Here is a 240,279-nt window from a genome sequence, read left to right on the forward strand (position 1 = left end):
AAAACTACAGGTGGAAAGCACCATCTCAAGAGAGGCTTTCTACTCTGTCACACACGGAGACATTTCTTCTAAGATGTTGCTAGCTACAGCACATGGTCCATGCTGTCCAGTTGTCTCTGACTTCTGGCAACCCTATGAAGGAGCACCCTCCAAAATGCCCCGTCCTTGACAGCCTGCTCAGCTCTTGCAATCGCGAGGCTGTGGCTTCCTGGATGGAATCGATCCATCTCCTAGTTGGCCTTCCTTTTTTCTTCTGCCTTCCGCTGTCCCCCGCATGATGGCCTTCTCCAGGGAGTCTCGCCTTCTTGGGACGTGCCCAAAGTATAACAACTTCAGTTCCAACATTTCTGCATCCAGGTAATGTTTTATCTGGATTCAATTGCGCACCCACGTGCATCACATTTAAAAGAAAGGATGCTTCGTGCTCTGGCAATGCTGTTTTTCCCCAAATCTTGCTCGAACCCGGGTTGCAGAACTTCAGGCTTGGGAACCAAATCCAGTTCTGTGTGGAACCTGGTCTGGCCCGTTGGGATCCTCCGGAAAGTCATGCCCTTTTCTCCCAAGGGGCTTTTCCAGCTTTCATGACATCTCCCCTCCTCCATGTGTTGATTATTTATTTGGTTTCCATACCACCCCTTTGCCTTGCCTGAGGCTGAGTCACTGGGAGGAGGAGATGCATGCCAGAACATCGCGGCCCCTTTGTCCCCTTGCCCTGTCCCTTTGGCCTTCAGACTTGCCCACCTCTGGAATGCAGCTCTTGGGAGCTTTTCCAAAAGGGAGTTTGGTGCCCAGCGGCAAGAAGTTCTGGATTCCTGAGCTGAACACCAGAAGAAGCATCTTGAAAGTGAGATCGTCTCGGCAATGGAACCAGAGACCTAGATTGATGGTGGGCTTTCCATGGCTGGAAGACTTCAAGATGGTCTGGCATCTTGTTCAGAGTGCTCTAGCTCTCAACTTCCCACATTCAGAAGGGGGTTGGACTAGATCTTGTGCAGAGCCTCCATCCAGTGATAAATAGCTGGCAAACCCAGCTAGTACATAAAATTCCAGCTGCTCTGAAGTTTTGTTTCCCAGGCAGGCCTCTCCTAGTCACCAGGAAGCAGCTGCTTCAAGGCTGGCTCCAGATTTTTGAGGATGCTTCAGCAAGACTGCCACCATGGAACTGCCCCACCAGGGAGTCAGCTTCTCTCCTCCAGGGGGACAGCCACTTTCGCTCTTCTCAGCATGGCTCCCGCTGGTGCACATGACAAACGCACAGGCAGTGAGTGAGTCCACAGCGGTACCTCTAGCTCCTTCTCACCACCACCATGGTCTGGGTCAGAAGGAGAGGCAGGTGAACAAGCAGGTTTATTTGTTTATGAATTAATTGATTGCATTTTTATACTGCCCCACAGACCTGCAGGGCTCTTGGTGTGGCAAACGAGTAAGGAGCAAGTTAAAAACATATAACAGTAAAATATACAACAGAACTTGGCAGGACTCAGAGATTCTCAATACACACACACACAAAGCCTGGGACCTGAACAGGCACCGAACAAAGGCCACTTACCTGGGCACCCTTAAGCAGACCGTGCAAGCTGGAGGGTTGTGATGGTGAGGAGAAGGAATAAGCTCAGGGATGTGTCTTTGCATGTGTGTTTTTGCAATATATAACAAATACAATCTCATTATTAATATCCACAATGATACAGTTAATATACTCAGTTCTTAACTAGCCTATGAAAACCTACTAGACCAGAAATCAAGGTGATCCAGTGGAGGTCCATCCACTCCATCCAACCTTCAGAAATACATCAAGAAGGGGTACCAGATTCCAATAAAATCATTTCTATTTCCCCTCTAGCCAAACAAAAACGGCTGGTGAGCTTTTCCATCCACACCACTGACTGTATCCTATCTAGGTATTTTCTAAAAGGGAGCCCTTGGGAATCTTTCCAAAACCTTGCAGTGTGGGCTCTCCCAGCTCCCAGAAGTATTGCCAACAGTTTTTTACAATTCATTCTTCATTTTCCCCAGTAAACAATGACAAAGGTTCTTAATGTTTGTCATATGAGCTTATTCAACTATTCTATTACTTCATGCCAATAGGCTTTGATTTTGGGATAAAATAGCCACATATGTTCAAGTGAACCCTTTGAACCACAGTTTCTCCAGCACATACTGGTCACTGGTTATTAATTGTATGTAATTTTATAGGGCATAAATGCCATCTATGAACTGTCTTTAAACCCGTTTCTTTGGATCTACCTTCTACTGAGTTGTAGAGTTCTGAGGACCATATTCTAGCCCATGACTCATCTGATATAGTCATATTTATTATTTTTCCCCAAGTCATCTTAGTTGAGGAGAAAGACTAAACCCAGAGGTGGTTGCCCGTGAACCCCTGGTGGGGTGTTGGTCCTTAGCAGGTACCCGACCATGCCTCCCTTGATGCCCATCCTGAACTCCCTGCCAAGTCTGGCTTGTGGCCTTTTCTGCACCTGTTCCAGTTGAAGGCTTGTCTTCTCTCTCTCACTTTGCCTCTTTGTCCTTCTTCCTTATTTCGCTCCAGTTCTTTCCCACAGATCTGTGTCACTCTTGCCAGCTGCCACCAACACAGTCCTCGGACATAACTTAGTCCTGGCCATCCAGTCCAACGCTCTCTGCATGACAGCCCCTTAATTTAGTGGCTTGCCTCATTTTCACCATCCGTCATGAAGTATTAATTCCATCAACATTGATCTGCCGTCGTGTGCTTCCTTTTTAACATTGTCCTTCTCAAACAAGAGGGAGAGGAAATCTGGCAAGTGGTTACAGCAAACTGTGACCTCACATTCTGGAATGTTTTGTGGGATATATTTAGCAAATGGTCATCTGCCCCTTCGCATAGCAACAACTTTGATATTTTAAGACTGGTTTCATCTTCTACAGCATTGAAGAATCTCTCATGGGGGCAAACATTTGTGCTCTGCCACACCACCAAAGAGGATTTTAAGGAATGCAAATAGTTTTTGTTTTCTTTGTCAATAAATAAAATAAACAGACATTTTTAAATTGTTTTTATCTCGTTGCATAAGTACCCTTGAATACTTATGTCCTGTATAGTGCCTAGAATCTGTTTTGGATTAAGGGAGGTTGAGGGATTTTAAAAAGGAATGAAAACAGAATTTAGATATACTGATCTGTCATCTTTAAGGTGTAACACTCAAGACTGGGGTGAATAAAGGGTACAGTTAGGGTCTGTCGGGGCACCTCAATAGCAGCCGTGAGACAGGATACCCGGGTTCAGTCAGGAAAGTCCCCTTTCACCTTGAACCTCAGCTGTTTATTGAAAGATCACCCAGGCCCCCTGCCGTTACTTACGGCAGCATGCTACCAGGTAGTGGATCTCACCACCAACTACAAGCTTTTAGAACATGCACAGAGTGTTTTATAGATTCTGAGTCACATGGGCCCAGCAGCTGGGCAGTGGATGACAAAATAAGGGGAACACAGTCAGAAGAAGGTGAGAGGTCTGCAGAGGGGGCTCAGTACAGTGCCACTGATTACAGGAGATTGTGTAACAATCGGGAGTCATTGCCAGCCAGTATTTTGAGTTTGGTCAAGCTAATTAGGGTGATTGCAATGCTGTTAACCCAGCACCCTCATCAGTTCTTAATGATCAGCAAAAAGAATAGCCCTGGCAGCTTCTCAGGCAAGTTCCCATTTCTTAAAGCAACAGCAAATTCTAAACAGTAACCTGGCTTGGAATTCTGTTGCTTTCTGAGGAAGGGGTGCATTTCATAACACAAAGGCACATATAAGCTACCTTTTTCTACCAGGATTTATCTGGATTTTCCCAACAGGTCTGTGTGAACACAGTGACAAGAAAATACAGACCCTTGAGGGAAAACATGAATTTTTGTAAACTGCCATGCATCAGAAAAGATTTATTGTATAAGTATGGTCTGAAGGCACTTAAGGCACCCACCATGTAGCTTAAGCAAGTCTGGGGCTAGTCAGAGCTTGGAGGGGAGACCACCTGGAAATCGCATGTAGCTATTTCGAGCTCCACTATGGGAGAAAGGTGGGATATTTATTCATTTATTTTTTGATTTATATCCTGCCTTTTGCCTACAAAGGGCTCAAGGCAGCTTACATCATCTCTCCTCCTCCATCTTATCCCCACAAGAACAACCCTGTGAGGTAGGCTGGGCTGAGAGTCTGTGACTGGCCCAAAGTCACCCAGTTGGCTCCATGGCTGAGCGGGGACTAGAACCCAGATCGCCTGAGTCCCAGTCCCGTGCTCTTAACCACTACACCACACTGGGATATAAAAATGTTAAGTTAACAATATGGAGCACTGGGGACTCCTCTCTTGGTGCCTGTCCAGTTCCCTGCACCTCCTGATGCATATTTCTTAAAATAGTTTTTAAAAGTTGAGAAAGTCTGCCATCATCCTGATTTGGATTGTCATGAATAGGTTTCTTCTTTGTAACTCTGAATCTACCTCTGCCTTGCACATAAGATTATGGGGCAGGCAAGCAAGGGTCTGATCCTATGCAGGTTTCAGTAGGAAAAGAGTCCTGCAACTCCCAGCATGCCCCAGCCCACATGTCATGGTAAGGCATGCTGGGATAGTAGGATGCCATAATATACACAGGATGGTGCTCTTACTTTAGTATTACCAGTTGCCTTCTGGGAAATTAGGTTTTTGTGCCTGGTGACGCCCATGACGGAAACCATTTTATGAACAAACAAGCCTCATCCATGGGGGCAGCCATTTTGTGAAAGTACCCACATCACATTTTTAGCATGTCAGCTGTGCCCACTGACTTAAAGGGCTGGGCCATAGGCAGCCCTAGAATAAAGAGCTGGGTAGGAGGGGGCACAGGACCCTTGGTTGGGCCCCAGTCCTGTTCAGCACCCCAAATGTGGACTGCATTAGCCAATGCTCAGACACAAAGTACCAGTCAAAATGGAAACCCTCCTTCTGAAAGTGGCACTTACTGGAGCCACGTTGGGAACAAAGTGACAACCATGGACAGTAGGGGTGGGAGGGAAATTCAGTACAAATATGGGACCGTTTTGTTTTTTGCTTTATACCATGGGAGCTGGTAAAATCAGATCCTTCAATGAATCACCTCTCCCAAATCTGGTGGCTGGAGCTAAACATTTTAGAGGCAAGGAGAACCGGGCATTCTGCAAAAGTGGCAGCGACATCTACTGGCCAAACTGTTAAGCTTGCACAACGTGTTTAAAATGCGATCCTGCAAGGGCAAAGCTTGGAGGACTTTCCTGAAATTTAATGAGGGTCTGAGGGGATTTTTTTTCCTAGCAGGAAACACGATGTGAACATGTTGCTATTATTCTCAAAAGAATATTCAAAGTCACAATGGAAACCCATTTCTGAGGTTTGTGAAAACAGACTTTTCCCTTATTTTTTTAAATATATATTCCACAAAACCAGGCCTTTTCCAAGAGAAGCCATTGTTTATGTGACAGGAACTGTCCCACACACAGCTGGAGTCAACAGAACATGTTATTATTATCTTAAATAGCATTGTTTGCAATGGAGGTTAAGCATAACTGTTTTGAAACAAGGCGTTTATTAATTTGTGGAACAGCCTTATGGTCCTTAGAAATTGTATGAGGACACATTGGATATTTCAGACTCCCAGATCTGAGGTTGGAAGCAGAGCTCCAACCTTTGAGAAATGAAATGTTACTGTTACTAAGTGGCAAGGTGAAAACCAAAGAAAGGGTGAAATACACAGTGCTTTTTTTGTAACAAACAAACAAACAAACAAACGGTGCTGGAACTCACGTCTTGGGGTCACACTTTTACACTAAAAAAGATTTTCAATTCACCAACTTTTTTTGAAATAAAGAATTTATTTACCTTTTGCACTTAGCCAGTCACTCTGCACACACACAAACATAATGGTCGCTGCCGGCAGTAAGCACTCAGTGCGCAACCACACGACCGATCCCAAGCCGAGCAGCATCCCAAGCCGAGCAGCACCCTCACAATCAGCCCGCAGGCACCATTTTAATGATTTTTGCCGCCGACCTGCTATGCCCAACAGGGCAATTCACAAGCACTTGGAAAAATCCGTCAAAAAAAGGTGCTGGAATGCTGTTCCGGTGCGTTTTATGACAAAAAAAAAAGCCCTGGAAATACAGGGCTAGGGTAGGATCATTGAAGTCTCTTAAGGCCAAAAGGCCTGAGGATAGAATCATGTAAATAGTTGTACTAAAAGTAATAGTGCTTCTTACATCAAAGTCCTGAAAAATACCAGAGAGGGTAAAAATTGAGGGGGGGGGCAGTGGTAAAACTGTCACCTTCAGTGGAAGAGAGCAGGAAATTGATTACCTTTTACAACCGGCCGTAATGAGCCTGGAGGAAGGCCTGTTCGTCCAATCTCATCCTCCCACAAGATTTAAGAAGCAAGTTGGCATCAAGGAAGAATCTACAAGGCCACTCCGGCCTGTTGAACTTTTAAAAGGTACTGCACATGCTTAATAGGTTCATGAATAGTAACTGACACACCTCTCACAGGTAACGGGCTCATTAGCATGAACATGGGATGTATGAGCGGGAGGGGGAACATATCAAGGAGTAGTATGATGTAGGTGGACGGAGAAGATTGTAACTTCTTAGTAACCCAGCCAATGGGAGGAAAGAGGAAGGGTCTGCGAGCCGGGAAAAGGGAATAAAAAGCAATGTCTTGTGTGCAAACAGCGCGCTGCCTGTGTGGTGGGCGCCCGCTCTTGCAAGAACGAATTAAACTGTACTGCTTGGTACTTTGCCTTCGTATCGTCACTACTGGGATTTCCTCCTTACAAGCCTCAGAGCTGAGAATCCAGTTTCCAATCCCCGCAGCCTTTGCGTTTAGAGCTGGTTTGGAAAGAAATGCACCAGCTGCCTCTTGGTGGTGGGAAAGCCAGTCTTCGGGAGGGCCAAAAGAGAAAATAGCATGGCTGGCTGGGGAATCCGGGGAGCTGCAGGACGTGTTTTCTACCTAGAAATGCATGGGGCTGCATCCTACATGTCTCGATGCATGTTTGTGTGAGAGAGGATTCCCTCTAGGCAGCCCTATATACTAATGCAGGTGTGAGGTCCGCCTGGCGCCGTCGTTATTTGTTTTTCGGTGCCAGGCGAAGACCTTTTTATTTAAGCGGCATTTTAATTGTTAATATTATTGATTTTATCTGGCCAGGGCGGCTTATTTTATATTGGTATTTTTGTATTTTTAACTTAATGTTTATATTTTTTAATTTAATGTTATAATCATTTTTTAACTTATTGTTGTAAGCCGCCCCGAGGCTTCGGCGAATGGGGCGGGATAAAAGTGTTTAAATAAATAAATAAATAAATAAATAAAGCTCTCCTTCCCATCCATCCTTATATCCCTGTTTGCCACTGCGGCCACATTTCTGATATGTCCGAGGGGAAAAACCTCCTATGCCTGTCCCACGTAAAAATAAGAATCTAACAGTGTCCAGGCAGGGCCGCCTTAACCGCATTATGGGCCCCGGGCAAAGCAGTGTACCGGGGCCCCTGCGACAACTACAACTACTGTTAATTTGGGAAGTTTCCCCATTTTCCAAGGGTTGACATACACAGGTTAGTATGGGGCCCACGGGCAAGTGCCCATCAGGCCCATGCATGAAGACGGCCGTGTGTCCAGGTTCACATTTTAAACTGCAGCACCATCAGGACTGCAAGAACAAACGGGAGTTTGCTTCTGCTGCCTTGATGCTAAATACATTCACTCAGGAATAAGCACTATGCTGCTTTGGAAATGAATGCTGCAGGTGCCAATAAAACGAGCACTCTCACAAGCCAATCTGGATAGCTGCAAACTGCCCAGAGAGCTTTGGCTATTGGACAGTATAGAAGATAAATGAAGAAATAACAAATTAATGATAATACGCTTTAAAAATAAGAAGAGAGGGTGCTGTGTCGGCCCCAGAGGGCCTTGGCATGGGCATCCGGCTCCCACGCCCTGCTCCTCTGATACCTTCAACCTCGTCCCTGGCTCTGTGACGTCCTTCCCAGAGCCCCGCAGCTACACATGGGTCCCTGTAGAGGGAAGCAGCAGACAGCCCACTACCCCATGGGGGATGTGTCTTCCTTTAAAGGGGACAGTCCGCAGTTTGAAGGCACCCTATCCAATTCCATCGTAAAGATAAAGAACCGTCAGAAGAAACAGTATTGCCCATCAAGAGCCCCTGGACAGCAAGGAACGCAGAGAGGAGATACACTGCGTTTATCCTGAAATTATATGTACATATTTTGGTATGTTTGTACTTTCCAAACGTGCACCTACACACTCAGCCTTAAATACCCATTCACGCCAATTTGTACACATTGGCACACACCCTGTTCATAGATGTTTATACACACTCAAAACACCACCATGTTGATCACCTGGTCAGCAAGCCCCTCCTGACCAACGACTGTATTCAAGAAATATCTTTTGGTGTTAAGTAGACAAACGATTAGGGAAACGGTCATCTCCTCCCTTGAGGGCCGTAACATGCGCATGCACAAACCTCTCGCTTTTTCCACCAGAGGGCTTTGCAGCACGCGGACGTGTCCTGTTTGCAGGGTTGCTGGCAGTGCTGTACAATCTTGCAATCAGCTGCTCATCAGATAAGCAGGCGAAATGTGTGCAGAGTGCAGAACGTGTGACCAATCCGCTTGAAGACGGGATATTTGTGCCTTCGAGGCTCTAAAAGGGGGATCTTTGCAGTAAACGGAGCATTTTAGTCCGCTTGTCATGGCATTTTATCCCAGAGGGGGAAGAGATGTAGTGCTGCGGAATCATGCCTTGTCCGGGGAAATACCAAGAGGAGGTCTAAGGGAGCAATTTAGCACATTGTGACATCCTGCCCAGGCAATAAACCAAGATGGGGTGGTTGTTGGGCAAACAATCCATGGCTAGCCCAACAGATGATCACCATAGGTTGTTCACCTTCCTTCCTCCTCTTCTTTCACCCTCTATGCTCCCAAAGATATCCCAGGGGACTTTGAGGAAGGAATGACTGGTCTGTTCACCATCCCCACCCCTGGAGACTCCCTGGAGAAACATAGTGAGTCAGAAGGGGTCTCCTAGGCCATCTAGTCTGACCCCTGGCTCCAGCTGGCTCCATCATGCTCAGGAAAGTCAAAGGCAGAAGAAGAGGAAGACCAAATAAGAGGTGGGTTGACTCCAAGAAGGAAGCCACCGCCTGGGCTTTAGAAAAGCTAAGCAGGTCTGTCATGGGCAGGACATTCTGGGGCGGAGGGGTGTTCATTTAGAGGATCACTATAACTCAGAGGCAACTTGACCATGCATAGCAACAACCCTTCACCACGATCGTTAGACCTTTTTCACTCACCCAGGATTTTGTCCCTTTGGAGAGATCACAATCCCTGGAAAACAACTAATGTCTCCCTTTTCTGGAATAGCTGGAGACTCAGAAGAACGTGCAAAACACAAAGGGGCAAGGAGAGCTACCAATTCAACCCTTAAAAACAGGAGACTTGCATTGCTAAGATTAAGATATTGTGTGTGTGTCCTCAGTGTTTGCACCTTCTCTGGCTACTTTCCCCCTTTTATCAGTGCTTTCTAACGGACAACTTGGCAACAGGATCCTGGTGACTGTGCGCAGATGAGTACGGATGCAGCCCCGGCTTGTCAGTTTCCTCTTCTGCTACCTGCTGCTCTTTACGGCTCCCTTTGATGGATGAAAGAGACAGGAAAAGTGACCGGGAAAGACTGCATATGTGGGACAGTTGTAGGAGTGCTCCTGTGAAAGACTGGTGTGGGACATACCTGGCTGGCCAGCATTAAACCCAGCAGGCTGGCCACATCGCCAGGTATCTCAGTGAAACTGGAGTGAGGCCACGCAGACAGGGGCTGAGCGATTCCTCACCAGGGCTCGGAGCCCCAGTCTCCCGGTTGAGCCCAGGAACCACCTGGATTCAAATGAACCAATTAGCATCCACGGCAGGAATTTCGAACCAATGAACCTCCATCCTCACCACCTGGTCAGGAAGGGTATAAAAGGGTGTGCTCTGAGTCGATTGCCCTTTTACTGGTGATCGCACTATTCTCGAGAATAAAGTTCATGCTTCCCTCTCATTTTTGTTGTGTTTGATTAGGCTAGTGAGCGAAGACCAGCCCCCTTGTGTCTTTCACTGACAATATTTATTTATTTATTTATTTATTTATTTATCAAAACATTTTTATGCCGCCCCATTCGCCGAAGCCTCGGGACGGCTTACAACAATAAATTAAAATAACATTTTAAAATATATACATTAAAATACAAATATATAATATAAAACATACAATATAAAACAAGCCGCCCTGGCCAAATAAAATTCAATAATATTAACATTTAAAATACTGCTTAAATAAAAAGGTCTTCGCCTGGCGCCGAAAGACAAATACATATTTAAATAGCAATAATTTTAATAAACGAGAGGCACATTTGCATAATGTTCAGGGACTGAAAAAAACAATACAACCCCGATTGTGTTGAGACATGAAACAGCTCTGCCTGTGTTAAAACAGCTCCTCAATGTGATGACGAGATTCCACAGCACTACATAACCCCTTGGGAATTTTTTTTTAATGGGAATGAGGGCTGGACTGGATGGTCTTTTAGGGTCCCTTCTAACTCTGTAGTTCAATGGTTGTAAGATTGACAGGAAGGGTTAATAGAGCAATTAGGATAGGGGGCTGAATGATCTTAATGGCCCTGGGAAATAGTTCTGCTGACTTACGGGTGATGGGAGTTGTAGTCCCTTGAAGGGCACCAGATAGGTGGCTGCAGTGCAGGGTGGACAGCCTGTAACTCTTACGCAGCCCAGGGGAGTCTGGCCAACTTTTCCCTGCTGCTCAGGTCCACGAAATCCATCAGGGTGGCTGCAGTCTGCTAGGCTTACCTTCCCACTTCCTCTGTGATGCACTGGCTCAACACAACTAGCTCTTCCTGCGCATTTCCCAACTAGGATCCCACGTTCCAGCTGCTATCCACCCCATAGAGAAGAACATAACAGGTTTCTGTAAGATAGCTGGATTTTCCCCCCTACAGAGCAAATAACAGCTTTGGGGAGGGGCAAGGTTTTATCTGGGAAAACACGGCAGAGGAAAGATTAAAAACAACCTTATGTCTTATTTGGTCTCCTGAGACCAGAATGATATTTGTTCCTTTAGCTTGTAGTCCAGCGTCACTATCTTGTAAGATAACGGCATTTGCAGTCTTCAACTTAATTACTGCATCAGAGTCAAACCTTCATTTCTTTGGCCTTGTCCCCTTCTTACCTGTTGATTCTTTTATCATGATATAGCGAGATCTCACTGCTCTGTCCCAGGTCTTCTTTTTCTTGGAAGATTCTGCACCTTCACCCCTGCTGCCCCCTATGCAGCCCATCCAGTGGCAACTTTCGAACTGTAGGGCTTGGAATACTTGTCATAGCTTCACCCTGCAAAAAGACTCCAAGGATTCAGGCACTTGAGTTGAGTCATATCCACAACCACTTCTGGCAGTTTTCATCATCACCAGGAGCTGCTTTTTAATCAAGCTTAATTGCCCGTTAAGATACCCCAAATCACTGTTCACAGAACATTATTTTCCTACCTGGTCCCTAAGATCTTCTACAGAGGTCCTTCTCCAAGAACCACCCCTTGAAGAAGTAAGTGGGGGAGACATTCAGGAAAAGGGCCTTCTCAGTGGTTGCCCCCATCTCTGGAACATGCTCTCCAATCCATAAAAAACAGAGAAGAAAATGACCCAAGAACCAGAAAACCAGAAAAGTAAGTCTGTGGCCTCGGAAAAGAGGGCTATTTTAACCTGTCACTGAAGAAATGACAGATTTGGCACCAACTGGGATGCAGTGGGGAGGTTGTTCTAGAGATGTGGGGCCACCACAAAGAAGGCCCACCCCTTTGTGGCCACCCTCAAGAGCTGGCATTCAAAGGAAGACTCCAGAGTTTGTGTCAAAACCTTTCCTGCCTTATCTCCGCATGGACTACAGACCTATTGAAAGTCTCTCCCCACTGTGCAGCCTGGCTCTGAACACAGAGATGATCTGGACTGGGGAGAAAAAGAGAAAAAGTGCTTCGGGTGGGAATCCATCTCCTCTCATTATGCATTGGAATGATTTCCTTATTGCATTTTTATCCCCCAGAGAGCTCAGGGTGTTGCAAATCATGGCTTCCCCTGACTTTCCCCGCACAACAATCCAGCGAGGTAGCAGAGGTCCAGAGAACGCGACGGTCTCACCATCACCTACCGATGGCGGAGTTGTAGCGATTGGGCCCAACACTTCTGCAGAAGTGCTGCAAGAAGATATCGGGATTGATTGATTGATTTGTAATTGAGCAATACAACACCAACCAGACTGCACCGTTGGAAAAGAAGCAAAGAGAAAAAGGGAAAGCGTTTGCATTTAAGAAAATAAAAGCTCTATAGCAGTGGTTGCATGTGTTTGGCTGATCCCTGTCTACTGACTTATAACATATTAGTATGTTCTCTTACAGGAATTAATCCTGAGTTAGACGAGGAGCAGGAGGAAAGTGGAGGTGTGGAGATGCCAGCGGGGTGGGAGTGGAGATCAGGGAGAACCGGAGAGGGGCAGGAGGAGAAAATCTTGCTGATGTTTTATCTTTTGGAGGACAGCCAGGCTGGGAGCTCTGAACCAGCAGGAATGCAGGCTGCTTATGCAGAGGGGAAGGAGCTGGGAACACGCAGCCCAGGAGTTAGGCATCAGAAGAACAGGGAGGTGCAGCAGAGAGGCGTAAAGGGCTCAGAGAAAGCATCATCTTGCCATCAGAGACAACCAGTCTGGGCAGGTTTTGTGTAACACAGAACTGGGTTTGCATGAAAGGACAGGAAACAGTGGCTTTTTTCGACTGTTGTTTCCTTGTTGGGCTGTCCAAACTCAGTAGAGATGAGCGACCACTCTGACTTACCATGGTCATCAACCACGGTAAGATCCAGTAGTCTGATCTAGGTTTTCTCCCTGGCTTCAAAACAAGTGAGCCAGTCCCCATGGTGGCCGCTTTTGCTAAGCTGCAAGCCTGAGAGTGCCGAAGTTGTCTCCTCTTTTGTCCCCGCTCCTGCCCCAGAGTTCTGCTCTCGGACAAGAGGTGAGATTTAACGGATCCATCCTTGGCCATGATTATGAGCTTGCCTGGGGAGCGTGTGGGCGCCGCCATTGGTGTGGTTATGGGTAAGGGACGTTATGGCGATGGGGGTTTAACGAGTCATTGCAGAAGAAGGAGGGACAGATGGTTGACACCTGTTCCCCCTTCTGGTAATTCCCCCAGCCAGAAGGTTCCAGGTAGCCTTATCAACCGCCCTCCAGGCCTGTCGGTGCTGCTGCTTAATGCCAGGTCGGTCCATAATAAATCGCCCCTCATCCATGATCTGATTGTAGCTGAGGGGGCCGACCTGGCTTGCATCACAGAGACCTGGGCGGGTGAGGGGGGGGACATCTCCCTCTCTCAACTGTGCCCTCCTGGGTATCTGGTCCAGCACTGACCATGCCTGGAGGGGAGGGGAGGGGGGTCGCTTTGGTTTACCGAGCTTCCATCTCCCTCACGGGGCTTCCTGTTCTCTTGAGGCTGGGTCTAGAGTGCTTCTACTTGGTGTTGGGTGACCGAGACAGATTGGGGATTCTGTTGGTGTACCATGCACTCTTCTGCCCAACAGACTCCCTGCCTGAGCTGATGGAGATCGTCCCAGACCTGGTGTTGAAGACCCCCAGGATGTTGGTCCTGGGGGACTTCAATCTCCATGCCAAGACTGTTCTGTCCAGGGCGCCTCAGGACTTCATGGCCTCCATGATGGCCATGGAGCTGTCTCAACATGTCATAGGCCCAACCCATGAACGTGGACACACTCTGGACCTGGTTTTCTCAATGGGGCAGGAAGAGAGGGATCTGAGGGTGAGGAATTTATGTCTGACTCCCCTGTCATGGTCAGATCACTTCCTCATGAGGTTTGAGCTCGAGAGCGACCTCTCCCTCTGCAAGGGTGTGGACCTGATTGTGTGGGTCCGCCCCCGGAGTCAGATAGATCCAGATGGTTTCCTGAAGGCCCTGGGGGAATTTCCAGTTGACAAGGCTGGTGCTCCTGTCGAAGCTCTGGTCGAACTGTGGAATGGGGAAATGAATGGGGCTATTGACACGATTGCTCCTAAGCGTCCTCTCCCACCAGGCAGAGCCCATTCATCCCCTTGGTATACACCTGAATTGCGGGCGACGAAGCAGGTTGGGAGACGGCTAGAGCGTAGGTGGAGGAGATCACGGGATGAATCTGACCGAACACACTTGAGAGCCCATTATCGGGCCTATGCTGTGGTGGTGAGGGCGGCAAAAAAGAGATTTTTTTCCGCTTCCATTGCCTCCTCACAATGCCGTCCGGTGGAGCTTTTTCGAGTGGTACATGGGCTGGTTCATCCGGGCCCTAAAAAAGATCCGGTACCACCCTCAACGGCCCGCTGTGATGACTTTGCCAAGCATTTTAAGGCGAAAATTGCTCAGATTTGTCACAAGCTGGACTCCACTAGTAACTCAGAGCCTTCAGGGGAGGAACCAATGTTGCCGTCTGGTCCACAATTGATGGATGAGTTTCAGTTATTGCAGCCTGATGATGTGGACAAAGTACGTCCAAGTACATCCTACCACCTGCTTACTGGACCCTTACCCATCTTGGTTACTCAAGGATGGGATACGGACCTGGATCCTGGAGGTTGTCAACGCCTCTCTGAGGGATGGCCGGGTACCTGTCCCTTTAAAGGAAGCAGTAGTCCGGCCAGTCCTGAAGAAGGCATCCCTGGATCCAGAGATGGCCACCAATTATAGACCGGTGGCCAACATCCCGTTCTTGGGCAAGGTGTTAGAGCGGGTGGTGGCGGGACAACTCCAAGCACTCTTGGATGAAACTGATTATCTGGACCCATTTCAGTCCAGCTTCAGACCCGGTTATGGTACTGAATCTGCCTTGGTCGCCCTGTACGATGACCTGTGCAGGGAGAGAGACAGGGGGAGTACGTCCCTGTTGGTTCTCCTGGACCTCTCAGCGGCTTTCGATACCATCGACCATGGTATCCTTCTGGATAGGCTAGCGGGATTGGGGGTCGGAGGCACTGCTTTGCAGTGGTTCCGCTCCTATCTCAACGGCCAATTTCAGAAGGTGGTGCTGGGGGACTATGGCTCTGCGCCATGGCAGCTATGCCATGGAGTACTGCAGGGGTCCATTTTGTCCCCTTTGCTGTTTAACATCTACATGAAACCCCTGGGAGAGGTCATCAGGAGGTGTGGGCTGCGGAATCATCAGTACGCTGACGATACCCAGCTCTACCTCTCGTTTTCCACCAATCCAGGTGAGGCAGTGGCTGTACTGAACCGGTGCCTGGCCGAGGTAATGGGCTGGATGAGGGCCAATAAACTGAAGCTCAATCCAGACAAGACGGAGGTCCTGTTGCTGGGTGGTTCGGACTCTGGGCTGGGGGACCTGGACCTTGTCCTGAATGGGGTAGCACTCCCTCTGAAGGACAGGGTCCACAGGTTGGGGGTGCTCCTTGACCCGAAGCTGACCTTGGAAGCTCAAGTGTCGGCCGTGGTGAGGAGCGCTTTCCATCAGCTTCGGCTGATCCATTGGCTGCGTCCCTACCTGGAGGACGATTGCCTGGTGACAGTGATGCAAGCATTGGTCACTTCCCGATTAGACTTCTGCAACGCGCTCTACATGAGGCTACCCCTGAAGACGGTCCAGATACTTCAATTGGTGCAAAATAGAGCTGCCAAGTTGCTGATGGGGACTGGGCATTGTTTTCATATAACCCCAGTCCTTCGTCAGCTTCACTGGCTCCCCATTCAAGTCCGGGCCCAATTCAAGGTGCTGGTGCTTACCTATAAAGCACTAAACAGCTTGGGACCTGGGTACATGAAGGAGCACCTCCGTCCATACTTGCCCTCCCACCCTCTAAGATCAGCGGCGGAGGCCCTTCTCCGGGAGCCCTCAGTGAAGGAAATTAGGTGGGTGAGCACCTGGAGGAGGTCCTTCTCTGCAGTGGCTCCCCACCTATGGAATGTGCTCCCCAGAGAGGTCCACCTGGCGCCGTCATTATTTGCTTTTCGGCACCAGGCCAAGACCTTTTTATTTAAATGTTATTTTAATTGATTGTTAAATTATTTATTGCTTTTATCTATCTCCGGGATGTTTCCAATTCTGTATATTTTTGTATATTGTTATTTATTTGTTGGAAGCAGCCCTGAGGCTTATGCGAATGGGGTGGCATACAAGCACTCCAAACAAACAAACAAACAAACTGGAAATCGGCTTGGTGGGAAAAGCCCTAAGAAAGGGGAAGCACCACCCAGCAGGTCTCTCCACTCTTTCCCCAGCTCCTACCTAGGAGTAAGGTTCTCAGGGTGATCTGCATAGAGGGGCTGTCCTGAGAATGGGGCAGCAGAGTGGAGTGAATCGGGCCCTCCACTTCCTGCTCCGGGTATCTCCTCTGGAGCAGGAGGTGCGGGTGCCTGACCAGCATCCTTGTCCTCTTTGCCCCAATTTAGGGAATGAACAGCCTGGCGGGGTGACTATCCACGGGGAAATGAGGAATCTTATCCGTCCCCATGGTGTCCCCTGGAATCTCGCTGGGGGAATGCGAGGGAAAGAGGTGTGGGAGAGAGGCCAGCAAGCCCAGTGAGGCTGATCTTCCGTCAGGCTAGCCATGGGAGTCTGGCACCCAACAGGCGGTGTGGTTTGCCCGCTAAGTGGCTGCTTTGTGTGAATCCCTCTCGCTGCTTATAGCCCGAAACAATGCTTGCTTGTGTAAGACAATTAATTGTTACCAATGCAGCACGGGACAGGCATAGGGGCTTGAACACAGGTTTCTGGGATTTGAGTCTTCCCCCCGAGCCCTCCCCAGCCTGAGGATTTAGGATTTAGGCTGGGGAAATGTGCCCCGAGAGTTCTCCACATATGGACCACGTGTCCTCCATAAGGGAATGGGCAGACATATTTCACGTGGCACGGCATACCTGTGGCTTCTTTTTCCCCTGGGGCAGCAGCATCTTGGGTGGTGATTTAAGCATGGGGGGCACAGCACAGGGGAAAGGTTTTACCTCCTCCCCATCCGAGGGTCCCCCAGGATAGAGGTGCTGCTAAACCTAAGTGCATGGAAGACTGGCTGGCCCTGAATCTGTTTCACAAGGCTCCAAGTCTATCCTACGGCACCCTGAGTATTAATACGTACCAAGAGGGTATGTATGTACGTGGTTCTGCTTCATTGCCATGCAAAGGCGGATTTCAAGGGCATTCTCAGAGGGGGAGGGAATGGTTAACTTTCCCCTCCCTGTGACCTGCAATATTTTCTCATCATCAAGGAAGCTTAGAGGGGCAAATCACTGGTTTGGGATTATCTGAGTGGGGGTGCAAGTTAGCTGAACTGATTTGAGCTGAACAGATTTGAATGCATTGGCTTGCTGTGCCCCTTGTGCAATTTAAAAACATTCTGGTAATTATTTTAAATTTGCATAATAGGGATCAATTAACCTGTGCAGGTTTAGGCAGAATTGTATCCCATGGGCCTGAGTCCTAAATCTTTTAGGAACCTAGTAGTGCTTCTTCCGCAGGGCCAGATAAAGTGAAAAAGATAAAATAAAGAGAAGTCATAGGTAGTTTGGCCTTCAAAGTGCTAACCCTTAGAAGGGCAACATACACATCACTGTACAGCTTCCTAAGCTATGGCTAGAAGTGCATAAAACAGCTTCATTATTAGAAACATAGAAACAGAGCGAGTCAGAAGGGGTCTCCCAGGCCATCTAGTCTGACCCCCAGCTCCAGCTGGCTCTGCTTATGACATGCCCACCATGTGCATGTCTTGTTGTTGTTAGTCACGAAGTTGTGTCCAACCCATCGCAACCCCATGGACAACATTCCTCCAGGCCTTCCAGTCCTCCACCATCCCCTGGAGTCCACTTAAGCTCACACTAACTGCTTCAGTGACTCCATCCAGCCACCTCATCCTCTGCCGTCCCCTCCTTCTTTTGCCATCTATTGTTCCCAGCATCAGGGTCTTCTCCAGGGACTCCTTCCTTCTCATTGGGTGGCCAAAGGATTTGAGTTTCATCTTCAGGATCTGGCCTTCTAAAGAGCAGCCAGGGATGATCTCCTCTAGGTCTGACTGGTTTGATCGCCTTGCGGTCCAAGGGACTTGCAGGAGTCTCCTCCAGCACCACAATTCAAAGGCCTCAATCCTTTGGCGCTCAGCCTTCCTTATGATCCAGCGTTCACAGCCATACATTGCAACTGGGAAAACCATAGCCTTGACGATACGCACTTTTGTTGGCAGGGTGATGTCTCTGCTTTTTAGTATGCTGTCTAGATTTGCCATAGCTTTCCCCCCCAGGAGCAAGCGTCTTTTAATTTCTTGGCTGCAGTCCCCGTCTGCAATGATCTTGGAGCCCAGAAAAATAAAATCTGTCACTACCTCCATTTCTCCCCCATCCATTTGCCAGGAAGTGAGAGGACCGGATGCCATGATCTTAGTTTTCTTAATTTTCTTAATGTTGAGTTTCGTGTCTAGCCTATCCTTTTTGTATACATATTTTATTTTTCAGCCCTTGTGCAAAATATTTATTCAACAAAGCTCTGGCAATTGGGCCATATATAAATGAAACACATAATTATAATATTATAATAATTTCAAATGAGAGCCCACTTGTGAAATTGTGGTGTGGTCATTCCTGAGCCATGAATTGCAAAAGCCCCTATGAAAGGCCAAGAGAGGAGAGAAGGTTCTTCGCTGCTTCTCTGTATGAGTCCGTGCTCAGGCCTGGCATCCATCCAACCAGATGCTGTGGCAGAGGGCAAGGCAGGACTAATTCCATGGCATTTTGGCATTGCAGGTGGTTAGACCATTCATTTTCCACCACCCATGGAAGGAGCCACACAGTACTTGTTTACACACCACTCTTCTCCGCATTACTAAGAAAGCAGCAGCTCTGGGAGGCCCATCTAGCACCTGGAGAAATCTTGGAGAGGTACTGGAAGACTGGAGGGAGAGGAAAAAGTAAGATCTGGGGAATCATAGACCAGTCCATCTCCCAGAAATACCTGTGTACTACCATTTGTAGGCACTTCTTAAAATGACTCTTACTTAGAGAGATGTTGGCTGCTCCTAACAAAGTTAATTATTGTGTTCCAAAACAGGTCACATCAATTAGAGGGAGGAAGTCCTGCTGACAGGCCTATAAATTACAAAGACAAGATATGAGGGGAGGGGAGAGGGGAAAGGCCGGTTTTGCAAGGTCAGAACGTGCGTGTGAGCTCCAATAATAAGAAACACATCCCAGAGTACTTGGTAACTCCAGTTCCCTTAGGCACAGGAAGTGCCTGGAATCCTGCTTCCCCTTCTGTCTGCAGGCCAGGGAACGGTAGCTGGAGCCCAGCATTCTCTGGCTGGGGGTGGATGCCAGCCCCACATCACTGCCCCTGCTCAGGTCGGGTTGGTTTCCCACTTGGCTCAGTGCTCCTCCTGGGCAGGGCCAGCCCGCCCTTGAGAGAAGGTGAGTCCCCAGCCTCAGAGCGGAGACCTGGAAGAAGCTGGGTCCCACAAGCCTTCCTGCTTCTGCCCCATGCCTCTCGTGGTGGCTGGGGGGGCCCCACTGGGCCCTCAAATGCGCAGCTCTAGGGCTCTGCAGAGCAGCGGCCACCTCCGCCCAGCCTCTGCCTCACCGGAGCAAGGCTCAGGCAGGTGCCCCTCTGGAGATGCATGCGGGGTGCCTTCTTGTGTGGCAAGGACTGCCTGGCCCGACTCCCTAGGTGCTGCCCACCCACTGCCTTGCTCTGAGGAACCCTTGGAGAGGGGCGGGGGGCGAGGGGGCTCTCTGGGGCCAAGGCAGCCCAGCTGCCTCCCTTGGAGGGAAGCTTGATGAAAGCGAAGCTTCGGCGGGAGGTGCCCTTGCCGGTCTCCTGGGCTGCCACGCCATGCCACAGGCCCTCTTCGTGGCCACCTGCCTGCCCACGCCGAACTCTCATGAGGGGCCCTCAGAGGGAGGCATTGAGGGAAGGTGAATGGCAGGCCAAAGGGGAAGGGGCAAAGGGGGAGGGGAAGCAAGAGCAGGGACCGCAGCCACGCTCCTCTCTTTGCTCTTTGGTGCTGTCCTGAGCTGGTCCTTTCCCTCGGATTCTGAAATTCAAAACAGTCTTTGAACATGCAGCCCTTTTAAGGAGACTCCACTGATAGCAGCTCCACGCTGAGCACCAAACAACCTTCTGCCAAAGGTGAAAGGAGGAGCCTCTGGTCATGTACAGAGGTGAATCCAAACTGGAAACTTCCCCACAGTCTCTCCCTTTCAGGAAAGCTTTTCCTGCTCAGTATATACTTCCCATATTCCATGGAAAAGGCTCCATCAGCCCTGGAGTCACCACTAGGCAGGCCCTGAGAACAATCACAGGAGAGAAATTGAGACAAACCATCGTTCCACCTGGCCTAATACTACCTGGTGGTTACTCTCCCAGGGCTTCAGGCAAGGTCTTGGCAGGCCCCAGACATCAGATGTGGGACCTTCCACGGTGAAAGGGTTTCTTTATAGATGGCCTAGGAGGCCCCTTCTGACTCGCTATGTTTCTATTTATTTAACTTAAATTCTGCATTAATTAGTCCAAAGGACTCTCTAATTGGATTACAGGGTTGTGCTGTATCACGGACCGATGGGACCTTCCAAAAAGCGTATCACCAAGTTCCACCACTGAAGCGAAAAGAAGACAGGTCTGGCCACGGCAGTATCTGGGAGACACCTGGGAACCATGTGCAAAGTGCCCCAAACTTCTTGAAGGACGGCGTGGCGAGGGTGGTCATCATGGGACCAGCAAGGGCCTGCGGACAAGCCCCCCCAGAAGCTGCTCCGCTCTTCTCCATCGCTGCCTCCTGACAAAAGAAGCAGTGAGAGGGAGGAAGAGGAGGAGAAGCAAGGAGGAGAAGCTGGTAATACCAGATGGGCGAGAAGGCGAGACAGAGAGAGAGTCTTTGGACTAGTATGGCAGAATGTAAGTTGAATGAATGAATGAATGAATGAATGAGGAGGGCGCAGGATGGAGTGGGGCCATGGAGGGCGTCTGTCCCAGGGGCCCTCCAAAATTGCTCCCGGTACTGAAGCCATGCATGATTCTAACTGATGGACTAATGAACGGGTTAATTAATGTAGGAAGGCAGAGAGCAGCAAGAAGCTTCTGTATCGGGTCCCAGCTGGGGACCTGGGTATCTAAAGGGACGCTTGCGCCCATATATGCCCTCCCGCCCCTTGAGATCAGCAACGGAGGCCCTTCTCCGGGAGCCCTCTGTGAATGACATTAGGAGGGTGAGTTCCTGGAGCAGGGCCTTCTCTGCGGTGGCGCCCCATCTATGGAATGTGCTCCCCAGAGAGGTCCGCCTGGCGCCGTCATTATTTGTTTTTTTGGCGCCAGGCTAAGACCTTTTTATTCAAAACTTATTTTAATTGCTAAATTATTGTATTTATTAGGATTTTAAATTAGCCGAGAATGCACCGGGGTTTTTAAATTTTTTTTTTTTTTTGGTATTTTTTGTGAGCCACCCCGAGGCTTTGTTGTGATGGGGGCAGCATAGAAATGTTTTAAATGAATAAATAAATAAACTTCCTGAACATTGCGTTTTCATACATTTTTCACACTTTCACCCTTCCCATAGGCCTAGCACCAATACTGCCCAATGTGTATCTGGAGGAGATGAAAGAAAAACAGAACTCTGAACTGGGCTTCACTCTGGAAATGCGCTCCTTCCTTCCACCCTGCCCTTGAGCAGTATCCCTCAGCTCTGGGATACATGTCAAAGGTAGTAGTATCCCGTGCGCATGTGCGGGTTACTTTTCTTTGCCCGCCGCCATGCAGTCACGCCAGACATCTGCGGCGAAGGATACAGCTGCGACCTTAAGCACCGGCCAGGGTAGCACGGGAGAGTTCTAAGCTTGTTGGCAAAGGGAAGACTTTTATCAGTCCTTGTTTGAACAGTGCAGATTAAGTAAGCCACAAATGGTATTACCACTCTGCAAACCGTCATGTGATTTCCCAAACTCCAGCCAACAATTTTCATTTTTCCATACGCCCTGTTCTTTTGCTACAGCGATGCAGACACACCCTGGACTGAAAGAACTTAACCCTGAGGCTTCAGCTTGGAATAGCTTTGCATGCCTACTGCAAGATATCTTGAGTTCACGTGCACGTTACAGCCATATTGAAATGGTGATGCTGCTCTCCACAGAATATGTATTAATGCTTTTATAATTTTACTGTTTTGCACAGTAAACTTCTCACAAAATATTACAGGCTACTTTCCAATGCAAAATAAACATTACAACCATATAAACAATAAATAAAACACATGTGACAAAAACAAGAACAGGCGAGGTCAAAAACTGAGATTGTGCAGACTGGTATTCTGCCTTTCCTCCACTATGTATCCCCCACAACTCACACACACCAGAATCTGTTCCACTGGGTTCCCCAACCCTCTGGAGCAGATTTTGAGGGCGCAGAGGGGACTACAGAGGAGAGAGGAACTTCCCCCTCCCTTGTTGTACTGGTGCAAGTTGTTCCCTCACTGAGAAGGGTTAAGGAGTTCAGAACTTTTGTGCAATCATGCCACACAGTCACCGCAAGAATAATCAAGGCACCTGCTAGGAAGCCATCTTTGGGTTGCAACAGAAGTGTGGTTTGGAAAGTGAATGCGATGCTTTTGCAATCTTGTGGGAAGACCGCCTGCAGCACACATTGCCCAGTGCGCACGTCTCAGGACATGGAGCAGGGAGCAGCTGTCACAGGGTGGCCACTTATGGCTGCTGAAAAAGAAGAGATGTTTCCCCAAAACGACCAGGCAAAAAAGGAAGCAGAATTGCATTCACAGCACAGACACGGAATGCTACAGAGGCCTGGGCAAATTGAGGAACTCTGACTATAATTGGATTAGACAGGTAGGGGGTCTCAGCAAAAGAAGGAAGCCTGGCACCAGGCTTGCCTCATCCAGCTCTTTCTCCCATTCAGGCGCTCAGCATTGACTTGGCCTGCGCAGCCTCTCACACAGATGGCCGCTCTGCATGAAACAGGGCCCATGATCACCCTGCGCAAGAGGCCTCCAAAGGACATGATTTCCAGGCTCCTTTAAGAGGCCGCGGATGAAATGATCTCCAGATTGCGATCTCCCACGTGCAGTGCCAGGGCCAAGTTTTCGGTGGCCCTGGGCAAAGCGTCTCGAATGGGCTCTCCCCCCAGGGACCAGGTTTGCATGTAGCAACAGCTCAACATTAGGGCTACTGCCTTACCCAGAGTTTTCCCATCATTTGCCTGCCAGACAAGTGCACAGAGCACTTTCTCATTTAATTCCCTGCGTTGTTTGATTCCCTCCTCCTTTCACCGTTCCTTCCCTTTTCCCAAAATGCCCTTATGGCACTGCAACTGTGCCATGTAGAACGGCCAGGGCAGTTCGATTACTGTTGTCTCGGCCCCCCTTGCTTGCCACCGCTGTAACTGGTGAAGCGAGCCATGGTCCTGAGCTCACACATAACAATCCATAGTGAAAACACACCAGATTTCACACTCTTATGAAGGAGGCACAAGATGATTCCCAGATGAGCGTAGGCAGCCATAAACCTTCAGGTGTACAGGACGGGTACAAAGTGGTAAGGGAGGCTGAGGTAATGAGCAACTCCAAGTAACAGGCATAGTTTTAACTGAGAAAGGTAGGAGCTTCAGCAAATTTTAATTGGAGAAATAGTTGTGAGCAGGTGTATCAAGAAAATCTGCACTGTGGCAAATTATAGCCAACCAAAGCAGAGCTTCTGACATCCTGTGTGTGGGAAGGCATATATATGATGTGAAACATTTACTGTGACTGTGAGGTGTAGGGAGTTGCTTGCAAAATAGATTTTTTTTACTCCTACTCCTGTGTTGTGTGTAACTGGGCTGGCACACCAAGGCAAAACCCTACTGTAGGAAATACCTAACCACAAGGGAAGGGTTCTCATCTTGGTAGACCATGGTTATTTAACCTGTATTTCCAGGTTTGCATGGAACTACAACCCATATGCAAGCAATACTCTGGATTCCCAGTATGTGTGAACATTCCATCTTCTCATATCCACTGGGTTATGCTTCTACAGTTCCTCTTTCTCAACATCACTGCCACCTGCCTGCTTGCCTGGCCAAAAGTGAGGCCGCAAGCAGGGGATCAGCGCCTTCTGCCCCTTCTTGTCACCCCCACCGTTGAACGGGCCAGAGAGAGAGGCAGATGAGCACTGGTTAAAGAACAGAAGAGAGGGTGGGAATAAATGGCAACTTCTCCCACTGAAAAGGACAGCATCCCGTACAGGGACCAATGCTTTTGAATCTATTTATAAATGATCTGGAATTGGGAGTGGGCAGTGAAGTGGCCAAGTCTACAGAGGACACTAAATTATTTAGGGCTGTTAAAACCAGCAGAGCTTGTGAGGCGCTCCAAAGGGATCTCTCCAGGTTGGGAGAATGGGCATCAAAATAGCAAAGGCAGTTCAATGTGAGCAAGAGGAACGCAACGTAAAGCATGAGGAGAAAAACATCCCAACTTCGAGTGCACTCTGCTGGGATCTGAACTGGCAGTGACCAAGCAAGGAAGGGATCTTGGGGTGGTGAAAATGTCAGCTGCTGCGGAAAGGCAAACTCGATGACGGGCACAATTAGGAATGGAATAGAAAATACAGCTGCCAAATTCTTACGCCCCTTATGCAAACCTTTGGTGCGACTGCGCTTGGTTCAAAAAGGGAGAGTGAAGGGAGACATGATGGACGAGTTCAAAATAATGCATGGTATGGAGAGAGTGGAAAGGGAGGGATTTCTCTCCCTCTCCCAGAATACTCAAACCCAGTCATGAAGCGGGCTGGGAGAAAGTTTAGGACAGATAAAAGGAAGGAGATCTTTGCTCAGTGTTTAGTTAAACTACCTGCCTGGGGAAGGAGTGATGGTCACCAAACTGGATGGCTTTAAAAGGGGACTGGACAGATTCATGAGGGAGGAGGCCATCAGTGGCTTCTAGCCTTGCTGGCCGTGTGCTCCCTCCCACACCCGTTGCTGAGGAGCTTGTGCAGGAGGGCCTTGCACCCAACCTGCTGGAGGGGTCCTGTGCGCAGCTGGTTTGCAACCATGTGTAAGGAATGCCGCACTAGGTGGGCCTTGGGTCTGATCCAGCAGGGCTTTTCTGATACTCCTAACAAGCAGGTTGCGCTGGAGAGCAGGAGGAGCAGTCCAGGGGCCTTTGTCAGTGGGCCCTTGCTGGATGTGAGCTCTTGACAGGTGCCCAACAGACCTACTCTTGGCACCAGCCCTGGATGTCCATGGCCTACCACTCAGCTCGAGTTGCTCACTTAAGCCAAAGATAGTGTATCTTAATGGCATATCTGTGCTGGAAATGTCAGTCTAGTTTATAACAATTCAATGGTCTGTTGCAGTTTGGCAAAGAGACAGAGGACTCTCCAGTAAAAACTGGCAGTGCAGTGTTCCCTTATGGAGAAGGGGTGTTCCTCTTGCCATTCTCCATGGTTGCCTGAGCCTCATCAACGAACCAGTCCAAACAGTTTTCTTTCCAGGACTTTGCAAAGTGAATCGCGTTGCTGCTGCGGAAATGCTTCCCGCCAGCCACTGTGAGCATCAGCCCATCTAAGCTCAGGGGAAGTCTGCGGAGAAAGAGGGAAGTCTCTGTGGGGTGGCAAACGGTGTTAGAATCCTGGCTAATCAAAGAAGTTCAGCATGTCAACTTTGCAGTGTCTTCAGTGTGGTGCTTGACATTGCTGTGGCCTATTTTATAAAGACCAGGGGAGTGAGGGATTTTAATGCCTTTTTAACTGAAACAGAGCTTTTAGTTTAGACTTTGTCAAATGTTAAGGTAAGCAACATGCATCGTCTCCTCCCTCCCACCTTCCTTTTTTAATGTCACCTTGCAACTGACACCTAGGCAGGCCTGGAAAGACAATCAGGCTCACAATATTGTCACAGCAAAAGCTTACATGCCTGTAAAAGAACAAACAGAAGGAATGGGAAGAGAAGCAGAATTCTTGCAGCTTTGCTGACAATGTCCTTTTCACGGAGTCTCTTATTCCCTTCTTTGTCGCATTGCCTTTGGGATTCTAAAAGTACGAATTGCTGCTTTAACGTCTAGCAACTACCCGTTTTGTTTTTAGAGTTGCAACTAAGAAGTTTTAAATTAGAGCTGCTCCTCTAGCTGTGGGCAAATTGCCTCTCAAAATTCTCCACCCTATTTGCGGGCAGAGAAATTTTGCATTGACAAACAAAGTATTTCAGCCCAGTGGTGAGGAGCAATTTTCACATTTCTCTCAAGTAGGGCTTTCCTATATACAGTAGAGGTGACAAACAGATTTATGGAATTAGATCTGATAAACAGAGTGCCTGACGAACTATGGACGGAGGTTCGCAACATTGTACAAGAGGTAGCAACTAAAACCATCCCAAAGGAAAAGAAATGCAAGAAAGCAAAATGGCTGACTGAGGAAGCTTTATAAATAGCTGAGGAAAGAAGGGAAGCGAAAGGCAAGGGAGAAAAGGAAAGATACACCCAATTGAATGCAGAATTCCAGAGAATAGCTAGAAGAGATAAGAATGCCTTCTTAAATGAACAGTGCAAAGAAATAGAAGAAAACAATAGAATAGGGAGGACCAGAGATCTCTTCAAGAAAATTGGAGATATGAAGGGAACGTTTCATGCAAAGATGGGCATGATAAAGGACCAAAATGGCAGGGACCTAACAGAGGCAGAAGAGATTAAGAAGAGATGGCAAGATTACACAGAGGAACTATACAAGAAAGAGCTTAACATCCTTGATAACCACGATGGGGTGGTCACTGACCTTGAGCCAGACATCCTGGAATGTGAAGTCAAATGGACCTTAGGAAGTCTGAGCAACGACAAAGCTAGTGGAGGTGACAGTATTCCAGCTGAGCTATTTAAAATCTTAAAAGATGATGCAATAAAAGTGCTACACTCAATATGCCAGCAAATTTGGAAAACTCAACAGTGGCCACAGGATTGGAAAAGGTCAGTTTACATTCCCATCCCAAAGAAGGGCAATGCCAAAGAATCCTCAAACTACTGCACCATTGCACTCATTTCACATGCTACCGAAGTTATGCTCAAAATCCTACAAGTTAGGCTCCAGCAGTATGTGTACCGCGAACTACCAGAAGTACAAGCAGGGTTTTACAGAGACAGAGGAACGAGAGATCACATTGCCAACATACACTGGATAATAGAGAAAGCTAAGGAGTTCCAGAAAAATTTCTACTTTGCTTCATTGCCTACGCTAAAGCCTTTGATTGTGTGGATCACAACAAATTGTGGCAAGTTCTTAAAGAGATGGGAGTACCAGACCATCTTATTTGTCTCTTGAGAAACCTATATGCGGGACAAGAAGCAACAGTGAGAACTGGACACAGAACCACTGATTGGTTCAAAATTGAGAAAGGAGTTCGGCAAGGCTGTATACTGTCGCCCTGCCTATTTAACTTATATGCAGAGCACATCATGAGAAAGGCGGGGCTAGATGAATCACCAGTTGGAGTTAAGATTGCTGGGAGAAATATCAACAACCTCAGATATGCAGTTGATACCACTCTTATGGCAGAAAGTGAAGAGGAACTAAAGAGCCTCTTGATGCGGGTGAAGGAGGAGAGTGTAAATGTTGGCTTGAAACTCAACATTAATAAAACTAAGAGCATGGCATTCTGTCCTCTCACTTCCTGGCAAATAGATGGGGAAGAAATGGAGGTAGTGACAGATTTTATTTTCCTGGGCTCCAAGATCATTGCAGATGGGGACTGCAGCCAAGAAATTAAAAGACGCTTGCTCCTGGGGAGGAAAGCTATGGCAAACTAGACAGCATACTAAAAAGCAGAGACATCACCCTGCCAACAAAAGTGCGTATAGCCAAGGCTATGGTTTTCCCAGTTGCAATGTATGGCTGTGAAAGCTGGACCATAAGGAAGGCTGAGCGCCAAAGGATTGAGGCCTTTGAATTGTGGTGCTGGAGGAGACTCCTGCGAGTCCCTTGGACCACAAGGCGATCAAACTGATCAGTCCTAGAGGAGATCAACCCTGACTGCTCTTTAGAAGGCCAGATCCTGAAGATGAAATTCAAATATTTTGGCCACCTAATGAGAAGGAAGGACTCCCTGGAGAAGAGCCTAATGCTGGGAACAATAGATGGCAAAAGAAGAAGGGGATGGCAGAGGATGAGGTGGCTGGATGAAGTCACTGGGGCAGTTGGTGTGAGCTTAGGTGGACTCCGGGGGATGGTGGAGGACAGGAAGGCCTGGAGGAGTGTTGTCCATGGGGTCATGATGGGTCGGACACAACTTCGCGACTAACAACAACAAGGGCTCTCCAAGCTTACTTTTTTTTTCGTAAGGGTTCTTTTGCTTTTTCTGCCACCACTGTGAGGAGCAAGAGGGTCAGTTGTGTCGACAGACTAGTCCCCATTTTTTATTTACCCTGATGTAGGCGTGAGGGGCAGGGCAGTCTGGCAAAGAGGTTAAAGCTAGCATTGCACCAAAATCACTCCTCCAGAGGACAACTCTGCTTTCCTGAAATTTGCTTTCCTATCTTGTGCTCAGGGTGTTCTTTCTTCTATTTCTATTACAGTGAATGAGAGTGATCAAAAGTATATACAGCACTTGCGCCTATGCTGTCAAGGCAGCAAACATATCTGCAAGCATATCGTCCAGGGAAGGATACATGGCAAGCAAACATGAGGCTTAAGACCCCAATGGCTGCTTTTTCTAGGCCAGAGGTGGGAGCCCTGAGAGTGCTCCACATGTTGTTGAACTCCAGGTCTTATCAGCCCCAGTCAACATGAGCAATGGTTAATATCCTGCAGGTTAACAACAACAGAAGGACCACAGATTCCCTACCCCTGCATTAGGGTTGTCAAGTTACAATACTGAAATGACTCTGGAAGCCAGATCTCATAGCATTTCCATTCCTTGCACCTTATCTACTTTCCCCATATCTTTTCTTTATTCAGGTAATGGTTTCTCAGCTCATTGCTTAGCCTTTGTCTGCAAATCACCTTCATCCATAGTTCTTAACTTCTTCATATCCCAGCCGAATCAACAAAGCTACTTTTTCATCCCAACCCTAACTGTCCATGCTTCTCTCCTCTCCTCTCACTGAGCAGCTAGAATATTTATGAGCATTCCCTGACATCACACGAGCTAAGATTTTGAATATTAGAGGTTTCATCAGCATCACTGCATTCCCTCCTTTCAGCAGCAGGGCAGCAGAAGGGAGTGAAAAGAACAAGCAAAGGTAATGGGAAATAATGGCTTCAAATGCATTATTTCTTACTAAAAAGGGACTGAACAGATTCATGAGGGAAAAGACTATCAGTGGCTGCTAGCCATGTGCCACCTCCTTTACCAGAGGCAGCATGCCTGTATATACCAGTTGCTGAGGAGCCTGGGCAAGAGGTCTTGGACCCAACCTGCTGGAGGGATCATGTAGACGACTGGTTTGCTACTGGTTTGTCCACAGAGTGCGGGACCGTGGGTCTGATCCAGTACATGGACCTAGCCATCATTTCAGTCAGGAGTGAGCAACTAAATTCAAATGATGTGATGTGGGAGTGCCTGTGTTTCTGTTGCTGATAATGACGGCAAGTAAAATTAAAGCATGGAACAGAAAATTCATAAAACAGGATAAATGTTTCCACTCCAACCTTGCTGCAGGCACACAGTTCAACAGAGTTAATTGCACTTAATTCCCTTGGTTCTAATAAACATAAACACTTTAGAAGTCTGTGTTGGATTATGACCCCTGTGTAGATGAGGACAATGCTTGCATTATCTATACATAGTGTTCTACAGGTTTGCTGACTGCAGTGTTCTAAGAGTCAGTAATTCGTTTGATGTTGCTCAAGTCTGAATACCATCAGCTACTTCCTGAGAAAGACAAGGCCAATGTTCAGTGAGAAATCATTGAAATGAAGTGCTGCCCTGCAGAAAGAAATGCCTGACTTGGCTTGAACTACACCCTCAGTGGCTGACTGACTGGCTGCTCTTTGATGAAGCCTCCTGTTTGAGTGGGACTTGGAGTTCTAGAAGTTCATGGAGCAGAGCCTATTGATTTCCAGTGGTTTATGGATAACGGGCTTTTGTGCAAGCTTAGCATAACATTTTCTGCTGCTGGGAGTACAGATTCCTTCATCAACATTTGGCCCAGTCTCCTGGGAGTTCTCTGACTTTTAAGGTTTACTGGTGCAGTTGGCAGCCAGCTCTTAGGCATTTCAATAATGTACATTACTTCAATGTAAGCTGTGGCCTTGCTTCTCCCAAAATTGTCTTCCAAGGCTGGGTTGTTTTGAGGTTCTTACTCAGAATCTGGATCAAAAGTGTAAGAAGAGGCAGGGCCAGAGTTCTTCACTGACATGCCAAGTCCTGCAGGCCCCAAGATGAGCCAAGAGGCTGGTCAGGTGGTCTGGTTCTGTGGGACACTCCATCAAATCAGCAGAGTCAGATGGGAGCAGATGGAGCATAATTAGTCAACTCAGAAGGGAAGACCAGTTAAGCAGCATCCAGTGTTCCTGCCATCTGGCCCATCCTGAGGGCTCTAACTCCCCTGGGTTGGGGTGGGAGGGAAAAGAATCCATGTGGAACCAACTTGAGGCCACATTTCCTTACCAGCTGGCATTCAAACTTCCCTGGTGACTATTGGAAATAGTAACTTCTGCAGTGCTTCCTTTTAATATCACTAAGTCCCCCAAGCTGGGCAGTTGAACATGACAAAGACTGCAGTTAGAAGCCTCGTCTTGGAAGGAGAAGGCGGGGAGCAGTGGGGAGGCCAGCCTCTGATGGGAAAATAACATAGACTTCTCACTGCCAAGGTCACCAGCATGATTGTCTCCCTAGACCTGTAATGGTGCCCACAAAATCCTTCTCCTCTTCAAATGTATCTCTATATATCCATCTCCATCTTGGAAAATATTGTGATAGCTTCCTTTCTCCCCTTTTCTAACCTTCAATCTTGCCTTTTTCCTCTCCTTTATCTCTTTGCCTTGTTGTCCCCCCACCCCTGCAGTCCCTCGCTCACCTTTCTCAAATGTGCTCACAGGTCCTAAAAGATTGAGATTCCCATCATAGACTCATGCCTGATAAATGAAATTAGCCTCTCTCCTCCCCAGGTGCCCTTAAGAGCAGTAGTACAGATCAATAATTTTAGATTCTGGACTAAGGATAAAATCTTAGGCAATTTTAAACAGAGGGGCTTATAGGACTGTCTGGGGAATTCTGGGAACTGTAGCCCTAACCACGCATAGGTTTTTGCCTTTAATTGTCTTATTGGGAGAACTTTAGATAGCCACGCATATTACTTCAGCAGTAAAACACAAACTAACATTTCTCTTCTTCCCTCCTTACATTCCATACTTCACCACTGGGTTTGCCCTCCTGATCCGGTGGAGGAAAAACAAAAGAAAAACCACCTTGATTAACAGAAGATAAACAGTCTGAGCAGGCACCATTCTGCACTTTAACTACAATTAAATCTTAACACTGTTAGGACTACAAGGGTATGAAGAGGTTTGATTCTGCTCCCAGCACTAAACACTGGGGAATGCATGCCATCGTGTTATTGAAATGGATAGTATATGTTTTAGGGGAAAGCCAATAAAATGAGCCGTCATAACCATCTCAATGCTCATTCAGGTGTCTCCTAATTCTAAACTGGTTTAAAACAAGAAATCAACGCTGTGGGAATCAGCATCAATCCTTGTGGGACGTGGCATGCCCATGCGCGCCCCAGTGCTGACGCAGGGCTGTTTGTCTTCTTTACCTGCCTCTGCACTAGCCGTTTGTACCACCTTGTTGAGATAAAGGCCTTCCTGATTTTGCCACATACAAACCTGTATAATCTCTATGAAAGTCAGTTTACAGCTTGATTCAAAGTGGAAGTAAGGACGTGGACCTAAGTCCTGCTCTGGCGTGGGTTCTTGTGCTGCCTGAACACAGCCAAGATAATACATATGATGAATAGTCTGCAGCTCAACAAGAAACCATGGATTCTCCTCACTGATTTTTCATGGTTAACAAGTCATGCCTTTTAGGGCAACTGGGTGCCACAGTAACTCACATTTCAACAACAGTCTATGGTCAACACAACCCACACTCAATGCTTGAGTGTGAGTTATAGTATTGCTTGAACCCAATCAATATGTGGCAACCTCATCTTCAGATAAGAGGCTCGTAAGAAGGAATTTTCTGCTTCCACGGCAAGGAGATTCACTTCCTCCAGCCATCCTCCCTGTATTTTCATACCTGCCCCATTGAACTAAGTGGGACTTACTTCCAATTAGACATGTATGTAGAACCACCCTGAAAGGCACTAATTTTGTTTGCTTAAAAATATTTATTACATTTATACCCTGCCTTTGTTTCTTTCAAGGAACTCAAGGCAGCTTACAAGATTCTCCTCCTCTTCCCAATCTTATCCCCACAACAAGAACCCTGTGAGGTAGGCTGGGCTGAGAGTCTGTGACTGGCCCAAAGTCACCCAGTTGGCTCCATGGCTGAGCGGGGACTAGGACTCAGATCACCCGAGTCCCAGTCCCATGCACTTAACCACCACACCACACTGGCTCTTTGCTAGCAGTGCTCTGCTGGCCTATGATTCACACCTGTATGTGTAAAGGGACATGTGCTGCTAACAGGGAGGTGCTAGGATGCAGAGGCTCATGGCACCCATCTTCATTGTCTCCCATCTCGTTCTGGCATTTGTCTCCTGGTCACACCGAGCTTCTGCTGCAGTACCACCCCGTCCTCTAGGTGGCAAGTGTAAAACAGACGCCTTGCCGGATGACAAGATGAGGGAGCTGGCGCCCCTGTATGTACAGTACAGGGCAAATGTTCTTTACCCTGACACCATGAATCGGGGCCTCAAGCAGTACATAGCCCTGTGAAACAAGCAGCCCACAAGCTCATGCTCAGCCCAGGGATTTATTTCCAGGAGTGGAACTCAAGACTGTGCAAAGATCCTTTCCCATAAAGATCTCCTCTTCAAGAATTTCCGATTTCAGTAGCCTAGTTGAGACGGATAAAATGCCTTCTGCAGTCACCATGAATGCATTGGTGGTAGAAGCCCCTTTGACATATCATTTGGAGACGTAATACTGTTCAGTAGATCCTCATCTCGCTTCTGCTGAACCCTGAACTAGATGTCATTGGCTGGCTTCTCATGTCATGGCAAGCAACTCTGCGTTGTTTCCATGGCGTTTTGCCTGGATGTGCCTGACAGATGACTGAGCGGTTTCTAAGCTAGCATAGTTTCCACCCTCCCCACTCAGTTCTTCCACTCTAGGCATGTGTCCCATCAGCCACCATGCCTGAAATTCAATCCCACCTTGGATGGCTGGATTGGCTGAAGCAGCTGCCTCTCTTTCCAGTGGACTCTGTGGTAGCTGCATACCAAGATCATGGTCGCCACGATGCTGGGTTGAGACAACCAGAAATGCTATGATGAAGCACTGAAACCATAGAACAGACTGTTGTTTCTTTTGTAGTTCCTAAAAACAAAAATGTACCATGCTGAAATACCACAACAGGGTTTGGACAACACAATAGACACAAGAAACCATCACGGTTTGTTCTGTCATGTGAACTTGCCCTTCATCTGCAGATGGAGTGGTAGATGGAGCTGGAGCAGTAGAAGAGGGAAAGAAAGGTATCCCTTTTGCTCCCTCCCCCAGAGTGGCTCCTCTGGGCAGATCAGAATTACTTGCCTTAAGGCATTTACTTGTAATTCCCTGACAAAGGAGACACTTGCTTGGGCCATTAAAGTAATCTCCAGCAATTGTCCAATAAACAACAATAAAAAGGGGTAATTCCACATACATGGCCCTGAACTCCTTGGAGGAAGGACAGGGCACAGACATAATCTTTAGTCAAACATAATTTACAGTGATCCTGTAACCTTGGCATCCTTGTATTTGTGAAAAGTAATGGCAGTAAAGCAAAGACAAACTAAAGATGAGAACAGGAAGGAAGGGTATTCATGACTGTTCCAAGACATGCGTATTACTTCATTGCCTGTAATGCGATTAATCTGGACTCTGGTTTGGTATTTGCAAGAAAGTCCACCAGGCAAGAAGCCATGCTGAATGTTTGCCTTGCCCAAACACAGAAACCAAATGCACACAAAAGTGAAAGTTGGTTGCTTTTCAATTGATCCGGAGGTGCTTACGTTTCCTGTACCTTGCCCTTGTCTGGGAGACTGATGCTAAAAGATAACCACAACAGCTGGGCAAAGTCCTTCAGGCCATCTGAGGCAACTGATGTTCTTTACTTTCAAGGTGAGACACTGGAAGCTGTGCAGACTCAGGACATGAGGGTTTTGAGGCTGAAGACTGGACAGGTTTGGATAATCACTCGAGGGAAAGAAAGCATGGTGGCTGCACTGTGGCCTGTGCCATCTGAACTTGGCAAGATGCATGGTTTTGAAAGCAGCCCGGAACCTCACAACAAGTCGTGGGTTCTGGGTAGCTTAAAAGCATCCCTGCTGCACACCATTCTGGGTTCAGACAAGATGTGCAGCCATGCGCACAAGGATAATTGGGAAAACTGGGTGGTATGTGACTAGAATCAAGGGTTCCCCCCGCAGGTGATTGCCCAAACCCAACCACAGGAATATGATACAAATAATTTGAAAAGTCATTAGACTGTCAAATTAGAAGGGAGAAAAAGACCTTTACATTCAACTGGGCTGGCCCTATCATTAAGCAGAGGCAGAAACTTCATTCAGCTGATTCCAGGTGTCATGGATGGTCAGCCATTAGTTATTTCACTTGTTTATAATTGCTGCATTTTCACTGTCACGGGAGGGAGACATATGTGTGGGATATTCTGCCTCACACACCCAATCAACCTGATGAGGTTTTGGTTATCTGCTGCTTGACATGGGGATGCCATTTGCTGCTACTTTGGAGGCTGCAAAATATCTTGGGCCTAAGATCTTGGAGAGCTGCTAGAAGGCACAGGCAGGGGACTGGTTCTACATGAGGCAATTTCCCATCTGAAGCTTCTGTAAATGCTTGAGTATGCCTAGAGAGCAAAGGTGGCTGATACATGCCCCTTCAGACCCAGTGTAGAAGAGAACCAATTAACGTTGTACTTTGATTACGTGTTGTCTGAACCTCATTGTGTTAACCATGAACAAGCCATGAAAGAAAACCATGGTTTGTTGTTGTGCATCATGGGTTGTTCAGCACAGTTTCAACAACCCATGATTAAGTGACTACCCACATAAAAGAATTGTATGTGGGTTATCATGTTGTCTGCACCCAGCCACTTACTGTCAGTGGATCTTCAGGGTTTCATTCTTTTCTAGTCTTGTTTGGAGAAACTGGAAATCAAGTCCAGGAGCTTCTTTATGCAAATCATGTGCTTTATCATTGAACAACAATCCTCTATATGACTCAGACACATTTGGGATTAGAAGGACTGAAGGGTTTCTATACTTAGGAGCATAATTGCTGGCCCAGCTTGACATCTCTCTCTTTTCAACAATCAATCAGTTTTTGTTTTAGAGGTGGCTGTTTTGGTCAGGAAGGAAGGAAGGAAGTTGCTTACTTGGAGAATGGGAAGCATTTTGGCAGTTATTTAGACATTCTCTTTTAAAAAAATAATCATGACTTATCAGCACAAATTGCAGCATTTCCAGTGCTCTGTGTATAATTATCATATTTGCAAGTTCAAAATGTTCCATACATACTATTAATGCAACATATTTATACCCTGCTCTTCAGCCAAGATTGTTCCTCAAAGAAGTTTGCAATTATAATTCACAGGAAGGTACATGGTAGCTAGAAGAGTATTTGTGCACATGACAAGCAGTAGGTTCTTCTCTCCCAGAGGCTCAATAAACTACACAACAACCCCACCAGGTAAATCCATATTATCATCTCCACATGCAATGTCATATACTTACAATGATGCAAAGGAAACCAAGGTTGAAGTTTCCAGCAGAATTCCTACTCAGCTGCTCTATATCTGCAATCCTTCCCTTGGTTTACCATTTCCTTACTTCTCTCCCAAGAGACTCCATCCACCCCCTCAAAATCCCTACACAGGATACAGTGGCATAGTTCATGTCTGTGCAACAAGTGCTGTGGAGATTTCCTTTTCCCAACTCTGCTGTCTTATTCAGCCCTGCCTATAGATCCACCTTCCTTCTCTCTCAAGTGTCAGTAGAAAGGGAAGGGAAGTACAGAAATGTTTTTCACTGTTGTGAACTGTTGTGAACATTGTGGGACTGCAGTCTGGCACAGTTTGGGGCAGACAGTTCTTGTAAAGTTGCTTGGCTTCCTGAGGCAGTGGCTGGGGGATGGAAAGTGGAGGAGTGGCAGTGTCAGATGCTGGGAAGTACTGCCTAATGGTAACTGACAGGGTTCTAGCATAGCAAATGACAGAGAAACAGGCTTTGCTGGAGTGCAGCAAACAGTGAGAAGCTTAAAATCAAGCAGAAAATAGCCTGTCTCCATGCTGAGGTCTCTCTGGGCAATTTTACCCTTTCCGCCATTTATCATGCCTTGTTTCGCAGCCCATATTTGCATGCAAACCTTTTAAGATCCATCACTAAATCAAAGAGAATATCGTGCGCATCAGAAGTCCAATGAGATTTACTCCCAGGTAAGACTGCATAGGATTTCACCGTAATACCACAATCAGATAATGTCAATTCAGAAGTAAGTCCCACTAGGTATAAGATTGCCTCTTGGAGCAGCAAATATCATTATTATAGTTCTGTGCCACCCATTAGCCAAAACTTTCTGGGCACTTCACAACAAGTTTTAAATTACATGTTTAAATTTGGCTATAAATTTTCTTTAGCAACTTTTTCATGATGTTTTATAATAGGATGCATTTTAGATTGTATTCTTAATGGATTGTCAAAAACCACCTAAAGAACTTTGGGTACTGGGCTGTACAGAAGTTAAATAAATTATCATCATAATAAATTCAGTGCATCAATAAATAAGGAGGGGGAAAGACAGCTGGTGTAATGTTCAACAGTGCTGGCCTAGGGACTGGGGAGCTCTGGGTTTTAGTTCCCTGGGTGATTTTGGGCCAAACTCTCAGCCCAACCTACTTCATAGGGTTGTTGCTGAAAGGATAAAATGGAATTATGTCCCGTCATCCTTGAAAGAGGCAGGGTAAAAATGCGATGTAATAACAAAAACGCTGGTGATAAGAGGCCCAATGTGGTGCAGTGGTTAAGAGTGCGGGACTGGGACTCAGGCGATCTGGGTTCTAGTCCCCGCTCAGTCACGGATCCAACTGGCTGGGTGACTTTGGGCCAGTCACAGACTCTCAGTCCAACCTACCTCACAGGGTTGTTGTTGTGGGGAGAAGATGGAGGAGGAGAATGATGTGAGCCGCTTTGAGTTCGTTGTAAGATAAAAGGCAAGACATAAATAGAACAGATAAATAAACGAATAATAAAAGAGAGAGACGTATCGATCATTCTTCTTCTTGCCCTGCTTTAACAGGCCCAGGAAAAAGCTTCGCGTCTCTTCGGAACCGAGGGATGCTTCTGCGCGTGCGCGGCTCGCCGAGCGGCTCTCCCTCCCCGAGAAACCTCCCCTCCCTCTCCATCTCCTCTGAGCGCGCGCGCGCTCTCCCCTCCCCCCTCCTCTGGCGGGCGCTCGCGCGCGCGCGCGGCCACGTTCTGGGCGCAAGCGCAGCAGGCGGGACGTCGCGAGGCTGGAGCTGCGTGCGCGCGGGAGCGGCGGCGGCGGGGAGGGGAAGGGAAGGCTGACCGAGCGGCGTCGGGCGGATGACGGTTCGAGCGAGCGGCTGAGCGAGCGGCGCGCGAGCCCCTCACCGCGTGCCTGGGCTGGACCGCGAGCTGCCGGCCGGAGCCCCCGCCTGTGCCCCGGGCTCCGCGCCCGTCCATGAGGCAGAACCGCTCCTCGTCCCGCTCTTCCCTCGCCTCAGGTAAACACGCCCCCGCGACGAGCAGCGGACACCTCCCGCAGGCCCCCCAAGCAGCTGCTCGGCGGCCAGCCTCCCCACGCGGGGATTTAACCGCCAGCCCCTCAGGCCGCCCCCGACACGCCTCCTTTCCCGCTTCCTCACAGCCCCGCCCCGCGCCTCAGCCCCCTTGCTTGCCCCGTCCCTCCCGTCTAGCCCCCCGACGGCAGCCTTCCCCCTTGCCCCCTCATGCAGGCACCCCCCCGCCTCCGTTTTTCCCGGGGTCGCCCAAACTCCTGCTAAGTCCATAGTTCCTCTACCATGGCCCCAGGGTGGGCTGCCCACGCTCTGGTGAGGGGGGGGGGGGTTGTCGCTGTTCAGCCTTGCTCCCCTCTTTTCAAAAGAAGAAGAAGAAAAGCAGCTTAAAGTTCTCCCTTCTCTCTTTTCTTCAGCGTGACTCTGTTCTGATAACTCCGCCCCCTACGTATCATCCTTTACTTTGGATTTCCTTGGTCCAGGCACAATCTGGGAAGAAGCCTTTCAGCATGTCGCTGCTCCATCACTTGTACAACTATTTGCAGGATCCAGAGAAAGTTGCCATGTTCCAACGGCTCTGTGGCGTGGAAGTGCCCCCGGACTGGGGTCTTGCCTCTGTGGCTCCAGTGGAGGTGGGGGAGTCGGATGCCGTGTTGGTCAATGGGAGCTGCCCTGTTGCCCAGGCAGATGATGGAGGTGGCAGACGGCGCCGATTCCAAGACCTTTCTAAAGTGGATGAGAAGGGTGATGCAGATCATTTGAATGGCATGAAGAATGGGGAGGCCTGTGGGGTGGAATCCCACAAGGAGCCCAAGGTGGAAGAAATGCCGAGTGGCTGGGGTTCTAAAAGACAGCCTCGTCGCAACTCTCTGACTGGGGAATCTGTTTGCCAGCAGTTCTCAATCAGAAACCATTTTCTTTATTACCTGTTCAGTCTAGGCACAGAGCTGGGCAATGAACTCTTCTACATTCTGTTTTTCCCGTTCTGTATCTGGAATGTGGATGCTTGGATGGGCAGGAGGCTCATCATCATCTGGGTTTGGGTCATGTACCTGGGTCAGTGCACCAAGGATGTTATCCGTTTGCCAAGGCCTGCGTCTCCACCAGTGGTGAAGCTGGAGGTTTTCTACAACTCTGAATACAGCATGCCTTCTACCCATGCCATGTCAGGCACTGCCATCCCTATGGCAATACTTTTGTTCAGTTACGGACGGTGGCAGGTAAGGCTTATCCTTTTTTCGTATTAGGGTGAAATTAGGATGCTATTCCATGGTTTAAATGTTCTGCTGAAAATAGGAAATAGTGCTGTTGTTTAAAAAAGCATGGAAAAATGAAAGAATCCTTAATAGGGTACATGTTTAGGCAAAGAGAACGATTAGACTTTAAAATTGCAGAATCAAATACTGATGTTCTTTGTAGCATGGTCAAAAGGAGGCTTCTTGTTAAGTTTTCAGTTACAAACTTTGAGCATCTGATATTCTGGCACTATGTTTGATTTTACTGTATGGCAGCTGCTCAGGAAGCCAGGTGATGTATGGGTCATGCAAGTATTTAAAAAAATAACAATACATTTCAAATTACTTTGTTTCCTCAGGTGGATGTTCTGCAATGTGTAGATGAATTAGATAGTTCTAGCAATTTACAAGCCTGAATAAAGTACTTCAGGGTTTTCCCTATCCCATAAAAATCCTTATCTTTTGCTTAAAGCTACTTTGCTAACCTGACATACATAGGAGTGGTTCTTATATCACATTTATTTATTTATTAAAACATTTTTATGCCGCCCCATTCGCCAAAGCCTCGGGGCGGCTTACAACATAGCAGTTCCTGCAATTTGCATGTCACACCCCATTTTTGTGAGATGTGAACTCATGAACACTGGATCATTTACAGGTTAAACAATCCAGAGTTAATCCAGTGACAAACTGTGGGCAGTTGTTCTGTTAACTCTGGGTAGCCTCTCCAATACACAATCCAAAGATTCAGGGTTGCATGTCCAAAGCTGCACAGGAATGGATTGTTAATTGAAAGCTGAAACAACAAACATATGGGAAGCAGTGCATTTGTCATTTTGCTTGTTTCCAGGAATTCTTGGGTTAAACAACCCAGGAATTGCAGTGTAATGTGCTAACCAGGTCAGTAATTGGTCATTGTACTACTATACCAACTTTGCAATCTTATGAATGGTAGAAAAACAATCTCTCCTTTTTAGGATTATGGCCCAGTTTATTTATGATTTATTACACTTTTATACTGCCCAGGACTTCTTGGCTGTCTCACTATTTTAATAGTGTTTGTTTCCAGATAATTGTGCATAGAATTGGAGCCTTATACTTCTATGTAGATAGTATACATTTGCATTGCATGTTAGTAACAGCTGTAAGCCAACTAGTTGCAACCAAATAATCATATATAGCAGCTAGCTGTCCTAATTAAAAGATTCTCAGCACTCTACCTCATCATCGAAAGATGCACATAGTCAGCTCAATGGAGCACAGATGAGCATTGTGCTACAGAGGCGATAGTATGATGCATATATGCATTTGTATGAGCTGTATATGCAGATACCTGCCTCTGCATGAATCTTCCCAACAGAAAGCAATTGCATCTACAGTATTGGGGTTTTAGTGTTTCTGGCATTTTCAGAATACACTACAAGGTTTGTACTTCGTTTGTCTTTGATCTCAGGGCCCCATAAGGTCATTATAGCTCTTGGGTAACCATTAGCTGGAGTTGACTAAGCCAGGAATGTACTAGTTGGGGGAGTTCTTGGGTAGGAATTAGGCTGTTTTCTTATTCCTGTTGTGTTTATAGTTCTGTGCAGCCTCTGCTGATTTTCTCAGAGAATGATCCTGTGGCCCCTGCAAATTGTCTGGAGGGCCATAGGATACTTTGGAGTCTCCAGATACTTTGGAAACAGAGTTCTGGCGTAGAAAATGAGATGTCACACTTCTGTATTCCACTTCTGTTGTAGTTGGCCTGGAAAGAACTGTGCTGGCTGCACTCTGACATCCGAAAGAGATCCTGGTTCCTCTTCAGCCTCTTTTGCTTCCCCTCTAAAGTGCTTCAGCTAGATGGACTACAAAGTTTGGTTAGCTGAAATGCAGAGTAGGAGGAATTGGGAGGTGAACATTGCCTTCATCTCTCCTTTTGCTTGCATTAGAGTCTTGGAAGCCATTTTGCTTAGGGCTTTACAAGCAGTGGGGACACAATCAATGCCTTCATATTAGCCCATTTATCTTACTTGTTTTGCTCAGTGTCTTCTGGTATTCTTTTAAAAAAACCTTTTCTTTAAAAAAAATCTCAGTATATCTTGAGTGGTCTTATCCTCTTAGTACCTAGGACAACAGGTAAATAAATGACTAATAATGTAATGAAAGCAAAATGAGAAAATCTGTTTTGTAAATGCTATTCCTTTTAACTGAAACTTAAGAGTTCATATCTGTTAATATAAGAAATTTGTGCAGCCCATCCACTTGTATAGCTTTTGGGTTAATATATTTCTCTGTCTATATAGAATACAACTATCATGCTTACTGTGTGTAAAAATAATCTGAGAGGTCATACTGTTTGTTCCCAATAAGGGTTAGGAACCAGGATACAAGAAATTATGTTATGATATCATGAAACATTTTAAATTTTGCAAAATTGAAATGTTCACTTAAAGTGGATCTGAGAGTATTAAACTTGCTTGAATTGGATTATCTTCCTAGTTGTCATTTTATCTGCTTTATCAGAGGGAATTCTCTGAAAGGTGGGCTCCTTGAAATAAAATGAAAGGTATTAGTTGCATAAGAATAATGGATCCTAATGGACCTGTGTTTTCAATGGATAAGAGTACTCCATGAAGATTTCAAGCAGTGCTAGGAAAGAGTAAATGGGAGACATTTAGACAGTGCAAGAAAGTCCTAGAGAAGCTATGGTGCTACAGATACTACCAGTGTAGAATAGTAAAAAGGAATTTCTGGATGCTACATGGTCATAACTTAAGTATTTAAATAAAATTAAAATAGTGCCATAGTCCCTAGCACTTACTTCTAACATTACTGGTGAATTTTTGAATGAAATAAGAAAATCAGCAGGTGTGAGGCAAATTGCAGTTCTGTTGTTCTTATTTGCCTTATATTGGAAGACTAAAAGATTGCTCTTGAAACAATAATTATTTAAGTTATGTGCAGAAAAGATTAAATTAAAATTGCTTTGAATATTGGTTGATAACTAACAGGAGAAATTCATGATCAGGGGATGGTATCCTAAATTAGATACAGCTGCTGAGAAAATCGGTGGTACCATGCAGTGGTTGGTCTAGCTATAGTGCTTGTTCAGCTACATCCAGTCAGATCAAGTTTTTTCATTATGTATCATTTTAGTCTATATATCAGATCTCACAACTATGTGCATTGTGAACAATACAGTAAAGTTTATAACACTTGGGCTCAATTTTTGATGTGTATGTGGGTGGTTTTTTTTAAAAAACAAGGTCTGACCCTAGGTCATAAATATCTGAAATGAATTGTTTCCTTATGAATGCTCCTGAAGCCATTGTTCTGTTCTGAAAGCTGTTGGCACTAGCTCAGGTTTGAAAGAAGCAGCACTCTTCAGGGATTTTTTTTTGTCTGTGTATCCTTTCAGGATGTGATAAAAGTAGAAGAGGGAGTTTCCCAACAGCAAGTGATCTTATGGGTCTCATACAAACTCTGGCCTATTTATAATTAGAATCTCTTCCTCTTGCATTCTCATAATCAAGACTCTGTATATGCTGTTAAAAATCAGCTTTCATATAAAGTGGTGTAGTTTCCACAAGCTTTGCTATTAATTTCAAGCATACTTAAATTTAAAAAAACAGAAACACCAGTAGGATTTCAGGTGATTAAGACTGCGATGCTTTGCACACATTCCTGAAACTAAACCCCATTGAACATACTGGGGCTCACTTCTGAGTAAGAGTTGTGCTATAGACAAATTCAACCTTTTTCTCCTGATTGGCCTCCAAACTAAGGTTTTTCTCTAGTCTTTAACTTAAGGATGGTCTCTAAAGTGAATATTCATTAATTTTACTATTTTTAAAAGTATTGATATCCTGTTCATTTAAATTCCCAGAGGAAACTGTATGTTCCCAGAGTTCCATTCCTAATCTAATGGAGGGGCATGTGTTCTAAAGAAATTAAGGAATTCTAATTTAGAGCTAAATAAAACAGAAAGTATGCTGGTCCCAAAATACAATTGACAGTCTTGTCATCACTAAAAACCATAGATAAGACAGAATAGTTACAGAGACTTATTTTAGGAATATATGTACAGTAAATGTATATATATTGTAAACGCAAAGATAGCTGAAATTAGCTTTGTGGCTACATAGGTACTTGCAGTTTGGCTTCTTTCTATTGCATTACACAAATGGTGTTAATACTAAGGTTTTGCACCATTAACAGTTGAGCTGTTATTGAGGAAGGAGAAGATGGAAAAGCAAGCTAAATGGCAGCTACTCAGAAACTATTTGCAACATGTTTACCCAGTCCTTGGGCCAAAACAGGCTCCCAGAGTGGCTTACAAAGATTAATAATAAGATAATTCCTGCCATTAGATGTACAGTTTAAGAGAAATCACATGAAAGGAAAAGGGCTTAGGAAGAAGGAAGAACCCCCTCCCCTCAAACACCAGTACTTTGTTTCAAAGTTCTTACAGGTGTTTTTTCTCGTGAGTGCTAAACCAGCTCCTTTATACTCTTTCTACTCCAGCTGATATGCAGACCTGGTTGGTCTTTCCCTTACAAAAATGCTTATACTTTAAGAAAGTATACGGTGTCCTATATGGCTGCTGTGCCTCTGCTAATCCTAGTTTTGAAACAACTGTAGAAATTTCTAGAAATGCTAATTTCATGAACAGAACAAGTCAGCAGAGTTCCCTCTGTTCTAAAATAAGTGTTTCTGCTAACTTTTATTTGTTTCAGGATGAGCTATCTCTTGTTCAGGAATGGTTGGGCTGTTAGTGTGTGTGCAGCCCAGTTTCAGATACTGAATATCAGTCACGTGTTTTCATCTATTCATGTATGTCTGGAAATGGAGTTCAGTTGGGTTGTTCTCTGCTGTAAACTGTGGATGCATAACTTCTTTTGCTGACTGTATTTAAGTTTCTTGTAAGGGAGAGCTTTCATACTGTACTTTTTGCTGTATTAGTGATAACCCAATTGGAGTTAAGTACTCTTTAAGATTCTTCCATCAAAATCAGTAGGACTTTTTGAACTAAGTGCCTCATTTTAGTTATACTGTGCCCATTTTTGCTAAAATCAGATGTAATTTCTCTAGCAATCAGGATTTCTCTAACAAACTTTACCAATCTATTCCCTAAAATCTTGTTGGAGGTTCCTTTTATTTAGGACTTAGGACTTATCTTCTGTGCTCTTCTCAATTGCATCACAGTAAAATGAGCATTGCCGCCTCTGCTCTTTTTTATACCAAGACTGAAACTACATTTTCCTCACTTTATAGTCATTTGTCTTCTGGAGCTAGGAAATTTGTAGTAGACTATGTAAAGTGTATTTCTTTCTACTACCTATGTATGGAACAGCTGTTTTGAAAGGTTCCATTCCAAGTATCTTTTTTTCAGGATTATTTGTTAATAGGTTTTGTTGGTAAACCAATCCTCCCCTAGTTTTTACCATGAGTATGTCACATTCTGCTTTATATTTTGTCTTTTTTCCACCTCAAAACTCAAAAGGTTTGCTTCAGCTGGTCTTTCTTGTAATGTCTCAGATTAGTAGACTGTACAAATGAACCCCCATGTTTCTGGGCATCATAAAAACTGAGGGTCAAAGTGCATATATAGGTCATGCTTTTTGAAAAGTGTCCTTAAGCTGGCTGCTTTTATTTTGAAGGAAAAGCAGCAATGTGATGCATAGCAGAAGTGAGGAAAAGTAGCATGAAGTCCAAAAGTAACAAGTAGATTTAAGGAAGATTACAGGCTAGTTAGCTTAACATCTATTCTGGGTAAACTGCTTGAAGCAGAGAGTGGGAATAAATGCTTATTTCTTCCAATGGAGGGATGTAACCAGTGGGTCCCAAAGGTTCTGTATTAGGACCAATGCTTTTCAGTCTACTCATAAATGATCTGGAATTGGGAGTAAGCAGTGAAGTGGCCAAGTTTGCTGATGACACCAACTATTCAGTGTGTTTAAAACCACAAGGGATTGTGCAGAGCTCCAAAGGAATCTCTCCAAACTGGGAGAATAGGCATCCGAATGGCAAGTACAGCTCAGCCTATGCAAATGTGAAGTAATTCATGTAGGGGCAAAAAAATCCCAACTTCATGTATAGGGTGATTGATTTGAGCGAGAAAGAAACGGATCTCGGGGTAGTGGTGGATAGCTCAGTGAAAATGTCAGCCCAGTGCACACTTGCTGTAAAAAAGGCAAACTCCATGTGAAACATAATTAGGAAAGGTATTGAAAGTAAAACTGCCAAGATTGTATTGTCCTTATATAAATCTTTGGAGTGACTGCACTTAGAATATTGTGTACAGCTCTGGTTGCCTGACCTGAAAAGGGACAGTATTGAATTGGAAAAAGTACAGAGGAGGGTATCTAAATGGTGAAGGGTTTGCAGCAACTCCCTTGTGTGAAATGCTTGCAACAACTGGGACTGTTTCTTTTAGCTTAGAAAAAAGGTGGGGAGGAAGAGACATGATAGAGATGTTTAAAATTATGCATGGTGGAGAGAAAGTGAAGGAGATATTTTCCTCCCTCTCTTTTAATACTAGAACCCAGAGTCATCCTATGAAGCTGATTGGTGAGAAAGTTCAGGATAGAGAAAAGGAAATACTTCACACTGCACATAGTTAAATTACTGCCACAGGAAGAAGTGATGGCCACCAATTTGTATGGTTTTCAAAGGGGACTGAATAAATTCCTGCAGGAGAAGGTGATCATTGGCTACTGCCCTTTCTGGCTATGTGCCAGTTTTCGGAGGTAACATGTCTTTGTACACCAGTTGCTGAGGAGCTTGGGTGGGTGGAACTTTTGTACCCTTCCTGCTTCAGGGTTTTTGTGGGCAACTGATTTGCTAACATGTGAATGGAGTGCTGGGCTGGATGGGCCATTGGTCTGATCCAGCATGGTTCTTCTGATGCTTTTCTGCATCTAGCCGCATCCTTCATGGGAGTCATTTGGTGGTGGTGCCTACAGCAAGTTCTCCAGTTACGCTCTGGGTGCAAAAAGTTTGGAGACTCCCACTACTAGAGCATTGAAGAGAGGGTCAGAAGACTTGAGTTTCTTGCTTTATCTGTCTTGACAACTGCTATCTGAACACACAGAAATATGCAGGGTATGAATTATGGGAAGGTGTGACAATGTCTTTATAATGTGGAGGCAGTGATGTAATGTTACCTGGGAATGAAAGCTCTGTTATGTCTAATGTGCTTTTGTCATCACAACATTTCTTCTAGACACATGCCTATGGTTTGGACCCAGATTTAGATTTGTTCAATGGCACTGGTAGAGGTAGACTTCACCACTCCATTCTCTTTTTGGCACAGAGGATTGTGGAGACCCTGCTGAATGGGATACACTGTGTGTGGGAGGGAATGTGAGTGAAGTTTTTCATTTCGAGAGCACGACTTTCAGAATTTCTGGTGGAAGTAGAATTAGTATTGAGTCTATTAATGTATGTGGTACGTATTTATCCCAAGAAGGAGAAAGGGCTCCAGTTAGAAAATGCTTAACGATATCAAAGCAGCAGATTCACTCTTTCAAGAGCAGTATTAATTTGTTCCTTTAAACCAGGGCTGGACAACCTTTTTTTTCTGTTGAGGACTACATTCATGTGGGTAATGTTTCAGTGTTCATATGCCAGTGGTAATGGGCTTTAGAGTAAAATGGTAGCTGGACCATCTCCTCCCTTCTGGCTAAGTGGGATGCAAGAGAAAGAACAGATCTCTCTTGCTAGATTGTTTGCCAAGGACTGCATGACATTAGGTGGACGGCCATGCCAAAGAATGGCAAGTTTTGCTATTATAAATTACCTAAGAAAAATATATGAACATACAACAAACTGTCAAAGCTGGATTTTGTAAAGTTTCATTTTTTAAACAAATGCACTGTGTACAGACCACTGTTTTGAGGAACTGAGAAATAAGGGAAATGAAGCTGAGTCCTGGAAGCATGCCATCTCTCTCATGACTCCCTGCATTTTATGACTTTGTAACACACTGTAGGAAATACCCAGCCTTGGAAAGGAGTTGTACCCAATCTTATACAGTGTAGCATTCTCTAATATTATAACTGAAAAAGCATATCTTGCTTTTTGCTTGAATACAATGTAATATAGTACAAGAACTTCCAGATGTATATTTTTTAAAGTTTTGACTGATTTTTTTCATTTTGCAACACTTAATGACAGACAACAATGACAAATGTTCATAAGTGCTATGGAATGATTCAAGACTGTTTTCTGCACTGAGTCATCAGTTTGTGGGGAAATATCTGTTGAATACAATTGTAAATATAGATGGCTTGTCTGATTTACCATTTCGTGGCGAAAACAAAATCCAGGGCATAGATTCCTGGAGTTTCCCTATTTGGGGAATATTTTTTCTTGAAACAGCTTCTCTGGTCTACAGCATGTGTCTCGCTCTTGTGGGCACCTCTGCGGAATATGACATGCTGCAGCTCAGTGGTGTGGAGCACCTGCTTTGCATGCAGATATTTCCAGGTTCAGTCTCCATCCAGCATTTCTAGGAAAATCTCCTGCTTAAAACCACTGCCAGTCTTTACCAGCAGTAATGGAATGATGGTCTAATGGTCAGACTATAAGGCAGCTTGGTATATTCCTAATAAGCCTCACTGGATAAGGTAAGGTGAATTTCCATGTGTAGGCTGTGTGTCTTGCATACTTACTTTCTACATTATGCAGCGAGGGTGTAAATGTCTGACAAACACAAGACATTTAATTAAATCCTCAGGGTTGTTATGATCCCATGGCTTGAAATGCTCTGTCATTCCGGGTTCATGGCTGCTTGGTCCTCACCACTTTCCAGACTGTGCCAGGATGTTGGTCATCTTGGGCCATTTCTAGCTAATGAGTTTAATATGGGAAATGTGCAGCCTCCCTCAAGGCTGTGATTATGTGGTGAAGACTTTTATCTTTGGCGGCTGTGCACCACACTCTGGTGGCATTTGCACATCACTGTTGATTTAACCTTCTGTAAAAATAGATTATGGTCTGAAGTGCATGACTTGTTGAGATGTGGGGGAGGAAATGATAATGGAGTGAACAGGTAGATACTGTAGAAAAGAAAGGGATTACATTACTGCAGCTACAAGTGGGGAAACTGCTTCTTCACTGGACAGCCCTGCCTATGCTTTTTAAAAAATGTATAACAATGGGTTAGATTTATTAGTCTTATGAACCCTCTGCGACTATAAATCAGAGTTCTGCAAGCTGAACCTTTCCCACAGCTGCCACTCTTTAGAATATTTTACTTTATGCAATAAGGGTTCACTAATATTTACTTCAGATTTTTCAGAAGACTCATTTTTTAGGATTTAAGAGACACAAAATAAGGAAGTGGATTTAAAATAAGCAAGTGTAGAGTAATGCATGTTGGAGCAAAAAATCCCAACTTCAGGTATACACTGGTAGATCTGAGCAAGAAAGGGATCTTGGGGTGGTGGGGACGGATTGATGAAAATGTCAGCCTAGTGCTCAATTGCTGTGAAGAAGGCAAACTCCATGCTAGGCATCATTAGGAATGGAATAGAAAATAGAACTGCCAAAATCTTACTTTCCTTATACAGATCCTTGATTCAACTGCTCTTGGAATATTGTGTTCAGCTCTGGTCACCTTACCTACAAAAGGACATTACTGAGTTGGAAAACGTACAGAGAAGGGCAACAGAAATGAACAGGGGGCTGGAGCAGCTCCCCTGTGAAGAGCGCCTATGACAACTGGGCTGGTTAAGCTTAGAAAGAAAGGTGAATCGGGGAGGCATGATAGAGGTGTTAAAAATAATGTATGACATTTAGAAAATAGAGAGGGAGACATTTTTCTCCCTTTAGCATAATACTCGAACCTAGGGTCATCCCATGAAGTTGATTGCAGGGAAGTTTTGGACAGATAAAAGGAAGTTGTCCTTCACACAGCACATAGTTAAAGTACTGAAGCCACTTCCATGGGAAGTAGTGATGGCCGCCAATCTGGATAGCTTTAAAAGGGGACTGGACAGATTGACCAGGGGGGAAGCTGTCAGTGGATACTAGCCTTGCTGGCTGTGTGCTCCCTCCTTCCCTGGAGGTGGCCTGTCTGCATACCACCAGTTGCTGAAGAGCTTGGGCAGGAGGAGGTCTTGCACCCATCCTGCTTGAGGGATCCTGTAGGCAGCTGGCTTGCTCCCTTGTATGTGGAGTGCTAGACTTATATGCACCTTTGGTCTGATTCAGCATGGATTTTCTTATGTTCTAGGTTCTTACAGTTGCTCTTACAACTGAGGGCTGTGATACCTGGGTAAGAGTACCCACTGTCCTTTCACATGTACACTAAATGCAGAAGGGGATTTGTGTGAGAAGGGGAGAGGTACACCAACACATGGTGCACAGTTGTCTTCTAAATCGTGGCTTGTCAGGTAGTGTTACATCTAAGTTGGTTATTGTATTGTGTACTACGTGCCTTTGTTTGGATTCTATGCTAGTCAGTAGTAATAGTACCTATTGTGGCCAAGTAACATTTATTTATTTGATTTATATCCTGCCCCTTTTCTTGCAAAGAACTCAAAATGGCTTATTTACTTGCTCCTGCTCTCAATCTTATCCTCAATCTTACCTCCCCCTGTGAGGTATGTTGGGCTGAGAGTCTCTGACTGGCCCAAAGTCACCCAGCTGACTTAATGGTTGAGCAGGGATTAGAACCCAGATTGCCTCAGTCCCACACTCTTAACTACTGCACCAGACTGGCTTTTACTTTGTTTAATAAATTTTTTAATGTAGACACATCTCCTGTCCATTTGAGGGTAGTAAATTTGAACTTTTTCTTGGATTAAGAACTGCTTTCTTAAATCCTTGTTAATTGCTATTTAATAGTATCCAGTGAATTCTGAAAACATAGCAACAACTACAATGATGTACATAAAGGGAAAATGCTTTTTCATTACTTTCGGAAGTGCACAGAAAATACATCTAAAAATATAAAGTATGTTTGCAGTCATTATGAGACTCATACAAGTATGATGACTGGGATTGGTTCCATTTCCCTGTTGTGGGTATACTTTGCAGCAACTTGATCCTGCTTTAATCTGTAAAATTGCCCTGGGTTATTTTAATGATTAATAACATCAGTGCATGGTGAATGTTGGTGTCATTTTTCAATGCTTGCTTTGCAGTGAGAAATTACGAGAAGATTCATTTGTTTTGTTTATGTTGAGTGCACAATCATAGCAGCATTTTCAGTGTTTCACTGATATTGGAGATGCTGCTATGCTGTTAAATGGTGCATTCTGATGTTACATTGGTTGAAAATTGCCTGAAGCATATCCTGAGAATTTTAATAACTTCTGGCAATATTCAATGTGACTGGGGATGATGGAGCATTTGGAGGACATCAGGTTGGGGAATGGTACTCTAGAGTGTACTGTAAACATTGTCCTTTTGCTGTTGATGATGATGCAGATTTGAAGGAGTTGTACCTAAGCTATATTTGATTCCACCCTGTGGTATCTGCTGCTCTTGTAATCCAGCAAAAACTCTGGGAGCAAAGTGGAAAATTGTGATGTGAAGCATTCGTAGTAAACAGATTACTGATAAAATTTGGAAAAGTAACTTATTGATTTATTTCCAGGGTGGTGCTCTTGAATTTGGTAACAACTCTGATAAAAGGTCAAACAACATAATTGTTTATAATGTATTTTCAGCATATTTTTATCATTGTTTGAGTATGCTACCTTCAGTAACCTCATGCTTTTGTGAACAAGATAAATGTAGACTACTTCTATCTTTCATGTATGATTATAAGTTATAAATAAGATTCTCTGCTTCAAGAGTCAGTAGTTTTCAAAATGATCGATTGGTCCTTTGCTTAAGCAGATACCTTTATCAACGTAGCTAAAACAGTACCATTTGCTGTCAGCAATCCAGCAATATTCTACCTGTGCAAAGCCTAGAAAACACTTTTGATTATTAGGGACTGTGCATCCTCTGAATTTTTATATTTCATTATTTGCCAAGCTTATGTTGCATTCTTTCCAACAATTTAAAAACATACATGTTATTATCACAGCAGGAATGCTTTTGATTCACTGGGGTCACCTACTGGGGTCACCTACTGTGAATTTATTTATTTATTTAGAAAATTTCTATGCCGCCCCATTCGCCGAAGCCTCGGGGCAGCTCACAAATTAATCAATTAAAATACTATAAATTAACAATATAAAACAAGTTAACAATATAAAAAATTCAGGGTTGTGGGGAGCTGCACTTTGGAATTTCCATATCTAACCCAAACATTGCTTCAGAATTTCACCCAGGGCAGATACTAGCTAAAGGGGCTTTTTGTTGTGTGGTGGTTGCAAATTATGCCTAGCAGATTTGGTTGGTGACCTTTGCTATCTTTAAGGTGCCAGAGTAAGTTGCCCTTTTCATTCAAGCTTTCATTGGCTTTTATTGATACTTGTTTGTTTTGTTCATTGGCACTTGCTGTTCCTAAGGGCTAGGGTTTCTTTGTTTGCCAATCCTATCAACTTTTATCTGTTACAGCCTTTTTACCCTTCACTGTGTCTGTTACTTTTATTTACTTTATTTACAAAAAGCCTAAAATTTCTAGAATTTTAAAAATTATTTTAGCATTATTATTGTAAGCTGCCTTGAAAACATTGTTTTTACAAGGTGGAGTTTAGATAATGAAATATTCCACTGAAATCTCTCTTTTCTTCTCCTTCCACAGTATCCTTCGATATATGGATTGATTCTTGCCATCTTCTGGTGTTCTCTGGTTTGTTTTAGTCGTATATATATGGGAATGCATTCAATTCTGGTAAGGAAAATATTGCTAATCAGTTATTTTGAAACCACTTTTACATACAGGGTAGTTCTTACCCTGCTGCTTTGTAATTTACATGGTCTGAGTATTTGTATCTCATTTGGCCCAACTCATCAGCCTTGATAACAGAATTCCATATTTGACTTATTTTAAGGAAAGACCTAATTTCATTCTGATTTTCATTAAATCCAGTCACATCTGTTCCCCCTTACTATGAAAACAAAAAATGTCCTACATGTTCCTAAATAGCAACCTGCCTTTGGAGGGCCTGTGCAAGTCTGACTCCTAAGAAGATACCCAGAGGAGGAGTGCGGTGATAATGACTGTACATGTGGCCTGTACAGGCCACTTTAGGAAGCATGAATCTTTATCATGCCACCCTGCCTGCATCATAGAATGGTGCATCAGCAACACTAGTTGCAGCCTTAGCCAACGGGTTGTTCGCAACATTATGCTCAACCATAGTTACGTGTTATATGAACATTCTAGCTCAAACCTCAGGGTCAAGAGCTCCCCTTGCATTCTGATAAGTGAGAAAGCACAGTGGGTTTCCCTGTTGTGTAAACCTAGACTGTTTCCCACAGGGTAGCTTGTTTAAGGACAGCAAGCCATCTTGACAGCCCATAGCTTGTTCTAGAGTTTCTTGTACCTGTGATGGATGGTTTTGTTGTTCATACCTAGACTGTTTGCATGTTTTCCTTAGACTCAAGCTGCCTGTGAAAGTGAAAGTCCCCCTGCTTTTATGGGGGGGGGGATTTGAAAATAGCATGTTTCCTGACAGATGTATATAGCTGTATGCCTCTGTCAAAAAACACCCATTGCTCTATTCCAGATTTGTCAAAACTCTGTTTCCCTTACAAGGGCTAGGATGTACTTCTGCATTTCTTCCTAAGTATAAGTAGCTAGAGTCAGAGGGAAAAGTGCTAAAGGTTCAGTAGCTCAAGAGAGAAGATGGCATCTTGTTGTGAAAGGAGCGTAAATCTCATCACCTGTTTTTGGTGAGTAAAGTTCCTTCATGCCTTTGCTTTTCTCTGACAGCTCACCTTTTAACAGCATCTTGTAAAAGAGTGGAAAAGGTAAACAACAGGAAGCTCCAAACCATAGAGAGAGAGAGGATCTTGCCTGTGATATCCTTTTGCTAGCAAAGATCCTCTTGCAGTTTTACTTCTCACTTGAAAGCTGTTCTGTAAGAAGCAAGGCAAGCCTATTTGAAGGTTTGCTTTCTTGGTACCCATGCAGGGTGCTTCCTGTATTTGGACAGACACAGCATCTAAGGCATTGGCAAGTTGAGGCTCCACATTAGGGCGTGTTGGAATTGCACACTTTGTCAGCTCCTTCTCCCTTTTAAAAAACAAAACATAAAGACAAATGTGCACACAATTTAAAAAGGTGAAGAACCAGTAACAGCTGTTCCACTGTACTTTTTGGCACTCTGAAGGACTATTAGTGGCTGTCACTTTGAACATTGCAAAAAGCAGTCTTCAGGAAAAACAGGGAAAAAGCCATACAGCAGCCAAAAAAGGTTATGGTTGCACCAGAGAGAGGAGACCAGACAGGTCCTGCCATGGAGTTCCCTGAGATATCCATGGGAGGACAGAGGGGGAAGTGGGGGATGGCCCATAGTGAGCTTAATCTGCTGGGTGTACTGTGAGTTTCTTCATGTACAATTCACACTGTGTAGCTTATTCACAGGATTGGTTGCGTTTACATGACACAATTGTTTAAAAAAATATCCTGCTTCTAGCATACGTGTGTATAAGCATGCAATAAAAGCTTACAATTGTGAGCAGCTTTCCTCTTCTAGGATATTTTTACACAAAAACCTTAACTGGCTTAATAGTCCTTCCATCTCCCCCTAAGAACTGTGTGAAACATTTGTAGAGGAGAACTGGTTGGTGGGGAGGATATTTAGTCCTTCCAGTATCTACTAACTGTCCACATGTGAAACTCACCAGGTACACTCACAATCTGGCTTATGTCTAGCCAAAAAAAAAAGTTTAAAAATATCAGAATGCAAGGGGAAGGGGAGTTCTTTGGTGTAGGAATAGATATTATCTTTTGTAAATGTCCCTCCAACCATACATTAAGTTCAACAAAATTGTATGGATTCTTATTTCCATTTTCTAATGGGAAGATTAATCTTCTTTGAAGATACAGACTGACTTTCTCCTCACTCTTTGAAGTCCAGGTTCTTGGATATGATTGATAAAGAGCATATCTAAATGCCTATAGTCTTATCCCCACATCATATTTTAAAGATCTAATTCTTCTGTTTGGTGTGTTTTTTGTACACCAAGTTGTATGGCATATCTCAGCCATAAATCTCTTCCTCTTCTTTGATTTCCCAGCAGCATAAACTGAGTACTGCACTAGCATTGCCGGTGGTTATCCATTTCATTTAGAGGAAAGACGTGGCCCTGTCCCTTCTTTCTAATCCTTCTGGTATGCAGGGCTTTTGCTAGTTCCCTTCACAAATAAATAATCCTCTTTCCCCACCCTGGCGGCCGTGCAGGTAGGGACTGCACCACACACTTACAGAACAACGTAACTAAAGCACAACACAACATTAAAACAGCAGCCCACTAACACAGCCACGAGGAACAAACACCTAGAAAGGACTTTTCTTGAAAGCTTGATAAATGATGTGCCTTTGGATCAGAACTAGAGAGTACTTCTGCTTTGAAGGGTTTGTGCATACAGTACATTTTCAGGACATGATTTCAAAGCACTTCCTCTGGACAATGGGACTGGCACACTGGCCAGTTTTCTGCACTTCTGCAGTGCCACAGGAGGTCCGTCCATCCGTCCATCCTTCCTTCCTTATTATTTATAGCTTTTGCATGCTGTCCTATTATACAAAAATCTCAGGATGGCTTACAATATTTAAAAGAACAATTAAAACAACAATTTCTAATAAATAAATTGAAACAGAACAAAACAATAAATCACAAAACAAACAGAGTGACTGAAGGTTAAAAGTTGTTAAATTTTAAAATACTGTTTAAATAAAAACACTCAAAATCTTTCCTTCAGTGCTTTTGTGTTAAAATATACGTAAAGGGTTTTTTCCCCCTGCTTGGGCAACATGGGACATATACTTGGATAATGTCTGAAACATCCCAGATACATTTCTCTCTCTCTTTCTCTTTGCGCATGTAGGTTTAAACTATTTTAAAAGAAGTTTAAGGAAAATATATGCTTTATTTGTGTCATATAAATTACCATTCTACAAATAACATTAATTCATTTTTTTTCTCTTTTGTGGCAGGATGTTATTGCTGGATTCTTTTATGCTCTTCTCATCTTGGCTGTCTTCTTTCCAGCCGTGGACCTAGTTGACAGCTTTAATTTAACCTGCAAGTATGCACCACTAATTATCATCAGTCTTCATCTGGTCTTGGGGATTTTCTCCTTCACTTTAGACACCTGGAGCACCTCCCGAGGGGACACAGCTCAGATCCTGGGCTGTGGTGCTGGAGTTGCTTGTGGCTCCCACATGATGTACATCCTGAGCCTGATGCCTGATCCTTCGCCAGAGATGCTTCCTCTGTTGCCGCCCCCACTCACCGTTACCCTCTTTGGCAAAGCTATGCTGCGGCTGCTGATCGGAGTGGTGCTTCTGCTGCTGACAAAAGCAGCCATGAAGAAAGTCACCATCCCTCTAGCCTGTAAGATCTTCCGTATACCTTTTGATGACATTCGACAAGCCCGGCAGTGCATGGAGGTTGAATTGCCTTATCGCTATATTACCTATGGGGCTGTGGGATTTGCACTGAGCTTCTTGATTCCTTCCCTGTTTCTCGTGATGGGACTGTCCTGATGCAGGTGTTGTCTTGCTGTGGGAAGGGAGGTGGACAGTTAACATGTGAAGCAGGTGCACCTTTGAAAAATGCAGAGATGTGCTGTTATACTTTTTCTGCTAATGTAATGCGTGACAGGTTAAGAAAGCTCAGATCTTTGATAACTTTCAAAACTTAGTGACTTCATGTCCCTGAGAAATGCCATGTCAAGTCTTAATGTTGTAACAAAATGTAAACTCTGTGTATGTGTACATATATACTGTTGATGCTTCGAACTATAAATATACTTCTATATTTGGCCATGTAAAAATGGGTATATTTATAGCTGGTTCAAAAGTTTTGTCAGTGGTCAGTTAAAGCCATTTTGTATTAAGTTATTTGTTTCATTCAACCACAAACTGCTATAATGGAAAAGCTTCTTTTGCTTTTATCTCTGCACTCCCAATCTTTTATGGAGGAAAGAAGCTATTGTAATGGACCAAAGGTCTAATAAGATTTGGCTTAGAAAACCTGGTATTTTAGATCCCTTTCCATATACTTCAATAACTTTAATTTGTGAATAGGAACCAGTTACATCCAGGTACTGTATTTTTGGTTGATAATTGTGCCTTTCTGTTGCTAAATGAAAAAACACCATATACTGTGATGTATATAAAAAGCCCAGAAGTATTTAACATTTTTACTCAATTTGGCAGATATTTTAAAATGTAACTAGCCACAAAAGTAATAAAATAAATATTTTATCTTCTATATTAAAATATGAAAATAGAGTGAGCTGAAACTTAAAAGTTTGCTAGTTATTTAATCCCCTTTATAGGTATTTCAAGTGCAATGTATTTTGTTGGAAGAACATATATTTTTCTGCTGAATGTCTTAATTTATAATATAGGCATGCTGTGTCCAAAAGTGAGAGAGAGTGCTAAATTTACAAATCCAAATCATGCACGTTATCTATTTTTTGTGTTAGTTTTCTTCAAATTCATTTCATATCAATCCATATTCTTGACAATGCTGGCTTCAGAAGAAGCATGCACAAGAGATATTGGGAATTGTGAACTGTGTTGCCCTGATTATTAGATAAAGACTTAAATATGGCTGACCAGTAGTCTCTGGTGGTTAGGTGCTTTGAAAACATTCCTCAAAACAACCAAAATAAATTTCTCGATGGATATTATTTCTAAGGTAGCACTGCCAAATACATTTTGTAGCTGACCTGCCAACTAGAAAAATGGTGAAGGTGAAAACTGTGTTCTGCTGCTGCTATTTTGATAGTCAGTTGTCCAATGCAGCTTGCGTTGCCCTGGGATCTACAGAAGCCAGCATGTATTTTGTGTTACGAGGGAGATTAGAAACAAGTGTGTTTGCTTGCCTCAGTCTTTGTCTGCATGGGATAAAGTAGTAGCATACATTGAAACACTTTTCAAACATTTCCAGTGTGTACAATGAATGTGTGGCTGCAGCAAAATGTGTATTTGCTGAATTGTGAAAAGTGCCTATATTTACATGTGTGGGGCCATACTAATGGCTGAAGTGGTCATTGACTGCCATCACTTTACACATGTTCACCGTTGGTCTGATGTGCAAACAGCGTCTGAGTGGAGCCTTTGAAGAATGGTAGTTTTGGTCAATTATAGATTCTTTTCCAAACTGCTTCCTTTCAGATGTTTTGGACTACAACTTCTAGCATTCCTGAACATCGACTTTGCTGGTTGGGACTGATGGAAATTGCGCTCCAAAACATCTGGAGTGTTCAAGGTTGGGGAAGGCTGGTTATGTGTGAATGGAGTCTGTGTCTCTCTAGGAAACATTTAGCCCTTGACAATAATCACATGCCATTTTAGTGGCTTCTTTTTGCTATTCATTGATTTTGGCTATGAGATTTTAAATGTTGGCTTACATAAATAGCGTAGGCCACGGCCATCATGCATAATAGGAGATGTTTGGCGTTGATGACAGTGGTTTCTGTCCTGCTGCTGAAGCCTTTAATACAAAAATTGCAGGTAGCAGGATTGGTCACTAGGGGAAAAATTAAACAAATCACAGAAAGGTGTTAGCTTTATTAGAACTAACCAAACATCATGTAATATGAGGAAATTTTGAGTTCTCTGAAACTCTTCAACAGGATGGACATTGAACAAAATGGCATGGTGGCACAGGATGAGTCATGCATACAAAAGTGGACCGCTGGGGCAAGACAGATTCCAGAATTAGGCCAGTGCTACTGGGACAAAGTAGCAATAATGACCGTTTCCCAGTGATTTGTGAGCTTTCTGCAATGTTGATGCAGAACCTTTGCTGCTGGTGTGTGTGTGCGTGTGCGTGCGTGCGCAGTTGGAAGAGAGAGAAGTGTTCCCTTGTGCCTGAGCTTGTTATTTTGCATATGTGAATTGAAATTGATAGGCTACATTGAGAGCTGCTTTCTGGCCTGTGTGCATCACAGATACGGTATTCATGCTTTTGGAAAGTTCTAGAGCTGAAAGGTGTGAAGGCAGGGGACTCCCCAGCCCGCTCTGCACATGTTAAGTGTATGCCCCTTACTTTCCCATTCTTTCCTTTTTGACCAGGAAGGCGGCACATTGCTTAGGAGCATTCCTCAAGGTTCTGGTTTTTGAAGGGACTTGAGTCCTCCTTTTTATTTTATTTGTCCTACTTATTCTCCACATCTTACTGTCTTCAGAGCATTATCACAGCATGTGACCACACTGGGGTTGTATGAGGAATTCCTTTTGGGGGGTGGAAATCTGTGGGATTCCATTGCTCAGCTCCTTGCCCTCCAGTCTGCTTTTTTTGCAGCTGTGAGCCTGACTTGGTACTGAGTGTTTGCCTGGGCGCTTGTCAGGAATCAAACCTGCACAAACACCATACAAATGGCATCCCTCTTGTGCTCATGTAACTTGCAGCCTTGGTTTGCGTTGCACTTGCTGTGGAGGAAGGTTGCCAGGTTGTGCAGCAGTTCTGGGTACGTGTGGACTACTTCTCAGCTTAGCTCAATTCCTAAATCAGGGCCAATCACAGTAAGAAATCCAACAAACAGAAGAGAGCTGGATCCTGTGAGGACAGTGCAACCCTACGAGGGGTGCCACCACTGCTCGTGTCGCCAGGAGCACATGGAATTTTTGGTTCCATCATCTGATGGAGGTTTCCTGTCCCTCCTTTTACTGGGAAAAGGACACCTATTTGCTCTATATAAGCATTACCAGGCTTTTATTTTTATTTATTTATTAGATATATATCCTACCTTTTTCTTTAAGAGCTCAGAACAGCTTGCATCATTCTCCTGGTGCTCTTGTTCTCATCCCCACAGCAACAATCCTGTGAGGCTGGTTTGGTTGAGAGTCTTTGACTGGCCCAAGGTCACCCAGCTGGCTCTATGGCTGAGCAAGGACCGGCATCCAGACTGAGTCCCAGACCCCATGCTCTTAACCACTACAGCACACCACCTCTCATGTCCCAACCATAAAAACAGGCAAGGATCTTTTTGGCTGCAGGCTCATCACTGGAAAAAAGCTCTTTGTGAAGCTGAAGTCACAGCTCAGGTGCATTCTCCAGTTCACTGGGCCTCATCCTGCTGTTCCTACTACTCCTATAATTCACAGACTGGTCTTTGGAAATTCTTTGGTGCACACCAGTAGCCAACACATACTTGTGAAGAGCGCCTCATCCTTTTCAGAATCCAGCTTGAAGATCAGGCGTTTCTCACTCCATATATGTTGCAACATACGTGAGCATCACTGCTTGTGTAGGAAATGAGAGCAATGGTTCTATGGTTGCTGCACCCTTTTGCATCTCTTTCTTGGGGATTGGAATGCATATTGAATGCTCCCATTGTGTGGGCCATTGTTTTGTACTCTCTATTTGTTAGCCCGTTCTTAGGTTTTGGACCAATTCTAATCTGCAGCTTGGTATAGTTCTGTTGTTATTCTATTTCAGGTGTTTTATTCCTTTCAAGTGTTTTAAGAGCAGCTTTCACTTTACTTTCTAAAATTGCAGGCTCTTCCTCTTTTAAGGTGTCTTCCTTTCATCTCTTTTGTATATTTTTTGCACCTTCTCTTTTCGGCTTTATTCTTTTTATTTAAGAGTTCATGGTCCCTACCGCAATCTGTCCCTGATCTTTTTTTTTTTTTGGCAGTGAGAATGCAGATTCTCCATTTCATTCTTCCAATTATGTAGTTTACTTAGTTTCTGTACTGGCCATCTGGTAATGCCCATGTATACAGCCATTTGGTCAGCTGCTTGTTAAACAGCTGTTGGTGTTGTGAGCTGAGTGTTCCCTGCCAGCAGTAACAGACTCTCCAGCACTTCTTGTTTAAATGTCTTTATTCTACATAGAGAACATATGTAAAGTGATACGTTGAACCCTCTCTGGCCCTTTTCACCCAAAGCTTTGCTTATGAATCCTTCTGTGCCTGTCTTGGGAAGGAGGGGCACTGTGAACCCTAGCGCACTTGCGTTCTTCTCTCTGAGATCCCAATTGGGCAACTTTGACAATGGACTTCTCGGTCCAACTCCTTAGGTGGCTGGCGTTCTCCATCTGATAGACTCTCCATCTCTAAATCTGTCCCCTCAGGATGTTGTAGCTCTTCTTCGTTCCCACAGGCAGGCTGACTGGGCCACTTGAACTAACCTCTTCCTTAGCAGGCACAGAGCCTTGGACTGCAGCTGGAGCTGCGTCCATTTCAACAACCTTCCCGTTATCAGAGCCTGAGCTGTCAGTCCTGCCAAAATGGTCAGCCTCTCGTGCGCGCCTGGGAATCTCGCCAGAACTGTTGTGCCAGCACCATAGTTGGCACCACAGAACTTGATAAGTCCTGCTTGGTTTCTTACTTCTAGGCCAAGTTCTCTTACAACATTTGATTCTGCTTCATTTCCTACTTTTGTGTTCCAGTCACCTAGAATAAACAGCATGTCTTGTTTTGGTGCATTATCAATTTTCTCTTGCACACAGAAACAGAGTGAGTCAGAATGAGCCTCCCGGGCCACCTAGTCCTGACCCCCAGCTCCAGCCGGCTCCGCTCATGACATGCCTACCATGTGCATCTACACAGAAGTTTTTGATTTCTTCAGCATCTGTTGTTGGAGCAGAGACTTGAATGATGGTTATGTAGAAGGGTTTCCCACAAATTCTGATGGCTATGATTCAGTCAGAACACTGGCTGTGCCATATCTTCACTATTAGAGCCACTCCATTTTCTTTTGCCTTCGTCATTTCCAGAGTAAAAACACTTGTCATACTGAAATATGTCCCATTCCAGTCCATTTTATTCCAGTCCAGACACCCTCTGCCAGTGTCACATCCAGCTGTCTCTGCTGTCTTCACTCCTGAAGGTGGATGTGTCTCCATCCAGTGTCTCTGCCTTGACCATTCCGCCTTGGGTGACCCTGCTGGGTGACACCCCCGTCCCCATCCCCCCGGAAAGCCTTGCTCTCTGCTTGCCTGACACTCTCAACCCTTCTCACCATGTGCATCCAAGAGGAGGCCTCATCTCTTATCCTTCACCAAAGAGAGGATTATTAACACTTTATTACTAATTTCATTTCTATACCACCTGACAGCTGAAGCTCTCAGACTTCTTGTGCTGAAACTGATGGCCTGGAAGATCTGTCTGTCTTGACATATTTTATAATGTGTTGAAGACAGAGAGGAAACTTTCCTATTTGGCCCAATCTTTCCTTTTTATTGCTAGTCCTCCTTGATTCAACACATCCTGCAGTTCCTGTTCCACTCAAAACATTCCTGACTTGCCCCTTTCCTCCGTAATAGCACACCTGGCACTCATCTCTACCTCCCACTTGCCTGCAGAAGCTCCCTCTCTTTTCTGACCCCCACAACAAGGTCTTGGAAAGGGCTGCCTTGACCCGCCTCTGTCAAAGAGGTGTGAAGCCTTTTCATATTGCTTATAGCACTAGCATCAGTCCGTCTCTGGAACTGACTGGGGATGTGGGAACAACACCCAAACACATGCAAAGGGAGCGGAGTGGGACTTGGCCACCTCCAAGGTTTTCAGGTCTAGAACATCTCAATGCCCTATGATGTCTGAGTGCACAGGTGGCAGCTGGGAGAACCAGTCAGTTAACCATCCTGTTTTTATTTACAGGTACAGCCTTCTCTCTATTTCTCCAGCAGTAGTAATTCCAGCTGTTCTGATAAATACCTTTGGAAATGACTCCAAATCTGTGTTGTATTTCCTGTAAGACATGCACTCTGTGGTGCTGGACTGCATATAAAGAACTATGAAAGTAGTTTCAGGAGCTCACATTCTTTGTGAACACCAGTTCTTTTGTGTTTCCATGGCAGACCACTTTTTGAAGCCAAGGGAAGATGCAAAAGCAGTGTGGTAAGGACCAAGCCCTACTCAAAGGGAAAAGGCCAAAAAATCTGCAGGAATTCTTCAGTCTGTTTTTTGCATGCACCTAAGCAGCTCCTTGAAACATGGACATTGTCAGTCAAAGGGCTGCAATCCTCTTTTGCACTGTGTAGCTTGCTTCTGAATGAACATGCAGTGGCTCAGACTGTAAATATGTCTTTTTTTTCTTCTGTGGAATATGCACTGAAAGAAGGGAAGAAACAGGCTAATTCTCAGCGATCTGCTGCGCAACAGATCTGCATAGCCTCTGCAATTAATCTGAAATGAAAGCACAGTGCTGAAGGAAAACAATATTGGCAGACTCTTGTTACCTTTTCATTTAATGGCTTCACTTTTCTAACAAGAATGTTCACATGAGTGTTGGAAGGGCTAAACGGGGAATGGCTTTTGCAAGTAAACAATTTGCAATCCCTTGTGGGATTAATTTTTCAAGTTGCATTTAGCACTATTTTAACCATGAATGCAGAAAGATACGGTTTTGCTGAAAGAGTTCCTTTCATTGGATATAAACTATACTGGTGTACAGATTATGATCTCCAAAATGTTTGAAGCATGCACTGTACCACATTCTGCTGTTACTCTGTATATTATGTTTTACACTGCAGTCTATCTTGAAATGAAACACTGCATCCACATTTAAAAGTTAGACTGTATTTAAGTGGGGACTTGAAAGCCTTAATCATAGATTACACCTATATGATTTGAAAATAAAATGAAATGTTCCAGTCTGTATTTTTAAAACACTTGGACACTGATGGCACAAACATGTTTCAGCTGCAGGTATGTGGATCAGTAGAGAATACAACTCTTTAAAAAGCTTTCTGGCAAGTTCACTTGATATGCAATCTGGATTCTGTTGTTATGATTATTCTGGCAAAGTTTCAGCAACATATAAGCTTTGGATGGCCCCATTAGCCATTTATATATAAAACTGTACCAATAAAAAGATCATAGAATAAATATTAATACAGAATATTCTGCAGGCTTAAAAAACTGATAATAGTGACGGTTCTGAGGGAAAGCATATGTGAGACATTTCAAGGTGCAACATGGAAGGAAATACAAGTACGTGGGCAGAAGCACTTCTAATTTTTTTTCTTTGTACATATATCCTCCCCATTTAACTATACAAGTCCCAGTAAAAGCTAACATATCAAGTATAAAATGCAACAAGAAAATATAAAATGTACCATACATCAAAATAAATAAGTAATCAAAAAGTAAAATTATTACTGAAAAATTGTAAAACAGAAAACCTGGTCATGAAGCTTTGAATCCCACAGTCTGCATTCTGAAGCTTGGTGTGGGGAACGCGGTAATAACAGCGTATTTCAACCTGAAGCTCTCGCCGCTTGTAATTAACCCGAGGAGGAGCTTCCCACCGCTTGGAGTGAGGGAAAGCTGTGCAGAGCCTGGGAGGCCACCCACTGACGGACGGCGGCAGGGAAGGGGCAAGGCCGCCTGGGGAGCCCCCAGCGAGGGACCTGCATCCCGCCATAGCATTCCTTTAGCTGAGTGGCCATGAAAGAGCGGAAGCAGTGAAGCACCAGGGAAACAGGTCTGGCACCTACGGCGGCCCGAACGCCAGCCAAGCTGCTCTGGGGTGGGCTTGGGAGGGGCGCCAAATGGGTCAAGCACCATGTTGGTCGAATAGCACATCTGGCCACGGGGAAATCCAAGCACAAAAAAGCACAGAACCGCAAGCATCCGGATTTTCAGCCTTGGGCACAAAAATGGATCTCTGAATACCAAGTCTGGACTTCAGCTTGACAAAACCGACAGTTTTTCATAAAGTAATGACATTTTTGTACAGCACTCGGCACTCCGCTAGACTGAGACTCAGGAGATCGAGGTTCTAGTCCCCACTTGGCTATGAAGCGAACTGGGCTAGTCAGACACTACCTACCTACATCCTAACCTTGTGAGGATAAAATGGAGAGGAAGGGAATCTTATCAGCTGCCTTGGGTTCCTTGCAAGGGAAAGAAAGGCAGGATATAAATATGTGATGCACCTTGAAGTCTTTTTCATCACGCCTTTCTTTCTCAGCGTGTCTGAATGTGTCCGCCCGCCCAACCTGCTCCTACGTGTTCGGCCTTATGTAATCCATCTGCTGCAGATGTGCATTTATCGTCCACTTTTTAATTTAAAATCGAGATTCATTAAATGACTTTTCTGCCCTGACCTAAGGGCTGTTTCTTGGTTACAATAAGTGCATACATTACTGACTTTGTTAAGAGCTCTTTGAGATTACTGAGGCCCCAAGAGGGAAAGTTACTTGTCCCAAATTAGCCAGTAAGCTTAATGCTGCAGAGAACATCGACCTCAGTGGTGCAAATAGGTAGCTTTGGTAGTGACTACACCTTCATTACCTTTCTCACAAGTTTCTCCTGCCCTTTCTCCAAGAAGCAAACAATGACATTAGGGTTCTTTCCTGCCCCCATTTCACAGGAACAACTACCCTGTAAGGTAGATTAGGCTAACAGTAAATAAGTACTCTAAGATACTTCAGAGAGCTTCAGAGGCTGAGTAGAAGATGTGAGTCCAAGACTTCTGAGTTTCTGGCTTCAACCTAAGCAAAGGGTGCCCCTCGCCCCACCAAAGTTTTGTTTCTGGCAGAACCCAGCTGTGGAATTCTTTCCCGAAAAAGTAAGCTAGCCCGATGCCTAATGCTTCACAGCTGAGCAGTAAAAGCTTTTTTAAAAAAATGTATTCCATGTTTCTGCTTGTACCCAAGTTTTAATTTCTTTGCACTTGTTGCTTATAAGCTCTAATTACATGTTTATAAGCTTTTGTGGGTACTTTCTGTTGGGAAAAGCAACATTAGTTTAAAACCCATGGGTGGAAGTGGGTGTAGAGACAACTGGCTAGAAAGCTGCTCAGTGGTTAATGCATGCAGAGCTGGTTTTGGGTTCCCAGTTATTTATTTATTTAACAACTTATATGCCGCCCCATCGCATGAGCCTCGGGGTGGCTTACAATCATTAAAATCCCATATAAAATACAAAAAAATCATCAAATAAAATACAAAAAATAAAGTAAAATAGTGGATCCAGTCTGGTCAATTTAAATCAACAAACCATTAACAGTTAAAACCAAAAACAGTTAAAACAAATAAACAATTGCCTTATTCCTAGGAATGGAAGACAAGCTGTGCGGTGTGTGCCGGACTGGAACAAAGTCCATTTCTAAACTAAACAGTCCCAGATGCTGCAACTGTTCCTTCTAGAGGAACTGATCCAGCCTCTTACCCTTTTCTGCAGTTTTTCCATCTGTATAATGTCCTTTTTTTATGTGCAGTGACTGGAATACACCTATTCCATATATGGTTGTACCATAGATACTCAGAGTTCCATCTTGGCAGGTTTCCCGATCCCTTCCTTCATTACACCCAAGGTGGAATTTGCAAATGCACATGGGCTTGACATTTTCATTAAGCTGTCCATCACACAAGCTTTGATCCCATTGGCTACTTCAGTGGTAACAGGGCAACGATTGCTAATTTTAAGTAAAGGTCTTGTTTAAAACATTCCGTCGTTTCTGCCTCATTAGACCAGATGCACTCTGTAACAGTTTGGGGCTGCTTCCTCCTCGTCTCTCTGTCTGTGTCTGCTAGACTTAAAAAGAAATAAATGCCAGGAACGCTCTTGCCATATGGGGAGCAGCCAGAAACTGGCATCCCTGGCTGCAGCCTGAAATTTCTCCTGCATGTATGTGCAGACCAGGCAGAAAGAAACCCTCTCGCTGAAAACATTAAATGAGAATTGGAACTCCTCTGGCCACACGGGATTTCTGCAACTGAGTGGACATGAAATGGCCCCTTTCCAATATATCCTTGGCTAGTGGGATATCCCCCAAACAGCAGCAAATAGGTGCATTATCTAAGTATTTTTATCCCATTAGCCTATTCTTCAGCAAAACACTTTACATGCAAACAGCGAAACAAGACATGGCACTTAAGGGAAAAGAGTTGGGATAGGAGAGGAGGAGGAGGAAAACAAGAGCAGTCTTTCAGTCCAGGTGGTGGAACGGCCTGGCCTCCTCTCATCTCCCTTTGCGTATTCTGCTGGAAACCTGCTTAGGGGAGAAGTGCAATTAATACCTTTCTTTTATCCTGGAGCATCTTGGCCCAGAAAGAAAACATCTGTAACCCTAACCTTAACCCTGGACCGGTCTTTGTTGGACAAATGAGCCTGTTCCATGTCTGGAACGAAACATATCCCATAACCAGGGATTGTGTGGGCCCTTGTGGGGCATCCCCCCCCCCCCATGCTTTTTGTGTATGCAAAGAAACCTGGATGAGCCAAATGGCTGAGACTGGAGGGCATTGCCAACACGTTCCTAATGCAGTCCTGCCCAGGTGCCATGCGGGCTGAGAGTTTTAGTCCCACAAATCTAGGAAGCCCCAGGCTGGGGAAGGCTGTCTTGGAAGGATTACATTGTAAGTCTACTTTTGTGTTGATGCTGCAAGAAAAATTAAGTCTGGGGCCAAAGTGGCCAAGGACTTCACAGGATGGGCTCCAGTTTGTTCTGCAAACCTTCCAACCTGTACAAAGGCCTCATTAGGTAATCTTGCTGCTGAAGGGATTAAGTGGATATTGAAGACAGACTACTGATTCATGAAGTCTGCCACAAGAGCCAAAGGATCTTCATTAAGGAGATTAAATGGGCCATTTGGTAAGGCTGCATGCATAGATGTTTTAACATGATGTTAAAACTGCCTGTCTGTCTGGTGTTTCTTGCGGCTGTTGTGCAGGGTGAACTCCTATCACCAGGCACAGAATAGCTGCAACGAAGGGGCAAATGACAGCTCTGGCTGCTCTTCCTGCTGCTCTCTGTCAGAGACACCAGAGCCACACGCACCTCTTCACAGCTGTGCAGGAAGGCAGGCTTAGAAATGCATCAAGGGCTTATTCACAGCTGTGCAAGGGTGCAGTGAAAAATCGCCTCTGGAATAAGAACGGAGCGTTTCCTGCCTACCCATTGCATCAAAATCCATGCGAGGCAAAAACAAGCAAGGGAAAGAGGAGGAAGAGAAAGAGACAGCGTGGGGAGAAAGGATGGGGAAAACGGGTTCTATGGCTTCTGCTAGCGTTAATGAACAGATTACAGAACGGCAAGCTGTAACACAAGAACACTGAGATGCCCACAGAAATCACAAATTGCCGAAGGAAACGAACCGCCCTACTTCTGGTCTGGAGAAAGCCAGATAGCAGGTATCTGGGAATGTGATAGGTGCTGGCCAAATACACCAGGTGTAATGCACCAGTAACAGGCCAAGGTGTGAGTGTACATTTTCCCCAGGCTGCCACTCAATTCTGACGGAGAAATGGCAAGGGTTCAAGCCATTAATGTGAGCGTTTCTTAAATATCCCTTTGCAACCCTGGCTGACTATAACCTTGGGAAGTTACTCAGCTGGGAGGTCTGGGACTCCAGGCAGCACAGCTGCACAAGCTCCTCATCCCAAGTTGGGACCCTTCCTGGGAGGAGGGGGCTTTATTCTTAGTTTCTTTTGCTGGGATCCCAGTTGGGCTGCACTGAGAAAATGCCCCCACCTGCATTCAAGAGGCAGCTGGACCACCATCGGAGAGAGATGGTTTATTTGGGAGTCCTGCACCGAGCAGGGGGTTGGACCCGACGGTCCCGTCCAACTCTGCAATTTTATGATTCCATTGCCTGAGGTGGCTCCTTTCCCAGAGCTGTTCTGGGCTTTGATGGTACTCCAGCACTTGGAATTGGGCCCAGCCATGGGCTGGCAGCCAGGGCGTAGTCAAGCGCTGGGTAGATATGATCACCCCTTAACATCCGTCATAAACGGTCCCCATCTTTGCTGAGCGGAAGAGCATTCATCGGTCTAAACCTCAAAGCCTAAACCAAAACATCCCAAAGATAAGGCAAAGTGCCAGGTTTGTGTCCCTTGCAAATCTGTTAAGTGCCCCCTGAGCGTCTTCAGCCAGATCACTGGTAAAAATGTTGAAGAGCACCGGGCCCAGGACAGAACCGTGCAGTTCCTCGCTTGTTCCTCTCCCCAGTTTGAGAAAGTGCCACCCATGTGCACTCTTTGTGTCCAATTCTGCAGCCGACTTTCGTTGGGGTTTATTTGACCAACGCAGCCCCCACCCCTTTCCATGTCTGGAGTGGACTAGACCAAAATTAGACCACCCCATTCAACCAGGGCCACCTTATAATGGGTGCTTTGTTTAAATATTCAAGAAGAAATACTTTCGTGAGAGCACGAAACAAGGAGGGGGGGGGATCATGCATGCAGGGAAGCAGTTCCTCACGCCCAGGGCATTTTGGCGAAGAGCCGCGCATCGTGGGACAAGCACGGAGAGATGGCAGCAATGTCCTCTGCCCTGTTTCGGACCCTCTCAAAGGACCGCTTTCCCTGCCTGCCCACTCTGCCTCCAGTTGCTTCAGATGGCAGAACAGAGGGACTGCACTGCGCCAGGGAGCAGGCCGCAGGGAGACCTGGCAAAGAAGCTGCATTTGCATCTCTGGGTGAGGAAAGAAACTCTCTTGAACCCGTGCCTGCAGGATGGCTTCATCTCCAAGTGATGCAACAGACAGGTGGGAACAGCAGAGGCCTGAGCTTTCAGTGGGGTGGGAGCCGGGCCCATTTCGCAAGGGCTGTGGGCGCCGACAGGATAATCCTCAGAGCTACTTCTGCCATGTCAAAGCATCTTGCCAGCTTCCCCGCTTGCAGACAGGTACACGACAACGCAGCTGCAGGCTGCCTGGAATTTCATATGGGAGCACACCTTATTTCTCCTGTATGCAAACTTTCATTGCGCAAAGTCGCATTGCGCAAACCTGTGATACTAGTTTGCTCCTCTCTTCAGATATTCAGAGGGATCTGTGGGTGTAAAAGCGCAGAGTCTGCTAGTACAAGGACACGACCCAGCAACTGATCACCCTCACGTCCCTCTTGACAGAACATGGACAAAACTAGGGACAGTAACTCGAGATCCTGCAGGCAGAAAACGCTGCCTTGGGAGAGAGCAAACTGCGTGGGTAACCACACTACCATATTTCCCCAAAAATAAGACTGGAAAATAAGCCTTATATTAATTTTTGCTCCAAAAAATTAATATATTAGGGCGTATTTTCAGGTGACGCCTTATTTTTTTCATGTACAACAATCTGCATTTATTCATTTATTCATGTACATAAAATCTACATCTATTCAAATACAGTCATGTCATCTTCTTCTGGGACATTGTCATAACTCTCCAAACCCCAAATTGTGTTGCAACGGACTTACTAAATGCGTCCATCTAGCTGACGATCTTAACTGGGGCTTATTTTAGGGGTAGGGCTTATATTACGAGCATCCTGAAAAATCGTGCTAGGGCTTATTTTCCGGTTAGGGCTTATTTTCGGGGAAACAGGGTACAATGAGTAGGAACAATGAAAACCCTTTCACAATTTCCATGGGAGAGAAGCAGGCAGACCAGTATTATCTACCCCTTTGGCAGCTGATAAAACCCATTCAAGTGGAAAGCAGGTGTGTGAGCTACAAAATACTCCTACATGATTGGGACTTGCTTGGTATTTAGTGCCGAGAATTCCCAAGCCAAATAAAGCCTGACCCTCTACTCTCCTGCTGGGGCACAAGCTCCACGGAGGTTAATGGGAATTGCTTCCCAGCAGGAATGCACAGGATTGCACTGCTAGGCGACTATGGAAAACCACTGCAAACCTCCATTTGCTTTCCTAGTATTAGGTTGCATTCATATCCTGCATTTTTCCTCTTGTGAGGAACGCAAGGCAGTTTACATACAAAGCCCTGTTTTCCCCCGACAACCACCATCCTGTGAGGTAGCTTAGGCTGGGAGTGACTGGCCCAAAGTCACCCAGCGAGCTTCATGGCTGGGTGGGGGCTAGAACCTGGATCTCCACGGTCTCCAGTCCAGCACAGTAACCACTAGACCACACTGCTATGGTTTCCCAACAAAGAAATCTGAGAAGGCTGCAGAGAACATTTTGTTGAAAAAATGTCCTGCTTCTCCTCCCTCTGTTGGACTAAATTCTGGGGGGACAATCAGATTAAGTGTGTGGGATGCAATTGTCCCCTGGGGCTAAATAGGATAGACAGGGGTCTTTGGGGTGTCTCATTAGAGCATGGGAACAAAGGCCAGCTCTGTTCCAAAGTGCCTTGTGTGCTGAGAGAATTCCAGACAGAGCTGCTATTCTTCTAGGAGTCTTTCCCTGTGCACACAGAATGAAAATGGTTCTGGGGAAGGGTCAGGATCAAATCTCATGGGCTGAACAACTTACCCTCCCTTGCAGCTTTGGACTGGATGGACCTTGGGTCTGATCCAGTCTGGCTTTTCTGTGCTTCTACGGGGATAAAATGGGGATGGATCCTTATATGCTACTGCACACTCTGTTGAGGAATTGTGTGGCTGAAGAGAAATTCAGTCCAACAGCCAAATAAGCTCTTAGTGTCGCATAGCAAGCAGAGAGCACTGGCTTTTGGGCCATGTACAGATGTCATGAAAGAAAACTGAAAGTGAGAGCATCAGCACGGTGCAGTGGTTAAACGCGCAGGACTGGGACTCAGAGGATCCGGGTTCGAGTCCCTGCTCAGCCATGGAGCCACTGGGGGACTTTGGGCCAGTCACAGACTCTCAGCCCAACCTAACGCACACGGCTGTTGTTCTCGGGATAAGTCAGAGCAGCAGGAGGAGAGTGATGTGAGTTCCTTTGAGTTCTTAAAAAGAAAAAGGCAAGATACTACTCTAATAAACAACAACATTCAAAGCACTATTACTAATTATTACCATCACCCTCCCCATTGTTTCCCCTTTCCCTCCCTCACTAGAGACATTCACAAAGATGGACGGCCATCTGAGTGGGACGGTGTCACGTGCTGCCCTGCAGCAGCAGGGGGTTGAACCAGATGGTCTTCATGGCTCTTGCCAACTCTACTATTCTATGATTTTATGAGCACAACAACCCTGTGAGGTAGGTTGGGCTGAGAGAGTGTGACTGGGCCAGGCTCACCCAGCGAGCTCTGGGTCTGACTGGGGGCTAGAACCCGGATCTCCTGAGTCCCACACTCCAAACCACTGCACCACACTGGCTCTGGCACACCTCCCGGTTCCCACCACTCACCCCATGGCAGATGGTCACTGATTTAGATGGCCTGAAGAGAGGGCCAGATAAACCCACAGAGGGGGTATTCTTCCTGGGGCCTCCAAGCTACCTCCAGTATCACAGGCAGCATGCCTGCAGGCACCAGCTGCTGGGGATGATGGACAGGAGGGGGCTGCTGCCTGCCTGTGGGTCCCGCGGGGGTGGCTGCTTGGCCACTGCATGAACAGAACGCGTGACCAGAGGCACCTGGCTCTGACACAGCAGGGCTCTTCATATCGTAGAATCACAGTAGAGCTGGAAGGGGCCAGAGGGTCCCTGCCCAGCTCCGGACTCCAAGTCACACCATCCCTCTCACTGGGCTGCCCAGCTGCATCCTGAATGCCTCCAGGGTGGGAGAGCCCACAACCAACCTGGATCACTGATTCCATCGTCACACTGCTCCAACAGTCAGGGATTTTTTCTGATATCTAGCTGGAATCTGGCTTCCTGTCCCTTAAGCCCATTGTCGCGTGTCCTGCACTCTGGGATGATCGAGAAGATATCCCGGCCTTCCTCTTTGTGACAACCTTCAACACTTTGATATGCTGTTAAACAAGGAAAAGCTGCTAGTCCTCATGGCCATGAAACCTGCAGTATTGGAGGGCCCTTGCTCTGGCGCAGCAGGGAACTCCGGGTCCCCCTGCTGCCATTTCTCCGCCCTTTTCGTTTCTCTGCGCAGACGTCCTTGCAAAAAGACGCGAGTTCACGGCGCGATCTCCGCCTGCCGGGACGCTCCGGGAAAAGCGATACGACAGCGCCCCCTGGCGCCCATGCTATGCATCCGCATCCCACCCGCAATGACAAGGAGAAATTCATGCGCAGCGGTGTTGTCCCTTCCGGTTCCGGGTCAAATATTCGGGGCACCCGCAGCGAAAACACAAACAAACAAACAAACAAACGATCAGTAGCACCATAGAGTTGTGGGAGCAGAGCGCCACCCCTCCTTCAAAAGAGCCGCGTCGGAACCGGATGTGACGAAAGCTCAGAAGCCTTTTAATCCTATCTCAAGAATGGCGGCTGTGGGTGGGCCGAGTTGGAAGTCACGCCTGTTTGGTCTGTGCCCAATCAGCACAGCCTTGGGCTCCTTCGAGTGACGGCGCCGTTATGTCGCACGCAGGCGGCCAATGGGCGACAGCAGGCGGAGCAGGAAGGAATGTTGGACACGCGGGGAGGGGGCTGCTCTTCTTTGAGCTTCTGAGCGAGGTAATGCACGTGTGTGTGGATTTGCGTATAGCACGTGTGAATGGTTGACCCGCAGGGCCGAGTTGTATGTCTGTTTCTTTATTTAGGGGACGCTATCCACCGGACATAATTTATCAAGCTCCCGCCATTTGTAAATTTACGAAGTCTATACGTGCCTACTTAGAAGGAACTCGGTGGGGCTTGCTCCCAAGCAAGTGTGTCTGGGCTTGCAAATTAAATGGTCCGTTCAGTGAAATGGTTGTTACGTAGTCCTTAAAGGGTGAAGTAATGCTGCTTTAGGATGCCGTATGTGCCATTTTTAAAAGGGGGTTGGCTTTTTGCCCCCTAACAAGTATATTCCTAAAGTGGATCTTGATGTTAGACTTCTGTGTTGTGAGGCAAGGGAATTCCGAACCACTCTACTTGGGAAAAGTTGGAAGAGGAGGGAAAATTCTGAGGTTGATGGTGCCCTTTCATATCACAGAGGAAGATCACACTTTGCACGCTACTCCATATGTAGGAAACTCCCTGTGGGTGGGAGTCTAGTCCAAGCAAGGATTCAAGGAAGTGTGTTGGGCTGGTATTGGTTAATTCTGGATTTCAAGAGAGATGGTTTATTTTTCTTTTGTATGAAGAATAACATTCAAAGTAGCATTCCCCGCTGCACTACGAAGCAGGCTCCCTCAATTTGGACCTTGATTCTCATCAGCCCAGGTGGCCTGGACAAGGGTCAGGAATGATGGGATCTGTAGTCCAAAACACCTGGTGCATACGAGGTTCAGAAAGGCTGTTCTGAAGTTTCACACTTCCCAGCACCATCATCTTTCAGTGAGATGTACTGCTGTTAGCCAATGATATGGAAAGCAGGTCTTCTGGAGTTTAAATGCCACACCAAAGTGGTCCTTGGCTGTGCTGTAACATGAAGTGCACCTGCTTACTGTACAGGTAGCCTCCGGCCAGATTCCTTCTAGGTGTGTTGGCACTGCAGGTCCTATGATTCACCAACAAGCGTGTGCAGGGCATCACAGGTCTCTTTCGCTGAGAGCCAGCAGCCACGTAGTGCCACCAAATGGACTCATTAAGGAATGGTTCCTCCTTCCAGTTGAAGAGCTGTGTGGCAGGTTTAAAATAAGACACCCTCACAGAACAGACTGATTTTTTTCAGCAGCTTTTCAGAGTTCTCCCAGCTGGCCACCATGCATAATGTTGTGGCTGGACTCATGTTTGGAGCTGCCAGGACAGACCATGCCTGGCCAGATCGGTGACCACTGGCTTCCAGATAGGTTCTTGGCTCAGTTCAAGATGTTGTGGTTGGCCTTTAGAGTGCTGAATGCCCAGGTTCTCCTGCCATACAGTTCTGCTCATAATCTCAAGCCAGTTCCTTCTCGTCCTTTTGCCAGAAGAAATGCAATTGTTTGGAAAATTGAAGAGGCCTGTTTCAGTGGTGGGATAGACTTGCAAAAAAACCTTTGTTTTGCTCCTTTTTGCTGTCTTTGAAATAGGCCACATGCATGTTTAGTCAGAAAAAATCCTACAACTCCCAACATCCTCCAGCTAGCCAGACTTCTTTCTCTCTGTGGATGCACAGGATTGTTCCAAGGACAGTCTTATTCTGATGGGCATTTTTAAGGTAGATCCTTTTGTTTTTTCTTTTCTTTTTTCCCCTAATGCAAACAATAGATTTGCATTGCCATTGTTACAGTTTTGCTTTTTTTCCTGAATAAAGAAAAAATGCAGAATATCCACTTTGATGCTTTCAGCTGTACTGGACTACAAAGCCTAGCTGCCACCAGCCAGCTATGCTGAAAGTTGCAGGCAACGACCTCCGCAGGGCTCCAGGTTGGGGAAGTCTGTGTTCTACCAACTCATTTCAGTTGGGTTGTGTATGGGAGCTAGTGTAGAGCCGCTTAAAAGTCTGAACTGTGAGTGTGGAAGTCCCAGTGTAGACTCACACCTGGCCTGCCTTAAAGGGCTCTTGTGAGGATTGCAACAATATTGCATATGAAAGGCTATAAAACTTTGTGTAAGTGTTGGGGTTATTACAAGTTATCCTTTTTACAAGTGAGGTCTGTAGAAAGATGTGGTAGTAATGTATACCACATTCCCCACAAGGAATTCTCTTCTTCCAGTTCTAGCCAGCCATGTCTTCCACCTGTAAACTATTTCGTACTGGGCCTCCATGGTCATGTTTTGCTTTTCCAATTGGCAGTCAGTCTTCTATGAATGCTGAACCTGATCAGTGCTCAGGGGGCTGATATCTTGCCCGCTTACGTATGTTTAAAATATTCTGTACTTCCTCACACCTCAGGACAGGCTGATGCCTTTTTCTTGTCTCTTTGCTGGCACTCAGCACCTGCATTTGTTATTAGAAAGACTGGTTTCTATTTCCAGGTCACCTGGAGTTTAATATTATCAAGGAACAAGGTGCATATGCCTGAAATTAACCATAAATATTACATCTAGTCTTGCCAGTCCTCTGCGCAAAAGCAGTTATCTGATACCCTAAGTCACTTCTTCTAAGGCATAAAGAATTGCTTTGTGCAGCTTGAGCAATTTAGTTGCCAGTTGTGTAGCTTCTTCAAGTCATGCTGCTGTTGAAACATGGCTTATATAATGTGTATTAGTGTGGGAATTGCAATATAGCTGGAAGGCCCAGCTGGAGAATTAATTAAATGCAGAACATGAGTCACGCTCAGACTTTTAAAGAACGTTCTCTTGCTTGAAGGTCTAAGAAGCTTCCAACTATTGGCCATTTTTACTTGTAATTGGTGGCTCTTTTCTTGAAACAGTTCAGCAGTTCTTGAAATCTTTTGGATCTGTATTTCTAAAAAGTCATTTAAAGACCTAGTTAGCACATAATTCTTGCATTTTTGTGCAGTGCCCAGAGAGCTTCAGCTGTGGGGTGGAATGGAAATGAAATGCTAACCGAATGTTTGCTTAACCCATGGTTTGTTGCCCATCAGAGTTTCTCAGCCAGTCTACTGAATAAATTGGTTTGTTTGCTCAGTTCCTGAATTGTTAGCTTTTCTTCTCCTGTTCCTTCTCTACATCCTCAATGTTTTTGCAGTGCCATAGTACTGGCATGGAGAGTGGCCGTTATTTTTCACCACTCTTGCTGTTCCATCTGTCACCTTGGGCTGTTCTTCTCCTGCTTCTTCTAAGCAGATCAGGACAAAGGCTTTTAGTTAGAAAGAGTCTACTTAATGTTGAAACTGACCAGTTAGGCTGGCCTTATAGTACACAAGGAAAGAATTGAGGAAGCCCATAACAGAAGGAACAAGCAAAGCTTGTACTAGTTATTAAGGAAATGAGACTTAAATGATCAGAAATTGATTGCAAAATGAATACCCCTTCTGCCTTCCATACTGAAAAAAGCAAACTACACCTTCAAGATGGATCTCCTTGTTTCAGGGCCAGTTGCTTGAAGCATCTGAGGCTTCTCTTAAATGGACATCATACCCTGGAATGAATTATGCTGGGTCTGCCCCCCACCGCCACTCACTAAGCTTTCCCATAGTATTTGAAATTTTCTGATTTTTAGTGCCTGCCTGGCTTATATCTGGCTCCCTTGGCTTTGATATTTAAGCTGCGAATTCTGGCACCACCTCTTCATCTGACCTGGAATCAGATTCCACCATCTTTGATGGCTCTTTTAGAAGAGAAAGCCCATTCATACACCTGGTAAAATAACCCATCATTCTGGGATTCTTGTTATGTGCCATCAAGTCCTCTCTTTCTTATGGTGACTCTATGAATTGAGTTTCCCCCAAAATGTCCTACCCTTGACAGTCCTGCTGTTTACTATCGGAAGATGGAAAAGCCAGGTCGAGCTCCAAGTCATCTACAAATTGTGATGCCTTGAAGAGTTTTGTGATGCCTTGAAGACTCATTTTAGCATCATCAGCATGATACACTGAGGACACTAGCCAAATTTAGGGTCCAGGTGACTTTACCCAGCATTGCTGTTCAGATCAAACAGCCTAAGGAACAGAATGGAGCCCTGTGGTACTTCAAAAGTCACGACCGTGATGTCAAAAGTTCCTAAGGTGGGGATCTCCTAAGGCTTAAGGTGGAGGCAATCCAGAAAGATACCATAGTTGATGGTATCAAAAGCCGCTGAGATGTCCAGGAGAACAAAAGAGTTGCAGCCTTCCCTTCCACCCCCTGGTGCAAGTCATCCAGCAGGGTGTTTTCTGTTTCTTGCAGGTGCTAGATGGCAGAGTCCAAGGTTTTCTATAGCTGGTATGCCATCCGAGACTTTGCAGAGTTGTCAAGACACCTCTTGCTTAAGAACCTCAGCAGGTTAGCAACGAGGTTATAGTTTCCTAAGCAGAATCTGCATTTGGCTTTTTTAGACAGTGGATTTTAACGCTGCCTCCTTTCATGGGAAGGTGGTCCATGTCCATTATGGCCAGAATGCACCCAGTTGGCCAGTGTGGAATGCTGGATTCCACAGGGCTCCTTCTAAGGGAAATGCTTTGCATTGCAAAGAGCATTTCATTTGCAGCTCCCTCTGGTGGTGGTGCATTTCCAAAGCGCCTTTCATTTGAGTAATACAGAACATCCACTGCAATCCGCATTACTGGGGAGCATCCATTGTCTTCAAAGGAGCAGCAAGTGCTCTCTCTCCTCCCCCTTCCTGCCTGCCTTGCAAGTAGGGGCAACTGCACCAAAGGGGGTAGAATGAAAGGGAACGAAGGCTTGCTTTCAATATTTATGAGCCAGCACTCAGATCCACAAAAAATTGGTTTCTTTTTAAATAAGGCAATTAACAGCTGTTGAGCAAATAACATCCAAGATCAGTTTTTCCCCCATTATGCAACTTAAAACTCTGCTGAAATAGATTTCCTCAAGGAAGGGAGGTATCTTATTGGGAGGAAGGGATATAGGAAGTTAAATTCTAGGCTTTGCTTTTTCTTGTCCTTCTCCCTCCCTTTGTTACTTTGTCTAACTTTAGTTTCTTAACTGATTAAATTTATCTCCCAACTTTCCACTAAAATATCACTCAAGGAGACTAAAGATAAAATAGAAGATTGAAGAGATCATCTTAAAAAGATGCAATAAAGCACGTCAAACAAAACTAGCACACAAAGGGAAAAAAAGCGACCAGCAGTTTGACAACCCAGTCTAGCAGCAGTTCCACTTAGAAGGCAAAAGCCTGGCTGAATAAAAGGGCTTTGCTTGCTGGGAAAAGCGTAACAGAGTTGGACTCGCCTGGCTTCTTTGCAGAGGAGCAACCACCAAGAAGTCCCTTGCTCACGTCCTTGTCATTTCTGCCAAGTTTGAATCTTAACATGTTCGAATCAATATATATTATTCTGTACAATGAATCTATGTAACATTGGATTTCCTAACATGGCCTCCTAAGTTCTTGGTTGAAGGGACATCCAAACTGGGCACCGCTGGGCTCTTGTTCTGCCCAGCACCAACTCTGAGCAAAGGACACCATGTTCCTGCTCTCTGCTGTAGTTCAGGCTTGCATTGCCATAAACCAGCGACGGGAGATGCCCAGTCCTGGCTGCGGACAGTAGCCTTTCCAAGCGGCCTGCCAGCCTTTCCTCCTGGGCTGCCAGCGTGGCTGGAGAGCTGCACTGACCAAGCAAGGGCAGCTGAGCAGTGGAGCGAATGAGGCTGGCTGCACATGTCGCCACCTCCCCTGCCCCGCTTGAATTGAACAAGACAAGCTCTCCCTTCGTGCGAAGAAAGCACAGTTGCAGATGAGGAGCTGGTCTTCACTGCAGGGAGGGGGTGAATCTTCCCCTCCCTTTGCAACTCCTACATCCTGATTTGTGCATGCCAAAGAAAGTTGGAGTGGCAGAGAGAGAGAAAGCAGAAGGGAAGGCCTTGACTTCGCGCCGCTGCTGGTGTCCCCTGCCTTACTCACATGCAGGACGTATCCTTTGGTACTCACATTTTTTGTTCCTGAAGCGCCTGTGGTGTGTTGGGTGATATTTTAAGCTTTTGGTCGAGGCATTTCCTTCTTTCCTTCCTCTCTTTCAATCAAGATAATGCAGGCTTGTTTTCTTCCCACTGATTGGCTACCCAAGTCTGCAGTTTTTGAGATGTGTCTTGCCGAGTTACAGTATTGGGAACACCTGCCATAACTACTTTTGCTGTGTTTTTCCTTCTTTGATACCTGATGCTTGAGGAAAAATGTTAGCCAATAGGGCTTGTGTGTTTCCAGGTCTGGAACCACTTGATCTGCTCACCTGGAGCTTTTCAAAAGTTTGGGATGTCAGTCTCAGCATTTTTGAATACTCTGGCCTGGATGAACTGGCGTTGTCGTCCTGAACATTTAGATCCAAGCTGTGGAGGGCCAGAGGGGAGAAGCTCTGTGCAATCGAGGGTTGGCTCAGATAAAACACTGAACCATGGTTTGCACTAACTACAGTTTAGATTTTGGTGTGGTGGTGGACAGCTCGATGAAAATATCAACCCCGTGCACAGCTGCTGTGAAAAAAGGCAAACTCCACGCTAGGCCCCTATAAAAAGAATTGAAAATAGAACTGCTAAAATCTTACCCCCCTTGTACAAGTCTGTGCTGTGAACGGCAGCTCAACAATCGAGGGGTTGGAGCAATGTCCCTGCGAGGGCAGATGGCTGCAACTGAGATGGTTTAGCTCAGAGGAAAGGTGAGTAGGAGAAGGCATGTAGAAGCATTCGGCATTGTGCAAAGTGTGGAGAGACCTTTCTCTTTCCCTCTCTCTCTAGTAATATTAGAAGCTGGGATCATCCCATGGGAGATCCAGGTCAGATAAAGGAATTGGTTCTTTGCGCAGCACATATTTAAGCCATGACATTCACAAGATGCAGCAGTGGCTGCCCGTTTGGATGGCTTTAAAAGGGGATCGGGCAAATATGGAGGAGGAGGCTACAAGAGCTACTGGGCCTGGTAACTGCTGGCTTCCAGTATCGGGCAGTCAGCCTCTGTGCGCCAGTTGCTGAGGTACGTGGGTAGGAGGGTGCGGTTGCACTTGTTCCTGTTTGTGGGGCTCCCTGGCCAGCTGGCAGCCGTTGCATAGATGGGTTCCTGGACTAGGTGGACCCCTGGTCTGATCCAGTGTAGCTCTCCTTATGTCTGCAACTGGATGTTCTCCAGGTGTACAGGCGAGCCATGGCGTGGGCAGGTTCCCTTTTCCCCGGCAGTCCCTGATCTTCCATTCATGCGGCTGCTCGCAGGGTTGCTCGGATATAACACCAAGCCAGTTTGCCCAAACTGTGGTTTTGGATCCCAGACTGAGAGCCCCTCTCAAAGCAGGTTTTGCTTGAAGGTGTTTGTTAAGAAGCCATCATAGTTGAGTGTTACATCTGTGGCCCCCCAGGCATTGTTTGAAGGGCCACGGGATTTTTTGGGATTCTCAGGTCAAGGGTTGGAGACTGTGCTCCTACCTCCGATCTGGAAATGGAGCTCGGATTTCCCTCTCTTGCTCCCTCAAAACTGATGTGGAAAGGACTGGGCCAGATTAGGATTAGTAGTGAAGTGAGGAGACTGGAGCAGCCAAGGTGTAGGGTATCCTTACGGTGCTACACCATCTTCCTCTCCTCTTAGATTGGTGAAAAAAGCTGCCAGTGAAAGTGGAGAGCTGAAGGTGCGGGGAGGCAAAGCTTGCCTCTGCTGCTCTTCCTGTTGTGCACTGGAGACTCGGAAGGCTCCAACTCTGGGAGCTTGATGGACATCCTGATAGGACTGTGTCCTAAGCTTATGAACATTTGGGACCTTCTCAGCTTTGGAAGTACTTACTCATTGAAATATCAGGATTCCACTGGACCTCCAGGAGGCATGCAGAAGGATCATGGGAAGTAGGATGTCTCCATGGAATGCCTTCCAGGAAACTGAGATAAAGGATCAGAGCCTGGTGGTAGAGCACATGCTGTGGATGCAAAAAGAACCAGATTCAGTCCTGATGTTTGCATGCAGGGCCAGAAAGTTCCTTGTCCTTCCCTGAACAGTTGCTGCCCAGTCAGTGCTGGAAATACAGAGCTCGACGAGCTTGTGCTCTGACTTCCTGTCCAGTCTTGGGATGTAGGTAGTAGAGTAGAAGAGCCTTTATACTAAGGGTCAGAAGCTAGGAACCAATGCACAAAAGTAGCAGGAAGCCAGTATAAAGGCATGTAAAGCAAGGTTGCTGTTGTGTGCCATCAGATATTCTCAGACTTATGGCCACCCTATGAGTGAAGGCCTTCCAGAAGGTCCTATCCAGGACAGCCCTGCCTAGCTCTTGCAAATTGGAAAGCAGGGTAAAGAATAATAATAGAGTTGGGAAAGAAGATTTTAGCAAACGTTCAGGATGAGTTTGAAGTGGGAGGGAAACCACAGGAAAGACCGAGTAAGGGAATGTGTGTTGTGTGGTCTTGGTGTGTCACTGCAGATGGACATCAACCATTCTTGATTTAAACATGAAACCACCTCTGGTTTTTGTGGGGCTTCATGGGTTGCTCTTGGTGCTGTGGAAACCATTGTAAAATCACATCCTTGCCAAAAGATTCTCAAAGAGGAGGAGGAAGAATGTAATTTCTGAATCACTGGTCTATTTTTGAAAACCTTGTAGGATTAAAATGACTCACAGGTCTCTCCTTAGCCTAAGAAATGATGTTTATAACCAGTGTGTCAAATGCTGAACACACAATAACATTCTGTATTCTGATAATGTCAAAAGTCACATGGGCCACCAGGCCTGTTAGGGAAAGCTTCCCTATGCTTTTATATCTTCGATGTATAGCGAAAAGTAAGTGTCTTTGCATCCCGTTGTCCAAATCATCATTGGAGAGCCAACCTGAGCAAGCTTTGGAGAACATCTGACCACTTCTGTGACCTGTTATAGAAGTGCTGTTTTCTCCTTACAAACCATAATTTGTAAACTGGAAGTCAGCTTCTGTGGCAGGTTTCCTTCTCTCTGGAGCAAACAAATTTCCCTTCATTCTCATTTCAGAGTTAACCATAGTTTTGCATTGTATCTGCATCTTTCTAAACCACCATTCCTGGTTTGAAGTTTTTAGCAAGCTATGGTTAAGAAAGCTTGTGTTGACTAAAGCTGAGACTGGAAGGCAGCAATGCATGGTTGGAGTGTGTCTGGGGAGGACACCGAGACTATTCAAAAATCGCCATCCTGTGGGTGTGCACCTGTCTGTCAGAGAGGTTGACACCAGGAGAGAGTTGGCCCCATTGCCAGGTGATGGCCATGCGTTCTCTCAGGTGGTCAGAATGGAACTGCAGAGGAAGCAGGAGGTGGTTGAAGGGTTGGGTTAGTACTTAAGGGGTAGAGGCAATTGAATGAAGGTGGTCATTTAACGAGGTTGCCTGTGGGATGACATGTTTTGGGTGGTTTTGGTGTCCTCGTCAGAGGAAAAGAAAAAGTTGGCTGCCATATAACCCCCTTCCCATCTGGAGGTTGAGAAGCAGACTTGTGTCAGAAACTGTAGAGTTTGTCCACGACACACAGATCTGGCACATGGATGCGTTTACACACACACAAACACACTGGTTCACATCAGTACAGAAAACCATGGTTAATGCCAGGAAGGAAAGGAAGAGAGATAGAATATATGTTTGTAAGGTTGGCTCCCGATTTACTGTGTGTGGGTCCTGCAAGGCTTGCCTTAAGTCTGTTCTGGGCCATGCAAGCCTTTTCTGCTTGGTACCTGACCAGAAAGTGTGTATTTTCCTGAGAGCGACACTTAAAAGAGCTTGATTATATGAGAGAAGAAGTCCCAGGTGAGCAACTGAACTGGGATTCAAGATGATGGATGCTTTGGAGACAATGCATGAAAATAGCACATCCAGTCTGGCACGCCAGGCTAGGTCCTGAATTTTCAGGCTTCCCACTCGCCTTGTCCATTTTTGCCTGTGGAAATGCCCAGCTCTTACTTTGCTATTGTTCATGGAAGATAATCATTTCCTATTTCTTCCATAAATGCAGCACTGCTTCTCCTGCCTCCTATTCAAAGTCTCCTGTCAAAGTACCACCATGACTTCCTCTTAGGGAGAGGAAGAGCTGGCGGCTACACCCTGGGCTCTCTGCCTGGAGTGTTTGTTTAACCTTCAGCCGGCCATTCCTAATGAGTCCCAGGATCCCATTTGCACCATCTGATGTTCGGCTGTATGTCCGCCATGTGGCTTAATGAGATGTGGCAGCTGACAAAAATACAGACTTGCAGGTTATTACACCATTGTGTGGAATGTGCTCCTTTCCTCGGAAAGGCGGTGCCCCTGTGCTGGGAAGGGCATCTAAACATTGCCCCAGAAAACATGGAAATGAATTTTTACATAAAATGCCAAGGTATACGATAGCAACTGGAAGAATTCCAAACCCGGTGTCTTTCTAGACGACTGAAATTCCTTTGGTGGAACACTAGGCCAATTTTCAAGTGCGCTGTTTCTTCTAAACTAAACTAAAGGTGCATGCCGCTCCTACACCTTCTAAAATGGGAGTGTTTAAAATGATCAGTTATCTACCCATAGAGAAGTCCGTCCCTTTGATGCCCAGCTTTCATTTGTTGCCTTCATTACAATAGGTCTAACAATTAAACCAAAGTCGGGCGGCCGGGGGTGTTACTTTTGACATTCCATTTTGCAGTCACAAAAGAGAAGAATTGACCTGGCTGGCACTGGCTCTGAGTGAAGTAAGGCAGGTGGGGAGAAAACTTCTGGCCCAAATAAGATTGCTATCCTATATCTGCTTCTCTTCAGTTAAGTCCTATTAAATTCAGTGGGGCTTATTTTTGAGTAATCCTGCAAAGGATTGCACTGTAACGTGGCTTGTTGAACTGTTCTTATTTGTTTGTGTATTTCATTTTTATAGCGCCCAATAGCCGAGGCTTTCTGGGAAGTTAACAAAAGTTAAAAACACACAAACAAGAAGAAAAATGTAATGTAAAACAATAAAACCACGAAATTGCAACTGATCGGCACTGTACAGGGTAAAATGCAGTATAAAAACTGCAATACTGGGGCTACTGGAGAAGGACCCCCAAAGACAACCTCAGGGTCTGAGTGGGTATATGTGGAAGGAGGTGTTCCTTCAGATAACCTGCCCCCAAGCCATTTAGAGCTTCCGATGTTAGTTCTAGCGCTTTGAATTGGGCCTGGACTTCAACTGGCAAGCAGTGCTGGCATTACATGTTCTTGACATGAGGGAGGGGGATAATGGTATTTTAGGTTATAGTCATGTTAACATTCGTAGAAAGAGCAAACAGCCTCCTTGCTCTTAACTGAGAACTGATCACGGGGCGAACCCAGGTCCATGGCTAGGTCTTTGCCGCTTCCTTTCAGTCCCAGTTTCAATCCCCAGCATTCTCAGGTTGGGCTTGGAAAGGCTCCTGGTGTGAAGCCCAGTGCTCTGATTTTTGATTGATGCTCAATGGTGCATTGATCCAATGGTGCAATGTATTATTTGGACAGCTTCACTGGATTGGTCTTGTATTTTACATTGCATTGTATCTTCTATGTTGTGTTATGTATATTTTTAATCCTTTTTATGAGATGCATTGTGAGCCTTTTTAGAGGCCTTTTCTGCGCTCTGAAAGAGGACATTAAAATCTTGAAGGCAACCCATCCAATAAGGCAGTTGCCTATATTCTCTTGAGATTAAATGGATTTACTGTTAGGCAGAGAAGAATCTTTTGCCATTGTGGGGATAGAGGGGGAAAGATGAAGCACTCTGGCTGCTCTCAGCATGAGGATTTGAGTGTGAGAAGTACACAAGGGCGCCGCTATTTTCATCCATGTAATACTCATTATCTTTGTTACTGATTGATTTGATTTCTACACCTTCCTCTAGATTTGGAAGGCCTGATATACAGAGAGTTGTACGCCAAAGTGTCTTGACTGTGCCAGGTTAGGGGAGCTTGCTTTGGACCAGCCTTCCACAAACTTAAATGTTCAGCCAACTATCATCATCATCATCATCACCGTCATCATCTGTTACATTTCTCTACTTCCTGTAGCCAAAGCTCTTTGAACAATTCACAACGTTAAATCGCCCATCCAGATTTCAACCAGGCCTGACCCTGCTTAGCTTCCAAGATTAGGCAGGATCAGACACTTCAGGCTATATGGACTAGGGCTAATGGGATTTGAAGTCCCAAACATCTGGAGGGCCCCAGGCAAAGGGAGGCGGTTGGAGGCCATGGGTGCTATCTTAGCACGTGTGTTTGCACTTCTGTTTGCTGAAAGAACAAGAAGGCTGGTTGCAGAAGGTGGTTAACCTGCTCTGCTTCCACTGATGTGCTTGCCCAGCCACTGCTCCTTCTGCCGGGCACCTTCTGGTTCTGAAGCTTGGCTAGAGGGGGAAAATCAGCATGAAAATACTGGGGATGCAAGGGAGAATTGGTGGTAGGTTAGTGGGTCAGGAAAGCCAGTTTCTGCTTCTGCATTCCTGCTCTGCGAGAAAGGTGGGGTTGAGAGCTCTGTGGTCCTTGTAGGCTTGGCTTCAGGTAGACTCAGCATCTCAGCCTGTGAAATGCTTGGCTTAGATCATTTTCTAGTCAGTGGCTTTTTGCACCAGACTAAGTACATGCACATCACAAAAAGGCAAGACTCACTGGAAACACCATCCTGCTAGGGAATGTCAAAGGCAAAAGAAAAGGAAGATGAACAAGAGAAACACAGAAACAGAGCGAGTCAGAAGGGGCCTCCTGGGCCATCTAGTCTGACCTCCGGCACCAGCCGGCTCTACTCACGACATGCCCACCATGTGGACGTCCAGCCTATCCTTGAACACCCGCATTGATGGGGCCTCAACAACCTCTCGTGGAAGCCCATTCCACACCCTCGGGTTCCTGACTGTCAGGAAGTGCTTCCTGGCATCCAAATGGAACCTTGGCTCTGAGCTTTGCTCCGTTGGAGCGCATCCTGCCTTCCTCTGCAGGGGAGAACAGGTCTCTCCCCACCTCCATGTGACATCCCCTCACATACCTGTATGTCGCCAACAGATCCCCTCTGAGTCTCCTCTTCTCCAGGCTGAAGAGACCCAGTTCCCTCAGTCTCGCCTCATACGGCATCCCCTGCAAACCAGCCACCAACCTTGTGGCCCTATGCTGCACTGACTCCAACCTGGCTATATCCTTTCTGTAATGAGGGGCCCAAAACTGAACACAATACTCCAATTGCGGGCGCCCCAGAGTTGTGTAGAGTGGTAGTAATACCTCTCTTGATCTAGAAGCCACACTTCTGGCTGTGCAAACAAGGGTGGCGTTCACCCTCTTGACCACCACATCACACTGTTGACTCATGTTTAGCCTGCAGTCAACCAGTACCCCGAGGTCCCTTTCACAAGTGCTGCTCTCCAGCCACTTGTTCCCTAACCTGTACTTATGACACCTATTGCTGTGCCCCAAGTGCAAGACCTTGCACTTATCCACATTGAACGCCATCCTGTTGTCTCCTGCCCACTTCCATAGTCTGTCCAGATCCTTTTGGTTCTGGAGTACCTGCTCCTCAGTTGTGGCCACTGCTCCAGTTTTAGTGTCATCTGCAAATTTGATCAGCAGACTGTTCACCCTTTCTTCCATGTTGTTAATGAAAAAATTAAACAGGATCGGCCCCAGGACAGAGCCCTGGGGGACCCCGCTTGTCACTGGCCGCCATCCCGATGATTCCCCATTAATGGTTACCTTCTGCTTTCGGTCAGTCAACCATGCCCTAATCCATCAGACAGTGCTTGGGTGTATCCCAGAACTCCTCAGTTTCTCCACCAGGATATCATGGGGCACTTTGTCAAAGGCCCTGCTGAAATCCAGGTAAAGCACATCCACTGTGTCCCCTCCATCTAGCCATCTCGAAACCTTGTCATAGAATTCCACAAGGTTCATCCGGCAGGACCTGTTTTTTGCGGAAGCCATGTTGTGTGGCTGCCAGCCTCCCTTCCCTATCTAGGGTTACTAGGTCTCTCGCTATTATGAGCCTTTCCATTGTCTTTCCTACAATGGACATAAAGCTAACTGGTTTGTAATTCCCCATGTCCCCTCTGCTACCCTTTTTGAAAACTGGGACCACTGACGCCACCCTCCAGTCCTCTGGAACATCACCTGTTTTCCACAAGACCTCAAAAATGGAGGCCAGTGGGCTTGAGGAAACCCCCGCCAACTCCTGAGGTACTCTTGGGTGTACCCCTTAAGGACCTGGAGCCTTTATAACATCCAGTGCCCTGAGGAGTTCCTCAATTTCTTGGGTGGGGGGGGGCTCTAATCTGTGCCCCTAAGTCCCCAGCCTCATCTAATCTCCTATGCGGATATCCCCCGTCCTGCTTTGGGGAGAACACAGAGGCAAAATAGTCATTTAGCATCTGTGCCTGTTCCCTCATATCAGTCACTAGATCTCCTTCCTCTTTATTTAGTGGTCCCACCACTTGTCTCCCTTTCCTCTTCCTATTTACATGCTGAAAGAAGCTCTTTTTGTTGCTCTTGATATTCTTGGCAAGTCTCAGCTCGTAATCAGCCTCAGCCGTGCGAAGAATCCTTCTGCAACGGGCCTCCTCCTCCCGGTATACCCTTTTGTCTATTTCCCCCAGTACCATTTCCTACGGAGGTTCCTCTTTCGTCTAATCCCTCTAACCACCTCCTTTCGCATCCATGGCAGCACTCTCCTCCGCCTCCCCACCTTACTGACTAGAGGTATTGTCAAGGCTTGCGCCTCCAAAATCTCCCTTTTGAGTGCCATCCACCCCTTTTCAACTCGCTTACCTTCCAGTAACCTCTCCCAGGAGACTTTCCCCAGTCTGGCCTTCAGTTGGCCAAAGTTGGCCCTCTTGAAGTCCCAGTTTCTAGTGCTCGACCTGCTGCACGTCCCCAGTCCCCTGATCTCAAAGCAAAGGATGGAGTGATCACTCGCATCCAGAGCTCCCCTAACCTGTACTTCATCTATCAGCTCCTCCCTATTGGTCAAGACCAAGTCAAGGATGTTTCCCCCCCCTCGTCACCTCTCGAACCCCGTGTGAAAAACCCTCCACCAAGAAGGATGGACTCCACCAAGGAAGCCACAGCCTTGTGTTCCCAAGAGCTGAGCAGGGCTGCCAAGGACGGGACCTTTTGGAGGGCTTCCTTTCTTAGGGTTGCCATACTTCAGAGACGACTTGATGATATGTAACAAGCGCACGCTGTAGGCAGTGTTCCATGGCTGTGTTAATCCAATGAACTGTTCCACGATCTGTTTAGTAAAATATTTTATAGGAAAAGGGGCTGCGTTGTTTTTCATAACTTCATTTTCCATTCTGGAATTAATAAGGCAAGCTGCAGTCTGGGCCTTCTGAAGAGCTTAGCCTACTGAATGGTATTTAGGAGCTGGGCAGTGTTTATGTAATTATGTTGCTAATAGCCTGTGCAGCCCTAAAAGACAGATTTAGGATGGCTAGGCTGAAGTCAGCTTAGATTTCTTTGGCTCTGCAGCCAGAAGGAACATTCCTTTTCCACCAAGGAATATGAAATGGCAGTTTACACAAGATGTCACTATTTAGTGCTTTAAAAAGCACTTGCAAATGTGGGCTGAAGGGTTCCTTTGATGTACAGAATTAACCCTGGACTGCCTTGTCACAGGATATTATTGCAGTGATTGTCTTAATGAGATTATTTGTGACTTGAGAGTTAAGCTTTTCCTTGCTGAATGTGTTTGTGTGTCTGAGTGGGTATTTCTGGAGATTACGGTTTAGCCAACAAAACAACAGGCTGGGGGTTTGTAGCTCATGGAGGAATAGCCGAACAGGGTAACGTTATTCCAACACATGATGAGATGTTACGGGTTGGATCACTCACTGTTCAAGGCACTCAGTAGCTGGAAGACTCTGTTTTCCATCGCTTAAAAACATCTCGAGTCAACAACAAAGTAAAACAACCATGTCTAAAATACTGAAATAGCCCAAATTGTGCTTTCCATTTCTTGTGGGCAATTTTCAACACCATGGCCAGGGATCCTTGTGCGCTCAGAAATGCAAACAGGTCTTCTGGATAGCTTAGTAGCAGACTTGGCCAATCATTACACCAAGGGGAACACCCATGTCAACTAGAGCAATTTCTGTTAAATGGAGCTTCCTTCCTTTATTAACCTCCCATACTCCCCCCCAATACATCTCAGTTTAAAAAGCAGTCTGGATGTTTTTGGGCTGCACATTCTGAACTCGGGCCAATTCAGGTCTTCCTGCACTATGGTAAGAACTATGAATTTGACCCTGTGCCTGAGTGTGGTTTTAAAATGCAGCAGCTGCCGAGCGCCTGGCTGTAATTCTACCTTTTGACTGGACACAGAACCGGCTTGCAGTGCAATCGTATGCATGTTGATTCAGAAGGAAGCCCCCACTGAGGTCACTCAGGGTTTTACCCCAGATCATGTGCACTGCAGTTTGGCTTTAGTGTTAGGATCTGGACAAGTGTGAGGGTGCATTGGATGGATTAAAAAAACTTGGGAGTGCGGGAAGGACCAAGATTCAAGCCCCTGTCTAGCTGTGGTATGCACGGTGCCCAACTAATGTTTTATTCTTCTGGTCATTTAACAATCCTTACAGCATCATGGTGGTGGCTTTGCTGATATTCATTTTGTTGCTGTTTTGGTGGACTTGTATTTTTATTTATGCAAGATTAAGCTATCCGGGGATAATAAGTAATGATTGCTAGATAGTACCTTCTCCCATATCCTAGGGCCACATCTCTGAACTAAGAGTTCCTGCAGAACACAAGTTGGAGGGTGCTTTGCCCTCATGCCAGGCATGTGGGTGTCCTGTAGGTATGTGATTGGCAACTGTGGGAACAGATGTTCGGGTTAGATAGGCCGTTGGTGTGGTGCAGCAAGTCCCTTCTGATGTTCTTAAATGTTTCTGATTGTTTGATGGTAAAGTGTGGTATAGAAATGCCTTAAATAAATTAAGGGTGGTCAGCTTAAATAAATGCCTTAAATAAAGGTCATCAATGCCTCTCTGAAGGACGGCCGGGTGCCTGCCCCTCTAAAAGAGGCGGTAGTCAGGCCAGTCCTAAAGAAGGCATCCCTGGATCCACAGATGGCCGCCAATTATAGATCGGTGGCCAACATCCTGTTTTTGGGCAAGGTGTTGGAGCGGCTGGTGGTGGGACAACTCCAAGCTCTCTTGGATGAAACTGATTATCTGGACTCATTTCAGTCTGGCTTCAGACCCGGGTATTGTACTGAATCTGCCTTGGTCGCCCTGTATGACCTGTGCAGGGAGAGAGACAGGGGGAGTGCGTCCCTGTTGGTTCTCCTGGACCTCTCAGCGGCTTTCAATGGTATCCTTCTGCATAGGCTAAGGGGGCTGGGAGTAGGAGGCACTGCTTGGCAGTGGTTCTGCTCCTACCTTGACGGACGATTCTAGAAGGTGGTGCTGAGGGACTTTACCTCTGCGCCATGGCAGCTATGCCATGGAGTTCCGCAGGGGTCTATTCTGTCACTCTTGCTATTCAACATCTGCATGAAACTGCTGGGAGAGGTCATCTGGAGGTGTGGGCTGTGGAATCATCAGTACGCTGATGATACCCAGCTCTTCCTCTCTTTTTCAACCAATCCAGGTGAGGCAGTGGCTGTACTGAACTGGTGCCTGGTCGAGGTAATGGGCTGGATGAGGGCCAATAATCTGAAGCTCAATCCAGACAAGACAGAGGTCCTGCTGGTGAGTGGTTCGAACTCCTGGGTAGGCGACTTGGATCTTGTCCTGAATGGGGTTGCACTCCCTCTAAAGGACAGGGTCTGCAGCTTGGGAGTGCTCCTCAACCCAGAGCTGACTTTGGAAGGTCAAGTGTCGGCGGTGGCGGGGAGCGCTTTCCATCAGCTTCGGCTAATCCATCAGCTGCGTCCCTACCTGGAGGACAACTGCCTAGCAACAGTGATGCATGCATTGGTTACTTCCCAGTTGGATTTCTATAACATGTTCTATGTGGGGCTGCCCTTGAAGAGTCTGGATACTTCAGATGGTGCAAAATAGAGCAGCCAGGTTGCTGACGAGGACTGGGTGTTATTCTCATATAACCCCAGTCCTCTACCAGCTTCACTGGCTTCCCATTGAAGTCTGGGCTCAATTCAAGGTGTTGGTAATCACCTATAAAGCCCTTAACAGCTTGAGACCTGGATACCTAAAGGAACGCCTGTGGCCATATTTGCCCTCCCGCCCCTTGAGATCGGCAGCAGAGGCTCTCCTCCAGGAGCCTTCCGTGAGAGATATCAGGAAGCAAAGTACCCGGAGGTAGATCAGGGGTCCTCAAAGTTTTTGAATAGGGGGCCAGTTGAAAATATGCAGCGATCGTTGTGGGCTGGTGAGGTGGGGGTGCCTGGGGGCACAGGCTGGTGAGGTGCCATTGGGCGCACACGAGGCAGCATCAGGCGTGCGCGGTGGTGGCTCGCCTGCTTGCTCGGAGATCTCCCAGCAAGTCCAAAACCATCTCCGAGCAAGCAAGCCACCACCTCCCCGCCCGCTCAAGCACGTGCACGGACGGCGAATGGTGGCGTGGGCCTGATAGATGGCCATGGTGGGCCGGATCCATCCCACGGGCCATAGTTTGAGGACCCATGTGCTAGATGGTATCTGCTTTATTAAGCCCTTGGAAGATGCCACTCAGTTTCCAGAGCAAAATGGACCCTCTAATTCCCAAATCACCTTCTGGATAATAGGTGCTTCCTGAGTTTAGAGAAGCTGTCCCCCCCATATGCAGGGCTGACTAAATCTTTTGCTGCCCGAGGAGAAGGGTAAGATGGCAGCCTCTTTTATGTGCAGAAGTGAGCTAGACTGAGACTTGGACCCTGCTTTAACTGGCAATTGGACAGTGTCATTTACCGCACCTGATGGCATAGAGGGGCTGGGACAGGTTGCAAGGCATGCTTCACACTTGGCACTCAGGAAAGAGGCCGGGGTGTCTGGGCGACTGTCATCACTGCCCCCGTCTGCTAATGGTTTGGCTAATGCCTCACTCTGCTAATGCCTCACTCTGACTAATGGTTTGGCCGGCCCTGTCCAGAGTCAAATGATTTTGGTTTACAGGATACGTGCAAAATGTTTTGCATCTGAAATGATTAACTGTGGAAAATGATTTAATTAGGTCTATTTATTAATTGCAGGCACCTACCTTTTTGATGCAGTTTTAGTCCCAGTTGCTATGGAGAAGATCAAAGAGCAATTTTCCAATCTCCACATAGCAAAACGGTGCACGTTAGCAGAAGACCCAACTTACTTCCTGGACATAGATATTTCAAGGGGAAAAAAGAGTCATTTAGTAGCTGTTTCCTGTTCCAGCAAATCAGTTGGTGTTTACAATAGAGAGACATTAAGCTTACTGCGAGAATATAACAGCCATCCTGGATTGCTCCATGGTGTCAGATTTGCACATGTGTGTGAAGGTGCCTTGTTTTCAGCCTGCAGTGATGGAACGGTGAAATGTTGGGATACCCGAGTAGCTACGGTAGAGCCAGTACAGTTGTTTTGTGGCTCTCCTTCAGATGTCTTCATCAGCTTCGATATAAGCTGCAATGACCTTATCCTATGTGCTGGCACAGAGAAAGTGGATGAGGACACCTTCATTGCATTCTGGGATGCCAGAGGATGCACAAGCAGCCCCTCTTCCAGCAAAGGGCCCCTGGGCGTCTATTCAGAGTCCCACAATGATGATATTACTAAAATATGTTTTCATCCCACCAAACCAAACTGGGTACTTTCAGGGTCCACTGATGGATTGGTGAACGTGTTTGATATCAACCAGGACAACGAAGAGGATGCTTTGTTTTCAACCTGTAACTCTAATTCATCAGTAAGTTTTGTTGGATGGGCAGGAAAGGACTGTCAGCAGGTCTACTGCATGACGCATGATGAAGGATTCTGTTGGTGGGATCTCACCCGGCTGGAGACCGCAGAGCCAATCACATTGTTGCATATTCCAGATGCCAGAGAAGCAGTCAATGCAGGAAATGCCAAGCTGGACTACTTAATTGGTGGTTTGTATCATGAAAAGTTGGGGAAATTGTCTGTTGTTGGAGGGATGTCAACAGGCAGCCTGTATTTCATGGATTGTTGTGCTGATGGCCTGAACTGTGTGGGAACCCTTCAAGGAGGACACTCGGCCACTGTGCGCTCTTTCTGCTGGAACATGGAGGATGGTTCTTTGTTGACTGGTGGAGAGGATGCACAGTTGTTGCTATGGAAACCTGGAGCTGTGGATAAAATCTTTGGGAAGAAGACTTCTTTGAAGGCCACTTCTTCTCTTCATCAGCGAGTGAGAGTCCGCCAAAACTATTTCAAGAGCAAGAAAAAATGATGTTTTGTTAAGTCGGGACAAGAGCTATCTAATTTGTTGCAAGCCTCTTTCTTCAATCTGCATGGCCATGGTGGCTAGGGATGATAAGAGGTGGAGTCCAACACCTCTGGGGGATGACTGGGTTGAGGAATGTTCTAGTGGAAAAACTGGGCTAGTGTGTTGTGGTAAGGACAACAGAATCCTGTAGCACCTGACATGAGCTTTGACGGACTAGAGTCTACTTTGTCAAGTATACATTTCCACAGTAAATTAGTGTTTCCACTTTTAAGGGCTGCCCTTTTAAAAAGCTGAACTGCTACTTGCCATGCTAGATCATTTGGAGGTATGTGATTTACAATTTATCATTTGGGGGTATGTGCATCATGAGCAAGTAGGAGTCTCTCCTATCAAAGAGTAGGAGAGATTTACCAAAGAAAAAAATTATCTTTTTTTTCTTGTGACTGCCTCACTTTAAATGTTGTTCTTATTTATACAGCCTAAATTTTATGTTTTACAAAAAGAAAGGGGTGTGTGTATGTCAAAAGAAGAGCCTGTAGAAGAAAGTAAAAGGGAAAAAACCCTGACCTACAATAATGGTGTCACAATAATGCCTCAAAATAATAAAACAAGTGCTCTTCCCTTCTTCCATCCCCTTCATTTTGTGGAATTTGATGCCTCATTTGGTTTGTAATGAATGTCTTGGATTCTGTAGGATGTTAAGAACACAATAGTGAAATATCCCTCTGTTTGGGAAAAATAAAAAAGAGTAAATTAAAAGGCTTGTTGCTGCTGCTTCTTATTTAAGAAGTTTTTAAAAAGAGCTTTAATCTAAATTTATCTCCCATAACGAATGTGTGGTTCAGCATGGTAGTGGGTGGAATTAGGTGGCATTTTTCTTTTCTTACTCATACGGTGACATCTTGGCAGAACCAGGGGTGCAGAAGGTTGAGCGGTGCATGAGGAGGTCTGCCAAACACGGGTTTTCTGCTTCTCCCCAATCAGAGCCCGATGGGGGACCCTTTCAAGCCACTCCATCTGCTGAGCTTGCCCGCTTTTAAATGGCATCAGACTTGCACCTGCCTTTTAGTTCCTTTTTGTGATTGTGCTGCTTTTTGGGATTGGAAAACAGAACATGCCCAGAGAAAGGCCACATAAAGTATCAGTCAGGCTTTGTCTGCTCAGGAGAACATAAGAAGAGTCCTGCTGGATCAGTCCCGAGGCCCAGCTAGCTAGCGCTGCATTCACGCCACAACCGCTCTGGGCCACCATCGCGCACTCGTGTTTCCTGAACATTTCCTCAGGCAATCTTTGTATCTTGGGGAGGATACCACTAAATTGAACTGAACTGATAAGCAAGAGGAACAAAATCATGCCTTGATCTTGATTCTGAAGTGAGACGTCGTAGGCAGCCAAGAAACTTCCCTTGTGTGATTGATTGCAAGCTGGTCCTGGCCACAAAGGGTGGTATTTGGGCAGGCCCTTCCTGTTGTGCTCAGTATTGCGCAGAGCCCAGCTCATGCTAAATCATTCATGGTAAGGCCCAGTCTCTCATTTAATTTGTGCAAGCCCGAACTTGCATATGGAAGTGTCGCCATCCACTCATAAACTTTACTTGTGTATCCTCCCAGCAATTTAACTCCTAAAAGCCCTCAACAAGTGTATGCTAAAAGATTTTTGTGTCCATAGTAAGAAAGTTACATATACGGCCCTGCCCAAGTTTCTCTGCTAGATCTAAATGTGCAACAAGAAATCACAAAAACTAATTAAACAGCATCAAATACAAGGCACAGTTTATTCAAACTGTTGCACAAACTTCACTTGTTTGCTGTGTTCAGTTGCACTTGTCCTTTTGATTTTTTAAATTAGTTTCTCTTCCAACAGAAATAATAAACATCCACAACAGACAGGTACAACTGAAGACATGAAAAACTAGCTCCATTCTAGGAGATGAAGCGAATGTTCTGCATTTGGTTCATTCTGATTACATTACAGCCAGTGCACCATCACTGAAAAATCTGGTCACACAAGCTTTGAACTTAATCATGTGATTGGCCCTGTCTAATTTGGATTAGGCAGATGGGAAAAGGCCTTTAGTTATTCGTCCCTAATATTTATTCATTTCATTTATATACAGCCTCCAGCCAGAAATGTTCTCCGGGTGGTTTACAAATATATAAACACAGACAAAAATAACAGTATCACAATAAAAACAGCAACAATGACCAATAAGCAACTATAGTAAAAAACAACGCCAAGTTAACTAATCAAATTGGTACACAAGTACAAGAGCAGCATCTAACAAAACCCTACTAAAACTACAACTTTAACTATTAAAATGCTTGGAACATAAAAAGGGTTTTCACCTGGCATCAAAAGAAAAAATGAGTCAAACTTCTCAGGCAAACTTCTCTGAGAAGTTTATTCTGAAGATGGGTTGCCACAACTGACAAGGCCTTTCTCCTAGTCACCTCCTTTACTTCCCTGGAAGAAGCTCCCGGAGAAGGACCCCAGAAGATGAACTCATGGTCCAGGTAGGTGTATAAGGGATGAAGCATTTGTTCAGATAACTGGGCCCCAAGCCATATAGGGCTTTAAATGTTAGTGCACACACTTTGAATTCAGCCTGGACTTCAGCTGGCAGCCAAGTTCAGCTGGAAGAGGCAGCCCCACGAAAAGGGTCCTAGTCCTATACTCTTGGCAGTTGATAATCATTCCAAGGGGAGGAAAGCCAGCAATCTAGAGGGGAGGACAACCTAATTACTCTTTATTCCTCGCTCACAGAAGGGTTTGGTGCCCTTACACCCAAGAGCTGATAGTTGTAGTCTATAAATGTACAGACAATATAACAATGCTGTTACTGGGAAGGTCAAAAACACAGGAATAAATAATTTTGGAATACATTTATTTGGGAGTAAGCTGAAAGCATCAGGAGATAGAGACAGAATGTACCAGAGCGTGATCAACATTGGCTGGGGGTGATGGGAATAGTAGTCCAACATATCTGGAGGGGCACCAAATTGAGACACACAGCCATAACTCTCTGGTAGAAAACACCCTCTTTTCTACCATGTACAATCCCTGGTGTCTTGGAGAGAAGGGCTGTGGAGGATATCAGTCTGGAATAGTTCGGAGTAGACAGTCTCAGACTACGTTTTCTGATTCAGAATAAGGCTGTCTCACATCTTTATATCCAATGAATGCAGGGCTGTAGAACTCAAGTAATGGCTAATCATGGCTGAGGAATATAGTGATAACTCAGGATGCAAACCTATGCATGCTTATATGGAGAAAGTTCTATAGCTCCCAGCATTCCCCAGCTAGCTGTTCTGGTGGGGAATGCTGGGAGTTGCAGGTCCTCTTTCAGTCTAAGGATGCATGGGATTGTGCCCTGCAAAACCACTCTGTAGGCCACCTGGGCCTACATGTTCTGAAGGACAGGCCTTGCATTCGCTGTACACATATTTGATGTGTGTCTGGCCTTCCCAGCAAGAAAAATGGTGGCCTTGGTTGTGCCAACTATCTTTGATTTATGCAATGTTATTTCTTTGTTTATCAGAAGTTTAACATTTTATTCATTGGTTTTATTATATTTGATCAAGATTTTATCTTGTAAGCTGCCTTTTTTTTCTTTTTAATGAGAAAAGGTGCATAGACATTTTCTGAATGGTGTATTTTTTCTGAGTTTATTTGGCCTTCAAATCCTGGAAGTCCCTATTTTCCAGCACCCTCACTGTGCTTCGAAACTAAAGCATGCCGAAAACCTGTTAACTGTACACTTTGTGTAATGCAAGAGAAAGAGAGTGCTGGAAATTCGGTCTCTTGTTCTAAAGCTCTCTGTGCTTTCATGACAACATCATATGACCTGGATACTCCGAATAAAACAAATCTAAACCCAGGCATTGTTGGAAGGAGACAAGAGTTCATGACCTGAGTTTTAAAACAAAGGCAAACTTTTCCTGGAGAGCCAGTGTGATGCAGTGGTTAAGAACGTGGGACTGGGATTCAGGAGCTCTGGGTTCTAGTTCCTGCTCAAGCATGGAGCCAATGGGGCGATTTTGGGCCAGTCACAGACCCTCAGCCCAACTTATCTCACAGGGTTGTTGCTATGGGGAAAAAACTGAAAGCAGGAGGAGGAGAATGATGTACGCTGCTTTCAAAAGAAAAAAGACAGTATATAAATCTAATAAATTTGCAGGATTTGCCCTTCATTCTGTTGTTCTGAAGCACATTCTTAGTCTACCAGTATCTGTGCTAAATATTTATTTACACCTAGGCTTTTCAGATCAATTCCGCATACATTGTCTTCCCAAAGTTTCCCCCTGCCACATCAAAAAGGGTATCTTATTGGTACAGAGCAGAATCTGCTTTCAATGAATTCTGCTATTCCTGTGTAGAAATGGATACAAGTGATTTTCCATGTATTTTGGACTACAACTCCCAGGATTCCTGATTCTTGGCTATGATGGCTGATTAGAGCCATAGTTTTCAACTGGGAGTGCATTGCCTTGGAGAAGGATGTTTTGGAGAGAGATTTCCAGTTCATTCAGAAATAGCCCCAGTATGAACAGACTGACATTGAGTCTGATCTGAGCCATTTGATATGCTCCTACAAGAAAAGGGCTAGACCTAAGGCGGTCAAGCTAAGCCACCTGGTGCCCTCCAGAAGCTTTAGATTACAGCTCCTATCATCTCATACTGTTTGACTGATGGGGATTGCAGATGTCAACATCCAGAAGGCACCAGATTCCCATGCCATGTAGTAGGTCAGAGATGGGCAGAAGTCCCTTAAATTTTGGGACTTCCCATGCAAGCATGACCAATGATCAGGAAAGCTGGGATCTGAAGTCCAAAAGATCTGGAGATCCACTTTCTGCGCACTCTTGCTCTGCTTGGGTGGCTCCCTGGAGGGCCGAGTGCGCCATGCAGCAGAACAGTGACTGGCTTCCTGTGGCACTTGGCAGGAGGGATGGAGGAAGGCATGAATCCCCTTTGAAATTATGGATACCTGCTGCTTTTATGCTGTATTTGGATTTTATGGTTTTAATTTTATGATTTACTATAATCATAAAATCATATAGAATCAGAGTCGAGTTGGAAGGGGTCAGAGGGCCATCGGGTCCAGCCCCCTGCTCAGTGCAGTTAACCATCCTTCTTAGATGACTGTCCAGCTGCGTCTTAAAATGTGTCTAGTATGGGAAAGCCCAATCTCCCTAGGTCATTGTTTTCACTGTCACATTGCTCTAACAGTCAGGGATGTTTTCCTGACACAGTTCTTTCAATCTTTCCTCACAGGGTTTTACTTCCAGTCCCTGGATCATCCTTGTTGCCCTCCTCTGAATCCTTTCCAACTTGCCCACATATTTCTTAAATGGTGGTAGCCAGAACTGGACATAGTACTCTAGATGAAGGCTAAACGGTGCTGAATAAAAGGGAACCAGTAGTCCACGTGATCTGCCAGGAAAACATTTGTTACTGAATGTCCTATAAATACCTTAAGTAAATCCATGCCCAGATGATGCAGCCAAGTGATTTAAAGTGTGGGCCCTAGCTTGGGTGAGGTGGGTAGTATTTGGACTCTGCTTTGGACCACAAATGATCTTGGTCCAGCAAATATTCAAAACTCAATTTATAATGAGAACTCAAGCCTGTTTTACTGCGTGTCTTTACACTGGAGAGCTGCTTCCCACTGTTTGTACACTCAGGTAAACAGTGTTGTGCGAGTCATGCAATAAAGTGATCCCATTTTTCTATATTATCTTTTTATGAAATGGTTGTACCAGAGGTGGATCTCCAGGTCAGTTTCTTAATAGGGAAAATTGTTCCTCTCTGCCATTTACAGAAATGATGAAATTCATTGTATACAGACTGTGCCATGCCTCGAGCTCTGCTCATAGCTTGCTTTCGAAATCTGAAATATTTTTCCCAGTTGCTTTCGTGATGTCTGCGTTACAAGAGGCTGAACAAGGAGAACTTTAAAGGTTTGCTCAGTTGCTGTTTGTAAGTTGCCTGCAGAGATACCCAATCAGGAAAGAGGGGTTATGTTTCATTTTGTTGAAACTTGACAAAACCATGGAAACCCTCCACCCAGGTCAGGTCAGGTCAATGCAGGTTTAATTGTGTTTTACTTCGTGTGCTAAAAGCATTGACAAGCCTTGAAAAATATCCTATTTCAAAACAATGGCTGCGAGCTGCAAAGTAGAGATTGGATACATCCCTTCCCAACCTAAGACTGAGAAGCGGTGTGGACACAGTTGCTACACTAATGTAAACTCCTGAGATATGTACAACTTGTTCTTGCATCTTCTTGTCTAGCACACAAATGCTAAAGCTGTTCATCTGAAAGCCAAATCTGCATCTCATTACTGAGTTTTTCTGTCTCTGTGTATGATAGGGCTCAATGCTGGGAGAAAATTTGATGGCCCATTCTGGAACCCTTGAATTACAACGTATCAACACAGTAAAGTTAGATGATAGTTGTCCATTATAGGACAATGCTGCATGACACTTTGGCTGGACTGCTGGAATAAATATTTCCAGTGCTGCTATTTTTGCCAAGGAATGCCTAAGCAGTCCATCTAGCACTCTGTACTGGTGGCCAAACAGATGCCTTTGAAAAGTTCACAAGTAGAGCTCATATTGGGAGTGGTCTATCTATTGCCTTCTCTTCTCCTAGTATTTACTGATCAGATGATTGCTAGTTCTCTAGACTAGAAGGCTCACCACTGTCAGATACAGGTGCCATGAATTAGTCTAGAGTCCTTTCACAGATGTCTGCTCCATCCCCCTTAAGGGGCAGGCAGTTACCAACTGACCTATGAGCAAGGCCCATGGAGTTCAATGAGTCTTACTACTGTGCTGATACACAGAAAAGCAATGAAAGTTATTTTGCCCACACCAGAAAGACCAGAACTTGCAGGAAAAATGTTCTCATTCCTTATCACTGCATCTTCTCTGGCTCTAGCATATCTTCTTTTTTTTGCCAAGAGGCAAACAGAATGTTATACAGTATTTTAAATGGGGAGTACAAGATATTCAGAATGACACTGATAGCTTATTTTCAGTGACTTGGCTAATTTTTCACTTTCATAGCCCTCAACATGCCTTCTATTTTGACCCCCCCAACCCCCTTTCTTGTTAGTCATAGAGCTGATCAGCATAATATATAATTATCTTACATGTACCTAATTGGCTATTTGATTGCAAAGTGAATCAATTTGCAATTGCCTTATGGGGATTATTTTTACATACTGCTTGGAAATTTACCATTTAGAAGCATTATGTATCATATAATACAATAATAAATTAAAAATATAAATCAAGTAAGCTTGGTCCCAACAGACCCTGAATATGTGTTACCATTTATGTCCCATCATAATGAGAGGTGTTCACTTTATATTTTGCCTTTTTTGCCTTAAAAAAAAAACCTGTTACCAATCAAAGAGCCTTCCCTTATTTTATGACTACTCAGCTTGCAGTGGAGTCTTTGCCAAGGGATTTTAAATAATAAGGACTTCCAAAAGGTTGGGGACAGCTTTTGCTGCATCACCCTTATTAAAGTATTTGTTATAATGAGACTTGATCCACAGGAAAAGTTACTTTATAAAACTTATATATGGAAATATTTAACTTGTTTTTATGAATCCTAAGTACTCACAGACATCTATACTCTGGGCTGATCTAGACTGAGAGCAGCTTCATTGAAATAAATGGGGCTTAAGTTATTCATGGTCCAACCCCATATAATTCAGTCTAGACCTTACTTTAGCTAGTCATAACCTATTTATATTAAATCAGTTAGTTATTTAATAGATTTACACAACATTGTCCATATTTAAAAATATCTCTATGTGGTTTACAAAAAAATTAAAACATTATAAAACATTGTCATATATATTAAACTACAACTAAAATATGTAAGGCTAAAACATTTATTTAGAAAATGAACAAGACTATAAAAGATCCATTTCCTAGTTGTAGTGGAAGAGCTGTCTGCAGGTTGTGGTAAAACCAGCTAGATTTCTTTCAATGACCTTAATGGTCCTCTTTTCTGAATTAAGGAAGGCAACCTGCTCGATAGCTTGGCCCCAAACTGTTCGGGGCTGTATATGCCATTGCTGGCAGCAATAGCTCGCACTTCACTCGGTAGGGGATTAAGGCAGTTGCTGTAACACCGTTCAGTGTTGCAGTTGCCGCATTCTGCACTGCCTGCGGCTTCTTGATCAAGCGGAAGGGGGAGCCTCGAATAAAGTACATTACAGTCATCTGAACATGAGGTTACCTACACACAGACCACAGTCATCAAGTTATCCCTGTCCTGGAAAGGGCATACTTGACATTCCATCCTTGGAAGGTAATCAGCACTCCTTGCGGCATATGAGCCTCTAGTGGCAACGATGAATCCAGTACTGCACCCAAACGGCATACCTGTTCTTTCTCAGGAAGAGCAACTGGAACAAGGACAAGCAAAGTCCCCAATTCCTGTACTGCGACACACCTACCGGTAGAGTTTCCACCTTGTCAGAATTCAGTTTATTTATTATTATTTTTATTTATTTTTTTCAATTTATATCCTGCCTTTTTCCTACAAAGGGCTCAAGGCAGCTTACATCATTCTCTTCCTCCATCTTATCCCCACAACAACCCTGTGAGGTAGGTTGGGCTGAGAGTCTGTGACTGGCCCAAAGTCACCCAGTTGGCTCCATGGCTGAGCCGGGAATAGAACCCAGATCATCTGAGTCCCAGTCCCATGCTCTATTTATTTGTTTATTACAAGAATTTATATCCTGTCCTTCCGCGGAAGCGCTCAGGACGGCTTGCATAATATAAAATTCTAAAATGTAGTGTTAAAACTACAATTATTAAAACATTTAAAATTGAGCATATGAACTAAGGGAAAAAAAAGGAAACTTAAATAGAAAGTGTGACTATGAAACAAATAGAGACAGAAAATCTTAAAATATCTAAAACTCTTACTTGTTAAAATGATGGTTAAATAAAAAGGTCTTTACCTGGTGCCGGAAGGAGCTTCAGTTTGTTGACTGTCATCCATCCAGATACTAGTTCAGAACATGCATGGCCTCTTCCGAGTTGGATGTTGCAGAGAAACAGAACCAGGCGTCATCGGCATACTGCTGACACCTTGCCTCCAAACTCCGAATTGCGGCTTGCAGCAGCCTCATATGGACCTTAAATAGCACAGGAGACAAGATGGTACCGATTCACCCTGCAACTGACAGGAGTTGAGGTGCTACTCCCTGATACTGTTTTATGGGGGTGGCCCCTGCAAGTAGGAACAGGGCCAATGAAATGCAACATCTCCAATGACCAGCTCACAGGGAGGATCGAAAAGAATGCCATGGCCAATTGTATCAAAAGCCCCTGAAGGATCAAGCAGGATCAGTAGGACTGCTCCTCCCACCCTGCTCTTGGTTGCTGGCTTAGAACTGGGGTTAGCCAGTGGATCAGTGGATGGCCTGAACAAGGCAACCATCTTGCAAACTCTGCCTCATCCCATTCAGACATGCGGAAAAACTGGCCTCTTTCATGAAATGGTGTGACAAACTGAGAATCATTTTACATATGTACAGAACGAAGGCCCATGACCAGGTCTAAGGACACACAACAAACTGCCTACTGCACCCAAGTTCAAGACCAAGTCAATATCTTCTGCAACACATTGGCTTCCAGCAGAGTTCCTGATTAGCTGCACCTAAGATAATCTCCTTCCATCCAAAGCGCGTTCTATGGAAAATGGCCTTCAGTTTCAAACAGCGAAGAGTTGCTCCTGTTCAGTATCTGAAGCTGGCAGCACAAAATTATGTGGAGTAGTATTACAGGAAAGGTTTGATTACTAGATCACTTAATTTGAACTAATCACTGGACTAGAAAGAGAAATGCTGGACAATCTTAACCCCGCTTCTCATTTATACCGTGGCCCTATATCCAAAGCCAATCTCGGTGGGGGACAGAAACTGATGCCTTGTCTAAGATATCAGTGAGCAGCAAATGCTGCCAAGTGTTGGGGGTATGGGTCGTAGGCTAAGGACTACTGCCAAGCCTAAATTATCTGACCTGTTCCCTTCTCTATATTCTGTCTCAGCTTCCACAATGCAGTCCTATACATTTCATCTCCCAATTTTCTAGGAAATAAGGAAACAGAGACAAGACTACAATCCTCTGCAAGATTTGACAGTAGTTAAACAAACTTTTGTTGAAATATACTGAATAATGCATAAAACATGCAGCCCTGCTAATATTTTTCATGTATTTTGCAAATATTCAAAATACTTCCATGAAATAATCCACACCTGCTTACCTGTAGAAACTTCCCAACAACAGGCCCCACAAAGGTTCAGAGCCCTCATATGTGTGATGCACAAAGACCACAAAAAAGAACACAACTTCACCCAAAATCCTATTTCAACATTCAGTTTCATATTTCTGGATATACCTGTTCTCAAAAGGTATTTCAAGAGTAATGCAGTGGACACCAAAAGCAAATAAATAGCAGCACCCTGTTGGAACAATCACATACTTGAATTGTGGTTGCAGTCCTCACAGCTAGATGCCTATATTCTTAGTGAAGTACTTGGAATTCATGGAGTAGATGTCCAACTCTTGTTCAGCAAACAGTTCAACAATTATTTGCAAATACAAAAAAGAGCGAGGGAAAAAAGGTGAGAGAACATATAATAAATATCAAAGCATAATAATCATTTATGCTACTCTTAATATAAAAAGACAAAGGAGATAATGGGTTCTGATGTGTATGTTAATATAAAAAGTCCATTTATCCAATAAGCATCCATATATATTTATTTAGTTATTTATGCACATATTTATATGCTTCCTGTTACTGCCAAAAGGCCTTCCTAGGCAGCTTACAACAACATATTAAACTTATTAAAACAACATATTAAATGTATGTATAAATAACAAAATATTAAAACCTATTAAAACAATTAAAATATTAAAACAATATAACAATAATATAAAAAGGCCACCAGCATTCACAGGGCTATTATTATTATTAAAAAAAAAAGTCTTCACCTGGTGCCAAAAAGAAAATAAAGATGGTGCCAGGTAAATTTCCCTAGAGATGGGGAGCAGCAGTAGAAAAGGCCCTTCACCTATTTGCCACCCCCTCACCTCTCTTGAGAGAGATGAGATTGATTTTGCAGGAGAAATGTTCAAATGTAGCAAGAGCAGTAAGATACACAGTCTGCTGAAGGATATGTGGTGGGTGTTTATCCTTCTAAGTTTGAAGTATAAATCTCTTCGCAACGGTAAGTGTTCTCAGTACCCACTTTTGTTGTCCATATGTTAATCTACATCACAGGGTTGTAATTTAAAAGTATGAACATCTGCTATTATCACAGATTTTTCAAGAACAAATTTTAAACAAGCAATGACTTCCAATCAAGCGATGCCACTATAAGACAACCTCAGCAAATAGTTTGATTATTGCATACAACTATTTTTACTAGAAGCATTGGAGTCTTAATTTTTCAAAACACGGCTGAGTGGAGCAATCTTATGGTGCTTGGGATGGTGCCTCAGAGGCCACTGGCCATGTAGAAACCCTGACAAGGTCGTCTACACAGCCGTGACCTCAGGAGGGGAAAGTCTGAGCAGGGATTTCTCCCACTGCCATTGCAGAAAGTTCCGCAATGGTTCTTCCTCTAAGTTCCCAATGGCAACCCTGGAAAAGGATCCAAAAGGGAGAAAAAGGGGTAGGGCAGTGGCAGGAGGACATGATGATTCACTGGGCCTTCCTGTCTGTCCCCACCCAGACTCAGGGGCCCATCTAGCCTAAGATAACAATATTAGAGGAAAAGCTGGTATAAAGGCCTGTGTCTTTCCTCTACCTGGCTGGCTTTTGCTAGCAGGGCATCGGCTGAAGTCTATCCATATGACTGCACACCAAATGATGCAGCCATTTTTCTGTGTGAGGTCATATGGTGGTGGGATCCTCTGATTTTAGAGAATCAGAGCAAACAGCATTATTTCCATTATGAAGCCAGAATTTACACCATGAAGTATGGAAGTCAATCACTCAGCTTTGAAATAATGAACAAATGCTCCTTACTTCTCACACGCTCTAAAAATAACTGCTTACAGTCAGCTAAACTAGGCACACACAGAAATGGAGTACCTTTCCAGAAGCAACTGCAGTGAATGCGTTTTGCAAGTGAAGGCTACAAAATGAAAATGATTTCATGAGGACACAAACCAATAAAGGTTTCCGACAATTTGGTCACACCTGTGATCAAAGAACATGCACAAACAGGGAGGTGAAGATTTCTTCTCCAAAAGGCCATCCAGCCTGATCCAAAGATTAAATATCAGACTTGCTTAATCACTGAACTGCTTTTTCCATAAGATGACACCTACTCAAATATTAAAAAGACTAAAGTGCAGGCAAGTTGGCAAGGAATTAGAATTTGTTTATTCAGTTTGGCTTTGCTGAAAGTATAAAATATCTTGAATTCTAGGTAGTGGTTATATAACACAGTGATAATAGTGCATTTTTCTTTAGAAAGGAAGGAAGAAAAACATAGAGTGGAATAACTTTGAAGTAGTCAATGAGTATTTGCTTTATCCCATCCAACTTGACAATCCAAAAAATTGATTTTTTGTTGAATTTGTCCAGATTAAAAGCTTTGTTTGCTGGACAAATTCACATTTGTTTAAAATGTGAATTTCACATTTTCAGCAGCCCTATCCCAAATCACTACCATACCAACTCCACATGGCATGCACTGTCTTTCCTACAAGGAGGATGAGAGCAATAGCAGAGAAGAGCAGGACATGCATTAATTTTGAAAAGCCAAAATTCTCATCTATGTGCCTGTTTAGTGACCCTCAGTGACACTGAGCAGAGTTCAGTATCCAGATGTTGCCACTTCTTCTACAAAAGTGGTTATGTTTCAACAGGTTCTTATTTAAGAAGGAAACAGATAAAAATGGATGAAAGAGGAAGGGTGTGTGTGTCTGAAATAAAGAAATGGGCAGGCAGGTAGGCAAGCAGAGGGAATGGGGAATAGTCAACTCTTTGGGACTAGCCTCGCATGGCAGAAGTTCTGATTCCATTTAGCGTATTCGGATTTAGTGGTATTGTGGCTCAGAGTTGGTATATTTGAACAAAATTGGTTCAACATCACCATAAGTTCTTAGGAAAAAAAGACCAAAGAGAAAGATTTTAAAAAGCAAGGGAATGAGACCTGTAAAAATTAAAAGGTGAAAAATAATGCAGTGAAAAAAATAAAATGGGGTTCATGTTGCAGGCTGACACGAACCGTGAACCCTGGGTCTGATAAGGGTCTCCTGGTAATTTAGGAGAATGGAACTGTTGAATGGGATTTACTTTTTTTTTTTTTAAGTGTGCTTAATATTACAGCCTAAAGCATTATTTTGATAAATAACTCAGATTGTTTTTGAATCACGTTCATAAATTATTTGCCTAATGCAACCAAGTTCAGGCAATCCATAATTGTGAAATCACAATGTCTTAGGAGTTATTCTGGACCTGTATCGTAGACTAGTGTGGGCACCTTGAGCATCTCCAGATGATTTGGACTACTACCTCCATCGCCCCCAGCCAGCATAGCCAATGGTGAGGGATGATGGGAGCTGTGATCTCCAGATGTTTTGGTTTACAAATTGCTCACTACCTTGTCTGAGCATCCTTATTAGGAATACGCATGGCAGTGCACACTCTGAGACTGAGCAAAAAAGAGTTGCAATTCTGCACCAAGGTCATCTGGCACTAGTGCCACGAAAAGTGGGACTTCAGTGACCTCTGCACACAAATTAAAATGGAAATATTTAAATAATTTCCATCATTATTTGAGATTTGTTAATAATGGAGAGAAACAAGGAGCCGTACAAAGTATTTGAAACTCCAAGTTAATGACGGAAAATCTTACTCTGTCTCCCTCTGTGACTTCTGAGATGTTAATGTTGCTCACACACCCTACGCTCAATGAAAACCGACTTTCTCAGGAAAGCAAATTCAACAACCCTCACAATTCTGGCTGCTTCTGCTGAATTCTAGCAGGCACACAGACATGGGGATACCTGCTTGGATCATGGATTTTGTTCTTTTTCCTTCCTACTAGCCAGATCTTTAAGTAGCTCACTACTCAGTTCCCATATTCACCTCCATTTTCCCTCTGGTTTCTCTACTTCAGCCACTTACATGCAATACCATTTTCTTAGCAATCCTCCTGTGATCAGAATGCACTTTGAAAATTTGGATCTTGACTGTGTTTTTGGTAAGGCATGCAAAACTGTATCTTTCTTGGTGTTCCTCACCCCATGCAATGCACATTCTGAGAGGAGGAAAAACAACAAACCTATGCTGGAAAACGGAGCGTTGCTCAACAGTAGGCATTTGGCAGGCACATGTTCCTAGATTACATCTCCAACAGCAGGACAGAGTTGACATACTCGGCTAAATGGTCCAGTGATCTGACTTAATATATGGCTGTTCCTATGTTCTTTCAACCTTGCATCTTTTCACCTCCAGACTACAATTCTCAGCATTCTACAGTGTTATACTGCAACACATCTGGAGAGTACCAGGTTACGGGATTAAGGAAATAATTCTTGAATGTGGATTGTTCTGTTGTTGTTAGTTGTGAAGTAGTGTCCGACCCATCGCAACCCCACGGACAACATTCCTCCAGGCCTTCCTGTCCTCCACCATCACCCGGAGTTCACTCAAGCTCACACCAACTGCTTCAGTGACTCCGTCCAGCCACCTCATTCTCTGCCGTCCCCTTCTTCTTTTGCCATCTATTGTTCCCAGCATCAGGCTCTTCTCCAGGGACTCCTTCCTTCCCATTAGGCGGCCAAAGTATTTGAGTTTCATCTTCAGGATCTGGCCTTTTAAAGAGCAGTCAGGGTTGATCTCCTCTAGGACTGACCGGTTTGATGGCCTTGTGCAGGAGTTTCCTGCAGCACCACAATGCAAAGGCCTCAATTCTTTGGCGCTCAGCCTTCCTTATGGTCCAACTTTCACAGTAAATCGTAGGCAAAATCCAGTGAGACATTATGCATTCATTGTCTTCCTTCCTCCCTGCCAATTTTCTTCTGCAAATGGTGGATCTCTGTCATGCAAATGAGACACACAGTTTACAGAAGGAAAGCTTAACACTTCCCAAAGGAAGCCTCCAAATGAATGAGCCCCCAAATGAGCCCCCATGTGACCTCCAGTGACCTGATTCCTTCTGGAAACAATGTCTGCTTTTTTTGTGCAACTTGATATTGCACAAATCGTGGGGGGGGGGTCACTCACACAACAGAATTGGTGGGTTGTAGGAGAACTGGTAGGACCCCAGTGCCTTCCCTGGTTTTAGGAAAATACTTTTTTTTTTAAATGCCAGAATAAAATTGTTAAAGTGTTTCTTTTTTAAAGATGCAAGGCTTAATTCAGGATGGAAAAAATGCCACAGTTTGGCACCACTTTTTTAAAAAGAGGTAAACAATGGATAGTTTGATTTATGAGATTTTTCCAAACATGTTTTCAGGCATTTAGATGGCAGGTCAAAATCTGGGTTCAGGTTCAGTGAACAGGGCAAACTTGTACTTCATGTTTGGTTCCAACTCGAGAGAAAATGATAGCTCAGCAGAGTTACTGAATTTCAGTTCAATTCAGTGAACAAAGAAATGGGAAAATATGAAAACCAAAGAGGAAACTTTTTCCCTGCATTGATTTTCCAAATTCTAACGGAAGCTTCAGGGAGATGATTATCTGGCTGGGGTGAAAGGCAGGATTTCTTGACTCAAGAGTATTCTAAAGCAGTTGTGGATGACAGTTGGGCAGACGCAAAAGATTCTGATGGATGTGCTGCAGAGCTGGGGAGAACAAGAAGGGGAAGCAACATGAGCAGAGAGTAAGTGTTGGGTAAGCCTAGAGGAATGTCGTCCATGAGGTTGTGACTAAATAACAAAAGCCAACATGAAAGTGAGGCAACAGAGGAGCAAAAATGGATGAACAAAGAAGAAGCTTCAGGGAAAAAGACTAACAACCAGACAGGGCCAAACTCCACACAACATGCAATCCCAAGAAACTTTTTTCTTTGCTGAAAACTAACATTGAAAGGTGTTTTAGAAACATAGAACATAGAAACAGAGTGAGTCAGAAGGGGTCTCCCGGGCCATCTAGTCAGAACCGAGCTCTAGCTGGCTCCGCTCATGACATGCTCATCATGTGCATGTCTAGCCTATCCTTGAACACCCTCATCGATGGGGCCTCAACCACCTCCCGTGGAAGCCCATTCCATACCCTCGGGGTCCTGTCAGGAAGTACTTCCTGGCATCCAAATTTTGAACCTTGGTTCCTTGAGCTTGGCTCCGTTGGAGCACACCCTTCCCTCCTCTGCAGGGGAGAAGAGGTCTCTACCCACCTCCACATGACCTCTCCTCACATACCTATATGTTGCCAACAGATCCCCTTGGAGTCTCCTCAGGCTGAAAAGACCCAGTTCCCTCAGTCCTGCCTCATACAGCTTTCCCTGCAATCCGGTCACCATCCTTGTGGCGCTGCGCTGCACTGACTCTAACCTGGCTATCTCCTTCCTGTAATAAGGGTCCCAGAACTGAATGCAATACTCCAGTTATGGGTGCACCAGAGTCATATACAGGGGTAGTAATAACCTCTCAATCTAGTAGCCACACTTCTGGCCATGCCACCAAGGGTGGCTTTTGCCATCTTGATCGCTGTGTCACACTGCTGACTCATCTTTAGCTTGCAGTCGATCAATACCCCGAGGTCCCTTTCACAAGTGCTGCTCTCCAGCCACTTGTCACCTAACCTGTACTTATGACAGCTATTCCTATGCCCCAAGTGCAAGACCTTGCACTTATCCACATTGAACGCCATCCTGTTGTCTCCTGCCCACTTCCATAGTCTGTCCAGATCCTTTTGGATCTGGATTACCTGCTCCTCAGTTGTGGCCACTGCTCCAGTTTTAGGGTCTGCGAATTTGATCAGCAGACTCTTCACCCCTTCTTCCATGTCGTTAATGAAAAGATTAAACAGGATTGGCCCCAGGACAGAGCCCTGGGGGACCCCGCTTGTCACTGGCCGCCATCCCGATGATTCCCCACTAATGGTTACCCTCTGCTTTCGGTCAGTCAACCATGCCCTAATCCATCAGACAGTGCTTTGGTGTATCCCAAAACTCCTCAGTTTCTCAACCAGGATATCATGTGGCACTTTCTCAAAGGCCTTGCTGAAATCCAGGTAAAGCACATCCACTGTGTCCCCTCCATCTAGCCACCTTGAAACCTTGTCATAGAATTTCACAAGGTTCATCCGGCAGGACCTGTTTTTTGCGGAAGCCATGTTGTGTGGCTGCCAGCCTCCCTTCCCTATCTAGGGTTACTAGGTCTCTCGCTCTTATGAGCCTTTCCATTGTCTTTCCTACAATGGACGTAAGGCTAACTGGTTTGTAATTCCCCATGTCCCTTCTGCTACCCTTTTTGAAAACTGGGACCACTGACGCCACCCTCCAGTCCTCTGGAACATCACCTGTTTTCCACAAGACCTCAAAAATGGAGGCCAGTGGGCTTGAGGAAACCCCCGCCAACTCCTGAGGTACTCTTGGGTGTAACCCGTCAGGACCTGGAGTCTTTATAACATCCAGTGCCCTGAGGAGTTCCTCAATTTCTTGGGTGGGGGGGCTCTAATCTGTGCCCCTAAGTCCCCAGGATCTCCCCCATCCTGCTTTGGGGAGAACACAGAGGCAAAATAGTAGAGTAGAAACTTTCCCTGCTGCTGGTTTTGTGCTTAACTCTCCCTTCTCATTCATTTCTCCTAAGTTTCTAGATGCAACTTTATCCTTTCAAACATGCAATCTGAGCCCTATTTTGAGGGTGAGGGGGAAGAGAAAGCAGCAGCAGAAAAGTGGGGAATGGGTTAATTATCCCTTTCCCCTGTTGCTTCACACTGCAACTTCCTTCTCATCATAATTCTTTTCAGCAAAACATAATGCCAGGCCATATTTTTCATTCACATGGTTCTATGTAAAATGCAGCCTAGTTCTCAGAGGCACTTTTGCAATAAAGGCAAGCTTCTGACTATTATTTTTGGCTTTAGAGGGGCACTTTTACCAGGCTGTTTTCTAATAAAGAGCAAATGGGTACTGAGTCTCATTTTGGGCACTGTGTATCTCTCTCAAGCTTCTTGTTCAGTATGGGTGATCATGATTTTCCCAGTAGTTTCAATGTCATGTTCACTTCATCTTCTTCCACCTAACTAGGATAATGACATACAACCTACTTCCATAATCAAATTCTATAATATGCCACATACAGTGTTGTATCCACAGAAGCCAACTGGCAAATTGAAAGACTGAAACAAGAGGAGGTGCATAATTGGTCATAAATGGGTGGGATGGTCACCATTGCTCCAAGATTATCAGTCTTAGCCAAAGCCTTGGGTGCAGATGCTCACTGATAAAATTGAGCAATTCTCGTCTACTCCGATACTGTGGATGGTTGTTGGAATTCTGAAAAGAATTATATTTAAGAAACCTTGTTATTTATTAACATACTCATATACAATAAGGTATCTTAAGCTTTAAAGTTCATTAATGACTTTACAGATCCAGACTTACATTGACTAGAAGTGCCCTCATAGCCATAGGATTATATGGAACTAGTGCTTTCCAATTGTGGGTACAACACAGCAGATTACAAATGTTCAAGGGTTATGTCATCTACACATTCTGGGAGAACATGGTGCTTTTAGTCTTCTGTATGACACATATGGTATGTCACAACTGAGGTCACAAACTCCAGAAAAGAGATGTGGACACTGGCACAGCAGAGGCAGACTTTGTGGATTGGTGGGCGCTCAATTCTTTGAATTCCCTTTTAAAAAATGGAATTAACTGTCTCGATATTTTAAAGAACCCTTTAAATGTTCTTAATCAGAACATGACTGCTGTTAAAATGCTGTGTGATTTGTAGCATTTTCAATAAAAATATTCTTGTGAACTGTTAATGTAGCCACCCTTGCTTTTCAGATAACTTTCACTGGGGCTAGCTCTGGTTAGCTGAATAAAAGAAGTTCCATGAAGTACAGCCTCTAATATGCTTCAGACATGTTGGAATTTATAGATCAGCCACTGGCATAATTTAACAATTACTTGCTTTTAAGATTTTGTCTTCTTGTTTAACCAGATGAACAAATAAATATCAGTTCCAGAACTACGTTTTTATTGCAGGTCTTTAAAAGGAATATCCTGTAAATTGAAGCATAAAATGGTATCCCTCAAGCCACTGCTCTGAAAAGATGGCTCTAGCTTTTCCTAACAGATTCATAACTCAAATTAGTCATATGTCATAGTTGAAGACAACAGATTATATTTTATTTTAATACAGAAAAGCAAGAATTCATGGGAAATGTCCACAAAAGAAAAGGAAAATCAACGAATAAGGAAAGGAAACCAGGCAAAAATTTCCTGGTTGAAAGGCAAAGTACAAAGTAAGTATTATTATGCTGGTGCAGCTCATCATCTTCTTGCGGTTAAAGAGAGAGGTGCCCATGTCAGCAGGTGTCCTTTCTAGGAATACTTGGTTAGATTAGGAACTGCAGGCATAAATTAAGCCTCCATCCAATAAGCAGAACACGGAGGGCACTCTGGAAGTGGATGGCTATGGAAGACAACTCCATAGCTTCCCAAAATCTTGATCCCAGGCAAGTTGGTCTTACATTTAGTTAGGGTATGGTTTCGTTCGTTTGTTCTTAGTTTAATCTCATTGCTACTTATTTAAATAAGCAAACATTTTCCCTTTTATTTGATCCATTTAGAAAAATGAAATCCAAATGGATAATTGTTATTTATTTATTTATTTATTTATTTATTAAAACATTTCTATGCCGCCCCTTGCCGAAGCCTCGGGGCGGCTCACAACACAAAATAAAATACAATAAAATACAAAAATAACAATATAAAATTAACAATATAAAATAAATAACAATATAAAAGAAGTCGCCCTGGCCAGATAATATAAAATAACCATCCCATTGTATATTGAAGAGAAATTCTCTCCGTTCCTTCACTTTTTTCAGCACTTTATCCATTTCCTTTCAGTGTTCTTACTTACCAGTATCTTTTTGATCCCAAGTCTTTACTCATCAGGAAGGAACTTCAGTCTCTTGACCATTTTAACCGCCATTTTCTGCCCCAGAAACAGTCTGTATTCTGAGAAATGTGGGAATTACAATACTAGTAGCTTCTTCCATCATGCATCTCTAGGCAGTAATCTCAGACCCAGAGTCTGTGTTCAGCAGGTGGTCACTTCTTCAGACCATACCTTGGAATTTGATTTATTCCATGAAAACCTCACTGCAAGCAAGAGTAGATAACGTCACTGAGCTATCCCCCTTACATCCAAGAGCTGTTTCCTGCTTAGTCATCATAAATTCAGGCCTATCTGCATATGTATGAAGTCAGTTCAGTATTTTTCACAGAGCTGGATTCAATGTAGAGAGCAGCCTTTGACTTGCATGCACCTTCTGTTGGAAAAACCAGACAGAACAGGCATGTCAACAAAGATGCAGAATTATTCCCTACCAGGTCTTGTTTTGACCCAAGTATGAGGCTGAATTCTCTCACGTGGTAAAGCTAATTTTGGACTCTACCACCGCTCACAAGGTGGAAAATCCCTGTCTAAAAACACCACCACCTCCCTCTGCACTGAAATTTAGCATGTCAAGGAGAAGGGTAGGATAAAACCTACTCTCTGATACACGAGTGTTCTGTGTGGGGAAAGTATTCTGTGCCCTTGAGCATTTCATCACATAAATTCCAACGGGCAGGCAGAAGCACATAGCAAAGGCGCAGATTTATCACCAAGGCTTTAGGGTGTAAGCAAACTTATTCAAGTCTGATCTGGACAACCTCCTGCTGAAAATCCTAAAACAGACATGTGCAAGTCAACCAAAGTTTTTGGGAGATGGATTTAGACACAGCTTTAGACTCACCAGACTTTCAACTGATAGCAAGTGGGCAGTGGTTCAGTATCTTCTGGGCTCTCTTTATACAGGCCTAGTCAAAAAAGTCTGCTTATAAACACGAAGTGAGGGCTAGCTTCAGCCTGGAATCCGCGTAGGCTCAAGTTGTTAGGGCTTATAGGGAAGCTCATGAAGGAAAGCTCACGACAGAGTAATACCAAGTCCAGGCTATTATTCAGTTGTTTTTTAAAAAAGCTACACAGCCATTTCACACCAGATTCTTTCCCAAATCACTTATCCTTTGTCTGTCATCCTTTCACCAGCCCATTTACTATTGTCCTCTCCCCTGAATAGAATATCTCTACTTCCAGGGGGGACAATTAACCTACATTCCTATTCACTGGAAGCCAGTGCAGAGCTTGAGTTCAGACACAGCTACCTCCCTAGCTTTTCAGACAAGGTCCTCTAATCAGATTGCCTGCAGCAGCAGCAGGGCCAGCCTAGATAGGGCCAGCCGGATCTTCTGCTGTGAGCAATGATCACCAGCAACAGTGGGGCAGAAGAGGGGAAAAAAAGGAAAAGCGATTTCCCTGGGTTGACTGCCAATTTGCACTGAGTAAAAAAAGCTCTTACATGGAATCACCGTGACACAGGGCTCTTTGGCACAGGAATCTGCAGAGAAAGCCAGCCAGCCAGCCAGCCAGCCAGCCAGGATTAGGTTATCACAAGAACATAAAATCCATGTCAGACCAAAGGGCCATCAGACCAAAGGGCCATCTAATCCAGCACTCAGTATACATGGAGACAAACCAGCTGCCCACAGGATCCTTCAGGCAGGGTGGGTACAAGAGCTCCTCCTGCCCAAGTTCCTCAGCAACTGCTATATGCAGGCATGGCTGTACTACCTTCTTCTCCGATGAAGGTATTACACAGTCCTGGTACTAGTTAGGCTAGTGGCCACAGAGAGCCTCCTCCTCCTCCGTGAATCTGTCCCCTTTTACCCTTTTAAAGCCATCCAAATTGGCAGCCATCACCACTTCCCATGGCAGCAAATTACATAGTTTAACTATATGTTGTGTGAAGTACTTTTCTCTGTCCCAAACCTTCCACCAATTAGCTTAATGGGATGACCCCTGTTGTCCTTCTCTGTATTTATTCCAACTCAACAATATCCTTTTGTAGGTATAACAGCCAGAACAGAGCACAATATTCTAAGCATGCTCATACTAACGATTTGTACAAAGGGAATAAGATCTTGGCAGTTCTCTTTTCTATTCTGTTCCTAATTATGGAGTTTGCCTTTTTCACAGCATCTGCACACTGGGTTGACATTTTCACTGAGCTATCTACCCCATGATCCCTTTCTTGCTCAGTCACGGCTAGTTCAGAATCTACCAGTATATACTTGAAATTGGGGTTTTTTGCCCCAACATGCATTACTCTACACTAGCCGTTTTGATGCCCATTCTCCTAGCTTGGAGCGATCCTTTGGAGCTTCTCACAATCCCCTTTGGTTTTAACTCTACTTTGGTGCCAACTGCAAACCTGGCCACTCCACTGCTTACTCATTCCAGATCATTTATGAATAGGTTCAAAGGTACTGGTCCTAATACAGAACCCTGTGGGACTCCATTAGCTACATCCCTCGATAGGGAGAAGTGGCCATTAATCCCCACTCTCTGTCTTCTATTCTTTAACCTGTTAGTGATCCGTAAGAGGATTCCCCCATATCTTATATTCCATGACTGCTTAGTTAGCTCAGGAGCCTTTGGTGAGGTATTTTGTCAAAAGCCATTTGGAAGTCCAAGCAAACAATGTCTATTGGATCAACTGTCTATGTGCCTACTGGCACTCTCAAAGAAGTCCAATAGGTTAGCAACACAGGACTTACTGTCATGTGGATTCTTTTTTGGTGGGCTTGTCCCTCTACATGCTTTCTGAGTCTGTCTTTAATACTGCTCTCAGTTTGTCCAGAAAAAATATTAAGCTAACTGGCCTGTAATTCCCTAGATCCCCCTGCTTCCCCTTTTAACAATTGGTGTTACCTTGGCTGTTCTCCAGTCTTCTGATACAAAGGCTGATTTTAGGGACATCTTAAATATTGTGGTAAGGTCAGCAATTTCATGTTTGTGTTGAGAACTCTAGGCTGGGTATCATCTGGACTGATTTACTGACATTCAGGTTGTCACTAAGTTTGAGAATGTCACTTTTTGGTCACTATCTGCCTTAATACACTCCCCAGAGAGGTTTGCCTGGTGCTGACGTTACATTCTTTTTGGCGCCAGGCAAAAACCTTTTTATTTGCCCATTATTTAATTAGGCTTTAACATTGTCATGCTCAGTATTGTATTTTGTTGTGATTTATTTGCTGTTGTAAGCCATCTTGTGACATCTCATAAAGGATGGGGTACAAATATTGTTAATAAATATTTTTCAATTTTTCAGAATACATATATCTTGGCAGTTCAGAAACATATCTGCTCTTCATCCTCTACTGAGATGGATACAAAAATAATTCAGCTTCTCTGCAATTTCTTTATTCCCTGAGTGCTCCTTTAATTCCATTATTGTCCAATGGTCCAACTATATCTTTAGCTTTCTTCTGCTATATTTAAAGAATCCTTGATGTAGTTACTAATATGCTTCTCAAACTGTTTCCTTGCTTCTCTGATTGTGTCCTTGCATCTCCCTTGTACAAGCTTGTGGTTCCTCCTCTTTTCATTTGAGCAAGACTTCTTCTCCCTTATTATTTCTGCATTAATGATGCTGATGAGTTCTTGGACCTTGTGCTCTCACTTGTGGTTTACACATCATCTGTGCCTCTATTATAGTATTTTGGCATAATCTCCAAGCACTCTGAAGTGAATTAAACTTCTTAATTCTTCTCCTCAGTGTCACCAGTTCCCCCATTTTTTAGAAGTTTCCTATTGAAATCAAATGCAACTGTGTTTGGCCTCTTCAGCGGTCTTCTTTGTAACTGTATATTAAATCTGATACCAGCACGGTCACCGTTTCCTATTTCCTTACCTGTTTCCTATTTCCTTACCTTATTGCATTCCCACAGTCCATTTGGGGGGCTACCCAGTCAAAAATGATTTTTTTTCATGACTCTACGAGGAGGGTCCCATTCTCCCTTAAAGAGGTGGTGAGAAACCATCTCAGGACCTGGAAGAACTAAGTAACTTTAGGCTGATAATAAATGTTACCTTTTCAGGCAAGGTCCCTGAAAGTGTGGTACCTTACCAGCTTTGGGCACTCTTGGATGAGACTGATTAGGCTTCAGGCTGATAACAAAGAAGAAAGCTTTCTCTTTCATCCCAAATTATGGAATGATCTCTCCACTGAGGTCAAGCTGGCATCAACTTTACTATCTTCTCAGTGCCAGGTTAAGACTGCTTTCTTTGCTGAAGCGTTTATCAACTTCAAATAGCATGTGAGGATGTGGGGTCTTACCAGCTGATAAGCAGGACTAGCAGTATGAACTGATTTTAGCTGCTTAGTCATTAAAATGTGGTTTTAAATTTTAATGTAATTTTATGGTAGTTTTATTTTGTATTGCATTTTACTGCATTTAACAACACTTGTTTACCACTCAGAGCTTCAGCTATTAGGTGGTATAAGAATTAAATAGGCAAATAAATAAATAAAGGGGCAAGGGAGCCTTCTAAGTGTGAAGAACTACAGTGACAAAGTGTTAACATACATGTTAGTTAAGCAACTGTGCAAGTTCAGCAACAGGGCAAGGAGATCAGTGATCCTCTTTCTTTCCTTCTCAAACAAGTAAGTGTAAATTGTGTATTCGTAACTATAAATTCCCCACCGTTTCTTAGTAAACAGTGTCAGATAAACAAACCCAATAATATAAATTTAAAAATAACAAAAACAACTCAGTTATAAAGGTAGAAAGCCAGCAGAAATGAGTAGGTCCTCAAGTGTATTGCACCAAGTGCTACCAGTGTAAATATTGGCTGGATAGACAGAAGTTGTAGGTGTGTGCGTAGCGTAATGAATGCCTGGTTCTGAGGGAGCAATGTGTTCTAAGGCCAAGAATGCTGATCTGGAGAAGCTAACAAGACCTTTGGGAACCAAACAGGAGTGTCCCAATTCTTGGGTGACTGCTCCTCTGCTGTCATGGAAAATGGAGGTCTTAGGAAAGGGACCCATTCCTCGTTTCTCCAAGGTGGTAGTGGGAGATTCAATCATTAGGCACCCAGCTAAATTTGTGATGGACATGTAGACCACACAGGGTAAACTACCTGCCAGTTGCTAAGGCTATGGGTATGCTGGAGTCAGCAGTTGTGATTCATGTTGGTATCAGTGGTGTGAAGAAATGTAGTTGTAAGATCCTGGACACCAAATTTAGGGTTTAGGTAGAAGGTTAAAATTCAAGATCACCAAGGTTGCTTTTTCTGAAATAGTATCGGCTCTATGTGCAGGGCAGCTAGCAAGGCAAAAGCTGAGAAGTCAATATGTGGGGAGATGGTGGTGAAAGGAGGAGAAAATGAAGATGAGAAAGTTTCTGATTGTCCAAATGTAGAAGGGTAAGGAATAGGCCGTAAGAAACATGACAGCCATTCAAGGAGGCCTAATCATCAAAACAGTAATTACATGCGCCAAAGATGTCTGGACAGAGACACTGTACATGTGACTCCTCAGCATGCTAAGCAGTAATGAAATAAGAGAAGTCCTCTTGTGGCTCAGTAACTGATAAGTGAACAGAAAGCAGAGAGTAGGGATAAATAGTAAATTATTCCAATAGAGGAATGTATAGCAGTGGGGTCCTACCGGGATTTGTACTGCGTCCAATGTTTTTCAACTTGTTCATAAACAATCTTGAATTAGATTATTCATAAATAATCTTGAACTGAATAAAGTTGGACAAGGAAGTGGTCAAGTTTATTGTTAACACCTAGCTATCTGGGATGGCTAAAACCAACAGAGATTGTTATGAGCTCCCAAAGGGTCTCTCCAAACTGGGAGAATAGGGATCAAGATGGTAAGTGCAGTTTAATGTAAGCAAGTGTTAAGTAATACACCTTGGGGGGGCATCCCTCCCCCTTGCCAATTTCAAGTATAAACTGATAGAATCTGAGTTAGTGGTGACTGACCAAGAAAGGCATCTTGGGGTTATGGTGGACACCTGAATGCTTGATGACAATGTTGACCCATGGCTCAGAAAAAGGCAAATTCACTTTAGGCATAATTAGGAAAAGAACGGAAAATAAAACTGCCAGTATCATATTTCTCTTATACAAATCTATGGTGCATCCACTCTTAAGAATGCTGTTCAAAGTTCCGGTTGCTGCACCAAAAACGGTTTAACAGAGTTAGAGAAAGTGCACGAAATAGCAACTAAGACAATCTAGGAGTTGGAGTAACTCTTCTCTATGAGGAAAGATCACAACAGCCTAGTTTAGAAAACATGTGCGCAAAAGGAAATGCCATAGCAACGTACCAAATTATGTTAAGTGTAGATAAAGTGGATAAGGAGACATTTTTTTCGCTCCTTCTTAATACTAGTCCCATGAAGCTGATTGGTGAAAGGTTCAGGACAGAAAAAAAGCATTTCTTTAAAGTGCACATAAACTGTGGAATTCACTTCTATAAGATGCTAACTCTTGTATCAGAGGCATATCTCTATGTATGCCAGTTGTACAGAACTTGAGCAGGAGGGTGTTGATGCACTTGTGTCTTGCTCATGGGATCCCATGGGCAATTGGAAGACCACTGTGTGGATAGAATGGATGTCTGATCTAGCACTGCTTTTTTTATGGTTTTAAGTCTTGCAATATAGGTGCTACTGTGACATGTAAGGTAACTGGATTAGGCTTGTCATCAACCTTAGCCAGCATTATTTTATCCTCAAAATGTTCTTTAATTACCTTCTTCAGGTATACTGAACTATAGGCACCTTCAAAATTCATCCTTCCTCTTCTGTACCAGATCAGGGACTGAATATGTTCTTAACTGTCTTCCAAACACTTTGCCATTTTTATAGACTTAAGGAGAGAATCAAGTGGGTCCCAGAAAATGTTTTGTCACTTGAGGAATCTGCTCCATTGCTGTGAAATTTATAGCACGTTTGATGGCACATGGTGTCAGTTGTATGAAGCTTGTCATCAGATGTTATCTTAGAGTTGATCTTCTCTGCTCAACTGTCTTCATATCTATTAGAGAAGTTAAACATTGCTGTTCAGAAAACCAAAGTTTGAACAGAAAAACTGTTGAATCTTCTCTTTTTTCCTATAGAAAACTTGGATGGTTTACCACAAAGCTGATAGCATTCAGGGAAGGTAACCATTAGTTCTTGAGAATGAGAGGTACAGACTTCACCACCAGCCATTTGTGAATCTTTGTTAGTATGGCTTCTCTCTTGTTTGATAACATTTATATTGTAATACATGTGACAGGGCTGGTTGTATGCAAACGTTGGCTAAGTGACATCACAACGTCATTTCCACATTTATGACATGTGCTGTTACTTCCGAGCTGCCTTTTTTAAGTGATGCCTTCATGGAATGGTCTTTGGCAGATTACACACTTATCCATCTCCTGTACAACAGAACACATAAAGAGTTTGTTATGCAATCCTGCTAAAGTTTTAAAAATAATAAATGTAGATTTTTATTTCCTTTTCAACACACTTCTGCTATTGTCTATTATTTGTCCCAGTGAAAAGGTGTGTTAATGAGTGCCAGTGGTGTCTTTAATTCCCCATTCCTTGAAGCTTAGTGTGTGGCACTGAGCCTATTACTAAGTGGGGTGCCCTACCTTCTTACAAAGCTGTGTGTGTCTTCAGACAAATGACTGATACTTCCAGTTTATGGTTGCCTTCTACTTCCCTTACGATCAGACTTACGTAGTGAGTCAGAATCAAAAGGCACACAGAATGATTTCTAAGCACAGACAGTGCAAGAACCATCCTGTCCAATTTCATCCCTTTCACAAGGATTACTCACAGAACATTATTTAACTGAAGAGGAGAAAATTAAAATGCAAAAAAACAAACACACAAACCTGACCCCAAAGTTACTGCAATGGCTGCAGGTCTAGGAAAAAAAACTTTCTCTGCTAAAATTGTCTTAGTTATATTCTTAAACAGTTGAGGTCTTCTTCATCAGGGGAACCCAAACAAAACCTACCCACTACAGAATGTAGTCAGGATTGCACTTAGAAGTATGTATTGAAAGCAGAAAACAAAAGATGCAATTTGTTGATGCCTATGGTAGTTTTACATATGATGGGTCAAAGTTCAGTGCTGTATTGCATTAGAGTAGTGCTTTTCTTTGAAATTTCTACTTTTGGATATTGCCCCCCTATTTTTCTGGTATATTTAGTACATTGCTTGCATGAATTAAGAAAGAATTGTGCTATCATTTGGAAGTTATTTAATGTCAGTTCCCAACTTCCTAGTCTAAAAACACCATAAAGCAGCAGTGGGCACAAGCCAGACCTGGCTCTAGCTGGAGACATCTGGATGATTTGCACGTATCAGCCAGGATTTCTGATGTCCTCCTGTTTAGCAACAGAAGTGACAACTCTCTTTCCCCCTGCCCTTAATTATATGAAATGGAGAAAGCTTGGAGTAACCACGACTTTTTTGTGCGGAAACCCTATGAGCGCCATCCAGTACCGGCACTCAAAATAAAGTCCCGGGATCAGAAATCTTTAACTCTAACTGCATTGATGTCTTTTGCACCAGGATGTATTTTCTGGGGTGGGCGGGCTGTTCCTAGTTACCCTCCCCCGGGAGATTTGAATCCAGCCCACCCCAGACGCAGAGACAGCCGAACACGCGAGCGGGTCTCTCCGTGAGCCGGGAAGCTCCCGCAGACGGAGCGACGTTCTGCGCAGGGACCGCGCAACGTGTGAAGCACCAGGAAGGGTCCCCTCGCCCCCCCCCCGCCACCTCGGCGTTCCTCCGTGCCCACTTCCCCGACGATTCCAGGCTTTTCATTCGCAGTCCCTGAAACCCCAAGCGAAAACCGGGCCGGTAGCCCGGCAGCGGGCCTCAGGGGCCTCCCGTTTCCTCACAAACGCTGCCGCCGGTCGTGAGGCGAGGGCGCACCAGGACGGGGAGGAGCACATCGAGCCCTCCGCAGCCCAGGCGCCCCGCCCCGCCCCGGCCGGCGGTACGAAAGACCGGCTCTTTTCCCCCTTGCCGTCCCGCCCATGCCAGCCGCGCCACGGCCGCCTCACTCACCTCGCGCGGGCCGTTCCTCCGCCTCGTCGCGCGCGGGGACGGGGAGCCCCGCGGACGCCTCAGCGGGCGGGACGCCCCCAGTGACGGCGGAGGAGCGCGGCCGGCGGCGGCGCGCACGCTCTACGGCGCGCGCCGGCCAGCAACCCCCTCCGGCTCCTCCTCCCCCTCCTGCGTCTCGCGGGCGTCTGCGCGAGGCGGCGCGTGCGGGCGCGAGCGAGCGGCAGGCTTCGCTGGGGCGGGCCGACTGGCTGATTGACGGGCGGACGGACGGCGCGCGCGCGCCCGTCAACGCCGCGCGCGCGCGCCCCTGCCGCCTATTCCTCCCCTCTTCACCTCCCGAGAGAGCGCGGGAGAGGGAGCGCGCGCGAGAGCCATGGCCGGAGCTCAGTGACTGCCTGCCTGACAATAGACGAGAGCCGCAGGGACGCCCGCCGCAGTCACCGCCACAGAAGCGAAGGAGGCCGCCGCCGTACCCCGCTCAGCCGCGCCGGCATCGCCGCGCTCTCCTCCTCCTCCTCCTCCTCCTCCTCCTCCTTCTCGCCGCACCCCCGCTCGCCCGCCCGCCCGCCCGGCGCCCCTCCTTTCCCAAGGCCGACTCGCCGGGAATGTGAGAGAAGCGGCAGCAGCAGCAGCAGCAGCAGGAGGAGGAGGAGGCCTCACGGGTGGCGGCGGCGGCACAGCGGCGGCAGGGACCGTGTCGCTGAGGAAGAGGCGGGCAGGCGGGCGACGGCCGAGCGGGAGCGGTGCATGGGACCGGGTGGAAGCCGCCGCCGCTCCTGACGCCGCCGCCGCGGCCAACGACGCGTCGTGCAGCGGGAGGCCGCCGAGGCCTAGCAGGCGGCGGCGGCTGCTGCTGCTGCTGCTGCTGCTGCGGCAGGGAGCGCACCGCAGAAAGCCAGCCAGCGGGGGAGCCTCCCGCACTCACGCAGACGCCCAGCCGCGCCGGCCCGGCTCGCGCTCGCCTCGCGCGGGGATCGCCCCCCGCGCCTTTCCTCTCCTTCTCGCCTCGGGATTCTCTGCCGGGAGGGTTCAAGGTAACTTCCTCGGCCGGGCCCGCGGCGGGGCCGCCGTCAGCGGGAGGTGGGAAGCGGCGGCGGGCACGCGGGGGGGACGGGGTGGGGGCGGAGGGGAGGCCCCGGGAGGGACCGAGGGGCGGGATCCGGCCGTGATCCGTGCGGATCGGGCCCCTTTCCGTTGCGCGCGCCGCGCGGGGAACGGCGCCCCGTGAAGCCAGGCCGCCGGGGCAGCCCTCCCAGCACCAGGCTGGCAGCAACTCCTGGGCCCCGAGGGGTTGGGGGGCGACCCATGATCCTCGAGGGGGTGTTTTCGGGCCCCTTTCCTGAACTCTAACCCTCCCTCCACACCTTCACCCTGCTCCTGATCACTGCAGCATATCTTTACAATCTGCCGTAATCATAACCATCTTACTTACTTAAAAATAAAATCAGTAATCTGACCCCCCCCCCGGCCGAATAATCTCTTCCTCAATTTAGACGATCTAGCGGATGAGCACCGACAGGGGGGGAGGGAAGCCTCTGTCGTGCCTTCCACTTGGGAGCTCCACTGTAAATAAATGTGATCTCCATTCTGTTAATTTCGGCTTGGAGCTCTCCAAAGAAGCGATGGGTCACTTGACAGGTCTGGAATGAGGTCTATGTGTGTGTGGGGAGGGACCCCCCTCCCTGATCAGTGTTTATGGTTGCGTTGCCAAGGCTTGTCGAGTTAGAATTATACCTTAATAATGCATAAAGCAGGAGAGAGGAACTGTTACTAAATTTACAGCAGAGAAGTGTTGCTAAAGCTTCTTGCATGCTGACACAATGATCCTGCAGTTGAAGCGATCTGCTTAAGGGCTTGTCCATTAATACAGCTAGCAGTTCCATTTTCAGTCTTTGTGAAATGAGTTCTGGATAAATGGAGGCACTCTAAACACTGTGGACAGGGCAAAGATAAACCATCCTTTGGATGAGCTGGTCTGTGGCTAACAGGCCCAGAACCTAAGACTACATTGCAAACTAATGTACACTGAGATTAAAAGGCAAACCAAACAAAAGGGCACTTGGATCCTAGGAGAAAATAGAGCTATTGAAAGTGAGATTTAAGGCTAAACATCCCTAAAATGGGTTAAGTTACCCATTTTTTTGAATTTTAGATATCAATTTGAGTAAAAGTGACATCTTTCTTTTGCTCAGCTCCCCTCCTTTCATTGCACATTATAGACTGATTTTCTACAACTGAAGTAAAAGGTTGTTTTTGCATAGAGTTCCCACATATTTAGTTATTTATAAATTATATTCCTATTCTGCCCTTTTCCTTCCAAAGAACTCAACTAACTTCCCATGAACTTTTATATTCCTGGTGTGTGTATATATAATAGTTAAATTAATAATCTTCATACTAATGTAATATCAGTATAATTCAGGCTAACAATGTTTCAATGGCCATGAGAATGATGAGTTGACAAAGTAGGGATTGTTGTAGATAAAGCTGCCCTCACTGATGAGTGTCAAAGACTCATGTGATTCCTTCTAAAGAGTGAGAGTAGTTTTTGCGCACGCAGTTATGGCTTTTATGCCTGTCAAATTTCAGCAAATGTCTACTGCCATTTAAATTGCTTTCCATGTAACTTTCACATATGCAAGTTCCCGTTTTGGATTGACATATGAACAACAATATTTATATCAGCAATTAAACATGTTTTATCAAGGCATTGATAATCTTTATCTTAGCAAAGATTTGTGTAATATTCATGGACTTACTGACTTTGTTAATGTATATTATATTATTTTCAGTAGGTTCATTTGCACTATGTAATTTTGTCTTTGACTACTACTTTAAAAAAGCCACCATTGGGAATGACGGTTTTAAAAATATACTTAATATTGTATATTTAGTTTAAAGAGTTGGTGTTTCTCCATGAAAAGGGAAAGTAAGATGTAGAAACTTAAAAAAGAACCAGTCACAAAACATTATATTTGAAATAGATGATGGTAGTGTATAATTAATCACTGGGAAAACTTCCAGATATAAGAGTAGTTCTTTAGTGGAATAAGCTACTTAGTTTGGTTGTGTAGGATCTTTTCCTGGAGGTCTTTAACAGAAGGCTGGATAGGGACACACGAGTAGGTACAGGCTAAGGATATGGACTGTGTGTCACCTAGCAGTTTTTCCAATTTCTGTGGTTCAAGACATGAGGAGCTAAAAAAAAAAAAGATAGATTCCTAATTAGTAAAGTACATGGTAACTGTCCAGGTGTGCTTAGTTTCATTATATTTACAAAATTTGCATTACATAATCATAATATGTTAGATTAGGTTAGTGTGTGTTTAATTACATTTTAATGCATAGTCTGAAAAGCACATTGTACTGTTGCAGAAACATGTACTAATATCAGGTAGAGAGTTTGTTACCTATTTACAATGTTTTAAATTAATTTACAAATGGAATTTTTGAATGAGAATTCTAAAACATCCCCCCCAAAAGAAAATATGAGACTTAAGGTAAAATTGAAAGAAAAATAAAGCCAAATCTGGGTGTCAATTGCAGTGCTTAGTGGATACCTATTGATGGGTGCATGCAAGATGGTATAATCGGAACAGAACTAGGACAGTGGGTTTGCTAACTTAAAGCTACCCTAAACATCCCGTTAACCTAAACTCTGCACATGAAATAAATGTCTTTTGGTCTTTTAAGTATGATTTTTAAGGGTGGGTTAAATGTGAAGGGAGGAATAGTTCTAAAATTCTTAGAATATTTATTTGGGAATATTGATAATAATTATTCCCTTCAGTAGGGATATGTCCTCAGCACCAACCACTCCTCCATCAGTGGATAAAGTAGACGGATTTTCTCGGAAGTCCGTCAGAAAAGCCAGGCAGAAGAGGTCGCAAAGTTCCTCCCAGTTTCGGTCTCAGGGCAAGCCTATTGAGTTAACTCCACTGCCTCTGCTAAAAGGTAAGGCGCTGTAGCAGCAGCATCATTTGGAAAGCAGTGTTTTAATTATGAATTGCTTGTGGTGGCAGATTCAGGAGATATTTGCTATTCATGGAAAGAAGGTTCAACCTGCATTAAAGCGTACAGATTAACTGTTTTTTATTTATATAATGTGCGTGTAACTTCTATGGGTGCTTATGCCAAAGAACCTGTAATACAGATACTGAAGGCCTACTCTGCTGATAATATTAACTATAATTTTATTTAGAAATGCAGATTTTGTAAATTAGTCCTTGATCCCATAGCCTGACAGTTTCCTGGAGCACTTAAGGTTTGACACTTTGGCAGCAGAAGGCTGAAAACCATTGGAAACTTTTGTATGTATTCTCTTACTGAGATGTTTATACTTTCTGACATTTTTACCAAAAGTATGTTTCTTATCAAATGCAAGGGAAAATGTCATTTTACAAGCATGGAAAATGTATGCTATGGGTATTTGGTGATTCTGATATGCTTATGTTTTGAATCTGCATTTTTTAAAAAGAAACAGCTCATATTTTACTTTCCTGTGTATCTAGCTCATTTGCAATAAGTAAGCTCTGGAAGAGTCTACATGGTTGCTGCATTCTGTAGACAGAAAAAAGACCTAAAACTTCCAGCATGCCCCAGTCAGCTCAGTAGCTTGGCATGATCTTGGCCTAGCATTCTATGTTGCCTGATTAAAGTTTTCTTGTGTGGCAAACAGCTGTAGTGTCCCAGGGTACAGAGAACTGGCGCCCATTCCTTCAGTCCTTCAGCACCCAACTTAGGGATGCTTGGCTCTGATTCCAGGTCCCATCTTAGTTGGGGGCTTTTCTCCTGACAATGATGTTTCTAAAAAAAATCTGAGTAAGCACCTGACACAGGTGCTCTTAGTTGTGGCATTCAGTCTAACAGTCTTGTGTGGACCAATTCTGCTGTAACATTGCAATGCACTTCAGGGTGTTGAAGTATGTCCCCGTTGGTTTTGGAGGTTTCTGTGATGTTTTGATACATGAATAAATGTTATATTTCAATATTAAAATATTTTAAAAGCCATTTGGTATAAAATTCCTTATGAAACCTTCATTTTTCATGAATGAGGGAAAATGGAAGGTGCATTTTCAGTGGGCCAGCTGATAGTTCCAAAAATGGTTAAGGGTGAACAATATAAGTCAGTAGAAATACAACCAGAAGTCGGGTATTATGGGACAATGAAAGAATACAACCCTAAACTGTTGCAAACAATTATTTCTAGTTTACTAGAGATACCAGGAAAATGAGTTTGGACCTTTTGCATGCAATGGCTGTACTCTCTGACTGAGCTATGCTGATTTATTATGGAAAAATGAATGAATGTCAGTATTTAAGATACTGGAGAATGTGTTTTAGTTTTTATTTAGAACTCCAAGGATAGTGAAGGCAGTTAGCAAATTAAAATGGGTTAAATGAAAAGAAACTTGGCTTGATGTAAAGAAGATAATTATTTGTAATTTAGGTATAGTGCTGAAGAGACTTCTTATAGTAGGGCAAGTGGTATTCCTGTACACTGGTTAGCAAGAAGCAGTCACTTCTACATAAATTATTGGGTAACTCCCTGATACATTTAAAAAGTAGGCTGTTTTTGCCACATATAGAAGGAACATTTGGAATATTTGATGGTGGCCAATATTTTGTCATGCAAATTGATCAGCTTCTCAGATTTACAAAGAAGACTTGAAAACACCTAGGTGATTGGCTGTACCCCAGGATTAAGTGCTGTTATCTGAGAATTTAAACAGGATCAGAAAGTTTCACAAAGCTTGAAAACAAGATATTGGTGCTGAAAAGCTGTTTGCCCCCCACATGCTTGGGGAAATCCTTTGCTTTTTTTCTAGGATTATTTTAAGGTCATGGGCTCTCCCACACTAGACATTCAAAAAGAAACTGGACAGTCATCTGAGTGGGATGGTGTAAATTAGTGACCTGCAACAGCAGGGAGTTGAACCTGATGACCTTCTTGGCCCCTTCCCTCTTTACTGTTTATGATTCTATGACAATAATCATGTTTTGTACAAAGAATGCAGATATTAGGCTTAGAAGAAACTTGAAATCTGAAATGATAAACCTATATATGTTTATGTCTGTGGAAAAATATATTTAAATTCATGCAAGGTTAAGCCAATGATTTGGAATTGAGGGCTTTGCAGTGTAATAAAATAATTGGAAGTTAACCTAGAAATGGTCAGAATACACCTCAAGGTTCAATCCATATGAAGAAACCTTTGCATCTTTATAGAGTAGAGGCTTGTTGTCTGGTTGCAGCAGGCCTGTACTAAACATACTGCGTAGGAACTTATTCTCTGATCATATAATGTGAATGCTGAGTTTCATGTGGTGTATAATTTTTCAGAGCCTTGTAATGGAGAATCTTATTCAGTTGCTGGGCTAAAAGAATGGTTCAGGTTTCTCAGCACCAGTACTATATTGCACAAGCCTGAATAAATACTTAATAGTAGTGTTCAGTATTTCTTGAGTGTTCAGAGCATACCTGCTGCCTAACAGGGCTATTGTAAGGATTAGCGAGAGGATGTAGTAGTGCTATCCCCATATTAGTGATCAGGTGGAGGGAGGAGATTATTGGCTTGCCTATGGTCACATACTGAATTCACAGAAGAGGTAACATTTGAATGGGGACTTCTTCATTCATGGACCAGTTCTCTTATCTACTGCATTAAACTAGCTTTACATGCTTAAACACAAGCAACATATTTCTAGGGGCCTAGGAATTTTTTCTGGGTTTGTTCAACTTGGTCTTTTAATTGTTTTAAATAAAAGCTTGCAATAGGCTAAGCATAGATAAAATAACAAATTCCAATTTGAGGACTTCATGTGTCTTGGTAGTTGACTGGCACGCACGACAGGAGACATATAAATAAATGTAATTTGAAAATAATTGTTTATGTTAGGCAGATTTTTTATAATGCTGTACAGATGAATGGGTACACAGAGAGCGTGTTGTTTAAGGCAACTTATGCTGCCTAGGATTGTGTCCTGGGGCCGTAGGCTAGAACAGAACCTGTCCTCTGAGATCAGAGACAGAGCTCCTAGAGAGTTTTGTTCTCTTTGTATAATGATATGTTGCTTTTAAGCTATCTTGAGAATAATTTGATTGAAAGGTGTATACTATGCTTCAGAAATAATCAAGAAGTGAGTTTCCTGTAAAAAGACCGAAGCTGGCAGTTTTGAAACTGTCAGGCTTGTTAAATACTGTATTTTTATTATATTTGGATCCATTAAGATGGTCCGACCCCATTGACTAATGGATCTGGATGGCTTCCAGAAGGCTTTAGGGGATTTTCTGGTTGATATGGTTGGTGCTCCCAGGTCACTCTATGGAATACGGAAGTGGTCCGGGAGGTTGACATGATCGCACTTAAATGCTCTCTTCCTGTAGGCAGAGCTTGATTGGCTTCATGGTATACTAATGAGCTGTGGACAATGATGTAGGTTGAAGGATGGCCAGAGTGTAGGTGGAGGAGAGCTTGTGTTGAATCCGATCAGACACCTTTGAGAGCTCACTATCTCCGCTAGCATTGCATTTTCTGAATGCCACCCAGTGGAGCTGTTTCAAGTGGGTTGTGGCCTTCTCCATGTTGGCTCTAAGGACGATTAGGTAGACATCTGAACAGCCCTCTGTAAGAGTTTTGCACAACATTTCAAGGACAAAATCACACAGATTCACCACAAGTTGTAGTTCCTTGGCTAAGGCATCCAGTGCATGATCTAGTCCTGTTTTATTGGATAAGTTTCAATTATTGAGGCCTGAGGACATGGACAAGATGCTTGGACTCTGTCCTACTGCCTGTTTACTCAACCCTTGCTCAAGTTGGCTGGTCATTCAAGCTAAGGAAGGAATATGTGAGTGGATCCAGGAAAATATGAACTCCTCTCTGGAAGAACTGGTCCCACCCCTGTTAAAAGAGATGGTGATCAGACCCCTTCTGAGGAAATCAAACCTGGATCCAGAAGATATTAACAACTTTAGGCCAGTGACCAATATTCCATTTTTGGGCAAGGTACTTGAGTGGGTGGTAGCTGGATGCCAGACACTCGTGGAAGAAACCAGTTATCTACCTGGTTTTAGACCTGGTTATGGAACAGAAATCACCTTGGTCACCCTATGGGATGACTTCTACTGGGAGAAATACAAGGGGAGTATGCCCCTGATGGTTCTTCTGGACCTTTCAGTGGTGTTTGATACCATCAGCCATGCTATTTATCCTTCTGGGTAGACCAGCCGGGTTAGGAGTTAGAGGCAGTGGTTTGCTTCTACCTGGCTGACCGATTCCAGACTTTGTGCCATGGCAGTTACATTCATGGAGTACCTCAGGGCTCCCCATGCCCTTTAATATCGACATATTCTTTAATATTTACATGAAGCTGCTGGGAGAGGTCATCAGGAAGTTTGGGTTGAAGTGTCATCAGTACACTCTTCCTCTCTTTTTCATCTAACCCAAGTGAGGCAGTGGCAGTTCTAAACCAGTGACTGACCAGGATGATGTTCTGGATGAAAGCCAACAAGGGGAAGCTTAATCCAGGCAAGACAGAGGTGCTGTTGATAAGTGGCTCCCATGTCCAGATGGGGGATATTTACCCTGTGCTGGCTGGGGTTGCAGTCCCCCTACAGGACAAGTTCCGGAGCTTTAGGGTACTTCTGGATCCTGAGCTGTCCCTGGAGCACCAGGTGAACTCTGTGGCCATGAGTGCCTTTTACCAGTGCTGGTTAATTTGTCAACTTAGACACTATCTGGACAGGCAGAAGCTAGCAACAGTAAACTATGCCCTGGTAACCGCTCAGTAATGTGCTTATGTGGGACTGCCCATGAAAATGGTCTGGAAGTTTCAGTTGGTGCAAAATAGAGCAGCCAGGGTGCTGTTGGGGACTGGTAGCAGCAAGTATATAACACCAGTCCTCTATCAGTTGCCAGTTGAAGTTGGGGCCCACCTCAGGGTGCTTGTCTTAAGGTATAAATCCCTAAATGGTTTAGGACCTGAATATCTGAAAGAACATCTTCATCCCTATAAGCCTACTTGGACCCTAAGGTCCTCATCAGAGGCCATGTTCCAGGAGCTGCTTTTAAGAGAAGCTAGGAAGGTAGCTACCCTGGGGAAGGGCCTTCTCAGTTGTGGTGCCCCATCTGTGGAACCAGATCCCCAGAGATGTGCGCCAGGAGCTTTCTTTGTATACATTTTGGTGCCAGGATGAGACATTCTTATTGTCAGAGTATTTTAATGGTTGTTAGTTTTAATTTAACTCACTTTTAATTTTTGGCTGTTACCTTAACTAATGAATATTAATATTTTAATTGTTACTTTTAAGGTGTGTCCAGTCTGATAACTTGGCTGGTGCTCCTGCTGTGGTGTGGCTATTTTACTGGTTTCAGTGTTTTATTATTGAATTGTTTATGTTGCTTTTATGTTTTGTTGATGATTTTTACTGTGCAAGCCATCCAGAGAGCCATGTGGCTATTGTGACAGTATTAAAAATGCCAAATAATTAAATAAATGAAATATTTATATCGGGGTCCTCAAACTTTTTCAGTATGGGGCCAGTTGAAAGGCGGCGGCTACATGCACGGGCCGGTGCGGGGGGTGCGAGGTGCCTGGGCGTGAGGCGTCATCGGGTGCACGTGAGGTGGTGTTGGGCATGTGCGGCGGTGACTTGCTTGCTCAGAGATCTCCCAGAGAGTCCAAAACCATCTCCAAGTGAGCAAGTCACTGCCTCCAGCCCGTGCTGCAAGGCAGCGAGCGTGTGTGCGTAGGGGAGGCAGGCGGCAGCGGCCGCTTGCTCGCTTGGAGATGATTGTGAACTCGCTGGGAGATCTCCCAGTGAGTCCAAAACCATCTCGAGTTAGCAAGCCACTGCCTCCCGTGCATGGCGAGTGTGAGGTTGATGGCAGCACGGGGCAGATGAAAGGGCATGACAGGCCAGATCTGTCCCATGGGCCATAGTTTGAGGACCCATGATTTATATCCTACCATTTTCCTTTAAAGGATCCAAGCCAGCTTACATAATTCTCCTCTCCATTTTATTATCACAGCAACTTTGTGAGGTGGGTTAGGCTAAGTGTCAGTGACTGGCCCAAAGTATTGCAGTGAGCTTCATAGCTGAATGCGGTCTAGAATCCAATTCTCCCTAGTCCCAGTCCAACACTCCAGCCAGTTTGATACACTGGCTCTCAGTATTTGTTGTTGGCATCAATTCATTGTTACTAATGAACCTATGAAGTTGAAAATTTTCTTAGACAAATGAAGTATCATTAAAGATTTTGTTTTGAAAAATTTTCTATGCGCCACTGTACTGATGGTAGGATGGAAGGGATGAATTTTAGAAACCTCTGCATTCATTTCTGTGTTATCCTGCAGTTTACTTAGCAGGTTGGGAAGGGAAGGTACTGTGTCCAGGAAGTAGTGGGTAGTAATGCAGATCTTTAGGAGTTACCTGCATAAAATGTGGAGCAGAAGTTTGGGGCTGTTGGAAGCTATGGAAAAGGTAGATGGAAGTGCTTCTATATTCACAGCAGTCATAGTGAGAAGAAAAATAGACAGGCAGTAGGAGGCCTTTGGGAATGTCAGGTTTCAGTATCTCAGAAATAGTCCATTGCCTTGAGAACCTCCTGGTTGGAATGCAGACCTGAGTACTGGAATCACTTGGCCACTAGCATCATATTTTTATGTATCTGCACTGATAGGCACCTAGAAATAGTACAGTTCTGCCAGTTTGCTTTTCTCTTAACCAGAGCAGATGGCAAACATCTTTTTGTCAAAGAAATACTTTTTATTTTAGTTATTTGCAAGTGCAGTGGATTATGAAAGAATTAAAGTTTAATTATATACCTAAAGGAGAGAAGTTAGATAATATTATGCTGGGTATGCTAAGAGGAGGACAATCACAAAGGAAATAGTTTTCTAATCTGTAGGACTGAAAGGGGGAATCTCTGTGTATTCGAGAATCCACAGGTTTAGGGCACAGGAATTTTTAAACATTACAGGCATTGAGTTAAAGTTTGTGGATCAGAATATTTGTTAAGGGAAAACCAGGTACATAGCAGAAATGGTTGGGAATGGAACTCAACTCTTGACTTTAGGGCTATGATTTACTCACCAGGTAATGTCTACAGCTACCTAGGGGTTTCTTACTTTTTTTTCCTCTCGTAATTTGTCTCTTAATACTAGGATTCTAGTCTGAATATGGATCTGCACAGGTGGAGCTTTTGATCTCCTGCCAGAAGTTTATTGATTTAGGTGGAGCTCTAGGTAATTAAGGAGCTAATAATTGTAGTAGAAGTGGGAATTATTATGTTACCTGAGGAGTCAGTCTGTCAAAAGTAGATTAAACTGGGGAACTAATTCTTATTTTCATATTTTAGTCTAAGAATAAGTTTACAGATTGTTTCAGGAGACTCTTTCATCTTCTGGAAAAGAAATTTATTCCAAATTTCTGTTACTTTTAAGGCATCTGTGAATCTGAAGATTAAAAGTACTTCTTTAGTAATGTTAAAGTAGTGGGTGACTTAAGCAAAGAAATGAGCATCGATAGTATGATCCAGCTGATGCTCCTTGACCCCTCAGTGGCCTTCTGACACTGTCAACTGCATTTGCCTTGAGTGGCTTTATAAGGGAAGGATTTAGTTTTTTCTGTCATGACATAATAACTGGTGCCTGGGGACCTATGGAGTGCTGCAAGGTTCGGTTTATTTCCAATTTTTTAAATAGTGTCATGAAACTGCTGATGTAAATCATCCAGAAGTTTGGGCTAAAGTGTCATGTGAACATGGAAACTCTGGGTTGCTTACAAGTTAAGCAATGCATAGTTGTTCCAACAATTGTTCTTGACCTGTTCTGCTGCTCTATAGCACTGTTCTGGCTGCAAACCTGTATGGTTTGTAGCCAGAAGCTGATCAAGATTAATCCAGAAGGGCTTCAGCCTATTCAGCCTGTGGGATGTAGAATCAGTGTGAGCTTATTTCTGCCAATGTTCTTGGGGGAAAGCGGGTAGAAGGCAACTTACTTCATCTATGAGATGGAAGGAAGCTGGTAGCCTTTCTGTAAAGATCTAATAGAGGAGGGAGTGGTCTTGGAGGTGCTTGCACAGGTTGAAGTATCTACCTGAAGAGCAAACACCCTGTCTGCACAGGGGAACTTGCTGAAGCTCTACAAATTCCTTCACAGCTATAACTTCCTTTTTAAGCCAGTGCCTAGGCTGGGACCATTTGCTGGGAATGTTACTACCTTTGCTACTTGAAAATTCAGTTTCGACTAACAACCATCTGAGCCTGTTGAAGCTCTCTTCACATGTACCAGTTTGGACTCTATTGAGCTCTGTATTGTTAAGAACCTGCCATGAAATGTATACTTTTCATAGAACACAAGTTCTTGTTTGCAATGGATTGTGAAATCTTCATCATTGTTAGACTGGATTTGCCAGATGCCTTGCACTGATCTTGCATCTTGGACGTTTCTAAGCCTGAATGCATGTAGCATGGAGATACCAAGGTAGAAACCACAACTATCAAAGTATCGGTAAGTGTAGGATCATTCTGGACTAGCCCTTAAACCTATTTTGACTCTTGGATATGGTAGGCCTTGACCCATGTAATGTGGTGGTTCCAGTGGAGATTCAGTATTTGCATAATCCTGTGCATGTGTGGCTTTGTTTAGGCCTTTTTCTTGAAACTTTGCCATTAATTGCCTGGCAAATTTGACTTTAAGAATGATTTGAATCTCTTATCCTATATTCTGAACAGGATTGCAAAAGGAAAACCATGTTGTCTGGATCTCTGATTAGATTTGAATTGTTGTGGAATAATGGAGTCTATAGCCAATTGTTACCAGCTCTAAGATTTCTAAAGAGTGTAACTGTAAATACTTTTACTGTGGGATCTCCTGCAGCAAAAGAGCCTCAGGGATTCAGCAGATACTCTGATGGAATACAAGAGTATTTCATTAAAGGGTCAATCCCAAGGTATTTGCCTTTTGAAACAACCCAGTAGTTGGGATCTATGGTTCGTGTTCTGCTTATCCTTGCGGTTCCTGTGCTAACCTAGGAGTTGCTGTTGTGACATGTGGACTATGTTGGTATTTTCTGCATTCCCATCAGATATTCTAAAACCGGGAGGGGAATATAAAGTGGGACTTCACTTGGTGATCTTATTGGCAGGGTGAGAATGCATTTCCTCCAGTATGCTGGGTTTGATGATATTTGACAGTAGTGGCTCCATGATACTCTATTTCAGTTTAAGGGACACGCCTTACATTTTTTAAAAAATGCATTCATTGCTCCAGAATATTTACAAGCATGTTAGTGGCTATCCTTAGATAATGAATACCAGAACTCCATAATGAAATCTGTAAGCATCTGATGGGGTATAACTCACCAAAGTTTGTGCAATAATAAAATGTGTTAGGTTTTAAGGTGCCACAGTATAGGTGATCAAACCAGTCAGTTCTAGAGGAGATCAACCCTGACTGCTCTTTAGAAGGCCAGATACTGAAGATGAAACTCAAATACTTTGGCCACCTAATGAGAAGGAAGGACTCCCTGGAGAAGAGCCTAATGCTGGGAACGATTGAGGGCAAAAGAAGAAGGGGATGGCAGAGGATGAGGTGGCTGGATGGAGTCACTGAAGCAGTCGGGGTGAGCTTGGGTGGACTCCGGGGGATGGTGGAGGACAGGAAGGCCTGGAGGAGTGCTGTCCATGGGGTCGCGATGGGTCAGACATGACTTCGCAACTAACAACAAGTATTCTCAGTTATTCTTGCTCCAATAGACTAATACCTCTGCAAAAGGTTAATTATATGTTGCAGGAAGATATACTTTTTTGTTATCCTGAATTTTATTCCCATCTGTTGCCCTGAATGACCAAACTCATGCAGTTATATGAGAAAGGAAACAAACTTTTCATTTTAACCATATTTCTGATTGTGTAATTGTTACCTCTCTCCTTAGTAGTTTTCCTTATGCTTACATGAAAACCTCTCTCAGTCTTTCCATACCTGAAATTGAATCTGTCTCAGTATGTATCATTTTCCCCTGAACACTTTTCATCTACCAGTCATTTATCCTTTTCACACAATTTAGAGAGATAGTTTTTGGAGTAGTTTGGATTTCGTATCAAGAATTATTTGGTATTCTGAGCAGACTAGATAACCTCGTGGTTCACTTATGCAGTGTCATGAATGCTTTGTGACATGCCAGTAAAAAGCAGAGGTGGCCAACTTGTAGCTCTGCCAATGTTTGCAGCTGCATCACACTGGATTACAGTTCCCTTGAGACAACATCTGATGCTGTCTAGCTACCCCTAGAAGACCACACTTTGTCCGCCCTTGAAAGAGATAGCCAAGGGGGAATGTGCCGCAGTTTCTGTCTTTCTGTTTTTAACTAGTTAAGGGCACGGTCCCTTGATGGAAGCTTTGATCTTGGAGTCTTCAGTGTGTCCAGTGCCTGCTGCCAGCACTTTGATCTTTTCTCCTTTTTTGTTCTTTTTCCTCTAGATGGGTCTCTGAACCTGCCTAGTGGAGACATGCTGCTGGGGGCAGTGCAGAGGCAGAGAGGCTAGAGGATTTCTTATATCCTGGCTTCTCCCCTCCTTGCCCTTCTCAACCTCTCCGAGGTTCTAATGGAGGCACCTTTCATGACCTCAGGAAGCAGCTGGCACAGTTCTTTGCATAGTGGCTGTGAGAGGGGGCGGGGAGAGAGTTCGAATCATATAATCCTGCTCCTGAGGTCATAGGAGTGTCTTAGGCTTTGGGAGGGGGACTCAGATAAATCTTAAGGCCTCTGGGATGATCTCCGGGGACCATATGATTGCTTTCTTACGGAGTCATATTAGAATATGTCTCCTCCTGGGTGTGCTGTTTTTTTTTTTTTTTCTGTGCTTTTGGTATGGAGTTTGGCAAAAGACCTTTGAAAATCTAAATATTTATAGTCAACTGTGTTCACCAAATCTATACATTTACTGACACTGAAATAATTCTAATAGATTAGCAAGCTAAGACCTCCCTTTACAGAATCTGTTCTGATCCTTTCTCTAGCCTTAATGCTCTGCACCAATTTTTACTCAAAGAGGTGTTAGTTTGATGGGATCTATAGTGTTCTTAGATTCAGTTGCAGTAACTTTATCAGAAGAATCAATGTTACATTGACTGCTGTCTAATCCCTTCTGATAAGGAATTTGATTTACATATTTGACTTAAAAGACCAACAATTATTTACTTAAGAACTCTTAGGTAAGTGCCATACAGCTTGGTTGACATGCTAGTTTTAAATTTGTCAGTCATTCCCAAAATGCTACCCTCTGTCACCTCTGCTACTTCTTTGTGGTCTCTGCACATCACACAAATGGGCTCTGTGCCTGCATGGAGCCTGTTGTCAGCTAAGCGTTAGTTTGGGCAGGAGCCTCATGCCTTTCTGTTCGCTGCATCCGCGGGAGGGGCTGCCAGCCATTTCTTCAGTTTCTTTTTGACTGCCTCAGCCACCATCTTTCCATGAATTTTGTTTTCACTCCACACTTGTAAACCCCCCCTCAAAAAAGCCAACCCACTTTTCCTACTTGCTTTCTCTCTCTTCTTTTGTGTCCTGTTTACCCTCTGTCCTTTCTGTATTCTCTGCTGTCTGCCTTCCCCATCTACCATCATGCACCCTTTAGAAAATGTGTTAATTGTGCAAATATTTTCCCCACACCAGTGGACAGACACTCCCTCTGCATTTTTGTATGGGTGAAGGACACACCATTAAATCATTCCTGCATTGTCAGACCTTCACAAAACAGATCTAGAAAAATAGGGCCAGGATCCTGGAAGCAGTAGATTCCAAATGTCTGATCGCATGGCCAGGAAAGTGCACAAACTTGGGAAAAAAAGATGGGTGTCACAACCAAGAGGAAGTGTGGATCCTATGAGACCCCCTGTCTACCATCAATGCTGAGGGTCTGGTCAGTCCCAGGAGAATGCTCAGACACAAATGATGGTTCAGTTCAGAGAGGGAGCCCCTATCTACCGTCAACACCAGGGGCTTGTTCAGTCCCAAGAAAGCACTCAGACCTGAAAAATAGTTCAATCTCAAGACTGAAAACAATAATAGTGGTTTTATCGGTTCTGGCCGAACTGTTTCTTACCTGTTTAAATTTTTTGTTTAAGATTTTAAAATTATGTTTTTATTACATTATATTTTAGGGGTTTAAATATTTGGGAACCATCCTGGAAATTTTTGCCATTGAGTGCTATAGAAATAAAAGAAATGAAATGATTCAGGAATGGCTCTTTCCAATATCTTGTACAGTGAAGATTTGTACAAAATAATCCGTTAAGGTTCTTGGCAATTTCCTTTTCATTGATCCCTCCTTTTTATTCATCTGTCTTGCTATAATGTACAGTTGGCCTTCCACTTTACAGTTGGCTTAGGGGTGTAGAACACTGGCAAAAGTAGAAAACAGCACATACTTCAAGGACCTTGACTCCTAATACTGTTGATGGTGTGTGTAATGGATTGCTTCCCCATCTTCTCTGTCCTTGGTCTGATCCAGCTGATAAGCTTCATTTATTAAATTCTCATGTTATATATTATTATATTCTCCACCCTTCCTTTTACTCACCAGTGCCACCTCTTTGTACCAAGGAAATGCTTGAGAGATTTCCCACTCTGGATGAGTGGCTCAAGTAGGTATGCTTTAGAGGCTTCCCTTTCTCCCATTTCACTTCCTGTCCTTCTATGACGATGATTTTCCACAGTCGGCAGAAAACAGAAAAAACCTCTCCCGCTTAATTGTTGATGGCGAACTTGCAAATCAAATCAGCAAAAATTAAACCCCCACAATTTAAAGTTCCACTGTCTTTTGTGTGGTTTACAGGTCCTGTAAAAATCCTGGGAATTTTAGCTTTTATGGAAAAATTGGCATGGTTGCAAAGATTAGTTTAAAATGTTTATGATGGCATGTCTTTGGAAACTGGAAGGCAAATAGAACTTGCACTATACTTGGTGTGTTTATAGTGTTTATGGGCTGTAGTCAATACCAAGCAAGATTACTGGTGATACGTGGACCTGGTTTGCACTTAACAACATACAACTGCTTAGTTGTGGAGAGTGCACCTGCCACTTCTGCTTTTACTTAACAACTGATGGTCAGCTGCTTTGTAGTTTGCTGAGCTTGACTTGTGAACCCAGATATCTGGGTTCTTGAGGGGCCAAACAACTGAGTGGTTAACCTATAGTTTATTTTAGTGTTAACTGATGAGTTTTATTTCTTTTAATTACTTTCAAATGAGAAGAAAGGATATTTGGGAGAAAAAAACCCTCCAATAATGACAGCTGACTCTTGTATTCACTGTTTTGACGTACAAGTTTGTTGGTTGGTGTTGTGTGTGTGGATGGCTATTCTGATAATGCTGAGTTGTATCATGTGATGAGATTTCAAAATTTAGTCAGTGTAGCCAGTGCGTACCCATAGGCTTTTGTATAAATGTCAGTTCTGTCATAAATGAAATAAGGATGGCATATTTTTAAATTCTAGTTCATGCTGTCCTGTTTGCAGGCCAGTTACAATTTAGGATTATAGCATTAGTTGCCTTCTATTTTTTCACTTTCATCTAGTACCTTTTATCACTTCACTGTCCGATAACTTTTGCTACTTTGAAGACCTTATAAACTGTTCTCTTCCAGCTGCGGTGATTAGCTGCAACTTCAAGAGTGATGTTTTCAACTCTTGAATTATTGAGGTTTGCCCTTATAAATCAATGTGAATGGCTAGTGTTTTCAGATTAATCAATACATATATGTTGGGGAAATCTACATTATATATGATGAAACAGAAGTTTCTTACAGTGAAACATTTATTTATTTATTTTTGGATTTATATCCTGCCTTTTTCCTGCAAAGGGCTCAAGGCAGCTTACATCATTCTCCTTCTCCATCTTATCCCCACAACAACAACCCTGTGAGGTAGGTTGGGCTGAGAGTCTGTGGCTGGCCCAAAGTCACCCAGTTGGCTCCATGGCTGAGCGGGGACTAGAACCCAGATCCTCTGGGTCCCATTCCCATGCTCTTAACCACTACACCACTCTGGTAGTTCATTGTAAGAATATATAACTCTTAACAGTCCTTGAGTTTATACAGTTAGTTATTTGTAAGTAAAAAATGCAATGTGTTAAAGGGTTATGATTTGAAATCCTTGACATTTTTGGTTCATTTTTAAATACTTTTTGGTAGAAAGCCACCTTAAGTAGGGGCAAGCAGTTCTTTAGAATTAATTATATGGATAACAGATCTAAAAGTACATTCCTTACATTGTTGTGTACACAGTTTTCAAAAATCAGCAGAAGGAATGGGGCAAAATTTAAAAAGGTGGAGCAGCCAGTGAAGAATGAATTGATTCTAGTTGCCTACTATACCTTTAGTGGTAGAATTCTTTCATGGTAGTCAGTCGGCAAGAACCTGTTGGAGTTGCCATTGTGCCAATTTCATTTTCCTAGGGCATGGAATATCCTTGCTTGTTAGAAGGGGCTATGTGCCCTTGGTGACCTGAAAGTATGCTCAGAAATGTCATTTGGGATAGCAGTACCCTTAATGCACGAGAGAAAATAAAAGTAGGAATGCTGCCTCTGTTCCAGATGAGACATGCATTCAAATTATTTTGAAAACTCAGGCAAGAATAGCCAGTCTGACTTCTACTATCATACTTCCATGCAGGTTTTTGTCTAATGGCACTAGTTACACACAGGTGACAGCAAACCTGGTTTTCTTACCCAGTTTACCTGTCAGGGAAATCACTCCTGGCTATATTACATTCTTATTTATGAGTTCGTTTTTGCAGTTGCACATGCATTTTTATTTATTACCTTGGGTTTATATATCATTTTTCTAAAGCAGACTGTAATCAGAACATTTCACAAGACATCAGCTTAAGAAAACACAAGATTTTTTTAAAATCTTTTCTTTCTTTCTTTTTCCATAGACCATCAATTAAAAAAACTGAATACAAGAAAAATTAAATAAACATTCTTAGGCTTATCTCTTGCGCTTAAAAGATTAGTTGGTCTTGGAAGATGACAGGGAGAGTTTGAGATTTTTTTTAAAAAATGACTTTTTTAGAAGCCAGGTGAAATCCAGTTAAAGTATGTGGGTTTGTAGGAAAGAACAAAAGGAACAAAAGAGGCCTGTGGCAAATTAACTAACTTGGAATGGAGGGAATGAGAAAACCAACAAAATGTGGCAAAAGCTGGGAGATTCTGGCAGACACAAGGTGATAAGGGTATGGACAATGCTTCACTGCAAAAACCATCTTGAATAGGTTTTATTTCCTAACATTCAGGACATGCAAGACTTCAGAATTGGAGAGGATACACCATGATGTATCCACAACTCGTTTTTAATTACTAAGCTGCTCTTGTCCACCTGGAACTGCCACACCATGACCTGGAAGTCCTTTCCCAATTACTGATGTCCCTGTTAGTCAGTCAGTCACTCATTGGTTTATTTATTCTCATGTATTCTAAGGATTTGTTGGTATCATTGAAAAAGAGGTCAGGAGTGTTCTCTCGTGTGAATTAAACCTTGTCTACAAGCTGTTGCATCCAGGATTATGTAGTGTGTTACAGAGCACTCCCTCTGCCATGGCATCCAGCTTGAAGCAATAACATAAATGTTCTTTGGGTTGTTTAAAGTAGCATGCGTGCAGTTACTTAAGGGTACCAGACCTATCTACACAGAAGTTTGTATAATGTAGTTCATAGGAACATAGAAACAGAGCAAGTCAGAAGGGGCTTCAGGGCCGTCTAGTCTGACCCCTGGCTCTAGACGGCTCCGCTCATGACATGCCTACCCTGTGCATGCCCATGTTCCATAGTTCAATGAATCCTGTGTTGGAACAAACGTCTAATTTATTCAGTTGTGTTGCAGTGTAAACTTACTGTTTCGGTCAATCAGTCAGTTGTATTCTCTTCCCCTGTTGTTCCCTATCACCTCCCTCCAACTAATTTCCATCCTCTATTGCAGGCTAAAAGAGCAAAACCCTTCTTGAGATGTCTGGGTGACTTTCCAATCCTTTGTATTTTTCTCCAAGGTTGCCAATATCTCTCCTTTGGACATAGCTGTATAAACATGGATATTCTTCCCGGAAGAATAGAGATAGAATATAAGATGATATTCTTTTGTTTCCTGTTGTAGTAATAAGTCAAAATGTAAAAATATGATCTTAACTATTAGCCCGATTGATTAAAATTAATAACTTACTTTTATCTTGCCTTCCAAGGAGCTCAGAGCAATGCATAGCAGATCCCTGGAAGAAAGGTATATAGAAAAGTGGACTTAGTGTACAGAAAAAATACGTCACCTTTCCTGCTGGCTTGGTGTGTGGCATCGCTGCCTGAGTTGTTTTGCATAGTTCAAATAAATGATCCCATTGTCAGACTGAAATCTTTGATAATTTGTGGACTTTTGTGTATTGATTATTTCTTCCATTTATGAGATGCATTACAGTGCTCAGGACAAGGTACAAGAAAACCTCAGATGAAATCCCAAATCCACATAAAAATGGAAACTGCATAATAAAACCGTCAATTAAAACCATCAAAGGCTAAAGCAGGCATTACAAGATGATCTAAAAATATCAGAAATAAAACTTCTTAAAAAGATAGTGTTACGAGCTTTGGATGTAACCTTTGGTTTTTCATACAGATCTGAGTAAACCTTGGGGTAAATGATTGAAAGCACAGTCCTATATATGTTTTGGCAGAAAAAAAAATGTGTTAGAATTCCTATCATTCTCCAGCCACCTGCCTTAAACTTGCACAGGACTGTGCTCTAAGAAACTGAAGATATTTTATGATGGTTTGAAATGTTAGATGATATTTTACTGCTGCTGTTCAGTTGGAACAGAAGCATTATGTCTGCAAATATGCTCTCTGTCAGCAATAAACTAATGAACAAGAATGCAAACTTCTTTTGATAAGTTCTTGTGTCACACAAACATTAGAGAATTGCATTTATCCCATCTTTTTTAAAAAGCACTTTCTGTGTGTGTGTTTTAAAAATAAGAAAAAATCATTTCATGTATTTAAAAGATCATTTATTTTTTATTTTTGTATTCATATGCTGCCCCCTACCCCTAATTGGGTCTCTGGGGTAAAAATGATAGGCTATTTTGAGAAACACATGATAGGGAAACAAGAGTTCTTAACAAATAGGTTTTAAAATGAACTTATTAAATAAGGATACTTAGGAATTTGTTGTTTTTTGGATATTCATGACCAGAGCATTCTTTATATATTTTATTTTTGTCTTGTCATATTTTCTTAATTATCTGGTTGAGCACCTCCCATTTGTGTAATATGTAGAAATACAGACCTCAGAATGGAATTTTGTGTTTCCCTGAATTTTGTTAACAAAGAGAGAATAGACTTGCCACATGTGTGTCATCTGAAAATTCACCTGAAAGTAGATTCACCAGAAGTAGATTCATAGATGAAGCCTTGCTGGTTCTCTTTGTTGCTGGGAACTGCATAACCCTAATTTTGCTTTTGTACTAAGTGATCAGCCCTTGACTGAAGATAAGTTACTGGGGACTGTACTTTTAAAAGGCACAGATAATCTCTGTGTTATTTAAAGGTGTTTATTAGAACTGATATATTTGAAAGAGAAGCAGAAGCTAGAAAATAAAATTTTAGAACCCAAAGCTGATATCTTAGATCGAGTGTGGGGGTATTAATGGTTAAAATTTTCTTGACTTGCTTTGCTGTTACAAAATTAACAGAAAACCATTTCACATTGGCCAACAGGTTTTTTCTTCACAGTTTCTAAGACATCAATTAGACATTTATCTCCAGGGTTATGCACAGTCATTTTCAAATGGGATCTTTTGCTTTTTTTTGCTCTTGTTTTTGTTTTAGTGTTGCTAAACTGGGAAAGAAGGAAGGAAGCAGAACTAAGCAAAAATAGCTGATTAATTAAGGTGAATTTTGATTTAACATTTGTGTTTCTGGAAATTGTAAAACCATGCTGCATGGTGGGCATGTCATGAGCGGGGCCAGCTGGAGTCAAGGGTCAGACTGGATGGCCCGGGAGATCCTTTCTGACTTGCTCTGTTTCTATATTGAAAGTATTTTAAATTATGCCCCCAACTTCCCAAGCCATCTTATGAATGCACATGTGTTGATCAGTCCCAGTATCACAATTTCCGGTCATACCTGTTTCTAGCTGCCACTGTGTTCTCTTCATGTTCCTGAGTGATCTATAGAACCTTTGCAGCAAGTGGCCCTCTGCCTAGAAGAGCAACAAAAAAAGTGGCAGCAGGTGGTACGGTATTTCTTTTCCTCAAATTATTCCCAAGGATGCCTCCAGTACTTCTGGAGTAGTGGAATACTTGCTATGGATGCTCTGTCGTACCTTAATGCAGACTTGGAGCTGTGTTTTTAACTAAAACTTCAGGCATACTTCCTACTGTGTGAAAAACAAATGTAAGTTAAGTGGATGAGAAGGAAGGCAAGTCTCTATAATGATTACAAAGCACAAACCTTTTCAGTTTAATTGTTGCTTCATTGAAATGTTTTATACCATCCTGTTTGTGTGACTAGTCATTTTTATATTAGTCACGGCTTAATTATGAAAGTATGTGTGTAAGTACGGTATGCGCCTCTAATAAATATGTATACAGGAGGAAAGGGTTGGTGTTAACGGAAGCCCTGAGTTTTGTGTGCTAGTGTGAGACGAGGAGACAAACCCTAGATGAGGGTAGTACCTATGATGGCAATCTGGAAGAGCATGGATTTTCTAAAGGGGCAGTTTTAATCCATATGGATTGGTTTGGATTGAAGGAACCATGTCTGTGAACTAAAAGCACTTCTGTGCATGCAAGGTAGGAATTCCTGATTTTCTTCTTCTTTTATCTTAGCATTTCATGTTGCATTGATGCTGTTCTGTAGGGGTCTGCCATTCTTCAGAAGCGGCTGTTTCGGAGGTGCTAAGGACTGTAGGGGGAGGGTCTTATTGACACGCAGAACATTGGGCAGGGGGTTTGGGTCTTGGTAGTGATATCCAGATGTTTTAACATCTTTCAGTATTCAGGTTACATGTTTTCTTCCTGATTTGCTTGCTAATTGTTTAACAACTATTCATAATTTTTATCATGAATACGAGTTATCTTGTGGAGTATCTTCCTGAGGCACACCATTTAGCAGTAAGCTCGCTTTCTTGTAGGTGCTGGTTTAAAACATTATGTTCATGAGTGTTTGATAGATGATGGCTTTGCTTATCTGCGAGTTAACAGGTCTCCCTGGAAGGGGAGAAGCTGATTCTCACTGTTTGCCTCTTCCTCTCCTGCCCCACCTCTGCTGCCCAAGCAGCTGCAGATGGCCAGGGTTCCCCTGTGGAACAGCATGGGAAGTGAAGCTGGGGGAAGTGAGAATTGGCAAACATTACTTCCCCCCCACCTCTTCCTCCAGTGGGGAGTATCTGTTGGGTCTCAGTCCCTTTCATGAATGGGAAGTAGGATTTCCATTTGTAGAAGGACAACATTTGGATTCAAACTGGCTATATTTATAGTGTGCCTTGTCTTTTATTTAGTCTGGGTTTACACACAGATTTTATTCCCTTGTAGACTGCTTGAGGCTTTTAAAAGATGTTAAAAGATGATACTTTTTTTTTTTTAAATCCAGATATTGGCTATGGAGCCAACTTGGTGACTTCATGCCAATCAAAGACTCTCAGCCCAACCTACACAGAGTTGCTTTTGTGGGGAGAAGATTGAGAGGAGAATGGTGTAAACACCTTTGAGTTCGTAAGAAAAAGTGGGACATAAATCTAATAAATAAAACTAACTAAATAAGGTAAAATGGATATCTGCTTGCATTGGCAGAGGGGCTGCTGGCAAGCTACTACACTGTAGAGGAAGGAAGTTGTGGGCCAGATGGAAAATCTGCATTCCATTCATTGCTATTACAGGGGTGTGTATTTGCACATCCAAGAGAGGAGGAAGTCATCAATCTAATTAATGAAAATAAATCTGCTTTCAAATGTTTCCTTGGCACCGTCAAATAGAGAACACCTTTTTAAAAGTTTCTTGGCTAGCAGAGATAATTTTGTTGACATACTGCAGAAGTCCAAATGCACAAATATATTTGTTCTTCAGGGGAAAGTACATGAGGGCATAGTATTAAAATAGTGTCATTTAGCTTTTCCAATATTTTCTGCTTCACAAATGGATATAACACAGTGCATTGATTTTCCATAACTTTATAGGGTTTTCTTTTAAAAATGAGCAGCTCTTGTTTGCACAGAATAGGCGCACCTTTCTAGTAGTACATGCTTCTTCATAAATATATTTTAAAGATGCAGCCTAATAATCAAGATGTGGTGCTTGTGGTTAAGGTACTTGACCAGGTCTCTGACTTCTCTAGCACAGCCTTCCCCAGTCTGGTCTCCTTCAGAGGCATCTGGACCACAGTACCCAGAATTCCCAGTCAATGGCCCTGCTGGATGGGAATTTTGGGAGTTGTGGTCCATATGCCTCTGAAGGCCACTAGACTGGGGAAATCTGTTCTAGCATATTCAGTCCCAAATAGATCCACTGGATTGATTTTTTTTAAGGTAGTCTGATGTGACCTAGCTGTGACACTGTCTTGTGAGTCATAAGCTACAAATACTTGGTGTCTCAGTCACACCAACTGTAGGTGAACTAGGTATGTGATCTTTAACATAGATGCATTGTGCCCAGTAAGTGGAAAACTGCATACTACTTTTAATATATACCAGAGTGGTGATGAATTGGAAGCAAATCTCAAAATTGAATAGTTTGAATAGTCAAAATTTGAATAGTCAAGAGATTTGTGTGTGGTGATAAAGGCTCTGAGGAGAGATGGTCTGGCTAGCATTGGTAGGTGTGGTAGTAGGAAGTTGAGTTCCTTTGTTCTTCAGATGCAAGTAGTAGGTACGACTTGTTTTAGTTTGTTTGGGGAAGTCTCGTTTTTTTCTGATCATGTTGCAATGTAAGTACACTTGAAAGGAGGATGGAAAGAATGTACCAAAACAGGATATATGTAGTTCTTGAAATTAAACAGGGGTATGTAGATTCACCCTCAAGTTTAAATCCGACATCAAAACTTTTGATTAAAAAATAAGAGAACTAAATTGAGAAAGCTGAATGTATTATCTGACTTCTTAGGTGGGAAATATATTGAAACAGAACATAAAACAAAGCTGGCTAGGGGGCTTTAATGGGAGATCCTGGTGCCAAAAAACAAAAAACAAAACAAAACAGTTGAAATGAATGTTTTGCATGACTTGGATGATATGGAAATGAAATAAATAAAATGCATTTTCTTTCATTTTCTCAGATGATTTTTTAGAATAATAACAAGATGGGTTTCCAATCTGGAATAGCAGTACAGATAAAAATAAGAGTATTTAAAAACAAAATAACAGATTTTAAAATTTTAAATAAGATTTAAATCTTTTTATACACATCAATTTCTCAGTGAACAAAATAGCATAGTTATAATTGATTCAGTCTGCAGTCATGAGAAAGTTTTACCTAGTATCTCACAACAAGGAATTTATACTTGCACACATTGAGTTATCTATCAGTCAAACATGGGCATTTATTTCAGTTTTCCTGTCATAAAAATGTATTTGATTAGCTTAGTTATTTGTCCGTGTTTTGAAAGTTTTGTCAGCACATGACTCACCTGTAGGAGCCCCCAAGTTCAGCTTCTAGCATCTCCAGGTAGGGAAAAATCCTGCATGAAACCTGGAGAGCCACTGCCAGACAACATACACACTACTGGCCCTTATAGTCTCCATGTAGAGCAACTTGTTGTGTTTGCTTGACTAAAGTCAATGCACAATTTGGGGTTAGGTAAGCTTGTTGTGTATTGCTTATGTGGTAGTGGAGCTGAGCTCAGCAAAGTAAGGGACTCTGTTAGAACATGGAAGCAGTATAGGAAAGGACCATTGGAGACAGAGTAGAAAAGAACAGCGGCTACAACATTATAGGAGAGTCATAGCTTCTGGTTCCTGTGTTCTGTTACCAAATCTCTCCACCCGCCCCCCCCCTCCCCGCCCGGTCGTTTACTCTAGGTAGGAGATCATATAACATTCTTGGTGATGTGAAAAATGGTAAATTAACATGTCTTAGTTATTGGATCTATGTAACTATTTGACCAATGGGTGAAAACTGTCAGTGGCCAACCTGATTTAAATCAAAGGGTTATTTAAATCAGTTTACCATGTTAAATAATGAAAACATTTTCTCCAAGAACTCTTGGCAATCTACTAGGGTAACTGGGAAAACCACCTTCACAGGCTGAATTCAGGAAGGCATACCTTTTCCATCCAAAATAGCAACTTCTGGTGAGGGAATCATACATGTAAAATAATATTTCAAAAACCATTGGTTGGCCTCCAGAGATGCTCTTCTGTTCAAAGAAAGAGTTCCTTCATGGATGCAGAGACCTTTGATCTAGTGAAGATTCTGACAAATGGAGGGGATTTTGTACCACCTCCCACACTTCTTTAGATGGTTCTTAAAAATTCCAGAGCAGATCTGAAAGTGGGAACTCCTGGAGAAAAGGGGGAGTCTAAGAAAATTGTCTCAGTTCACTAACTTGTGAAAATCAAGAGTGTTTTTCCATAAGTGGAACCCCATTCATAGAAACTTCGAATCTAGTGTAGTGTATGTAATTATTTTCCATAGTTTTTTAGAATACATTAATAGGATTAAGATAGAACAGTTCATTGTCTAAAAGCTGTTTACTAGATTGACCTTGGTGATCTGTATATGAGAGAACTTCGTGTTATGTAACCCAACAAATTTGCTTCCTGCCTTATTGCAGCAATAACAAAATTCAGCAAATTATATTGATATTATGCTAATTGGGGCAAAAGTGAGTCTCTGTTGTTAGGAAGATAACTTCCTACTCTTAAAACAGAAAAGTACTTTGTCATCACTTATGTAGGTTTCCTTTCACCAAGAAACAGAAATATAGTAAAAAGAAGGATTAAGGTTGTGTTACCTAATATTAAAAGCCATCTGAAGAAATGAGCTTCCTTTTACCTTGTCTGTAAAAAATATCTTAAAAACAAGCATTGAAGTATGCAGTCTTTATATTCTTAGTCTAACCAATGCATATTGCAGTTACTTAAACAGAAGTAACTGCATAAGTGTTTACAGATTAAAAAACAAGAGCCCTACTATAGGAGGATAGAATTGTGATTCCATAAAGCATTTCACACTGCTAGATTTAATGCCTCTATGTTACCCATGAACCTTTAGTTCTTTCATAACTTCAAATAGAAAAGCATGGGAATATAAGAGGCATATCTACTCTTGGTCCATTCTGATTTTCAGGCAGAGTTTACTCTGGAAAAACCCTGCAGCAGTGATAATTTGGTCCTCTGAAAGAAATGGGTAAATATACACTAACTTACCTGACACAGATGATGATTTTAAAGCATTAGACCAGTTTATGGGAATCATAAATTTTATTTATTGTAAAGGTACAGGTAATAGCTGTACATGTGAGGAAAGGTAACACAAAGTCCAGGAAATCACCAGTCTGGTTTACGTTTAGAGTCAAAGAGGCTGTTAGGTAGAAGAAAGCAGAAGTCTTGCCCAGATGGAAAGAATAGATGGGACCACAGGATTACACAAGGGAGATGCAAGCAAAAAATCAGAGAAGCAAGGAACCAATCTGAGAAGCATGTAGCTAACAATATCAAGGCTAACAAATAATTCTTTAAATATATTTAAAGAAAGTGGGTAAGGAAGCTGTTGGGCCTGTGCAGGATAATGGAATTAAAGGAGCACTAAGGAGAGCAGTCAATGAATAAAAGGTGGCAATTTCTCAGTGGAGATATGTAACCAGTGATGTCCCTCAGTGTTCTGTATTATGACCAATGCTTTTGAACCTATTCATAAATGATCTGGAATTAGGAATAAGCAACGAAGTGCCCAGGTTTGCAGTTGACACCAAAGTATTTGTTGTTGTTAGTTGCTAAGTCGTGTCCGATTCATTGCGACTCCATGGACAACATTCCTCCAGGCCTTCCTGTCCTCCACCATCCCCCGGAGTCCACTTAAGCTCACACCGACTGCCCCAGTGACTCCATCCAGCCACCTCATCCTCTGCCGTCCCCTTCTCCTTTTGCCCTCAATTGTTCCCGGCATTAGGCTCTTCTCCAGGGAGTCCTTCCTTCTCATTAGGTGCCAAAGTATTTGAGTTTCATCTTCAGGATCTGGCCTTCTAAAGAGCAGTCAGGGTTGATCTCCTCTCGGACTGACTGGTTTGATTGTCTTGTGGTCCAAGGGACTCGCAGGAGTCTCCTCCAGCACCACAATTCAAAGGCCTCAATCCTTCGGCACTCAGCCTTCCTTATGGTCCAACTTTAGGGTGGCTACAACCTGAAAGGGTTTGTGAGGCATTCCAAAGGGATTTCTCCAAGTTGGGAGAATGGACATCAGCATGTGAAATGCAGGTCAGTGTAAGCAAGAGTAAAGTAATCATGTTGGGGCAAAAAATCCCAATGTCAAGTGTACACGGATGGAATCTGAACTAGCCGTGACTGAACAAGACATCTTGGGGTAGTAGCGGACAACTCAATGGAAATGTTGACCAGGGTACAACTGTTGTGAAGAAGGGAACTCTGCTGGGCATAGTTAGGAATAAAAAGGAAAATAGAACTGCCACAATCTCACTTCCCTTGTACAAATTTTTGGTGCAATTTCTGTTGTGCTCACCTTACCTGAAAAACAACATTACTCAGTTAGAAAAAGTGCAGAGAAGGGCAACAAAATGATCAAGGGGCTAGAGCAACTTCTCTGTGAGGAGTCGTTACATTAACCAGGAATGCTCAAGTTAGAAAAAAGGCAAGTAAGAGGAGACATGATAGAGGTGTTTAACATAACATAACACCTTGAAGACGGTCCGGATACTTCAGTTGGTTCAAAATAGAGCTGCCAGGCTGTTGACGGGGACTGGGCGTTATGGTCACATGACTCCAGTTCTCCGTCAGCTTCACTGGCTTCCCATTGAAGTCCGGGCCCAATTCAAGGTGTTGGTAATGACCTATAAAGCCCTAAACGGCTTGGGTCCTGGTTACCTGAAGGAGCGCTTACGTCCATATATGCCCAGCCGCCCCTTGAGATCAGCGGGAGAGGCCCTTCTCCGGGAACCCTCCGGGAAGGAAATTAGGAGGGTGGCTACTCGGAGGAGGGCTTTCTCTGCGGTGGCGCCCAACTTATGGAACATGCTCCCCAGAGAGGTCCGCCTGGAGCCGTCGTTATTTGCTTTTTGGCGTCAGGCGAAAACCTTTTTATTTAAGCGGTATTTTAACTGTTAGTATTAACTGATTTTATCTGGCCAGGGCGGCTTATTTTATATTGTATTTTTTGGATTTTTAATGTTTATATTAATTTATTGTTGTAAGCCGCCCCGAGGCTTTGGCGAATGGGGCGGCATAAAAATGTTTTAATAAATAAATAAATAAATAAATAAATAAATAAATAAATAAATAAATAATGCCTGGTGTGGAGAAAGTGAAGAGGAAGATGTTCTTTTCCTTTTCCATAACACTTGAACCCCAGCTCATCCCATGAAGTGGATGGGTGGAAGGTTTCAGACAGATAAAAGGAAGGACTTCTTCACACAGTGTGCTGTTAAACTAGGGAATTTGCTGCCACAGGAAGTGGTGATGGCTGTCAATCTGGATTACTTTAAAACTGGATTGGACAGATTCATGAGGGAGGAGGCTGTTAGCGGCTACTAGCCTTGCTGGCTATGTGATGCCTCCTATATCAGATGTTACACCTGTATACCACCAGTTGCTGATGAGCGTAGGCAGGTGAAAATCTTGCACCCTTTGCTTGAGGGATCCTGTGGGCCACTGGTTTGCCACTGTTTGTATGGAGGGCTGGACAGGATGGACCTTTGGTCTGGTCCAGCATAACTTTCTTATGTTCTTATGACCTTATTTATATTCTGTATTTCCAGCTCATTAGCTGCTTAAACTGCCTGGAAAGCAAGCATTAAAAATAATAATGAGCACAACAATGAATAAACAGCTGAGCACATAAAATAATCTAGAAACCATGGAAAAGAATATGTCAGACATCAAAAATCCATTTTATAGATGTTTTATAAATACTAGTAGCAAATCATTTTCATGTGGTAGCATATTAGTAGTACATCCTGCTCTTGTTGTTGCTTGAACTTTTTGCCACTGATGTGTTTGGTGCCCTCACTGTTCATTGCTAAATGCTGTGGAGTCTATTACCTGTACTAACATGTATTGTAATAACACCAACATTCAGACCAAGATAAGCCTTGATGGTCTGCGGTGTGGAATACAGAATCTTTCATGTTACAAGAAACAGTGAAACCCATAAAAAGCTCAACTGTCATGTTTTAGCTAATCTAAGATAAACAAGTCTAGATTGCATTGGTATCCCGTCAGAAATGCCACATTTGAAGGATTTTAAAGATGGTTTCTGCTGGAGATGTAATGGCTCTCTAGTAACATCTGTTTAGGGTTTGGTCTTGAATTGTAGCATTCTGCCTTGAGAGAGAAAAGTGAGTTAATTTGATTCTGTCAATTCCTGTAAGTTTAAATCATGTCATTTTATGCTACATTTCTGCTGCTTTGACCCTCCAAAATTTTGAAGAAGAATGAATTACTAGAACTGAAACTGTAGCTCTGTAAGGAAGTGCCAACAATAAGTTAGAATACATGCCAGAATTCAGTAATAAAAGAAAAAAAATGGGAATAGTATACATGAAACCCTGGGTAAGCATGATCAGATGTGGGACTTATTTGAATAAAAAGCTAAGAGCGCAGGCGAGAGAGTCTGCATGTAGTCCTCAAACTTGGAGGATTGTGGGCATCCTACATGTGGCCTCTGTACTCCCCAAAACACTAAGAGGGCCAGTTTTGGTCATCTTTGTGCTCGGCTTTGGAGTGAGCTGAAAGAAATGCAAGTGCTCCCAGGGTTCCTGGTATGCTGAAGGAGCTTGCCTCCTATGCAGTGTCGTTCTTTCCACTCCCAAAACTGTGTTCCAAGGTTGTATGAGCTGATTGTTTCTGCAGCAGCTATGTGGGTGGGAAAGGATGCTCTGAGTTCAGAGTCTTAGCTCTGACCTCAGAGCAAGTGTCCAAGGTTGGAGCTGGCAGTCTGGAAAATCCTATGGCTATCTTGTGTTGCCCATAGCCTTGCTACAATTCTAACCTCAAAGGCTGGTTTAGCTTTTGGGTAGTATTTTTGCGCATTGAGTTAGCATATGCTTAGTGGATTTGGGGTGAAGGGATGGATATCACATGATACTGATACTTCTGCCAAAATCAGTAACATTTGGAAATAGACAACAAGTAACCTATTTGACGTTGAATTGATGAATGTTACTGGAAATCTCTGAGCAAAGTTTGGGAAAATGGATAAACAACAGATCATTGACTTTTACATTCTTTTGATACCTGTTTTGGGAGAAATAATTTTTAGTCTTATTTGAATCAGTATTTGAAGCCAGCCACAAGTAATTCCCATCACTTGAACAAATGCTGGATCTCAACACAGATAATATCAATTTGTTGGTATGCATTTGTATAGTTTTTATCAGTATTTTGGGCATTGTATTTATTTAAAGCAAAACCTTGGATCTGAAGTTTGAATACTTCAGGGTAACACAACCAGAGCAAGCTGAAATAATTTCTGACGTTCTGAACACTCAGGTTTCCAGAGTTGTCTCTTGTAGATTAGTAATGGAATAGGATTTAGAAGTTGCAAAAGAATAGTGGTAATTTTTCTATTGAAGTGTTTTTGTTGCAATTTGTTCTGCATATTAGCTCATAAGATTCTTTGAATTCTTTATTTTTAATAAGGGGGTGATAGAGTAACTTGTATATGTGGTGGTCATCTAACAGCCGAGTTGTCCTCCTAGCAGATCTTCTGCTTCTGTTCTATCTTAATTTTAAAAATTATTGGTCTTAATATTTTGAGCAATATGCTCCTCAGATTCTTTATAAGTTACTGACCTCCCCACTCCCAGCATGCCCTGTGTCCAACCCCACATTGTTCGGGTGCCATCTCTAGCTGCTTTGGCAGTGGGCAGGATGAAGTATGTGGTTGCGGGGGAAGGAAGGGATGGAAAGTTCCTTAAGTTATCCCAGGATGAAAGTTACTCCCCCGCCCTTTTTTATATTTGTTGTTTGACAGCTCAGAACTGTTACATTACAATTCTTAGACTCCCTCTGTGGCTGTTGAGATATTCTCTAGAATTCAGATGTTAATCATACATTCTCAGAGAATCTGCATTCTGTGCTAATATGAACTTCAGTAGCCTCAGTCTGCTGACACTCATCTCTGTGTCACCTCTTTTGACCCAGAGGCAGAGGTTGAAGGACTTACTAAGTGCCTGGCAGAAACTGAGATCCAGTTGAATGCCAAGTGACTTAAGCTTTGCTATTTTAGTTTACAGAGAAACTACTTCAGCATTGTGGGGATGTCTAAACTGATTTTGGTATGATTTGTATGAGAACGCATGGCAAAGGCTTGGTGAGATCTGTTATGTAGAAGGGCAAAGGTATTCGTTCCTGCAACATATTTGGCATCTTTGCCCATAAATGCTGCATATATGAAGGACACTGAGGAGCCCATCCTTTCCATTTCTCAGATCATGTCCGGCACTCAGGAGTCAAGATATATTCCCCTGAAGAGATCTCAGAAGTACCAGGGGCACAACTCTGTCACACCCAGGCTGAAGCTTAACAAATGTTCCTAAACACTTCAGGGACATGCTCTGGTCTTTGACCCTTTAAAAAGCCATTGAAACCAAAAATTGGGGACAGAATCTAAGAGGTTTTCCTTGACCTCAAGCCACTTCTTTTTTCTCTCTTGAATTGTCTTGTATATTTATGTGTAAGGAGCTCTGGCTGCTTAATGAGCAGGATATAAATGTTCATTAAGGCATCAGTTGGTGTATGACTGTCAGCAGTCGTGTGAATGTCATTTGTTAGAACAGGATATGCATGAAGGACAAGAGCATTATGCCATATTCTCTTTAATGTTGCTTTTTATTTTAAATGGGGGAGCTGCTGTTGTTGCTTTGTCCCAGGTGAAATTTGTCTTGCTCTTAGCATGGTCTAATCCAGGATTCCCCAGCCCTTTTAGATTGGTTGCCATATGGCGAATTTTGAGCAGGCATTCTCAAAAAACGAATGTGGTGACTGGGGGGGTATTAGCATAGCACCTCTTCCACTCCCTCTTAAAACAGTTAATATAGCAGATTTGGTTTTTTCATCATGTCACGTTCTCCTTACCTAGTCCTGCTCCTGTCTTCTTACTTTGCTTTCCATTAAGCCTGTGGAGCAGTCCCCACAACCGTGAAAGCTTGTTCACTGTGCTGTGACAATTTAGTTGATCCTAATAAAAGTTTGCCCTTTCTGTTACTTCAGGTATGCTTAGTGGAGTCCTTAGTCGGCTATAGAGGGGCATAAGAAGAATACAAAAGTGCACTTATCCTCAGATAAAACACACAAACATGCTGCCTTTCTGCTCTATTCCCATGCTGTCCAGAATACTTCCCTTTCCTGGCCTGTGAAATGATCTGGGGGGTGGATGGGCATGCGCTTACTCCATGGGACAAATTGGCAGAGTGCTAGCCCTGTACCATTCGGGAAGAACTGGTTGTGGAGGACATCCCACAGACACTGTTTCCTCCCTTTCCGGATTTATGAAGGTCACATGACCACCAGAACAGAACATGCTTCTTATGGCAGGTGGCAGCATGGAGAGTGGAGCACTCCTGAAACCAAATGTACCCACCACAAAAGAAAACAGATAAGCTTAAGCATTTCTTGTTCTGCCTCATAATAAAGCTATTTATTTATTGCATTTATATACTGTTTGATTAGCATAATGCTCTCAAAATATTTTACAAAATGTAATTAAGGGATACAAAATACTACAATTAAAACAATTTAAAACAGATTTGCCTGTAATAAAACTTCCGTGCAATAAATTTTTTGCAGACCAAAACAAGTACTACAGTACAGGAAATAAAAACAACTGTTGCACATGTATCAGACAATTTAAAAGCCAATATAAAACCAGAAAATCAACAGTTAAAATGGTGGGAAAATAAAAAAAAGTTTTAACTTGGCACTGAAACATATATAGTGCCTGTGCTAGATGTATTTCCTTGGACAGCTGATTCCACAAGCAGGGTGCCACAGCTGAAAAGGCCCTTCCCCTTTTAGCCACCCTCTTTACTTCAGGAGTGGCTCACGGAGAAGGACCTCATAGATGATATAAGGAGAAGACGCTCCTTTAGATGTCCAGGTCCTAAGCCATTTAGGGTGTTATACGTTAGCATATCATTTCACATGCTAGCAAAGTTATGCTCAAAATCCTATAAGCTACGCTCCAGCAGTATGTGGATCGAGAACTACCAGAAGTACAGGCAGGATTTCGAAGAGGAAGAGGAACTAGAGATCAAATTGCCAACATACGCTGGATCATGCAGAAAGCTAGAGAGTTCCAGAAAAACATCTCCTTCTGCTTCATTGACTATGCTAAAGCCTTTGATTGTGTGGATCACAACAAATTGTGGCAAGTTCTTAAAGAGATGGGAGTACCAGACCATCTTATTTGTCTCTTGAGAAACCTATATGTGGGTCAAGAAGCAACAGTGAGAACTGGACACAGAACCACTGATTGGTTCAAAATTGAGAAAGGAGTTCGGCAAGGCTGTATACTGTCGCCCTGCCTATTTAACTTATATGCAGAGCACATCATGAGAAAGGCGGGGCTAGATGAATCACCAGTTGGAGTTAAGATTGCTGGGAGAAATATCAGCAACCTCAGATATGCAGTTGATACCACTCTCATGGCAGAAAGTGAAGAGGAACTAAAGAGCCTCTTGATGCAGGTGAAGGAGGAGAGTGCAGAAGTTGGCTTGAAACTCAACATTATGAAAACTAAGATAATGGCATCCGGTCCTCTCACTTCCTGGCAAATAGATGGGGAAGAAATGGAGGTAGTGACAGATTTTCTTTTCCTGGGCTCCAAGATCACCGCAGATGGGGACTGCAGCCAAGAAATTAGAAGACGCTTGCTCCTGGGGAGGAAAGCTATGGCAAATCTAGACAGCATACTAAAAAGCAGAGACATCACCCTGCCAACAAAAGTGTGTATAGTCAAGGCTATGATTTTCCCAGTTGCAATGTATGGCTGTGAAAGCTGGACCATAAGGAAGGCTGAGCGCAAAAGGATTGAGGCCTTTGAATTGTGGTGCTGGAGGAGACTCCTGCGAGTCCCTTGGACCGCAAGGCGATCAAACCGGTCAGTCCTAGAGGAGATCAACCCTGACTGCTCTTTAGAAGGCCAGATACTGAAGGTGAAACTCAAATACTTTGGCCACCTAATGAGAAGGAAGGAATCCCTGGAGAAGAGCCTAATGCTGGGAACAATTGATGGCAAAAGAAGAAGGGGACGGCGGAGGATGAGGTGGCTAGATGGAATCACTGAGGCAGTTGGTGTGAGCTTGGGTGGACTCTGGGAGATGGTGGAGGACAGGAGGGCCTGGAGGAATGTTGTCCATGGGGTCGTGATGGGTCGGACACGACTTCGCGACTAACAACAACGTTAGCATAAGCACCTTAAACCAGGCCTGGACTTCAGTTTGTAACCAGTGCAGGCTAATACATTTTTATCTACTCATCCCCATCAGTAGACAAGTTGTCCTATTCTGCACCAACTGAAGTTTCCAGACTGTTTTTAAGGACAGCCCCATGTAGAGCGCATTTCAGTAATCTAACTGTGAGGTTACCAGCACATGGATTATCATTGCTAGTTATGCCTGTCCAGATAGGGATGCACTTTTTAAATCAACCCAAGTTGGTGGAAGGTGCCCATGTCACAGATGTCACCTGAAACTCCAGGGACAGTTCCAGGTCCAGGAACAACCCCAAGCTCTGCCCTCTGTTCTTTAGGGGAAGCGCAGCCTGTCCAGGTCAGGGAGGTTAGTGTCCCCCTGGATTAGGGTTCCTCCTACCAATACGAGCACCTCAATCTTGTCTGGATTATTGGATCTTGTCTGAAAGTACAGAGACTAAAAGATGGTAAGGAAGGAACATGGCCCCTCTGACAGAAGCTTGAACAAAAATCAGAACTGAGAAAGAAAAGATGCTATTCCCAAGTCTAAGTTGGGGAGCTAGTAGGGGCTTTCTTATGGAAGCCGGAGCCAAGACTGATATCTGAGTGGGTACAAGTCTGATCTGACCGGTTCTGTATTCCTCAGAAGTTGATCCTCTCCCCCCCCCCCCCGGCACCCGCTGCACTTGCTTACTGACCAAGAATGTACTGAAGTGACATTAGATGTAGAGAATGGTCTGTGATGATGGCTATCATCTTTTGCAGCTGAAGTCCGTCAGTCAATGGAAAACAGTTACATGACTCTATACTGTGTATGAGTAACTTCTGTTTCCTTTAGGAAGGAACATGGGAATTTTTGGAGCTAAGGAGAACAGTAGAGGCTAGTGTAAAGTTGTGTATCAGTTGATATAGTATTGGAAGTAGGGGTGTTGTCATTGCTAGCCATACATTATTGATTAGAAGATGGGCCTTACCACAAAATTTCTGCATATTTGAATTCCTCTGTAGGATCCTGGGTCCAAAAGTTTTTACTAGAGAGTGAAAATTGTAAACTAGAGGCCAAATGCTGATTTAATTTCATGCAAATGATGTATCATTGGGTAATGCAAAATATATAAAGAAAAGTAAGCTTTCTTTCAAGGGGGAGTTTCTTTAAAATGGCAAAATTTGTACAGACAGCCTATTTAAATTGAAGTACTGCTTTAAAACACGTTTTGTTTTGGTTTATGATGCTGTTTAAGTGTTAGGAATAAAGTTGCTGTTTCTAATTAAATTGCAGAGTAGGGAAAAAGGCATTTCCTTTTGCTCAGTGCCTGCTGTTCACACAGAGATCAGTGTTCCTTGCTGTGATTTGCGTATTATCATTAGCCCTCTGGGTATTTGAGATTAATCTACATTTTATGATTTTCCTTTGAAAATGTTTAGCAGGGTAACTAACTTGCCACTGTGAGTAAAACAGAAACTTCAGCTGGTTTGAGGAAATTTATCATATAGCTGCAGCTTTTATGCTTGCATTATGTTTCTGCTAAACAATGTATTCAGTACAAAAAAATGAACATGAAAGGTTTGTGTGTGCACATATGGTTGTAAAGAAACATTAGCATTGTCAAATGTGTATTGGACTTACATAATATGTAAATTTTGCATATAAAAACTTAACTGCTTTATTAATGGAAAGCATATTTTCCTTATATAGTACTGCACTTCTGAAAGGTTCATCTGTGCTGATGCTAGAATAGTGAAATCTCATTTTTCCCTCTCAATTCAAACTTTTTTTAACTTTGGAAAAAATATTTGAAATGCTTCCATATAAAAGCTAAAGTTGCTTCACTCCCTTTCACTCCTCATTCACATTTTCTGGGGTATTCTGTACCTGCAAATTTTGAACGATGTTACAGAAAGTTAAAGATTTCTGCAATTGAGAAATCTTACTAACAATGAGTTGTGAAAGCAAGTGATAACAATTAAAAATAATCTCAAAATGAATTGGACTGTGTTGCTTCAGTCTCATGCAAGGAAATTTCTATAGTTTGGGAAAATGTATTGAACATCAAGTTAGATATGCCTGAAAATAAAAGCAGCAATATCAGTTGAATATTCTTGTGTTTTGATCATTTTAAATGGGTGTCACATTCAGAATTCTTCAGTTCTGTTAAAACTGAATGAGATCTAAGGTTCTTGATTCCTCTGCAGGACTAAGATTCCCAGATTTCTGCTTTTTGAAGGCTTTGAGTCTGCAATCAGGCACTAACTCCTATAGTGCTGAAAGCTGTAGTATTAAATAAAAGATATTTAATGTAGGAATGCAGACTTCTTTAACTACTTTTACATCGTTAGAAAAACCAGAATGGTTAGCTAGCACAAAACAACAGCACCGATATGAGAAATATCTGACAATGTGTATGAAAATGGAATATCAGAAAGTCTTCACACATCTAAGACATGAACAGATGGATGCTATGATGAAATGGGGGAGATACAATGGCATTCCAGTAGATCAGTTTTGTGTCTGCAGAGATGCAACCCTTGAGAATTTGGCTCATTGAGTGACAGTTATATGGAGAAAAGTATTTAGAGCTTCTCTTGAAGAAAGTGAAATACAAGGGTATAAAATGGGGAGACGTAGAACCCTGTAAGCTATCTTGGGTTCCTTGCAAAAGGAAGAAAGTTTGGGTATAAATGTCATGTAATGAAGACAAAATTAAATAATGAAAAGAAAGAAAGTTATTTAGTGCAATGATCCAAGCCATATATGATACAGAGGGTTGTGGTATTCACTGTTAAAGCCACTAGATGTAAAGTTCTTGGATACTATTGGACTGAAGTGCTATAAAGTTTTAGAGATATGAATGTAAGGTGACTGTCTTGATACTAAAGGTTCTGTATGCCATACTAGTTGCCTGTCTAGCATATTTTAATTTGATTTGAGTAAAGGATTGATAAGAATTTTAAAGTGTTGCTAGTTTATTATTTTAACCTTATGTGTATTTTTAATAAAATTGCATAATAGTATTTGCAGTGATCTTTGGATTGAACAATAAATGCATTGATTACTTACCTGAAATTATAAATGTTATTATTAATTGATGACCAGGGTGTAATACACTATTCCAGATGCCAGCTTCCCAAAACCACGACCATTGATTTGGTTGCCCTTTTAAGCACTGGTTGGTTCATACAAGGAAAAGTTTAGACTCATACAGACTTTCCGTCTTTTACTCTTGCAGACGTTCCATCTTCAGAGCAACCTGAGTTGTTTCTAAAGAAACTTCAGCAGTGCTGTGTCATTTTTGACTTCATGGACACGCTTTCAGACCTTAAAATGAAAGAATACAAGCGCTCAACTCTTAATGAACTTGTGGATTATATTACAATAAGCAGAGGCTGTTTGACTGAGCAGACTTACCCTGAAGTAGTTAGAATGGTGAGTTTTCTTCTTTATCATGAACAAGTTATAGATCCCATTGTTTCCCCAATGTAACTGTGGAGTAAGCACCTTGAATGAGAATGTTGGGTCTGTCAACACTGAAGGTCAGTCTTTCAAATGCAAAACAGAGAAGATACTTTTCACTTAAAATGTCTTTAAACTTAGATTATGTAAATTGTATTCACAGTGTAAAAACTGAAGACGTGGGAAAATTTGATCTGTATTTTCTTTTTCCTCCCCCCCTTCCCATTTTTCTGGAACTTCAGATCTCTAGAAATGCAGACAAGTTTAAAGGGGGGAGCATGGAAAAATTGGAGAAAGCTTTGCATTCCTTATTTATTTATGGGGCTTTTGAACATTGAACACCTTTGCTGTGGTTTTAAAACAGTATGCTAGCTTTCACGTGCAAGTTTAAGAACCTGCTTTAGATGTGGAGTTGGCTTTAAATCAAGAGTTTTAAGCATTCTTGAGGTTGTGATACCAATTGCATTGATTTTATGAGTGCTCAGAGGCGCTTTGCAAGTTGGCCCTCAATGGGAAAGAAATTGTCTTGGTTGCAGTAGCGAACAACTTTCTAAGTGAACCCATTTCTTAGCCTACTTTTAAGTTACTGGTTCTTTAATTCTGGGTTGTGATGTGTGAATATGGCTGAGTTAACCATGGTTTATTAACCATGAACAGTCTAGAAAGAAAACCCATTGTTCATATATTAAATCACTATTATTACATGTAATTTGTTATGCATGCACTATTTATTATATTACAACCAAGTTTTATTCCTTCTGAAGTTGAAGATCTTTTGATATAGGTATTAACCATCTTTTTGTTGGCTAGTATGCAACAAGTATTTTACATTAGCACAACATAGTTTATGTTAGTGCTTGCCCTGTTGGATATTGATCATTGAAATGACTGGGCAGTATCTAACATTTTGCGTCTGCGCTTGCACAGAAAATTGTGGTCAGATGGGCAGTGTAAACTTTTATGCAATACTTGTGTGCAAAATATACATAAGTACATATGTAGGCTGTGCTTATGCTAGATTTTTCTGGCTGGGGTTCACACGTCATGGCAATCAACCCTGTTCTGTGACCACTGCATGCATTATTTGCCCAAACTTACTGTTCAAACAACTGTGTGGTTCCCTTTGCTGTGTAATTTCTGTGCTTGATCCTCTGAGTCATTCCATGCATCCCAGCAGCAAAAGCGAAATCGTCTTCTCTGTGCTGTTGTTCTCTATGGACCTCATCAGTCTCATCCTGATCGGTCCACTGCAGGTATGAGAGTGGTTTTCTCTCTTCCCCCTCCCAAGTGTACCAACCCCGCAAGAATTTTTATTAAAATAAAACAATTTCCCCATGATTCCCCCCTTCTCCCTCTGTGCATTTACCTGCTTTCTCCCTATTTCCAAAAATAAACAGGGAGATGGACACATTGCTTGGCCGTTAGGAATAAAATGAGTGATAATGAGTGCATTGCTAGGTAGCTGAGAGCAGTATAGAACAGATGGCTGAGCAGCCACTTCAATGGCCGCGCTTTCCATGGGACTCTATGGTGTTCCTGTACCAACAATGGTAATATAGAGATTCTGGGTCCACACAACTGGAGAAGCCACAGTGAAGCATGGTAACTATAGAACAGATCATTGATCCTCTATGTGGTTTCAGGAAAGCCATGGCTGAATGCAGACAGCATGGCCAACCAACAGGGATAAGAAAGCATCATGGTTTTCTGTGATGTGCAAACCCAGCCACTATGTATTTGAAGTGGTGGTTAGTGCTTGAAGTGGTCCAGGATACATACCTGTTACTGGTTCATTGACAGGAGTTCCAGGATTCATAACTGTCAGTGATTTTCATATGGTAAATCAAGCCAGATTTTTAAAATGTGCATTAGAATAATAGGGTGGAAACAGTGGAACTATTGGGAGTTTCTGGAAATGGGCAAAATATATGATGAAATAAGTTCTAATGTTTACGTGAAATATTAGCTACACATTAATATTTTAATTACTTAGAGCAGTTATACAGGCTGCCCAAAGACACTGTTCTCTTGGCAGTACTGAAGGAAAAAACATATAAATAAGCCTGTATCACTTCTCAGTACTGTCTTATTTGCCCATATCATATTTATGGAAAATATAAAATGTTTGATATGCATTATTAGGTACAAATGAAGCTGCCTCCTGCTACTGGGCCTATTTGCATGATCATGGAGGGGAAAATAAAAGCCACAGTGGCTTATTTGCCCCACCTCATACATAATATAAGGATACATTTTCACAATTACCTTTGCTAACCCAATACCTTTGCTGTATTGTGCAAACCAGGTGAGGGATGCTTTGTTGTTTTGTTAAACAAGCTACTCTGGAAACCTAAAACAAGCCACTGTTGCTGGAGTCTGATAACATGGCAAGGCTGGTGAAGGTTATCCTGCAAATGCCCATGGCAGTCAACCAGCCCTTCCTACTCCTTAGCTGTATAACCCTTAGTCCTTTATGGTTTTTGTGCATCACACATAAGAGCTCTGTGCCTGTGTGGAGCCTTAAGTTTGAGTCACTTTCTTAGCTGAGAACCTTTTGCAGGAACCTTTCTGCTCTGCTTGCTTATCACCAAGCAGGTTCCTGCCTATTTCCTTAGTTTTTCTTCAGCCACCGTTGTGGTTGTCTCATTGGGAATATTGTCCTTTCTTGACTGAGAAAGTACTGAGTTTAGCTGAAATATTTTCCCTACAATTTGCTTTGATCTCCTCTTCACCTTTGCCTTCCCCTGCTCATCACTTTTAATTTTTGTTGGCAACCATTGGTGGTTTTTTTCTGGCCATGAAGACACCTTTTTTGCAAGTGTGTCTGCTGTGGCAGCAAGCTCCTACCAACAGATGGTCGCTCACTTTGTCTACTCTGGCTGGGCAAGGGTCTTTTCAAGAGCCCATCCGCATTGCCAGACCTTCACCAAGCAAGTCAGTAGAAATAGATTGGCTGGTTTAAAGCCTGTACTTTGGAAGAGGAAACTGGAAGCAGTAGTGTTCCCTTGTCTAGCTATGGAATCTCAGCAAACAATTTCCTCAAGACCAGTCTACCCTACAGCTACAGCGAAAGAGGTCAGACCACCACCTCCTCAGTCACCAACAGCACTGGCTCCTGTCATGGGACAAGGGGATCTTACAAACTAGGGCTAATGTCTGGCTGTTTTGCTAGCACAGAAGTTATCAAAAAGAGGCATGTTCGACAACCTCTTTAGAATAAACAAGGAAGAGAAAGAATTAAAAGGAATTCTGCCTCTCCTCAGATATGCCTGAGAGATCCTCAAGAGTGGTCCTCACATCAGCCTCTGTCACATCTTGATTCTCCTGTGCATTGTATGCTTCCTTGCTTGGTCCTGGAGGCAACTCCAAGTGAATCATCATCTGAGGCGGAGGTCAGGGATCTGTCTCCCTCTTTTGTCAGTAGGTCTAGAGAACATCCTTCTAGCCTTATACTAGCCATTCACAACCATTCAAGCTGACCAGATTGGTACCATTAGCAATGGTTCAGATGTGACTCTGGATACTGAGACTGGTGATGATTTCCTTCTTCTGAGAGGGAACTATTTTTGGACTGATTGATCTTTCCCTGCCACACATTATGGAGGTGATAGTGCAGAAATTCAAGACCTGCCATTCTGTCATCAATAACATCAACCTTTATCATGCTGGGGCATTGATTGATATGAGGAAACTCACCCCCCCCCCGGGAAGTGGAAAGGGCTCCATTGAGAGCCACTGCGCCTCCTTACCTGCACAACTTGGTACCCATCAGTACTGAGATCCATATGGAGACTGGATGACTCCCCCCATTTGGCAGGTAACATCTACCAATTGGACGCAGCAGCCTGTTGTTCCATGGTTCTGTCAGTGCCTTCATCAGGTGACATTGTGGGAACTATAGAGGCTCTGACTCTCAAAGGATACGAACCACTTCACTGACCAGATGCTGTGTATGGTCCAGTCTCTGGCTTGGGCACTCAACCTCTTAGAAGGCTGGTGAGGAGCCATTGCCACAATGTGATGCTTCAGGGCCGTTGGCCATGGTTGAGGCTCAATCCCGTATCACTGTTCTTCTGTTTCTGGCAATAGAGAAAGCTCTCCATGCATTTGGAAATAAAGCGTGTCATCATACCCAGGTGATCACAGACAATGCCACAGTGGCCTGGTACATCAGCAGTCAGGGTGGCACATGATCGCCTCCTACATCTAACCTCCATCTGGGACTGGGCCAATTGGTGACTTATAGCACTCTCAGGCAAGCATGTTGCTGGTACCAACAATCACCTTGTGAACACCCGCAGTTGCATCTATCAGTTGTCCCACAAACGGGAGCTGGACAGCATGCTCGGAGCATTTGTTTTCTGCTGATGGGGCACACCCCTCATAGTCCTTTTTGCAACTCCAAGCAATATGGCTTACTGACTATATTGTACTCAGACCAGCATCATAGTGAATTTCTTGAGGGATGCCTTCCTCCTTTGATGAACTGGCTGCCTGTTCTATCCTTTCCCACCATTTCTGCTATTATTGAGAGTCCTTGTGAAAGTACTGGAGGGCAAAATGAACTGCATAGTGGCGGTTTTGTGGCAGCCCTGACTGCCTCAGTTTGCTGTTCTCCTACAAAGTTACTAAGGAGAGTTTCCTCCTTTTTCCCTCCCACTGATCCTGTTAACATAGGACCAGGGTCAGATCTGTCATCTGCATTTACAGGTACTCAGACTGATGGCATGGAAAATCTGTTCTGTGGGAAGAATGTGATTCTGGATGCAGCTTGGAAACCAGCCACAAGGGCATTGTATGTGAAAAATGGGAAAACCTTTCTTCCTTCACTCTGTCTGAAGGGGTCCATTCATTTGCATATCCTGTTTTGCATGTTCTGCATTTTTGTTGCTGCTTCGAAACGGCTTCTTCTGTCAAAGAGGTTATTTAGCCATCATCTCAGCTTATCATCTCCCAACTGACAGTTTCTCAGTTTTCTCACATCCAGCAGTCAAGCAGCCTCGCCAAGGTGCTCATAATGTAGGTCTTCCCTGTGAGATAACCCACTCCCTGTTGGAGCCTCTCAGTTGTATTGAAAGCACTCACAGGGAAACTAGTCAAACCCACAGCTACAGTGCACCACTGAAGTTGGCACAGGTGTCTTGCACATCCTTTGGTAAAACTACCTGGACACTGAAGTGGGAGTGACAGGTGGGAGGTCTAAATGTACTGACTATCTCTCAGTTCTGAGGCTGGAATTGTCAGTCTCAGTGAACTGAGGGAATGGGTGGGAAGCTGCTGGCAATCTATGAGGGGGCATAAATTCCTACCAAAAGTTCTAAGCTGTGGAAATTTCCCAGTTTGAAGCTTCACACAGGAAGAGTCCACATGTGTGAATTCACAGATGACCACTCAGAGTACTTTAGTTACAGGTAAGCAATCTGTCTTTGTACGTGTTCAGCTAATCATTGGAAATAACTGACTTGATGAAGGCAAAATTGATTGTAGGATTCAGAAGCCTATTTTGCCTATTAGCTTTATCTTGAGGACTGTGCTGTAAATGATCTTTTTGTCAGTGGAGATAAAAATGGTGTCACTGACTCAGTTTGATGTTTTAATTCTATTCTACACTTAAATCTTGCTATTCTTAAAATGAACCGGTCAGACTGCTTTGCCATCTCAGTCAACCACTGCATACCATTGTCTTTATTTAGTCTTCCCTTCAGGACTCATCTGTCCTCTGCTGCTGAAGAACTTTTACCTTTCTAGCTGAGCAGCCTTTGCCTTTCATTATGACACCAGTGCCAGATTTACCCTTAGAAAATGCACCGTCCTTCCCTTTTAGCACTCAGTTTTTTAAAGTTGTCAGATGACTCTGTGTTGGTGGCAGGGGTAGCTGGATGCTTCTTCCCATAACGTCTGTGTATATTCCGTGCTTGCCCCTTGAGTTCCCAAAATGTGCACTTTAAATTAAGCACATTACTTGCTGTAGTTTATTAGGGCTGCACTTTTCCATCTCCTTCCGAGATTTAGGGAGGCAGAGGCATTCCTGTTTTGCAAGGAATGCATTTATTCAGAGACAGTGAGAGCTGGAGGCAGGACAGGAAGATAGTATAGTAATTAGAAAAAAATAGAAAGGTTGTTTTAAGTCAGTAGTGCCTATGGCCCAACTGATGGGGGGGGGGGTCCTTCCCAAAGCAGACATTGTCCATATTTTTCCCAGCCTTTATCTGCAACCATAAGGATTAGAAATTTGGTTTAATTGTCCAGTAGTGATACTGAATTCTGTGTTCCGTTCTATTTACATAATGATCTGTGTGCATTCTTTGTTTTAAGTAATCATAGTGCATTTAACTATTGTGTCTCCAGAATCACATTTGCTCAGCTTGGATGTCTGGCCCCGTGTAATTTTGTGGAATAGTATTGGGTGTTTTGCATGTATGAAATTGTTGTTTAATTACCTACCAGCTCCAGTCTAAAGCATCTCAGCAGGGAAATCCAGGGGATCTACTTCCAGTCAAGGTAGACTGTCACCTGGTAGAAGGACACTGGATCTTGCTCAGCATAAATCATATTGTAATAAAACATGTGCTCTTTTACTAAGAAGTATTAAGTTTAAACCAACCTTTGCTCTGTTGGGCATAATGGTGCTGGGGTTTGCGTACCTCCACTTCTGTTGGGAGTGTAATGGTGCTGACCTGTGCTGCTGGTGTGCCATCTTGAATCTGCTTACAGTGCCACCAATGTGATATTCTGTGGTGCTGTATTCATTGCATATTTTTTCCTGCCCTAGTGGCACAAAGAGTTATTGTTCTTAGCCTGTTTATACTGTCCATGTGATGTGTCACTGAGATAGAAAAATACTCTTGATTATTTTTGTGGTTTACATCATAAACTGTGTAATGAAACCCCAGACTATTTCCATGGAGGGAGAGGAATCGGGGCAGAGCTGTCAGTCGCGCGTGTGTGTGTGTGTGTGTGTTTAATAAGGAAACTCAATGGAGAGGAGTTTGGGTCACAAGGTAACTAGCCATGGCAGCTCTTTCCCCTGACCTGTATTTATGATTGGTCCATTCCATACTCATCAGCCTATTAGCAGGGGGTGGGGTGGGGGGTGAATCTTTTTATGACAAGCTATTGGCAAAGGACATGCTTGGTTTGGCAATCTGACTTTGGGATTATAGTAAATCTTGGCTGAGGGTTGAAATTAGCACCTGGAATAGGTTCAGCCTTTTGAAGCCAATTGGGATGGTGTCCTGGGGCAGGGAGCCCAACTAATTTAGACCTATGGATACTTTCAGGAATTTGAGAAACTGCTATGGATTTATTGTTAATTTAGATGTTAATATTACTGATATATCTTGAGGAATATATATTTGTATTTCAATTGTATTTATGTTTTGTTTAAAAATAAAAAGGGGGAAAAGAAACTGCTATGGATGCCTCAGCAAAATGTCTAATCAGTGGATTGCTACTTTGATGACTGTGTGTTGCATTTATGATATTAGGGTACATATTATTCAGCAAAAATACTTGTTTTGTTTCTCTTGAAGACCAGAATGTCTCTTTAATAAGGGATTGTTTAATTTAGCTCATTGCAGGTGGTACAGTACAATGAATGCTACTTTTAAAAATACATTTTGGCATATATTTTGAGAAAGAAGTTACTACATTCAGCTCATAATGGACTTGATGCTGCAGCTTCTTCTCTTTCAGTTTGCAGCCTAATACAGATTAATACAGTTGTGCTTTTAAGAACAGCTGCAGATACATGAAAGTGTCTTTCAAAGGAAAGGTAGGTTTTACCTGCAGCAGAAGCCATCAAAGACCGTTCTTTATTAATAGAGATTTGGTTTGTTTTGCAACACATTGGGATCTTCTTGGGGGGAAAATAGGCTGATAAATATGTTTGTAGGAGTGAAATAATAGAAGAGAGGGGAGTGGGGCTTCAGTAGCAAAACTTCACAAGAAGTTGGGTTGTGGGGTTGGAGTATGTGTGTCAGGGTGGGGGAAGACCTGGAGGTGACATGTTTCCCTCTGAAGAGGCAGGAGGGAGGGAAGTGGAAAGCAGCTTCGATGGCAGGCTTTGGGAAATAATGGTGGTGGGTGCATCACAAAATGCTCTGCAGGGAGTTGGGGAGAGGAGTGGGGGCATATGGAGTGAAAGGCATTTTGGGGTCAGGGGAGCACGAGGCTGAATGAATGAAACAAGCAGCAAAGGCAGAGGAAGAGGCAGCATACTGATAAAAAAACACAAAAGGGCATGGAAAGTTTTACCATTTTTATTAGAACTAGCAGGCAGGTATTGGCAGGCTCAGGGTGGGGGAGTTTGGGAACAATTTCCAACAAGAACCAGCAAAGAAAAACTTGCCCAGAACACACAGCAGACCAGTAAAAAAAGCTGCTGATCAAGCAAGCGAGCAAGAGATTGTGGGCTGTGGATTCCACCACAGAGATGCCTGGGAAAATGCTGGAGCTGGCTAGAGGACTGAGAAGGAAGCAAGGGCGGAATGTGGGTAGTTCTGTGAATAATTGTCAGTGCTTAGCTTATTTGTGGCTTAGCATGAGGTGTGAATCCACTTTCTTGGGGGTTTGGCCCAAAGATGATGTCTCTGTGGACATTGCATGGCCTTTGGGCACAAACATGCTTGTTACAGAATGATCCGGTTCATATGATTTCACAGTAAGTTACAGTGGCTGGCCAGGATGCCTTATTATGAGCTGTATCATGTGGCAGGCATGCTTTGTATACTCACTGGTTGCAGCTAATTGCTTTGTCTGAGCCTGGTTGGCATGGTTTGTTGGCCGGTTAAACAACCCTCAAGTTACCCTGCCTAATCCCCTAATTAGCCATGATGCCCAGATTTGGATGACTTGATGAGCTGTGGCTGGGCAGTAATTATGCAAACCAAGCCAGGCATGCACCATGGCTTGCAACAAGCCACTGCAACTTTTTAAAAACCTGGGGGCTTGCATCAGTTGTGCAGGCTGAGTTGTGGTGAGGAGAATGACCTGATCGAGTGCTTGTAGCTTGTCATCCCCGTATCTTTATTGCAGAACTTAAAGGGGAAGTGGAAGTTGAATGTGATGATATGATATACATATACATATTCAAAAAGCATTAATTATATGATGTCAGCAGTCACTCTAATTAAATTATAGAACCATTTTTATTATTCAGTTATCGTTTCTGTTTTTCTATTTCATGAACTTCACTCACTGTGTTCTCTTGGGGAGATTTATAGCACTGCCTTAAAATTTAGAGCACATCAATTTAATCTGAATGTGATAGCTCTTGTAACCGTTCTTGTTACATATTAAATCTAGCATGACTTTAGGCTCATGTTTCTTTACCCTTCAGTAGCTATCTAATCATTTCCCCCCTCTTTTGGAGATATCTGCATTTGTCTTTGTTTAAAAGAACTTTGACAAAAACTAAAGCAGAAAAAGAAACTCTAAAGTTTGCAATTCAGTCTTTGAATGGCTGATTGGAAAAAGATAACTGTGTCCAATAATATTTGATAAACAAGTCTCCATGTATGAGGTATAGCAGCTATGAAACATGTAGCCACATATGAATGAACCTCTCGTGTGTGTGCACACTCACTCTCTCACTCACACATATATAATTAATGCAATGTATTAACTAATATAATTGATGTAAATACGGCGTATTTGCCAGTAATTTCTTTGCATTTTATTGTTAGCAGACCTGCTGAGCTCTATGGGTCAAACACATGAGCTGCTGTTGACAACACATTTGTGGGAGACATACTACTCTTCTACCATTTATGTTAACATCAGACATTTATTCATGGGAAAAAAAACTAATCTTAGAATTTGAGAGATGTCTTGTTCTTTTCCATGCCTGCTCTTTCTACTGTGCATATTCAGGACTAGAAATTCCCACTACTTCTCCTATTATTGAGAGTGTTCAAGAAAAGTGAGCAAGGAAAGATGAGGGTGTTCACGGAAGGATTGGGCAGCCACATGTTGGGTATTACATTAGCGGATCCGACTGGAGCTGGGTGTCAGACTAGTTGGCCTGGGAGGCCTCTTCTGACTCACCATGTTTCTAGTTTGACTAAAGGCCAGCCATTTTAAAACAAACAACACTAAAACAGTGTTTTCCAGTTACAACCACTAAACACTGTACAGATATATGAGTGCTTCATATAACATGGGGATCCCCCTGCCCTCGTTGATTATAGTGTCTAGGAATGACTTTATTGAGTTGGGAGTAATTTGGTAGACGCATCCCTAGGTGCAATTTTATGCTTGAACTAGACCTTTCAAGTAGATATGTAACAAACCTCTTACACTCTTGCTTCTTTTATGGAGAGGGATTAGTGTTAACTGGAAAAGGGCAGAACATCCCTTCTGCTTTTCTCCTTTACATCACCCCATCCTACAGTTGTTTTTCTGTAGTGTTTCCTTCATATAAACTGGAGAGGGACTTCCAGAATGGATTCTGCTGGGGCCTGCAGAAGCCAACTCCTGCAAGTTCTAGCTGAGTTAGTCTGCATCTTGGGTGGGGTTCAGGTGGAGTGGGAAGTGGTGCAGGGGAATCCACAGCTTATCTCAGCAGTGACTAGGAGAATCCTCTTTGCGTTGCTCATTGTCTGGGTGGAGTGTGGGAAGGGTAGAGGGTCTGTGGGCCAGACTGGACCCAGCAACAGCTGTAAGTTGTCTTCACCCAATTAAAATATAGTTCAGCCCTCATTCATTCATCACCAATTTGGGCGTTTGCAATATATTATCTAAAGTATGTAGCCCCCCTGCAGTAGAAAATAATAGAAATCCATAATATACATGTTGCTTGTTCATGTGGCAGTCCAGTGAATGTTCAGAATAAGATACTGGGATTGTAAACATCCTCACAAATACTGGTATACTGATATTATAGCAATATGATGGGGGGTGTCATAGAGCTGTAGACCAGCACAAAACTGGAAAAAATCCTTCTGTTTCTACTGTTGTTATAAATTTACCCAAAAAATTCTAATGGAGTGAACTTGTATTATTAATTAATATTGTGTGCTGTTGAGTAAATTAGCATTTTGATTTCAAAAAGTGTAAATCATTTATCAAATACATAAATGCTTTTAGCAATAACTATGTGGCCTCTTAATCAATTGGTTGCTTTCTGAGATGGAACCTTCGTATTCCACAATTCTGCTATGACTAAGCATCTTGTAAGCTCATATTTATAGTATCTTCTTGGTTTGCTCATTTTGTGAATTTGTGAACAACAGGAAGAACTTTTTCACTGGACTTGAGCCTTCTTGATACGGCTGCGACGCCTGCACGGACAGCAGCTCTATCCTGTGGCACATAAGAAAGTGTACAGAGCTCTCTTTTTCTTACCCCCCTCACTGCGTACACACAGTAATCATGCCAGGCCAGGTCAAGGAAGGGGAAGTCCCATCGCTGTCCAACCTTCTCCCCTCTCACTGGTCAAACAGTATGAACACATTCCTTGAGTCAGTAAAGGAAGAGCTGGTATGAAGACATGGAGGATGTGCACCTGTCTCGCACCCTCTGTACCTGATGTTGCACTGGCTGGATGTACAAAGAGGGCAGAACTCTGCTTGGTGCGGATTTCCTCTGTACATAATTGCTGCATCCATGTGGATTGTATTAAGCTACCTTTTTAATGTATTTACCTTTAGAAGCAGTTTGTATCCAAACTGAAGGATTTGCTTGACAAAATTGCTTTTTAAATGATGTAAAGCATATTATGCAAAGAAAGAGTCATAGTGAGCGTCACTGTTTTCTTTAGGGTTGTCCCAGGTTAGAAAAATTAGTACAGTTAGGATGCAGCATGTCACTAAAATTGTAAGAGTGTCAAGCAGTCTACTTACATGAGTACAATTTATGCTTGAAAAGGTTCCCGGTCAACATTTAGACGTATTTGTTAATCTTTGTAAGCCACCCTGTGAGACTTTTGTGGCATAAGAACAGGGGAAAACTAAGCAAATACATAGCAAGGCACCAGAAATTGTTATTAACCTCTTAGTGTGAATTAGTGTATAAGCAGATTTTGTTGCTTAAGGTTGAAAAATCCCGATCTGATATAATTTGGATTGTGCATGCTGAGAACTGCACACATGTATTACAGTTAAATTTCTTCAGTAGGAAAAAAATAGATGTGCATAGATTCTTTCTTACAGGATAAAAGTAGAGATGTGAAAGTGCAGGAAAAATCGAAATGAAGTCTGCTCCCTGTTTGTTTTTGGGTGTTATTTGGGGGTGGTTAGCATTGGGAGGGGGGATTTAGAAATGTTTCATTTCTCAGCAGATGGTAAATACTGTTTACAGCAGTATTTAAAAACATATTGTTATTGCCAAAATGTGTGACTACATATCTCTTGCATTTGAAATTGGTAATGCTCATTGCTCCTTGAGTTATTCAGAGATTGCTGTACTTGGGAGTGAAGGTGTACCATACAGTCTTTCTCTTGAATTTCTTCATGGCGCAGTGTACAACTGTTTGAAAAAGGTAATTCTATGTTAGATATAAATAGGAATAAATGAAAATTGTCAATATCATACTGTCCCTATACAAATCTCTTGTATGGCCACATTTGCAAAATTCTGCACCTTTCTGATCACTTTATCTAAAAGGGAATAATATACAATGGGGAAAGGTGCAGAAAAGGGCAACTAAAATGAACAAGGGGCCGGAGTAACTTCTCTGTGAGGGAAGATCTTGGGCCTGTATAGCTTAGAAAAATGGGGAGTTGTGATTATGTTATGTCAGTCACAAAGTCGTGCCGGACCCACCACGATACCATGGACGACATTCTTTCAGGCCCCCCTGTCCTCCACCATCCGCCGGAGTCTGCTCAAGCTTACACCAACTGCTTCAGTGACTTAACAGCCACCTTACCCTCTGTCATCCCCTCCTTCTTTTCCCATCAATTGTTCCCAGCATTAGGCTCTTCTCCATTGAGTTCTTCCTCTTCATTAGGTGGCCAAAGTATTTGAGTTTCATCTTCAGGATCTGGCCTTCTAAAGAGCAGTCAGGGTTGATCTCCTGTAAGACTGACTGGTTTGATCTCCTTGCAGTCCATGGGACTCGCAGGAGTCTCCTCCAGCACCACAATTCCAAGGCCTCAATCCTTTGGCGCTCAACCTTCCTTATGGTCCAGCTTTCATAGTCATAACATTGCAACTGGGAAAGCCCTACCCTTCACTATACGAACTTTTGTTGGCAGGGTGATGTCTCTGCTTTTTACTATGCTGTCTAGATTTGCCATATCTTTCCTCCCAAGGAGCAAGTGTCTTTTAATGTCTTGGCTGCGGTCACCATCTGGAGTGATCGTGGATCCCAGGAAAATAAAATCTGTGATAGAGGTGTACGAAAATATGCAAGGTATGGGGAAAGTGGATAGGGAGAAGTCCTCTTCCTTCTCCTCTACCAGGGCTGGCATTTGTTACCAAATGATGTAGTGATGGCCACCAATTTGGATGGATTTAAACAAGTTCATGGAGGATGGGGCTATCTATAGCTGCTGGTCATGGTAGTGACCATGGTAGATAATCAGAGGCAGTGTGGAGTATTTATAGCAGTTGCTAGAGAACATAAAGAGGAGGTTGCTTTGCCCTCCCATCCTACCTGTGCGCTTCCTTTTGGACTATCTGATTGGCCACTGTGTGAACAGAATAGCATGTTGGGCAAGATGGACCCTTGGTCCAGTCCAGCATGACACTTCCTACAGTCTTAATAGGGCCCCCCTAGAGTCTCCTCCATACTCTCCTGCCCTACATTGCTCCACCATCAGTGAGCCTAATTTGGTGCAAGAGTGACGTCTTGGAGTCTGCCAGGTGAGGTTTTTGTACAGCACCACTCCTGACTCTTCTTGGTTCTCAGTTCCCTCAGATTCTTGAATTTTCTGTATCATGAAATAAACAGATTAATATTTGAAAATAGAAGTACCTGATGAAAGTATGAACTGACAGAGTTTAGAAGCTTGTTTCAGTTCATGCAAATTACTCCTTTTTCCAAGGTCTGTGTTTGAAGTTCAGAAGCAGAAGCTGTAGGTTCTGCAATTGAATTTTCCTCGTCTCAATGATAGGATGGTGTGCAATAAAGTCTTATCTAAGACTTTATCTTAGTCTAAGTTATGACATTGCCAGTGTCTTAAGTAATGGAGCTCAGTTTCAGATAAATGTACATAATATTATCTTTATTGTGTGCAGTTATGATCTACTATTGAGAAAGGTTAATGCCATTATAAAGTTTAGCTGAACATTCAAATGTATTGCTGTTCCTTAATTATAGAACTGTTGGTCCCACTGGAGGATTTTCTGTCAGTGCAAATAATAACTTCAAAGGATTGATTTAATCAAGAACAGATTAGGGGATGAAGGGTTAACTGCAACCTTTCTTTGACTTCACTAATTATCAACTCTTCCAGAGGCTGCTATCCTATTCCTTTTGGGCACATTCATTTTGTCACTTTCAGAAATAAGCAGTTTTAAATTAATTGTCTTTGGTTGTATTGATATGTTTTTATTTGTAATTATGCTACAATATTGGTGGTAGTGCTGGACGATAAAGAAATGGGGAACTACTATCAGGAGAGAGATTGAATAATAGTTGCACTTAAGAGTTTTGGAGAGTTCAAAACGCTTTTCACACATTTTCTTAGTCCTTACAATAGACTTACATCAGTGTCCCTTATTTTATTGTTAATTGAGCAGGATTTTGTAGGGGATGAGGCTGCAGGATGGCCACTTGTTTAATTCCACTTATGAGTTCTTAGAAGAGTAAAATTGAATGGAGAGATCTCTGGTCCCTATGCTAAACTGTGTCACATAAATGAGCAATTTAATCTATTGGTTGAATTAACATAAATAGATCACTGGAGTTTGAATTTATTTACAGAAAAGCAAAACATAGGTTGTCCATTAGAAAAAATGTTCCAAAGGCAAATTAGTCTTGGTGTTTATTAACTGGTAATAAGCTCTTCTTTTTCAGTATCAAACCTGCAGCATATTTGGGCATAAGACAGATTTCTGTCAGTCTTCAGGCTTCAGTATATCAAAATGCACCCTCTTGTGGTGGGAAAAGGAAAAAGCCTAATAATAAAGCTCTTTAATTCCCAATTGTTATTCCCAAGTATTTTAATCCTCTCCTATTTCTTCTTTGTACTGCTTGTTTCTGCTCAGTGGATCTCTTCAAATCAGCCTTTTCTGGTTTCCTGGCTTAAATTCCTATTGTTAAAAAGTGCTGCAGAAATAACTAATGTTAATATCAATTTTGTTTGACCCAAAAATACACAGGAAAAACATGTAGTAAATAATGTAGGAGCCTGAATCAGGAGTGAACTATTTGTGGTGCTCAAGAGGTTTTGGGCTTCCACAAACATAACCCTGGCTGGCGTAGCCAGTGGTGAGGGATGATAAGATTGTAGGCCATGCATGGGCTACTGCGGCTGTATCATTAGGTGTTCAGGTAGATCTGCATTTTTAAAGTGAAGTATTCTATTTATTCAGCACAGTTTTGGACAATCATTGTTAATGCACTACATTTACATTCTGCTTTTTGAACCCGTTGCAAGGAATCCAAGGCAGCATACGTGATCTGCTTACTGTTTCATCCTCACAACAACCCTGTGAGATAGTGCCTGTGGGCCATCACTTAACCTGAGGGAGCTGTGTGGCGGGTCAGATTTCCTCAGCCTCCCAAATCACAGTGCAGCACTTCAGCTGCTACATCTGCTGGCTCTCTCATTCCTCTACTCACTGAGTGCTGGTGGTGATTCACAATAACACCATTTAAAAATACAGAAAGGGGTAACTGTCGTAAATCAACAGGCATAAATTATTACTGAAAACTTTTTTTGAGTTCTTACTAGATGTCTTAAAGGCCAGTAATGAGAGAGCTAACCAGCCTGTGTTTTAGTAGGCCAAAATTTAGGGTTTAGAAACTCACAGGCTTTGTTTCAAATCTGGAAATCTTTCTACTTAATTTAAACAAATATTTTGGAATAGTCCTCTGTGCTGTTCAACATCTACATGAAACTGTTCAGCGGGTATCCAGTCTTGGGCTATGTTGCCATCAGTATTCTGGTAACATGCAACTCTGTTTCTCCTTTTCATTGTCAGCCAGTGAGGCTGTGGATGTGCTGAACTAGTATCTGGCTGCGAGACTGGACTGGATAAAGGCTAACAAACTGAAACTCAGTCTAGACAATACTGAAAGTCTGTTGGATGGGGGTGGGGTAGTCAGCCTGTTCTGTTTGTAAGCCGCCCCGAGGCTTCGGCGAATGGGGCGGCATAAAAATGCTTTAATAAATAAATATAAATAAAAATAAATATGAGGTTGTCCTCCCTCGGAAGGAGCAGGTTCATAGCTTGTGGGTGCTCCTTGATCCATCTTTGTCGCTTGAGGCTCAGGTAGTTCGGAGTGCCTTCTACCAGCTTCAGCTGGTGTCTCACCTGTGCCCCTACCTGGACAGGGATAACCTGGATTCGGTATTCTATACTCTGGTAACCTCTGAATTAGATTGCTGCATTGCATTCTACATGGGACTGTCCTTGAAGACTTTTCAGAACCTGCAGCTGGTGCAGAACGCAGCAGCCAGATTAATAACCTGAAACTGTATGTCCAAACATTTAAGACCAGTTCTGGCCTGCTTGCACTGGCTGCCTGTATGCTCCAGTCCCAATTCAGTGTTCTGGTTTTAACCTATAAAACCTTGCACGGCTTAGGACCACAATACCTGTTGGAGGGCCTTTCCCAAGTGCAATCTTCTGAGATACTATGCTTAACCTTCGGGGCCTTCCTCTGAGTGCCAACTCTGAGATGGCAGCAAGGGGGAGGTCTTTGTCAGTGATGGACTCCATCTGTGGAATAACCTTGCCACTATTGCCCAGCTGGCTGGGACCAAATCTGTCATCTTTTTGGCACCAGTTTAAGAAAAGCCCTCTTCAGTCTCTCTTTTTGTTGTTCTTTCTGTTGTTAGTTTTTATCATCGGCTTTAGTGGTTTAAAACTTTTTAATTTTTTAATAGTCTTTATTTTTATTGCATTTTTTCATATTTTTAATGGATTGTGTAAACTGCCAAGATAACTTTGGCTGTGGTGCGGAATAGAAATGCAATAATGATGATAATGATAAGATTGAAAGGTATTAAGAGGATGAGATAACTTGAGAGTCAGTGGGGTGTAGTGGGTGCAGTTTGGGACGAGGATTGCAGATGCTTAAATTCAGATCCCTCCTTTGCTATGAAGTTCATTTAGTTGCCTTGGGCAGGAATATTTCAGCTTCTGTCTAGTAGGGGTGTTATAAAAATAACATGCTTTTGCTCCCACCTGATCGATGTCTCCTTTGTATTTGAAGTGAACACTCTAAGGAAAGAAGTGCTGGAGGCTTCATTCGCACAATGTGGACCCATGTCAGGCTACTTCCCTTTCTTGGAACATGAACTACGCTCTGTTCCCAGGGAATCCATGGGAAAGGCAGGCAACTGTTAATTCTCTCAGGCTAGTTTTAGACAGATGAGGAGGATGCTTGCTATTGCTGTACCTGCTGTTATTTATTTCACTTCTGTACTGTCCAATAAACAGCATTCCCTGAGTGATTTATGGGGGGAGGCAGGGGGGAAGAGGTTTAGAGCTGTTGTATAGCTTGCTCTCTGTGCTTGAATTAGTAAGGCCTGTTACCTACTCTCCTTGCAAGGATAAAGTGAGATAATTGTGGATGTACTTTCTAAAACATGGTGCTGTAGAAATTGTTCTTAGCTAAGAATAATGTGTCAGGATAAAAGCACAAGAATAACTTGACTCTGGGTGAATTCTAGCAATTTGCAAATGAATTCTGATGTCTTTGGCTTGTTTTAGGTGGCACTCTTCATGGGAGTGTCAAGTATAATGAGCTTGATAGATGAAGATATTTGTACCAGAACAGCAGCTGCTGGGCTGATAGGAACACGAATGGGCTAGAGGCTGGAAGAGTTTTAAGAGGAACACGGAAAGATTGAGTCTCCTGAGCATTTTAAATGTTTAAATCATGGCACCTGAGCTTCTGGAATTTGTTGTCTTTGTAGAGAAACAGCTTTTAATTTTTTTTGGTTCAATTTTCTAGGTTTCTTGCAATATATTCCGAACACTTCCACCTAGCGACAGCAATGAGTTCGACCCAGAAGAAGATGAACCCACCCTTGAGGCATCATGGCCACATTTACAGGTGATTTTATTTTAATGGGCTTTTAAAAATATGCTATTGTATACTTTAAAAATATACTACGTTATCTTTGCATGCATAAATGCACAGGTAAGCGCACGGGGAGAGGAAGGGAGGTGAATTGGCAGTGAGTGTCAGAAGAAAATGTTGGGAGGTATTTAAAGGACAAATCTGATCTTTCTTGCTCGTATTCTAACTACCCAGTACCCCAGCCTGGTGACTCTGGCTATGCTTCCATCCCCCTCGACCTTTGCAGCCATAGGATGGCAGGCAGGTGCAGCACAGTTGTGTGTGGAAGGGAGGGAAGCAGGTCCCCTGCAATTTCTGGTCCCCTATTTGATGGTGAGGCCCAGATGGTCTTCCCTGTGCTCTAGTGTTTCCCTTCAGAGAAGGGAGGCTAGGTTTACTCTTTTTGTAGGCCTCCGTGTATAAGCAGGTATGTTGGATTTTTATTGTGTTTTAATGCATTGGTTTATTATTGTTTTAAATCACATTTCATATATGGCTGCCGGCTGCCTTGAGTGCCATTTTTTGTGGGGAAAGGCAGATTACAAATCAAATAAATAGCAGCTACAAACTCTTGTTTATTTGGCTATGATGGGTACTGCAGCTTCCTTGCCACCTTCCTGTGCAGCTGCAGGGCCACAGTGGGGCTATGATGCCCCAGAATTAAATGCCTTCCGACTGCCTCTTTTAGGAATATGAAAAGAACAGAAGTTTTCAATTTCTTCAGTGTGCAATTTTAACAGCTGCTGGGATTCATTTTGGGTAGTTGTGTGGAGATGGTGGTTTCTAGATATATTATCTCCGGAAAAACTTTCCCCTCTTCAGTCTTTAATTCCCTTTGAGAATTACAGCTGCAGAGCTAACAAGTCCCTTTCCCTTGTAGAGGAAAGTATATGGATGAACAGTGCTTTTACAAGTCTGTATTTTCCTTGGTATTCTGATTTAATACAGACACTTGTTTTGTTTTGTTTTGTTTTGTTTTGCTTTGCAAAATGGAATTTTGAAAACTATCTTAAATACTTAGTCTCACTCTTCAGCAGAGGAACTGAGCAACTGACAGGAAGGACAGTCCAGGAATACAGAATCACATTAGGGAGAATTAGCTATAGCCTACAACTTTCAGTCCTCTTATCGACTTATTTTTAGGTTACTGAAACACCTGAGCCACATTTATGTGAAGCTACAGCTTATAAAATCAAATTCAGAGACACTTTAGTACTTAAGTAACAGTTTCATTGTATTCTCTTCTGTTCCTTGAACAGTGGCCTACTCTAGTTAGTTGCTTTCTCCTAAAATAAGCCAGCTGCCGGGCTGCATGCTTTGTACATGAAAGACACTAGGTTTAATCTCCAGGTACCTGGTTTCTCCTTATAGAGCTGGGAAAAAGACTCCTGTCTCAGATCCTGGATTATTAGTGCCAGTTAGCGTGGATAGCACAGAACTAAATGGATTGGTGGTTTGCTTTGGTATGAGGCAGTTGTACAAGTTTCTGTGTTCATGCAAATACCTGCAATTGAAGTCTGCCTTAAAATAATCTTTGGAAGGACACCCTTGCCTTGCTCAAAGCTGTGCTGTGCTGTCCTTTTGAATTTTCATAAAAGATCTACAGATTAAAAGCATCACAGCAGGAGGGAAGTTGCTTTGCAAAGTTATTTGGAGTGTAGAAACTAGGAAAGCAAAAGATACCCTTTCCTTCTGCTGCTGATTTTCTATGAAGGGGCTGAAGCGGCTTTAAAAACAAAAACAGCTGTTCAGCTGCACTTGCTTGTGTTTACATGTAGTGCATAGTTCGGCCATTGGGGAGTGTGTGCATGCATGTCAGAGCGTATGTGTAAGTAAGTGTTCTTCAGGCTAGAGAGAGCAAAATCCTTTCCGCAAGTTTAGACTCTTGATTGAATCTAATTATTCCACACCAGGCACGGGTGTTGTAGGATAACGCTCCTGAGCATTTTCTAATTAGCCTAAAATGTTTGCGAACTATTGCTTTATTTTATATGCGTTCAAGGGTCCGGGGCAGGGGGATGTTCTTGTTGATTACATTAGGGAGATGTGGCAAGCCAGTGAACGAGCGATTAGAGAGATTGGCAGTGCCTGCACTTAACAAGAGTTAGAATTCTTCTGACAACAGTTAAAAAAGAAGAATTAACGGGCACTAGGCTTGCATCACTCTTAGTTTATTCAAACACATGAAATATGGGATTATTTATTTGGATTTCTGTCCTACCCAATCCTTAAAATCAGGATCCAAAGGTATTGATTGGTCTGTATTATTTAGCTATAAAAATAGGCCATCTGAGTTACTTGAGAGATTATGGGAGGTGACAGAGGGAAAAGGAGTTTACCAGAGTTTGCAGCAGCAAACATTCCCTTCACATGGAGAATATTTAGTGCCTCTGTGTGGTGGATGGGAGAGCAGTTGGGATAACTTGATCCAGGAGCAGGCCCTTGTCATTATTTGTCTCCCCCTTTTAATATAGAAGAAAAACAATATTTTTGAATGTGTCCAGCAGAAAGTAATTTCGTCCTGACTAAACTGTGTTTTGATCTGCAGCTTGTATATGAATTTTTCATACGATTTTTGGAAAGCCAAGAATTCCAGCCCAGCATTGCCAAAAAGTACATAGATCAGAAATTTGTATTACAGGTAAGGGGATCTGTCTTCTTTAAGCTTGCAATGGCAGTAATTTCAAAAGACTTCTAACAGTCAGAAATTGATGTGTTTGAGGAACAGACTGCATTCCTGTTTCTCACATTCATGATAACTTCCTGTTGAAATGAACGACGGTAACATTGCAGGATGGTAGTTGAAGTTCACTAGAAGAAATGTTGGCACTAAGGAAGAGGTAACTTAACCAAACACATGCAAAAACTGTGCCACAGCATTTTCAGATGAAACAGTTCTCTCACTTTATGAATATCACCTGTTGTGCAAAAGACCCGCACCCTTCCCTCCCTCTTATGCTTGCAAGCGCATGAGCAGTGTGGGCAGCATCTAGTGGGGCAACTTTGCTGCTGCTGGTTCCATTCCACCCATGGGACCCCCTTGCACTCTGGCATGTCTAAAAATAACCCTAAAAAGAGCAGGAAGGCATTCTTCTGTAAGCCTTGCTGACCTGCCCCAATCCAGAAATTAGCGTTTCTTGTTATTTGTGGTTATTTTTAGAAGTGCCAAGCCCTACTGCAGGAGTAGGGCTCTCATGAGCGTGTGGGTACAGTAAGGCACAGCTTAGCATTTGGCAGGCCAGTATTTGGAAGTTAGGATTGGTTGGGATCAGGTAAGGAGTGTACTAAGTTCAAAACAGAGAAAATGGTTGCGGTGTGTAAGGAAAGCAGAAAGAGTGCAAAGGAAAGGCAGAAAAAAGTCAGATTTAGAGTCCTGCACCATATTGGAACTGCCTTTTTTTTCTTTGGATAGCTTTTGGAGCTGTTCGACAGTGAAGATCCTCGAGAGCGGGACTACCTAAAGACAGTCTTACACAGAATTTATGGCAAGTTCCTTGGTCTTAGAGCATTTATCAGAAAACAGATTAACAATATTTTTCTACGGTAAGTGTGTTTGGTGTTTGTTTTTTTGTGGTGGGAGCAGGGAAAGAAAGCTGCTTAAAGGGTTATGTGAGTTATATAAGTATTTAATCTATGTACTTTGCTTGGGCAGGTTTGTTTATGAAACTGAACACTTCAACGGTGTAGCAGAACTGCTGGAAATATTAGGAAGGTAATACAATCTCATTTTAATTACTGATCTCACTCATAACACTTCTACCTGGTGTTCAGTTTGATACATAAAAAGGGTTACCTTAATTTATTTTGAGAGTCAAACACTAGAAGAACATAATAGTTGAATTTTAAGAAAGCTTCATTTTCTTTCTCCTGTCCTTTCTCCAAGAAAGAGGGAGTTAGTGTATCGCCGCAATAACCCTGTGAGAAGGTGTTGTGAGCTCAGCCCTTCCCTTGCCCTTAGACTCCAAAACACCAGGCAGTCACTTTGCCAAGCAGATGTTTAGTGGCACTGCACAGCTACAGGACAAAGCAACTCTCAGAGCCTTCGAGTGAGTTTGGAAGCTTCTGCTCATGCCAAGAAAATTGAACCAAGCTGGAGGCTTTTCCCCAAGATCCTTTCCTTTTCAGTACCTCTGTGGGTTCCACCCTCAGGGTGGCTCCTGTAGGTAAAGGGCATCACGTGGGACCTACGCAAGCCCTCTAACTGGGCAGCTCGTTTCTCCCAACTCCTTTTTATGGGGTCAGGGACCGAGCAAGGCAATGGCTCTCCCTCCTTCCCATCTTGGACCACTCCTGGACCTTGTAAAACATTCCCAATCTCCTGGTTGGCCTGGGAACCTATGGGCAGCGATCTTGAGGGACCTTCAAAGACCTGTGCTTCTCCCTGAGTTCCCAGAGCTCCCATGTTCACTTCTTCAAGGTTTCCTCCTCCTCTAAATCCCCTGTCATGGTGCCTGCCAAGAGTGGCATTTGGCTTCACTCACTACCATAGATGTGTGTTGAAGAATGCATACTGTCCCAAAATCACACACTGAGCTTCATGGTTGAGTAGAATTTGATCCTTGGGCACATCTTTAACACTGTATCTCACTGGGAGTTAACCTGTTTGTTCCAGTTAAGTTCGCATATAACTTACAGAAACTGCATAACCTAATATAAGCCATTGCATTGCTAAGTAAATTGATAAGATGGGGAATTCCTGATTCTGGCATAAATTCAAAATGAGCATTCTTTCTTGGAAGTCTCTGTATCACCTTCAGCACTAGCACAAAGCAGGCGGTGTGCTTGTCCCTTTCCTATACCCAGCTGTGCCGCAGACAACAATTAATCAACATTACACATGTGTAGGTGTGGATGAAGCTGCGATAGCCTTCCCTGAAAACAGATATGGGTTTTCCTGACATAGGACAACATGCCTTGCCAGAGTTGGGTGCTGCCTTGTCTTAGCTGCCTTAAGCCACGCTGTATGGTATCTTTGCTAAAGTAGATTTAAAGATTTGACCTGTTAGTGTGGCAGTCTGCAGTTTACTAGGCATCTATTTCTGGCAAGATAATACTTAAAAATTTGCCACTATTTCATGTAAGTGCCTTGGCATTTTTCAAAGATTATAGCCTGTATCCTTAGCTGTAAGGCATCTGCTTAACTTTATATGCCTAGCCATATAGTTGTAGCTCATTAGGTTTTCTCATTATAGATTTTTTGCGTGATCTGTATCAGTCTTGCCCAACCTGGCACCCTCCAGCTGCTGTGAACTGCAGCTCTTGGATATGAGTCACATTTGTTTGAACATGAAATCTCTCTGATCCCGAGAGAAAAACACCAAGTTTTATCTTGGAAATTCCTTTGTCAAATAAATGTGGTTCATTCATTCACTTCTGCCAGCATGGAGGAAGAGCTGAATGCCAAAGCTTACTTCAGGTGACACTCTCCTAGGGGTCCACTTGTTAGAGGAAAGGTCCCCTGTAGAACTTCCTAATGTGCATGGTTTGCATGTATTGCTAAACAGTTTTCTGTTTGTTGTTGTTCTGTTTATGTTTGCAAGATCAGCTTTGTTCTGGCACAAATAGAACATGCTTCACATATGTACATAATTGTGTCAGTGCTTAACCCTTGCATAGCTGTGCTGAGATACTGTTTTCTATTGAAGGAGACTAGGATAATCCTCTTTTTTTTTGTTTCTAGTATTATCAATGGCTTTGCTTTACCTCTAAAAGCAGAACATAAACAATTTTTGGTGAAAGTGCTGATTCCTCTACATACTGTTAGGAGTCTATCACTCTTCCATGCACAGGTAGGAAATTATAACAGATTTTCTGTTCCTCTTTTTTGTTACAAATGTGAAACACTCTGCTGTACTGAACATGCAACTGTTCTGAATTGGAAATGTTTTATCAAACTTTCTGCAAAACTGAAACTTGTAGATATCAGTAAATGCACATTTTTTGACCTTGTCCTGTATCTGCGCTTCATTTTATAAATTTAGTAGCATGAAGTGCGAGGCTGTTCTGGGATGTGAATACTTGGTAGGACTTTTCATAAAAGGAAGTAGCTGCTCCCGAATTAAGCTTTCAGTCCATTTTGATCTCACTTGATGGGCAAAAGCTATTGATCCTGGTTCTCAAGCCAGAGGTCTTTCACAGGCCCTCACATCTGTAAAGCGGATACTTCTGCATTCCTTGGAGACCAACCCCAATTAGATAAGATTCTCTCTTGTATGCAGTGCTTGTGAAATGCATATAACCTGGTTTTCTATCCATTTGAGTTGAGTTCTTGGTGTCTTATTGAGAGGAGATGTTGTATCCTGAAATTGGAGGATTCAGCCACCTTGTCCTCTGTTTATATTTGAATGACCTGTTTCCCACAATCACCACTTCCTCTTGTCGGGTTATTTGAGGGTCGTTGCAATGTGAATGGGACTTGAGTCCTGGAGCTTCATAGTCCCTTTACCTTGTGTGACTGCTTTCCAATGTAAATCATCAATCTTGCATCCTCACCCACAGTGTGGCTGCAATATGTCCTGCATGGGAAAGTGCAAGGATACCTGTATGTACACTGAGAGGACAAGTAGCAACTCTGGAGGTGGGGCAAAGGGTATTGGTAAATTGGCTGATGGGGAGGTGTTCAGGCCCTCCTTCCATTGCCCTAAGCCCCATCTAATCTCACAGCCAAATCTGCTCCTGAGAGAAATATATAGAATTGGGAGATTTGCTCATATTTCTCCAACCTTTTGTCTAGAGTAGCCCACAGTCAAGTGCTAAGTAAGTCAGGAAAATCCAAGGCTGTTGTTTAGAACAGAGCATATTACTCTAGCAAAGAGCACGCTTACCTGTCCTGAACAGGGGTGAAGGAGGCTGCATAAAGTATGTGGGAAATGCTATCACGTGTTTCTGAAAGGGCGGCTTTCCTCTTGAAATTGGCTGGGCGGAGGCTGGCCTTTGTCTGCTGTAAGGGAATAGTGGGCCTATCAGTGATTTGCATCAGGCCTCGTGAGCTGCCAGTTTGTGTCATTACTCTGAATGCCTGGCACAAATTCTGAACTAGCTGCTTTATTCAAGATTTTTGTAGTATTCTTGCTTCCTAATGCAGCCTAACATCCTCCAGATCAGGGGTCTCAAACTCACGGCCCGCGGGCCAATTGCCGGGACGGGCGGGGCATGGGGGAGGGGCCCTGCGGGATGAGCGGCCCCCCACCACCGCGGGGGGGGAATACTTGATGCGGCCCAGCCTCACCCAGACTCTACTTCCGGCGGCCCCCGGGTCAGTTGAGTTTGAGACTCCTGCTCCAGATGTTTTCAACTATAACTCCATAAACCCTGACTATTGACCATGATAGCTGGGCTTATGGGAATTGTGGTACAAAGGTGGAGCTGCATCTGGAGGGAGTCAGATTGCCCACCCCTTGAACTGCTTTTATACTTCCCTTTCCAGAATCATAGGAAATAGCACTCTAAACTTTGCCTTGACATCCCTGTAGCTGTAGCCTTGCTAACTTAGACGTTGTCTAAGCCAGTCTTCGGTCATGCCAGCTCATTTCATGAGATGCCCCAGCACTGCCAAACATGCAAGCAAAAACATCCACAGGACCAGCGTGGCATTTAGAGGAGAAATCTGGAAAGTTTCAGATTCACATTTATCTAGTTGCTTGAGCATACAGAGGAGCTTGGTTGTTTTGATCAACTTGGTTCTAGGTTTGCGTAGTGCCAGCTCCTTTCTGGAAATGGAAACTACTATCAGAATGCAGTTTGGATCCAAAGCTACCCTTGTGAAAATGGAAGGCTCTTGAACTCACACAAGAGAAAGAGCGTTCCTGACTTGACTTTTGCCATTGTACCCACACTCCGCTCTGTACACTCCTCCTCCTCAACTTCGGGAGGAGTTGCTCAATCCTTTGATGCAGATAGTGGGAGGGGGGAAAGCCCAGCATCACCCTAGATTAGCCACCTTAATAGTACTCTTATTCCCCTTGCCTTTCCAAGAAAAAAGCTTCATGTTTTCATCTGTCTTTGCAGTTGGCATATTGCATAGTGCAGTTTTTGGAGAAAGACCCTTCACTCACAGAGCCTGTAAGTATGATATATTCACATTTTATATCTTGAATGCTAACTTTGCTAAGCACAGATTGGTAGCTAAATGGTTCATATGCCTTCTCTGTTTCAATTTAGGTCATTAGAGGTTTAATGAAATTCTGGCCGAAAACGTGCAGTCAAAAAGAGGTAAGCCCTAGGTTACCTACCTGTTTGACATAGGCTCTGTAGAAAAGGACAAGACAAAATCATATGTCCTCTGCAGATAGGGAGCTTTAGCATCATGCCAGCCCCACCTGATAGTCAGGCATAGGGACCTATATAAAAGGAACTCAGTGTGTGTAGGCATGATCTTTGTGGTCACTGTTGATACCTATGTGTGGATATAGAAAAGGGATAGAATGTATTTGGGTAGATAAAAGGTCTAGTCTCAGTCCTAGTGTATGTAGTCCATAAGTTTAGATTTGCTCATCCGTATTTTATTTTAACTCTATTTGCAAGTGCTTAATCATGGCGCTTCCCTATGCAGGCATGGAGGTGGTATTAGCACAGGAAAATTGGTTTCTGATAGACCTCCTGAGATAGTTGCAGCTATGTAAATAAATTCACACATACCTAACAATGCTTTTTAGGTTTTGTGAGACATCTGTGGACATAAACACGTGCAACTTCCTACTCTTGACCCAAGAACGTATCACGTTCTCCCATGTGTAAGAGTGTACTCCTGTCTGCGCTTTGTAATGCACATGGATGTGACTGTAAAGATTCACATCTTAGATTCAGCTTCCCACTCAGCTGTGAAGCTAACTGGCTAACCATGGTTAAGTGGACTGGTCTGCATGACATGGCAGCCCACAGGTTAAAAGTGGATGGCAGCCACCTGTACTGCCAGTGGGCATTAGAGGAAAGGAATGATAGAAACGAAGCAAGAATAGATACATGCCGTACGTGCTTTCAGTAAGGTGGAAAGTTTAGCTTCCTGTGAGGAGGCATGAACCCTCCTGCTAAATCATTTTATAAATATATCTTAAACTGTACAACATGTAGAGAAAGTGATTTATGAGGAATTTAATAAAATAAAATGTTTGACAAACATTATTGACTATTCAGATGTCAAAAGTCTTTTCTTTTGCACCAAGCTTGACAGCAGACTAATTTAGGATTTTGAATAGTAACTATTGTACATTGCATATTGCTGTAGGAGTGAAATAAAGGCCGCCTCCTTAATGCCATCTGGGAAAAGTCAGCTGTCCACTCCTTAAGTGTTCTAAGAGCTGTTTGACTCTGCTCTTAAGTGTGACATTTGGAAGTCTTGTGGTTTCACCTTAGGTACATCATTTTAAATGCTACAAACCTTCATGCTGCCATGCAAGTAACTTGTAGGTTTTTGTGGGTTTATAAGATGTATATGGATGATTGCAGCTCATACCTGGAGATGGAAAGCATTCCTTTTGTGCGCTATCTGTACTCATCTAAGTGCAGAATCTGAGTTGATATTTCCTTCCAAAACTGCTTGGAAAATTGCGAACAGACATCCTCTGAATGCAACCCACCTTTTTTCACTTTAGGTCATGTTTCTTGGGGAGTTGGAGGAGATACTAGATGTGATTGAACCATCACAGTTTGTCAAAATTCAAGAACCTTTGTTTAAACAAATAGCTAAGTGTGTCTCAAGCCCTCATTTTCAGGTCAGTATTGTTGCATGCCAATGTGCGTAAAAATCCACAAAGCCTTGTTTTGAAATGAGAAGCCCCTTCAAAAGAATGTACTTCTGAACAGTGAAGCCCCCCTCCCCCAACTTTCCCCTTGTGGAACTTCACATGCATATTTACTACATCTCAAATGGGTTGCAAAAGGAGTTGTTTGTGTGGCTTGTTTGGCACAGGGATGGAGTGAGGAAGGGCTTTAGCAACCCCATTCCTCTGACACCTTCATTGTAGATTTCCCTCCTCCAAAGTGGCTTCTCATTTTGGAAAATAGGGTTGCCTGTGTTTGTATGCAAGATTGTAGTAAGACCCGTGGTATGTGTATCGAACCCAAATTCTGCACTTGTCTTGTATTGGCAATATTAATTCTACAATGTTATAATCAATTTCGCTGACTCGAAAACTCTTACTCAGTTATTTTGAAAGGAAATGTTTCTGGAATGGTGATAGGCATGCTGGGCAGTTGTAACTTTGCATATAGACAGGAAGGTAGTCGTAAACGGTGAAGCTCTTGTTTTGGTCCTGTGGATCCATGATTTTGGGCAGCTAGTAATAAAGGTATTAAACTTATACTACAAGTGTTTCATTAGGTTGTCTGCCTATTTGAAATAGAATTAACAGAAAAGGTAAGTTGTGTAGTGTATTCCAGTGGTTCTGAATGGAAGAAGCCCAAAATACATTCAGGAGGTGTCATCTTGGTTTGTTTTAACCACCAGTTACCCTGTTTAATTAGGCCTTCTCTGATCAATTATGCTGCTCAGGGTTTTGCTGTTGTATGTGAATTAAGGTGTTTTGAATGTTCAGCTTTAAGGTTTTTATAATTTATATAAATGTCTTTGTATTTATTGTGATACATTTTAGTGTGTTTTAATCTTGTTTTGTAAACTGCTTAAAGCTAATGTTTTGATATGGTAAGCAGCATATAAATTCATAAAATAAAGGCAAAACATCTCTCCCTCCCATCATCCTAGTATGGAGGTTGGAGTTAGTAAAAAACAGGAATGAGAGAGAGGGTGATCCAGTGGAGAGATGTGTGATTGCATCTGGTGATCTGATTCAAGTACTGCATGTGCCATTATCACCCTTGTACGATCCTGGAAGACTTAACTTTATCTCAACTTCAGATGTTTCTGTAAAATGAAAATAATGACCACATTTGTTAGGTAAATCTACAGAATAGTATTGTAAGGCACACTCTAAATTGTAACGTGCTATGCAGAGAAGTAATTCTTGCTATTTAGGGAGTTGATGCGAGCACACTTAATGTTAAATTAGTGTCAAGCAGTTGTCCTAGTCACCACACTGTGTCCAGATTCACTACTAACACTAATAGCTCTAGGCTGTTTGTGAAAGTTTCCTCGGTGACTGGCTGGTTTTCTTGGGCCACTCTGGCAATGATCAGGAAACTTGAAACTGATGGCAAAAATACAGACTTTAGGTTGCCCCACTGCCCCTCTGTTCTTTGGCAGTTGTTGCTCCCCTTCTTCCATGATCATGGAACAACTTCTTGAAGGTGAAGTTGTTCCATGATCTCATGTTGCCATATACTTTTGTTTTCACTTGGAAATGTTGCAGGATTTTGGAAATAACAGAATGCTGATTTCCCCTTTGTTTAAGGTGGCTGAAAGAGCACTATACTATTGGAATAATGAATACATCATGAGTTTGATAGAGGAGAATTCCAATGTAATACTTCCCATCATGTTTTCCAGTCTGTACAGGATTTCCAAAGAACACTGGAATCCGTAAGTTTATATGGATGTTGTTTACCTTTCAGCTCACTGAGATCCTTGGGTTTCTACCTTTAAATGCTGTCTCCTACACAGTCACACATAACTTCTCTGATCTAAACATTTTATAGTGCCTCCAAGGTTTTTAGCATAACTCAGAGTGTACTTAACTTTGGAAGTACACAGTCAGGACAGTGCATTTAAAACTATTACAGATATTTATCTGTGCTGCATGCAGGACTCTTGTTTCTGGGATGCCACGCAACAATGGGAAGGTTGCTGCATATCCGGTACACAGTTTGCATTACTGGTTGGCAGTTCTGTACAGTTACCTGTGATACGTAGAATAACTCCAGGAACACTGTCCTGAGATCCTGGGACAAAGGTTAGGAATCAAAAACAGAGCTCTGGAACTGCTAGAAAAGAGCAAATGAGTGAACATGGTTAGATGGTGTGTGTTCTTGGCCCATTTTTTGCTGCGCACTTGGACACTTAGGACCAAAGACAGGGCTGTAACTCTTGGGAGAGAGCGGGACCTAGTGAACTCTTCCTAGGGTGGTTCATGCATAAATTTGTGGGGTTATGTACTTTCATTATCATCTGATTGCATTCACTTGGAAGTTAGAATAGGACTGGCACACAAACATTCTTTGTTGCGTAGCCGTAGTTTTTCTTGTTCTGTTTTCCTTGTGTCAGGGAACAGAATGCTGGCCGCCTTGAGCATAAGGGCTTTCTGCTAAATCGCTACTTAAACGGGGGGGTGAGGGAATGAAGAAAGCTGCAAGTCGCATTTTGCTGTGGGCTGGTTCACATATGGCTCCTGTTGGTAGATCATACAAGTGACAAGCTGTGGGAGTGAATGGCAGGCTTGCGCTTCCTGTTTGCTGCACACATCACCTTTGAGCAAGGTCTCGGCATGGGATGTACGAACCTGTGCGAGTTGATCCGGTGTGCTCCACCTGCCTATCTCTTTTTAAGAGTCTAAGAGCCGGTTAAATAGGCGAAGGGAGTCGCCTACTTCAGGCTGCTGCTCTTGCAGTACCATTATATGGCAGCAAGTACCCTTTTGGGTTTCTGTCTCAGACACCAGTATGTATGTACTATGTATGCATGCATTTATTTAAGATATTTGTATGCCGTCCTTTGCGAGAGCCTCAGGATGGCTTACACAAATAAAATACAAATATCTAACATAACATAAATAAATTAACGACCCACTCTGGCTCCAATTAAAATATGGTAATAAAATTCAATATTAAAACTTGTTAAAATATTGATTAAATGAAAAGGTCTTAACCTGGCTCCGAACAGCATATAATGATGGCGCCAGGCGGACCTCTCTGGGGAGCGCATTCCATAGATGAGGCGCCACCGCAGAGAAGCCCCTCCTCTGGGTACTCTGTCTCCTAATATCTTTCACAGAGGGTTCCCGGAGGAGGGCTTCTGCTGCCGATCTCGGGGCGGGAGGGCAAATAGGGAAGAAGGCGTTCCTTTAGGAATCCTGGTGCCAAGCCATTTAGGGCTTTATAGGTAATAACCAGCACCTTGAATTGAACCTGGACTTCGATGGGAAGCCAGTGGAGCTGATACAGGACTGGGGTTATATGAGAATAATGCCCAGTCCCGACAGCATCCTGGCAGCTCTGTTTTGCACCATCTGAAGTATCCGGACTGTGTTCAAGGGCAGCCCCACATAAAGCGCGTTACAGAAAACCAACCGGGAAGTAACCAATGTGTGTGTTACTGTTGCTAGGTAATCCTCCAGGTAGGGATGCAGCTGATGGATTAGCTGAGGCTGAAGGAAAGCGCTCCTCGCCACCGCTGTCACTTGAGCTTCCAAGGACAGCTCCGGGTCGAGGAGCGCTCCAGTATGTCTCTAGTTCTTTATGTGGAGCGAGCTCAAAGGACTCCCACCCATCACACATGCCACTTCACAAACAGTGTGAACAGCCAGCCCTAAGGCTACTGCACATCGTTAAACAGAGGTATTTCATCGGTAGATTAACTAGCAAAAGGTTGCTGCTCACAAACTGAAAGAAGACTTGAGGAAGCACAAGTTCCACTCCACACATTAAGTCGGCATGTGGCTGCCCTGCACTCTGATGCAGCGCTTCTCTGTGCCTCCCCCACTGTGCTTCCACCAAGACTAACATGAGGAATTGATGGCCAGAAGGGTGGAAACGATCTGCAGTTCTCTGGGAGCTGGGAAGTTTGCTTACTGGGTGAACTTCCTTGCACAGATCATGTGGTTAACGGCAGCCCTCTTCACGCATTCGACTTCCCATGTAAAACCAGGGATTTTGGTGTTGTGTTGAGGGCCCATTTCTTCAGATGGTTGCACTACACACGTGCAGGGCAGCAAAGGCAACCACGGAGGGGAGGAGGCTGGAGCGCCTCTCCTTGCCTCTTTTTTTCATGCTGGTCGGCCAATTGCCTGAAGACGGCCTTAGTCACAGCAAAGTACCGGTGGCGTAAGCACCCACTTTGTGTATCACATACTTGAAAATGGAGGCCATACTAAACACCTTGTAGGCAAGGGCAGTTCAGAATATTAGCCTGGACACCCAGTGTAGGGAAGATCTGTGGCTTTTAGCACTGCATCAGTATTCTCTGGGTGTGAAACCATAATAGGATTTACTTTTGTAGCTATTTTCAGAACAGCGTGCTAATAAGCCATGTTTTATTCAGTGAAGTGTGTTGTTGGAAACAGCCTTGAGAAGTATAGATGGGTCGTTAAAAGCTTAATCAGGAAGCATTAATGAGAGATGAGACCCTAACTTTCTACAACTTTCTTAGGTGGGTTTCCCTAATTCTGAAGTCTTCCAACATGGTGGCTGCCAGATTCACTGCTTCCTCCTGATTTTTGTTTTGTTTCTTACAAGGTTCTTTAAAACTGGGAAGTAGGCAGACTGCAAAATACAGCACTGACTTCTGGTGCCATCTTTTTCAGGTTCAAAGAGAGTGTTTTTGTGTTTTAGAGCTCAGTACTTTGTTAGACAAGATACTTTTCTTTAGTCCCATCAGTGTGTTATAATGGAAAATATTTTGTGACTGGATGTGTCCACCAGGGAGGCCATTTTAGTCAAGAAAATGTCCCCCTGCCTTTTTTTTGTCCCCCTGCCCCTGCCTTTTTTGTGAGAGTACCCATGACGCTCTCTTAAAATCGTGAATGTGTCTGCAAACAGGTTAGAGACTGTAGCCCTAACTGGGCCTCCGTCCACTCAGGAGTTACTTAAGAGTAAGCCTTCGTAAACTCAGTGGGAGTATCTTCTGGATAAAGACGCATAGCATTCTGAGATTTCACAACTGTATTGTAAGCCGTCCCGAGACGTTTGTAGGGGATGGGATAGAAATGCTTTTAACAAACAAACAGCAAAGGAAATATATAGGAAATATAGGGCAATTCCTATTTTATATAATGCTTCTCCTTAGGTGTAACAGCTTTTTTCCTTTCCATTTCCTTTTACTAATTCTAGTCACCTCCCTTCTAATTTCCCCCACAATTGTTCCATCCTGTTGGCAAGGCTGAAACAAAGGGGCAGCGCTGACTCAGGGGTTCCTCAGCTTGTTTACACTGGCTGAGAACAATGGGCATTGTAGTCCAACACATCTGAAAAATGCCAGGCTAGGGAACACTGGTATAGCGCAAGCCTTGCAGGTCTCAAAAGCTTTGGGTATTGCGGGCACCATTATTAACAGCTTGGAACACTCGCCACTGCACCGGCTCACAGATAAAGGAAAGGCAACTGTCGTCTGCCTGTGAAATTAATTCTCATCCTATGCTGAAGCTTTTGTTATCTATTAGTTTTCCTTTGTCCCTTTTCTGACAGCAAACTTTGGGTTTCAGTTGGCACCTCTGGTCCTGCTGTTCTTCTTGTTCCTGACAGAGCAATGGAGTTTGGCTTGCCACAGCTTCTCTTCAGTTCAGTGTTACCAGCTCTGCATGTTGGGTTAAGCTGTGGGTGCTGACCCCTTGCAGCACAAAACATGGTATTAGAGTTCTGCTAATGTATAGACATAAATTTGGGGAAGAGAGGCAGGGCCCTCCCTCAGACAATCCATGATAATGATAGTCCCTCTTTTCCTTGCATTCACTGAGTATTTTGGGTGTTTGGAAGCCTAAGAAATGTGTGGGGCTATCACTGCCATGATTGCTTAAAAGAGATGTGGTTGTGGTCCTGGTTACCACCAAAATGAAATGCCAAGAGTACGTTTGTGAGAGTGAAAGAGATGAGAGCAAGTTTTGGCGATTGGGCGTTCACCTCTTCTTTCCTCTTTCACAGGGCTATAGTGGCTTTGGTATACAACGTGCTGAAGGCGTTTATGGAAATGAACAGCGCCATGTTTGATGAGCTGACGGCCACTTACAAGTCAGATCGCCAGCGGTAACTTTTTAAAGCTTTTTTTTGTCAGCTGTGCATCAAGCCTGCTGTTTTAGTTTTCCATTCTTCTCTTTTTCCCCCTTTTACACTTTGCAATGATTGCTTAATTTTCACACATGATCGATTGCTGTACCTCATTTCCCCCCTGCATGCTCATTGGCCTGGCCCTTGCAAGCTGTATAGATGGTTGTTTTCCCCACCCCTTTATGAGATACAGTACCCATTGCGTAGCTTGTGAATTTGCATTCCTCACAGAACTTCTTTTGGCTCTTTGTTCTTAAAGACTTAAATGTATCAAGAGTTTTGGCAGTAAAAAGCAAATTTGCAAAAAAATACTCTAACCATTAGATGGTGTCCATTAAAGATAGGGAAGATAGCTTTAAGATAGTGTCCAGAAAGTACAGGACCACGTGGTGGGTGGCAACAGCATTAAACATTAACCCTCATGACTTGCATCTTAATCATCATTGGAATATCTAAGCACAGTGACGCTTTTTCCTTCTTTCTAGCTTTCCTTCTTCAAATATCTTGATACATCCAAGGCTTTGATATTGCAGGATCTAGAAGAAGTGCCATCCATACAGTCATTAGCTGCACCCTAGATAAAATGTTTCTCTGTCTTTTCCTTAATCATCCTTCTCCAATTATAGTGCATCATCTTTTGTCTGACATTTCAGCTTATCCAAAGCAGCAGGTGAAACTAATGAGGAAACTTCGGGAACTCTGGGCAGTTTGCGACTTGGTGAAAGTCGTGTCTTTTGTGAGACTCGGGGTTCCCACAAGCAAAGCGAAGGGTACTGTATGTCATCAAGCCTTGTTAGGTTAGTATAGATTCTCACACGTTTTTGGAGGCCGTGATGTTGTTCAGTTCCATCTCCAGGTTCAGAGATCACTGCTTGAGGGCTTTAATTTTAAGCAAATGTCATTGGCAGAGTATGGCATGACCCTGGTATTTATTTATTTCCTCGTTACAGTTATACCCACTGTTTTTCCTGCAAAGAATCCAAGGTGGTTTACAAAGTCCTCATCTCTGTTTTATACACTCTATGCCTGGTACACATAGATTTAGTCTGAGTTACACCTGTCTGTTATCATTTTGTGTGAACCAGGCTAGGCAGCTTCTGTAACATTAGGGACATCTTGGAAGACTTTCGGAGAAGCAGAAGGGTGCTCCTGATTTGACCTATGCAAATAGTAAGCATGTTTCATACAAAAACACCCCAATAAACTGATATCCGTTAGAGGTGCATCAAACATATTTCTGCAGTTATGCACTACAGTTCACTCTTTAAAATCCCTTTGACTTCAAAAAGAGCTTCTTGTGTGGCGTGAGGGGAATTTATTTGAGAAACACAAGCTCCGGACCCCAGTGGCTCGCTGCATAGAACTAGGCAAGCTGTTCTTTGGACCCTGGCGCTATTAGCACTTTGATTCCTATATAAATGGAAAGTACGCACCAGTCAAGTAGAGGGCACACTTAGTTAGAGAGTAAGCTCACCATTTTCACTAGGGTTTTCTCCTTATGATAAAAAGGTTGTTAAAGAATTGTAGCTCTTTGTTCTTGAATGCAGAATATCACAGTTCTTAACCATGTATGGTATTTATTGCTCTTAAATCTGTTTAGTGTGTTACGAAGAAAGGCCAGTAGTTTTGTTCTGACTGGAAAACTAGTTGCTCAAGCATTAGGGCTCCAGCAAATTTAAAGTTATACAGACACAACTTTTATAAACCAAAGCGATAGAAAAATTAAATGGCAAGTTGTGTTCTGAGAAAAGATGGGGCTGGAGTAAGCAGTTGCTACTTGCCCACAATTCCAGTATTACAATTGAGAATAATAGTTATTCTGATTAATGATAAAGCATATGAACGTTATTTTATAATAAAGTGAGGTAACACTTTAACTTAATATTGAAGTTTAATTGATTTAAGCCTCTACTGAAAATAGGTCAAATTAGTAAGGATTCACTGGAAAGTGAAAGGGTGCTCTAAGTATGGGGTAGGAGCTTCATGCTATGGAAGGAACATATAGGGCATGGCAGCTTTTAAAAATGGCTTCAAATACAGGGATGTTTACACCTCCCCCCCCCCCCAAAAAAAGGCAGTAGAATTGGTCTGTTATTGTGTCCATTTTATTGACTTTCAGATACTTATGTTTTGCTCTAGAAGACACATTTTCATTAACTTGGATAATGAAATTCCATTCAGTGTAGGACAAGTTTAACCATTAAATTGAGCTAGTGGTATGCCTCCGAATTCCTGACAGTCATGGTAGAATAGGATACTTCAAGGCGTCACCAGCTTGGACTGTTCTGTGAATGCATGACACTCTGCCGTTGCTGTTTCTCTGTGTGCAATCTTAGGACATTTCTGAGAAAACAGATACCTTGGGATATTCCGTGCATCATATGTCTCTATTGCTGTTTTGTCTTTGTAGCAGTACTGTTATTAAGCCACAAGGTAAAAACCAGGTTCTTAAAAACCTTTCCTTGCTACTAATCCTGTTGTTTTTAATTTGTTAGTGAGAAGAAAAAGGAGAAAGAACGTGAAGAACTATGGAAGAAACTGGAGGATTTGGAATTAAAGCGGGGTCTTAGACGTGATGGAATAATTCCAACTTAACACAAAGAAACCAAGCAGCATCAATTAACCTGTGGAATCACACACGTATGTAGTAGAAGATGGAGCAACAGTTTTTTCTGTATTGTGCAACTTTACAGTAGATTTCACATTTGTTTCATTATTACAACAGCACTGTATATATCTGTCTCTAAGTAAAGGAAAAAAAATAAGGACTTCAATCCAAAGTTTGGACAAAAGATGGACTTCTCAGAACTTTGCAAAAATAATCATTGTTTTAACCCTTCTTTAAACCAGTCTTCAAAAGATCTGTTGCTGAAAATTGCTATGTCCAAATTCCATTGTCAGGACCTGTTCCTTATTTATCATTAGCAGAGAGTGATACAACTTCAAATGTGAACAATCTTAAATTTAGCTTGTCTTTCTGCTAAACTGTTAAATGTATTTATAGTAAAAGAGAAAAAAAAGATTGTCATTTTCTTATGAGTTTGTGTAACATCTTTCTCCTCTGAGTAACTATGATGTAATTTGACTTTGGGTTTTGTTTTTGTTTTTTTCCTTTTTGCACATCTTCATGAGTTGAATGTTTATACAGATCAGGTCCACGGGAAAAATAGAGGTCTTTAAAGCTAAGAGTTTGTTCTGGTATAAGCAACTTTAGAGTACCAGACTTGCTTTGGTGCTCCTTCAGTGTGAGCATTATGAGTAAGTAAATAGAAGGTGGTTACAAACAGAATTGGGAGCTGTACCCTGGATTTGTTGGTGAATCAATGGATTATGGATCCAGGCTCATCTTGCCAGTCCTTATCCAAGTGAGCAGTGGCAACAACACAGACTTCAGTATTTGACCAGTATTAGTTGTATGCCATTGATAGGATGACCAGATTTGTGTTAGTAATACTGAGGCTAAATTATTGTATTGCTACATTTTCTTCAGGCCATTGGAAAGTAATTGAAAGAGAAAGAGTACATCTATGCGATTGGTTTCTTATGGTCATCATGGATCTAGAGTTGGGAGGTGGGGGAAGTTGAGCAAACAGTTGAGATTGTTTGAAGTGGTTGACTTACCTTTCTAAATATTTATTTATTAAACATTCTAGCCAAAAGAAGAGAAGGAAAAGATGTAGCCTTTGGAGAGGAAAGGTACTGTGGTATTTCTACAACTCTCGTGCTCTTTCTCATCACAGCAACATCTTTTTTATTCTGAGCTGGAATGAATTCTGGATAACAAACTTCAGCATTCTGAACTTGACTGCTCGTCCCTGATTGCTGTATTTGTTACCAAAAGTGGTTCTCAAAATGCTACTGAAAAAACACCACCACCAATTCTGGCAATCCTAATGTCCTGAGTATCAATAATAAAATTCAAAATGATTTTATATCAAAGGTGCATTGTGACCAAATCGTTTAAGGTTAAAAAACAAAGCAAAAAAAGAAAAAAAAAGGAGGGCTGTATTATAAGTATACATTACTGGCTATCTGCTTTATATTTAAAAGTGGAATCTCACATCTTTGGTAGATAAAATGCTGATAAGACTTGTGTACAGTATATATTTAGCTAATGCAGGTGCATTATTATATACCGTAAGGTATGTGTTTTTCAGGATTTTTCTCCAGGATGCTTTTGAACTGTTATAGACAACATATGACAACAATGATTGATAATCCTAAACCATCGATCCAGCAGTATTTACAGTATAAAGCTGAGTTGGTGTTCATGAGTCTTTTGTGATTGTTGCAAACATGAATTTACAACCTGTTGCCATTGATAGAAGTATGGTATAAATACAAGCTTGTATATTTTTCTTCCTGCCATTTAAATATTTGGTAGAATTTGAGAGATTCTTGTTTCCAGGCCAAAAAAAGAAAAAGAAAAAAAAAGAAGTGTGTGTAGACAAAAAATAATCCCCTTCCTGTCTGACTACTGTTTTCGGGATTATCAGGTCATAGTTTGTACATATGAGTCTTTGCATATGGATGTTGTAAACTCAACAGCTTTGTAAAAACTTGAGACGGCTAATTGGGGGGAGGGGGGTGGAATCGAAAAGTAAACGAGTCATATGCAACACCAAACACAATATGGTTTAACGGGATTACGCTAACCCTCTCTTAAGAACATTGACTGGGACTCAATGTAAACGTGGCAGGCACTGCCATAGGCGAAACGTTCTATTTTAAAAGTGCTGGAGCAAAGGTGCAAGCTGAAATACTGAAGATGAAATAAATTTATAACAAATCATATCCCTTAGACCTCCTTGATTTTGACCAGTCTCTTCTTTCTGCTGCAGATTTTGGAAGGCGTTAACCTCTGCCTGAAATAGGCACCCTTTGCCATGCCTGACTAGAGTATTGTGAAGTAGTAGACAAATTCATCAGAGCAAGAGCAAATTACGTGTTTCATTTGATGGAGCAAAATAACAATGGGAGGTTAGGTAAAGGCACTTAGCGTATTGGTGACTGTCAGTTCATTAAGAGAACACCTCAGGCTCTCCACTTGCTCAACGTGGGAGCAATAAAGGATGATCCTTAGTCAGAATGTTGACTGAATGTGCAGCTGCTGTAAAATGTAAAATGATTTCATGCTGGGGATCATAGGGAAAGGAATAAATAGTGGCAAGACGATGCAGTGGCCTTGGGCGAACCTGTGATGCGGCCACCTTGGCAACACGGCCTGTGTCGTTCTTGTCGGTGCCACTCCGCGTGGATTGTGTAGAGCTGAAAAAGGTGCACAGAAGAGCAAGCAAAATGATTAAGGGGCTGAAGCAGTTTCCCTGAGAGGAAGGAATGCCACACCTGGGGCCTTAAGCTCAGAAGAACAGTGAGTAGAAGCTGGGGCAGGGGCAGAACAGCGAGCATAACGTGGAGAAAGCGGATGTGAAGAAAAGCTGCCCTCTGCTGAAGATCCAGGACTGTGTTTCTGCATGTGTTGCGTCGTTGAACTATGGAATTTGCAGCCGCCAGATGTTATTAGCCACTAATTTGGACGGCTCTAAAAGGGCATTAAGCAAATTGTTGTAGGCTGCCCAGGAAGGCCTTTTGGCAGTTATAGGCAGCCGATAAATATGTGAGTGAGTGAATGGATGGATGGATGGATGAATGCACGGAAGATAATCTGTCAGCCAGTACCAATCATGAGAGCGACAGACTACCTTCAGGACCTAATTAATTAATTAATTAATTAAAACATTTCTATGCCGCTCCCATTGCAACAAAGCCTCGGGGCGGCTCACAAAGAATACATAAAAACATACATAATAATAATATAACAATTAAAAAAATTAAAAAAATGTTTAGCCTCTGAATGTCAGTTGCTGGGGAGGGATGGTCGTCAGGCCTGTTGCCTTCGTGTAATGCTGGTGGCTTTCCCATGGCTACTCGGGTGTGTGTGGTGCAGGCAGAGCGCTGGACTTAATGGGCCTTTCTTCTGATCCATTGTGGCTCATGTGCTTCTACCTCCTCTAAATAGGCTCTCTTACCTTTAGTGTGAATACATGAAAGTTCAAGGAGAAGGATCGAACTGTCCGCTTGTCACAGACCAACAATCCCCCTGTGTTGCAAGTAGTCCAAGTATCACATCGCAGAAGAAATTACATTTTGGGGCATTCCTCCCAAAAGGGTATAGGTACACTATTCACAAATCAGACCCATGCCTGAAGATTGATTGATTGATTGATTTTTCTATGTTGTCTCATTATTAAAAGTCTCTGGGTGGCTTACAGAGGACAAAAAACCAAGAACAAAAACCACAACACCACCACACAACATAGTGCATCCAATAAATAATGATAAAAAGGATAAAACCAATTAATTTTTACAATACTGGGAGAATAAAAGGGTCTTCACCTGACACCGAAAAGAGTAGAGCAATGGCGCCAGGTGAACCTCCCTGGGGAGCGTGTTCCACAGTCAGGGCGCCACTGCTGAAAAGGCCCTCCTCTGAGTAGCTACCCTCCCAATTTCCTTCAAAGAGGGCTCCCGGAGAAGGACCTCTGCCTCCGATCTCAAGGGACGGGCTGGCACATAGGAGAGAAGACACTCCTTCAGGTATCCAGGACCCAAACCATACAGAACTGCATTATGAGAACCAGCATTTCATTGATAGAAGAACCAAGTAAAGTGGTGGCGATCTGGTTTCTCAGACCCACTTCTTTAATGTTTCATCTGCAGGTAGTGATCTTACAGGTAAATCTTTGGGTGTCTTACTGGTAGAGACAAAAGGAAGAAAGCCCTACCTGCTATGCGAAAAGAGGAGCAAGCATAAACAGCCTCACCCTATCAGATCCCGCAACCAGCTTGTTGCTAGGAGAAGGGAATAAGGTACTACAGTCCTTCTGACTTGTGGAAATACTGCACATCCACCAGGAGCTTGGTGGACTTGCCCAACCAGAACCATATCATCTGGCAGCCTGGATGTTACGTGGCAGAAAATGCCTGTCCATACATCCTGTATATGCTTCCTCTAGAGTCAAGAAGTGGCATGCCTCCGGTTTACGGAGACCAGCAATGGGAGAAGCTCTTGTCCTTATTCAATTTTATTTTATTACACTTTATTACAGTTTTATATCTTGCTTGTGTGTTTCCCAAAAGACATTCTGATGGTTACCGTGGGAAATGAAATACAGAGCTAGATAAACCTTTAGTTTGATCCTGCAGGGTATTTATTGTGTCTTCCATCATCTGGACCCTTCCAAAATAGGCTGTGCTGCACTGTTTGGTAGATCTGTGTTCCATGGAGAAATGAGGAATGCAAATCCCCAAGAGTACTGAGGCCTACTCCATTATAGAGGCCCAGCACGCTTGGGACATAAAGGGCATCTGTATCATCACACTGCGTGGCCAGGTTTCTACTAAATGTTGGCATTTTTGGCCACAAAACGGGTAAATCCCTCTTTGGCATTCCTATGTCTGTAGGATCCTCCTCCTAGTATTGTAGACAGTGTTGGGGAAAGTATCTAGTTCTATCTGGAAAGTGTTTCGGAATTCTGCATAGCATATGGAATTGCCCATCTTTTAGCAAAATTCTGCAATGTCTGGTGACTCCAGAACAAGCATTGCCCACTAGTTGAAACTTCTCCATCCTGGCACATTGAAGAGGGGAATTCCTTGGCAACAACCAAACTTTCTGTTTAAAGGCATCAACTCGTGCTCAATCCTTCCTCCCTCCCTCTCTCTCGGTGTAATTTGTGATGGTGGTAAATAAATAAGCTTATTCCTAAAACCACATCTGAGAATCTGTGTGTCCAGCATGGGGGTTTGGGGCTGGTGGCATGAGCTAGCTGTATGAAACATATTTTCTTGGAACTGCAGACTTTTCCTATGCTGTTTTTAGAATTCGTACAGGAGCTAATCGTAAAAGTATTTCACTTCTGGCTGCATTGTGCAGGTGGAAGATCCTACACATAAGTTTGTATATTAACTGAAAGAGAAAAGTTCATGCAGCCTATATTGGCAAGAGCCATTCTCCAAAGTACCTCTGGAAGGTAAACGTGGCCAAATCTTATGCTGCAGAGTTTAAAGTACAGGAGAAAACAGCCCTTTGTGAAGTCAAGATTCTAAACAGCCTTCATTAATACATTTTCTTAAAACAGCACGGTTTTCTTTGCACATCTGATGCAATGACCACAGACCATAGTAGCTTTTAGAGTCATGGATGTGTTAGGCTTTTTGCTGCAACAGATGCAGGAAACTCTTCCTCTGGAAAATATTTCTGAAATGTACATTAAGGGAGCAATTCTATGCATGTTCAAAGAGAAAAAAAAATATCAGCATCCCCCAACTAGTAGCCATTATTCATGACTATTAGCCAAGCTAGCTAGAGTTGATGGGAGGTGTCTGAGGGGACCCACACTTGGAAAAGCTGTTTTAAAAAAACTTATAAAATTCTGTTGGAAAGAAAAAAATGAGCTCAATATAATATAGATTCAGAGGATGAGGTGGCTAGATGGAGTCACTGGGGCAGTGGGTGTGAGCTTGGGTGGACTCCAAGGGATGGTGGAGGACAGGAGAGCCTGGAGGAATGTTTTCCATGGGGTCACGATGGGTTGGGCATGACTTTGCGGCTAAGCAACAAACTACAGATTAAAAACCAAGTGCAGAAGCAGTTATGGGATAAAATGTGGGGGGGGGATCCTCTTTTGTATCTCTAACTGGTTAAAGAACGAAAGACAGAAAGTGAGGATAAATGGAACAAGGACAGAGAAGGGCAGTGGGTCCATCCCATGATGCTGATTGGTGGGAGGTTTAGAGCAGATAAAAGGAAGACCTTCACACAGTGTGTTCTTAAACTATGGAGTTTGCTGCCACGGGAAGTGGTGACAGCCACCAATCTGGATGGCTTTAAAAGGGACTGGGACAGATCCATGAGGGAGGAGGCCATCAGTGGCTATGAGCTTCCTCCTTTCCCTGAGGCAGTGTGCCTGCACACAGCACTTGCTGGGGAGCTTGGGCAGGAGGAGGTCTTGCACCCATCCTGCTGGAGGGAACTTTGGTCTGACCAGCATGGCTTTTCTTACGTTCTTAAGCCTTTCCCCATCTTTGTTCGGGTTGCTAGTCATATGGCCCACATAACCCTCCTTATGAAAACGGATGGAGAAGAGCGGACCTGGCATTTTGAGATTCCAGCCTCTTTGCGAGGACAGCGGCTTTCTGAACAGCTCGCCAAATGCTTGTCCTTGTGCTCGTTCCCCTCCCAGCCCAGTCGCAGGTACGGGAGCAGGTGGGCAAAGTGGCTGAATTTAGAACATGGGGGCACTTTCCTTACTCAGGCTTGGAATGTGCGTCAGGCTTTCCCTTTCCTGTTCATTTATTTGAAACCCTTCAAAACGGCACAGAACTTTCTCTGGAAAACTGGGAGCATCATGATAGCCACCTAGATGCAAAGATTGTTTTTGAGATTAAAAAAACAAAAACCTAGGAAAGCATAAAAGAGCACGGTTGGCCATCTTGTAATGTTAAGTTGGCCAAAATGGCTTTTAAAAAATTAGAGCCAAAACGTTTCTTTCTCTGCCCCCCTTCAATTTTTATATTCTGGAGTAGGTATGGAAGACCCAAACTGGATTTTAAAACCCTCACGCCACCAAGATTCCCAAACTGAATCAGAATTACTGCATTGATTCTCAGGTGAAAACTGAAACAAAACCCACATAAAGATGTAATCCTAGACATACATTTAAAAGAATATCTGGCCTTAAGGTAAGCAACAGCACACACTAAATATTCAGATAAATTTCGCCCTCCCCTGCACCATCCAATGAACTTTCAGGGTGATTTTCTTTTGCCGCACCTTTTCACCCCAAAATAATGTTCAAAAATATTTTAAATTCTTAACCCAGCCTTATTTCTATCTCTGTTTACTTCTTGCCTCTACTTTTCTCTGTGGTTCCCCAGTTTTCAGTTCAAGCTCGACTGCTAGCCCATTGGGGTGGAGACTTACAGCCTTGAACTGATGATGCTATATAAAATACAAATAATAAATGGTGGTGAATAGTCATGGATTTTCCTGAATTCTATAAATTTATCCTGCAAAGTCATCCACGTTTCCTTGTCGACTTCTGGGGTCTGAAAAATAGTCTCTCCCCACATCTCTTCATGATCTCACTTCCTTAGTTCCTAAGATCAACTTATGGTATTAATATTACCTCATCATCCTGTGAACAGCATGAGGAGTTTGTCAAGTTTATGAAGGACTCCTATAGCTTGCTTGGACCTTATTGGTTATTGTACCTGGATGAATAACTCCTGCTTTTAACTTTTTCATGGCTTAAGGATGCTTTTGCAGTTCCTAGTGTGTGCAGCAGAGGGCAGCAAAAGCTCATGTTGTTCTCTGTGGGAACTCTCATGTGAATCTTTTAAAAATATATATTAATATAAAGGCCTGTGAACTCTGCTGGTTCAGCTTGAAGGTAGGGGATAAATATTTTGCATAGGAAAAGTGCTATCCCAAACAGGAATGTTTACCGAACAGTTTTGACCATTGTAAGTTTCTAAAAAGGGAGTTTTGTAAGAGGCAGGTCCTTGTGATGTTGTAGAATTTGCAAGTCTTGAAAGTGATGCTCTGAGATGTGGGTTAGGGTCGGGATTAGGGTGGCCGTGGATCCTCTTTTGCAGCGGACAGGCCTCTATTTGACTGGGTACCAGAGGAACACTCTGTCCTGGATTTCATCCTTCATTTGAAGCATCCTCAATTCAAAGCACCCTAACCTTTGAAGCAGTGCTCCCCCACAACTGGGACCTAGGCATGCTGATCCCCACTCCCAGTCTTCCACACTGCAGTGAGATCTACTGTATCTTTATTTTAAGTTAGAAAAAATTTCCAAGTTTGCCTTTATGCATCTAAATGCGTGAGCGGAGCCGGCTGGTGCCGGAGGTCAGACTAGATGGCCCGGGAGAACCCTTCTGACTCGCTCTGTTTCTATGTTTCTAAATGAGCCCCTGCAAATTTTAGGTCAGTTGCTGTTGGTTTTGTTGTAAGAACATGAGAGAACAGACTGGGCCCTTCTGCTCCAGGTGCCCAACTATGGGAAACCCACAAGCTGGACATGAGAGCAACACCCCTTCCTGTCCAGGCTCACCTGCAACAGGTGAATGCAGACATCCTGCCTTTGATACTGGCACCCCCTTTTTCTTGGGGAGATGGATTCCGGGATGGCCATCCTGCCTGGAACTGGGCCCCAGTGTTAAAAGAGCAAAGCTCAGGAGCAAAAAGGTGGAGCCAGAGATGTTACAGCCTAGAAAAAGTCATTACCTTCCACTCCAACTTTTTGCTTCTGGGGAGAAAGCCGAGGAGGCGTACATGGCTCTCTTGCTGCTGGACGTTCAAGTGACACTGGTGCTGTAGAGTGCTAAGAAGAGAGAAGTGGCTCGTTTGGCTACTCTGAGCTTCTTTCTAATAACAATAACATATAATAGAAATAAATCAGGAAGAGCTTTATTAGCAGTGAGAGCAATTACACTGGATGGGATCCAGAAATAGGCCAGTCAAAGAAATTCCATATTCTATGAACTGTTACAGAAAAGCTATTAGAAGTCATACCATAGAAATGACTTGGTGCATCTTGAGAGATGCAACTAGCTTCTTGAGACATGTGAGAACACCGTAGACAACAGACTGCAAAACACACGCTTTGAGATGTCGTGTAAGATGTATCTATTTAATGAACATTTCCCCACTTTCCAGGGCAGAGTGGCTCTCGGGATCTTGTGCGAGAGATTGTGCAAGGCCCGGTCCCTGGATGCTTCTCAAGGTGTGTCCAGATCCAGACATGCTTCTGTTCCAATAACAGTTGGGCTATTGAGAGCGGCAGAGGAGGAGGAGGAGGAGGAGGAGGAGGAGGAGGAGGAGGAGGAAAAACTGGCGATGCAGCTAATCCTGGTTTCTGAGAAGCTCTAGCCACACATTCCCCATTCGCTTGAGTGAGGAAATGTGGAACCCAGACTGCTCTAATTACTTATTAGCTCACAGATTATCTCACAAACACACAAAGGAGATATTATGATACTTTCCCCCCCTTTTTGCACACGTCTGTTCCGAGCTGACAACTCTTTGTGCATGGCCTGTCAATTCCCTGGCTCAGTGTTCACTGAACTCATAGCTCTCCAGCATGACAAAAGAACTCTGTTTCCTTTCTGTAATGTGGCTGCCCATGCCTCCCCTCCCTTCTAAATTGTTGTTGTTGTTGTTAGTCGCGCAGCCGTGTCCGACCCATCGTGACCCCACGGACAACACTCCTCCAGGCCTTCCTGTCCTCCACTGCCTCATTAAATGGCACGCGGCTTCCCCAGTGCCCATGAGAGCGCCACAGAGTCCTCCATAGCATCGTAAGAAAAGCCATGCTGGACCAAACCCAAGATCCGTCCAGTCCAGGGCTCCATCTCCATGGTGGCAAGCCAGCTGCCCACAGGATCCCTCCAGCAGGATGGGTGCAAGGCCTCCTCCTGCCCAAGCTCCTCAGCATTGGGTGCAATCAACTCCAGTTGATTCAGGCTGGACGTCAGGAAAAGCTGCTTCACTGCCAGAGCAATGCGGCAGTGGAACCAGCTGCCTGGAGAGGTGGTGGGCTCTCCCACACTGGAGACATTCAAGAAGGAACTGGACAGCCACCTGAGTGGGATGGTGTAAACTGGTGTCCTGCAACAGCAGGGGTTGGACTCGATGACCTTCATGGCCCCTTCCAACTCTACTATTCTACAATTCTATGATTCCCCTTCCTTGCCTTTTTGCTAAGCTGAACGTCCCAGTTGTTGTGGCTGCTCCTCATATGAGAGCTGCTCCAGCCCCCTGATCATTTTTGTCCCCCCCCCCCCTTGCACTTTTCCCAAATCGGCCATATCCTTTTTCAGGGAAGAGGACATTTTCAGCACGGAGCCAGGCAATTCCAGGCCCCAGCAGGTGCTCCATGGCAGCTGAGTGCAGGAAAGGGGGGCTTTGGCAGGGCTGAAGGCTGCCTCCCTGCACGGCCTCCAAGGATCACGCAGATGGCCAGGGACCCACCGGTCGGCACGCTGCCTTCATAGGGCCCAAGTCCCCCGCTTGCCAGAAAGGCTCCCCCAACTGAGTGCCGCCCCAGTACCTGTTTGCAAGCAGCAGCGATGGGGAGAGGTGGCACCCTCTCACCCTTCTCATTGCCACTTGCCAGAGGGGGGCCCCAATCTAGCACCCTCCTGAGTGCTTTTCTTGCAAGGGGCGGTGGTGGGGGAGGAGGCAATGCTCGGCCCCCTTCTGCACTCCTGCTGGCCAGAGAGGCGCTTCGAAGCAACCCCTGCTCTGTTGGCACCTCCATAGCAAGTGGGCATGAGAATGGGGGCTGTGGGTGGACTCTGCTGAGAGATGCTGCCCCCGACTGGCCACCACCCCCCAGCCGATCCCCCACTCTATCCCAAAGAAGGCCTGTAGGGCAGGATGTGGGCACAGCAGGGTTCAAAAGAGCAGTTGCCAGTCCTCTCTCCTGCCAAGCAGCTCTCCGGTTCTGGCCTTCGTGCCACGGCGGGTTGTGTTTTCCAGCTGAGGTATTGCTGCATTAATAGAAGCATCACTTCCAAATCACGTGAACTGTTAATTCCCCTCCACTTAGCACTGGTTAGGCCTCATCTGGAGTCCTGCGTCCAGCTCTGGGCACTACAGTTGAAGAAGATGCAGAGAAGCTACAGTGCGGGACATGGAATAACGAACTCAAGTTCCCGGAAGCCAGATTCCAGCCAGTTATCAGGGCAATTTCCTGGCCACTACAGTACTATGTTAATGGGACCAATTACCCTGGGAGGTTGTGGGCTCTCCCACGCTGCACGTATTCAAGATGCAGCCGGGCAGCCATCTGTCAGGGGTGCTTTGACTTGGCATCTTGCATTGAACAGGGGGCTGGACTTGATGGCCTTGTTGGCCCCTTCCAACTCCACTTCTGTGATTCCATAAACCAGTCACTGTGGTCTCAAGAAACCATAGAAAGGACTGTTGATACTGGTTTTTAAAGACCAAGTGTATTAGCCTGACAGGGTTTAGATGACACAGCAGACCAACAATGGGGAAAAACCACTGTGGCTTGTCATGTCGGGGGAACTTGCCCCATCTTTTGCAAGTTTAGTCCTTAGGGTCTTGTTTCCAGAACGCAGTCCATTAGGAGAAGAAATAGCAGTAGCAGTGATACTCTCCTGCCTTGCTCCTGAGCTGTGAGATATTTTGCAGCCATGGTACAGGGTCTATTACTATCATTGCATTGCATTTATACCCTGCTTTTGCCCCTGTTGCATCATATGGAGTCTATTGATATCATTGCATTGCATTTATACCCTGCTTTTCCCCCTCTTGCAAAGAACCCAAGGCATCTCACATAGTTCTCCACACCATTTTATCTTCACAACAACCCTGTGAGGTAGGTTAGGTTGAGCGTGAGGGACAGACCCCAGATCACCTAGAAACTTTCATGGCCATTTACTGACTGAAACCCAGCTCTCACAGGTTCCTGGCCCAATAACCAGGTGCGGCTCTCTGTAGAGGAGACACCAATGTCTTGTGAAAACATTGACCCAAGATGCAGAAGCAAAAGGGCAATTTCCATGTTGGGGGTTGTTTGGAAAGGAATCAAAAACTCAGCCCACAGGATCATACTGCCCTTATACAAATCTATGGTGCAACCACACTCTAACCCTAACCCTAAAATAAAGGCATTATTGAGTAAGAAAAGGTGTAGACAAGGGCAACCAAAATGATCAGGAATTAGGTCTGTTTAGCTTAGAAAAATGGGAAGCATTGATGGCCAGCAATATGGACAGCTTCAGAAAAGGAATCGGACAAACTCATGGAGGAGAAGGCTCCCCGTGGCCGTGTGTTGCCTCCAGGATCAGAGGCAGCAGTTGCTGGGGAACATGGGTGCAGGGCTTGCGTTCTGCTCTGGCCATGCTTGGGCAGCATGACGTCTGCTGCATGAACAAACTGCTGGGCTAGATGGAGCGCAATCGGATCTAGCAAGCTCTCCTGATGCTGTTTTCGCATGAACAGCAAGCAGGTTGTGCCGGTCGAGAAGCTGACTCCACACCAGGCATCCTACTGTTATATTATCGTGGAATCGTGGCCTCTGTGCTGCCCAGACAGAAATGGAGGGTTGGCCACGGATGTGCTGGGACAGCCACTTGCAGGACCTCCTGGCTGCTGGATCTGCAGGGAGATTTTGTGTGTTGGCAGCTAAGACTCAAAGCGTTGGCCATGAGCAGTACCCAGGCATCTCCCCTCTCCGTGGAACAACGGTCCAGTTGCTACTGTAAACAGATGGCAAAACACACACGTTTGGCTTAATTGCCAAGGAAAATAGAAGTTCATCAGTAAGCCCCTGAGAAGCTTCCTGGATTCTCTTTTGATTGGATCTGAATCAGCTAGCCAGGGTAGTTCGTTGCATCATGCATGGAAAACACACACAGGGTGTGGGTGAGTGTGAAGAGTTCCTTCCATAAAAAGAAAAGCTCTTAGGGTGTTTTGGCTTGTTTGGGGCTTTTTGGTAAAACGCCATCTCCTTCACCCACAGTTTCAAGGGATAATTCCTTTGAGCTGAGATGGAGATGGTTTGAAAAGCTCATTTTGTAGCAGGGATGAGGAGGCATGAGCTCAAAGGTTGCACTCCTGCACATGCTGTGTGTGTATGTGAGAGAGGGAGAAATGTGCCTCATTGAGTGCTATGGGGGCTTTGTTGTTGTTAGTCGCAAAGTCATGTCTGACCCATCGTGACCTCATGGACAACACTCCTCCAGGCCTTCCTGTTCTCCACCATCCCCTGGAGTCCACTCAAGCTCATGCCGACTGCCCCAGTGACTCCATCCAGCCACCTCATCCTCTGCCGTCCCCTTCTCCTTTTGCCCTCAATCATTCCCAGCATTAGGCTCTTCTCCAGGGAGTCCTTCCTTCTCATTAGGTGGCCAGAGTATTTGAGTTTCATCTTCAGGATCTGGCCTTCTAAAGAGCAGTCAGGGTTGATCTCTTCTCGGACTGACTGGTCTGATCACCTTGCAGTCCAAGGGACTTGCAGGAGTCTCCACCAGCACCACAATTCAAAGGTCCTTATGGTCCAACTTCACAGCCATACATTGCAATGGAGGCTTACCTGTGTGTAAACTCACTTTAGCTTCAAGGTACATGAACTTGGTCTAGTCTACCTGTGACACAGGAGTAATGGTCTAGGTGTCACTGGTGCATTGCCAAAAGGGAGGGCAAAAAAGCACATGAGTATTTCATAAAATTTGCATTTGTGTGCAGGTGCACACTGGGAAAGAATCACCGTAACATAAGTAGTAATGCAGCCCATCTCACCACTGGGGAGACCAGTATGAGCCAGCAGCTTTGGATCCCAGAGGTCCGAGTGATTCCAAGTGATTCCATCTCTTCCGTCTGATGGTTCTTTGTGCCGGGGAAGTCAAGGGCAGAAGAAGGAAAGGAGGACCAACTGAGAGATGGATGGACTCCAGGAAGGAAGCCACCGCCTGGAATTTCCAAGAGATGAGCAGGGCTGTCAACGTCAGAGAGTACCGTCCTCTGTCAAAGATAAACACTGACAGTGGGAGTTACACTGGGAAGCCAGTCCAGTCCCAGGAAGACCAGGCAAAAGAGGAAGAGAGAGGATGTAGGAAGGACCATCCTCCTGAGCTGGGGCCTTGCTCCGTGCAGCCCAGTATCCCTGGCACACGGCGGCCGCAGCAGCCCTTCGGCTTTTCAGGCAGGGTTTTCCAGCCTTAGCAGGAGATGTCAGGAGTCGAGCCCAGGGCATTCTGCAGACAAAGCGGGGCTTTCCATGGAGCCACAAAGCAAATTTCAAAACAAGGAACACCCAATTCATAATACCACCCCGACACCCCGAGATTAGGAATAACCAGGAGGGAATGCTTTGTCTGGTCCACATTTTTCGGCAAACAAAAGGACGTCTGTGTGGATCAGGAGATGGCTGTCCTTCAGTCTGGGCACTTTTGAACACTCCCTGAAGCAGTTTGTGGCTCAGCAGTGACACACGAGCCGGCCCATTTGCTCCAGTCACGGAGGAAAGCCCTTCGCTCAGCGCCCCCATCAGGATCAGGTCTGCTGGCAAGAGGAGGCCGTGCCTTTCTGGTGGCGGCTCCCAGTGTCCACAACTCCCTTCCAAGGGAGGGTAGGTCAGCTCCCCCTTGGCTGCCCATTCATTTGAAATCTTGACTCTTCTTCTTGCTGAGTGACATATCCTGGTAGAAAGGTGGGCTATAAAGAAGAGAAATAATTAAGAAGGAGTGCGTTAGGGAAAGCGGCCATCGAATGGGCTGGTTCACACACACGGCACGGTCTGGTCTCCTGCGAGCAAAGCCACTGGCTATTTGCTTGCTAAGCCGCAGTGCTGACGGCAGATGAACCACGCCAGGTTTGCACATCATGAGAAGCCACTGTGGGTAACTGCTGTTGTGTAGCACAAGGGAGGTGAATATGTGTGCTCGGGAAAACCGTGTATGAAAACAAATGCAAACTTTCAGGAAAAGGAATTGCAGATTGCTAAAGAAATAGGACAAAACAGACTTGTGGCAATACCTGTGAAAGTGACTGAATAGAGACCGCTTCGTCCATCCTCTATAATAAAAATTGACCTTTCAGATTATTGTAAGCCTATTAGCAAACTGTGGCTGTGTCCTTAGAAACATATCTGGATAGACATATTCACACATACATGCAAACACAATGTCAGGGTAACGGCTTTCTCTTTGACCTTCCACCTGCTAACATTGCCTTCCCCCATCTTCCCACTGGTAGAGAAGGAAATAATCTTTTGCAAGTATCAATAAATATGAAACCCACTGAAGCATAAAATCCCCCCCCAGTTTTTCCCTTTCATTTTTTGCTTTTAAACAGTTATAGCACTCCTCCAAATTAATCTCTGCCTTTTTGCAAATGTTTGAAGTGTGCCAAAAAAGTAATTTGTTCTTATCAGGTCTCGATCTGTAAGTAATTCAAACAGAACTCATAAAAAGCCACTGAATAAAAGACACCAAATGCGAGAAGCAAAGCACAACCACCAACCATTCTGAAACCGAACTCGCTTTCCCCTTCCAATTAATTAATCAGAAGTCAGCCAGATCATTCTTGCTTATGCTTCCAGTAAATGCAATATTATTCTTGAAAGCTACATTTTAGTCTTATTTTCACTGGCATAATACCTTGTCATGCGGTTCTTTCTGAAACAACTGTCCAACTGACGAAAGCAGTAGAGAAAGTTTGCTGGGTCATTGCTTTGGAGAGAGATTGCCAGGCTCAGATAAAGGATTCGGTGAGTCAAGGACCCGAAGAGCAAGAAAAAAACAATGCTGCATTTTAAAACAGCTCCTTCTGTCACTTAAGAATTGCGGGACGTGCCCTCCGGTTTGTTTTAAGGGGGCGATGCCCATCCAGTCAGATCTGCACCATCGTTTTTTAAAAATAAGATTTACAAAAGGTGTATTCACCTCGCCCGTCGTTTAAATGTGGGATTCACTTCCATGAGATGTAGCAATGGCCTTCCACTTGGATGCTTTTAAAAGGGGATCAGACAAATTCTGGAAGAGTAAGGCTATCTGTGGGTTCTGATCTTGTTGGCTGCATTCCTTCTCCGGTATCGGAGATGCCGATGCACCAGTTGCTGGGGTACATGGGTGAGAAGGTGTCATTTGCGGGATGCTGTGGCAGCTGGTTGGCCACTGTGTGCACAGAAGCCTGGGCCAAATGTAGATGGATCCTCAGCCCTGACCAGTCCTATCTGACTGGTTCAGGGACTGTACTTCATATATGATTCCCAAGAAGGAATTTCTCATGCAAGGAGCTTGCTGGCATCCCTGGGGTTCCCATGGAATATTCTGCAAAACTGTGTCAGCCTGGGCAGAGTCGGACACTGCCAGGTGTTCCAGATGGAGCATGTGAGGAGAAGCATCGGCACAGAGTGAGCAACAAGCCACACAGATGAGCTCTTCTGCCAGTCTCCGAAAACCAAACCTTATTCCCAAAGACTCAGAAAAGAGCTCACTTAGTTCTGGGGTGAATTCCTGCTTTCCTCTCAAGGGCTGAATTCAATTTGGGGAAGCCATCAGGGGGAGCCTTCCAGTGGTGAGAAAAGTGGCTGGGGACCAAAAATGCAACTTCCCCCACCACCCTAAATTAGCTTAAAGCTGTTCTTGGTGGGAACTAAGCCTTAGGTGATGCATTTTCAGCCTTTTAGAATGCAGGAAAACTGCACACAAGCTTGGAAACCACCGTAAGACCAGTGGTTGGGAGAAAAGTGGGTGGGTCTGGTGGAAGCGGGCATGGAGAGCTGGATTGGGACCCCAGGACTGTGGTTACCCACACTGGTCTCAGTGGAGGCTGATGGGGAATCCGCCACTTCAGCCTGAACTGTTGAGGAACTGCCCATAGTATGGAACCCCCTCCCCAAAATAGCTGCAGCACCCTAGATAGCGCCTTTAAAGCTCCTGCTGAATTCTAAAATGGATACTCTGCCCTACAGACATTGTGGCCATTGGCTGCCTCTGCCTGGTTTATTCTGAGCCAAATGTTGCCCTGTTGCAGCAGATGTTAGTGGCCCTGGGAACTTTCCATTTCCCAGGGCTCCTGGCATGTCATTCACAGTTGGTGGCAAGGCTGGGAGAGGTTCCTCTCCAGGTGGGATTTTAATCATAGAATAGCAGAGTTGGAAGGGGCCAAGAAGGCCATTGGGTCCAACCCCTGCGACACTAATTTGCACCATCCTCTGAGATGATTGTCCAGTCACTTCTTGACTGCCTCTACTGTGGAAGAGCCCACAGCTTCCTAGGTAATAGTTCCGTTGCTGTACTGCTCTGACACGAAGGAAATTTTTCCTGGTATTTAGCTGAAATCTGGCTTCCCGTAACTTAAGTCTGTTATTCCCTGCTCTGCACTCTGGGGTGATTGAGAAGAGATCTGGTCTTTCCTCTTTGTGACAGTCTTTCAAATACTAGTAAAGCACTTTCATATCTCTTCTCGGTCTTCTCTTCTAGAGGCTACACATGCCCAGTTCTTCAATCTCTCCTCACAGGGCTTTTTTCCCAGTCTCTTGACATCCTTGCTGCCCTCCTCTGAACCCCTTCCTGCTTGCCTGCATCTTTCTTCAACTGTGGTACCCAGAACTGGACACAGCACTCCTGGTGAGGCCACACCAGTGCTGAGTCAAGGGAAACTAGTCCCTCACATGGTTTGGAAGTTATGCTTTTATTAATGCAGCCTGAAATAGCGTTTGCCCTTTTTGCAGCCACATCACATCCTTGGCTCATGATCAGCTTGTGATGTACAATTCCAAGACCCTTCTCCTTTGTAGTGTTGTTGAGCCACGTATTCCCCATCTTGTAGTGATGCATTTGGTTTCTTTTTCCTAGGAGGAGGACTTGGCATTTACCCCTAGTTAATTTTAGTCTGTTGTTCTCAGCTGCTAACTTAATCTAATCCCAGAGAAGAAATTTTGGAACTATAATTCCCACCCGAATGAGGGGGGCCCAGGAGCCTGCCAAGATCAGCACTTCTGAGCTAGAAAATACGGATTTCAGTGACATGGCGGATAACAACCCTGCTCAGCTTCTCTTCCTGGAAGTAATTTGTGTGAGCACTGTGGGGTGAACAAATGGTTGCAATGCTTGTACAAGCGGCTGCCAGGTAGCGACACCTGTCAACGTGGCCCTGCCAAGGCTTTGGGGCATGTGTTAAGTCAGATGTCTTTCCCCATGCTTCCCGCTTTTTAATACTCTTTGGCAGCTCTCTTTGCTACGGCTGCAGACCTGAACGGCTCAATCCATTCGATCAACTGATTATCTCCCTTCTCGTGAAAGGCATGCCGGATGGATTGGGCAATGTCTTTTAGAAAGCTGTTAATTGTTTTAATGTAAGTGATTGAAAACCTCCAAAACTACAGAGGAATTACAGAACTTTAGCATCAACCGTGAAGAAATTGAAATTGTGAAAGATTTGTATACCTTGGAACATTGTACATTGGGCACATCGAGAGAAGGCAAGACTTCCTGGAGGTCTTGCAGGGGGAAGTTGAAGGCAAAAGAAGAAGAGGAAGGCCGAATAGGAGATGGATGGACTCCACCAAGGAAGCCGCAGCCTTGAGTTCACAAGAGCAGAGCAGGCCAGGGCTGCCAAGGACTGGGTGTTCTGGAGGGCATCATTCACAAGGTCCTTGCAAGCTGGAGACACAACTCGCTGGCACCTGAAACAATTAAACTCTTTCAGACGGCAGGCACCACCCTAGAATAGCAGGGCCTGCTTCCACCTGTAGCATTTACACATGTCATTGTGGGTTGCCAGTATTTTTTCCTGCTCATCACAACTGTGTTAAAATTACGCAGATGCAGGCTACCGTCCTATAGACCCTACAAGGCTGTCCCAGGCGTCACAGAATGCAGCAGGTGCCCCTTTCCACCCATGGAGAGGAAGATCCAGTTGCGGAGGTGGAGGTCGCGGGAAAACATGGCCCATCCATCGTATCCACACAGGAAGAGCTAGGAGGAGGTGCCCCATTCGCCACTGGTTCTCCCGCTCCTTCCACAGCTGGATTGTTCTGCCCAGGCATTCTGCAATCCAGGCCCCAGCCGCTTTGGATCTGTGGATTCGTCTGAGACTGTGGGGAAGCTTCTTCTGGCGCCGTCACAAGTCACAGAATGGCTGCCATGATGGCCTTGCTAGGAAGGGATGGGAAGAAGCAGAGAAGGGGGCTGAGCTCCAAAGCCCATCCTCATGTTGACCCCACCGAGCACCCCTTTAAGGTGGCGGTCCTATGCGTGTTTCCATGGAGCTCAGTGGGGATTACTTCTAGCTAATCCTACCCACACAGCCTTCTCCAGCCTGAAAAGAAAAGGCCATCAACCACCATCACCACCATCACATTTCTGTACTGCCCATAGCTGACGCTCCCTGGGTGGTTCATAACACTGAAGTCTCCCATCCAGGTTTCAACCAGGCCCGACAGTGCTTAGCTTCCAAGATGAAGCAAGATCAGGCACTCTTCTCTTCCATGCGACCCCTGTGCCATCCCTGCCCCTTCCTCTGGGGAGGGGCTCTGTGCTTGTGCTTAAAGAATGAGAGAAAGGGATCAGAAGGAAGGAAAGAAGGGAGGGAGGGAAGGAGGAAGGAAGGAAGGAAGGAGAAGCCAAGGGAGTGGAAATCCACCTGGGTTTTCTTGGAGACTCTGAAGCGCCCCCTGGTGCCCACGAGTGCCCCCTGCTGGCGACCCCTCCTATGCCACTCCCCTGAGGATCAGTCCCATGGAATTCAGTGAAAAGGGTCGCATTGCCAGTAACGAAAGCCCTGCTGGCTTACAGAGCTAAGATTCCTTTGCACAGGCGATCACAGTAACTGTGGCATGGGAAGCTCTGACCGGAGCTGGGCCTTGCTTGTGCTTCGCTCACCCTGTGGGGGCTTTTTCATGATCGGAACACTTTTGGCTGCTTCCAGCAGCGGGTCCTATTGTGCAGCATGCAAAGTTACTTGGATTCGAGCTGTGTTTTATGAGAAACTTTGTTTATCACCAAGGCAATCTTGGAAATAATTTTAGAAGGGGGAAAAGTCATGGTGGAGAAGCATGTTGGGACGAGGCATTCGATTCTTTTCCAGCACGCTGGTCAGAAAGAATAGGAAAATTAGCAACCTGATGATGACATAAGATTGAACTGCTGAGGTTGTAAGGCTTCGTCTCCAATCTCTGAGCCAAAAAAAGAAGGGATTATAGGATTCATGAAAGAAAGCCGGGGGGAACACCAGAGTTATTTGAGGAACAAAAGATGGGTGCGTGCATCTCTCAACTTGCTCTGCAATGACAGGATACATCCCGGGTCCTGGGAAATGATGAGATGATGCTGCATTTCCAGAGGACCTGCACAGGTCCTCCTGCCTGATTTAGAAGCTGTCTGAAAGAGTAACGGCGAAGCCACGGCCATCACGCCAGGGGAGGGAGGCAGAGCTGCCCTCTCCATTGGTGGGCGACAATGCTTGCTGGCATTTTAGTTGATGGTGGTCTTGTGCAACCCCAAGTTCCAAGCCAGGGTCAAGAGTCAGATGCCTACCAAGGGGCCACACCCCAACTGGCCCACTGACAGGGACCTCTCCCCCAGTGTAGCCTCCTCGTCCCTCGGCCTCTTGCTCTGGCTCAGGCAATGGTGGTGCTGAGAAGGTGGAGATGCCACCACCAGTGGCTCCCTGGCCCTCTGCCCATCAAGAACACGAGCAGAAGCCATGCCGGGAAAGCGGAGGAGGAGTAGGGACGTGCAAGGCATCCGCTCGGCAGTGGGACTCCCTCAGATTCCCTGGATTCCCTCCTGGACTTCGTGCCTCATTGCTGCAGCCCTGAGTCCGGGTTCTTGGCCAGCGTTCCCCAGTGTTTGTGGAGCACTCGCCAGGGACTGAACCCCACACTCTGCACAAGCAGCACCCCTTCCCTGTGCATGCTGCCACCACCAGCGGCATCTCACAGCTTCTGGGGAGGTTGCCAATGGCACAACGGGGGTCCACAACTCTTCGCAGGCATCCTCTGGGCTCGGCTTGCTTTGCAGGACCAATCCTTGCACAAGAGGAAATCTGCAGGCGATAGAGGGACAGATTCCAGAAGGCTCATCCCAACTCTAATGAGGAGCAAGAACCGTTGGTGCCAAGGGTGCAGAGACTGGAGACTTGTGGAAGGAGGAGGCCCACGGACTGTGTCTTCCTCAAGAGCCCTCCAAAGCTGGCACTGGCACTGCTCAGGCAGCTCCTGGACCAGCCGCAGAGCGGGCCTTGCAAAAGGACGTCTCGGCTCCCTGCATCTGTGTGATGTGTTACACTTATGCTTGCACTTCTAGAGAAGAGCAGGGCTACTGAAGGCCACGAGATACTTTTAGCTAAGGGATCCTTCCTTGATGGCATGCTGAGCACTGAGAACCACGAACACTGAGAACCACGCGGAGTTAATAATCTCTGGTTGGAAGAGGAAGAACGCAGGATGAGCAGTGCAGGAAAGAGAGAGCCGGGCGCAGTGAGGCTCACAAGAGGGACGCTAGACCCACAATGCACTGGAGCGGGCAGTCCAGTAAACCAGTAAAGTACCAGTAAATTCATCCACTTGCCTGCATGGGCATCCCCTGTCCTGTTCAGGGAACTGAGGTGGCCATGAAGAAGGGGAGTATAAGATTCCTTCCACTTGTTTATGCTCTGCATCCAAATTTCATCATTTATCCACTGAGCTGCGTATTTTCTTTGAGGCAGGTGCTCTTTTTTCCGTCCTAAGCATGCTTAAATCGCAGGTGGGATACCTTGGCTGGACCAGCCCCTGCCGTGGAAGGAGTGGCATCGATTCTGTCCCATGCACCCCAGGGTTTCCAGCCTTTTTCTGGTTGGGGACACATGTGGAATTTTGAGAGTGTCCGAGAGAGGGTCCCCTCATACAATGGCTACCATGCAAAAGCACCCTCCCTCCCATGTTCCCCAGCCACTGGCGTCCATAGGCATACTGGTTCTGATACCAGCTTCCTGCCAGTGTGACCCATGGCCACTGATACACCACCTTCCAGGAAGTTTTTCAACCCCCTTTTGAACCAGCTCCCTCCAAGAAAGACTTGATCGAAGACCAACCTGGGGATCAGCACATCAGCAAAGCTGGAGTTTATCAAGGTTTGCCTAGTTGCACCTCGAAGCTCACTCCTCCTTGCATCTGTGTCAGGTGACGAACGAGGTTTTGCTTGGTTTGCATGAAAATGTGGGGCAGCCTCTCCAGATGCGAGCATCCATCCTCTGTGTCCCTGTTAGGAAGAAAAGCACTTTTCCTCTATTGTTTGAAATGTGATTTTGCACATTACCTTGGAATAGTTTTCATGCGCACTTTTCAAAGTGCACACGTTGTCAAAAGGATCCTTCTCAGATTGCATTGCAAGTATGGACTTCGCCTGCAGATTCCTTTGGAATCTGTACTGGGTCTGAGCTGAGCACTGAGCCGCGGGAGGCAGGAAAGTGGCAGTTTTATGGTTGTGAGCCAGCCCTCCAGAATCACAGAAAGGTGGAGCTGGAAGGGTTCCTAAAAGACCATCTAGTCCAGCTCCCTGCTCAGTGCAGGACTCCAAGTTAGCCTTCTCAGGCAGCTGTCCAGTTGCATCCTGGAGGTGCCTAGCAGCTCTCCTATCTCCCCTTAGTCTTCTTCCTGAGGCTAAACATGCCCAGTTCTCACAGGGTTTTGCTTCCAGTCCCTGGATCCTCCTTGCTGTTCTCTGAACCTTTCCCAGTTTGTCTGCATCTTTCTTGCAGGGTGGTGCCCAGAACTGGGCACAGAACTTGGAAGGAGGTACGCTACCTCATATACCCAACAAAGCGGAACCAGGACCTCCTGTGATTTGTAAGCAGTGCTTCTGTTAATGCAGCCCAGCTGCTCCAGTTCCCCAAGGATTCTCTCTTCGGCCCCCCTGATGGGCTGAGGTGGATATGTGACTCCTTGGCATGTGGTTGTGGTGTCCAGGTTCTCTGGGACTGCGGGCAGGAGGCAGTTGGGGGACCCCTGACTCAAGTCGCCTGCCCAATCCAATGGGCTCAGGCATGGTCTTCCTGCAGGGGCTGCAGGTCTAATGGATCTGCTCTGCAGCCCTCAGTGCCACTAATCCAGAGGTGAGCAGAAGAGTTCCAGATGTTTTGGGGGAGGACAGAAGTCCCTGCCAGCATGGCTAATGGTCTGGAATTCTGGGAGCTACACCTGTGGATCTACATTCTGCTCACCCTTGTCCTGGGCTCAATATTACAGGAGGGATATAGCCAGGTTGGAGTCAGTGCACCGCAGGGCCACAAGGTTGGTGGCCGGTTTGCAGGGGATGCCATCTGAGGCGAGACTGAGGGAACTGGGTCTCTTCAGCCTGGAGAAGAGGAGACTCAGAGGGGATCTGTTGGCAACATACAGGTATGTGAGGGGGTGTCACACGGAGGTGGGTAGAGGCCTGTTTTCCCCTGCAGAGGAAGGCAGGACACACTCCAACAGAGCAAGGCTCAGGGAACCAAGGTTCAATTTAGATGCCAGGAAGCACTTCCTGATATTTAGGACCCCTGGGGTATGGAATGGGCTTCCACGGGAGGTGGTTGAGGCCCCATCGGTGTGGGTGTTCAAAGATAGGCTGGACATGCACATGGTAGGCATGTCGTGAGCGGAGCCGGCTGGACCCGGGGGTCAGACTAGATGGCCCGGGAGACCCCTTCTGACTCGCTCTGTTTCTATGTTTCTATGAATGCAAAGAGGGCCTTCTCTGCGGTGGCGCCCCAACTATGGAATGCGCTCCCCAAAGAGGTCCGCCTGGCGCCATCATTTTATGTTTTTCGGCGCCAGGTCAAGACCTTTTCATTTAATCAATATTTTAATATGCTTTAATGGCAACTTGTTTTTATTGTTTGTATTTTATTAATTGCAGCCAGAGTGGAATTGTCAATTTACCTATTTTATTTTGACCCACATTGTAAGCCATCCAGAGATGCAAATATTGGATGGCATACAAATTTTATAAATAGAATAGAAAAAAAGCTCTCCCATCAGCCAAATCCCTCCAGCTCATTCTAGGTTTTAAAAAATCGTTGTTTTCATGAAAAAGTAGAATTTAAAAAAAGAAAAATGATATCAAAGGATATTATACAAATATTGCATATACGCATCAAGGTCAGAAAATTTCAGTAATTTGTAAGCCGTCCTGAGGCTTGTTGCAAAGGACGAGATAAAAAGTTTTAAATACAATAATAAATAATAAAATAATACACTTGGTTAAATTAATTAGCACTTAATTGAAGCACATCCCGCAATCATTCTAATTAATAATTAATACTCACTTATTTTCCATTCCTTTAAAAAATAATTGTGAATGACAACAAAGCATTTGTTTCAGCTCATTTTGGCTTAAAGCTCTTGCTGCAAGCCTTAGCAGGGGCGGTTCAGCCGTTTAGAAAGAGGAAACAACGGCACAAAAGGTGGGAAACCAAGATTCAGTCCATGCTCAGAGGAAAAGGGGTGGAACCTGGGAGCCCCCAAGTGCCAGATCAAGATGCTGGGGTGGTCAAATTGCCCTTCCAGGCCTGAATTTCCTCAGTGCTGTGCCAAGTTTGCCAGTGGCACCGTTTCCATCCATGCAGTAATGAAATCTCGATGCAGGACACGGATGGATCAATGCTTGCAAATGAGGCGCCTGAAATGTTGTCATACAGCAGAGGTTCTCTCTCGTGGTGCAGTCCCACTCTGGCACCCAGGGGCCCCTCCAATGTCTCCTCCAGGCCCTTCAACGGCACCCCTGAAAGGGCCTCCTCCAAGGTATTGTGGGCATGCAATGTTCACCCAATTGTTAAAAGAGACACACATGGATTTGGATGAAATCCATACAAATCCATAGCAATTATACAGAGGCTTCAATAAAAGCAGTCCAAATATCCTGCATGACCGTCTGGAAAATGTTGCAAGGCTCCCAATCTATGGCATTATAGGAGGTGAGGATTACCCTTCCAGTGTTGGAGTATCAGTTGTTTAGTTGCCTAAAGAGTACAGGGAATCCCTTTCCCATTCCATTTGTTAATTCCCATGCAGCAGGTAAGTAATTTAAAAGAACATGTACATACATGGATATTAAAGACTGTGCCTGCACGAGATTTATCTGGATAATGCCCTCCCCACAAAAAAGGAGGTTATTAAAGAATACTCAACAGACACATTTTTTGCTGAATAATGTACAATCTAAGACCCAAAGACATGACAGGTAGATGTCAATGATTCAGCATTTTGTGACGAGACCCACAGTAGCTTCTCAAATCCCAAATCTGCCCACGGGTCCCAGAAAGTTGGGCCCCCAGTTGTAGGTGTGAGAGACCCAGCTATTTCTTGCTGATCCTTTGCTTAGTTGCATATATGCACTTTGGAATATGCACTGCAGAAAATTAAAAAAAGAAAACACACCAAAGAAACCCCAATCAGAACTACACACTTAACACACACACAAAGGAAAGGAAAGGAAAGGAAAGGAAAGGAAAGGAAAGGAAAGGAAAGGAAAGGAGAGAGCTTAAGAGTTAATTTTAACCCAGGAGTTCTGTTCCTGAATTCTCTCTTTTCGTATGATTGGCTCAAATCTTTTTTACCTTTTCTTTTCCTGGGGAAATGGATATCTGAGAGACTGACTTCACGCACTGCTAAATTGCAAGGTTTGGAAATATCGCAAAGGAAGGGAAGTAATGTCCCACTCATTCTTTCCTTCCAAGCTTTCTGTGGCCCCACCAAGAGACTCCCTTTGTTTCAGTCCGGTGATGTTAAGGGAAACAACATCTCTGGAGTCAATAAGCTTTGGAAAGCAGGGAGCCCAGCACCTTTGATGCTGTTGCCTGTTCAGGCGAGGAACTGCCTCCATTGTCTTTTGACTGACACAGCCTTTTCTATAAATTGGAGCCACTAAGCGCTCGGAGCAGCTGGTGAGACGATCTGCCAGAAGCAGCTGGGCCAGGTCTCCGGCTTCTGCAAACCCCCGACTTCAGTTGTGAACCACGGCAGGGAAGAGAGCCGGATCCTTCCAGCTAGGTAAGAGCTTTTGCTGCTTTTTGTGGGACATCGGTCCCTGCTTTGTCCGGTTCTGAGAGGAGCACCAGAAGGCAACAGGTGACGGCAATGGATGGCCACAGCATTTGTGCAGAAGCAAATTTTCGGAGCGAGATCTACCTGAGCAGCAGGTTAATTTACACACAAAAACTTACGTTTTTCTCTCTCTGTGTCTTATGTTACACTGTGCACATAAAGTAAGGATGCACTGAATCTTTGGTCATTTCAAATTACAATTTTAATTTCATTAGGATAGAGCATGTCCGTTTTGGACCGTGGCTCTTGCCACCTTGAAACTCTGCATTCCCTGGCTGCAGCTACTTCTGCCTCCCTTGAATTAAGCACACGATGATTCCGTCTACGGAGGCAGATGGCATGACTGGTCAATAAAATCACAGCAATTTGACTGATTTATCCTTTGAGTTCCGATAGATCCGCCTCTCCCACCATTCCAATAATTCCCAGGGCAGAAGCATGTGGAGTCACTAAGGGTTAATGAGGTTAAGGAAGACCATTTATTTGCACTTGGGTGCCATCCAGCGGGGTCACTGCAACCTCTGAACTTGGAGGATCATGGACATCCAATGCAGGGTGGGGCAGGAGGATCGCAGAGGCTCACATGCCCCCAGAAGATGTGGCGTCCTGGCAGACCCAGTCTCCAACCCTCTCTGGCCCCTGGAATGCTCTGCCCACCCTTCTCGGGGGCTGACCTTCCCATTTCAGAGAAGTGGCCAGCGCAGCCCTTTTCTGCCAGAGCTGATGGGAGGCAGGGCCCCTCGCTTTGGGGCAGGAACTATTCCCCCACCACCTATATGTCCGCCTGGATGCGGTGAGTGAACCATTTTGCAAATAACCTGCAGAGAAGGAAAATAAACATCCCCCAGAAAGGGAGCTGTTTTTCAGCACTGCCCAAGCGGTTTGGAAAAAAAACGCTGTGTGTAGGCACCCGGGCCGTATGAAAAGCCCGGCCGTCACGAGCTGAGATGCAGGAGGGAGGGGTTGAAGTATGCCAAGGTGGATCTGGACTGTGCAGAGCAGCCTTTCCAGCAGGACGGTGGGGATGATGTGAATTGCAATCCAGAACTTCTGAAGGGCACCAGGGGAGGAAAGGCTGGTGCAGAAAAATGCTTTTCTTTCCCTCCCGTAATAGTAAAGCAAGGGGCTGTGCCTTGGGGTTGGCTGGTGGGCACGCAGAGGAAGGGCTTCGTGCAGAGCATGGCGTGAACGATGGGCTGGCGGGGCTCTGGTCTGGTGCAGCAGGCTCTTCTGTGGTGCGTAACCTGCTGCCCCGTGTCTCTCTTCACAGCATGCAGCCCCGGTGGGTTGTCCGAGGTGCTCTGCCTGCCATGCTCCTGGTCAGCTGGGTCAGTGCAGCCCAGCCTTCCGGGATCAACCTGCAGACCTTCATCGGGTGTGCCGTGCGGGAATTCACCTTTCTGGCCAAGAAGCCTGGTTGCAAAGCCTTGCGCATCACCACAGACGCCTGCTGGGGACGCTGTGAGACTTGGGAGGTGAGTGGTTGCGTCTCCGGGGGCTTCAGAGCACCTCTTGGCCGCCTTGCTGGAGCAGGTGGTCCACGCTCAGCTCTAGACTGGTCCCTGGAGGCAGGCACCATCCGGACGGGGGTGGATTATAGCTGGGATAAAACTCCGTGGCATCCGTCCCTCTAGCAGTTGCGGACTTCGTCTTGTGCTCAGCTGGATCTTAGCAAATGAGCCAAGCCTAGAGGAAGTTTGCAAGCGCTCACGGAACAAAGCTGGTGCGACCAGCATCCTTCTTCTATATCATGTGCAGCAGCAGAAACAAACAGGAGAAGGAAATTATTATTATTATTATTATTATTATTATTTAAAAAATTTTTATGCTGCCCCCATCGCAACGAAGCCTCGGGGCGGATCACAGCAAATTGCTTGCAATGGGGCTCAATTCCGGGCAAGCGTCATGTGAATGCTGGGCACACTCTCCAAGGACTCAGACCCAAGGCTGCGACCAAGTCCAGGGAGCTGGGACCAGGGGATCTTGTGGATTCCCACCCCAGGCGTGTTCCTCACATCCTTAGGGCTAATAAACCAGTTGAACCCTGCTAGGTGGAGGGGGTCCCACATCAAGGAATTGGGTGGGTTACCTCTTGGGAATGAGGTGCGTTCCCACTGAAAGAACACCTGCTGCCTTTGTCAGTTTGGCCCCGACACTTTTTCCCAGGTAGGGAGAGCCGGGCCGCTGTGATCTCCCGACTGGGCTCCTGCCGTGAGCTCTGGGTGGGGCGGCCCTTGCATCTCGCTTCAGAAGCTGCAGCAAGTGAAGTGCAAATCGCCTCTGCTCCTAACCGACAAAGCCCTAAATTACTCCGAACCAGGAGAACCCATGTATTGCCTGTTCCATGTCAGCCTTCCAGCTGTTTCGAACTTCATCTCCCACCAGCCCTAAGCCACACGGCCAGTGCTGAAGCATCCTGGGAACCGTAGTTCAAAACGAGTGGAGGGGGCCAGGTTGGAGAAGGCTGCCCTGCAGAGACCCAGTCGGTCCCTGAGAGCTGCATTGGTCCATTTGTGGCTGGGAGGCTGCTGGCAGGTCATGGCACACGCACGGCCCCCCTGGTGGTGGCACCCGCCCTCTGGAGCACCTCCCTGTGCATGGTCTGAGAACCAAAAACTGCAGCTAGCATCAAATGACTCTCGGAAAAATCCTTTGTTGTTCTGACTTTCTCTGCCCTGTAATGGACTCTGACACTGCTCTGGTTCTTTTTTTTTGTTTCTGTTTTTGCAATTGTTTCTTTTGACATTATTTTGTATTGTAATATAGGGGTATTTTAGTGTGAATCACTTAAATATGCTATTATTAATTAATATTAATATTAATTAATATTTAAGGTTTATTTAAGGTTTTTGGATGCCATCCCAATGACTAAAAAAGTCTCTGGGCAGCTTACAGAGAGTGAACCAAAAAACCAAAGCCTATAACAACAATGTCAATGCTATTAATATTTATTATTAATAATAATATCATCAACATCAGAACTATTAATATTAATTAATAATATTAATCAACAGTGATATAATAATAATAATTACTACTATGTTAATATTGTTAATTGATATTAATACCAATTAATATGTATTATTATTATTATTAATTATAAATATTCTGCCTACTCCCAGTACTGTGACTCAAAGTGGCTTGCAACATTAAAAACTCATACACAGCCAATGTGGTGCAGTGGTTATGAGCCACTGACTGGGACTCAGGCGATCCGGGTTCGAGTCCCCGCTCAGCCATGGAGCCAACTGGGGGACTTTGGGCCAGGCCCAGACCCTCAGCCCAGCCTACCTCACAGGGCTGTTGTTGTGGGATAAGATTGAGAGTAGCAGGAGGAAAATGATGTGAGCTGCTTGGAATGCAGGGTATAAGTCTAATAAATAAATAAATAAACATACTATTAAAATAGAAATACACAAAAGTTTAAAAACATCAGTAGAATATTAAAATTATATCAATGCCAAAATTTAAAACGCTAAAATTTGGAGAACACAGCTAGTCCAACGCAGTCTCACAGGTCCAGACTATCCCCAAAGGCCTGATAGAACAGAAAGATTTTTGCCTTCTTCCGAGGACACAAAAGCAGGATTCCGAGAGGGCCTTTTAAACATAATATTAGGCAATTATACCAGATGGTACAGAATTAATGGCTTCCTCTTGTTTTAATGGGCCCGTACACTTTCCTGAATATCTAGAAAAGCAAAACAAACAAGCAGAAACATATGATCAGGGATGAGCACACATTGTCGCAAAAATAAAAAATTAAATCATGCACCAAGGTGATGAAAAGTCTGTGGCAGGAAAAGCTGCACCCGATGTGAATTATGCAAATGATGCAGCTTGCAGTGATCTAACTCTGGCTGCATTCTCAGGGCCTCCTGAAGAGTTCTGGAGGTGTGTGTGGGATTACTCAGAGTCCCAGCTTTGCGATCTTGCACTCCTGGAGCTGGGTCTCAAAAGGCTGAGCCCCCCGGCCCCTCCCAGCTGTCCCAGAGTGAGCTCCAGCGGAGGCGAAGGGGGGCTTGCCAGGGACCAGGGAAGACTGGACCGTTCCTGCTGGCATCCCAGCCATCTTCCGCATCCCTTTCTGGTGCTTTCCCCAAATGCCTGAAATGAGCTCTTTCGGTAAAAATCAGGGATAGGGTGCCACTGCTATACTTAGTTTTCGGGCTTTTGTGCATAGGGTTCTGCCCTAAATTCTCTTTTTTTGCATAATTTCTCCTGGGCATGGAAATTACTGAGAAATAAGGACATGGACATTCTTTCTCATTCTCTCTGTCTCCCCCTGAATAACATATTCAGACACCTCTCTGGGTTCAGAGATTTTAGCAAGCACTGGGTCAAAAGCTTGCAATCATAGCTTGAGGGCTAGTAACCTGCTTTATCTCTTTAAATTAAATCTGAGGTTCCTAGGAAGTAGAATCGGTGTTTGGGATTAAAGACTTGTGGCCTCTGTCGTGCTCCCCACGACCCCAGATTGCCTTTGCATGGGAATGAGCAAACACATAGTTGTATATATACAATTTCAGCTGTTCGAGGCAACACACACATTTGCTAAAAAGAAAAATGCAGTGCGATCCTACAGTGCGATCCTCAGAGGTCAGTCTCTGCATTTACCCAGATGTAGGTGACATTGCAGGTTTAACTGCTGAATTGGTAAAAGGCAAATGAAAGATCTAGCAAATCTGGGGGTTTCACTGAGAATTCTTTTTGCTGTGTCTTGTGTGGTGCTGTTTGATGGCATGAATATCACTCCCAAGCCCTGGCTGAAGCAGAATGGGCCCAATCCACCATGCCAGCAAGGACTGGCGTGGTCCGCAAAGGCCTTTCTTGGCTTGTTTTGGCTTGCAGAGAGATGACTTAATTGGCTTCCAGCCATCTCAAGTGGGAATCGTTCGCTCTAAAATTCCACCCGGTGGGTTGTGTCTCCCACCTTCAATTGTTGTGCAGCAAAATATTTCTAAAGAGTTTACGTAATGCTGTCATTATGTAATTTCAAAGCCTCTTACAGCTTAAACACTCAAGAAAAAACTGCCCTTTATTACTCCACTGACAGAACATTCCTCGGAGATTAAAGCAGAGCCCCGGATTCAGAAGTGATGCATTTTATTCCACATCCCAGTAGTCTGTCTGTTTCTAATTTTGGTTGCTTCGGAACTGTGGCAATTGTGCAGAGGGCTGTGTGAGTGGGAGTGACAGGCCAGGAGGCAAGTCCACACACATTGCGAGTCCACACACATTGCGCGGAAAGAAAACAGGGCCCTCTGATGCCTCATCTCCCTTGGCGCTGTGGAAATCTCTCCTTGGTTGTGTAGGATCTGACCGAGAGAGTGAGAGAATGCGCATGGCCAGTGGATTGAGGATATATGGAAAAGAGGCACCTATCACACAAAAAGGCCAGAAGAAGACAGTCATTTTCATTTGCTCTCTTACATGTATGGATGCAAATTTAGGGATTACTATGATAATTTATATAGATAATTACAGAAAATTAGCAAAACAGTATGTTTCATGGTGCAGTCATACATGCTCAGGTATGACTGTATGCCCACTTTCCCATCTGCTGTCCAGATGCGGTGGATGGTTAGTGTCAGAGCCTCTTTACTAAGGGGAAGATGGAATCGCCTTGAACCCCCAGCGTTTTTATGGGTGAGATCACCCAGTCCTCCTGCAGTTGCTGGGTAGTGGTCTCCTCTGCCAACTACAAGCTTTTAGAACACGTACAGAGTATTTTATAGATTCTGAGTCTCATGGGCCCAGCAGTTGGACAGTTGATGAGGAAACAAGGTGAACACAGCTAGAAGAAGGCGAGAGGGCTGCAGAGGGGGCCCAGTACAAAGGCACTTGATCGCAGGAGATTAACATAATGATCACTCAGACACAGGGATTCCTGTGGGTCTTGGCATGCAAATGAGGGTGATTGCAATGTAGTTAACCTGGCATCAGCAGTTCTTTCTGATCAGCAAAACAAGAGCCCTGGCAGCTTCTGGGGGAAGCCATCAGGTCCCACTTCTTAAAGTAACAACACATGCCAAACAGTAACCTGGCTCGGGATTTTGGGGTGCTTCCTGAGAAAGGGGTGCAGGCATTTTATAACACAAAGGCACATAAGAAACCCTTTTCTCCCAGGATTTATCTGAATTTTCCCAACCATCTCCACGTTGTCACTAGTGCAGGTCTAGGACACAATCATGTGAGTCAGTTCAGCTACATCCTGTTCCAAACTTCCTCTTTCTCAGAAAGCAGCTTCCTTCTCAAGACTAAACTGGTGTGCCGAGAAAATTATCAAAATTATCGCCTACAGTGGAGTGTGTGTGTGCCTGCTGAGGGTTCAAAGGGTCGGGGAAAGGGAAGCAATTGGAAAAATAGCAAGGAAAGAGAAAGAAAAAAAGGAAAAGAAAATCCCAAAGCACAGGCTACGCGACCCCAGTGCTACTAGCTCTCTGGGAAGTCCCTCGGTCCTTTCACCCCACTTTGGCTGCAAGGAAATCAGTGCCTGTCATCCTCGTCTGCTGCCCCACTTCTCTGCAGTCGTGTCACCCAGCCTATTCTGAGGCCCGGTTTCTTTCTCCCCAGGCCTCTTCTAACTCATAGTAGCCCAAGAATTTCACACTGCACATAGTTGCGCTATGGGATTTTCTGCCATGGGTCGTGCTGATGGTTACCAGTCTGGATGGCTTTAGAAGGGGACTGGACAGATCCATGGAGGAGGAGGCCTGAGAGAGAAAGAGAGAGTTGGAAGGTTTTCTCTTTCATATATTCAAAGCCACAGACTTTTTTTTCCTTTTTTTGGGCAAAATCTTGTTGTTTTCCTAAGTACATCCAATAAGCTCAATCGCCAAAGAACGAGGCTCTGAGCAAGCAAGAGCGGTTTGTTGAACCCAGAGTAGCAACTATGTCTGAGAACTCTCCTTTTGAGTAGCCCCGGCCCCCTTCCTCTGGAAGGGCCCCTTTGGAGGCAGGCTGGCCTCTGTGTGCCGCCCCTCTGGTTGGGTGATACCTCGTCATATAGTCAAGTGTTGGCTCAGGCTTGGCTGGCTGCTGGAGCTGCTGCCCCAGGCCCATCCTGGTGGCTGAAGATCTTGGCCATTCTCAGAGTCTGCCTGGACATCTGCAGTGGGCAATGCTGAGATAAGCCCCTCCACCGCTTCCATTTCAGTATTAGGACAGGTCCTCCCCATCTGAAGAGCCCGACTCAAAGCTCGCCAGGAGAACTGCCTCTTTCGTTCCCAGCAGAGGGGGAGAATAATAATGGGGAATCTCTGCTTAATTTGTACAACTGACTTTTCCCATCGTGGAAATTCTAAGTGGTGCTTATACTCAAATACTCCTCCTCCTCCTCCTCCTCATCATCACCCCTCATCATCACCCCTCAAACCAAACCCAAAATCCAAGCAAAAAATAAAAAAGGGAAAAATAAGATGTTGCAATTTTCTTACAAGAGGTATAAGTAAACCCATCACTAGGAATGCACAGATATTATGTACTCCAATAGTGTATGCCAATAATTTATTTGACTTATAAAACTGAATCCAATAGTCCCAGTCAGGACTCTCTGGACAGTGTACATCCATCAGCAATGTTATACAACATTATAAAATAAATAATAATTAAAATACATTTTAAAACTATTAAAATCATAAACTAATTCAGATAAAACTTCCACTTAGTATTTTACAAGGTTTAACCTCAGTAGGTATAGTGGTTAACTCATTTATTTATTTTATTTATTTTTTGGATTTATATCCTGCCTTTTTCCTACAAAGGGCTCAAGGCAGTTTACATCATTCTCCTCCTCCATCTTATCCCCACAACAACAACCCTGTGAGGGAGGTTGAGCTGAGAGTCTGTGACTGGCCCAAAGTCACCCAGTTGGCTCCATGGCTGAGCGGGGACTCGAACCCAGGTCACCTGAGTCCCAGTCCCATGCTCTTAACCACTATGCCACGCTGGCTCTCACGCCACGCTGACTCATCAAAAGAGTTGTTTCATTTGAAGGATCAATGAAATTTAAAAGTATGATAATGCTATTTATTTAATTATCAAAATAGCTAGTAAACAGAGCTGTTTTCGCCTGGTGCTGAAATGACTGAAAGGAAGGTGCCCGGCGAGCTTCTCTGGGGAGCCAGTTCCAAATACATGTTAGAGATATGCTACTGTAGTTGAAGATAGTTATGCATAGAATTCAGCAACAGCAGCCCAGATATCCATATATTTGTCCATTCCTAAAGTATGCCTAAAAAACACCCATTTGACAGCGAAGCAGCTTCATGGTGGCCCCACAGGGCTGCAACTAGTCCATCGCTCTCATTTTCCTCCCTTGTGATCAGAAGCCCGTCCTGGATCCGCCCCACGTGGAAGCGCACCATCACGTCTGCACCTACAACGAGAGCAAGCTGGTGACGGTGAAGCTGCCTCACTGCGCCGCCGACGTCAGCCCATTCTACACGTACCCCAAGGCCCTCCGATGCGACTGCACCATATGCCAAACCGCGACCACGGAATGCGAGACCTTCTGAATCCGTGCAGCAAGGCAGCCCGCCTTGCTTTGGGCCGAATCCTGTCCGGGTGGAAATTGCGGTGGGGTGGCGGGGGCTTAAATCACGGCATAACGTAGCCGCTTGGCTCTGAGGTCTCCCTGTTCCTCTGCTCATCAGCTGCGGATGCAGAGGGCTCTTTGCTGCTTTCATGTCCTCGTGGGGAGAGACACTGAAGCTTTGCAGATGGTCATCGGTTTGTGTATAACATCGGTTTTCCTTGGGCCTTTGGTGGCCTGAGTCTTCATAAACCCCAGACTCTATCCGCCAGTGCCTGCATGATAGATCTTTGCTCATATTCAGGCTTTTAGGTGTCCCCTTAGAACATGTTTGGTGGATACATAAGTGATGTCAACATAATACGTTCCATGCATGCACCATCTGTGTATAAATGTAGCCAATACATAGACACACACACACACACACACACACATATATGTCGGTGTATGCCATCTGTTTACATATACATATATATGTACATATGTATATGTAAACTGTTGATCTGTGTATTTGTACAGCTATTCACATGCAAGGGAATGTGTATTTTTTTACATTGCATTTATATCCCTCCTTTTTTCCTCTTATGAGAAACACTATCCATGGAAACACTAGTCCATTTTATCCTTGCCACGACAACTGGTGAAGTGGGTTAGGCTGAAAGTGAGTGACTGGCCCAAAGCCACCTGGTGAACTTCATGGCCTACTGGGGACTAGAAACGGGATCTCCCAGGTCCCCAGTCCAGCTCTCAGCACCACACCGCATGGGCTCCCACGACTTCCTACAGGGGTTCGGGGTGATCGCCCTGTGTCCTTTTGTCCACTGTGAGGGAGTCCTTTACCTGGAGGAGGATGCAACAGAACAGTGTAACCTTTACATCACTAAACAAACATCTAGCTTCATGATTAACAAACAATGCCAATAAAAACGCCTGGTTTTTCAATAAATTGACTTAAACAATCAATCAATTCCTTGTAAAAACATGATTGCTGCTTTCTACAGAAAATAGTCTTGGGGGTTGAATGGGGCTTGCACAGAGTGTATTCTCTAAAAAAGTGACTGTTTTCTACTTAAAGATTATAAATGTAACTAGTCTAATAGAGTGCGTGAGCATAGAAAATCCGCCCATCAAAATCATTACTCTGAAACAGAGAAATTCAATAAAAATGCTAATGAACATTTTTAAAAAATGTTGGCTAGAGTTTATTTAATAAGGAGGAGGGAAGAGGACTAGAAGCAGTGGGGATATTTCAGGTAACTATGAAATCTAAGCAGGTCTCCGAACAAGAAGGTCTCCTAAAAATTGGAGGGGGTGGGGTTGCCAGGAAATCTTGATTAATGGAGCTAGGAGATGCTACTCTGGATCTCACTAGTTTACTGGCAGAACACCCAGGTACCCCTCTTTGACAGAGAAAAACAACAACACTGTCGGTTAGCCAGTATACTGAACTGGCTACAAGCTTCCAAAGCATATACAGAGTTTTTATAAGTTATGGGTCACATACACAGTTTCAGGGCTATGATGAGATTCTAAATGGATGAGAAGGCGAGGACAGAGGAGAAGCTCAAAATCATAATACAGAAATATCAAGAAATAGATATCAGGAAAAATATCATGACACATCGAAGCCTTGATAACACAGAAAACAATAAGGAGTTACAGAATTCTAACGGGTTTCAATGTTTTATTTATTTATTTATTTAAAACATTTCTATGCTGCCCCCATCTCAACAAAGCCTTGGGGCGGCTCACAAAGCCTCAGTTTTTGCTTTTGCAATGAGAGATACAAAATTCCTTGAGACAAAGCATGAGCTGGCTAGATAGTTTTCCATTGCAAAGGAAGTGCAGCTGCTCTGATTGGCTTGCAGCTTTGTTTCAATTCTGTTTCTGCTTGGCAATCAGGAGCTGAGAGCAGGTGGATCATTTGCATAGCTTGGGGCTGTTTTTCCTTTACCAGGGAAGGAACCAGAAAGGAACAACCCTGCAGACGGCAGGGGAGAGAGGACAGGCGAGGCTCTCCGAAGTTTAACGTATAAAACTTACAACTTTTATTAGGACAACTCCAACAGGGTCCACGGAATTACTCGTCCAGTGCCAAGCATGGAGATCTCTCCTCCCTTGCTTGTCTGCTGCAACACAACTCTGGGCTGCAGCACAACTGCAGGCTCAGCATCTTGCCCTCTGGCCTCAGAGACACTGCTGGATGAATCCCAGGCGAGGGTTTCAGGAAGCTCTTTCCACCACCTTCTTGAGCTGGTGTTCACCCTCTCCCCTGCAGTCTCCCAGTCTCTCTCCTCCCTGAAGGAGTCTTGAGTTCCCTCCTCCTTCAAAGGAATCTCCAATGGCATCTTCTCAGGACCCAAATGGATTCTGTTCTAAGCAAGCTGCACCTTACAGGGGTCTATAAAAGCCCCCACAGTCAAGACTAGGCTGGGCCGGGGGAGCTGGCCTTACCCTACAGACAAATAACATGCACCAAATATGTACCGTATTTTTCGCTCTATAAGATGCACCTGACCATAAGACGCACCTAGTTTTTAGAGGAGGGATCCATGGAAAGCTTCCTGATAAATCACAGGCACATTCCCCATCACTTCTCCATGGGCTTCATTAAAAGACGGGTTGCCATTTGAAAACACACACTGAACTGTGATTAACAGCTCTCACCTGCGCCGGAGGAGGGGGGCGGAGCAGGGCGCGCCGAGCGTGTGCTGGCCAGGTGTGGGGCAGCTGGGCTGGCAGCATGCCAGAGGTGGTCTTCTGGGTGGCGCGGCGGCGGCAGGTCTTCCTGGGCGGTGGGGATGAGCCGTCCGTCTCTCTGTGCAGCCAGCGGGTTAAAGCCCGCGGCTCCTCCTCCTCCGCACGACTCCCCCTGAGCGGCGCAGCTCTCACCTGCGCCGGAGGGCGGGGGGCGGGTGGAGCAGCGCACGCCAAGCACGTGCTGGCCAGGTGGTGCCTCGTGGTGCAGGCGGGCCGGCAGCGTCCCGGGCGTCGGGCACACACACTTTCGCTCTGTGAGACGCACAGACATTTCCCCTTACTTTTGAGGGGGGAAAAGTGCGTCTTATAGAGTGAAAAACACAGTATGTGCTAAATGACCTGTGTTCTAAAGTCTCGCTCTCTCTCTCTTTCTCTGCAAAGGGCCTGGGCTCCTAAGGGCACTCCAGGGGATGAATGGATGGGGAGAGAGGGCACTTGATTTCAGTAGAACACCCCAGGCAGAAAGATTCAAGAGAGGAGTCAGGAGAGGAAGCGCACATGGGCAAACGCCCCACGTCAGTGGGACTCACCAGGACCTCGGAAGCCATTTGTCAGCAACTGGCCAGAGAAAGATGGTGGGGCCGAGGGCCTCCCAGGGATCCAGGTGCCAGCCCAGGAGTGCTGCCTCAGAGCAGCGCCGTTGCGTCTGTTCACTCCTGGAACATCTGTACGCACAATCTATAGCCTGGATTAAATAGGCTTCTAGTACCCATGAACCTCTCTCGTTTGCACGGATGTGGGCAGAAGCCCTCTTCAAGCATGACAACATGTAACCATGGAGGACACATCATGACTCCGTCCATCATGGAAGACCACCGGGCTGGGGCAAGGAAAGGCAGGAGGAGAGGCAGGCCGACTAGGAGGTGGCTGGACTCCACCCAGGAAGCCACAGCCTTGAGTTTTCAGGAGCTGAGCAGGGCTGTCAAAGACAGGAGATTTTCGAGGGCTCATGGAGTCATCGGAAATCAGAAATGACTTGACAGCCCATGATGACACCAGAGGGCAGAGAAAGATGCATGTGCCGACCCCAGCCCCCTCCACTTCGTCTATGTTGATGGAGAGCCTCTGAAATCTAAATGGGATCACATTTTGTTGGAAGGAGTTACACTTCCTTGGCACAATCAGAAGCCCGAGTTACACCGGCTTCCGCACTGGGAAGAGTCCTTTAACGGTGTTCCTCTGAATGGGGCAACATTTGGTGGAGGGTCGGGATTGCGCTCTAGCCTGCCCTCGGGTTACAACTTCGGCATGCCAGAAGGGGCGTGCATTGCCACAACCGCTTGAACGGGGAAATGCGCCAGCATAAGGCGTGAACCCCCCTCAAAACGTAATGTGGGAATACATTTGGGCCTGTGAGAAATTTAGGCCTGATTCTTCCTACTCCTTGACTCACTGCAGAGGATTCTAGGCTTCCTATCCTTCCTAGGCTTCCATTAAGCTTCCTATCCCACCCCTGGCAGGGCAAATGCTGCTCCAACAAAGCCCTCGACTGCTAAAATTAGCGTGCAAGCAGTTTATAAAGACCGCTGTTGTGATTATTGCTAATATGTCAGTGTGAGAAGGACAGAACAAATGCTAGTGGAGCGAAAAGACTAACCTAACACCAGCATAACGTTTTCCCATGTGTGCATTCCTGCAGTCAGGTCAAGACTGAGGAAAAAGCTCTCTTTTTCTCTTAGATGCCTTTGAAAACTCTAACGGCACTATCTATAAAACGCTGCTCGTTTGCCTGTTTATTTGTGAGAGGGAAGCCCTGCTGCACGAGTGGGAAGGGATAATGTTTCACTGGCAGTTGTCTGCTGAGAAAACATCTACTGTCTCCTCTCGTGCTCACAATCTGTTTCAATAACTCTAAATGGCACCTCCCCACCCACAAATCAATCTTTGTTTTTAATAAAAATGAAATCACTGAAAGATAGAAGTTTTATGCAATGTTTATGCCTCCTCCTTCCCCCCAGTGCTTGGCTTTTCTTGTGGCACTTAAATGGTTTGTAACTGGGTGGTTATTTAGACATCTTGGAAGTCTAATAGAAATGGAGAATAGCAATTTTTAAAAAGAAACTCAAGATACCACATTTCTCCCATGTTAAAGAAAGCCCTTTCCTCTTCTCTACTCCTCTTGTGCTTTGCAGTCACTTATGGATGGCAGGGCTTCCCAGTTCTTTTAAAACTTACCTCCAATATCTATCTATCTATCTATCTATCTATCTATCTATCTATCTATCTATCTATCATCCATCCAATCCCATTTATATCCTGATCTTTAGCTGAGCAAGGCCCCCAAAGATCAATAACCTTGCTCTCAGGTTTACAGTCTGAAGGACATGACACTAAAGGAAAGGGCATTGGGAGGGAGGAGGAAAAAGAAAAGGGAGCTGCTAGTTCATAGTTTCCAAGATCTCATGGCTGGGAAGCGCACGACAAGCTCCCTGTAGCTGTTCCTTCTCTGTTCAAGGGATGGGGCCAGGTCAGTCCATGTCCTGCCATGGTGTTCTTTCCGGGAGGCAGGAGTTGGGGCTGGCTGCAGCCTCCCACAGGCTCTGGGTGAATGAGGCCGGAATACCACGGGACGAGGCCAGAGTCTGCAGTCTGAGAGAACTCCCGGCCTCCTCCTGATCCAGCCTTGGAAAACAACTTTTTCTGTGAGGCTGTTCCATGCCAGGCGGCAACTTCAGAGCAATCTGAGGGTGGTGGCAGGATCCCTTTCCACTTCCTTCCATCTTTCCATGGCAGAACGGATGGAAGCCATTCCCAAGCCTTCTGCTTCTTGCTGGCAGGGCAGAAAGTGGGAGTGTGGGGGGGAAAGATCTTCCAACACCCGCACCCGGCTTTTCACAAACTCCCTCCCACTGGCATCCTTTCCAACCCTTTGGGGTGCACATTGGTGAGAGGGGAATGTGGGGGTTTTGCATTCGGGGAATCCAGGGCCTCCCTGAGATGCAACAACACACAGCAGTACAGTCCACCCAGCCCTCAGCCATCTAAAGCTAGGATGGCTCACTTCATCTGCCACACAGTCTGAGCACATGGAACAGAAACAACCCCATATTCCTTCCTGGTTCCCCCCCCCCCCCGCTTCCCTTTCTACCCCCCCTTCCTCTAATCTCGTCTGCACTGAACTTCAGATTGCATGCACCTCGGGGCAGGGGCCTGCCCTCTTAAATGCTGCATTGCACAATGCACACTGATCGGATAGGAAGGCAGATTATCTGTGAAGGGTGACACCTCCCTCAAAAGCTCCTTCTCACCGACAGACTGGTCACCCCTGCTCTGAACTCCGGCTGGAATGCTTTGAATGAAGAGACCTAAGCTTCTCTCCAGCCCGGCGCTTTAAGGCAGTGTCCCCGATGCCCTTTTAAAAAGTTTTGCAAAGCATCTTCCTCATTCCCCCTTGCCACCCCCGGCCCTCCTGCCTGCCAGGTGGACATTATGTAACTAATTAAGGTTCTCTTCCTTAATAAGCTTTATGCTGGAAGGTTTTTATATTCCCTTGTTAGTTAAATTTGTCAGTGATTGCTCAACGTTGGATGCTTATGCTTTGGCTATTAATAGCAACCACGCTGAGGAATGTCCTCCAAGCTGTCTCTTAGGAAGGCACATGGGCTTCCATCCAGAATCCAGTGCAGCTAGACAACAACAACAAAGCCAATGCTCCACTGCATCAGCTGGGGCTGGCCAGAGGCATTCCACTGCCTGAGGTGAGGAACAAGATGGAGGCTCTCCCATCCCAGGTGCAAAAGCCGGCTGGACTGGCAGGCAGATCCGCCTCGGGCGCTGGGGATGGAGAAGCATCCTCCCCCGAACGGAAGGCAGCAGGAGCTTAGGGGGCACGGACCCCTGCAGAGGGGTCCTGCCACTGCCACGCATGGCGACCCAAAGAGGGCTGTGATGGGCCTCCTGATTTCTGCCCATCCACGGAGAACTGGCCACCAGCACTCGGCATTCTGGGGCCCGTGGTGTAGACATCTGTGGGTTAAGCCTCTTCTCCCTAGCGAGGTTTGACCAGCAGGGTGGAGCCGCAAGAGAGGGCGGCAGGAAGCCTGCGCTGTCTTGGGAGTGGAAGACGGCATGTGGCTCAGCCCTGCCGTGCTGGATCAGGGCCTTCCTGCTCCCTGCTGAAGGCAAATCCAGCCAGGAGAGTCTTCCCAGTGCAGGAGACCATATGCTGCCTGTGTCTCCTTCCCCTTCCCCTCCTCCTCCTCCTCTTCCTCCTCCTTCCTCTTCCCCAACTGCTGCTCTACCGTCTGCATGCCAGGCCGTATCTCTAGGATTCCTATATTCCTCAGATTAACACTGAACTGGTGAATTTGAACTTTCTCACAGTATTCTTGCTGTGGCTCTGGAATTTCCAATATGCCCTTTAGGCTCCTTTCTCCTGGGGGAACTTCCGGGTTTGTGTTTGGACTCTGATTGCCAATGATCCTGACTCCTTGATATTTTTTACCTCTTTGGCCCTGAGAAGTAGCTGGATGCTCGAGGAAGTCAAGGGGGAAAGTCCCAGCTCCTCGTGAAGATTTAAACAAGGAGCTGTTGATTCATGGATCATAAGTACTTCCAATTGTCAAACTCCGGTCAGAGTGGGCATTGCCCCAGTGGGTGAGAGAGCTGGAAAGAGAAAGAATGCAGGAAAGAAAAAAATAGGAGAAATTTCTGCTTCCTCACTTTTTACCAGATTCCTTTCTCCTCCTGATTTTTATTTCTTTCTGATTTTTTTAAATTGGTAAACGACCAGGAGGCTGGCAAGCTGCAAAGCAAGGAGCTCCTCTCTAGGACCATTTCTATTTGGGTTCCAAAGAGTGGTTTTGTTTGGGGTGGCACAGTCCTACCTCTTGCTTCCTCTTTTGGGGTGCTGCTTGCACTTCTGAGATCTGTGCCGGCTTTAAAACACAAAGCAATCCGGACAAAAACACTTGCTCCGTTTAATTAAAGAAACCCTTGCATTTTACCAAGCTGGAGGGGAAACATTTCTTGCCATCCAGAAGGGACAGCTGGGTTTAATTAGCTGGGACACTGTCTGTCGCTCCCTGTGCAACATGCCACTCCTGGAAACATTCAAGATTCCTTTGTAAGCAATAACTGCAGAGTGACACCCATTGTTCTGATTGTAATAAATCAATTTAGTGTCAATAACACTCCGGCCGTTCACTGCAGATGCCCGGGCAGCACTCATTATGGAGCCTCATTCGGTCCAAAATGTTGAGCAAGACTTGAAGGCAACTGCAGGTAGACCGTGGTAGATCCACAGCAATGGATGAAACACCTTGCTCCCCCTTACTTCCTACCCACTGTCACCACATACAGGTGAGTAGGTTCCCTGGAGGGCTGTGTTGT

General features: G+C 44.3%; 5 protein-coding genes and 2 long non-coding RNA genes across 22 annotated transcripts in view; 5 read left to right on the forward strand and 2 right to left on the reverse strand.

The window, feature by feature from the left end:
* SYNE2 (spectrin repeat containing nuclear envelope protein 2) overlaps positions 1-3,049 on the reverse strand; it is a 289,020-nt gene extending 285,971 nt beyond the window's left edge. For 6 of the 9 annotated variants that reach the window (XM_044435616.1, XM_044435614.1, XM_044435613.1 and 3 more), the window contains exon 1: positions 2,481-3,049. The gene's annotated coding sequence lies outside the window, so the exon portion shown is untranslated. The remainder of the gene's footprint in view (positions 1-2,480) is intronic. The other 3 variants (XM_044435619.1, XM_044435612.1, XM_044435617.1) reach the window with 2 other exon arrangements.
* LOC123026243 overlaps positions 1-12,443 on the forward strand; it is a 14,773-nt gene extending 2,330 nt beyond the window's left edge. The window contains exon 2 of the long non-coding RNA XR_006415263.1: positions 12,149-12,443. This is a non-coding gene — a long non-coding RNA (uncharacterized LOC123026243). The remainder of the gene's footprint in view (positions 1-12,148) is intronic.
* A 25,425-nt stretch (positions 12,444-37,868) lies between these two features.
* SGPP1 (sphingosine-1-phosphate phosphatase 1) lies at positions 37,869-56,653 on the forward strand. Its single transcript, XM_044436244.1, has 4 exons — positions 37,869-38,010; positions 38,439-39,242; positions 51,946-52,035; positions 55,310-56,653. Exons 2-4 carry the CDS (start codon positions 38,532-38,534, stop codon positions 55,859-55,861), a joined length of 1,353 nt encoding a protein of 450 aa, XP_044292179.1. The 5' UTR covers positions 37,869-38,010; positions 38,439-38,531; the 3' UTR covers positions 55,862-56,653.
* Positions 56,654-72,449: 15,796 nt separating this feature from the next.
* On the forward strand, positions 72,450-93,516 carry WDR89 (WD repeat domain 89). Of its 4 annotated transcripts, none has more exons than XR_006415260.1 (2): positions 72,450-72,549; positions 90,031-90,069. XR_006415260.1 is itself a non-coding variant. In XM_044435596.1 (2 exons), exon 2 carries the CDS (start codon positions 91,609-91,611, stop codon positions 92,758-92,760), a length of 1,152 nt encoding a protein of 383 aa, XP_044291531.1. In that variant the 5' UTR covers positions 72,453-72,549; positions 91,571-91,608; the 3' UTR covers positions 92,761-93,516. The 4 variants fall into 4 exon arrangements, 3 of the variants coding, with proteins under 3 accessions (XP_044291531.1, XP_044291534.1, XP_044291532.1); XM_044435596.1 differs by lacking the exon at positions 90,031-90,069 and adding an exon at positions 91,571-93,516 and having other exon boundaries at positions 72,453-72,549; XM_044435599.1 differs by lacking the exons at positions 72,450-72,549; positions 90,031-90,069 and adding exons at positions 72,851-74,158; positions 91,571-93,516.
* On the reverse strand, positions 92,600-121,983 carry LOC123026240. 2 transcript variants are annotated; one of them, XR_006415261.1, is made up of 6 exons: positions 121,914-121,983; positions 119,593-120,262; positions 112,861-113,102; positions 103,274-103,355; positions 101,748-101,924; positions 92,600-92,735 (listed from the first exon to the last, which is right to left on the reverse strand). It is a non-coding gene; the product is annotated as an uncharacterized LOC123026240 (long non-coding RNA). The 2 variants fall into 2 exon arrangements; XR_006415262.1 differs by lacking the exons at positions 92,600-92,735; positions 101,748-101,924; positions 103,274-103,355 and adding an exon at positions 111,029-111,257.
* Positions 121,984-122,770: 787 nt separating this feature from the next.
* On the forward strand, positions 122,771-199,827 carry PPP2R5E (protein phosphatase 2 regulatory subunit B'epsilon). 4 transcript variants are annotated; one of them, XM_044435593.1, is made up of 16 exons: positions 122,872-122,947; positions 125,704-125,867; positions 160,762-160,958; positions 179,062-179,163; positions 181,718-181,810; positions 182,582-182,712; positions 182,822-182,881; positions 184,850-184,958; positions 187,177-187,230; positions 187,330-187,380; positions 188,760-188,879; positions 190,515-190,642; positions 194,911-195,012; positions 195,687-195,830; positions 197,529-197,673; positions 198,687-199,827. In XM_044435593.1, exons 2-15 carry the CDS (start codon positions 125,711-125,713, stop codon positions 197,626-197,628), a joined length of 1,548 nt encoding a protein of 515 aa, XP_044291528.1. In that variant the 5' UTR covers positions 122,872-122,947; positions 125,704-125,710; the 3' UTR covers positions 197,629-197,673; positions 198,687-199,827. The 4 variants fall into 4 exon arrangements, with proteins under 4 accessions (XP_044291530.1, XP_044291528.1, XP_044291529.1 ...); XM_044435595.1 differs by having other exon boundaries at positions 122,771-122,947; positions 197,529-199,827; XM_044435592.1 differs by having other exon boundaries at positions 122,885-122,947; positions 125,707-125,867; positions 197,529-199,827.
* A 25,096-nt stretch (positions 199,828-224,923) lies between these two features.
* GPHB5 (glycoprotein hormone subunit beta 5) lies at positions 224,924-232,171 on the forward strand. The gene is made up of 2 exons (XM_044437278.1): positions 224,924-225,127; positions 231,983-232,171. Exons 1-2 carry the CDS (start codon positions 224,924-224,926, stop codon positions 232,169-232,171), a joined length of 393 nt encoding a protein of 130 aa, XP_044293213.1.
* Positions 232,172-240,279: the final 8,108 nt, after the last annotated feature.

The sequence above is a fragment of the Varanus komodoensis genome, unplaced genomic scaffold (assembly GCF_004798865.1).
Source record: "Varanus komodoensis strain SLA01 unplaced genomic scaffold, ASM479886v1 scaffold3, whole genome shotgun sequence".
NCBI lineage: Eukaryota > Metazoa > Chordata > Lepidosauria > Squamata > Varanidae > Varanus > Varanus komodoensis.

Excerpts from the sequence above, each read along its gene's own strand:
- PPP2R5E (XM_044435595.1), top strand. The coding sequence starts at position 125,711 with ATGTCCTCAGCACCAACCACTCCTCCATCAGTGGATAAAGTAGACGGA. Across the intron at positions 187,231-187,329 it reads ACCCTTCACTCACAGAGCCT|GTCATTAGAGGTTTAATGAA; the intron begins GTAAGTATGATA and ends GTTTCAATTTAG. Across the intron at positions 195,831-197,528 it reads ATGTCATCAAGCCTTGTTAG|TGAGAAGAAAAAGGAGAAAG; the intron begins GTTAGTATAGAT and ends TTAATTTGTTAG.
- SGPP1 (XM_044436244.1), top strand. The coding sequence starts at position 38,532 with ATGTCGCTGCTCCATCACTTGTACAACTATTTGCAGGATCCAGAGAAA. Across the intron at positions 39,243-51,945 it reads TCAGTTACGGACGGTGGCAG|TATCCTTCGATATATGGATT; the intron begins GTAAGGCTTATC and ends CTCCTTCCACAG. Across the intron at positions 52,036-55,309 it reads TGGGAATGCATTCAATTCTG|GATGTTATTGCTGGATTCTT; the intron begins GTAAGGAAAATA and ends CTTTTGTGGCAG.
- WDR89 (XM_044435596.1), top strand. The coding sequence starts at position 91,609 with ATGGAGAAGATCAAAGAGCAATTTTCCAATCTCCACATAGCAAAACGG.
- GPHB5 (XM_044437278.1), top strand. The coding sequence starts at position 224,924 with ATGCAGCCCCGGTGGGTTGTCCGAGGTGCTCTGCCTGCCATGCTCCTG. Across the intron at positions 225,128-231,982 it reads GACGCTGTGAGACTTGGGAG|AAGCCCGTCCTGGATCCGCC; the intron begins GTGAGTGGTTGC and ends CCTTGTGATCAG.